Source organism: Lemur catta, chromosome 3, assembly GCF_020740605.2.
Source record: "Lemur catta isolate mLemCat1 chromosome 3, mLemCat1.pri, whole genome shotgun sequence".
Classification (NCBI taxonomy): domain Eukaryota; kingdom Metazoa; phylum Chordata; class Mammalia; order Primates; family Lemuridae; genus Lemur; species Lemur catta.
Window position 1 is genome coordinate 62,039,287 of NC_059130.1, and position 288,358 is coordinate 62,327,644.

The following is a 288,358-nucleotide window of genomic DNA, read 5'->3' on the forward strand; positions in this document are numbered from 1 at the left end:
TCATTTATTTATTAAAATATATTTAAGTATATATAAATAAATATGAATATAATAAATTATATATACATATAAATATCAACATACTAGATTGTTAAATATTTTCAACTGTTGATTTAAATGTTTATTTTAATGTGTCTGCTAAATGATTTAAACTTACATCTCTGGCTCATAGTCTATTTCTACTGGACAGCACTGACCTAGGATATGAAGATATATATAAAAAAGAAAAAAGATCAGAGGGAAAAAAGTAGAGGACAAATTGTGAAGCATTCTGAATCCCCTTTAAGGAAGGTTTAAAGTCTCTTCTCTAAGCTATAAAGAGACCTTGAGTTTTTGCGCAGGGAAGTGACATTATCAGAGCTGTGCTTCAGGGTGATTACATCTAACAGCAGGATGTCAGGTGGATTAGACCAGAGGAGACATGGAAGATCCAAAACAGTGAATTACACCAGGCTTCGGCCTAGAAGAAAATGGATGATAGAATAAAAAATTTTGGAGTCACCCTTAGGGATCATAGTTGAAGCCTTGCAAAGGATGAGTCCACTACAGGAAACAGTGGTAGATCCTCAAAAAAGCTTTTCATGTAGAAAAACCAACAGGTAAAGAGAAGTCAGAGCAAGAAGAAGGAAGGAATAGCCAAAAGTTGGAGGATAAATAAGAAAGGACAGGAAATGGGCTTTTGTCATTCTCTTTTTGGGTTATAAGCATGGATTCTACATTTAGTTTCTGGTATTCCCAGAGGCTCTACAGGGACAGAGAAACATCCCGGAGCAACTACACCACTAGGTGATTTTTTTTTTTCCTCTGCCCATAAACATTGCTTTTAAAACAGGATTGCTTTGTTATTCACAGGTGGTAAACTCCTCCAGATGAAGCAATTGGCAGAGCTCTGATTAAGATATCTTGTCTTTATCTTTTGCCAACTCCTATCCTCTATCAGACTTCTGGGAAGGAGGTAGTTGTGGATAAGCAGTTTTGGTGTCATCCAGAGCTCTGGTCTAAATGTTTATGATGTGCTGCTATAGAAGAGGAAGTGAAAAGAACAGCTGGCTTTATTCAGTTGAGATTGAAAAGGCTTTTAATGAAAAGTTTAAATTACTCTCCCATCTTGAAAAAAATGCTTTGTCAGTAGCCCTACAAATGGTGAACTCAGTAGCATTTTGGATTATGGAACATATAATTCTTTAAGTTTTTAAAAACACAGTTTTAAGTAACTTTTCCTCCTGTGCCAAACTTGTTTTCTGAATTTTTTTATGTAACTTCCCTGCTATTTTGAATAAACCACCATTGTCTAAAAGGCTTTTGTATAAAATGATGTTAAAAATATAAATAATCATATTTTTTGACAATATAAAAATTCTAATAATACAAATAAAAAACACAAAACAGTAAAAAAAAAAAACAAATTCTATGATTGAGTCTAAGCAAAATATAAAAAATAAAAAGAAATAAAACATAATCTATGTTTGAGTCTAAGCTTGTAAACAGAGCCTAGAGAAAAGGGGAAGTTTTATTTTGGTGTCATTTTCTCCCTTAGCCTCTCCAGTAATTTAAAAGTATAGTTACCAAGAGGATTTTTTTTTATGCCTCATAGTAATTGGAACAAGTTCAACAATTCTCATAAGACACTAAACAATCTTACTCACTACATCGTTAAGACTTGTTCAGTCGATTATATTTGATGATGAATGAATATTTATTTGCCCATCAATATGAACAGTTTTTTTGATCAAGTAATTTTTATACATTAATTATATCCTGTAAATAAGGAAATAATAATAGCGGTTGTCATTACAATCCCAAGAGTGATACACTGCAGACAATTTTCAAAAGTCATTCTTTATTCCAAGTACGTAGTAAGGTAAAGTGTACATTTTTTAAAGTCATGCCAGAATGTTCCTTTTCTAACAGATAGTCCCTTGCACATTGTGGACATAAGAAAAAAAGGGGGGGAGTGAGTAAGAAGGGAAAAATCCCCATTCAACTGAAAATAAGCATGGAAACTTTTGCTTGCTTCCTCTCATGCATTCAACCATTATTTATTAAGCAACTACTTTATCCAAGGCATGCTTGTAGATGCTGGGTAATGCAAAACTTAATATAAAACAGCTGCCTCTCCCAATGTGATTAAATATAGTCCATTAGGGGAAGCAGACATTTAGACAACTGACCACAATGCTAAGTGGTAAGTACTATAATAGTAACATATCTGTATATCATTTAATACTTTTCAAAGCACTTTCACATGTATTATTTCATTTCATCCTAATAACAAGCCAATTTAGTAAGTAGGTTATTACCCTGACACCATCAATTAACATAACCGGAAGCAGAGACATAAGGAGGGTGCTCAACTCTCCACACCTTAAAGAAAACAGAACACGTGGAGTGAGATACAGTCACATTTCTCCTAAAAACGTATAGTGGAATTTGTAAGATAAGGGAACTTTTTTAAGTAGTGATGATGATGATAATGATACAGAAAAGCTGACATTAGAACAAATTCTTTCATGGACTAATACCATTTAACTCAGAAGAAAAGAACATTCCAGACAAAGTAAACACCATTAGTTGTATAGAGCTGTTCCCACAAATGGAACCCTCTAGGACCAGCAATTCTGGAATTGTGGGCAATGACGCTGGAAGGCAGACTATAGACTGTGAGGGACCTCACCTGTCATCCTGAGAAGTTTGGCCTTTGTCCCAATAGCTAAAGGGAAGCCACTTAAGAGGGGGTTTATTCTTAAAGACTTTTTATTCTGAAAGGCTTTACTCTTAAAGACCTTAAGTCCTTAAGCAAAAGAGTAAAACAATAGGTTTTGTGTTTTAAGAGAACAACTTGGGTGTCCACATAGAGGATTGACTGGAGACAGAGACTTAGCACAGTGGACCAATGGAAGAGAGTAAGAACGCTACCTACAGCAATGGAAATGGAGGAAGAAAGGCATGCATAGAATCCAGAAATATCCTTAGATCAAGAAAAGAACCCAGGCAAAGCTCCAAGGAACATTTCTCATTCTCTACTGCCAAGAGACCCAACCTCTAGAAAGATGCCAAGGGCACAATCAGGTCCATTGTGCTACAAATGCCTACGCAAAAAGTTTCTTAAGAGAACCCCTTTATCTATTGCCCACGAGTCTGCCAGAGAACATGAACCTCCCAGGCAAAAGGTAAAATCTAACCATACAAACAAATATTTCTTAACCTGTAAAAAAAACCTACAGATGAGTTCATTTGTGTATGGATTTATTATAAGCTGCAACTATAAGAACTATGTACCACAGGGATTTTTGCATTCTGAACAGATAGTTAAAGACAGCTTCTTCAGGTTGAAATGGCACATCTTGCCATCACTTTGTCAGCTCTTCAAATGTGTCAGAGTTAAGAAATATGTCATTGATCCTAGTGTTCTGTTATGTGGGCAGCCTCTGTGCTCTTCTGTTAACAAAACAGCAATGAAGGACAAGATCCCAGGGAGAGTCATCTTTCCTCAGGGAAGGAGCTGGCAGCCTATCAGGCTATCAAAGGATTGCTGGGAGTCATTGCTGCTAAATAGCACTCTTACCCAAAGGCACTGAAAATACTTTTCTGTTCCTTAATAATACTGAGCATTTTTGTAGCAGTTTCTAATCTTTAATTAGTTAATCTCAACACCATCCCTATGAGATAGGTAAGGATAATTATCCTCATTTTACAGATGAGAAAACAAACACTAAGAGGTTAAATGACTTTGACAAGGTTATTTAGTGAGCTGGGGAGGCAAAGCAGCAATGCAGACAACTTTCAGACCTGGAAAAATAAAATGCCTTTTTTTTTTTTCAGAGCATAGCAAATATAATTTTAATATATTGTATTCAAGCAAGTCATATGATGTAATTGTTTTCCTTTTGATCTAGATGACTTGGGACCTTAAACCTAGCCTATTGAATCATCATTTAGTGATGCATAGTGACAATATATGTTGCTGTTGGCTGCCACCAGTGCTAAACTGGCTACAAATGCTGGAAGAAAATGTAAGAGGATTCAAAAAGAACTACTATAGACATTCCCTTTGACACTGAGTTCAAGTGAAAGAAAATTATTAATTTTAATAGCACTATATATCAGGAGAAAGAACTCTCAAGAGCTAGGGGTTCAATCAAGGCAAATATCAAAATATTAGGAACAAATCAGAACTTATTTTAAACCATATAATCTTAACACTGTAGGTCTACATGGAAATAAATTATCAAATGTAGTCTAAAAATATTTTGCATCAATATTTGTCCAAAATGACCAAAGAATTGATGGATTCTGTATATTTCAACATCATTGATTACCTAGGGACTAAGTTTAAGGATAAATATTGATTTAAAATTTAACCTTTATAGTTTAGATGTTTTGAAATGAATGATTTTACCAAAATCCTGATGTTTTCACCTTAACTATTTAAAAAATGGTGAACCTATAAAGAAATCAAACTGAAATCAAATGTTTTTCTGCTTTATCATATTTCCAAAATTTAATGTATTCACTCACTGTACTGCTAGAATTATTTCAGGAGCATTTTTCCACTTATGGCAATTGTCATAAGAATTGTGAAATTATAATTCCTTATCAACATTAATAGACATCTATGTTCCACCCACTTACATATTGGCTTCTATGGGACTAATGTTACACAACTTCAGTGTCTCAACATTTATGTAGGCACCATGGATGTTGTGTCGCCCAAGAGTCATGAAGCTTGCAATTATTTAACTAATGTAAGTAGTGCATGTGATGTTAGATTTTGTATAGGGGTGTGTGTGTGTGTGTATGTATATATATGTGTGTGTGTGTGTGTGTGTGTGTGTGTGTGTGTATAAACAGATTTCTCTACCTATAACTCATGTACATCCTAGGAATAAGCAACTTCCTGGGAAAGAACTCAGGAAGGTAAAACAATAAAGACATACTATAAATAGCACATCTATAATCAGATTTTTGTATCCTTCATTGAATTTGCATGGTGCACTTTTTTTTTTCAATTACATGGTTTTTTTTTTTCCACCACATGAAAGGAAAAAATCTTAAACTCTAATATAACTGATGAAAGTCTTAATATTCTCTTTAAGAAATGGACTTACCTAACTCCAAAGCATTATAAAGGGAAAGTTAAATTTTTTGGTGACATTTTCTTAGAAGAATGGAATAAGGAACATTTATTTTATCATTTCCTTGATCATTTCATATTTTCCTCAGTTTATCTGTTTGCAAATGTTCCTTCTCACTCTCCCACCAAACGCTTCTCTAAACAACTCCCCCTTACCCACCCCCCAACTCCCAGCCCCACTCCTTTTGGGGCCACTTCACTCCTACTCTCCTTTCTGGTCCTTGTACCCTTGGGCTGCCTCCAGGTTCATCCATCTCCTCACCTCACATGTTTTCCTATACGATAATTCAACCTGCTCTTGACTTTCCCACATGAATTCTCATCCATCTGCTCAGCAAAAACGTAGAATCTTCCTCTACAACCAATTTCTTTAAAGAGTACAAAAGAAAGAGAATGTAAATATTTACCGTTTGATATTCTTCTTATTACAAATCAAAGAGATAAAGGAAAGAAGAACAGAGGCTATATGAACAACGAATGGAAACTAAGAGAGAGAAATGTTAACTCTGATACATGTAAAACTGGCAGAGGTGAAATAGCTGATAAAGGTCCCACGGACAGAGAAATTTAAAAGCAGCCTTACAAGTCTAAGGATTTGCCTCTGTGAAATCAAAAAAGAGAAGGAAAACGATCAGATATCATAGCAGCCAACATGCCTCCCCGCAGCAGGACATCCCTTTCGCAGCAGGGGGGTCTCTCTCCTGTATTAGCCTCTCAGAATCAGTGTTCACAATCAATCTCTATTGAGCAGGGACAATTTCAGTCTACTGAGTGAATCTTTGAAAACCTACTAAAGAAAATCTCTAAAGAGGGACTTACTGTGGCACAGCGACCGTGCCAATGGCAAAGAAAGGTCACGGGCCTCCCACAGGATGGTAACCCACCACCAAAGTCTCCAGTGATCTTTTCATTTCTTCTGCCGGCCACTGAGGGCATCACATCGGGTTCAGGAAAGCCTGTGGAAAGAACGATTAAAAAATATTTGAAAGGCACTGGCATATCAAGAGTGGTAAAGAAAAAAAGAAGGAAATGCCACTGAGGTTTTGAAGGGCGGTATATCTAATGCTGCAGAAGCAGCAAGATGGCACCTTATTGCCTTCCTTTGCTGAGGAAGACAGGGCTGGTACGGAAGCAGGATGGTTACTTGTTGAACATTGCACCTGAGCAGGCTAAAAAGAAAATGAAGCTGTCACTGGGCAGATCTCATCCTGTTCTTCTAACTCAAAGAGAGAACAGTGGGCTGAGAGTTGATAATGAAGATACTGGCAGATTAGAGTTTGTTAAATATGTAGAGGTGGCTTATTGTTAGTAATCTCCAGTGGGTGGGGGGAGATAAGACTGAACTCACTTATGAAGAGACAGAAGGGTAGGTACAGTATAATTAACAAATGAATGTAAAATTGAGGGTGGGAAAGGATAAACAATAAATAAATAAATACATAAACAAATGTAAATTATATTAGAGTTCTCCAAATATCTGGACATGTCCTGATCCAGCCAAGTTGAATCATAAAATTAACTTTCACAATAAGCAAACAAATAAATAAACAAAGCTGAAAAACACACCAGAAACAGATGCTCATTCCTTGAAGAAAGAGGGTATATTGAAGATGTTTCCATGAAATTTTCAAACACTAGCAGACAATTCAGACTCCAGTGAAATCTCAAATGTGAGTAATTAAAGAATATTACTAAAACTTGCAATCCACACAAAGAAAAATGTAGTAAGAAGGAGGGAAGTAAGTAAATAGTATGTTCAAATAACTGTGGAGCCTCTCAAAATTTCAGCAGAATCACCTCAAGGTTGAGCTTGTTGAAGAAGCACAGGTACCTGGACTCCATGCCCCAGGGGTTCTGAATCAGTTAGACTTGGGTAGAACATAAGAGTTGACATTTCTAACAACCTCCCAGGTAATGCAGATGCTGCTGGTCTACGGACCACATTTTTAAGGGCACTGATCTAAAATATGTAACCATATCATGGACATTTAGGTTTCCTGTAAGTTCAGATTCATCACAAGCAGTCACCAGCAGCCTGAATCTCAGGGCAGTTTGCCGAGCTATCTCACAGCAATCTTTCAATCCCTATGTACCTAAGTTTCCTTTTATGTGATATTAAGATAGCTGTCCTTAATTTTCTAGCACGTTTTGATAATTAGGTGCATTCTTAATTGTGGATGAGGCCCCTAATTATACAATTATTTTAAACCTTTTGAAATCCTAATATGGAAAGTGCTTTCACACATGTGTCCTTCGTGTTATTTTTTAAACCCTTATCATATCAACTGAATCCAGCAGAAGCTATTCTGCAATCTATAGCCAATCCACACTTGCCCCAGATAGTAATTATAGAAAACTTATGACTTTTCTGTTTGTAGAGGCTGAAGTTTTTGAGGAAATAAGCAGCTTCCAAATGTCAAGCACTCAACAGAGCCTCCTCCTCTGCTAAAGAGGTTGCTGCAGCTGTGTCTCAGGAAGGATAGGAGAGTTTCTGATATTAGAAAAGGGATTTACTCTGACCACGCTTGAATTGACCCATGGGGCAAGAGTCATTTGTTCAGTTGGCCTTTTCTGCAAGAGGGAGAACATTTGACCATGTTTATGCCAGAGGCTTTTTATTCCCTAGTCTGACCCTATTTCTGAACTCTTAGCTAAGGAAAAGCAAATGGATAAAGACATCACTTATTTTTTTTCCTAATAGGTGCAATGAAATCTTATTATTTCCAGAAAAAGTCTTCTTTACCAAATGTATCACATAAGTTTGAAACAAATTGCCCACACTAATATAATGAAAAATACCAAGTCAAGTAGTATTATCAATGAAAACATTAAGCGAATTTATCTATTTTTTCCTCTGTACTTGCCTTGTTTTTCCTTCTTTCTTTGCCTTTCTTTTCTACTCTCCCTTCCCATCACTTTGCTTTCCTATCTTCCTCCCAATAAAGGGACATTACATGATTCAAGTTAAAACTCATCATCATCATCACCATCATCATAAATTGATTCAACATCATTAAGTACAATCATGTAGCATTATCATCATCATTATCTTGGGCAGCCCGAAATGCCAAACATGCTCCTCCCTTCCTCTCTTCCTTTCCCACAGCTTCTAAGATAAGAGGATCTTTATTTTTACTGTCCCCCTCCCTGTTTATGAATATACAAGAAAAGTTATTTTCTCTGTCTCCCTTGTCCCCAGTACAATATACTGCCGATGTCATTTCTGTTGTTTCTTCTCTTTGTTTTACCAGCAATTATTTATCGCTCTTCAACTGAAGATAAATTGGCAAGGAAAGCTGGCATTGGACTATGTTTTAGATTTCACTCGATGGTATAAAGATGTGGAAATGGCTTCCTGTGAAGTACCAATGCACTAGATTGTCCCATTAACTATTTAAGTGAGTATTCAAGATTATTACTTCAAAGCTCTACCTACTGCAATTATTTCTAAGTATGCCCTCACTGAAGAGGTCCTGGTCCCAATGCCTAAGGGTGATTTCCAAGTTAAAATCATGCCTCTCTTTCCAGAGAGAAATAAAACAACATAGTTGCAGCTCACAGAAAGAGAGGGTGTGTGTGCACAGCCATCTCAGAGTTACAGCTCAAGTCGACAGATTTTCTCTTAGATAAATAACCTAGTGTTGCTTCAAACATCATTTTATTTCCTAATTGGTAGCACATACTTCTTTGCTGGATAAATGGAATGGACTAGGTATGGCATCATCCTTAATTAATTGGTGTGCTAGCTACTTAAGAGGGCACACACCACTTGTGTTATTAAACAGTGTCATGTCAGATTTAATGGATGTCATTATGGGGGTTCCTTGGGGATCAATCTTTGGACCATTGTTATTTATGATCTTTATAAATGAGCTGACAAGGCAGTGTTCTGAGTGTAGTGCGTGTCTTTATGCTGATAATACACTCCTGGGCGGAAGTGCACAGTCACTGAGTGAACTTTGAAGCAGCCCTGTTCTGGGATTCCTCAGTTGGAAGTTGAATTGCTTTAAATAAAGCAATGATAAATGCTTGGGCATTTTGTGTAGAAATTCTCCAAAACCCTGTGCATGCAAAGACATAAATTAAATGCCCAGGTATTTCTGTGGTCAGTATGATTTTAGAGAAAATGCTGTTGTTGGCAAATACATTCACATTTAAATTATACAAAGCAAATTGTATTTAGAGAGGTAACTCAATATTTTGATTCTGAAAATTAAGATAAGTTTCTGCTATGGGAGTAATGGGTAGGAAGGGAACCTGCTTGGTTTTAGCTTAGATTTTGCCTCTTCCTAAGGGTATTTCCTGACCTCCCAGGCTGCGTTAGGTGAGCTTCCCACATGTTCTCATTGTGCTTTGTGCTCCCTTTTTAATCTTCTCACTAGAATTTTAGCTTTTTGAGAGCAGGACCATGTCTTTAGCCCTGCAGCCCTAGAGCCTAGCCCAGCATATGGTATCTCTTAGCTACAAAGAAAATGTTTATAGAATGAGTGTATCAATTCATGTTTCAGTGAGAGAGAGAGAGAAAGAGAGAGAGAGAGAGATAGCAGGTATTATGGAGAAAAGAGAGTTTAACAGAAAAAGTGGGAATAACATGAATGTGGGAGCTGCCGGAGCTGTGAAGATCTAGAAGGCTGCAGGTGGGGGAGTGGAGACAGTCACTCAAAACTTCGGCCTGAGACACTGCAGTGGGTGGGGACGCCAGAGCTCACAGAGTTTAAGAAGCTGCAACAACCTTAGAAGGAACAAGAACTTGTAAAGGAGTCTAAGAGTCTGCCATGTATGGCCAGAAAGGACTGAGAAGCCACCGCTTCTCGTAGACACATCTTCTGAGAATCAAGGCTTCGCCTCCTCTTTGCCTTCTTGCTGTCAAACTTGAACTCAGGACCAGTAAAGGAAGGGGATTACGAGTATGATTCCAGCTTCACCTCTGAAAGGAAGAGGAGGTTTTAGGTGTGGGAGTAGGGATGCAAAGCTGACAGCTAAAAATCCAGTACAATACGTAAATAAAGTCCAACCATCCCAATACAAAGGAACACTTATTCACAAACACAACACAAGGTAGAAGGTGGTGGCCGGGCTCGGTGGCTCACGCCTGTAATCCTAGCACTCTGGGAGGCCGAGGAGGGAGGATCGTTTGAGCTCAGGAGTTCAAGAGCAGCCTGAAAAAGAGCAAGACCCTGTCTCTACTAAAAATAGAAAGAAATTAGCTGGACAACTAAAAATATATAGAAAAAATTAGCTGGGCATGGTGGCACATGCCTGTAGTCCCAGCTACTGGGGAGCCTGAAGCAGTTGGATTGTTTGAGCCCAGGAGTTTGAGGTTGCTGTGAGCTAGGCTGATGCCACGGCACTCTAGCCTGGGCAACGGAGTGAGACTCTGTCTCAAAAAAAAAAAAAAAAGGTAGAAGGTGGCTTTGTCTCAAGACACTGTTTAGATATCAGCTAGTATCAACACAGGAGAAAAGGTACCTGCCAACTTGTCTGTATTTTCTTTCAAGTTAGGCATTGAGAAATAGAGTAAACATGGGCAAAGGAATAAAAACAGCTACCCCTACCAATAAATGTCCCTATTCTGATAGGATGGAAAAAATAACCCAGCAAACAGGATTTAGTCATTTTATTGAAAATGATTGAGGATACAAGGTGAAAAATAATTTATATTTTATGATTAACAACTAACTATCATGGGAATAATACCAGCTCTCTCTCTTTGGGGGCATTACAGACATTGATGTCATTGAATCTGCCAAAAATAGCCTTGCTGTGGTGGCTTGGCAGACAGTGATTGCATCGTTATAGATCAGAACCTTTCCATGTGGACCACCCTTCCAATTACTTCATTTGCATCACACTCTGCCTTCACACAATGACAAACCATAAATAATTGCACTAGAAGAAAATGTTTCTTGTCATAATTAAGAATAATATGAGTAAAATTATTATAATTTTATCTTTGGGGCAAACTTTATGTGCCAGGCAATGTGCCGTCATTCTTCTCTGGAACTAAAAACGGTAAGAATGGACTGGGAGCTATGACTTCAGTAAGACAAAACCCAAGAGGTAGAATGAAAAGGAAAACACTGTTCTGTTTTTTTTTTCCTTACATGTCTAAATATCTTCTTTTTACATATTTCCCTAAAGATTTCTGTTAAGTATAATATTGCAGCAGAACAAAGTTCCATAGTGAGAAAATTAGAAAATGAAGAATAGTTTCCTTTAGTTTGACAATCGTTTGTTCCTGAAGAGGACAGGACTCTTTATCAGATAGAAATTCTGGTAATATGACCATTATTAGGGTTCATTAGTCTACTCAGCGAATATTTACTGAAGCACTTAGTATGTACATGGCATTATAATACATCCTATGGGGATCTAAAGATGAATCTAAAGTAAGCTCTATCCATAATAAGTTTGCAATTTGGTAAGGGAAGTAAAATAAGCTCACAAAGAACTCCAATACAAAGGTGAAAGATAAGTACTAAAATATTTAAATTCACTACTATGGAATTAGTAAAATTAGGGGAGCTTTCATAGATGTGTCATTGAGTTTTCCTTTGTAAAATGAATGTGATTTGAATTTGCTCCATTTGGGAAAACTGATTTTATCGAAGTCACACATGGCCTTCAAGTTGATCAGACTTCATCTTACTTGACTCATAAGCACTAGCAGACACAGCTGACTATTCCTTATTACTGTTTCTTCGCTTGACTTTCAGGACATTGCAGCCTTGGCTTTCTCCTGTCTCACTGGCTGCCTCATCTTGGGCACATGGTCTGATCCTTTCTGTATTCCAGCCATACTGGACCCCTTGTCACTCTTTGCATATGCCAGGAACACTCCCACCTTCAAGGCTTTATCTTGACTATTCCTCTACCTAGAGCATTTTTCTCCCAAATAACCACATGCTAAATCTTTCACATGTTCCAAGTCTTTTCTCAGATGTTGCAGTAGGTTGAATGGTGGCCCCAAAAAAGTTGTGTCCACATCCTTAACCCAGAACCTGTGAATGTACACTTATTTGGAAAAAGCATCTTTGCAGGTATAATTAAGTAAAGGATCTTAAGACAAGAGCATCCTGAATCATGTGGGAGTGCCCTAAATCTAGTGACAAATATCCTTAGAGGAGACACACAGAGAAGGGACACACACAGAAAGAAGGCAATGTGAAGAGGAGGTAGGGATTAGAGTAATGTAGTAAAAAGACAAGGATTCCTGGAGCCAGCAGAAACTAAAAGAGGCAAGGAATCATTCCCCCATGGAGACTCCAGAAGGAATGCAGTCTTGCCAGCACCTTGACTTTGGACTTCTGGCCTCCAGAACTGTGAAAGAACAAACTTCTGTAGTTGCAAGCCGCCTGGTTTGAAATCATTTGTTACAGAAGCCCTAGAAAACTAATACAGATGTCAAGTTTTCAATGATCCTTACCTTGACCATTCTCTTTAAAATGTCTTCTTGTCTCCCCAGTGCTTCTGGTGTTTCGGTTTTTGTTATCCTGTTCGATTTTTGTAGCACATATCCCCCTCTAAAATACTTTTTCCTATGTAAATTTTATGTATAGTTTATTACACATATTTAACTAGAATATAAAATCTACAATGATAAGGATTTTTGTACGTTTTGTTCACTAATGTATCCCATCTGCTTTAAGGAGTGCCAGGCATGTGTTAGGTACACAATAGTATTAGCTAATGAGAGCACAGTCACAAAGGTAAGAAACCACAGGAAACATTTAATGACCAATGACATCCACTGTCTTGAGTTTACACACGGATCCTTAGGATATAAATCTGGAAAATTAAACTAGGAGGAATTTGGATTACAGAAGATAATTAATTCAAACTTATCATGTGAACAAACAGAACTTTATTTTGTGTGGGGACATCGTGTGGTTAGAGCTATGCTTTGTTACATGTACTTGTTTCCTTCCTTGTTGAAGAAGTCACCTAATGTAAAACTCCTGGCTTCTTGTGGTTACTTCATTCATTTTCCCTAAGGGAGGAGATGGAATTCACTTCACTGGAGAAGTTGGAAAAGGAATAAAGTAGACTAACCCAGTCACACATTTCTTTTTTTCTCCTTTGAAGCCTGCTCATGGGATGCGGGTGCTCTGCTCTCTCCTGTCATTGATTTTACAGAGGGCCAGGCCGCTGTGTCAAGAGGCCTTCAGAGTTCAGTGATACTTGTTAACGTGTAGCTGATCTGAGCCATGGGAACACTAATGGCATCTGCAAAGCAGGCATGTTATCTACTCCGTTAGACCATGATCTTGCTAGATGAAATCATCAAAATGGGCAAAGATCCTATGTTCATTGTCATCAGATAATAGGTGAATTTCCCCCAATCTGTGATTTTCATATTACATCTCAATCTAATATAAGGTATGGAATCAATAGCCACCCATGTAAGCAAAGGATGGGTTCTGAAGATGGAAATGGAGTGACTCTTTTAAAATTGACAAGTAAGAACATTCTGGAAACTGGAGTAAGAGCCATCAAGACACATTGGTCTCTCTGAACACAAATTGGAAACTACTGTTTTTTGAGAGTGTAGAATGAGAACACTTCAGCTCAAATCTATCTTATTTATTATACTATTAAATAGCTCTTTTAGTCTGGGCAAATTATTTGAGTCTTTTGGCCTCGGTTTCTTCACGTACAATTTCCGATTAAATTTTCTTGTTTATAAGGTTGCATTAAAATAGTGTTAAATGACCTATGTTCATTGCATTCTTCACATTTCCGTGAGAAAGGACTTCTGCTAGAATAGCAATCTTAGTTTCTCTCCCACTCTCTCACAGACACCCAGGGAGGAGGAATGACTTCTTGTCTCTCTCAAAAGCAGCCACTTAAGGGGTGCATATATTTTTTACTACTCCATGCTGTAAGCTTAAGTGGTAGATCTCAGTGGGCAGAGACCTGCAGCCATCCAGCCACACCACAACTGGGAAGTAAGCTTGTCTAATAGAAGGTAGAATATTATCAACCCTGTTGTGACCACATACATGTCCCTTGCACTCAATTCAGCTTTTATCAGTATCAAAATTTAATTTTCCTTCCGTCTCACTGATTTTTATATTTACTTCTCACCTAGTTACAAACTTGGGTCAGGAAAAGGCACATTATTAATGGCTTCCCTCAAAACTTCAACATCTTCTACAAAGGCAAATCATTGCAATTATTATGCAATATCTTTAACCTGTGTTTGCTAATGACGACTACATATGTTTATTTTTGTTTGCTTTCTCTGCCAGAAGCACAGAAATATCTTTATCTTTGAGTTCAATTTTTCTACATGAAGAGCAAATCAGAAAAGGGTGGAGAAAGAATGATATCAAATACTCAGTAAATTATATAGATTTGTTGTGCTTTGTAATTATACAGTTCTTCACTGTATCCTTACAACTAAAAGTCTCCTTGCTCATACTTTCAAAATGGCTCTACTGGGTGTGTGTGTCAGTGTGTGTGTTTGTTTGTACTTTTATCAAAGAAATTGCTCTTTATTATCTTTAGAAAAAAAAGTTACTGGAGAGAGGTTTGTTCCTCCATCCTGCCCCGTACCCATCCTGCCCCCTAACTCCCTGAACCCTCAGTTAAGGTCATTATCACCTATACACAGGGCTAAGGAAGAAGCTGGCCTTTTGTTTTTTCCCACAGCCTTAGATGGCTAAAAGACATTGCTTCTTGAGCGTACTCACTAAATAGCATAATATTCTCCAAACATGGGTTATACAGTTATTTAAGGGAAAACTAGTTGTTTTAATATGGTTATTGTAGCCATACATTGCATTTTTATGAGTTTTTATGTAGCACTATTACTTGTGTGGTAATCTCCAGAATATTGTTATAATTTGTTTCATGTGTTAAGCATTATAGAGGCCTTGCTAGCACTGCTATAGTTAAAGGTCTGCAAGCACCTCATTTGATTCGAGCATATTCTCTGACTTGAACCATGTCTTATTACCGTGGGCTCCATACACAGCTTTTGCTCACTGATTCAAGTCATTGCTACTAGAAATTTTAATTCCTTGTCTTCAAAAGTAGATCATCTTCAATGCCTCTGAGAAATCGCCCATGTTCCACTCACTGTTCTGCTTGTACAAAACTCTTCAGTTTCCTGTTTAGCCTGGTAAGCATCACTCCCTGTAATTCCTGCATGCCAGCACAGTGCTTGTTTGTGACTCAACCCTTATTTCTATTTCTTTAACTTTTCAAACTGTAATATTAGTACCTAGTTGTCTCTTTTGTTTATGTTTTATAATTATGGATTTCAGTGTTGTTATTACTGTACACCTTCAACCTGTGCTTTCGGTTTCTCTTGTTTCACATAGAGAAGATATTCCTCTGAGAGGGCCGTTCTGGAGTTGTCATGACATCTTATTTTACTAGTGAGACTGTTTATAAGAAAGCAGTTGTTGTTATTCAAGCAAGAATAGCTTACTTCTGATGCCATGGATTATAGCATGAGTGACAAAATCTGACAATGTACAAGAGTCACAGGGGACAAGAACCCCATGCTCACAGCTTATTTTGTTTCCTTGGAAATTGCTCCATGCTCATTAGGTGCATTTGCTATTTTTTGAGAGTTTCTTGCTTTGGGCCACCATATAGAAACATGCTTTTATATTCTGAACATTCACCAGTAGATGTACACAAATCACAGATGGCATCCAATCACCTAGCTCTATGTACTTTTAGCTCTAAATCTCTCTTAATATCCACAGCTAGAGAATAAAGAGAAGAAATAAAATTACACTGTAAATATCATGGTCACTTATGGTCTTAAATAACTAGTCTGTTTTTATAAATTACATTAAAAAGGGACTAATAGAGAATTTCCAATTTGGGTTAGAATGTATAAAGTTGCAAGGGACAACTTTTTCCACGTTAACAATGATCCAGTTATACTACAAAATCATAGATTTTAAACCACTAAAGGAATTAAAGAAATAAAAAATAAACTAAATTTCAGACAGCAATGAGTTTTTGGCAAGATAACTGACAGCAGCTTTCAGTGCTATTGAAATGGCAGAGGAGTTGGAAAGGATGAACCAGGCAAACTTTTACAAACTTGTAACAACCACATGTGGGTTGGTATGTATTAGAATCACTAGAAGATGTGGAGTGAGTCTGTATCTCCTTTCCAACTCTTTCCCACGATGCTTTACCAGATACACAGAAGTAATATGCTCAAGGCTGGGGCAAGGCAGGAATTCTGAGAGAGATTTCCCCCTGTGGTTTGTAAGGCCTTCCCCTGGTGTAAGTCATTGGCAAGGTTGTACCAGAAAGCGGAGGGAAATCTCTCTGAGCTACACTCAGAGTCTTCATATAGTAAAGTCATTGACTGCAAAAAATCCAGGAAAGGAGAGGAGAACTGAAAAAAAAAAAATTCTTTAAGGCACTCTGTGCCTTGACCCAGTACAACACAGCAGTCTTTCAAAAGCTGGTACAAGGCAGCAGAGTAGAGAGAGTACTTCTAAGATATAGAAAGCCAAACATGGAACTGAGGTGAACAGAGAACTCACCAGTGACTGACAAAACAAGTAGTTAGGCTATAAAGGAGTGAGAGATCACCCCAATGTGAAGAGCTAGCAGGAAGAGCTTAAGCATAAGGAAATCTTCAGAGTTCCTGCAACATTTGAAGCTATTGGGAATTGGCACCTAACTAAAACTGTACCAAAGTCCAAATCCACCTCAATTATGTGATTAATAATAATCATTGGACCTTCCAATAGCCTGACAGAAAGGAACATGCCTTTTTTCTGGAAAATATTTGCTTCAGTTTCTAGGGTTGCATATAATTAAAAATTATGATACATGCAAAGAATCAAGAAAATGTCACCTACAGTTAAGAGAGAATACAATAGAAGCAGACCCAGAAATGTTATAGATGTTGGAATTATTGAGACAAGGATTTTTAAATCCTCTGTTCTTGTATTTAAACATGTTAAAGAACTTTGGGGGAAAGATGGACAACATGCATGAGCAGTTGGGGAATTTGAACAGAGAGAAGGAAACCAAAAAATTTTTAAAAATCCCAAATGGAAATATAAAAGACAATACCAGAAACAAACAATATGTACAGTGAGTAAACACAAGACTTGAAACAGGAGTGGTAATAATCAATGAGCTTGAATACAAGTCAATATAAGTTGTCTAAACTGGAATACAAAGGAAAAAATATATAAAAAATTAGAATTGAGTGTGTACAGTCTGTGGAGCAATATAAAACATTAAATGATCAAACATGAAAAGTTAATGTGTAAGATGGAAAGAAGAGAGACAGTGTAGCAGAGGAAATATTTGACTAAGAAACAAATGATTGAGGATTTTCCAAAATTGATTAAAGACATCAATTCTAGGATCCAAAAGGGAAAGCAAACATCAAGCAGGATAAACTTTAAAAAAATCATACTTAGGCACTACTTAGTCAAAATTCTGAAAAACTAAAAAAAAGTGGAAAAAAATTGTCCAAAGAAGATTTACACGTACTAAGAAAAAATAAGAGGGATTGATGGCTGACAACATCAGAAACAATGAAGCCAGAACAGAGTTGAGCAACATATTAAAAGAACAGAAGACAAGAAAAAAATTATATATCCAACAAAAATATCCAACAATTATGAAGTTGAAATAGAGATGTTTTTAAACTTTAGAAAGAAGCTGAGAGGATTAATTTCCAGCAGAACTGGCCTACAAAAGAATGTTAAAAGAAATGTTAAGACTAAGGAAAATTGATACCAGAGGAAAGATCAGAAAAAAACTAAAAACAACAGAAAGAATAAATATATAGGTAAAGATAAGACCTTTATTTAAAGGACTATTGACCATTTTAAGTAAAAATAATAAATATGTGTATATAAGTAAAATACATGACACCAGAGGGAAAAAAGAGTAGGAAGGAGATAAAGGAAAGTATTGATATATGGATATAAAGTTCTTACCTTTGTTGTGAAATAATAATATATTAATTTTAAATATTATTAAGTGTGATAAGTTAAGGTGCATATTCAAATCTCTAGAGAAATCACTAAAAATAACAGATCAGTATAGCAAAAAATATCAATAGAGAGAAAAGTGGAATACAAAATATTTGATTTACTTTAAAAAGGCAGACAATAAGAAATGGAGGAACAAAGAACAGATGGAAGTATTAGAAAATATTAATAAATGTTAATAGTTTTGACTTAACTCTATCTCAATAATTACAGTAACTGTAAATGGAATGCACATTCCAATTAAATGACAGAGACAGATTGGATTTTTAAAAAAGCAAAACCCATTTATATGCTGTTGATAAGAGACATACTTTAAATATAAAGACAAAAATAGGTTGAGAATTTAAAAAGTGACAAAAGATATGTCATGTAAGCACTAGCATAAGAAAACTAGTGTGGCTATATTAATATGAAAGTAAAACTTACTAGGACTAAGCAAATGTGGTAGATTAAATAATGTACACACACACACACACACACACACACACACACACACACACACATAGATGTTCACATCCTAATCTGTGGAGCCTATAAATATTTTAACTCACATGGCAAAAGGAACTTTACAGATGTGGTTAAGTAAAAATCTTAAAATGTGGAGATTTATCCTGGAATATCTATGTGGTCACAGTATAACCACAAGGAATTATGAGTGAGAGAAGAGGGTCAAAGTCACAGAAGTTGCTATGACAAAGGAACCAGAGAAACAGAGAGTGAAATTAGAAGATGCTACACTGCTGTATTTGAAGATGAAGAATGGGGCTTCCAAAGAATGCAGGCCAAGGAATGAAGGTGGCCTCTATAAACTAGAAAAAGCAAGACAAGAGATTCTCTCCCAGAGTTTCCAAGAAGAATACATCACTGACATTTTAGAACGGGTGCCCTCAGAACAAAAAGAGAACAAATTTGTATTGTTTTAAATGACTAAGCTTTGTGTAATTTGTTTAACAATAATAGGTAATTAATATGAAATTCAGCAAAGTTCCATAATATAAGGTCAATGTAAAATAAATGAATTCTATTTCCATACACTAGCAATGAACAATTAGGAAATACATTTTTAAAAAAACTATTGAAAAGAGCACATAAAATATCAAATACTTAGAAATATATCTAATAGATTATGTATATGACTAAAATCAACAAAACATCTCTGAGTTCGAAGCATATACCTTTAGAAGAAAATAGAAAAATAATTTTGCAACCATGGGCTAGACAAAGATTTATTAGACAAGTCACAAAAGCACTAACCATGAAATTTTTAAATTAAAAAATAAAAATAAAAAAATTTAGGGCAGTTTGGGGAGCTAGAAACTCAGGCAGGGTTTCTACGTTACAGTCTTGAGGCAAAACACCTTAGTTTTTGCTCTTCAGGCTGTTCCACTGATTGGATGAGACCCACCCACATTATCTCCTTTAAAGCCAACTGATTGTAAATGTTAATCACATCTATAACATATCACACAGATACACACAGTGTATTGTATCCACAAATACAAATACCTAGGTTAATATCTGGTTAAATAACTGGGTGCTATAGCCTAACACCTCATATATAAGATTAACCATCACAGTCATCATTAAGGAAATGGGTAATTAAGCTGAAATTTGCGGAGGAAAGTTCATAAAACTTTTTTCTGACAAAAGACTCATATCAAGAATATGTAAAGCATTCTTTTGAATTAAAATAAAAAAGTAACAATACAATAAAAAAATGGGCAAAATACTGGAACAGACATTTTACAAAAAAAGATGTATGAGTGACTGATGAGAAAATAAAATGGTATTCAACACTATTTGACATAAAGGAAATACAAATTAAAATCACAGTGAGATTGTATTTTGTACTAGTTAAAAAATGTAAGATCAAAAAGGCTGACAGTACCAAAAGTTGGACAGAACGTGGAACAATTAGAACTCTCCTGAATTGTTGGTGGGAGTGAAGAATGGTAAAATTACTTGGAAGGACTGTTAGGCAGTTTCTTAAAAAATTAAGTATACACCTAACCTGCAAACTAGCAATTCTACTTATGTGTTTATCCCCAAAAGAAATGAAATAATAAGTCCAACAAAAGACTTATACAAGAATGTCTATGTGAGTGTTGTTTAGAATAGCCAATAACTAGAAAGCCCCACATGTCCATCTACTAGAGAATGGGTAAAAATTTGGGGAATGTGCTGCAATATGGAATATTACTGGATAATATAAGACAATGTACTGTTGACACATGCTACAACATGGTTGAATCTCAAAAACATGTTGAAAGAAAAAAACAGACATAGAAGAATACATGCTTAAGCTGGGCAGTGGTGGCCATCTATAGTCCCATCTACTTGGGAAACTGAGGCAGGAGGCTCACTTGACCCCAAGAGTTCAAGTCCAGCCTGGGCAACATAGCAAGCCCCCTTCTCTGAAAAAAACAAAAGAATACATGCTGAATGATCAAATTTATATGAAGTCCAGGAACAGGCAAAACTAATCCACCATGATACGGGACCTTCAATGACAGGGGATTACCTCGGAGAAGCAATAGGAATGAATTGACTGGAAAAGTCATGGGGGGACTCTATAAAGCAAAAGAAATGTTCTGTATCTTGTTTGCAGAATCAGTTACAAAGGAATATATGATTGTTAAAATGTATCAACCTGAATCTGAACCTGAACCTCTAAGGTCACTGCATTTTTATTGTTTGTGAAATAGCCCTCAATGAAAAAAGAAAAGAAAAAAAAAAGGAATAAAAGAGGTGTGATAGCTTTTTGGAGACACATTTTATTGCTTTATAGAGGCAATTTTCAAAGTCTTAAATTAGGAAAAGAGAAAGAGAGAGAGATTCAGAAGAAGGTGCTGGCTTTTTCCCCAGAGAAAACGGCACGCTGCTTGACATCATCCCTTTACCCCTAGAGACAAAGTGGAGTAAAAATAGTCGAATTGCTTTTCTCTGAAACAAAACAGATCAAGTCTAATCAATTTGTGCTGATTGGGGGCGAAGAGACAAAGGCTTGACAAGCAGAAGCAGTCTCATTTAATTTTTACTTAAACTTTCACACTGATCTACATTATAAAGAGGATTTAATTGAAAATGAAAGCAGTTTTAGGTTTTGTTTTCTTTGGGTTTTTTAAAAAATAACATTTCACGTTAATCCTGTCTTACATATATAGTATCTCAAAGTCAGACACAGAAGCAAAACAAAGCTTGCTAAATACACATGGATACCAAGGGAATAGTTTCCTTAGCAATGCTGCTGTGTGTATTAAGCACCCAGCTCAAGTTTATGATAGCCACACAAAGACTGAGTTGCCAAATTGCCTAGATTGTTATTTGTGAACTACGTGTAGGATTTAACTAATTTACAGTGGAAATGTTTCACACTAGAAGTTCATTCTTTGAAAGAATTTATCTGGTACCACACAACATGCATATCTCACACTACATATATATAAAAACATATATATCTGTGTATATATGTGATTAATAACATAACACCTGGCATTTTGAGGAATTGAAATTGCTGGAATGTTCTACATCATTTTTCAGTGATGACAGTAGCAAATCTTCTGACAGAGATTGAAGAAAGAGTAATGATATAGATGTTTATTTTGGAAGATATTTTCTAGGGAGAGGGCTTTAAGCGAAGACATATTACTTGAATCCTAAAGCAGAAAGGAATTAAGGGTCATCTGGTTCATCTTCCATGCCCAAACTAGAACTCTCTCTACTACACTGACTGATGACCAACCTGTCTCTGCTTGAATTCTTTCAGTGACAAGGAAGTTTCTACTTTGGAAGTCAGCCCAATCAGATTCCTCCCCTGAGGAAAATGAATGTGGAGCTGCAGATATTGACTGTATTCAGTCTGTTGCTGCGAGCTCTGGAGCTGAAAGGTCATAGAGAGTCAAACCTGGAGATGAAAACAAAGGTGAAGGAGAGAGAACCGAGACAGCACAAAAGGGAGAGGAAGCCACGTAACCGAAAAAGAGAATGAACCTTGAAAGAGGAACAGCAAGAAGCAGACACAAGAAGCCATGCAGTCCCAGACAAATTTGTCTTACTTCCTATTTCTCTTTGCTTTCTCATCCAAACACTCCAATTTTCTAGTCTTGGGTTTAAGTGTTTCAAAATGTATGCCATTTGGTGTGACAGCCTTCCAGAAAATATAAAACCAAACTAAACAAACAGAATTGCCTGAGATAGCGATTATAGAAGCCACATATTATCTCATCACCCGAGCATTGGTCTCAGGGTTGTCTTTTGGGGGTGAAAAAAGGCATTTGAGTTCTCAAGGGATAGAATATAGGTAAGAAGAGACCAGAGGAGGGAAGACTTTGACAATCTGTCAAGACCACTGCAAAATGGGACCCATTTTTGCCAATATAAAGTATTCCCATTAAAACAAGGATTTTTTAAGCTAAAAGTAATAAATATTCTCTTGCTTAAGTGACAAATGGTGGCTTGAGCTTTTCTAGCTGCCTCTTAATCTCACCTATTATCTAGGAGATCTGATGGTATATTAAATGTCTGTGGCAGATAGCAATACTGTGATGAACCCTTGGCACGCCCCTATAGTGGATTACAGTTTACAAATTTAGGATTTTGGAGCAAAGTTGTGCTCTGTAAAACACTTTTTCTCCCACAGCTTCTGGTTTCCTACTGAGACCTAGTGTTTGGCCTTGAGACACCAAGTTACAGCGTAATCTGAGCTCCCCATCATAAACTCAGTGTTGTCTCACACAACTAGCAATTTGGTGGTTTGGGAATATTATTTTGTTTTATGAGAGGAAGAGAAAAAAAACCATGGAGATTATAATGATAAGAGTTGATCAAATATCTTTAGCAGCTTGATCATGAATGAATGTAATAATCACAAATTTGAAAAGCATATAACCTTTACCATTGTCCAAGAAAATATGTTCACTTCCTTTGTTACAAATTCAGGTAAATTCACTATTTTGTTATGTAAACATTGTGTATTAGTTTGAAACGTTACTTTTTCCCTTAATCTTTCCTTGTTACTCTTGACAGTTTTTGGGTGCTTCTTCCTTTTGCTTCTACTCTTTATATGTATTTCTTTCCTTCCATAGTATGCGTATGCCTTTACAATTGTAGGCATTTTTTCAGGTTTCATCTCTAGGAAAAGAAATTTATCTCAAAAGTTGCCTCTTGCTGACTTAGAAATCCAATTCCATCATACCTATGGATAAGGGTGCCTCTGAGTATTACTCAATGATGTGGAATAGATGGATAAGCTTCAGATATTTACCAGAAAATCAGAGTATAATTCTTTCTCCCAGAGAAGAAACTTAGCAATTATATTTAAAAAAAGTTTTGTTAATCTCTATAGAATGCCAAAAATAGAAGAACATAAAAAAGAAAGATCTGAAACATGCTGAATTTACCCCAGTTATAGCCACCTATCAAAGCCATTTAGAAAATAAGATTATTATCTTTGCACATTTAAAAGAAATTCTTAATTTAAAAAAAGAAGAGAGTTGAATTATTTCTTACAAGGTCTGAAAGGCTTCCATTTTAATGTTCTGTTAATGTAAATAAATATCCTACTCTAAAGACAAAACCATTGTCATGAAAGTTCCATGAGACAAATTGGCACAAGCTTTTGATAAGGAATTTGGTAACATGTATCAGTGTTTAAATGTGTATAACCACTAATATCTTTTCGTGAAATATATTCTGAGTTGATATTTGGACAAATGTATAATAGATGTATATCTACATATTTACATTTGTATTTGTATCAATGTTCAGGAAATAGGTTTTATAATAGTAAAAATTTTAAAACATCCTAAATATCACTAAATAAGAAATCAATTAATAAAATATAGTATATTTAACCAATAGAATACTACTCAGCAATTAAGTAAAAATGCATATTTTTAATAATTGCCAAAGAAACAGATCCTTAATAAACTTCCATGTGAGAATATCAATTATAGAAAAGCATATATAGCATATAAAATTTGGGGGGAGGCATGCATAAACATTCCATGTGCACAGAGATAGATGTAAAAACAATGAGGTTTATAGAAATGTTAGCAGTAGTTATTTCTCTATGGAGATAATTTAAGTGATTTTTAATTTCTTTTTAATTCTCATTTATTAATTATCATAAGCATGTATTATTTTACAGAAGAAAACTACTATAACATTTTTTTTCTTATTTTTAAATAAATAAAAACTGTATCTGGATGCAGCACAGCAAAATAAGTGGAACCTATGTGACTTGAATGCAAAGAAATTCCAGACATGTTAATTTTCATGGGAACAGACCACCCTCTCATAATAATGCTTTTGATGAATTTAATTTTGTTGACTGTGCAGCTCTACTTAGCTGAAGTGTCTTTTAGCCACTTTTATACAAACAAGTAATGTATACTGAGAATACTTAGGATACCTCATTGGGTAGAGAACAGTCTAAACCTGTGTAAAGATGAGAAAATAAAAATCCTTTTGAATTTTCTGCAAAAAAAATATGTACTAAAGTAAGAAGAATTGGACTGATTTTTCCTGTGCACTTAAGAAGTTATCATGCATTGAATTTTGAATCATCACATTACTATATTTGCTTTATTTCGATAAATAATAATTAATACTTTGGGTATGTGTTTACTATCAGTTCATTTCGTTTTCATGTGATTAGCTAATAGACCACATTTCACTATCTTTTTAACTAGATACGAAGGGAAGCATATATTCTGACAGAACTACAACAATAGGCTGAGAGTCTGACATATTCTCACAATGAGTAGGACTAAAGAGAAAAAGCCAGGATTTGGTTGATAGCATGTGAGTAAAATTTTTTATGAGGTGTTTGTTATAGGGATATGGGACACACCAACATGCCAAGAAGCTTTTATTGGCACACTGCCGCTTATTAGCTTAAAACAACAACCCTTACTTTCTCACAATTCTGTGGGTCAGAAATTCAGGCAGGGCTCATCGGGGCAGTTCTTAGGTTCCACGTGGTGTTAGCTTGTGTTGCTCATGAGGTTATGGTCAGAGAGCAGCTGGGGATAAAGGACCCAAGATGGCTTCACTACAAGTCTGGTGCATTGGTAAGAATGGATGGGAGATTGGATCTCTCTCATTTGTTCTCACTTTTGCTCTCTTCCTATGTGTCTCTCTCCATGTGGCTGGCTTTTACATGCCTCTTAAGCTCACATATTATCCACCAGATGTGATGGTGTATTAAGTGTCTATAACCTATGGCATGCCTCTTTAGTGGATTACAGTTTACAAATTTAAGATTTAAGAGCAAAGTTATGATCTATAAGACATTTATTCTCTTTTGAGAAACAGCTTCTTGTGTCCTACTGAGACCTAGTAGAAACTCAAAGTTTGGCCATGAGACACCAAGTTGCAGTGTAATCTGAGTTCCCCATCATAAACTCAGTGTTGTCTCACCCAACCAGCAATTTAGGCAAGCATCCCATTGTCAATTGAATGTGTTCTATACAAGATTGAGCCTGTGCAAAAGAAAACTGCATGAGCAAGTTGCTTAGACTTCCATGATTCCTACCTACTACATTGCTGCCTTTCTCTCAACCCATACTTAAGACTTTATAGAGTTTCTTACAACTGACAAAAACAAAAAACAAACAAACAAAAAAAAACTCAGCCCTGATTTATAGATGGTTCTGCATAATATGCTGCCACTACCTTAAAGTGGATGGCTTCAGCACCATAGTCCCACTCAAGTGTAACTTTCAAGGAGAGGAATGAAAGAAAATCCACCAGTTAGTAGAACGTCAAGTAGTGTGCCTAGTTGGTAATTTTGCTTGATAGGAGAGAAAGCAAGAGGTATGTATCTATGTTGTTTCATGAGTGATGGCTGGATGGCCAGGGGCTTCAAAAAGACACAACTGAAAAATTGGTGGCAAGAAATTCTGGAGGAAAGACATGAACATAGATTTTTCTGACTGGTCAGAGAGTATAACTATATTTTTTTCCTGCATAAAGGCTTGCCCAAAAGCACCTTATCAGAGGAGGGTCTTAATATTCAACTAAACAAAACAAAATACTTGAGAATTAGTTTTACTTCTTCCCCATCCACCCTTATTCTTGCCCAATCGGATTATGAACAAAGTGCCTCAGTGGCAAGGACGGAGGCTACACATATCTCAGAAACATGAACTTCCACTTATCAAGGCAAATCTGGCTACAGTCATTGCCAAGTGTCTACCTGGGCTACAGCAGAGACCAACACTGAGACCCCATATAGTAGCATTCCCCACCTGGTAGAAATCTCCATGCTATTAACTTAGTGATGGGCTTATTACATTTGACCATTTCTATCATGAAGGGACAGAGCCTTGTTCTTACTGGAATAGATACTTACTCTGCATATACATTTGCCTTCCCTGCCTGTAATGCTTTTGCCAAAACCACTACGGTGGACTTACAGAATGCTTTATTCACCATCTGAGTATTCCACCCAGCATTGCTTTTCAACAGGACACTCATTTTATAGCAAATGAATTATGGAAGCAGGCTCATGTTCATAGAATTTACTGGTCTTTCCATGTTTCCCATCACCCTGAAGCAGCTAGCCTGATAGAATAATGAATTGTCCACTTGAAGTATTAGTTACAGCACCAAGTGGTTTATTAGCAGACCTTGGCTAATGCTCTCTCAATCATGGTATATACTCTGAATCAATAACCAAAGTATGGTGCCATTTCTCTCATACTGGAGATTCACAGGTCTGGGAATCAAAGAGTAGAAACAGGAGGAACTCTTTCCACTATTAGTCTTAATCATCCATTAGTGAATTTTGTGCTTCTTATTTTTGCAACTCACAGCTCTGTTGGGTTTAAAGGTCTTAGTTCCCAAGAGAGACATGCTTCCACCAGGAGACACACATGGGTCCATTAAGCTTGCCACTTTAGGCTTCTGATTTCAGTGAACCAAGGGCAAAAAGGATGCTACTATACTGGATCTGGTGATTGGTTCTGATTATTAATAGGAAATTGTGTTGCTTCTACATAATGTAGGAAGGGAGGAGTATGTGTGAATGCATCTCGGCTACCTCTAAGTATTCCAATGTCCTATGGTAAAAGTTAATGAAAACTTAAGTAACACAATATGGTTAGGAATACTAATGCACAGACTCTTCAAGATTGAAGCTTTGAGTCATCCAATAGACAAGGAAACACAACTCCAGCTGAGGTACTTACTAAGGTCAAAGGGAATACGGAGTGGAAGAAGGAAGATTAGAACTACAGTCATGCAGTGCATGATGACATGTCACTCAGTGATAAACCACATATATGACAGTAGCCCCACAAGACTATAATAGAGCTGAAAATTTTCTGTCTCCTACTGACATCACAGCCATCACACTGTCTCAGCACAATGCATTACTCACATGTTTGTGGGTCATGCTGGAGTAAACAAACCTATTGTGCTGCCAGTTGTATAAAAGTATAGCACATACAATTATGTATAGTACCTAATACTTGACAATGATAATATACAACTATGTTATTGATTTATTCATTTACCATACTAAACTTTTTATCTTTATCTTTAGAGTGTACTCCTTCTACATAGATAGATGGATGGATGGATAGATAGATGGATGGATGGATAGATGGATGGATGGATAGATAGATGGATGGATGGATAGACAGATAGATAAAGTTAACTATAAAACACCCTCAGGCAGGTCGTTCAGGAGGCGTCCCAGAAGAAGGCATTGTTACCAAAGGAGATGACACTCCATGCATGCCACCGGCACGAAGACCTTCCAGTAGGTCAAGATGCGGAGTACTATTGACGATCCTGACCCTGTGTGGGCCTAGGCTATATGCGTGGTTGTGTCTTAGTTTTTAACATAAAGTTTTAAAAATACAAAATAAAAAATTTTACATAGAAAAAGCTTACAGAATAAGGATATAAAGATAGGAAATATACAACTGCACAGTATGTTTGTGTTAAGCTGAGTGCTATTACCAAAAAGTCAAAAATTTTAAAAAAATTAAAAAGTTTATAAAACAAAGAAGTTATGGTAAGCTAAGTTTAATTTATTATTGAAGAAAGAAAATTTTTAAAATAAATTTAGTGCAGCCTAAGTGTACAGCATTTGTAAAGTCTGCAGTAGTGTATACTAATGTCCTAGGCACCACTCACTGACTCACCCAGAGCAACTCCCAGTCCTGCAAGCTGCATTCATGGTAAGTGCCCTATACAGGTGTACTATTGTTTATCTTTTATACCATATTCTTACTGTATCTCTTCTATCCTTAGATATGTTTAGATACACAAATACTTACCATTGTATTACTACTGTGTACAGTATTCAGTACAGTAACACGCTGTACAGGTCTGTAGCCTAGGAGGAATAGACTATACCATATAGCCTAGGTGTGTAGTAGGCTACATTATCTAGGTTTGTGTAAGTGCATGCTATGATGTTCACACAACAATGAAATCACTTAACAACACATTTCTTAGAATATATCCCCATCATTAAGTGTGATGAGTGACTGTACCACAAATGAAGACTGTAATAGTTAAGAGTATTTCTTCCTTACTTTGATATGAATATTTTTAAATATGTAGTAACTTCTTTTGCATTCTTCTTTCTTTCTTATCTATTCTTTTATCTATAGCTTACTACTATACTTCCTTTGATGCAAAATAAATTCCTTGGTCTGAAGCACTATTGTATGGGATACCATAATGGTGCATAAGGCATTCTAGGAATCAATGGATGATAGTGATGGCAGCAGGATTGTAGGCAGCAAAGGCAAATCCATATCTAGAATAAGTGTTTATTTAAGTCATGTCAAAGTGCTACCATTTCCATGATAGAAGAGAACTAATTTAAACAACTTCCAGTGGGCAAACTAATTCCACTGGGATTGGGGCTATTTAGAGGGCTCAGTGTTGACCTTTGCTATTGGACAGGTTGGTCCCTCCAACAGGAGCAGTAACTATATCAACAGCAGTGAAGGAGAGTCCACATTTTCAACCCTACGCATAACTTGAATTCCTGTCGTCATTGCTACTTTGTACAAGAGCCCATTAAGCAAGGGACCAGGGAGGAGGAGCCACTGTCTCAAAAATTAAGATTATAAAAGTAATTTAGCCACTCCATAAGCACTACCAGAGTCAGAAATGGGTAGGCAGTTGGGGGGAGAGAAAGTAAGAGAGAGAGAGAAATAGAAAAAAGGATGAATAATGGCTTCTTCCCTCTTTCTGCCTTTTCATCTCTCACTGTTGTCTCTTAGTAATGAAACCAAAGAATTGTGGGAAATACAGTTTGCAAACTCTCAGCCCCAGCATCACATGGCGGTTATCAAAGGGTAGGCAAGAGGTAAAAAAGATAGTGGAAAAATAATTAGCACAATGACAATTACATACTACTGTGACCACCCCCCCCATACACACACACAGAAATGCCAAAACCCAAAGAAACTGAGCTGTGGCATAGGAGTTAAGAGGCATGACCATTGTAACTGGGAAGCATTTAAGATTTTATATTTGTATCACTGAAAATCACCAGGTATTTATATGTGGTTTTTATTTTCTTCATCACTATTTTTTACCCACTTAATCATGTCACTTTTTGTCCTTTAAAATTAATATTCAAAGATTTCGTAATAAATTTGAACAAGGGTTTATGTCTCCTCACCAAAATTTAGGTTAAAGGCTAAGATAAATTGCCACCAGAGGGCAATTGATCTGAGGTAATATGAGCATATAGAGAATTCTCCTAAGAGAAGAAAGAAAAACAGAGTTGCCAATTAGGTTGTGAGTACACTTTAGTTGATTTAAGATTACAGAAAATTTCCAGGATGCATAGTAGGGGCACTTCAGTCTTAAATATACGGGCATTTTTCTACTTTTCTGTCCATCTAAATAATCCTAGATGGGTAGTGCTCTGAGACATAGTTTGATTCAAGTTTAATTATTTCACACATATGTTACAGCTGTGACTTTGGCAGATGTAAACAGAACAACATTCCACTGACAACCAAATAATTCTTGTGAATGAATACTGATTATATATAAACTGTAGTTTATCAAGCACAATGGGTCATCTTGCCCTATTAAGTACAGTACATGAAATTCAAGCTTATGGAGAATGATAGCAATATCTTGTGTTTTGTACAACACAACAAATTCCCAGACATTCTTGATTTCTTCAGCTAATTGTCACTGACTGTCTCTGTGAACCTGGGCAAGTCATTGAAACTTTCAAGTGCTGATACTCCATTTGTGAAATGGGATAATTAAACAGACTTTAAAGATGTTCAGATGAAAGGAATGATGTAAGTGCAAAGTACTCTACTCATCATTAGGAAGACAAATCTTAATCTACTCATGAAAATGAGAGATACTAGAAAAACAATGGTCAAAGCAAAAAGGCATTTCGGGAGATTCCTATAATTATAAGAAGCTAATTTGACCAATTTATTCATTAAGACAGGTAGGTATTTTATTTTGTATATTATCTTTTGTAAGATAAGAGATATCTTCTTTGCAATTCTTTCATGATAGTAGTTTCTCAAAAGAGTTATTCACTACATGATTTACATTTCCTATGAGAATTTTAAAGCATTGTTCAATAATATTTTTAAAATGTTTAAAATGCTGTCCGCAAAATAAACAAATTTATTTTGTTACAATTATTCTTATTTTGAGATCAATTACAGCTAAAATCACACATCTATTTCTTTTAGGTTCTAATACAACTTAGTTTCTGAACTTATCAACTGGAAGTATGGCAGCAATATCCTACACAAGATTTTGATGCTTGTCTTGCTATTGGTAAATAGTACCAATGAGATTAAAATCTCAGAATCGTAGATGTTGAGCACATTTCATCCAATTTTGATATTTATCTAAGGGATTCTTTGCAAGTAATTTTCAAGGTTTATTTTTCTCAAGGTGTACCCCAAAATTGGGTACTGATTTTAGGATTGATTGGAATAAATTGTAAATTAAATGATTGATGATTTAAGTGTATAAATACAGTAAAATAAAGATTATCCCTACCATTTTTTTGAGAAATATGTTTAAGCTTTTTGAGTACTTTTTAACTCTATGTCTTCATCAGCATTGTTTGCCAACTAACCAAAAATTAAAAATAAGAAATAAAACAAAAACAAACCAAAAAAAAAAAAAAACAAAGAGAAAATGTCTTCATGAAAAACTTTTTACCTATACTTCTAACCTTCCCAAGCAACTGATTCAATTGTCCCATCTTCAAGGACTGTAAACATATTCTAGGAGTTCTAACTTCTAAGTAAAATGTTTATATATAAACACTACATTTTCATAGTCATCAATTCCTTTTCTACAGACTAACCACAATAAGGTTTACATGTAATTAACAGTGACATTTTTTAAACAGTTTCAATCCTAAAGCCAGAAAGAGATATTAACATGGGAAAACTAGGTGTGAAAAGTAGGCATCTAGGGGTGGTTTTCAGGCACAGCTCTTTAGCTTCCTGCTCCAAGAAAGTAGAGTGTGCAATTAATGCAATCTTAGGTACTTAAAACAAAGGGATAAGCTCAAATGATTCAGGTTAATTACTGAGGTAATTGTCTTAACTATCTTACTCAAAGTGGTGAGTTTACCAATAGGTTCCCTTTATAATGCCAGAAATAAAACCTTATTCCCAAATGAACATAGGCACAATTTAAAAATGTTATGGAGCGATCCAAAAAGAAAATAAATAAATTAAGCAAATTTTAAAACTTCTTCTGGATATCTGATTACTATTATGCCTCATATAGGTACATCCATGTGGTATGCTGGACTTCACTGCATCATGAAAAAACTCTCCCTGTGGCTAGGGAGAAAGGTGGGGAATATTCAAAATCACCAAGGGCATGAAGCATAGCTAACTTCCAAATGAACTGAATGAAAAATGACCTATGAGTTCCGTGTTGTGAAAGCAGTCAAAAGTAAAGATTTAAGGACAAAGAAAATTCTTGCTAAGTTATGAGGCAGCCTAGGGCAATTGAATTTTAAAAAGATCCAAACAGTTGGCTGGAGGTACATGAGCAAGGACTACCTATGAAGAGGGATGGCATGTATATAACAAGTCGTCTGGGTAGCCTTCCCAGCAAACTAGCATAAAAATAGCAACAGAGCATGAACATATGGGGTGGAAACTAAAGTTTGGTGAGCATGTTGGTGCTATGTTTAAATTTTCTTATGCAGTTCTCACAATATGCATGGGATGGCCAGTAGTATCCTCACAAAATTGCATATTATCTAATCATACAAATAGTAAGAGGCAAAGCCTGCATTAAAACCGCAGTCTTTCTGACTTCCCAGCCTACGTTCTTTATAAATATCTTTACTATATCAATTTCAATTTAAACTTTACAAAAATTCTGATAGGCAAGTATTTTTAATTGTTGCTTTGTAGATGAGACAACTGCAATTATGTAATCTGCCCACGGTTACATAAGTGGTAAATAGCAATAAAACAATCATCCTGGATACTCAGGGGAGGAGACACCATGCCATTGAGATTAAAGATCTTAATAATGTACCATACTTTATTCTCAGTGGTGTAAGCATTGGTTAGAGGAGAGTCTTCAGGCAAATGGCAACAGACATGAGGCAGATAAAGAGTGATAGGCTTTCCCATCCCCTAGAAAGACATTTTAAAAAATTATTTAAGAAAAAAAATAAGATTAAAATTTATTGAACACTCCATTGATCAGAAGTCAAAGGAGGAACAATCCAACATATACAGAAAGGCTGGCAACTCTTGGCAGGAGCTGCTTGTGAGAGCCACCAGTACCACAGGTGGGAAGTCTGGGGCCATATCCAATAGGCGGTTTTTATCAGCGACAGAGATACCATGGACAAATAGACAGATGGGAGCAGAAACCAGAAAATGGAGCCAGAAATTGGAAATCAGGAAGATAACCAATCCATGATTGAAACCAGAATTACTGATCATAAATGAGGCCAGAGAATTTGTGACAGTTGGCAAATGAGTAAGTGCTCTAGGAGCATTTTTTTCTAGATAGCCCATAGACTATTTATGCAATTACCATGGGACAAATACCTTGAGTTATTGTTCTAATACTTATGAGTAACTCACACAAATTAACGAATATATCCCGATTGCCTGTTCTAGCCGGTACACATACAGGGATGAAAAAGACAAAGGCATTGACCTCAAAAGGCTTACATTCAGTGTAGAAGATAGATAGTGGAAAAACAAACGTATAAAGTAGGCCAGGTGCTGTGACTCAAGCCTGTAATCCCAGCACGTTGGGGGGCCGAGGCAGGAGGATTGCCTGAGACTAGGAGTTTGAGACCAGCCTGGGCAACATGGAGAGACTCCATCTCTACAAAAAATAAAAATAATAAAAATGAGCCAGGTATGGTGGCTGCCACCTGTAGTCCCAGCACTTTGGGAGGCTGAGGTGAGAGAATTGCTTGAGTTCAGGAGTTTGAAGCTGCAGTGAGCTATGACTGCACCACTGCACTCCAGCCTGGGTGAAAGAGAAAGACCATGTCTCTAAAATAAATAAATAAATAAGTTTTTAAAGATAAAGTAGTGTTCAGTTGGGATTAGTGCTAACAAGAAAATGAAAATGATGAGATTGGAAACTTAGGGCCTTGGAGAGAGTGACCAGGGAGAATTTCTCTGTGGTAGAGATATCTGAGCATATAAAGGAGTGGAACTAAAACACTAGCTCTGAGAATACCAAAGGGAAGAGAATAAAGAGAAAAAACCTACAAAAATAAACAAAACTTCACGTTTAAAAAATCTCAAAAAGATCCACGTGGCTAGAGCAGAGTGAGCAAGTCTGAGAGTCAGAGTGAGGCAGCGGCCATGTAAGGCCATGCAGGGGAGGAATCTGGTTGAAGTTTGAGCAGGAAAGTGACACCTTTCATTGACATTTCTAGAAGGTCACCAGGAGCAACAGGAAGACTAAAGGGATAGACAGTGCTGTGGTTTGAATGTGTGTCCGTTCTAAACCTCATTTGAAATTTGATCCCAGATGTTGAAGGGGATGCCTCAGGGAGCTATTTGGGTCATAGGGGCAGATTCGTCATGAGCAGGTTAATGCTCACCCTGGGGAATGAGTTCTTACTCTATTGGTTCCCAGGAGAGCCACCTGGCATGTCCCACCTCTCTCTTGTTTCCTCTTTGCCTCGCTTCCTCAGATGCTGTGCGGCATGTGATCTCTGCATGCTCCAGTGACCCTTTGCCTTCTGCCAAAAGTTAAAGCAGCCTGAGACCCTCGCCATATGCAGATTCTCAATCTTGAACTTTCCAAACATCAGAATCATGAGCTGAATAAATCTCTTTTTCTTTATAAATTACCCAGTACTTTACTCGGGCACTCCATCATAAGACACCCAGGTATAAGAGTATGATGGCTTGGACAAGGGTGGTGGCACAGGAGATGATGGCCTTTGCATGCAACGTGTATGTTGAAGGTATGTGGAAGATAATTTGTTCATGAGAACCTGGGGGTGAAGGTAGAAGAGTAGTCAAGAATGGTTTCCTAGGTGTTTTGGCCTGAGCAACTGAGTAAGTAGGGGTGCCACTTAATGAACGGGGAAGGACGGAAGAGGGGAAGGAGTCAGATGGTGGCAGGAAAGTGTAGTGGGCAGTGGGCAAGGCATGTTTGATCAAGAGCTTAGTATTGGATATGTCAGGTTTGATATGGCCAGTAGACATCCAAGCAGAGACAGTGACTTGCAGCTATAGATATGCTTTGGAATTCAGAGGAGAGTCTGGGCAAAAACTTTGCATTAAGAATTATCAATGTGTACATGGCATTTAGAGCCATGGGACTGGAGAATACTTAAGCATGAGGCCTGAGCCTCCTGGATGCATCAGATCCAGTTGCTAGGAACAGAAAGATGAGCAAGCCAGAGAAACTGAGAAGTCTGGTTTATAGTTAGAGAAATAATTGTGATGTCGATAATCACCCATGTTGTTACCCATTGCATGAAGAAACAAACACCAAGTCATTTCAGAGTTTCATATCAGAATTAAATGCTGTAATGGTAAAACCAACTTAAAATAATATATATGTCAATGATTAAAATCTCTTGGATGGGCCGGGCACGGTGGCTCACGCCTATAATCCTAGCACTTTGGGAGGCCAAGGTGGGAGGATTGCTTGAGGTCAGGAGTTGGAGACCAGCCTGAGCAAGAGCAAGACCCCATCTCTACTAAAAAAAAAATAGAAAAAAATGATCTGGACAGCTAAAAATATATATAGAAAAAAATTAGCCAGGCATGGTGGCCCATGCCTGTGGTCCCAGCTACTCGGGAGGCTGAGGCAGAAGGATCGCTTGAGCCCAGGAATTTGAGGTTGCTGTGAGCTAGGCTGATGCCATGCACTCTAGCCCAGGCAACAGAGCAAGACTCTGTCTAAAAAAAAAAAAAAAATCTCTTGAATGGAATCCACAATGGCTCTTATTGTAAACTCATCATTTTTCCACATATGCATTCATTCTTTCATATATCAAACTTTTATTGACTACTATTGCATAGTAATAAATGTGAATGGTAGATAACCAGGGATGAGAGACAGAATTCCAGCCTTCAAGGAGGTACAAAGCCAAGGAGGAATGAAAGACACCTCACTCCTAACCATTATGATAATATATGATTATATATTATACATTATATATATGATAATATATGATTATATATTATACATTATATATATGATAATATATAGATTAATGGAAAAAGTGTTTTGGAAGCTCAGAAAAGGGAACACCTAGCAGTCATGGCTGAGAACTATGGAAGGTTTCCCAGAGAGGGGATATTGGAGCAGAATCTTAATGAAGTTCACTTGATGAACAATGGTAGAAAGGCTATGTTAGTAGAAGGAAAAGTATGTGTATATTATGCAGAATAATAAAGCCCCAATTCAGGTATAAAATTTTATCAGTTTATTTAACTAATTTTAATAATGGCTAACAATTATTTACCACTTACTATGTACCTAGTGCAATAGATACTTAATATGAAAAAGAAGAAAGAATAAGTAGAGAGTACCATAATAACTGAGTATTTATATGTGGGGGTACTGGGACAAATACTTTATATACAGTATAAAATTCAGCCTCACAAATCCCCTGCAGGTATGTTTACTATCACTAAAAAATATCGAGGCCTAAAAGGGTAGGCTAGTGACCTTATCAAGGTTATCTAACTAAGAGGGTGTGCCAGGGTTGGAACCCACGTGTCTCCAAAGCCCACGTTCTTATTAGATACATTCTAAAATCCTTTAATATATCAGTGCTGATTTAATAATCTTCATAGCAGCCTCATGAAATAATATTTTATAACCATTTATACATGAGAAAGTACTTTTAAAAATTACACCCAGCTGGTCAATGATAAAACACTTCCATCCTAAGAAAAGTTGAAGAAATTGGTCTTTAAGCACAGGCTCAGAAGATGAACTAGGTGCATCCAATTCTGACTCCACTGCTTGCTGTGTGACCTTGGGCAAGTTAATGAAAATTTCTGTGCCTCAGATTCTTTATCTGTAGAGTAAATATAATAATAGTACCTCCCTCATGGGGTTGTATGATTAAGTATTCTAATATTTGCAAAACTCTTTGAAGAGTACCTGGCACATATCAAGAGTTATAATGGTGTAGCTAGGATTATTATCCAGGTCAGAGGCAGCAGAGTAGAAGGGTTAAGAGTGAGTCCCCTGCTACCACATTGCCTGGCAGAACATTCTGGCTCTCCTTGTATTGACTGTCTGACCTTGCATAAGTTACTTAACTTACCTATGCCTCAGTTTTCTCATTTATATATTGGGGATAATAAAAATGCATACTTTATACGATCACTATGAAGATTTAATATATCAATATACTTAAAAGATTTAGAAAAATGCATAGCACATAAGTGTTCAATGAATGTTAGGTACTAATATCCACTCTGGATCCATTTCAACATCCAATATATCCCACAAGTGCATTCTGGGCATCAGACAATAGCTATTATGAAAAACATAACTAGTGCCCTTACAGACCTCAAATTTCACAAAGTCCAACTTGGTATATTTTATGAATCAAATCTATAAATATTTAGAATTTTGCTTGACACTAATAACCATTAGTGCATTCATTGCAAGGCAATAAATACCATGGATTTTCATGAGAAGCATAAACAGGACAGATGCTTTTGTTCATAAATCGGGCAGTGACCTCAATCATTAATAAACAAATCAGGGCCAGAGCAGCAAGAGAATGTAAAGAGTAATTTGGTGAGGAATCCAATAAATTTTTCAACACAAATAATCAAAACAGAGAATTTATTCTTAATCCTGCCATGCTAATGGCTTATGTTAAAGTGAAAATGATTAAATCAAATTTGGCTTTAATTTGTTGAGGTTAGATGGAGTTTTCCCCAATATGATAAATTACTGTGAGAGCAATTCAAATAATGGAAAATTTACTATGAGCCTGCTGTTGCATGAAAGTGGAATGAAACAAGAAACAATTCAAGAGTTATTTAGCATATAGTTCACTGAATTCAAGAAAGAAAAAGTATTATTAAAACCTCACATACCTTTACCATTGTTGATCTGCCGTAAAAGAAAAAATGACTTTTACATCAAGACTGGTAGATATCAAAACCTTTCATGCCATGGCCCACTGGGGGCTTCTTGAGACAAACCATGTTAAGGTCAGAGCATCCTTTCACCTCCAAAGATTTCATAGAATCATAGAATGCTTCTGCTGAAATGATTCATCCCAACTTTCTCGCTTTATAAATTAGGAAACTGAGGCTCAGAGAGTTTTAATGACCTCCCCAAGTCCCAGTTGAGGCACAGCCAGAAGTAAGATGAAGTTGCTTTGTGGTCTGCTAATACAAATGGGAAAGAGGAACGGAAATGAGGCGAGAAGAATAAACAGAGGCACTAGTCTCTCAGCCTGCAGTTTATTTGCTATTCATAAAACACAATTTTCTAAGGCTCTTTTTCCTCCAAGTAAATGGGTATTAACTTCCTCTTCAGCTACCCAACAGCTTTGTCCCAACTTTCATTTTTTACTACTTTAAAAGTTGTACTAGGCTACAGTGTTTGGATTTGTAAACTTTAGTTTTTGAAAAAATTATTTCAATGAGCTTGTCTATTTTTGTCCTTTCAAGCTTTTGGAAAAATTAGTGGGCTACATCTGTATCTCTCCATCTGAAAAAAAAAAAAAAAGAAAAGAAAAGAAAAAAGCAGAGTGAGAGTATAATTGAAAATTGTAGGAAAAGAAAGTTGAAGCACCTGCGAACAGAACAGAAGGAAAGGCCACAGGGGGTAATGAAGGGTCACAGCAGAAAGAAGGAGAAAGATAATCAGAGTGACTCGGAAATTTTCACTTGGTATCGAAACAGAATGTGGTAAATTTAATCTGTCATGAGGAGGCTGGCCTACTAGACACTGGCAAAGGGTAATTAGGGAGTCACTCTACAAAGAAAACTATTTTTATAAGTGGAAATCAATGGGTATATTCGCACCACCACCACCTTCTGCCACTGAATTTGTGGCTTTGCATTTCACCTGAAGGGGCTGATTAAGTCACTGACACTTGGAGCAGAGCAGGGATTTGTAATCTTTACACTGCACTGCGCTAATCGGGCCGGCAACTGTGCCAGACCTGAACTGCTGTCCTGACAGCATTAAGTGGAGTAGAAAGAGACGTATTCAATTTCGGAAGCTACTCTGGTGCTGAGCACTGGTTATGTCAGTCTAAAGGAGAAAAGACAACATGTCCAGGAGTCTTGCCTAAGGTCAGGGCTTTAATCACGAGAAGAAAAGATGATTTGCTCTTCTTCGCCGTGCCAACCCCTGCTGAGTGAGATTTTTCCAAGCTCCTACTCCAAATATGAACTAGAAAGAATGGGGAAAGGATAGGAGAGGAAAAAAGGAGTCCAGATTGCTATCTTAGTGTCCTGAGTGTGTAAACTTGAGTTTGCTCGAGTTTAGACACTGATGATATAGGCAGAGCCAATAATCAAACAGAAATCCTTTCTCTTAATCCAGGGTCCTTAGATTATGACAGAAGCCCAAAGTACAGCTCTAATCCTTCCACTGGAATCAAGGTTTAGGTCATAAATCGGTCTTTCTTGAACTCATTCTGCAGTTCCAAATTAAGTTAATTCACAATAAGAATTCTCCAGACACCGGTTTATAGCAATTGGGTATTTTTATCAAGGAGCATGCCTACTTGTCAATGGCATATACATAATTTCCCCACCCAAAATAGTTCAGCTCCCCAAATACATTCTGTTCTTCTAGTCTGCCCCAAATTCATTGTCCCTCACATCCATTCTGCAAAGTAAGACATCGTTGTATTATCTAATGCCAAGCAATGTGGATATTTTGTTTCATTCTTTGTTTATACCACTGTGTGCAAGAAGCCATAATAAGTACTCCACTCCATTTTGTTTGGGTTTGGGTTCAAAAGGCACCAAGCCAAAGTTTCTATATGCCAAGAATCCAAATTAATTGATGGCATTCTACTTAAATTTCATTTCTGTGAACAAATCTTCAGATGGCTTAGTCTCGATTCTAGCAATTGCTTTTTAAATGCATTGTCAAATTGATTTGGCATGTAGAAGAGGTTTCTGGCAAGTTTTATATTTTTATAGAAAGCAAACCACAACCTTGAATTTTAACTTTCTGGATGACCCATAACAACTCAGTCCAAAAATGCAGAATTTTCAATGACTTTATAATATTCTAAATCCACATTATAACATAATAAAGAAGCAACATCCTTGGCCCTATCTCTTGGGACCCTTTTTTTTCCTGTAAACTAGTCTTTACAATGTCAGAATCAGTGTCACCACTGTAAAAATAAAGAAGCAATTTTGCTCTCAAAGTGTAGCTGCAGACAGCTGAGGTGCTTCACTTTCTGACAAATTAAAGGCAATAATAAAATCTCAAGTTGTTGAACTATGGCTTTGAGTCAGGGTACAGCTACAATTAAAATCCAGATAGAGACTTTCAGTAGCACTTTTAAGAGAGATTATATCTAAAGAAGCTGATTCAGGGCAATTCTGTTTTACTCCTTCTACAGAATGTTTCTACTTAGTGTTAAAATTGGATTGAGGGGGTGGGGCTTGGAAGGTAGAAGTGGTGCTGAATATGCAAAATATCGTAAGCACGATCTTTCTAACGAATCTGAAATATGCCATAACCTCTCTACCACCACTCTAAGTGTTTTAGTGGCTCCCGTTGCCTTTTAGATCAATATGAAACTCCTTAGCCCACAATGTGGTCCCTGTTACTTCTCCATTCTCATCCCCCCACCAGTTCTCAGCCCTCTCATAGGGAGGAGCTACCCTATGCTCAGACCACGCTATGTTCTTTTACCGTGTGCCTTTTCACATTGCCATGGATGCAGCTGTTTAGCTTGCTGGACTTTGTTACAGCCTCACTCTGGTATATCTTCCTGGACTGGGGAGGCAGAGAAAGCCAAAAACCACATTTCATATTCTCCTTGTAAGCCAGGGTTCTAGAAATGTCATAGGATCCATCAATCAAATACACTAGCACAGAGGTGGGGAACTGGCAGCCTTAAGGCCACGTGTAACCTTCTAGGTCTTTAAGTGTGGCCTTTTGATTGAATCCAAATTTTACAGAACAAATACTTTTATTTTTATTAGTACATTTTTCTTCACCTTTTATATTTTTATTTTATTTTTTAAATGAACATATTTAAAATACCAAAGAATAAAATAAGATTCAATGAAATAATCCTCCCGGAATGACCAGCGCAATGTGAACATTAGTGAGCCATAAGGGCTAAACTGACAGCTGCTATGCTCATGATTTAGTTCTACCTTTCCCTGCCTCACTGGCACCGCTACAGCACAAGGTTGGTTGGTGAGAGTTTATGGTGGTCGAGTGCACCAGTTTGTTACCAGCTTTTGACAGCAGTGCACTGTGTTTCTGTTCGAAGTAGAATTTGTGAATAGTTGCACAGCTCAACAGTATTTTTTAATTCTGTCTGCTTAACAGCCTATTATATCAAAAAGACCAAGAGAACACTGAAGGAAGAAAACAAATTTTTTTTAATGAGGATTGAGAATTGCAATATTATCTTGTTTCTGCTAAAGACAAGATGACCTGCTTGCTTTGTGATACTGCAATATCAACATTAAAGAAATTCAATGCTCATCAGCATTATAACACTCATAAGGACCACAAATATTTTAAATTAGACGGAGAGGCATGAAAGGTTATTTTGCAGAAAATAAAAGACGAAACACAAAAGCAAAGACAATTCTTTCATGCAGCAGTAAGACCTGGAAATAATGCCACTAAAGCAACTTACAAAGTAGATTATATACTTTGGAAAAAAGGGAAGCCATTCAGTGATGTATAAATTGTGAAAGAATGCACTGTCAAACATGTAGGATGCCTAGACCTCGATAACGTTTCAAAGTACAAACAACTGCCTCTTTCAAGAGGAACCATAACTGATTGGCAGCATGAATTAGGTTTCAACTTAATAGAACAACTTCATGCAATACTTCAAAAGTAAAATATATATTATTCAATCGCTTTGGATGAATCAACTGATACTACTGACTTGGCACGGGTTTTATACTTCATTCGGGTCATAACAAAAGATTTTCTTTGCTATGAAGAGTTACTTGCCTTGGGCACTCTTGTGAACAGAACATGGGGAATAGATATATTCAGCAACTTTAAAGATAAATGTCATGAAGTTGGACTGAATTAGGTAAATTTAGTGAGTGTACGTACAGACTGTGCAACTTCCATGACAGGAAAACATGAAGGGTTTATTGCACAGATAAAAAAAGTATTACAGATCCAGATGCTCTCATTTCTTTTCATTGTATCTTACATCAGCAAAATCTCTGTGCTAAAGCTACTATTTTAAGTGACAGTTTGCAACAAGTTATAAGCATTGTTAACTGTATTTGTGCAAATGCAACATGGCATTGTCAGTTTCCTAACATGCTAAAGTTGAAGAATGAGGTATTCAGTGTGGATTTGCCATGTCATTCTAAAATGTGTTGGCTGTCTCATGAACAGGTATTAGCCAAAATTTTATCTCTGCAAGAACAAATAAGTAAATTTTATGAATAATATAATCAGCAATGTGAATTATTGAAAGACGATTTCTAAAGAATGCAGCATTTCTGTATGATATCATGTCAAATCAAAATGACTTGAGTATTTCTTTGCAAGGTAAAACTAAGTCTTTATACGATATGTGGAAAAAAATCCAAGAACTTTGAAAAAAGCTATCTTTTTTCAAAACACTTCTTCAGAAGGAAATTTTGGATGAATATTTTCCCCAGTTAGCAAAGATCATTGATGAGCAGGATGATATATGCAAATCATTTGAAGAATACACACCTGTTATAAACCTAGTAATTGGAGAATACAATGAAAGTTTCACTGACTTTGAGACTCAAATGCTAATTTGAATGTGATGCCATGGAATCTACAGATGCAATTCATTGAGCTCTTAGTAGATGGTATTTTAAAGTCATTGTTCCATGCTAAGAAAGATCCAATTGAAATATGGAAAAATGAAGTAGAATAGCCATGCCTTTGGCAAACATGCCTGAAAAATGCTTTCTTGCTTTTCAACCACTTATTGCTGCCAATCTACATTCTCCCACCTAACCCAAATCAAGATGCCCTTAAGGTCACAAATGACTGTACCCATCTAGAGGATCAACTGAAACTGTGGACTTCCATGCTGCAACCAAATATTCAAATGATTTCCAACAAAAAGCAGACACAACAAAGTCATCAGAATAGTGTTCGTTTTTGAAATTATTAAGTACATAGTAGGTTTTTACAAAATAATGTACATTTTTAAGTATATCTAATTGAAGTTTCTTGAATGTGGCCTTATTTGATTACAGCTAAATTAATGTGGCCTTCCAACATGAAAAGATTCCCCACCCTTGCACTAGAAAATGAAGAGAAGAAAAATAAAGAAAAAAATTTATTCACCGAGACAACATTGTGTCAACTATTACTTTAAAAATTGACTGGTAAATTTCTATTTCTAAAGAGAAATTACCAAAACTAAACTGAGAGTAATATTAAAACACTGTAACTCTAAACATAATTCCATGCAGAATATCAAACCCTTTAACTAAGTAAATGTTAGATCAACTGTGTGTGAGCATTCACTCAAATAGATATTTGTTGGATCCTCTCTATATGCTCTATAATCCATGTATGTATTGGTGACCCAGTATCTACTACCAAGGGTGATGGGATAAGTTATGCTGCAGTATCAAAGATATCTCCAAATCTAATGACTTAGAAAAACAAAGATTTATTTCACACTCATGCTAAAATTCCACCATGACTAGGAACTTTGCCCTATACCTCTTCACTATGGGATCCAGCCTGATAAAATAAACATCATCTTGAACATTCCTGTTTACTGAGTCAGAGGGCAAAATGTGTTCAGCAGTGCCTCCAATCTAAAGTGATATATCAGTTTTTCATTCACTATTGGTAGCCAGGGACTAATCACATGGCCCAGTGTGACCACATGGGAGCCAGGATGTCCTCAGAAGAAAGGAACCTCAAATACTTAGCAAATATCACGAGTCCACTACAGTCTGTCCTTCTGGATCACCAAATATTTGTTTCATCTTCCTTTCTGCATGAAAAATGTTCTCATCCTTACCCCAAGGAAAAAAACTGCGAAATCCCAGTCATGGCATCAAGCTCTGGGCTCTCCCTGGTAGTTTCTACGTTGAGGTTATGTGCAACTGTGTGCACATCATGTCCAGGTGGTCCTTCTTTTTATCTGTATAACTATAAATGAAAATAAAAAAAAAAGAAGTTATCTGCTTCTTTCTTAACCAATATGATATGGTGGAACAGGAACAAACTAGCTGCAATAAACTCTCCTATTCAGAAAGGGGAAGAGCGAAAGACATTATCCACAGCCCCCTATGCTAGAGTAGAGGGATGTTTCTTGATTAGGTTTAAATTCTATCCCCAGAGAAGGGTTCCCTGGTCCAGTGTTCTTTGTGGTCCTTAGATCTGATCTTTGTCCATTATATTCTCCATCCATTTGAAAATAAGCATTGATGGATTGGCCAATTCACCTTGTGAGCTGAGCAACTTCTCTAATCTGTCTCCTGCCCATGGAAGACTAGATGCCCTAGGGTCATCTTAAGTCTCAAGGATTTGGAAAATCTGTTTATCCAGGCCCGGGTTTCTTCTTAATTGGTGTCTTTTCTTTTTTCTTCAATAGCTCCATGTGCCAACAGCTGCACTAAAAATTCTAGCAAAGACATTCGTGTCTTTTTCTCTTGACTTAGTTGCACATATCTGGAGGCCAAATGGCTGCAGTGACAGAGCCATACCCTTATTCTTTTTTTCCCTGAGCCATTTTTTCTTCAAACTGAAAAGATTGGGCACTCCTTAATCCATTTAGAAGGTTTAACAAAAAATGTGACAGCCATATCCTTGATTTTATCCTTTTTTATAGGTTGAGTTTTAATAAGTCTATGTAGCTTAAAACATCCTGCGATTTTAGTTTTTACTGTTTGGGGTTTAGAAAGAGTGGCCTCTTCTAGTTGCTGGATTCTTTCCATACTCTTTCAGTCCTGCTTACAAACTGACCAATTATTTTTTAAGCTTATCTTTCTTAAATTATCTTGTCAAATGCCACTAAAAGCAGTCAATGTATCATATTAACATGCTAATATCCAATTGCTTCCCTTAAAGCTACAAATTCATTAGGTACATTATATTGCTTCCTTGCTATCCCAACCAACAGTCTTAACAAACTTCCATCGGCACAAACATGGATTGCCTTTCTTCTGGCCTCCAATATCAGTTTCCTTGACACCTGCAAACTGCTCCCCACCTCAAGCTAATCCCACATATTTTAACTTTTTATTTGTTTCAGTAGCACCCCACTGCTCAGACCAATTTCTGAAGCATTCTGCATGTGCTGGTTTATCTTTTTCTTTTATTGATACATAATATTTTACATATTTATAGTATACATGTGAGTGTTTTTTACATGCATAGAATGTGTAATGACCAAGTCAGGGCCCTCTTCAAAAAAGGATGTGCTGGTTTAAATCAAGTAAGAAACTAGCCCCAAAATCTCAATAACTGATAACATAAAGATTTGTATGTTACTCATAGAGGGATAATCTAGCATTCCCTCTTTCCTTTTTGCCATGGCCTTAGTTTAGAAGTCTCACGTAATTTTTCCCTTAGGTCATTTCAAAGGTATCCTTCTCTTAAGTCTTGAACTCATACACCACAACTGCTACGAGAATGACCTATATATGATGCAAATCTGATTATGATCCAATTGTTCCCAGTTATACTGAGGTTAGGAGGATAAAAATCTTTTTTTTGTTTTTTTTTTAGCATGGCACCTAAGTTCTTTCATGATCAAACCACTGACTACCTTTGTAGCTTATCTCTGGCCAGCCATCAAATGTGCTTATTCTAGGCATACAAATATACTCTGACCATTCACACCTCCACCAAAAGGCTTCTCACTTATTTCTTCCTTTTTATTTACTTCTACACATCCTTTAAGACTCCACTCAAACACAGAAATCATTCAAAGATCCCCTCTCCAATTTAAATTACTTGAATTTCCTTCTTCAATAGCACCCTGTGAATACCTTTATTAAATTTTTTATTGCACTATATTTTATGGTTTCTTTTTCTATTTCCCAGAGTGGACTGTTAGCTCTTTGAGGCCAATGACTGACTATATCATTGGTCCTAATTCCTAGAACAGTGACAGACACTCGATAGATGTCTGATATTCATTAATTCAATCAGTCCATCTGTATGGAGTGCAAACTCTGTCACTGGACAGGCACTGTGCTAGGCTCAGGAAAGAGAGAGGTCCCAGAGTAGGAAAGAGGGTATAAGATCCAGAATCTAGATTCAGGAAAGTCTAGATTCCACTATGGGGGGAAAAAGAATATAAAAAACCACTTGATTTTCTATATCTTCATTTGTGAAAGAAGAAAAAACTTATGAGCTTTTTTTAATTTTTTCAACATAGGTATTCATAGGAACAAGACATTTTCAGAACTAGATAGACTAATATTATTATAGTACAAATTGATGATGTGTCATTTAGGTTTAGTTTGGTCACCTTTTAGTCAAACAGGATTTTCTTACAGAATGTAGGCTGGACATTATTTTCACTTTTTCCAGATTTTCTATAAAGATCAAAAATACAAACAGTGGCTTCATTTTTCTGACTTTTGGAATCATTCATTCTCCATTAGCCACTATTGTTGTTTTTTGGATTTGAACATTTTTTTTCTTTCATTCAAGACCCCCTTATAGCTGATGTCATTTCTTGAGTGTGCCATAAAACTCTTCTGATCCCCAAAGGCATGGATAAAAACTTCTGATTATGAAAAAGAAATCTGATTTAGGCAAGTTGGATGTCATTTTTATGCTGTCAAAATCTTGACCCTGATCTCTAAACACGAAAGGTGGCCTGGTTCCATTATACAAAGTTTTGTAATATGTTTTACTAAATCCAATGTAAGTCACAGGGCAGAGTTTCAATTCTCCTCTTATTTCTTCTTTCCTGGTACTATTTACTTTTATTAATGAAAAATTAATTTAGAAATTTTTAAAGGTATTTATTTATTTAAGAAGTTGTAGAACCTTAGTCATAATGATTACACAGATCTAGGATTTGAACACCTGGAATCAAATTGTAGTTTTAAGACTAGTTATCTTTGTTTTAGTACATGGATATTTTCATTTCCTGTGGATTACTCCAATTCCTATTATTTTTCAGCTTTCTTCATACTGTAAAATCTACTTAGTGCAACATTTTATGCTACCTTCATGGATATGCCTTTGTGTTCATAATGTTTAAAAATTATTTGCCCCTTTATGTAATAATCTCTCATAATCTGCCGAAGGTTTATCTTGCTATATGCTCACCAAATCAGTGTTCCATTTCAATGTTTCTTTTCTGCAAAGTTTTGTTTGTTGTTGTTGTTTAAATTTGGTAATGTTAAATACTCTAAAAAGAAAGAAAGGGAAGTCTAAATAAATAAAAAAAGGTTTTAAAATGTTTGTGTATTTGTTGATGGTAATGGTGCAAATGGTAGGAAGGAATGCAGTCAACATGTTCCTAACCCAGAACCCAAATTGGTGGGTTCTAATCTTATGTCTGAGGTTGTTGTTTTGCATGTGTGTGAGAGAGGATGAGATATGTAGAGCCTATATTCTATGACGAAGAAAGAACAAAATTTGGAATCAGGCAAACCTGAGAATAAATTGAACTCTGGGCATCTAACAGCTCTATCTATGTCCTTGCAAACCACTAACCCTTTAGCCTGAGTTTCTTGTTTCTAGAATAGTGATAATAATCCTTAACTTTGCAGGATTGCTGCAAGGGTTAGAGAAGAAGTAGGTGACAGACAGTACATACTTGCAAAGGTATTATTTTTGCTATTATCTTTTATGGGATCAAGAAGATTATTCTCTTTGACCTTTTATAATTTTACTCAGCTATTTGGGGCTTTCCTCCCTCCTCTGCCTTTTTCGTAGACTATTATTCCTTTAAAACACAGAAAGAAGAAAAGAAATTATGATAATGTTACTATGTGTTCCAACCACAGCTATGGATATTATTGTAACAAAAATCCCGATGTGATCAGTGATGATTGATTTTTTTAATGAAAAATAAAGCGAAAAGTTGTAATATGCCAAGCATTTAGGGAACCTGAATTGAGCAGTTAGAGTCTACATGGTCTGGCAACCTAGAATGGGAAGGATAGGGCCCTCCAGCTGTTCACGGTACCTTAAACTGAAGTCTTGGGTAATCAGAGCATTTTAGAGAATGTGAGTCATAGAATAACAGATGGCAATAACTCGACAACTTAGCCTCGTAGAGAAGGAAAACAGTGAATAAGATACAAGTAAAACTGACAAACTTGTATACACTGCTCTTAATTTATGCCTCAGAAAAGAGATTTTTAATGAACAATCAAAAATCTAATAGAGTGAACTCTTGATTAACTGCAAATGTAGAATAGAAAATATGTGGATAATATTTTTAAAAAATAAACAACAATAAAACTTGCTATATGAAGTTTGAAAAGCAGACACACTCTAAGATAGCATACACATCCTCAGATACTTCTGTTCTAAGCTTCCAGACTTGAAACCTGAAGCAGTCATATTGTTAGCTGTTGGGACTGTAGATATGTGGGAAAAAAAGTACAAGGTTATCACTTGCAGAACTGTTTCCATTTTTATCATTCTTTCACTCCTCAGTTTTTAGTCTACCAATTCACAGGTTCATAAATTTTTAATTTATGTTTCATCTGTGAAATGAATCACTGATTTCAATGTTAGTCACTACCAACTACCAATGACCAGGCTCCTAAGGATCCTGAAAGCCTTAGAAACACTGGTCAGAAGACAGGGGTATGGTCCTTACCCTGACATTGAATTACTGTGTGACCTTGAGAAAGTCATTTAACCTTTTTGGACTTCACTTTTACCATTAGTGAAATGAAGACCTCAAAGTCTTTCTTATAGTTCAAAGACTTTTGGTTCTATAACTTCTTTAAGTATTACAAGAGAGGTAATAATGGAAGATACTAGTAATAATCTCTGACAATCAGTCCTTACCATGTATAAAGCCTTGCTCAATACATTTCTTACTACTAAAAATCTTAGTCCATTTTGTGCCTCTATAACAGAATACCTGAGACTGGCTAATTTGTAAACAACAGTTTGTTTGGCTCATAGTCTAAAGGCTGGGAAGTCCAAGATTGAGGTGCTGCATATGATGAAGGCTTTCTTTCTGTGTTATCCTGTGACAGGAGGCAGAAAGGCAAAAAAACGTGCATGAGAAAGAGAGAAGGGAGGGGTGCCGGACTCATCCTTTTATCAGGAACCCACTCCTACAATAAATAACTTACTCTCTCAATAATGTCATTAAGCCACTCATGAGGACAGACCTATCACGACCTAATTGCCTCTTAAAAGTCCCACCTCTCAACACTGTTGCTTTGGGGATTAAGTTTCCAACACAAGAACTTTGGAGAACACATTCAAACCATAGCACTAAGTCATTTAATCATCACCAAGTCTCTGTGTTATACACCATTAGCTTAGCTTTATAGGTGAGGAAATTGTAGGACTGTCAGGTTGAGTAACTTGTTCAACTCATTCAACAAGTAAGAGGCAGAGACACAGTTTGAATCCACACTGTTTTTCACAGAGGCCATGCTCTTGGTATCTATACTGCCCGGGAAATGAAACCAAGGCCAGAATACAGATGTCCGAGAGAAGAATCTCTCTTGAATGTCTAAGAGAAGGATCTCTATGTAATTTGTGGAGAAATGGGGAACTACTGAAGTATGTTGAGTAGCAGAACACTATGACTCAATCTGCATATGCGGGAACAGTGTGGAAAGAGTATGCCAAATGGAAAAATGCAGAAAAGAAGAGACAGAAAAGGCAGTTAGTAGAGTATCACACCTAGCACTCTGGGAGGCTGAGGCGGGTGGATCATCTGAGCTCAGGAGTTTGAGATCAGACTGAGCAAGAGCGAGACCCAGTTGCTACTAAAAATAGAAAGAAATTAGCTGGACAACTAAAAATATATAGAAAAAATTAGCCAGGCATGGTGGCACATGCCTGTAGTCCCAGCTACTCGGGAGGCTGAGGCAGAAGGATTGCTTGAGCCCAGGAGTGTGAGGTTGCTGTGAACTAGGCTGATGCCACGGGATTCACTCTAGCCCCTGATGCCACGGGACTCACTCTAGCCCGGGCAACAGAGTGAGACTCTGTTTCAAAAAAAAAAGAGTATCACAGTGAACCCTATGAGCAAAATCTAGGCATTTCAACCAAAATATGGAAAATAGAAATGAAAATAAAGGGCTAGACTTTCCAGACATTGAAAATGTAGAATATGCTTGTAGTCTAAGTCATATTCCAGATTTCGTAGCTTAGATAGCAGGGAAAATTATGGTTATCATTAAGAAATACAGAGAGATTGTATTGAGAAACAAGATTTGGGGAAAAAGATGTTGAGATAGGTTTGGTAAGAAGTTAGAAACTAGTTTGGAGAAAAATGTTAGCAAAGAAGATGGAAGGAATTAACAGGTGAGAATTTAGCTAATGGAGAATCAGAATGACGGATGGCGGTGACATGACATTGCCCTGCCTCTGCAAGGTAGTAGACTTTCGTAGCCAACCTGGGTTGGTGATGGGTTCGTGGCTTCAACTGTGTGGTAAGGAAGGTGGGAGGCAGACCTGAGGGAAGTGTAAACACAATAAAATGTCCTTTTTTTGTTTGTTTGTTTGGCTTTCACCATGTTCTATTCTTCTGATCTGAAGAGAAAATGTCCAATACCTAACAAAATCATACAACAGAAGGACTTCACATCTTCAAATTACCTTGATAACACATAAAAACAAGCTCTATAGGCACTGACTTCTCCAAAGGTGAGTTGTAAGTAATCCAAGCAGTGTCCAAGGGGGCAGAATTAAGGAGTGTGGTCAGCCTTCTCTATGAACTTCGTAACCTTTAGAACTTCAGAATTTTAAAATTATAGCACTCCAGGATGGGCGCAGTGGCTCACCCCTGTAATCCTAGCACTCTGGGAGGCCGAGGCGGGAGGATCACTCAAGGTCAGGAGTTCGAGACCAGCCTAAGCAAGAGCAAGACCCTGTCTCTACGAAAAATAGAAAGAAATGATCTGGACAGCTAAAAATATATATATAAAAATTACCTGGGCATGGTGATGCATGCCTGTAGTCCCAGCTACTCGGGAGGCTGAGGCAGGAGGATCGCTTGAGCCCAGGAGTTTGAGGTTGCTGTGAGCTAGGCTGATGCCACGGCACTCTAGCCCAGGCAACAGAGTAAGATTCTGTCTCAAAAAAGAAAAAAAATTATAGCACTCCAATAACAGAAATTTTATTATAACATTACCACATTTAAGAGAATCCTGAATGTGTCATTCTCTTTCAAGATACCAGTCAGACAACCTATGCATAACTTTAAATTTCCAGTACTAAAAAACCAAAAAGCCCCATGTATAAATCCACAGAACAGAATTCTGATCTGCCCTTTTATTTAAGTAAAAAATTCATCAAAAATCACTACCTTCCTTTTTATGAAGTTTGCTTAAAGATTCCCACTTTTGTTTGAGTGATATGATGCCCGGGAAAGGTCAGTTTTTTATTTTTCTCAATGTAGGGGACAAGTGGGAAACCCAAACCCATGAATGAGGACTATCATACTCAACTCATATTTATTGAAGATTGATTATCTACTAAGTGTACATCACTATGCTTGGAAGAGAAAAATGCATAATGATGTATGAAATAATCTCTTCCTTTCATGATAATTAGAAAGGAACAGACAAAACAAAAATACACAAATTACATTAAAAATACCTTAGGTATAGTATGAATAATACTTTGGAGAGGAAAAAGACCATGCTGGGCTAAAGCCAACTGCTTAATTTACTCTTAGAATTCTGTGCTCACTTATACCACTTGTGATTTTAATAGGCTCATCATCCTTTTGCATGAAAAAATCTCCAAATCCCAATTGCTTTTCTTATCCTGGTAAACTTCTACATCTTCTTCAGTATCCTGCTTTAGAGTAACCCCTTCCAGAAGGCCTGCCCTAAGTTGGATTAAGATGTGTACTACCATAGTTCTTTACCATAATATACCATATATGATAGTACATATATTATGTGTTATGTATATTAGATAGTATAGTATATTTCTATTTTAGTAGGAACAATGCTATCCATCTGTTTCCTCAGCACATTGCACTAAGTCTGGAACTTGGTCAGCATTTTAAAAAATGTTTATAGAATGAATGCAAACCCTGTTTTAATTGAATCTTCAAAAATAAGTAGGATTTCTACACCTAGAGATGATAGGGAGGGGACCTCAAAAAAGAGGGATATGTGTAAAAACCCAAGACATGTTCAAGGAATGAAAAAAAAAGGCACACTAAAAGGGAGAATGTATAGAGGGTGACAAGGCGATAAGATTTAAAGGAAGATTTTGAAAGGCCTTAAATGCCAGAGTGGACTGGACTTTTTTAGCCACAGTCAATGAGGAGTTTCTAAATGTTTTTGAGCAGGTAAGTGTCATCACCAAGCTGGGGCGGTGTGAACTGTGAGGTGTGCATGATGGATTACCTGTGGTGTGAACTGTGAGGTGTGCATGATGGATTACCTGTGGTGTGAACTGTGAGGTGTGCTTGATGGATTACCTGTGGTGTGAACTGTGAGGTGTGCATGATGGATTACCTGCGGTGTGAACTGTGAGGTGTGCATGATGGACTACCTGCGGTGTGAACTGTGAGGTGTGCATGATGGATTACCTGCAGTGTGAACTGTGAGGTGTGCATGATGGATTACCTGCGGTGTGAACTGTGAGGTGTGCATGATGAACTACCTGCGGTGTGAACTGTGAGGTGTGCATGATGGACTCCCTGCAGGGAAGACTCAGTGCAGAGAACGGGGAGATTTACCTGTTGAAAAGTTATTTCAAACTTTAAAAAATAAAGTGATCAGCACCAAAACAAGGGCCCTGGTAGAAGAAATGAAAAGAAGAGAAGTGAGAGAACTGGTGAAGGAAGACTCAGCTGACTATACAGGTAAAGGGCAAAGGAGAAGGAAAAGTGAATTATAAATTTCGTGCAATGATCAATGGCCATCACAACTATGTACAGGTAACTCCAAGGGGTGGACACAGATATAGAACTAACAGGACTAAACTAACCAGAGCAGTACCAAGGTTGGCAGAGTTTCATTTAGGTTTGGGGATACAGATGTTTGCTTTGTCTTTTTTATTCTGAGTTTTATCTTCACTTTTTTACTTGCTGATTCTTTCTTCCAGTTTTACCCATTTCTTCTACATTCCATTCCCTGATTATCCACCTTCGGCTTTCTTGCACCTACTTCTAGATTTACTTCTTTGAGGGAGCCATCACCCTAAATTTGACCGGCTTCAACCCTCACCTGCCATTGATTTTGAGCTGCCTCAGCTCTACACACAACTTCAAATCCATGTGCGGATCACCACTAGATCATGGGGTAATGAATGAAACTACTGAGAGAAATTTATATGCTGGAGGAAAAACATTCAAGAGGTGGGGAAAGGATAATGAGTTTAGAATTATACGTAAAACTAGAATAGTATAATCTAGATGTCAGTTGTATTCCTTGGCCATTCACATCTAGGTAGGTTTTACCCAAACAACTAATATCTTTGATTTCCTGGAGAAATCTAAAATCTCTAAAAAAATGCATAAAAGCTCTTTGGAGAGTTAATGTATTAATATCAACTCTTCCTTCAGTCTTTGGTTTCTACATGTACTATCAGGACCACACAGTATTTACCCAGATGTCGAAACTTAAAATTCACTCAATTTCTAAAAACAAAAAAAAGGCAAACAAAAAACATACATTCACATAGTATGGACTATTGAGCAATCTTTATCTTTATTCAAGATAGCGTAGGGAATATTAAAATTGGATTTACATCAGTAGTTACCCCATATCAAACAAGCTAATTATTCTGCCTCCAAATTTTTCTCACCAGTAATTTTCATAGGCTCCTCCCCACTTCGCTAGATGATAGTTTAAGATAAATCACAGAAATTGTTGAAGCACCTAAAGAGCTCAGTGGGAGCATGGTGAACAAGAAAAAACCTTTAGGAGTGGCCATATTTAGGAGGTGAGAAAAGGAAGATAAATCGATGAAGACACAGAAAGATGGGTAGTCAGGATTAACTAAATTCCGAAACTGCAATGAGGTACAAAGGTGTTCTAAGGGAGAAAAGTGGCAAATGTAACAAATCAGCAAAAGGGAAACCTGAGAATGAGAACTGAGGAAAACTTACTACATTTGGTATTTAGAGCTTTATAACTGGATGAGGAAGGCCTCAGGAAGGGGACAGGGAAAGGAAATCAGATGGGGATGAGGCCCACTGGAAAGTTATATATGCCAGCAGAGGGAATTTCATGGTATATAGTGCACACTATAGGGGAAATCTTATGCTGTGCAAAGTCCCATGTATACGCTGATGAGCATGGCTCATATATGTGTGGTCAGGAGCTTAAAGTTTTGGAGGCAGAAACTTGTCATTCCGTTGATAATCTCTTTATTCTTTATCCTCTATGAGTAAAAAAACAAACAAAAATCTCTCATATTCATATTCACTCATTCTACAAACATAGTATCATTATCCAGGAAAAAAAAAAAACAGGAAGGAAGAGAAAGAGAGAGAGAGGAGGAGGAGGAGGTTGTTTTAGTTGATTCTATTTCTTCAAATATCCAGAATCCCAAATCAATTTATTGTTAACCTTTCAATTCTCCGACTAGCTGGAAGAAGGAATATCCATGCCATAGTGACATGTGTCTGATTCTGGATACCTTCCAGACAGATTCTCAATACAAACCTACCGTCTACACACATAATCAGTTGACTACTTCATTTGATATGAAAAACCCACAAAGTAAACCTGCCACTTTGGAGACTGCCCGATTGACTTCAGCAGGAAACTGAGCTGTGTAATGCTGCTGCTTCCCCCGTAACACTTGGCACTCAACCTGCTTGCGCTGGTTTATTTCCTCCTCAAGCAACCACATGCATATTCATATTTTCGAAATCACTACTTCTGATACCCAGTTCACTTTGTGTTTGGAGACACTGCTTAGAATTGAATGATTTTAGCGTCAGAGAGGACCAGATAGAACATATGTCCCCACTCTCTCATTAACAGATAGAAATCCAAAGCTCCGGAAACACTCAAGGTGACACAGCTCGTCCATCTCTAAGAAAGGAATAGCGTTCGTATGTTCTGACTTCGTTTCCAAGACTCTGGTCCTAATTACGCTTTGCTCTTTGTGTTGGAGATTGCTGCTTCTTACCACGCATCGGTATTTGTAGTATCAGTTTTGCATTAATTATCTTTTCCAACCATGAGCACATTACTTACAGGCCTCAATTTTGTCACGTGTAAAATGAGTGAGTTGGATTAGACAGCTATAGTCCAGTCTAGCTAAGAGATAACATGATTCCATGAGCACAATGAAACCAATTGTCTTATTAATAGGTCTTTCTGTTTCATGTAAGAGAATCCCAGTCAAGCAAGTGTAATTTATTAATAAAAGGTAGATTTATTATAGGGACACAGGGCTATAGTACAGACCCCAAGGAGGCCTCATTAGGAAATAGGACTGTAAACTGAAACTACAACAAGGTTATAACTTACTCCTTCTGCATCTCTCCAGGGCACCTGGATTCGTGTGCCAGCTAGTCTCTGGATATAATTGGCCTGGTTTTTCTTTCCCTTCCAGTCAGTTCTCTCTGCTTCACCAGCTACAGACCATGGCTATCCACGGGGCCAGGGTTCTCTCTAGTTCAAACATTACCAAAGCCTGACTAGCCTCTCTGAACCCCAATTGCAAATGTCTTCTCAATCAAGTCTGATGGGCCCAGCCTGCTCCAAACACCTACCCAGCTCAGCAAGCTGGGCCTGCAGGTCAAGGCCACAGTCCACTCCATCTTCAGAGAAGGCTGGTCTGGTCTTGGCAGAATCTCCTCAGGAATGCTGTGTATTTAGAGCTGCTAGAATCGGTTGCTACTTAATTGACACCAGGATGACAATAGCTAAGATTCTGCGGCTAAATCAAGGATGCTGTAAGCAGAAAGCCCAATATGAATATTTTCATCTCTCTAGGTTTTAACCACAATCTATATCAATAACTAACTGGAATAGATATGTGCCCTGCTTAGCTATTTATGACTGTCTATATCTGAAGGATTCCATATCAGGAAAAAGGCCTGCATGAAAAAGAAAAGTAAATTCAAGTTAACAGTTTAGAATGAAAATAAAATGTAGAGCCAGGCAGTGAAGAAGCAACAAAAACCTCTCTAGAGAGGAGCGTAAACACATAGCAACAACTAAAGGAAACCCACAAAAGAGAGTAGTCTCCAGATACAGGAAGAAGTGCTACTATTCCTTTGGGAGGGCCTTGGTTTAAAGGGATTAAGGTAAATATTTAGGATAAAAAAAGAATCAAGGAGGACAAGACAGCAAGGAATTCAGTGTGATTTCTCTTTGAGCAGGAGCTGGTTTGTTATTATAATGAAACAAGCCCCCCGCTGGCACCTTTTCCGTGACTTGTTTCCAATCCTATTGAGATTTCTACCCTTCAAAAGAAAGGATGTGGATTATTAGACTCTTGGCAGGGGGTACAAAAAAATCTATGTTGCTCTAGGTCCAACCCAGCAGTGGCGGATTAAGGTGTGATTGAACGGATTGGCAATCGTCAGCCCCACACTCTGCGGAGAATCTCCAGGTTCTGCCAGGATCCCCAACAAGGAGGTTTTCCCAGTAGAATTCCCCTTGGCCGCTCTCATTTCTTCTTTCATTTTTTTTTTTCATTCACCTCCTTGAATTCCACCAGTAAGTTGTACTAACCTGCAACCAGGCTATGTTTCTTCAAATATCACGTTTGTAAAAGTTGTTAAGGTGGGAAGGACAGTAACCTTTATTATTTTTGAAGAAAAAACAGTATTGAGGCATCTTTATTTTCATCACTGTACAGCTTGAATTGTTTGAATCAATTTGCTTAAATCAGTTTGAAGCGGGCTGTGCCAGAGAGCTATTCTTAAGGCAACTTAATTTGCTATTCTTTAAAATAGGAGAGTGGCATGTTTCCATCTTCTGTTGCTTTACCAGAGACTTTCCAAATATTATTTTAAGAATAAAGAGAACACCAAAATCTTGTATTCTTATATCTTTAATAGAAAAGATTTAGAAATGTATCTGAAGAATTATCTATTTCCATGCATATATGTATCATATATCATATATACTGTCTATTACTATATCTGTGCTATCAGAGACATATATCAGAGACAAAGGCAAGTTATCTGAATAATTATCAAATTCAAGGAACACATTTAATTTAACTTCCATGTCTGTAGATATTGGGCATAATCAAGGTAAAATATCTCAAGTGAGCTTTTGAGGACTTCTGTCCCCAAAATGGCAGGCTCTATATGCCTTTTTTATACCATTACTAACCATTTGTAAATAAAAATAGTTTTGCTTTTGAATGGGTACTCCTCATTGTGAATGACAAGTGAAGGCAAAACAAAACAAAACAAAACAAAACAAAAAAACCTTCTTAAACACATTACCATTAGGAAAACAAGTAGAAATTGAACTCTAATTTGTCACATTAGTTGATTATGCTTCCCTCCCACGGATTAACATTAACCAACTTTAGTGTCATGAGTCTTGGTTATTATGTAGAAACTGACCCATTTCTTGACTAGCATATTTTACCTATGCAAGAACTTGGAAGCTTTTGCCAAAATACAGATACTTCAGAAACTCCTAGGATTATCTCTAACTTCAGATAAGAAGGGCAAAGAACTCATGCTTTAATGAAAACCAGTTTGCTTCCCTTTTCTGCTTTTCTGAATTATTAAGATCATGTTTTCCAACAAACACTACCAGAGCCTAACCAGTGTTCCTGAATTCCAATTCCAAACGTCTTTTCAATCAAATATGATTGGTCCAGCCTGGTCATATTTCTACCCAGCTTGATAAACTGGAGTCCGCAGGACAAGACCAGAACCCACTCCATCTTCAGAGAAGTGCAATCTGATCTAAGTAGATCTAATTAGGGATTCAATCTCTAGAGATCCCTCTAATTAGGGATTGGTTCCTGTCAGTCTACACTGGAAAACTTAGTTCCCTCTAATGGTAAAAAGAGCAATATCCACTATACGACGTATGCATATATCAGAAAGAAAAAAGAAAAAGAGAAGAAAAAAATAAAAGTAAATCCATTTCTGTTCATTTGCCAAAAAAAAAACGGAATAAGAAATTCTAGAGCAGTGGTTTTTAAACTATTTTTTGCATTCTCACATTCCAATTTTAGAAGCTGGAAATGTAGAGAGTTCTCTGTTTTAACAAAGAATTACAGAAAAACAAAATAAAAATAAATGTGGTAACAAAACAGCAGAATAAAACAAAGGTTCAAAAGACATACCTAATAGCAATTCACTTAATATATGATTAGCACGAGAAGTGAAACAACTGACAATTATCACAAAATCAAGATACTCTGAAAACAAAGCATCTTTCCTCAATACTTAAAGAGTTCCATGCACATATGCAGAATAGGAGCTTTACAAGGTTATAAGGATTGTGTGGCAGCCAGACCTCTTACGGGAACACTGAACTAGGGTCTTCTATATTCTAGTGCCAAATTTTATTTGGAGCAAAAGCATATGGAATTGAAAGTTATTTGGCACAAGAACTGCATAAATGACTAGCCTAGCTATTTTTATTTTTCCAGTTGGGAAGTTTCCTGTGGCCCACCAGGGGCTCAAGGATCATACTGAGGAAAACATGGCTCTAGAGATACAGTTCTGTAACTAATTTCATTTCCGACAATTGAGAACTAAGCCTGGCCTTGGCTGGATTCCTTGAATGTTAGATCTTGTGGAGCTTCATCCTCCCCACGTGGATGAGAAGGAAGGCAGAGGAAGAAAGTGGAATTATGAATTTTTGCTGTCTGTCTGGTGAAGTCTCGCCTTCCTCTGCATATTTCTTCCCTCCCCCTCACCACACATGATAAATACAGAAGGGGAAAAAAAGTTGTGACAGCTCATTAATTGACCATATATATTTATCTATCATGACATTTGAACATTCTTAAAAATGGCTTTTATCTTTACAATGAACATGGCACCCAACTTATGTAGCTTTTTGTTTGTTTTTGTTTTGTTTTTGCTTTTTGATGCTAAATGCCATGTTTGTCAGGAAGTGCCTTTGTGTCAGTCTGCAGAATTAGACTTCTGTATAATTCTCTAGGTTTTTGCTGTTGATCAGAGATAAAATTAGCACTTCTTACATACTCTTTGATATTAATCCTCAGCAAAGCCTCCTAAAATTTGATTTATCAAAGTGATAATATCTCAAAGCATTAAGACATAGTCAATGGTGGCTTCCAAAATTTTGCCAGTACCTAAAATGATATTTCAGATCAGTACCATTTTTTTATAGTAGTTTGATTTTAGTCTCAATATCTGGCTAAGAATGGAGTGAGACATAAATCCACATGGGGAAAAAATAATTCCTAGGAATTAAAGAATAAAAATGTTAAACCATGACTAATTACACTTATAAAAATGATTATTCATTACATTAAAAGGTTATTTTACATGGTATTCCATCCAGTGTATTTAACTGTTTGTTTTTATGTGTTACTATGAGAGTTAGGGATTGTTCTTAGAAATCTTTATGATCAATTAATGATCGATAACAAAGATCAATCTTCAATTATGGAGTTGTTAAAAGTATGTGATTAAATCAGGGGCAAATCAGAATTCTATGTAGAAAAACAATCATTTCACATACAACTTTTCAAAAAATCATCCACTACTTCTCCTGCTTCAAAAAGATCATATCTTTTGGATAAAGCTTGGCCATGTTGTCTGAAAACTTATTGCAGAACCATGGACTAAATCCCCCCCACCATTTCTCTCTCTCTCTCCATGTCTGTTTCTCTCTGTCTCTCTCTCTCTCAGCTACCAGGTATAGAGTTCTTACTATTTGCAAGACATTGCATTTCAAACCTAATATAATATCTAATACAATTTTCCCACTACCTCCTCAAGTAATTATCATCATCATATTAAAAATGAGGAAATCAGTACTTAAACAGATGGGATCTATATTCTTCCAGCATATGAAAATGTTAGGATCAAAATCTAAGCCCGTCTGCCTCTAAAATTGTGCTCCTCACTACAAAGCAGATTTTCTAAAGAGTGACAAAAGGGAATTCCTTGCCTTTGCCAGCAGAAAAGCAAAAAAGTCCTAAAGGCTAAAGACTTATCCTTTAAATTTATGTGGGGTGGAGAACCTATATTTCTTTCCTTTCCATTAAAGAAGGTTTGGAGGAATGACATGAAACTGACAACCAAAGAAGGAGTAAATATTGATAATATCCTGGGTGGTTGAATGGGCTTCTAATTTTTTATTACTATTCAGGAAGTGTCACTCAAACTAGATTCTTTTATTGCAGTGGTGCTGTGGATCACTGTCATAAATTTTCTGTTTGTACAATTTTCCCTCTCATATTGTCAAGTATCTCATGGTTTTATTAGTGGCTTGCCTGTAATTAGATTCCAGGTACAAACTCACACTCATCTTTCCAGTCAGGAAATCAGAAAGACTATCACTTGTCTTCTGCTATTCCAGTGAATTCAGTTGGGGACATAAGATACAATAGTGGTAATTTCATTTGTGAGCTGTGTAATACCCAGTGACAATGGACTCTGCTCTCCTGATGTTTCCATAACCTCCCCTCATTTGGGATTTTTCTCCACCTGAACACTTCTGTTTTTAAGTGACAAACTCTCCTATTTTGAGGAGCTATAAAAATTAAAATCAGAAAGAACAAAGCCATAGATGCAGTTGTTTGTTTTATTTGGGTCTTCAATATTCTGAAGTTCTCAAAGGGTTCCCTATATATTTATGTACTTCCTGGCATCAGGAGAAGTATTTAATTTTAAATATAGCATCTGTCCTATGACCAAACTCCCCAAGGATCACTTTTTGTTTTCTTTCTCCTGAAATCCACAGGCTAATAACATGAATTGCTTTTTACTGTATCTCTGCTGGTTGAGTATACACTGTAAAGTGCAATACTTGGTGATACTTGCTTGCTTTATCTCTGAAATCCAAATGGAACTTTTAAATGATATGACTTTGGTTTGGATAATTTTGAAAAATCTGTCAGTGAGTCTGATACCATCACATTTATGAACACTCTGTTCCCAGGGGCTGTTAAACACAAAGAACAAAGAAGCCTGGATAAACATATTTTGGGGGAAACGAGTACTACAAGAAAGGCCAATGACACCATTATAATCTACCAGAGCATAAAGTGACCATGTTTTACCTATGTAAGAAAACATAGAGTTTCCTTTTTTTTAATCTGTCCAAGGACTCACAATTCATGACACATTTGCACTTTAGAACAAATTAAGGTGAAAACATGCTCAGATATTAATGAAAATCTTCCATTTTCTTTTGATTAATTAAAAGGGGTTTTAGGAGGAAACTAATAATGGTCCACAGGGAAGAAAAGGCCATTAAAGTCATGGAATATATATTAGCAATTATCCTACTTTATTTACAACTCATTTTTCTGCTCAAAACAGGAATGCATAAAATATATAAATTGTCATAAAATAATAAATATATGCAAAATTCATGAAAACCTAAAAACAGATTGTAAACATAATGATACTATTAATATTGAGAATTAAAATAATTCAGTAATTAAAATTAAAATTTTTCAGTGACCAAAATACATGAGATGAACTGTCAAATAATATTAAATAAGTAAGGTAGGATTGTGATAGAATTCAGCCCTAATTAGAAGAGTCTTCTCATTTTGATCTTCATTTAAATATCTCCTAATTCTCTTTTTACAGAAAAACATAGATTAGAAATTAATGTAAGGCTATAATAAGCCAGACAAATTCTAGATGCTTATTATTTCATAGAAGATGGAATATCAAGAAGGATTCTTGCAGGTAAACAAATGAACTTTGAATTTTAACAAATGTCAGCAATGTAGTTCTGGTCTGGACCTACCCTGGTTACACACCAGCCCCCTTACTTAAAAATAGAATAACCCCAGGAAATATGGATTTTTCCATGCTTTAACTGGATTTAAGTTACAATCCAGAGAAATTCTTGGTTGGATTCCCAAGGTTCCAGACTAATGAATCATGGTATTGTGCACTTGAACATTGAAGTAGACTTTACTAAGCCCAGAGGTCAAGCACAGTGTTAAAGTCTAAGTGCATTTTCCTGAAATAAAGACCTGCTCTGAAAGGAATCCAAATATAGATAGTAATTGCCAAATATTTATTGAGCAACGTTGGTGCAAAGCACAATTTCTGACTCCAGAAATCAAAGATGTGTTTCAAATTTAATTAAAGAAACAGAAACTATTCATAAAAGCTAAGTAGCATGTGCTTGAGTGGGGAAGGCTTGATCTTTAAATTCCCACTAGGTTATAAACTACTTCACCTCCTTAATTCCTCAATTTCTTTCTCTATAAAATGGGAGTAAAAAGTCTACCTCAGCTCGAGTGGTGGCTCATACCTGGAATCTCAACTACTCGGGAGGCTGAGGCAAGAGGATCGCCTAAGCCCAGGAGTTCAAGGTTGCAGTGAGCTATGATAAGGTGATTATGGTGATTAAATGAGTTTATTTATGAGGTATCTGGCACATGGTGAGCACTGAATTGATTGTAGCCATTAAATATGCTTAAAATATATAGTAGTAAATAAGAGGTACTTCATAAAGTCTAGATTTGTTTCTCCTTACCTTGGGCATCCATTTTATAAGTGCCAAATTAATGGTTTAGAAATGAGAATCACAGGTATTCACTGAATAATAAAGCCTTCAACAGATAATGCAGCACTTCAATGAGCACATTTGAGAAGACATACCAGAAAAACAGATGTATAGAGGAGGAAATTATTTGTATGTTTCAGGAATAATAAGTAGCAAATTAAACAAGAAGCTAAATAATGTGAAGTGGACTAGAGAAAGTTAAAAATGGAGAAGTAAGAAACATTTGGAGAAACTTCTAGTTTTTTATGAACATCATATAGAACATTGATACTGTTCTATATGAACATCATATAGAACATTTATCCAGTAGGAAAAAATAGTAAAAAAGCTCTAAAGTGCTTTATAATAAAATAATCAAAAAGGAAGCTTTTCAGAAATGAAAGTTACATGAAATATATTAAGCTGCCCTTTGACTATCTGTTCCTGTTAAGTTAATGCTTGCTGCTGTGACAAGTAAGATTCCCAAATTTCAGTGGCTTATTATAATATTAGTTTATTTTTTATTTACATGAATTCCATGTTCCTGATGAGCGGACAGCCTTCCAAATTGTCAGTCATGACCCTAGCTTTGCCCTCTTCTGTATCCATAGAGCATTCTCTATTTAGCAAAAGAACAGGGAAAGAAAGAGAAGGAAGGATTACAAAATGTTTTAAGTGATTAGGCCTGGAAGTGGTGTTCATTTTTGTCTAAAATCCATTGGCCAGAATTAAATCACATGGAACTCATCCAATTGAAAGGGAAACTAGGAATAAAGGAAAATGTTTTAATATTTTAAAAGCCCATAGTACTGTCAGGTTTCAGTCTGAAACATCGGTTCTTAGTGCACTCGTGGCCTAAGAAGGACCAGACATACTAAAGTAAGGCAAGCACAAAAATGAGGTGTATTGGGGAGAGAATGTTAGGATTATGGAGCAAGAGCCAGATATAGGTTTACAGAGTGTGATACATACGCCACAGGTGATCACTGGACCCATTGTCACAGCAAAGACAAAGCAAAAGGAAGGGCACAAAGAGGAAAAAGCAACCGCTTTTTCTTTAATGGTCTGCGTCTTTTTTTATAGTGCCTGGATTGGGACCTCCCTGGGGTTCAAACGTCACCAGGGAACCACTTTGATGGGACAGTTGGGAGATATATGACCTGAGTCTTACTGTGCATGCAAATCTTCCATGAGCTTCTCTGAAAGTCCATTTTGGGGCTTTCACAGCAGCACCCACTTTTGTCCCTAGGATACCCAGACTCCCTCACTAACTATGTAACAGTAGTCTGTCATATCATCTAAGATGTTTGTTCTGGTTGGAATTTACAACACTCAACTTATGTTGAACATAGCATACAAGGAAGAAGAGATGATGAAAACTGATGGCTATATTATTAGTCACGATATCCTTCCCGGTTAGAATTAACTTAGCCTCATAAGAAAACATTAAAATTTTCATTTTATTAAATCAAGTAGACCTAAATCAAAATGGATAATTAGTTGAACTGTGAACTATCTAAAATTTAAGAAAAATACTCAAATTATATAGGTCTGTCTGAATGTCTTGAAACAGGCAGCTATTTCAACATTTTATTGTCTTATAAGCAAACTTTACAAAGACCTATATTCTCTTTGTGAATTTCACATGTTAATTACTGAAAGAATATTTGTTGCTGAATATTAAAGAGTAAGTATCACGAGATATTCATGTATAAGGCATTTTAAAATTTAAAAATGCATGTGAAAATAAAAAAGGAAATGTCTTAATTACACAAAAGTATTTATGTAAAAAATTGTATCATATAAACTGGATTATAAGAAATATAACAACCAAAAATGCATAATAAAATTCCTTTCTACTAATTTCAGTAATAGATATAATATCCATTGATGCTGCTATAGAATAAAAGGTGCCAATCAAATTCATATGTTGAAGTCTAACACCAAATTCCTCAGAATGTGGCTATATTTGGAAAAGACCTTTAAATATGTGGTTAACTTAAAATGAAGACATTGGGGTAGGCCCTAATCAAATCTAACTGGTACCATTATAAGAAGAGGAAATTTGTGTCCACACAAAGAGAGATCAAGGATGGACACACACAGAGGAAAGACCATGTGAGAGGATACAGTGAGAAAGCAGCCATCTCCAAGCAGGGACAGAGACCTCAGGAGAAACCACACCTGCTTACTTCTTGAACTTGGACTTCTAGTCTCCAGAACTGGGAGAAAATACATTTCTGTTGTTTAAGGTACCCAGTCTCTGGTTTCTTATTACGGCAGCCCAAGCAGACTAAGACAGATGCTTATGAAAGGACATGTCTAATTTGAAATTTAAAGTCTCAAAAGTAAATAATGAACATAAAGTTTTTACTAAAATAAAGATCTGAAAACACTTTTCTAATAAAAAAGGCAAACTCAGTAAACAATTGAGTCTCATAAAAAGACCTAAAATACAACATATCATTTGTATGTAGTGCTAGAAAATTGTGGAATTTTGCCTAAATTATATCATGTGAAAGTTGTTTATAGCCTAGTTATTTGCTACACAGAATGCAAATTCTTATAGAAAAGGTAATAGTAGAGAGTTCATAATAATAAAATGCTTCATTTACCAGGAAGCTAAAAAAATTATTAATTAGTATTCACCTAAAAGCATGACCAAAAATACATGTAAAGCAAAATTTGACATAAGTCAAAAAAGAAATTAAAAACACTTAATTATAAAAAAGAGATTTTAATAAATCTCTCTCAATACTTCACAAGACAAGCATATAAAACTGTGAAGACATAGAGCTGCAAAACCTGATCCACAAACAGGAATTAATTCCTGTAGATAGAACATTGCATCCTACAACTGCAGAATATTTCCAGAATTGGTCACACACAGAGATTTAACAAGTTTAACAAATTTAAAATAACTAAGATTATACATATATTGGTTTTTTAACACAATGGCATTGAACTAGAAAACAATTGAAGGAGCTCAGGAAATTTCACCCCAACATATGAATCTTTGGTATAAAGAGTATTTTGAATTAAAGGTTCTTAGAACTCAACAGGTGTTGAAAGGGATTTTCCATCTACCTGCATAAAACCAGACAGACTCATCAAGAAGGACAATTGTCTTTTCCTCTTCCTTCCAATATATTGCAGGGAAGAAGATTAAGAATGCAGACCAGACCAGACCTGGCCGAACCTATTTTAAAAGATAATACCTGTCTCTCAAGTTAATTTAATTTCCAAAGAGAATCATTTACAAATTAATCTGTTTTGCCCATCCATTCATTCTCCCAAGTATCTATTCATCCGGCCTAGTAACCATTCATTGTCCCTCAAAAGAATTGCCTATATTCTTCTTCTCTTCCTCCCCTCTAAAATGAGGGTATACAAACTTCTGGACCCATTGAGATATTGGGTAATCACTCTGTGATTCTCCTGAGCACAGGGTAAATAAATTTGTAATCTCTTTCTCTTATTAATCTGCCTTACTATGAGTCAGCAAACCTTTCAGGAGTGGAGGGGAAGTTTTCCTTCTCCCACACAGTCTGGTGTAGTTGGCAAGATCTTTAAAGCCACTCTGCTCTTCTGGAAGCCACACTGAGGGGAACCTAGACTCTTGCCCAGCTGACAAAATGGTAAAGACCCCTTTACCAGTCAGACTCCCAGTTTCCCTCTGTCTCTCTGTGGGCTCTGGTTGAGCAGACAGTAAAGAACATTGCTTCTTTTGCCTTTTCAAATGTAAGATGAATGAGACTAGGCTTGGTATAGCGACTCTGATATATTTTCTGGTACGTTATAGTATGAATATTCATATTGTCTGATCCCTCTCCTCTCAGAAATAGCCTTTGTTTGTTGTTGTTGCTTTCCTTTATCATCTTTCTATGTCCTTCTGTCTGTCATAAAGAGGGTTTATGAACACAGGTAGAACACAGGTCTAGAACCCCTACAAGCCCACTGTTTGAGCGGGCCCTGCAGGCCAGGCAGTTATACAGTTCTGACTAGACCAGAGTCTATTAAGACAAACTTTGCTGCAGGTCCCCCCCCCCAAAAAAAAAAACCCATATGAGGTTCCTCTTGTCTTGTTTTATGTCCCTAAGGGCTTGTCTTATTACTCAGTGGGAATTTTCTCCCTCCATCTCTGCCACCTGGGGGCCTGTTTTTTGAGATCATGCCAGGCAACCAGTCTGAAAAGACTGGGAGTCCAAGACATGTAAGATTCTAAGCAGCACACTCTCTGTACTGAATGTGCCAAGCTCTAGGGGAGTCTTTGTCTTAAAAGGTTCCAGCCTCCTTATCTATCTTAAGTACATTTCTGAGAGTGAATTTTTGGAATCATGGGAACTGCCTCCTCTACACCCTCTCCAGAAACACCTCTTGCTTATTCCAAACCTGGAAAATTGCCACCTGGGCTTTCTATGAAGAGGCTTTTTGGGTTGCGTTGCTTTTGGAATAAAGATATCATGAGAATTCTAATTATTAATGGCCAAAAAAATGGATCTTTTAAATTATAAGATTTCTAAATTTTTTAAAATAAATTTTAGAGATATCTTATTCTAAACAATTGCCTTATTTGCATTAATAGAATTATATTAAAAGACACATAATGTTGTGGCTAGCCTTAAAACTTTTCTTAACAAAATTAAAGAGCAAAATCTGACCTAAAAGGAAAAAAAACCACTGTATACTGCCCCAGCAGGAACAATAATAAAAGCCAGTTCACTTTGTAGCCAACTGGTTAAAGTTCTGTGCTTGCACCTCAAGAGCCTAGGTTTGGTTCCCAGGAAGGGAATGTCTGTTCTGGTTTGATATTTATAACTTTTGTAATTTATTGATTGTTTTTCCTTCTAAGTACAACTTTTGATCTGCTATATTCTGTGGGGGCCTATGGGGCTTTTATACATTTATGTATAAATGGTCAGCTTGTCAGGTTTTAGTCTGAAATGTCGGTTCTTGGCACATCCATGGCCGAAGAATGACCAGACCACCAAAGTTAGGCAAGCACAAAAATGAGGTTTATTGAGGAGAGAAAGATAGGATTATAGGGCAAGAACAAGATATAGATTTACACAGCATGATGCATACACCAAAGATGACCACCAGACCCATTGTCACAGCAAAGAAAGAGCCAAAGGAAGGCCACAGATAAAAAGGGACTTGGTTATGATCAGCATATTCTTTTATATGTCCTGGATTGGGACCTTCCTTGTGGTTCAAGTCACCATGGAAACACTTGTATTGGACAGTTGGGAGTCACATGACCTGAGCCTAAACTACGCATACAGGTTGTTCTAGTTCAATTTCCAGACTCTATGGTACCTATGCTGCTTGGCCTGTAGGCTAGAGTCCTCTGCATCGTTTTGCAGCTGGCATACTAAGTTATGATTGACAGATTCATAGACTATTCCCTCCTCCCCCAGATATGGAGAATTAGGGTGGGGCAGGACCAAGATGGGGGCAACAGCACCCACTTTCGTCCCTAGGAGACCCAGAATCCCTCACTATCTACCTAACAAGCTGAGAAGCTGGGACCCTGGAAAATACGGCAGGACAAAAAATGTGCTTTACATCTGGTTTATGGCTACTGAGACTTTTCTTTCTCTGAGCTGTTTTTGTAGCATTTCTGTATCTTGTAAAAACTGTTCTCCACCTCTTTGGAGACACCTCTTGCTTCCTCAATGAAGTTATAACCTTGGTTAAGGCTACTTGGTTTCACTTAAAAGGGTACTTTAATTAAAAAGATCAAAAGCAAAAATGTCAGTTGTTTGTCCCAGCAGAAGTCTGCTCCCTTCATCTTCACTCCTCTCCACTCCCTGCCAATCACAGAGTTTGGCCAATCAAAAGTGGCCAACTGTTCAACACTGAACTGTAACTAATCCAGCTATTTCTATACCTCACTTCCATTTTCTGTTTGTCACTTTCTCTTTTCTGTCCGTAAATCTTCTTCAACCATGTGGCAGCACTAGAGTCTCTCTAAACCGGTTCTGGTTCAGCTACTTGATTCAGGAATCATTCTTTGCTCAATTAAACTTTGTTAAAAGTGGCTTCCAAAATAGAGCTCCCAGAGATCATCAGGAGCACCAAGTGACCAACCACGGTACCCACGAGGCCCACGGTGTCCATTGCTTCCTCACCACGACAGGGGCTCCTGGGTAAGTTCTCTCTTGGATTCCAAAGCTCCACAGATTTGTGTTTGGAGTGCTCCAAATTTGTTTGAGCAGATTTTTTATCCTAACTGGGTTCAGAAGTAACAATAGAAACTGATCGAGGTCTGGGGTCACATTAGATCTGATAATTAACTGGCTTAGATCCAGTTAGAGGCCTCAGATGTCTGACTCAGGCAGAAACTGGTAGTACATGGCAATACTACAGGGGGTATGAACTCCAGCTTTCAGGAATTTACAGAGATTTCCATGTTCTATCCCTTTGTTCCTTTTTCTTGTGCACTTGGGTAAGGAAAAAAAAATTATTGCTTAAGTTAATCATGGAGTGCTGAGAGCCAAAGCCAAGATTCAAGGTAAAAATGAGATCTGCAATTTCTGAAAAACTGAACACTCTGCTTTCTGGCTATGCCCACCTATACATGTATAAGTATTAATATTAGGCCCTGGAAGAAGCAAATGCTTACAGACATGGCAAAATCTTACTAAAGACAATTTATTGCCTAGCTAATAATTACTTAGAACAATGAAATAGGCCATTAAAAGATTGATAGTCTAAATAAAAATATAATAATATCTGAAAGGCAGCAAATAAAAATTCTTCATAAGAGCTATAATATCTGCTTCCATCTGTATGTCTATGTGTCTATATATGTCATGTGTATGTGATATTTCACAATCAAAATATATAAAAGAGCTCTAATTAATAAGCTTAAAAAATAAGCACTAAATCAAATATTTTATCAAAAAGATAGAAACTAACTCAAAATGCCTTTTAGTTCACGTGGCTAGTAATACAGTGATTGACCTCTGCTCGGCTTTCTTTTCAGTGCTGTTGCATGCTGATTCACAATTTCTCTTTACATTCACCTTCAGAGGGAGACAATTAACATGGGCCTGAATACCTCAGGGATACTGTGAATCTCCTTCAATATTCTCTCAAATCCTCAAAGCTGATTTAAACTCTATAACCTTTACCGAAGGATCCACTCTCGTTCAGTACATTGATGATCTTTTGCTCTGTAACCAGACTAAACAGGGTGCTGTCTTAGACTCCCTCATTCCTCTAAAGACTCTAGCGAACAAGACCATAAAGCCTCTAGGTCTAAACTTCAGTGGGTGCAGGTAACTGTTACCTACTTAAGACATGAAATATCTCAGGGCATGCAAAAGCTCACCCCAAATCACCTTGAGATAGTGGTAAAGAAATTAGTAACTGAGATTATTCCTCATTTTGGTATTTCTTTATGGATTGAGTCAGATCGAGGGACTCATTATACAGAAGAAATAAACCACTTGCTTGCAAAGGCTCTGGGGTACTTATTAAAATTTCATACCCCATATCATCCCCAATCCTCAGGGCAAGTAGAATATAAAATCTAGGCATTAAAAGATTTTGGGAAAAGCCTGTCAAGACACTGGACTTAAATGGCCAGAAGCATTACCTTTGGCCTTTATAAAAATCCAGAAAACTCCAAATGGGAGACATGGATGGATTAACAGCTTTTGAAACAGTATTCAGTCACCCCATGCCTACTGGCACCGCTAAACCTTCTGTTCCTGCTCAAAAGCCCCATAGGCCCCCACAGAATATAGCAGATCAAAAGTTGTACTTAGAAGGAAAAACAATCAATAAATTACAAAAGTTATAAATATCAAACCAGAACAGACATTCCCTTCCTGGGAACCAAACCTAGGCTCTTGAGGTGCAAGCACAGAACTTTAACCAGTTGGCTATAAAGTGAACTGGCTTTTATTATTGTTCCTGCTGGGGCAGTATACTGTGGTTTTTTCCTTTTAGGTCAGATTTTGCTCTTTAATTTTGTTAAGAAAAGTTTTAAGGCTAGCCACAATGTTGTGTGTCTTTTAATATAACACTACAGAGATTTAAGTGAACAGTTCAATACCATGACTAGCTACATAGCAGCTCTAACTAATATGCTTGGAGCATGTCATCAACAGGTGAAAGGAGCATGGCCTCTGCCACTTGATAATCCTTGCCATCCCTTTTTTTGACCAAAAGATCGTGTGTACATTAAAGTTTTGGGAAGAAGACATAAGCTATCACCTCGCTGGAAAGGCCCTAATGAAGTATTGTTAACCACTTACACTGCCATTAAAATAAAAGAAAGATCTTCCTAGATTCACTCGAGCCATGCCAAAATGCACCAAGATAATTGAAGGACCACCCCTACAAGTGATCTGAAAGTAAAGATTTCCAGGGCCAACCACAGGCCCCTGGAGCAGACATTTTCACAAAGTAAACAGCTTTTTTCCTAAGATTGTGGATCAGAAACCCCATTTTTTCACCTAAAAACTCCTTTTTTCTATTTTTTTTTCTTTTACCGCCCCCCAAGTGTCCTTTTTTTTTTTTTTTTTTTTGAGACAGAGTCTTACTCTGTCGCCTGGGCTAGAGTGCTGTGGTGTCAGCCTAGCTCACAGCAACCTCAGACTCCTGGGCTCAGGCAATCCTCCTGCCTCAGCCTCCCGAGTAGCTGGGACCACAGGCATGCACCACCATGCCCGGCTAATTTTTCTATATATATATTTTTTTAGCTGTCCATATAATTTCTTTCTATGGTTAGTAGAGACGGGGTCTCGCTCTTGCTCAGGCTGGTCTTGAACTCCTAAGCTCAAATGGTCCACCAGCTTCGGCTTCCCAGAGTGCTAGGATTACAGGCGTGCCTGCCCCAAGGGTCCTTTTTAAACATTTTTTCTTTTAAGCCTCCCCGTTCGAGGATTGCACATTGGAAGCTGATTCCGGACTGCCTCAACCTAGCCCATTCTCCCTGTTAATCTTCCACTATGACTTCTTTCAGACCATGCCTTACTCTTACTAAGCCTTACTGTTTTTCCAGCAGGTCAGGCATAGACCCAGCATCCCTTTGCACCAGTGTTTCTAACTAACCAATCTACTTGCTGGTTATGCCAACGTCTAGATCAGGCAAAGGAACCTGAACTCATTTTTGTTTCTGCCAATATGAGTGCCTGGTGGGACCAGTCCAGAAGCTGAATATATGACAAGATGTGGCATCCACAACCAGAGGAGAAACATCATGCTACATCTCCTGTAGGTGAGTCAACTGGACACAGTTGACTCTGTGGAAACTCAACAACCGTCTTTTGCTCAGGCAAAGTCACTAGAAAGAAATTTTTCCCTCTGCATTAAAAACAAATGATGCTGTATCTTTTCTGGTTGACATACTAGGGCAATATTGGGATCAAACCCTACAGTTTGAGCCCCTGGAGACATTCTTGCACCTCTTACAAAGATCATAGATGGTGCTGACACTAACTCTCATGATGTCAATGCTTGTTAAATCACCAGAGCTATGGATGGCTCACAAGCCAGGCCTGTGCAACTTGGGGTAGCTGACTTGCCTCCCTTGTTAAGTTGCCAGACATTAAAGATTACACATGGATAGACCAAAAATCTGGACTGACTTGGCGAGGTGACAAAATCAAGCCAGAACCAGACCAAAGGCCTTTTATATCAAATACTTTTCAACCTGTTCTGTTCTCTCAGACTAGCAGGAACACGTGGAAACTGGAGGTGGACAAGTGCAAATGAGAAAGAAGAGGCACCGTGAACTCCAGACTGGGAGATCACAGGTTCCAACTTGCCCCTATCTGTAAGTTACTCTGGCCTTTTTATTGTGTGTGGTGATAATGGATCCCACCTAGATAGTCAGGATGCTATAAACTTGGTTATCTGACACCCTCTGTTACCAGGTACTCCACTTTACATGCCAGCCAAATTACAAATTGGGCTCTTGCATTCATAAAGTAGTACCAAACAAACATAGTAAATGTAATATTATTTTTTAAAAATCCACTTATATATCACAATTCTAAGTTCTCTTAGGTGCTCAGGACTCTTTTCCCAGCATTTGGAACTTATGAGATTGAAAAGGCTGTTTTGAATCTCTGTGTGGTAATAGCACAAGAGATCAATATCACAATGCAAAACACGGGGAGCAATTCAGTCAGACGTCAACAGCCTAGGCTCCGTTGTATTGCAAAACCACCACATCCTGGATTCCCTGACAATCCAACAGGAAGGAGCTTGCATGATTATTGGTGGAAAAGTGCTGTTTCTACGTAAGCCAATCGGGGCAAGTAGAGGCTGATCTACACCTCTTAAAAGACAAGGTAAATATTCTCCATCAGATTAATGAAGCAAAACCATTCTATTGGTCTGACCTATTCCCAGGAATAGGAGACTGGTTTAATGGGGACATGTGCTTAGATCTGTTCTTTTCTGCTTATGCATTCTCTTTTTAATCCATGTTCTTTTCTTCCTTTTGAGATCTCTTGCTACTCAACCATTAACTCGATCTCTCTCTCCACAGCCACGGACTCAGCTTTTAATGTGTGAAACTTCTAAGGAAGTTCCAGACACAGGGGATGAAGGAGCTCAGGAAATTTCACCACAACACATGACTCATTGGTATAAAGAGTATCTTGAATTAAAGACCCTTAGAGATCAATAGGCATTAGAAGGGGCTTTCACTCTATCTGCACAAAACCAGACAGACCCATCAACAAGGAAAATTGTCTTTCCTTCCCCTCCCTGTTATCCCAATATATTGCAGGAAAGAAGATCAAGAATGCCACCAGACCTGTCACAACTCATTTTAAAGTTAATACCTATCTCTCAGGTTAATTTAATTTCCAAAGAGAATCATTTACAAGTTAATCTGCTTATTCCCATCCATTCATTGCCCCAAGTATCCATTCATCCTCCCTACTAACCTCGAAAGAATTACCTATATTCCTCATCTCTCCTTTCCTCTAAAATGAGGGTGTATAAACTTCTGGGCCCCCTTAGAATATTGGGTAATCACTCTGTGATTCTCCCGGTGTATATGGAAAATAAATTGGTAATCTCTTTCTCTTATTAATCTGCCTTATTGTGAGTTGATTTTTCAGCAAACCTTCCAGAGGTGAAGGGAATGTTTTCCTTCTCTCCCACACAATAAAAGAATAACTATAAAAGCCCACAATGTTTGGAAATTAAGCACTGTAATCCTAAGTAACTCATGAGTCAAAGGAGAAATATCAATGAAAATCAGAGATATTTTTATAAATAAAAATTTAAAGCAATTCAAATCTTAGACATACATATTGAAAGAAAAAAAGGTTTATAATAAATTATATGTGTATCAGTCTTCATCTTGGGTTGCTATAACAGAATACCAGAGACTGGGTAATTTCTAAAGAAAGGCAATTTATTTCTTATAGTTCTGGAGACCAAGAAGTCCAAGGTCAAGGGGCCCACATCTGGTGAGGGCCTTTTTGCTGCGTCATTCCCATGGCAGAAGGTGGAAGGGCAAGAGAGCATAAGAAAGTGCAAGAGAAGGCCAAGCTCTCTTTTATAACAGACCTATCTCATGATAGCAAACTACTGCAATAACAGCATTGATCCACTCATGAGTGTAGAGCCCTCATGACTTAATCGCCTGTTAAAGCTCCCACCTCTCACCCTGTTGCATTGGGGATTAAGTTTCCAACATACGAACTTTGGGGAAACATTCAAACCATGATAGTGTCCATCTCAACAAGTTAGGGGGATAAACAGTTAATTAAACCCAAAGATAGTAGAAGAGAGGAAATTAAGATGAAAAAAGTGAAAATTGAGCAAAGAAAAAACCTCAATAGAGAAAGCCAATGAAACCAAAGTTATGCTCTTTGAAAGGGCAAATACGAGTAGCAAAACCCCAGGAAAAAAAAAAGTAGCAAAAGATTAAAAATAAATAAATAATAAGTACAAATAATAAATATTAGAAATGGAAAAGAGGTATCACTGTAGAATTTATAAAGATTTAAAAGATAATAAGCTATCATAAATAATTATATGCCAAATATATGAAAATTCTGATGAAAAGACAAGTAACTACAAAAGTGCAAATTAGCAAAACTAATGAGAAAAAACAAAAATCAAAATAGTCTTATATGTATTAAAGACATTAAACTTGGGATGAAAACTCCACCTCATTACCCATAAGAGAAATGTAAATTAAAACCAGAATAAGTGCTATACACATGCACTAGAACTGCTACAGTTAAATATAGAAAATGGGCATTGCCATGATATGAGACTGCTTGAACTTTCATACACTACTACTGGGAGCAGAAATTGGTTCAGTCATTTGCCAGGAGAAAAAAACAGGAATACATAAGATTGAACTAAAGAAGCATGACACAAAATTCCTACTAGGTGTTTCTATTTATAATACATTCAAAAATTAGCAAAACTAATCTATGTTCCCCTCCAGGAGAAGAGAGAGGTTGGTGGTTAGGAGAACACAGGAAAGGGACTTCTTTTAGGACATGTATAGAGTTACCCCTCAGTGTCCACAGGACCCCTGGGGATATAAAATCCACCAATTCTGAGGTTCCTTATATAAAATGGCATAGTTTTGCATATAACCGATGCACATCCTCCAGTATACTATATCAGCTCTAGATTGCTTATAATACCTTATACAATGTAAATGCTATGTAAATAGTTGTTACACTGTATCTGTTTTTTATTTGTTTCCTGGGGGGAGGAGAATTCTTTTTTCCTTTTTTTTTTTTTAGAAAGACAAGATCTTGCTCTGTCATCCAGTCTGGCATGCAGTGGCATGAGTCTAGCTCACTGCAGCTAAAACTCCTGTCTCAGCCACCCCAAAAGCTGAGACTACAGGAATGCACCCCCCTTGCCCCACTCCCGCCACACCCAGCTAATTTTTAATTTTTGTTTTTTGTAGTGATAAGGAAGACCCCCATCTATTACCTGGCTTCTGCAATCATGCTTACCAATTGCATCAGCCAGCTGAGACCCCACCCCTCAGACCACCGGAACCTAATAAAAGTGGGAAAAAAAACAGGTAGACGGGGCTCAGAATTTGGTGGCGAGATCCCTCTGAGCCTGCCCGTGAATAAACTGTGATTCTCCTACCTTCTGTGTGCCGCTCGGTTTGTCCTCGGAACCACCCGCTGTAACACTTGCTGTAACGGCAGAGACAGGATCTCCCTATGTGGCCCAGGCTGGTCCTGAACTCCCAGCTTCCTACGATCCTCCCACCTTGGCCTCTTAAAGTACTGGGATTACAGGAGTGAACCACCACACCTGGCCCGTTTGTATTTTCTATTGTTGTATTTGTAGGGACCAAGGCCCTTGGCCCCCTAAAGGTACACGGAAAAATCACTGACATGAAGCACATTGATTCATAGGAGAAAAGGGCATATGCATTTATCCAACATGTATACACAGGAGCCTTCAGAATGAAGACTCAACACTCCAGTGTGGTATTGAAGTTTATAAAGAATGGGGGTATAAATTGTGGCAAAACAGGTTTTAGTGACAAGACAGGTTATAGAAGAGAGAAAGGAAGAGGCTTGGGTCCCTCTTGTTATGCAGATGAAGCCTCCCAGGTAGCAAAGGGGAAAACGTTTCTTTTCAGACCTTTAAAAGAGTCAGACTCTCGGTTAATCTTTCCTAGATCACATAAGGAAAAATCTGGCTGCATTAACAGAAATTCTCTACAGATGCAAATTTCCCCCACAACAGACAGCTCTGCAGCCTTACTTCTGAGAGCTGGATCTGTGGCAGCCATCTCAAAATATGTCAAGGAAATATACTTTAGGGTAAAATATTCTGATTTCCTTCAAATTGTTATTTTTATTGTTTTTATTTTTCAAATGTTTCTGATCTGTGGTTGGTTGAACCTGCAGATGCAGAATTTGCAGATCGGGAGGGCTGACTGTAATGTTTGATTTACTGATCTCGTTGGTGATAAAATGGGCATATGTTCATTTTTATCAAGCAAATTATTTTTGTATACTTCAATAAATGCATATCAAATAATAATATTAGATGTGATAGTTATTTAACATGTATCGAGTTCCATTATAAAATTCTCTGTTCTCTTTATTATAAAAGAAACAAGTTGCAATTACCTGCAGAGGACAAGGCCATTGTGAATTAATCATGAACAAATAAAGCAGTAAAATATAAAGACCCACAACAAAAAAGCTAGTTCAGAATTTCAGCTGAAGAAAGCTTATTTGAAGTTTATTCCAGAATCAGAAAATATATCATATATATTTTTTCCAGAAATATCTTGTACAACTAACATAGAAACTGTATAGAGTTTGATTTCTCTACAACTATGGTTCCCAACCCCTGGGCCACAGACTGGTAGCCACAGACTGGAACCCCTGGGCCGCAGACTGGAACCTGGCAGCACAGCCGGAGGTGAGTGGTGGGCAAGGGAGCCAGCCAAGCTTCATGTGTATTTTCTGCCTCTCCTCATTACTCGCATCACCGCCTGTCAGATCAGTGGTGGCATTAGATTTGCATAGGAGTGTGAACCCTACTGTTAACTGCACATGCAAGGGGTTCAGGTTGTACACTCATGAGAATTTAATGCCTGATGATCTGAGGAGGAGATACTAGCGATGGGGAGCAGCTGCAAATACACATTATCATTAGCAGAGAGGTTTTCCTCCACAAGAAATGTAATGTGCTTGAATCATCCCAAAGCCACCCCCCCCCACCCCGCCCCCTGAAGTCCGTTGAAAAATTGTCTTCCATGAAACAGCTCCCTGGTGCCAAAAAGTTTGGGGACTGCTGCTCTGAAAGACAGGAAGAATAGAACTTGTAAATTTGAAAGAATCAATTGAGACATTGTTGTTCTTGCCTAATTAACAAGGAAGTGTTAATGTGGCATTTAACACTTAGATTTTAACTACTGAACAGATGAATATAAACTGGGAAAGCCTGGGCCCAAACTGTAAAAAGGCCTTTGTAGGTACAATAATTTATAGCTGCGCCACTTTCTCCATCTAGGCAAGTTAACCCTCACCACTTTCAGCCCCAAGCTCATGTCTCATTCAAATTGGGGACAGATCCAGGAAGTTGGTTTTGATTAGTTCAATCTAATAATGAATAGTAACTTCATCCTCCTTATTATTTAATAGGTTCAGAAAAAATTATCTTGCCTAATTTTCACCAGTGAAAGTGCTTTGTGGAAAGATAGCTCTTAAACAAACAAGGAGGATTAGCCTTTTATTTTCCCCCTTGACTCTGAACACTGTTGTCCCCTGAGGTGCTGCAAATAGTTTCCTCCACTGAGATAGATAATCTATACTTCTGAAAATAAAGAATAATGTTATTGTTGAAATATAAAATTAGCCAGCCACTGAGTTACTTACCATCCTTTACTGCAAGATAATAAATCTCCCAATAGTCTAACCCAGCGGTTCTCAAAGTGTGGTTTCCAAATCAGCAGCATCAGCATCACCTGGGACCTTGTCATAAAACCCCAAAGCTACTGAACCTGAAATTCTGGGCAGGTGATCCTGATGGGCCCTGGAGGTTTGAGAACCACTGGAACAAGTCATTTTGAGTTGGATTTTCTGTTACCTGTGGCCAAAACTTTCTATTTGATACAGCACATGGAAGAAAGTATCATAAAAGTAAATGGTGATTATGAGAAAAGAGAGATTTAAAAAATTGTGGAAAGCAAAGGGTAATATAAAGTTAGGTCCTAGTAAATTTTTCTTGTATGTAAATTATATCTCAATAAAGCAGAATGCATCCTCATGCACAAAAGGCTAAGATTGAGTTTATTCCTCAAAGTCTATGCCGCATACCTTAAGCACTTCTGTGTTTGCTAGCAGTTTCGTAAGCTACGCATACCTCAGGGTCTTAGCATCATCCTTGTTGATTCTTTGTGTTAGTTAAGATTCATTACACTTTTTTTGTTGTTGTTTTGTTTTTGTTTTTTGTTTTTGAAACAGAGGATCACTCTGTCACCCAGGCTGGAGTGCAGTGGCATCATCTTAGCTCACTGAAACCTCTAATTCCTTGGCTAAAGCAATCCTCCTGCCTCCGCCTCCCAAGTAGCTGGGACTACAGGTGAGCACCACCACCACACCTGGCTAATTTTTCTTTCTTTCCTTCTTTTTTTTTTTTTTGTGCAGACAAGATCTAGTTATGTTGTTCAGGTTGGTCTTGAACTCCTGGTTTCATGTGATCCTCCTGCCTCGACCTCCCAAAGTGCTAGGATTATAGGCATGAGCCACTATTCCTGACCTCCTTATATTTTTTATAGCCCTCGAGTACTAAGAAGTCAAAGAACAAAGTATAGTAATTATAGTCCTGTTTCTTTCTTCTCTTAGAAATCCCTCAAAAATGATGAGCATAACTGAAGAAAAAGAAACACAAATTCTTTTATCTTTCCAAAATTACAAGACATTCTAACCCTAAATATCAGTATTTATGGAAGAACTGCAAAATGTAGCAAAGAGAAGAGAGATGTATAGGAAGATACCAATGAGAAAACCTGCAGATTTCAAGCAAAGCCAGCAGGGCATAGTCATCTTTAAGTAGGGATTGCATCCCCAGGTGCAAAAGCAGTAACATCTTCTGTTTAAAATCTTCTATGTTTAAAACAAAGGAAATGGAACACACAGGCTGGCAGGAAAAGCTTCTTTGGATGCCATTTGGTACCATGGTATATCAGGAGTTCCACAAGGAAACACAACATACTTGACATGATTGGTGAGATTGGAGACAGATAGGGGGAGAGAAACTGGAGATTTTAGAGCTTCCTATACCTACTAACCATGATCATGGAGAAGTCATGGTTAAAGTAAATCTATCCACACACCCAGTGTGTTCAGTATTTTTCAGCAGTAGAAAAGATTGGCAAATGCTTACAATGTTTTCACAGAAAGAAAGTGTAAAACAAAATACTTTATAATTAGGAAACTGTGAATGCAAACAAAGACAGAAGATAGACATTTTTAAATGTGCAGGAATTCTAAAACCCATGCGACCTTCTTAAGGAAACTCATAGAGCCAACTAAAGACGAATAGAGAAACTACAGGAAAAGGATTGGTTAGAACACTGGATTCATTTAACTCTAAGACAAAAACTAAACAGCTGAGAATTTATGAAGTTTACAAAATCAAAAGAAAATATTGCCAACCATAAAAATAAAGCAAAAATATATTAACCAAAAATTGGAGGTAAAAGGAGAAAAGATGGAGAGTGGTATAAGTATTCTATTTCCTCATCTTTAGTATCTAGTGATTAAAATATATTTTTAAAAACTGATGAAAATGTAATAAAGGTATAATTTCATTTAAATATGTAACGCTACATAGTAAAGCTGAGAAAAAGATTATGTTCTTCTGTAATTTCATAGTGGAAATAAAGAGAACAGATTGGGAAAATTATAATAATTTTGTCATTGCTCAAAATGAGTATTTAATAGTTACTGCCTAAAGATGCAGAGTAATAGTAAGTATATTATATAAAATTATGGTATAAATGTAGTCACTAAAAGAACTGAAAATAAGGGACAAACTTCAAAATTATCAGAAAGAATCCATACACAAGACAAAGCCAAAAAAAAAAACCTCATAATAATAAAACAAATCAAACAAGCTATTAAAAGTAAAAGCCTAATATAAAGTACTGTAAAAGAACTAAGCCCAAGCAAATATGTCACTTTAACAAATACAGATAGGCTAACCACACTCCTACTAAAAGAAAAAAAGTCTCCGTTTGAACAAAGCAAAAGTCAACTAAATGCTTAAAACAGAAACTCAAAACAAAGTGTCTCAAAAAGATTGAAAATAACATGATAGGAAAAGTATACAAGACAAACGTAAACAAAAAGAATGCAAGATTAGCAATCTTAAAATCACAAAAGATTGAATTCAGGACAAAAAGAAAAAGAAAGTTAGTATGACTATATAAAATATAAAACTTTAAAATTGAAAAAAATAACCAAAGATACCCAGGAAACCAAAAGATTTCCAAGATATGAATTTGGTCAACTCATAGTAAATCAATTTGAAAACCCAGGTGAAATAAATGATTATTTTTATAAAAAGGTACAAGTTGTTTCAAAATTTCTAAACAAAGTAATTGTTTATTAAAAGAGCATTATGCGCAACAAAGGAGAGTTTATAATGCTAATACTGCAAATTTCAACACAGATATGACAGTTATATCTGTGTACCAAATAGCACAGCAACTACCTTCATAAAGCAGAAATAGAATATTCAAGGAAAAATAGGAGAAACAGGATATTCAAGGAAATAATAGGAGACTTTTATATACAAGTCTGTCCAAAGCTGGTCAAGTGGACAAAAATATATATAAGTATACATATTACCTAAACAATGTAACCAATAGGTACATCTTGTGGATAGTTTATGTAATGTTGCACTCTGATAATAGAAGAAAAAAGTTATTTTCTAACTAAATTAAACATGAAGCAGACAGAAGAGACTATTCTATGTGATCACTATAACACAAAGAAAGCCTCAATAATTTTAATTGTATTCAACACGAAAGATATTTTCAAGTGGAAAATAATTAAAAAAAAAAAAATTTTAGGGGCCAGGTCCCGTGGCTCACACCCATAATCGTAGCACTTTGGGAGGTCAAGGTGGGAGGTACGTTTGAGGTTAGGAGTTCAAGCCCAGCCTGAGCAAGAGACTCCCATCTCTAATAAAAATAGAAAAATTAGCTGGGCATGGTGATGCACCTGTAGTCCCAGCTACTTGGAAGGCTGAGGCAGGAGGATCACTTGAGCCCAGGAGTTTGAGGTTGCAATGAGCTAGGCTGATGCCACTGCACTGTAGCCTGGGGGACAGAGCCAGTCCCTGCCTCAAGAAAAAAAAAAAGTGTAAAGGCCCATCCACCTGGAAATTTTAAAAGCTTCTATTAAGCAAATCTTGGGTAAAAAAGAAAATGCAACTTTAAGTGCAGCATTTCTTAAAAAGTAATAATAAAAATATTCTGAATTTCAGAATTCATGGGGTACATTTAAAACACTAATTAGAAGAAAGTGCATACATTTAATGCACAATAAAAATTTTTCAATAAAAATGAAAATAAATGAGATAAAATGCAATTAAGATAAAGGCCAAAATAAAAAATAGAAAAATAGTAGGACTACGAAATAAATGAAAATACTGGTTCTTTGAAAAAGTAAGCAAAAATAGACAAATTTAGCTTCCCTAATTTTGAAAAAAGAGGGAAATCTCAAATACACAAAATGAGAATTTTTCTCCTCTTCAGTGATTATTTCATTAAATAAAAATTTTAAAAGAGGAAATTTTAAAACCCAAAGAGCTTACTTTGTATTGTCCTTTGTAATAAATTTGAAAACCTAGATGAGATCAATAATTTTCTTAAAAAAAATATTTTACCCAAATTTTCCCTGGTAAAGATAAAAAGTTAATTCAAACAAATATCCATAGAAGAAATATTATAAAAATATTTACCAAAGAACTACCCCACACACCAAAAACAAACAAACAAACAAACAAACAAAAAAACAAAATAAAAGAAACAAAAAACACTGAGTCAAGATGGTTTTACAGGTAAATTTTACCAAACCTTAAAGACTAGATAATATTAATACTACATAAGTTGTTTTAGGGTATATAAAAAAGAAAAAAATCGTGCAAAATTTGTATCAATTGTAACCACAAAATATAAACATGACAAAGCACAAGAAAGAAAACTAAAAACTAAATCTCATTAATATTAAAGCAAATATCCTAAATAAAATATTAGCACAGAATCCAATATCAAATTAAACAAATAATACATCATAACTAGATGGGAATTAATTTAGAAATGAAAACATTATTTGTAATAGGAAATCATTACAGAAATATTACTATATTTCTAAAAAGTTTATGATTTCTCCTTGATGCTGAAAATGTGTTTACAAATTACCCATTCATGATAAAATACTTAATAAAAATAGGATACTATATTAATAGATACTTCCTTAGCATGATTACATAGATAGATTAGATAGGTACATAGATAGATATACTTACATACATATATCTATCTGTATATGTATACACTATATCTATTTATCTCTCAGCTATCTATCTAAATTAATATATAAAAATTTATACTTCACTCCTAAAACCAACAACTTGCTGAATAGGTAAATGATACAGACATTCCCACTAATGTCATGAATAAAGTAAGGGTTCCAAAATTCATCATCACTATTTGACATTTTAGGAGCAGCAAATACCAACGCAATCAGAAAATTGAAAACTATTAAGAATCATAAGAACTGGAAAAACTCCCAAATTTTCTCTATTTACAAATGATAAGACAATATATCTAGAAAATCCAAGAGAATAATCATGACACTAATTCACAAAAGAAAATAATTCATTAGGGTGGCAGGGTTAAAATTTATATCTAAATATTATACATTTATTTATTAATATATAAAATCTATACATATGGAAATAAAATAACAATTTGCTGATATAATGAAAGAGAAAATATATTTACAATAGCAACACAAAAATAAAATATTTAGGAGTAAACTTAGTAAGAAATATGGGGAAAAAGAGGAAATTTTAAAAACATTCCTGAAAGACACAAAAGTAGATTTAAGCAAATAAAAAGCCTCCCTGGTCACTGGAAAAGATTACTCCCCAAATTTATTTTCCCCAAACAATATAAATTTAATATGCCCTCAAAAATATATCAATAGTTATTTTCTGGAGTAAGACAAGTTTATTCTAAAGCTCATATGGGAAAAAAATGCAAGAAAAACTTTAAAAATAAAACCTAACAAAGAAGAACCCTACTGCTGCTGCACTTTCACTAGATTAGTTAAAATTTAAAAGACTGACAACAGCAAAGGTTAAGCAACTGAAACTTGCATACATTAGATAAAAGAATGGCAGTTCCCTACTCAACTAGACATTTGCCTACCCCATGCCCCAACAATTCTACCCCTAGATAGTTACCCAAGAGAAATGAAAATGTATGTCTCCAAAATAGTTATTCAAGTATGTTCATAACAGCTTAATGCATAATAGCCAAAAACTGGAAACAGTCCAAGTGTCCATCAGTAACAAATACAGTGAATTTATGCAATGGAGTACTACTCAGCAAGGAAAAGAAATGACTTATACACACAACATGGATGCCTATAAAAACATATTGCTTAGAGAAAGAAACTTTACACAAAAGTGTACATAGTATATGATCCCATTTATGTCAAGTCCTAGAATAAGCAAAACTACTGTATGGTGAGGAAAAAATCAAAACAATTGCCTTTGGATAATAGTGTGAGTGGGGAAAGAGAATGAGAGAACTTTACTGGGGTCACAGGGTATATGGATTTGTCAGAACTCATTGGATGCTACATTTAAGATTTGCAAATTTCATTATACGCAAATTTTCTCCAAAAAAATAGAGAAGAAGCCTAACAAACATTTAAATCTTTGATGTTATGCATGCTAGAGTATTTGGGAGGGTGATACTGATGTCTACAATGTACTTTAAAATGCACCAAAAAATGACATGGACTGAGAGAAGGATGGATTGATGGAGGGGTGTTCACTGTAAAATTCTTTCCACTTTTTGGAACACGTGAACACTTTTTATGATAAAATGTAGGGAGTAAAAAAGAAAAATAGTGAAAAGGCATTAGCCCTACCAGAAATGAAAACATAACACTTCTAAAATTTAACAAGAAATGTGTTATTATTGCAAAATACATAGGGCAGAATAGAATGTCCAGAAATCAACTCAAATACAGATGAAAATTTCATATATGACAAAGGTGACCTCTCAAATCACTGAGGAATGATAGACATTTTAAAAAACAGTGTTAACACACTGGATATCCATTTGGATAGCAGATAAAATGGGATCCATTCCTCACACCATACATCACAATAAATTCCAAGTGGATAAGGTATACATATGAGTTAGGGTCCTCCAGAAAAACAGAACAACAGGGTATGTATATACATATATAGAGAGATTTATTTTAAGGAATCAAATCATGCACTTATGGAGGTTTGGTGTGTCCACAATTGGATGAGATAGGCAGGCTGGAAACTTGGAAAAGAGTGTCAGTTTGAGTCAAAAGACAATCTGCTGGTAGGATTCCTTCTTGCTAAGGAAAGGTCAGCCTTTGTTCTATTAAGGCCTTCAAATGACTGCATGAGGCCCACGTGCATTATGGAGGCTAATCCACTTTACTAAAGGTCTACTGATTTAAATGTTAATCTCATCCAAAAAACACCTTCACAGAAACATCCAGAAGAACATTTGATCTAATATCTGGGTGGCATGGCCTAGCCAAATTGATGCATAAAATTAACCATCACAATATCTAAATGTACCAAAAAATTAAAACCACATATATACTTGAAGAAAACATAATGGAATTCCTTTAGACTCAAAATCCAGATGTAGTACAAGTAAAATACTAATAATTTTGACTATTTAAAACATTTTGCATGGCAGAAAAGGCATTATAAGCAAATTCAAAAGGCACATGACCAACAAGGCATGAACATTTGTAATATATATAGCAAATAAAGCGATAACTTATCTGATATATAAAGAACTCCTAAAAATTGAGGAGAAAAAAAAATATCAAAACCCCAAAGAAAACAGGTTTATATGCCTTCTGATGCAATGTGCTGAGAATGACACAATATCACATATGTAGTATTATTTTCAAAAATGTTGATATGAACTTAATTGTAAAGAAATAATTAAGCCCAGATTTTATGGCATTCTACAAAACAACTGTCCTCAACTATTAAAACATGTCAATAGCACATAAGATTATTATTTTTTACTCAAAAAAGAAGGTAGAGAAATTGTTGCAGGTTAAAAAAGACTAAAGAGACAAAAAAATGTGATGTGTCAGTCTTGATGGATTTTCAGTGGTGAAAAACAGGTATAAAAGACATTATTGGGACAACTGGGAAAATTAAAATATGAGTTGTATGTTAGATGATTGTATATTATCAGTGTTACAGCCCTTGATAGTAGCAATATTATTGAGGCTATGCAGGAGAATGTCCTTATTTTTAGAAAATAAATGGTTATGTATTTCAGGGTGATGCATTACAAGGCTGGAAACTCAAAAGTTTAGCAATTCCCATGCACATGTGTATATACAGAGAAAGAAAAAGCAAAGGTGGCAAACAGGGGAATTTAAGAGAAAGCTATATTTCCTCTCCTCTCCCTTCCCCTCCCCTCCCCTCCCCTCCTCCCCTCCCCTCCCCTCCTCCCCTCCCCTCCCCTCCTCCCCTCCCCTCCCCTCCTCCCCTCTCCTCCCCCTCCCTCCCCTCTTCTCCTTCCCTCCCCTCCCTTCTTTCTCTTCTCTTTTCTCACAGGCAACGCTAAAACTAGATGACCCTTCAAAATCACTCTAGTTTGGCTGAAGTGACCAGGCCTTTATGTCCCTCTACCCTCGCTGATCAGTCATCTGATATAGGTTGCTGCTGAGAAGCTTGTCCTTGGGCAGGACCACTCTCTGCAGCTGAGGCAATTCTGGAAGGGTCTGACAGTCAACAGTTTTCATCTACAGCTGTGGTCCCCAACCCCCAGTCCACAGACCGGTACCAGTCCGCATCCCATTAGGGACCAGGCCATAGAGCTCCACCGCCTCCCCCCCTACCGCCCCACCTCCTATCCCCTCCGTGGAAAAATGTGTCTTCCATGAAACTTACAAAACGAGGGGGGGGGCACACAGCAGGAGGTGAGCGGCAGGTGAGGGAGCAAAGGCCTCATCTGTATTTACAGCGGCTCCCAACGACTCCCATCACCGCCTGAGCTCCACCTGTCCCCAAACACACCCCCTCCGCCCCGTGGAAAAATCGTCTTCTGTGACACCAGTCCCTGGTGCCTAAAAGGCAGGGACCGCTGACCTACAGCATTCCCAGCAGCTAAACCGACAAGTGCCCCTTATAGGAGCATCAAGGCAGCACATCACAGTGTCCACTACAGGAGACCGCAAGAGACATAAAGAAATTTTGTAAGTTACTTGTTTCCAGAGGGGACATCATTTCCCCATCTAGAGAAAAAGAGACAAGAAGGCAGGTCCTCTGCACCAGTGTGGCTCCAGATAGCGCACCACATTCTGTCCGCGTGTTGTTATTGCTGCCAAGGATTTATTTTTGCAGCTTTTTAAACCAATTTGTGTTTAGGCAACTCTAAAGAAAACAACTCTTTTCACCCTGAAATTATGTGCCTGATTTAGCTGAAAGAAATATGGTAATACATAATCTTCACTGAAACACAGTACAGCAATTTTCCTCTGAGAAGGTCAGGGTTAACCTTCAATGCCCTTACTCATAAAGGAAACATCTTTAACTTGAATCAGCATATTTTCATTAAGTTCACATTGCCCTTTAAGGTGTAAAAATGGCTTTCATCTCCAAGCAGGCAACAACTAATTAGAAATAAAATTGCAAGGAAGGCACAGATGAAGCTACAATAATGGCACAGCCATTGCAGACAAGGCATTCCAAAGAATCCGGAAAACACTTAGAAGTGCAAAATAGAAACCAGAAACTGGGCTCTTTGACATGAGACATTTTAGAGGTGCAATGAGCCTTTTAGTTACAATTCTAACATTCATAAAGGTGTATACACACACACGCTAATCTAAAGGGCATTATTCCCAGTGGCTCATAGGGACAGAGTCTATAAATTACATAGGTAGAATGATCACAACTGCAAGTGTTTTATCCTTTTGTTCCCATAACATCAACTATTACTTCTTTCTGGAAATTCCAAGTTTGACATTCGGAATACAACTATCATATGGTATCCATAACCTGAAAATGAATTTATAGTTCATTACATATTTGGAGGTTGGAAGTTACAGGTGACATACAGGAAAATGGAAGTACACAAGAATCCCGTGTTAGCCTATGTGTCCAGTTTTTATTCTTATTTAGAAAAACAGCACAATGCCTGTCAAATGATAAGCATGTAGTGCATATTCACTGTATAAATTTTAATATTCCCCAACAGAAAAAACTCTGTCATCTTTTAGGAAATATAAAAGTAATGGTACTGATTTAAATGTTCTGTATGTTCTGAGCAATTTTAATGGGTAGAATCTCATAAAGAGAACTTTAACTATTGATGTTTTGTTTTTTAGAAGCTCCACTAGAAAAAAAATTGCTTAGTTTTTGGGAAAATATTGCCCACTTTTGTTTAGCAAAATATAATTTCTAAAAATCGACAAGCACATTGCCTACTTCATATCTTGGTCCAGTGAGCTTGTGTGCTATTTCCTCGTCAAGAGACCCATTTAGAAGATACAGTATATACTAATACTACTATGTGTTTTTTTTTTGTTCCCGGAAAACCCATGGGCCAGGGGGAAAGTTTTCTGATTATTTTTCAGCTGGATACCAAATGTACATAAGATCATACTTAGGAATTGTCAAATTAAATTTTCCCAGTTTACCTTAAAGTGGCTGTTTACATAAACTGAATAAATGTGTCCACATAGGTATAGAAAGGGGGAAAAGTCAATAGATTGGAAAATTCCTGGTTATGCATATCTTAAAACAAGTTGCAAAAGCTGTTGAAAGGTTAGCGTTTGTGGGATAGTTACAGCTTTAATTGTGCTTCCTAGAACTACTGAGGCTGACAAAACAGCCCTAGAGCAATTTGAGTTATTACTATTTACTTTTTAAATTTATTTGGTACTGCCTAGACAATAAAGAAAAGATGAGTTGTTTGAACTTGAATACAAAAGTCTGTTCTCTATCAATTAAATCTGCTCCTTTTTCTCCACTTAAAATATTTCCCAGTATAGTGCTTGTTCTGATGTGCTTGATTTTATTTTGAAATGAGTTTTTCGTAGTTTCTGTTTTGTTTTTTTCTCCTTCCTGAGATATTCATTCTGAATCTCTGTGTCAGGAAACAGAAATGTTATCTCTAAATGAGGTATATGCAAGAAACTCTGCCAATGTTGAATTTCAATGAACTTTGTGGTTCTAATGCCATGAAACTCTGTCAAATGTTAACAGAAATTATAGATGGAATTCCTAAGGAAGCTTTCAAATCACAGCCTTCTCTGTCAGCATTTGATAATAACCTACCATCTATGATCTATCAAGCTACCAAAGTACCCCTGAGGAAAAATCATGACATTCTTAGGCCAGTTTAATAACAATATGCATTTCCAATTTCAAGTATTTCTAAATTTTTTAATTGCATTTTTTTTTCAGATATACTGCATGGCAAATAGGAAAGATAATGGACAATGAAAATATTTATTCATTTGATACTTGGGAATATTTTTGATTAAAAAGTGATTGTATATTTACCTAACAGCTCTCTTTTCACATTTTAAAAAAGAAAACCTAATATGAAAATTTTTATAGCCTTTTCTTTTCCTACATTATCTAAATGAAAGCACAATATATATTATTTAATAGATCAGCCAAAGCATTAGATACAAATTTTTAGTAGTCCTTTCTATTTTGTCTGTAAACACCATCCATTTACATGTCCTTAAAGAGAAGTATGTAATATAGATAAGGTACAACAGTGCTGCTTATCTTAAGTTAGTCTAATTTTTCAAAACAAAGATGCAAAAGTCTGTGGAAATCAAATTCAAGGGGCAGTGGAATTTTTACCATAGTTTATAGGGTTGAAAGTGTTGTCACTTTTCAGTTAATGAAAAGTACCTCCCATCTGCTCTCCCTGCTTCAGCTAATATCTCCTATATTCTTGAATATTCAAGGCTAGAGAGGTAGACCTACGAACAGAGGTTTGGAAACAACAATTCAAAGAGAACCCTAGGACCGTGTTCATTCCTACCCTGTTGAGCCTGAGAACAATTGATTCCATGGCTGCCGATCTTAGTCGAGGCCAATACTGTCACCACTGTCAGACAAGATTTGGGTCACAGAATAGTTGCCCTCAACAATCCATCATGCAGGTGATGGCATTAAAAGTTGAGTTACAATGGCTTCCTCTACAGACAGCTACAAGCAAAACGGCTAGCCCATCTTGTTCTTATGTCGCAGGGAAAAGGTTTATGGAGCAGTATTTTCAGGTACGTGCACAAGGTAGAGATGCTGGCAAGGAATATCCAAAGGAAATGAAATCATTATTTCAAGGAGATATCTGTACTCCCATGTTCATTGCAGCATTATTCAGAATAGCCAAGATATGGAAACAACCTAAATGCCTGTTAAAAGATGAATTAAGAAAATACAGTATATATTAATATACTCAATGGAATATTATTCAGCCTTTAAAAAGAAGTAAATCTTGCCACTTAGAACAGCCTGAATGAAACTGGAGACATTATGCCAAGTGAAATAAGCCAGACACAGAAAGACAAATACTGCGTGATCTCATTTAAATGTGGAATCTAAAAAAGTCAAGTTCATAAAAGTAGCAAGTGAAATGATGGTAACAAGGGACCTGACGTAGGAGAAATGGGGAGATGTTGGTCAAGGGGTATACACTTTCAGTCGTAAGATGATTGTGTTCTGGAGAGTCAATGTACAGCATGACGACTACAGCTAATGGTGACGTATTGTATACTCTAAATTTGCTAAGAGAGTAGATCTTAAGTGTTCTTACTACCAAAAAAAAAAAAAAGTAATAATATGAAGTGAGGCAATGGGTATGTTAATTAGCTTGATTGTGGTAATCATTTCCTAATGTGTATGTATATCAAATCACCACATCATACACCTTAAATATATACGATGTTTTGTCAATCATACCTCAGTGAAGCTGGGCTGGGGAGTGTGGTGGAAACCAAAGATAGATCTGCTGTGAGCTCAGGAAGGCTGGGGATCCATGTAAGTTCTATCACTGCTGTTTTCTGTATTCACTGCACTTAGCACAGCACCTGGAACAGTAGATAGATGCTCAAAAGACACAGTAGATAAATATTCAAAGAATGAATGTGCCAAGGCTCAAGAATCACTGTTACCGGCTGGATGGGTCTCTTCCTTCCCCGATAGTTTCCTCAATTCCCTGAAGCCAACCACAGTAAATATCCTCCCCTCAGGGAGACGGAAGATATAACCGTGTGGTGTGTGTGTGTGTGTGTGTGTGTGTGTGTGTGTGTGTGTGTGTGTGTGTTATTATTATAAATGAGACAACACAGTGATGAATATCCCCACGAAGAACAGGAATCCACATCTCCTGATAGTGCTTCAAGATATAGCTGTTGAAGTTATGCAACTTAAAATCAAACACACAGGCCGGACGCGGTGGCTCACGCCTGTAATCCTAGCCCTCTGGGAGGCCGAGGCGGGTGGATCACTTGAGGTCAGGAGTTCGAGACCAGCCTGAGTGAGACCCTGTCTCTACTAAAAATAGAAATAAAAATTATCTGGACAACTAAAAATATATAGAGAAAAAATTAGCTGGGCATGGTGGCGCATGCCTGTAGTCCCAGCTACTCGGGAGGCTGAGGCAATAGGATCGCTTAAGCCCAGGAGTTTGAGGTTGCTGTGAGCTAGGCTGACGCCATGGCACTCACTCTAGTCCAGGCAACAAAGTGAGACTCTGTCTCAAAAAAAAAAAAAAAAAAAAAAAAAATCAAAAGCACAGAACAAGGTAAGGTTTAGAAAGTCAAATTTTCCGAGATTTGAGTGCATTACTGGAGTTACTCAAAATTTTAAAACTCCGTTACTAGTTAATAGGGATTTAGGCTTTAATCTTAGGCTAATTGGAACACTTGGAAAATTAATGCAGCCAAAATAATAATTAGATTTTAAAAGACCTTAAGCTGAAAATCAAATCACAGATTGTAATTTAAATCAGAGAGAATAAAAATATGTAAGTACAACAGAACTAAGTCTTTGTAATGCAATTTATTTGGTAAATCATAATACAAATATAATTAGTTCTTTATTGAGAGTATTGACTCAAATTCACAATTAGGATGATATTTGAATTATATTTCATCAATCCACCAAAAGGAAGGAAGGAATTGTCTTCCTCTACTCTTAACACAAACAACACTACTTCCTACCTTTCTGTCTGTAGTTTTTTTCAATCTTTTCTCATTTTACATTATTCTAGGTAATTTCATGTGCATTCATGGCTCAAACTCTGAACTTGCCCGCATTCTAATTAATTTCAAACTGATCTCATCCAAGATCTCTTTTCTGAGATTCAGGCTTATATATCAATCTAGACTTCTCCCTTTGGATAGTCTACTGGCCATAAATTTACCATGTTGAATTGATTATATCATCTCCTGCCTAACCCCTAAATTCCAATATTTTTCCTTTATTTCTTAGCTCATTATCTACTTAGTTATTCCAAATAGCACAAAGTCAGCCTCAACAACTTTCCCTTCCTCACTCTTTACATACAGTTAATTAATTCCTATCAATTCTACCTCCTACAGGTCTCCCTAATCTCCCCACCCCTGATTCAGGCCACCATTGTCCCTGGCCTGGCTGAATGCCACATTCAGTCTCTCTGCATCTGACCTTGCCTCTGCCACCGCCCCTGCCTCCATCCATCCTTCATCCTGCAACCAAAATGACTTTACGAAGAGCAAACTTCATCACCATAGTTCATCCTACAGAATCCTTCGATAGCTCACAAGTGCCCTAAGATTTATTAACCTCAGATGCATAGTCTGACATTCACGAGTGTTATGATCGTTCCCATTCCTTTACTCACTGACAAAACTTAAGCCCTACTAAACTGATGAAATAAGTCCATTATCCTCTGTTATGGACCAAACTGCACCCCCATTCATATGTGAAAGCCTAACCCTCAATGTACCTGTATTTGGAGATAGGATTTTTTAGATGATGAAGGTTAAATGAGCTCATAAGGGTGGGGCCTTAATCCAATGGGACTGCTGACTTTATAAGAAGAGACACAAGGAGTGCATGCACATAAAGGAAAAGCCCTGTGAGGACACAGTCAGTCTGCAAGCCAGGAAAATAGTCCTCAACAGAAACCAACTCTGTTAGCACCTTGATCTTGGCCTCCCAGATTTCAGAATTGTAAAAAAATAAATTTCTGTTGTTTAAACCACTCAATCTGTTCTAATCTGTTATGGCAGCCCCAGAAGATTAATATACTCTTTTTCCTTTCTGAGCCTAGAAATACCCCACTCCTTTCTTTTTGTATACCATCCTCACTCCCCCATTGGATGGACTAATTCTTTCTGGTCTTTAATGCCTCAGCATTGTTAATGCATCTAACAATCTCAATCCCTCCTCCAGGCAACACTGGATTAGTTGCTCCTTGCAGATGACAGACCCTATAGCTCCTTATTATTGTATTTCCATGGTCTAGATTTTGAATTTCACCTAAATGGCTGGGCATGGTGGCTCCCACTTATAATCCTAGCACTTTGGGAGGCTGAGGTGGGAGGATCACTTGAGGCCAGGAGTTCAAGACCAGCATGAGCTATATAGTGAGATCTCATCTCTACAAAAAATAGATAAATTAGCCAGGTATGGTGGCGCATGCCTGTAGTCTCAGCTACTCTGAAGGCTGAGGCAGGAGGATAACTTGAGCCCAGGAGTTTAAAGTTGCAGTGAGCTATGATGACCCAACTGAACTCTAGCCTGGGCAAAAGAGTGAGACCCTGTCCCCAAAACTAAATAAATAAATATCACATAACTATAAATTATTTGAAGGCAAGGAATGTATCTTATATATTCTTTTATTCCTAGGTCCTAGGACAGGCACAGAAATCACACTTGTTGAACAAATGAATGAGCAGTCCCTGGTACATGGTAGATGCTCAATAACTGATAAATAAAAGATAGAAAAGTTATGTACAAAGCTTTCACTGAAATTGAGGAGAACTTCAATTGACAATAATTAAAGAGCTAAGAGTAACTGCAAAAGTTCAGTAAAAGAGCAAGTCAAGGGAAAACAAAGCACTTCAGTTTGACGTCCAGACATATGGGTAGCATAGGATACATAAACAATAACAAGAAACATGGCAAAGAACAGATCAGATAGTATATGTGGAATAGATTTAGACATAAGTAATTGCTCTACATCAAATAGTCTTGTGCATTTGTGTACAGGAGTACAAATTTCATCTCCTTGGTTTCTTTTTCTTGCACATACACCTGTAGGAAAAATGGTTATAAAATAAACCTTTTAAGATTTCATGAGATATTTCATGTTTTGTCCCTCTAATGGTTCTATTAAGTCTCTTCAAAGGGGCACTTTTCTACCAGAGCAAACTTGAAAGAACAGAACATTTATTCCAAAAGCAATTTCCTTCCCCAGTTATTTTCTGTATTCCCTTGGCAGTGTTTTTCGACAGTTTTACTTGAATAAGAGCTTATTTGGTCCCAAACCAGTTTCTCCTGCTGGTTGAACCTGCAGTCAAATCTCAGACCTTTTTGTGTGACCCTCAATCCGCTACCATGGAAATGATTACAATCACACAAGTACATATTTTATTGCAAGATGAGTTCAGATATTTATAAAAGAAATTAAAGCAAACTCTTACAAAATGTATTTAGAAGTACAGTTGCTTTCTTTCTTTCAATCCATTCAAAGAAATTGAACAGGCTCCCAAATGAACTTTTCATGTTTACAGGAAAATGTTAGAAACAAAAAGATAATGGTGATGATGATGATGATAACAGTTCCTTATAATTATATAATATTGTAAAATTTGCAACAAGCTAATGGTTTACAACCACCCTGGGGAGAAAGAAGGATTCCTTTTAATACCTTATTTTTCAGATAAAAAAACATGCAGAGAGGTTAATTTACTTAAAATTGTTAAGTTTTTCAACCAGAAGAAGCATCATAGGCTGTCTGGTGCCAGTTCCTTTGTTTTGCAAATAAGGGATCTAACATGACTTTCCCAGGATCAAATATCCAGTGAGTGGCAAGCCCTTCCCGACTGCTGTGTAGATAGAGGAGGAGACACAACAGCTGGATTTTTCTGATGTGTTGGTTCCATTCCAGGAGTAAAGCCAGACCCTTGGAAAAGGTATATTTACTAATTTTAGGCTAACTCTATTTGTAAGAGTTGAAAGCAATCAAGTGGCTGTAAATAGCCCTGGGTGTCAGTAAAAGGAGCTTTTCTGGGAAGTTTGGACAGCAACTAACAAAAAGTATTTACAGGAGACCGAGACCCCTGATGGGCTTTGGAGGCCTGTCTGATACGCCTCCTACCTGGCTGTCAACACAGTGTTTCTTACTTTTCTGTCTTCTGGGCTGTCCCCCAAGAGAGGGGCACATCTACTCCAACTGGATGTCTCAGTTTCCTCCAGCTTTGTGTCTTCACTCTCTTACTGCCACATCACCACTCCCGCTACAGATTCAGAAAAGCTTATGGGAAAGAAAACTGGACTCCTTGTACAAATTGCCATGGATTCATGGTGTCAGAACGTCATTTAGATACAATTAAATTCAGTGAGCATTCACTGAATACTTGTATGTATTCATAAAAGTATTTTAAACTATGTCACTAGTAGCCTGACTGAAACAAGGTAATTTTTTAAAAATTGTGCATATTTTTTCTGAACAGGGAGCTATAACACAGTTGGGTTTTGTTTACACTGAATACCAAATTTGTTTTTTTGTATCCCCTTAATTTTCTCTGATCTCCCGCCCAAACCCTAATTACAACTTCAGAACCTGTATGGAATCCTAGGAGCTTGGCTTCCAATCAGGCAGAGTTTTCCATCCAGGGCAGCAAAATTAATCACTGTAGCCCCTTCCTGGTACCTCCCTAGGCTACTTTAGGAGGTTTACAAGTTGTTTTCCCTTTCTAACCAACCACTTCTGCCAAAGTAGCTCAGATCTCATTGGGTAAAAAATATTAATAATTACCATTTTGTTCTCTAAATACACACTTCACGTAGCACTCAGCAGATTCCACCTGCCCCGTAGTCCTGGATTCCGCGGAGGAAATGGAGGCATTTCCCATGCTTCCAGTTCCATGGTAATACTATTTTTATAAAAGGACAATACAGGTGCTTTTCACTGCAAGACTTCTCAGCCTGAAAAACAATTCCCCAAAGTCAGGTTCCCCAGCCTTTGAATCTCCTTCTTCAATCACCCTTTGTACCTTATTTTCCCCCCAACCCCACACCCGGCCTCCACCATTTCTTCAGGTCTTTCCAACAGTGCTGTGTTTGCTCTCCGAATGGTGTTTTAAGGTTGCAGTCCCCAGGTGTCTCAGCTAAAATTCCTAGGGCAAGGAACATTTATAGTTCAGCACATGTTTTCATAGTCAATGGGAAAAAATTCCTCCTCTGCTCCTAACGGACTTCTTCAGTAATATGCTTCATGGCACCCCTGGATGTGTGGGAGACTGACGTTGCCAGAATATTTCTTTTTTATGGCTTTTGTTGCTTTGACAGCTTTGATTTTATGGCAACTTTAATCATGTGTGTCCTATTCCTTCACCTCTGGCATTTTGCAAATATTCCATTTCTCTATCACTGCTACCATAACTGCCTTCAACAAATTGTGATTCATCAAACTGTTTTCCCCCAAGTTCTTCTACTACATCCACAGGGGAAATCCCCAAAGGGACCTGCATCAAGCAAACAAGGCAATGCTAAATGCTCATGACTGAGAAAATCTATTAATTAAAAAGGGGAGAAGAGAGGGAGGGGAAGGAAGAAAAATTACGTGTATAAGTTAATGCAGCCCCAAGACACCACTGGCAGTAACTTATGCACTGACACTTTAAACAGGCTTTATAAGTCTGTTTACTCTGTTCACGACTATTCATGAAAAAAATGTGCTATCAAGTATGACAACACAAAGTACACGTATCATCTTAAAGATACCGTGAGTCTATAAATCATACCTAAGCTTTAACAATATTATATTTCCCTTTCTTGTATATTCATAGAATAATGGAAGTGGAAATGAAAAAGAGCTAGAGATGGAAAAGACCAAATAGGTTATCCATTTAATCTTGCTCTGACAGGGGATCAGTCTAGAGCAATACATCTTAGGTTTTGTCATTTGTAAATTAGTGCCTTCGCTGTGTCATAGCTTTCAATGAGTTTTCTTAGCAGTTTATGTCTGAATAGCAGACACCTAGTTGTTTTCTCTTAAAAGAACTAAAATTTGACTTTGTTAATTTGCTCACTCTCCTTCTCATTCTAATTCTCTGGACACTGTATAAAAACTTCCTCTATTGTGGATATCTATTCTGTTTTTATATGCCTTTGATTATTCCCTGGTTCCTATTACTAATCCAGAATAAATGCTGTGGCTGGTTCCCTTTCTTTGGTGAGAGACTGCCACTAGAAAATAGACTCCTCCCCCCATGCAGAATGTGTTATGTGTATTGCTTCCCCAGGAGGGTGAGATTAGGATAATGTCCTGAAAACCTTTGCAAAATAAAATGCCTCTCTCCAGTCACCCTCCCCCTAGCATCCCTTAAACTAGGGAGGAATTTGTCCATGAGTCCCCGTGCCTCCCTCACTATACCCCAGTAGCCACTTCTGCCTATTGTACATCTATGTCTCTGATTAATTTATCTCACTTCACACTGAAATCTCACTAAGCTATAACCCTATTCATGTTTCAAAACGGTGTGGTCCATTTTCTTTTTTCTTTTCTTTTTTTTTTTTTTTTTTTCAGTTTCCTGGGATGAATGTGGTCCATTTTTATGATTCTTCTTTTCTTGCAGATAAAAGTGTTGTTTCCAAATTTCACTGAAGCACTCATTATTTATTCCCTTACAGAAATCGTTAAAGATTTTTTCATTGTGAGTGATGTTAATGCTACAGTTTACTAACAACCTCTCCAAATTGATCAATTTATTGCCATTTCAAAGCTTTGTGAAACTTTCCTTACAAAACCTAGGCAAGTTTTCCAGTTTTTTGGCTTTTAAGGCCACCCAAATAAAGAAAAACAACAAGAAATGGTACTACAAAATATTTTACAGAAGTCATCATCATTATCAGAAGTACATAAATGTCTCAAAAAATGTATTACAGTTTGTGACATTGATGCAAAACAATATAGATTTAAGTGCCAATAGTTTATGCATTTTTTACCTCCAGATAGAGCATAGCATAGACGTTCAATAAATATACACAGAATTATTAATAAATGTGCATTTTTGGATCATAGATCCTTTGTTTAGAGCCAAATAATTTTAAGTGTGTTAATTTTTCTATAAAAAGAATTGGATTTAACATTACAGGCATGAAATCAAGGGTTAGAAAATGTCTGTGTAGATGTTCAGAACTTGTGCTGTGCAATTTACATGTATTAAGCCTAAACCTCAAAGGGGCAGACTAAACTGCAGACAGGTAACTTGCCCAAGGTCTCTCTCTCTCTGTCTCTCTCTCACACACACACATTAAAGGACTGTGTGTCATATGTATGTGTGTGTTTTATATACATATATTAGTTATATATATAAAACTAATGAGATATATACATATATATCTCATTTATTATGGGATTAGCTCATGTGACTATGAAGGCCAGAAAGTCCCGCTATCTGCCATCTACAAGCTGGAGAATGAGGAAAGCCAGTAGTGTAACGCAGTCTGTGTCTGAAAGCCTGAGAACTAGAAACTCCAATATATGAGGACAGAAGGTGGGTATCTCAGCTCAAGAAGAAAGAGAAAGAATTTGCCCTTCCTCTGCTTTTTGCTTCTATTTCGATCTTCAATGGATTAAAAGATGGCCACCTACATTGGTGAGGGTGGATCATTTTTAGTCAGTCTACTTATTCAAATGCTAACCTCTTTCAGAAACACTGTCACAGACACACCCAGAAATTATGTTTGACCAACTATCTGGGCATCTCTTAGCCCAGATAACTTGCCAAGTCAAGTTAAGACATAAAATTAGCCTTCATAGGGACTGAAACAGAATTAGAACACAGGTGTATCTCCCCCAGTATCTGGCAGGGTGTGCTGAACGTGGATTGAAAGAAGAAAAGAGCAGAGCTGGGAGTCAAAGGAGGGAACTCCGTCAATGGTCTAGGTATGTACAATGTTACAGAAGCATGAAACAGCATGGAATGTACCGGGAACTTGCTACATTGAAAATAGGTATAAAAGAAGCTGCAGTGATTACAATGAGAGAAGTAAGTAAAAGCCTGGACATAGGGGCTGTGTTAGTCCATTTTTTATGTTGCTATAAAGGAATACCTGAGGCTGGGTAATTTAGAAAGGAAAAAAGGTTTATTTTGCTCACACAGGCTACAAGAAGCATGGCATCAGCATCTGCATCTGGTGATGGTTTCAGGGAGCTTCTAATCAAGATGGAAGGCAAAGGGGGAGCAGGCATGTCACATAGCAAGAGAGGGAGCAAAGAGAGGGAGGAGGTGGTGCCAGGTTGTATTAAACAACCAGCCCTCAGGTGGATTCATAAAGTAGTAACTCACTGATTATCATGGAGCGGCACCAAGCCATTCATGAAGGATCCACCCCAGTGACCAAAATGCTTCCCATCAAGCCCCAGTTCAACACTGGAGATCAACACATAAGATTTGGAGGGGCCAAACATCCAAACCATATCAGGGACCTTGCTCTTTGCTGCCAAAAAGAGTTAAGAGTTTATCCTATTGTGAAACAGTCACTGAACAGCTTTAAGCAAAAGATTCTAGCTTCCCTCTGGCTTATGGCATAAGGAATTGATGTGAAAAGACCAGGAGAGAAAAGAAAACATTCTCATAAGGATACTGCAATAGTCTAGGTAAAGGATTAGGAGGACAGGGCCAAGATGGCAGACTAGAGGCAGCCTGCACATGCCACTCTCAAGGAGAAGATCGAAAGTTGCAGTAGATGCCTCCCTACAGATTGGCCTCTGTGGAGAGAGCATCATAAATCACCAGAGAAGTGACAGGAGACAATCAGAATAAAGGAGAGGGTGAAGGAGTAATCCACATGGCAAGTTAGGGAGGTACCTGGGGAGGCATCTGCAAGTGGGGAAGGACAGGAGGAGAGAACACTGGGGCTCCATGCTCCCCCCTGTGGGTGCTGTGACCTGAGCAGTGAACCCCACCACCACCACCACAGACCTCCAGACTGATCAGGGAGCTGCTTGGAGGCTGTGCAGTGGCATTGCGCTAGAGAGCAGGCACAGGGTCCAGCAGGAACCCAGTGGCTTCTGTTCTCGGGTCAGTGCAGCTGATGCCATACTGAGCTCTCAGGTCCAGGGAGTCTGGTCTGCACGGGGCTCAGCTTTGCTGCAGCCACCTTCACATTGCCCCTGCCAGGCCTGGAAGGGAGAAGGGAGATCAGATGCACACACGCACCCTGTGACTGGAAGCCAGGCATCCGTCCCCTACACGGGCAATCCAAACAGAGTGGGTGCCCCCAACACCACCTCAGAAGCCCTGTGATGACTGCCTCAGCAGGACTTGTGCAGGGAGAAATCCCCAGCCACTTAGTGCAGAGCAATCTCCCACAATGTCAGCCTCTGTGGAGAGGGACTTACCCAGCCCCATGCTCAGGTTTCCAACAGCAGCCTGGGGAACAGCACACCACTCGACATGAAGATCCTCCAGCACCAGCTTGGACTGTGACAATCACAGGGCAACAGGACAAAACAGAACAGCTGCATTACAGTCTCTTAGTGCATCTGCCACTCTTCTGTCAGGTCAGTCTTCCCGAGTGGGACACAAAGCACCATTTAGGGACCTCTACTCCTTCTCACTAAGTAGGAGTGTTCTCAGCAAAGGAGAACAGGTACACTGCAGTTCTATCTGCCCTGACCTGAGAGAAGAGGTTTCAGATGAGAAGAAACCAGCAAAAGAACTCTGGCAACATGAAAAAACAAGATAGTTTGACACTCCCAAAGGATCACAATAGATCTACACAATGGACCCCAACCCAAATGAAATTGTCGGAATTTCAGATGTGGAATTCAGAATATGGATGACAAATAAGATCAATGGGATTGAAGAGAAAGATGAAAACCAGTACAAAGAAGCCAAAAATAATACTTCAGGATATGAATGAAAAAAATGAAAAAGTCACTAAAGAGAAACATAATATAAGAAGGGATATAGGCCAGGCGCAGTGGCTCACACCTGTAATCCTAGCACTCTGGGAGGCCGAGGCGGGCGGATTGTTTGAGCTCAGGAGTTCAAGACCAACCTGAGCAAGAGCGAAACCCTGTCTCTACTAAAAACAGAGAGAAATTATATGGACAGCTAAAAATATACATAGAAAAAATTAGCCAGGCATGGTGGCGCATGCCTGTAGTCCCAGCTACTTGGGAGGCTGAGGCAGGAGGATTGCTTGAGTCCAGGAGTTTGAGGTTGCTGTGAGCTAGGATGATGCCACGGCACTCACTCTAGCCTGGGCAACAGAGTGAGACTCTGTCAAAAAAAAAAAAAAAAAAAGAAGGGATATAACAGAACTTAAAGAAATAAAAAAGTCCTTTAGGGAATTTCAAAATACAGCAAAAATCTTAGGCAACAGGCTAAACCAATCAGAAGAAAGAATTTCAGAGCTTGAAGAAAGGCTTTTGAACTAATCCAGTCAGTCAAAGAATAAAGAAGAATGAACTATCACTCAGAGAAATATGGGACTATGGAAAGTGAGCCAATATATGAATTATAGGTATCCCTGATGGAGAAGAAGAAAAAGCAAAAAGCATGCATAACCTGTTTGAGGGAATTATTGAGGAAAACTTCCCTGGTATCACCAGAGATTCAGATATCCAGATACAACATGGTCTTTGAACACCGGGAATATTCATGGTAATTAGGACATCTCAGAGACACATAGTCATCAACATGGCCAAAGTCAAAATGAAGGAGAAAATTCTACAGGCTGCAAAATGAAAGCAACAACTAACTTACAAAGGAAAGCCCGTCAGGTTAACAGTAGACTTCTCTGCAGAGACCAGACCATCCAGAAGGGATCGGAGCCCCGCTTTTAATCTTCTTAAACAGAACAACTGCCAGACAAGAATTCTGTATCCTGCAAAACTAATTTTCATAAATGATGGATAAATAAAGGCTTTTCCAGATAAGTAAACACTAAAGGAATTTGTCACTACTATACCTGCCCTACCTACAGGAAATGCTCAAAAGTGCACTATACATGGAATAGCTCAATAGATACCTAACAGAATAAAGACACCCAAAAGTTAAAGCTCACAGCTTGTATAAAACAATAACACAAGAAGGAAAATAGAACAGCAAGGTGTCATCCAACATGGCAAACAGAACAGTATCGCATATATCAGTACTAACACTGAATGTGAACAGTCTTAATGCCCCATTTAAAAGACATAGACTGGCTGAATGAATGAAAAAACACAATCCAAGTATATACACTGTATCCAAGAAACCCATCTAATTCACAAGGACTTGTAAAGATTCAAGGTAAAGGGACGAGAAAAAGTATTTCAGGAAAATGGAAATGAAAGGAAAGCAAATGTAGCTGTTCTTATATCAGATAAAATAGACTTCAAAGCAACAATGGTAAAAAAAGACAAAGATGGTCATTATATAATGGTAAAGGGAGCAATTCAACAAAAAGATAATATTTATGCACCTAACAGAGGAGCTTTTGGATGTATACAACAAATTTTCCTAGGTCTAAGCAAAGAAATAACCAGTAACATCATAATTTTTGAGGACTTTATCATCCCACTGACAGAACTGGACAGATATCAAAGCAGCAAATCAATAAAGAAACAGTAGACTTAAATGAGACCCTAGAACAAATGGACCTAACAGACATTTACAGAACATTCTACCCAAAACTAAAGAATATACATTCTTCTCATCAGCACATGGGACAATTTCAAGATTGATTATATCTTAGGCCACAAAACGTGTCTCAACAAATTAAAAAAAATTGAAATCAAACCATGTTATCTTCTCAGACCAAAGTGGAATAAAACTAGAAATCAATTCTAAGAGCATCTATCAAATCTACATAAAGTCACGGAAATTAAACAACCTATTGCTGAAAAATACTCGGGTCAAGGATGAAATTAAGTTGGAAATCAAGAGTCCTCCAATTACAGAACAAAGGGGACACAAACTTTCAAAATCTATGGGATACAGTAAAAGCAGTGCTAAGGGGAAAGTTCATAGACTTAAATGTCTATATCAAAAAGACAGAAAGATCACAAATTAACAACCTAATGTCACATTTCAAGGAACTAGAAAAAGAAGAGCAAACCAAACTCAAAGCCTGCAGAAGAAAAAAAAAAAATAAAACTCAGAGCAGAAGTAAACAATGAAAACAAACAAAAAATTACAAAGGATCAGTGAAATAAAATATTGGTTCTTTGAAAAGATAAACAAAAATCAATAGACCTCTAGCTATATTTACCAGAAATAGAAAAGAAAGAATGCAAATTAGCTCAATCAGAAATGAAAAAGGAGATATTACAACTGATACCACAGAAATACAAAATATCACCCATGAAGACTATGAAAGTATCTATGCACACAAACTAGGAAATGTAGAGGAAATAGATAAATTCCTGGAAACATACAACTGCCCATGCCTGAATCAGGAAGAAATAGACATCCTGAGCAGACTAATAATGAGCTGAAAGATTGAAGCAGCAATAATAAATTTATCAACAACAACAAAAAAAAGCCTCAGACCAGATGGATTCACAGCCTAATTCTACCAGACCTACAAAGGAAAACTGATACCTATCCCACTGAAACTATTTCATAACATTGAGACGGAGGGAATCCTCCCTAATTCATTCTAAGAAGCCAGGATTACCTTGATAACAAAGCCAGGAAAGAATGCAACAAAAAAAAAGAAACTACAGACCAATAATCCTTGTGAGCATAGATGCAAAAATCCTCAACAAAATAGTAGCAAATAGAATTCAACAGTACATCAATAAGATAAATTCATCATTGTCAAGTGGGTTTCATTTCAGGGAGGCAAGAATGGTTTAACATGTACAAATTAATAAACATGATTCACCACATAAACAGATGCAAAAACAAAGACCATATGATCATCTCAATAGATGTAAAAAACGCATTTGATAAAATCCAGCACCCTTTCATGATAAAAACCCTCAACAAACTAGGTATAGGAGGAACATACTTCAAAATTATAAAAACCACATATGACAAACCCAGAGCCAACATCGATACTGAACAGGGAAAAGTTGCAAGCATTCCCCCTAAGAACTGCAAAAAGACAAGAGTGCTCACTGTCACTACTGCTATTTAGCAAAATGTTGTTAAGTCCTAGCCAGAGCAATCAGGAAAGAGAAAGAAATAAAGGGCATCCAAATCAGGAAAGAGGAGGTAAAACTATCCCTGTTTGCTGATGATATATCTTGTAGCTAGAAAACCTTAAAGACTCCACTAAATGACTCCTAGAACTTATAAAGAAATTTAGTGAAGTCTCAGGTTACAAAATCAATGTACACAAATCAGTAGCAGATCTATATGCTAGTAATAGAAAGCTGAGACTCAAATCAAGGACTCAGTACCATTTACAGTAGCATAAAAGAAACTAAAATACCTAGAAATATACTTAACCAAGAAGGTGAAAGATTTCTACAAGGAAAACTACAAAACACTGATGAAAGAAAGCTTAGATGACATAAACAAATAGAGAAACATTCCTTCTCATGGATTGGTGTAATAAACATTGTTAAAATGTTCATACTGCCCAAAGTGATTTACATATTCAATGCAATCCCCATCAAAATACCAATGTTATATTTCACAGATCTATAAAAAATAATTCTAAGCTTCATTTGGAACCAAAAAAAGAGCCTGAATAGCTAAAGCAATCTTAAGCAAAAAGAATAAATCTGGAAGTATCACATTACTTAATCTCAAATTACCTACTCCTACTTTATGTAATATTATTCTGTTCTCAGTTCGGGAGTAAATCCTGAATAGTTTAACTCTATCAGGTTATTCCATTCTCCTTACCAATGATTGGTTTATAGATATTCCTATGACCCATTCTGGTTAATGAGAGCTAAGAAGGGAGTCTTGTGAATCTAAGGGGAAAGACTTACAGAAAGAAGCACAAAGAAGAGACTACCATTTTATTTCTCTGGGTATTGACGTGTCCAGATGGGACTATGGAACTGTGGCAGCCACACTGCAACTTTAAGGGAAGCTGGCCTGAAGACCAAGACAATTCACTGAAATTGTGGCAGTGGGAAAGAACTTTAATCTCTGATGACATGGGGGTCATCCTGCATCAGAACTATATGTGAAATTATAAACTTTCCCTAGAGTTAAACATTTTGAATTGTGTTTTGTGATACTAGCAGCCAAACAAATCCTAACCAATAAAAATCTCCATTCCATTTGGTTTATAGGTCAACCATTTGAGACTAAATAATGTAAGTGTCCATTTAACTTCTTCTTATTTTACCATTTTGTCAATAACTTGGGAAATACAGTCATGTATCACATTTCAGTCAATGATGGACCACATATATGACAGTAGTCCCATAAGATTATAATACTCTATTTTTAATGTACCTTTTCTATGTTTAGATAGGTTTAAATACACAAATATTAATACTTCCCATTGTGTTACAATTGCCTACAGTATTTAGTATAGTAACATGCTGTACAGATTTGTAGCCTAGGAGCAATAGGCTATACTATATGGCCTAGATGAGTAGTAGACTATCCCATATAAGTTTGTGTAAGTACGCTCTATGATGTTCACACAACTAAATCACTTAACAACAAATTCTCAAAATGTATCCCTGTCATTAAGTAACACATGACTGTATTCTAATTAGGCCTAAATTTTTTATTCAGTTAATCTAAAATACTATTTTTATGCCTTGAGCATTTTTTCATTGAGAGACTATTTTCCAGAATCTTTTTATGTCTTTAGAGAATCCATAAATCATTCAGAAACACACTGGATTAATCATATACATAAAAAAATTCATGTGCTAACAATCTTTCACAAGTGTTTGATTTTGAAAATACTTAGTTAACTCAGATTGTTTTGACTTGGTAAGCACCATATGTGTAATAAAGCAAATGTGTCAGAAAAGGGGATACTAACCTAGCCAATGGACATGAGGGAAGCATGAATGACCTTAGGGTGACATCTAATATCTTCTGAAATTTTATTCAAAATTGCTTATGTGTGTTTATGCATATTTTTTCTGGGGAGACCATCCATAGCTTTTATCAGAGCCTCAAAAGATTAAAAACTACTGTGTATGATAAAAGGAATCCCCTTCCTTTATATTCTTGAATCAGATTGACACAAACTAGCATTGTTTTCTCAAACAAAAATGATTAGATTTTGATTTGATTCTTCATATAAATATAGCTCATGTTTTTTTTGTGTGTGTGTGTTTTTGTTTTTTTTTAGAATATTACAGGGGTACAAACCTTTTGGTTGCATAAATTGCTTTTGTACCATTTGAGTCAAAGTTATAAGTGTGCCCATCCCCCAAATAGTGTGCATTGTACCCATTCCTCCCCCCTCCTACCTGCTTGATTTCGGATGAATGTTATTTCCCTATGTGCACATAAGTGTTGATCCATTAGTTCCAATTTAATGGTGAGTAGGTGTTGTGTTTTTAGCTGGTTATAGTGGTTCACACCTGTAGTTACAGCTACTTTGGAGGCTGCTTACAGTGTCTACCTTTCTGAGTTTATCTCTGAAAACCCTACCTTAGCCTCTTCTCCACCTACTCCTAGGCTTTAGCTATAACAGAAACACTTTTCTTTCTAAGATTAAAATTTTCATTCTTCTATGCCTCTGAACATGTAATTCCCTCTCCTACGGCCTTCTTTCCTATTGCTTTCACTTATTTCCCAGCATATTCCCCACCTTTCAATACTTATTACAGAGTTACCTCCTCTGAGAAGAACCTCCTAAGAATAAGAGTATAGTGTTCCCTCCTTTGCTCTCACACAACGCCAGGCACTCTTTCAACAAACACTTATTCATGCCTCTAAGCACTGGGGATACAGCAGTGATCAAAGCAACATTCTCACTCTCATGGAGACAATAGTCTAGTGGGAGTAGACAGATAATAAACAAATAAGCACATAGCGTATGGCAGAGGTAATACGTGCTCTGAAGAAAAAGAAATTGGGGTAAGCCAAGAGTGAGGGTGGTAAGCAGCTATTGTAGAGGAGGAAGAAAATCCTTCATGATAGTGTAACATTTGCACAAAACCCAGAATTGAGGAAAAGAGACATGACTGCTGAGAAAAAGAGTATTCAATGAAGAAGGAACAACAAATCCACAAGCTTTGAGCTGGAAACATACTGGAATGTTTGAAGACAAGAGGAGGAGGAACAGAGGGAGCGGTGGGAGGGTGAGAGAAGTAGGAGATGAGGTCAGAAAAGCAGCCTGGTGCCAACCCAAGCTCTTGTCAGCTCTGGCAAGGGCTTTTGTTTAAGTGTAATGGAAGTGTTGGGAAATTTTGAGCAAAGAGCAACTTGACCTATTTCTATTTCTAAAAGCTCACTCTAGCTGCTCTGAGTAGCATATAAGTTTGTCAGTGAGGAGGCAGAGAGACCACAGAGGAGGCCACTGCAGTAACCCAGGTGAGAGCTGGTGGTGGCAGCTTGTCCAAGCGTGACTTGCAGACACAGGGAGGTGAAAACAGTGAACACTGACAACTTTTTGAAAGAAGTGTATTATAGGAGAGAACAGAGAAATGGTTAATTTCCTGGGAAGGGGAGTGAGGTCAAAGGATAATTATTACTGAGATACAGTGCAGCTTATTTTACACGGGTGCAACGAGCCTGTTAAGAGGAGAATGTTGATGATGTAGGACTGAGAGGAGTCCAATGCCATGTCCGTTAGTAGGTGATAGAAGGCAGGATCCAGGATCTAAAAGACGGGCTGTCCATTATGGGTAGGGGATAGTTCAACTCCCATAGTGGACAGGGATGCAGAGTACTTGGGAGCAGAGGCAAGTGGGACAGTAGATACAGTGGCACAGCATCCTGTGGACAGGGAGAGGAGAGGAGAGGGATGTGGTAAGAAATCATCTCTGATGAGCAAGAGGCAATTGACTGAACAGAGACATATTAGGCTAGTTGAGCAGCACTAAGGGTCCTTTTGACATTCTTAGCGTTGAGTATAAAGTGAGATACTCAGCATGCTAGTTTATTTTATACCAGTCTCATTGAGCCACTAGGATGGCAGGATGCAGGAGGAGGGGAGTTGGATTTAACCAGGAAGGGGCCTTCTCAGATGAGTTTGATGGGAAAAAAGAATGGTGGGGTAGTTGAGAGTGAATGCAAAATGCAACTTATAATAATGGACCATAGAGTGAACCGACTAAAAGAGGGAAGTGAGGACATGAGCCACAGCCACAGACATTAAAAAGAGCAGACCACCAGTTCAAAGAGTTATTGAAGTAGGAAAACTTGAAGGAGTGAACTGGAGAGAAAAGTGGCAAAGAATGCGACACCCGAAATGGAGGTTTTCGTGGTAGCACTGTGTTAGTGTGAGCAGGGAGTGGGTAGGTGGGGTGAGGTGGAGAACAAGATCATAGCAAGTGTTCTATTGGGGGTTCTATCATTCTGGTAAAGGGGGAAACGTGGTGTGAGACAATATTAGGCAGTTAACAGGATCTTTGGGAAGGTCAAAAAATCATTGAAGACTGTCCAACCAGAACAATACCCAAACAACAATGAACGATGGCTAACAGGACACAGTTTTCCATGCTGCTGGGAACACCTGTGGGGACTCCAAGGTGCAACTGTTGGAACCCATGCAATCAGGCTCTCTCCCTGTCATTCTCACAGGGAAAACAGATTCTGCATTGTGCCTCCTTCCTACTATATGTTTCCTAATCAAAATCTTGCTTGGGAATGTCTGATGGAAGAAACCTAAATCAAATTCTTGGGCCTTAGTTGTAAAGGAAGTTTGAAAATTAAGTTTCCAACATTTACCTTGGAGATACATGTCTCGTAAGATGAGAAATTCCCCAAACATAAAAGAGGAGATGCTGGGCAGCCAACACTATAACATATATAAACTTCAGGTCTCCACCTATTTGCTGTTATAGTCCCAGCACTTTCCACTTGTGTATTTCAATACACACTAAAAAAAATAGCATGCAACAAGTGCCTGTTGAATAAACGGCTAAACAAATGAATGAGTGACTAATATTTATAGGCACAGCCATTTGTTATCTCTTTGTTTTGACACCTGGTCCCCATCTTAAACCCTACATATAATGTAAACTAAACTAGGAATATCTTAGAACGTTAATTTACTGCCTTAAGTCTCTGGGATTGTTCTGTACATGAAGGTTCCTTTGGGAGGCTGAGTCATTTGGCTCCCATTCATCTCTGCACAACTGTCTTGACAAGGTGCTAGGTCTCTGATAATGTTTGAGAATATAGAACACAGTGAGTATTCATTCAATAAACAGATATGTGTGAACAAAAGAGTGAACAAAAGAGATAAAAATCCTTGCTCTGACAGCACCAAGTCATGCTTTCTAAGTTACAATTATGTTTGAGTGATTATAAAATAAAAATATGTGTATGGTATGGCAGAAAAATGCAAGAAGAAAATAAAATTACCTATGATAACATTAACACTATGCTTCTGCTTTTTGATACACATTTCTGCAAGTTTTTGTAAGTATATAAACATAAATATTTTTTTACAAAATAGAATTTTACCTAACCATGCAGTTTCCTATCTTGCTTTTTATTCATTTGACATTATGAATATTTTTCCATATCATTCTGGACTTTTGACAACATTTTAGAATGGGTCCATATTACTCTGTCACATAAGAGTACCAACCAGATCTCTTTTGTTGACCATGTAAGCAGCTTCTAATTTTTCATTATTATAAACAATGCTGCAGTGAACATCCTTGTGCATATATATTTGCACATTTATCTGATTATCTCTTTCGAATTATTTCATAAATGTGCAATTGCTAAGTCAAAGAGTAACCCTATTTTAAAATTGTTAGTATGCATGCCAAACTCCCCTCCAGAAAAAATCGAACCAATTTCACTCTCAGCTACAGTGTGTATGAGAGGGCCTATTTCCTACATCCTAGCAGATGCTGCTTTTTTGAGTATTAGTCAACTTCTGATGATTCAGCCAGTGACTCTCCAAGTAGGGAGAAAAGTAGTGGGGCAGTTGTCACTGGATGATAAGTCAACAGATTTTTCAATATGTATCATTTATCTATAAGAATTACACTGTGCCCAGTGGGATCCTTACCTGTTTCATGCTGATAGGAATGCTTAAGAAATTTCTGAAGGAAGAGAGGAAGAGAGAAAAGTAAATGTATCAGTAAAACGTCCTCTTATCATTATTACCAATTCATCCTTTCATTAATAAGTAATATTAATTGCATTGAAAAATATATTTAGACAATGTGGTACTGACAAATAGAATTTGGCTCTATAAATATGGTTGTACCCAGTACACAGGGTGATCAAAGGCAAATGGAAATGTAGTTGAGATAACATATTAAGCATTGTGAAATAATAAACACTGAACAATTGAGAGAGTATGTTCCGTATCTTGGAATGTCCAAATCCTACCCAGACATCATATGTAGAATTCCAAAGAGAAGATACCTAAACGAGTAGTGATTTTTTTCCTATGTTTGTTCCACTTTCCAAACTGTAATAGTTAACACTTACTGATGTACGCTAAGTGTCGGAAACATCACAAACATTGGTAATGTTTACTCAACCCTAATACTGTTAGAATTTATCTCCTATTTAACTGTTAGGGTCCAAATAAATTGACTAAGATTATAGCTAATGTATGGTAGATTCTGGACTTGAAATTAGGTTTATCTGACACCAAAACCCATATTTAAGTTTATCCTGGTGTTTTTTTGTTTTGTTTTGTTTTGTTTTGTTTTGTTTTTTAAAGATAAAGTCTCACTCTGTTACCCAAGCTGGAGTACGGTAGCCACAGCTCACTGTAACTTCAGACCTCCCACCTTTGCCTCCTCAGTAGCGGGACTACAGGTGTGTGTCATCATGCCCAGCTAATTAAAAAAAAATTTTATAGAGATGGGGTCTCAATATGTTGCCAAGGCTTAAGTTTATCCTTTATGTCAAACTGTTTCTTGAGATGTGGCTGATCACCACTTAATACTAGGGACAAGAGTAAGTTCTAGGGAGAAAGCCTCAGATATCACTTGCCTCTCATTCAGAATTAGTCCACCCTAATTCAGAAATCCCGTTACATAAGATCCCACAGAAATGAGAAGAGCCAAGCTGAGCCTGCATGAACTGGGAAAATCACTCAGAGTTTGTGCCCTTTATTGCTATTCTTATCAGTGCCGGCAGACCCCACCTCTCTCTTCACACAGCCTAAATCCACTACCCTTAAATCACCCCAAGCTAGGAAAGCTGTTCGCAAGCAAAATAAAGGTTAGAAAGCTCCTATCTTCAATCACCACGGATACCTCTGCATCTTAATAGATTCACCCAACAGGTGTCAGTTAGGAGCTGCATTCAGCCTCCTAGTCCAAATCCTCTTGTTTCCAACTACGCCTTACTTGCTAGCTTGAACTTGTACTCATTGATTGAATCAACCCTGCCTAGTCAGACTCCAAAATCTGCCTGTGGCTTCCACGTGGGCCTCAGATTTTCCCACTCATCTCCCAGAGACCACACCTCCTTCAGCTGTATCAACTGGTCCTCTGCTGACATGCAAACTCTGCCTTGTCTCAGCAGAGACAGACCTTCATACATTCTTTAGAATATGGTTTCTTTACTCTGCACTTCCTCAGGATACAGATTGAGCATCTTCTGGGAGTATATTGCTAAATAAATTTCTATAAATTTCCTCTTTAACCTTCATCACAATTATAAAGGCTAACTCCTACTGATTCCTTACTTTACAGGTGAAAAAACCAAGGTACAGGCCGATTAAGTAACTGTTATGGTTTGAATGTTTGTGTCCCTTAAAAATTCCTGTTAAAACTTAATCACAAACACAACAGTATTAAGAAGTGAGGTCTTTAGGAAGTGATTAGGTCACGAAGACTCCACCCTCATGGATCGGACTAGTGCCTTTATAAAAGGGCTCTAGGGAGTGTGTTCTTCCCTTCTGCCCTTCCACCGTAGGAGACACAGTATTTGTCCTTCCTGCCATGCGATGATGCAATAATAAGGCACCATCCTGGAAGGAGATCACTTATCAGACACCAAATCTCCCAGCATCCTGATCATGGACTTCCCTTGTGAGGAATAAATTTCTGCTGTTTAGAAATCACCAAGTTTAAGGTATCCTGTTATGGCAGCAGGGATAATCTAAGACAATGCCTTGTCTAGCTTTTACATATTGAAGTCAAGATTTGAATCCACATGTGTTAAATCCAACCCAATATTTTCCCATTTCATAATACTAAAATGGAGCCACTCAGACCATGTCTATCCACCTTTTGAAACAGAACTGTTCTCTTTCCATGGAGAGGTTAAATAATTTCAGCTGAACAAAAAATTCCTGTGTCTTGCCCATATGGGTCTCTTGCCCACCAGGCCAAAAAACAGACTCATGGCAGGCAGCTACCACCTTGCACATTCTCTACAATGTCAGATACGAAGCATAATCTAAATATAGAGAAAGATCTAACCAATGCCTAATAATAGATGAAAGAGTTAATTGACCTATGCAAACTTAAAATGCACAGAGAAATTATAAAGGTACAAAAAGTATCTCTCTACTTGTCTTATACTCCACATGGTCCCCTCAGCAAGATGTGTCATCCCAACATGAGTCCCATGCAAAGGTATTCCAATTAATAAGAGACCTTAGGCGTCATGACATGTAAAATAGCATTCCAAAGGATTGTGATTATAGAAGATGCCATATTTTTCTCCCAAAAAGAGACAGAAAGAAAAATTCTGCTTTATAGCTCTTGCTTAATTGCCCTCATAGACTAATCAGGAAAGAGAATGATGCTATCTCTTCTCTCTAACCTTTTGATCTGTTCCTTACCAGGATTTATTTCATTTTCTAAAAATCACAAAAAGAATAAAACAATGTAATCAAGGCTGAAGTCACCCCCCTTTGCGGTTTTCCCTGACTTCCCTGACTTGGCACACTTTTTATTGCTAAGCCAATTATACAAAATTTCTATTTAGAAAATTACATAGTTAGTACTGCTAATTGTTACAGAATTTCTTAGCAAAATGTGCCTTTATTTAGATTAAACAATATTTTTTTAAATGCATTGTAACAGTCATGTTAACTGATTGCCACTAGAACTCTCATTTATACCAAGATATCATGACCTCTATGTTATAACACACAAGGAATCTTGGAGTTGGCATGACTAGTTTTCAGCAAAAGTGAAGTCCATTTCTGAGACAGTCCACATGACATGCAAAATATTACCGGAAATCCTTTTAGGTTTTAAGAAGATATTCTGCTGTTTTATGAATATCAATACTATTATTTCTCAAGTTTGCACACAAATTGTATAATCACTCAAGTCACTGCAGGGGTTACTTAGAAAACAAATATGACAGCATTTATCATATTGCTCCTTGTCTGTAAACAAAGAACTTGTATCTTTCCTCTCTACAGCATTTTTTTAAATGGCATTCAGTACTAACCAGACAAACTGAATAATGACAATTTCAGAACTGGGATTAGCATTTAGGTTGTTGCTAGGCATTTTAAGACGTGAAAGAAGAAGGCTTTAGTCCTTGTCTGGGGGAATGGAAGAAAAAGGGGCTTTACCAATGCTAATGCTTATCTTAGTCTAGAAAATTCACTGTATCTTACTTCTTTCTTCTAACATCAGAGAATAGTCACTTGCTCACCTATTTTGTCTAATAGAGTAATCTCTTCAACAAATTTAAGTCAATGAGAAGTGCTATATTTGTAGAATTATAGAATTTTTTTATAACTTGAATGGGCTTTGGTGATTAGCGAGTTCACATGTGGTGAACTAAGTACCAGAGAGGCTCAATGTGATTGATTCTACCATTCTATTACCAAATATGGTATTTTCCTAATTTTACCAGCAGCCTATTAAAAAGTGTCTTCCAAGAAGAAAAATAGAATAATAAATCATGAACATGGTCAATAATCATTGACTAATTTATTGTACTTGAATAAGAAGACTGAAGAATTGCTTTTCTTGTCACTGCCATTGGTTGGACATTTCACTTAATGGAAAAGGAAATGTCTTTTGCATTATTTGTTCACAATTCTCCCCACCAATATAGCTACCCAAGTCAAATTATTTGCCTAATTGGAATTAGAAGAGATGGACATGTTTTAAATGGCCCACAAATTTATTATGGCACATGTAAATTTTTCTTCTTCCTGATTCCACATTTCTGTTTGTAATAGGAAACTGCCAGAGGTCACATCAAGGAGATTTTAGAATTCTTTCATCATCTTTTCACAGCACAGCTCCAATTCATAATAACGAACGTGAATAATTTTTTCCATTCCTGAATTCAGTCAGAACATTGCTTCTTTGTTATCTTGAAGAAATGAGACATAAAGCATGTTTTGTGTCAGATTAGTTCTCTGTTCTCTCATCTTTCCCTTCAAAGAGTTTCTCTCTTCCTCTCTTAATTTACTGCATTTACCTGTGCTATAAAACTTATTCTTCCCACTTTCTATGATAATTTAATCCCACAGGCCTCTCCCTGGCTTCTTCAATTAACCTCTCCATATTGGCTCTTATGTTTCCATCTTCAAAAAGGCTCAGGCTACTCCTGTTTTAAATAAACTTCTACCAATTATACTCAGTTAATTTAGCACTAACCTCTTTCTAGTAATTCTAAATGGCACTTTCTGACTCATCTTGACCTATTCCTTTCTTGAGATTCTTTTTTGCCTTGATTTCAGTGATGATGAACAATCTTATATTCTTTTCCTACTTTTTTCTTTTTGATTGACTTTTCTACCTCTTACATTCTTGGCTGTATTTCTCAGGACTCCGTCCTTAGTTGGTTATTCTTTAATCTTTCTTTTGAGTCTCTCAATAATGTAAATCACTATCTTCAACTATATCTTCTATATGTATGATTCCTGTGTTATTCATGAAAGGCCAACTTCTAAGTTTTTGGATTTCTCATGCTGTGATCCCCCCAGGTGTTCCTTGTCAGTCACCTCCTGGGGCAGCTCTCCTACGATCAGCCTGTTCCATCCAAGAGGACCTCAGGATCATTCACTACATCCTTTGTGTTCTGGCTCATAGATGATAAAGAGAGAGCAAGCATAAGGGATTATGCAAGAGTTTTTTGTTTCCTTTTATCATTTTTGGTTTTTGTACCCAGCCTGAAAGTTGCACCCAACACTTTGAGCCCACATCACATTGGCCATAACTCAGAGATACAGTTACACTGAACCAAAAGGGACACTGAAGATTGGGATCAAGACAGACCAAGAGGAAATGGACATGGATTCTCCAGAATACATGCAGTCTCTGCTGGGACTGCCAACTCTGTGTCCAGTTTTCACTCACAACTGAGCAAACCCTTCATTCACTAAAGCTATGAAATATCCAGGCATGGCTTTCTCTTACTCCCTTTCAATCCAACAAGTTTAAAAATTACTTAATCATAGATTTATAAGCTTCATAGAATCCATGTTTCATCATATTGATGAGGACAATCAGCATGAGAGGAATAAAATGAAGTGCTGAAGTACATGCAGTGAGGTAGGGTCAGGCACTAAGCTGGGAATCCAGTCTCACCATCCCACTTCCATGCTATGTCCCGCCCAACACATGAGCTCACTGACCTGCACTTATCTCAACCCCTTCCTCTCTCTCCTCTACTCACTCACACTTTTCTCATACTCTCTCCGTCCTCCTGCCTCTTTCTTTTTAGTTCTCTTAGTCTCTTCCTATCATTGTCTATATTTTTCTTACTTTTTCAAAATCACTTTCATATCCAAAAATCTTGGTTCATCCTACTGAATCCATTAATTCTCTAATATCTCAAGCTAACAACTCACAGTAATGTTGAACTCTCTTTCTTCTCTTTCATCCCTGATGACAACTCCCATCCTTGCATTCTTCAATTTTTGTGGCATTTTTACTTTTCTTATCTTTCATTACTTTATAACTTTATTATTGTAATATTTTTCTACCTGCATACCTCACTTTTGACTCTCTCATTTGACTCTCTCACATTATGCACTCTACTACCATGTTCATCTTCAAAACATCATGTTTACCTAAAAAAGATACTTATTGTTTAAAAAATTATGTGATTTCTAGGACTTCCAAAGGCAAGCCGTATATTGTGTCTCCAAGACTACTTCCTAGTACTTTCCAATACAGAGGTCCCCTACTCTTTTTGCCAAGAAAATATATATAATATAGTCCAAGGTATCCATGCATTCAATATAGTATCCCAAGCACTGTGTGTGTCCTTGTCTTCTACATACCTATTTAAAACTGACAAATATTAAAGAAAATGACCACTCTTGTAGAAAAGGTAGGTACAAGGTACACAAGGCATAAAGGAAAGGCTCAAAACAATTGCCTGAACAAATTAAGAAACATATATTTAGTATGATTCATTTGGGACCAAGAATGTGGACAACTTTATAAGCATAGATTAAAAATGTAGATATGTAAAAAGCATATACTTTTTTCAAGGAACAGTTTGTAGTTCCATACAACTAAATATCAAGTTCAGTGTTAAATGAGGCTATAGAGGTATGTGGGAAGTCAAATCATGAACAACCCTTTATCCCACACATCTTAAACCTTAACTGTTGAACCTAAAGGCAATGAGGAATCAATGGTTGCTTTAAGGAACAGAATAATGTGATCTAACTTGAGGTTAAAAATTGAAGCTGGTAGTGACAAGAATGTTAAACTGGACAGGTTATAGAGGAAGAAAGGAAACAAAGTAGGAAAATACTATAGGTGTCCAGAGTAAAGATCATAAAAGCTTGTACTCCAGAACAGAGAAGTGTGTACCAAAAGCAAGATATAGTTGAGATAAAGAATCAACAGGGCTTAGTGACTGACCATGACCATATGTAGCTATATGAGGGAGAGATAGGACTCTAAAATAACCACTATATAGCTAGCTTTCTCGCTTGGAGTATATGAGCAAAGATGATTTTGAAGCAAAGATAAATGAAGTAAATTTTGGACACATTGAGTGTGAATGTCAAAATCATATAAATGGTGATTACAGTATTGGGAAAAGAAATTACCCAGAGTGAACAAGTGAAATGAGAAGAATACCTAGATATAGAAAGAAGAATTCACAAAAGCTTCAAGTAAATTGTCAATGGGTTAGTTAAAGGAAATTGGATGAGTTTCAAAATTGAAGAGACAATGATCTGGTCAAATACCACAGGAAGGTTAGCTAAAATGAGAAATTCAGAGTACCGGCTGCAATTTATGGTTAAAAATACCACTGGCCTTTACTGCTGCAATTTCATTGAAGAGTGTGTACAAAAGCCCTATTGCCAATCACTGAACGGAGAGTGAGAGGAGAGAACATGGGGCAGCATGGATTAGTCTTTCAAGTAGCTTCCTGTGAAGAGACAGGAGAGATTCAGCTCCAAATACTGGGAAGTGAATGAAGCCTTCTTCTCCTTCTCCTGCCCACAAAAAGCTTTCCCTTCCTTCTCAGAACTCATATGACAGTCAGAACCCTGCCATTCTTTCCTACACCAATTTATCACGTGTGACAACCACAAAGCGGCCATGTGCTGGTCAGCCCCTGTGCACACATTTCCTTGGAATTTAGCACCTGCACTGCAATTTAAATATTTTATGGCATTTATGTCTCCCCAGTTCAATAAGATGAGTTTCTTACACACAGAATCTGTGTACTTATTTATTCATTCATTCTTTCATGCAACTGATATTTATTGAGTATTTAGTATGTGTCAGATATGATTCTAGGTGTCGGGACTATAGAACTGAACAAAACTGACACAGATCCTGCCTTCTTGATGCTTATATTCGAGTCAGGGAGACAGAGAATCCAGAAACATATAAGTAACATGTATAGAGTGTTTCCCTAGTGTGGTAGTTAAAAGTGCAACCTACAGAGCTAGATGACCTGACTTTGAATCTGTCTTGATGTTGAGCAAGTCACTTAACCTCTCTGGGTTCCAGTTTCTCATCTGTAAAATGGGATTAATAATACTATTGAGCTCAAAGTGTTTTATGAGTAAATTAGTTATTTCTTCAGTGGTCAGGACAGTGTCCTGTTCATAGAAAGTCCCATCTAAGTCATGCTGAATAGATAAGTGCTAAAGGAAAGAATAAAGCAGGGAGAAGGAGAAATGGGAGGTTTTAGAATTTTAGATCAGGCAGCCAGGGAATGCCTCACTGGGAAGGTGACATTTGGGCAGAAAGTTGGAGAAGTCAGACAGTAAATTATTTTGAATTCTTAAAGAAGAACATTCTAGGTAAAGGAAACTGTAAGTACAAAAGCATTGAGGCAGGAGTTTGCCTAGTGTGTTTGAAGAACTCTAATGAGGCCAGTGTGGCAAGGTTAAAGTGCAATGAGGGGGAAGGTCACATTAGACAAAACCAGAAGGGGAGTGGGAGGCACAGGCAAAGGGCTACCGGTAGGTTTGGGGCACATGAGTATTAGGCCTTTTGATTGTAATTTTTACAGGTTTACTCTGGATGCTATACTGAGATAGTTTGAAATGAGGCAAGAAACCATTTATGAGGCCATTGCAGCATATCAGATGAAAGATGTTGGGGGCTTTGACCAGAAAAGAGAGTTGTGAGATGGTAAAAAGTGGTCAGATGTGTGATATATTTTATAAGTAGAGCCAGTAGGGTTTGCTGTCGGATTAGATGTGGGGTGTGAGAAAAAGAGATGGGTCAAGGATTATTCAGCAAATTTAACCTAACCAACTGAAAGAATAGAATTATAATTAACTGAGATGAGAACTACTACAGGAAGAGTAGGTTGAGGAGGAAGATCAGGAATGTGGTTTTGGATATATTAAGTGTGAGATGCCGATTGCCCATCTAAGTTGAGGTGTAAAGTACACAGTTGAGTCTACAGTTAAAAGGAATAAGCAATCTGAAAATGCACACTTGGGAGTTATCAGTGACAGATAGCAGTTAGAGCCACAAGAATGGGTAAGATAAACTAGGAAGTAAGCACAGTTTAATGAGAGAGAGGGGGAAAGAGAAAGAGAGAACATCTCTAAGGACTGATCCCTGGAGTGCTCAAAGGTCTACAACAGAAAGCAGGAACCAGCACAGGAGACTGGGAAGAAGCAGCCAATGAAGTTGAAAGAAAACCAAAAGAATGTGGAGTTTTCCAAAAGAATAGAAGCTAAGTGAATAAAGCATTTTAAGAAAGGAGCGATCCACTTCATCAAACAATTCCTACAGGTCTAGCTAGGAGGACCAAGAATTATGGGTTAGATTTAGTCACTCAGAGATCTTTTGAAAAGATTCACTAAGGAACTGAATTTAGAGAACTAGAAGGGAGAGGGGACATGCTTGCCTTTAATACATTTAGCTTGGGTAATTGGTATATAATGGTACATCAATAAGATCATGAACACAGGAAGCTCTGAAATATTATAGAAAGAATGGGAAAGCAACAAACAGGTTGAGTTTGATATGCCTATAAAATATCTGGGGAGCCTATGTCCAGCAGACATTTGGAAATTCAGATCTGGGGCTTCTGAGAGATATTGGTGCTGGAAATATTTATTTAGATGTCATCAGGATGTAAGTGGAAGTTAAAGTTTGGAAGAGTGGACTAAATCCTCTGAGAGAGTGTCAAGTAAGAAAAAAGAACATTCTGGGCAAGAACCATTAAAAAGATATACATTTTGAAGGCTCCTAGGGTTGTACCCAGAATATAGTCTCTTTACCATCTGTACTTGCCACCTATTTCCTCAATCTTATTAACCAATAAAAAGTGACAAGGCTTAGCTCCTAAACTTAAATCTTAAAAAGTGCTTGTGCCCAGCTTTTTTCTTTTTCCTCCTAGCTTGCTTCTCCTTTTTTCCATTTTTTATAGTTTATTTATGTTTTCAAAGAGTGTCAGATAATTTCTCCGAGTTTCTCTTGTATGATTGCTGACGGAAAGGTCCAAGTAGCTGCCTCCTAGAGAATTCTTTCATCATCTGCTCAGAGTAACACTATTTAAGTTGAAGTTTCCATGATTTTAGTTCCATTTTCACCCATTTTATTTTTCCAACGATTTCAAGTACTTTATTCTCAGAAGTTAGTTCTGGCATGGGGTGAACATTGCAGGAAGTGGTTCTTTTACATTCCAGCACATTGAACACTCTGTGTTCCCTCACAGTGTCTCCTTCAGATGCTCATGGACTTGCGCAGTTTTCTTATAATTTTTCTAGGTAAATTCACCTATGTCACAAGGTACATAATCACAAACACCATTTTTTCCAGCATGATATACAAAGTTTCCACTCTTGAATAAACTGTGCAGGTACACTAGGTACAATGGGCCTTGATTTTAGCAATAAATTGTGAGTGGAAGCAAAAGGCAAAATAACAACCCACTGCAGCCTTGAATTGGGACATTTCTAGACTTTCATTTGAGTGCATGCAGGTGAGAAACCATCCTCATTAATGGATTAAAAAGTTAATTATCTATAGTATGCCTGAAAGTAGCCCGAGAAAATGGAAAATAAGAGCACTCATATTGTGCCCCACGCATACATTTAAGCTCTCCCTACATACTTTTAACTTACACCATCAGCACTTAACATACAGATAACTCATTTTAAAATTGAAAGGGTTATAGTGTTATAACTTTTATAATTTCTTCTTCAGTAAAATACAACCCAAGGATTTCTGCACCTCACAAATTTTATATAAATTTCTTGGCCAGTGACTAAAATGCCTACTTGAGATTGACTATAATAACTACCAAATGAAGTAAGCAATAAAATTATTCTTACATGTATGCACTCTCATTTCAAGGATTTTAAAGCTCTTTACATATTTTAAGAATTTAAAAAATATTCTGTAAATCTAAAATTAGGTTCTGAGTTTTTATCCACTCTCAATCTAAATAATCTTGTATCACTAGCAGAGCTTGCAATTCCCCCCCCCTCCACAAGTCATAAATACACTGAACCACTCTGTTGCTAGTATAGTCCTCAGGGTATCCATTTGCCTTTCATCATACAGAAAATGGCCCATAGATTCTTATTCTTTGTTTTTTCTTCTATAAACAGTTTTTAATCCCCAGCAGTACTCTTTGATCTTCTTTTATGATTTAATCTTTTAAAAGCTTTATGAAAATTCTGTTAAAGTTTCATCAATTATACTCTGTGATTTTTTTTTTTTTTTTTTGCATTTAAAGTACTTCAAAATAATCCTGCAGGTTAGTGAAACAAAATTATTGAGGAGAGGTCTGCGCTGCCTTACTCGTGGATGTTTACACACAACCACATTTGATAACCAGAGGCTTCCTGGTGTGGCACTGCAGGTTTGCAAACATACTCGCAAGGGATGAGGAGAACCACTGTTGAGTTGATTATTTCAGAACATAGACGTTATGAAAACTCAAGGCTACTTCTATACTATTTTCAGCATCAGTGATTTTAATACCATGTTATCTGAAATTCCTTCCTGCCAGGATCCTGCTTTCCCTTCCAGAAGATACTGTTTCTCCACCCACACTAAACGACAACATTCCCTCCCTGCATCAACAGCTGTTCATCTTTCAGTCCTTGTGTGGGATGTCAAGGTTTCCACCATACACTGCCCACTCTTCCTGCAGTTGCCTGGTGAATGTGGATGAAACCGCAGTTCCCTTAGTCATTCACAAGAGCTCAAATGACATGAATTTTTCTAACCCTGCTGCTCTCTAAACTTTGGGAAGTATCAAGTGAACCATTACCTATTTCATGATATTCAACTTGGGTGACCATGCTGGGAACACTTGCAATTTAATGCCTTTTTAAATGTATGGTTATGGGCTATGTTGTATCTAGTTCTATTATATTTTTCTACCATATTTTCATTTTATTATGCCATTAATAATTTATTATCTTCATTTTTATTATAAGATTATTTTAATTGTTATATCTACATTATTCCTTATTTCTTTTCATAATGGTGGTAAAATTAATAAAATCTTTGACACTCTCTTGGAAGGTCAGCGGGGTCCCTGAGTTGCCTTCTGGCAACTTGTTATTATGCCCACCCTTGCTCAGGTCCGATTCAGGCAACTTCTGCACATATACCATGGACAGTGTTTTAATTAGTCTATTTGGGTTTTTTTATTTGCAAATTGTACATAATATATAAACCTAGAGATCAGATTATGGTATTTAGAAAATGAAACAATTTTTCCTGGCACCGTAAAAAGACTATCATTCCTAGCAAAAATAAAAGTATATATGAAAACTAAATACCTCAAAGATATTATTTAATGATATCTAAATAATTTCAAACAATACAATATTATAGGTAGTAATAATAGTAGAGTTGAAATATTTTTTTTAATTATAAACTGAGTATCAAAGGAAGGAAGAAGTTTAACTTTTGTTAATAGGAGAGATTAACATATTGATTAAAAACAGGAATGAGAAAAAGATATCCTGATACTTAATATTTAAATTTACTTGAGATTAGTTTCTTTCAAAACTTAAGAGGCAACCCACTGTTTTAAAAAGGCCTTAATTAGCAATATTTCTTTTATTTTCTTATTCTGTTTCTAAATTGTCCTAAATACTTGTGTTCTTTATAGAGAAAATTACTCATATTTACAGCAAATGCTTAATCACATATAATGCTCATGAGGGCAGATCATGTTCAGCTTACTGTTACAGCCCTAGCACCTGAACATCAGAGGTTCTCAATAAATATTTCCTGAGTAAATCAATAAATAGAATGTATATGTATATATACACACATACACATAAATATATATGTAAAAATCATATATGTTATATTTAGTATATAACTGATTAACACAAATATAATATTTCCATATGCAGTACTATACTTGCAAAAAATACCATTTGGGCAAATTTTGTGGAATTTTAAGAAATTTGTTATATTGATGGTATTTGGTATCATACAAGCAGGGATAGACAGTTCTTTATGTACCAGAATATTAAATTCTGTTTTAACAATGTTACCCAGAGAATACATATGAATCAAGGTAATACTTTTAAAAAATTCTCTAGAAAGATAGAAAATATAATAAATTTATGTCTTGCTTTCTGATCATTCATGTCAATGCATGTCAGATATTTTTCTGATCTGATGCCCAGTGCCCTGTTGGCTACAAATTGCAGAACTACCAACACTAATCAGCAAATAAAATCCACATCTAATAGGGCTCCTAAAATATATGCTGTAGTATAACACAGCACTTTGAATTTTAATAGAACAGCCAAAGATAAGAGAAAATAGTATGTCAGTCTCATAATTGATCATTATGTCACCTACCTTTCCTGATACAAAAACCATGCTTGTAAAGTATATGCTAAAGGCCATTTGATTTTTCCCAGATGTAAAAACCAAGTCTAATTAAAGGGGACATTTAATTTCTAATAAACCTCCTGTCTTTGTATGTTTCATGTTCCTGAATACCTTTCTACTCTAGTGTTGATTTCAAACTTTTGAAACCTTAAGCAATAAAAACATTTTAAACAGTAGCAATTCCATTTAGAATGTACTAAAATAAAATATCCTTTTATCTAATGTTTGAGTTAGTAATGTAAATGTACTATATATTTAAACATATATACAGAGTACATGAACTCTCACTATAATTCTGTCCCAGAGATCCATACCTGGGAGCATTGTATTTATAAAGCTCATTGACAATCAGCCACTATTTTCTAAGAAGAGATCTTGAAAGGAAATCACTTTACATCAAATTCTACTGTATATTATATCTTTAGCCAGTTTCTACCTTATATACTAAGACATGAAAAGCGTACTTACAGATTAGAAACTTACCCACTCAGACACCTAATAATTAGATCAGTGAAACCTTGAAACCAAAGTGACCTATATTGAAACATATTATTTATGTACATGTAAACATATTGAAATATGTTTAAATGTCCTTTGATTTTTCTTATCAATTTGAAACTTTCTAGATGTAAGATAGGTGCTTATTTTACTATAGGGAAATGAGATCAATGGTAGAATTCAAGTGCAAAGGTAGTATATATACCCTTTCAGGAACCCAGCCGGAAAGAGCTAGCATGTTTAAATTGGGTAATTAGAAAAGAGTTTAAAAGGGAACTATTTATAAAGATCTTAGGCTAGCAAGAATGGGGAGCTACAGCTCAGTCTGATGCGAAGTGGAGCAGGGTGGTTAACCTGAACGAGGAGGCAGTGCTGGGAGGAGAGGAGCACCTTACCTAATGCAGGGAGCCCACGGTGACCTATAGAAAGGGAGCCAAGGAAGGAAATTCCTCATACTCAGTGTTTTCGCATTCTCCATTGGTGAAACCCATCCAAAAGTCAGAAAGTATGGGACCATGGATGCAGTCCATTTTTAAAGCAGAGTAAAGAAGGCAAATGATTCTGGAAGAGCAAACAGAAGACATTGAGCACAGAAGGGAACTGAAAACAACAATCCATCACAGGACCAAGAAAGCAGACAAAGGAAATGTACAATGTCCAAGGAAAAGCAATAGCTTATCAACTAAGTAGGCAAGAAAAATGATTGAGAAGTCATCAAGCTCTCCATGGACTGTCACAATAGAATAGAAACAAAACAGTACCTAAAAGAATAGCAGAAGGAATGCCACACAAGTAGGTGAAGGGAAGGGAATTAACAATTGTAGCACAACTACATACCAAACATTGGACTAGGTAGTTTTAAAAATAAGTGGTATCTTTTCATTCTTATGGCCTGCCAGTGAGAAAGTTATGATTATAACAATTTTAAAGATATGGAAACTGCAACCCATAAAGAAACCTGCTCCCTCTACCCCATTATAAGTGCACTTTTTTACTTATAGTGGTAAACTTAATCTCTACCAAATAGTTTAACCACCAAAGTACAGGATTCCCTTTAAGTTAAGGGGACTGCTCTGGTGGAATCATTGCCCTGGCCTTAAGATTTTTCTGGCCTAAGAGGACTGGATGGAAACTTGTGTCCGCTTTCCAGCAACTTCTGCAGCTCTGTGTCTCACCGGGATCTCAGAGACAATGAATATACAGATTGTGCTGCTTAGTATGCCAAGTCACCTTCTCCTAGATCTCTCACTCTCCCTCTACAAACGGAGCTGGGGAAAGTGAGCCAGGCATATAGTCTTACATTACGTATGGAATCCATTAGACAATTCTACTTGGACCTAAAAAATAATAACCCTACTTTTCTTCCAACTTAAAATTGGCTGTCATGATCCTACACTCTTTCAAAGCTATTTCCAGCAAGTTTGCATTGTAGCCATTGTAGCATGCATTTGTCTTATCAAATCCCTTTTATCTATAAAGCTAATTTTATTTTCTCTTACTCTGGCTTTACAGTTTTCTTTAGAGCTCACCCATATATGACCACAAAATGCTCTTGAGATTTAATAATAATAACAGCTAACATTTAGAGAGAGGTTCATGCCCTGGACTAAAAGCCAAGACCTGGTTTATCTCATGTAATCTTCCCAATGGATCTATGAGGTAGATACTATTATTGGCCCCCTTTTCAGATCTGAGGGACTGAGACTTAGCTTAAATTAAGTAGTTTGCTATTGTTGACACAGCAGGAAGTGTCAAAGATAAGCTTCAAGCCCAGGAATCCTGACTCCACCACCTGAGTGTTTAACCATTGCCCTCTGTTACTTCCCCATGTTTTAAAAATAAAACTCTGTTCCTCACCCCCCCACATTGTGTCTCTCAAGCAACTGGCAGAGAGAAAGGAAAGTTGGCTTCCACTCCCTTTTTCTGATAGTCACATTTTTCTTATTCTTCCTTATGTATTCATTACTTTTCCCTTATTCTCTTGTCTGGTTACAAACAACCCTTTATTTTCCCCTGTACTCTGAACAATATTAAAGCATATTCCAGCATAACCAAATTCTCTACAACTTTCCAACCAATGCAATTAGGCAATGTACACAATCAGGCCATCAGGTTATGTTCAAATTTGTCAATGTTGTCAAATCACATTCGGCCACATTGCACATGCAGGCAAATAGCTAGTCAGCACTACCTCATGGAGTGCTTTTTCACTTCTGATCAGGTAATCACCAATCAGGGAAATAGTGAATAGCAAAATGCACAAACTCTGATGACTACATTATTGACATGAAATTAAAACCAAAAGTATTTGCATCCTTGAAGTACTAAGGAGATTGCTTTCAATATGGAAAAAATCAAAACTTCTTCACTAATAATTAAAGAATTCTGTGTGGAATCTGAGACCTACAGGCAAAATCATTTTACTTGATATTTCAGTATAATAACATTTTCAGTATAATAATGTTTGAAATAGTGACTAACCAAACTCAGATGTGAGAAAAATAACTAAAGAAATACCAGACAAAAGAAAATGAAAGATTTTCAACATTCTCCAGAAAAGACACCAAAATTTAATAATTTCACTTTGGTATGTATAGGAACTTAAAGCTTCTCTCTCCATATATTTTCTTCACATCCATGACACTATACCCCTGAGGGTTCCCCCGCCACCCCCCACCATGGCTCTGGCTCAGATTATTGTTTTTGATTCTACAGTTTTATAATTTTGTCATTTTCCTCTCTTATCTCAAGCTCTGTTAGCATAAAATGATTGTTTTAGCTCATTTCTTATGTTTTATCATATGTAATTGGGATAGATACTCACGGGACTGCGGGACAGCTGGAGTTACTATGAAGTTGGCAACATCAATTTTGCAGTCAGCCTGACATTGATTTAAAATGCATTTCAGACTGATGAAAGGTGGTGGATTCACAGTCCCTGAGACTGAAGTTCTCTGGTTCTCCACTGAACAAAGAGCGCCCGGGGAACTGCAGTGCCCCATAAACTTGCCTCAGCTGTGAGGTGACATTCACCAGAAAGAGGCATGTTGGGTAGCTACAGCTGAAAGAACTGGATTATCGGAAAGCCACACATCGCTTAGGTCTGACAAGAGTAGCGGAATTGTTCCTGTTGTTAGATGAGTCAAATTAGAGCCTCTGCATTGCAGTTCATTTAGCAATCATTTTAAGCTTCTTCATCATGCTTTTTATTCTCAATATGCCTAGCTTTTTCCAATATATTAGATTTCCTAGAAGTTTAAAGTTGTCACACTTTGCACTAACCTGCTCTGCAAAATTAAGCAAGTTGCTGTGTCCCTCTGTGAGTCAGTTAATATAAATTGGTGATTTATAAAACACTTTCCAGCTCTACAATCAAGATAGACGGTGACAGTATATCATGAGAGGAAAATGTACCTCATGATCCCATAGAGATACCTTGAAAAAGTAGTTCATTTTGCTCTGTCAGCTTTTCTGGATTCTAAAATGTGATGGACATCTAGAATTCAGAATAAAGACGATCTGATGTGGTTTTAACAATTTGTGGGGGTGTGTCTCGAAAGATTTTATTTATTCCCATTTACCTGGTAAATGGGTATTCTGGCCATTTCCTGTCTTTTGCTTAATTCTAATTAAACAAAATGAAGCAGAAACTAAAACAACTAGCCTTTGTTCCCATGGCAAGATAGATGTTTTAAGACTGAGCTCTAAGGAACAAGCTCAGAAAAGATGGCTGTTAGAATTTGCTATAACCAATCTGGTTGTCTATCATTCAGAAATATCTTCATGCTGTGGGTCATGCTATTTGCCTCAAAACAGATTTTTCCAGTTACACAGACCTCATATTGAAATGAAACTGGAGGGAAAAATATAGCTCACTAGAGTTGTCTTATTACCCAACAGATTTAAAACAGATCTAAAGGAATAGAGGGGAGTGATAAGCCATAGGAGACAGATAAACGTTATCTGCGCTCCACTGGATTTTCACCAAAATCAGGGCTTAGGGTTTTGGATCATCTAGATTCTTTATGTGTGCCATTGTATCTTGCTTTTATTCTCTCTTCCACTCTTAATTCCTTCCTGCTCTAATTCACCTAGTTCACACACACCCTCTCTCTCTCTCTCTCACTCACTCGTAAAGCACACAAACACAAATTTTAACTCAAACTACCTGCTTATTTCCTATATCCTTGTGTTGTTGAAACCAATAGGCATCTGTCAGCATGTTATACGATCAAAGACAACATACTCAGGTTGCAGGGAACATTAGCCATCTCCTCGTGCCACTCAAAAGATAATGCTGGCTCTTTTTTGTGTTGGAAAAACAAAGTTTATAATAAAACCATTGTTGGGGCTCAGAAAACGATACCCCAAGATATGGTACTTTGGCATGCTGAGTACTCTGAACTAAAAGAGATTGGAAGGCCTCAGAGGCAAAGTCTTTCTGACCTTATCCTGCCTTCCTGCTTGTCACCCCTCTTTCTCTCCCAAACTAGAATTCCTCTTTCCCAAGGCAGGTCATAAAACTAGAATTCCTCTTCTTTAAAGCAAGCCATAAAACCTAAAACTATGACTCTAACCATCCTCCACCTTTTTGTGTAGGAGCTGTCCCTAAAGAACTTTTCTGACCTACCTTGTATGATAGCAGGTCATAAGACCCTCATTCCAGAGGGATCCTGTCCTACACACAGAAGGAAGGAATGCCAAGAAGAGGCCAAGAAGAATCTGAAAGACAAGCCTTGCTGGGTTTCCCCCTCAGTCTATTACCATTAGATCTTACTCTTTTGTCCAGTCACATTTTTACATGGCTGTCTATTCTTCATCAACTAAGCATAAGAATAGTTTTCCCTGGGTCTTTGGATCTTCATTTCTGAAGACTCACACATCACATTAAACTTTGATTAAATAAGTTTGTTATGCTTTTATCGTTTGTCATAAGAGCATCAGCTGTGACCCTTATGATGAGTGAAGAAAAGTGTCACCCCTTTCAGACCATGTGCCAACATTAAAAGAAAAGAGTATGTTTCCTTCAGCCAGTGCTAGTTAATTTCTATGTCAAGTAAAAAAATTCAAATGTCTTATTAACATTGTTACTGAAAACCAGTGATAGCCAATTTCAATAGTGAGATGGAAAAAAAGAATCATTTGTACATCCAATCTCAAGGCTAGCGATTTGGCTTTTCAGGGACACAGAAATAAACACATAAAGGAAATAATGCATTTACCTACTAGAGAGGTCAGGCTTAACTGCTTATCTTCTAATAAAAGTCTACTCAATACGGAGAAAAATGGAAAAATAATGGATAATGAGGAGTGATTATTTTGAATAAAAGAATGAAGAATAAATCCAGCTTTAGCACCAAGTCTTTAGTAGATAAGAGCATGGACCTCAACAGTAGGTAAGAGAATGCTGACCTCAACACCATGGTTATGCTTCTGAGTCAACTCTCTAAGCCGAGAAGGAACAAAACCCGGTATCATAGGCCTTGTGTCTGCTGAACAGGAAGCATATATAGCAGTTATGCTCTCTGTTTCCTCCAGTGTGCTTAGCAGTACGCTAAGGTGACTATACATCTTCAAATAAAAAAGATACTCTAAATTATGTTTCCTTAATGTCTAGATGGGCAACTGCATGGCTGACAAGCAGCCTTGAGCCGTGGAGATCACCTTCCATCTCGTACAAGAAGGCCTCCGACTAAATCTGAGTCTCAGTTTCTTCAACTGTGAAATGGTGTTAATAATGCCTTTCTTGCTTATTTCACAAATTTTCTGTAAGCATCTAATAAAATAAGTACTGTGATGGCATTAATAACATCTTCCATTTACTGAGCACTTAGATAATAAACACGAGCAAAAGACATCACCATTGTTATCTCAATTAGCCATTGAAACAAACCTATGAAATGGGTAATATTGACACAATTTTGCAGTTGAGAATAGTTAGGCTCAGAGAATTAAAGTTCCACAGATTGTAAATGGGAAAGCAAAGAGACTCAATCCCAAGGATTTTAGGTGATATCTTATGTAAAGGATGTCAATGAGACTTTATCTATTCATTAAATACCAACAAGGATAGTATTCTGTTTTCCTGGCCTTTTTGTTTTCAAATGATATTGATGTTGGGTGGTAATATTTGCACTTCTGCAGATAAGAAAAATTCCCACCGTCAAGTTCTAAATTAATAGGATACCAAATCACCAAAGTTAAGGTTAAGTGGAAAACTTGATGAAAATTTAAGAAAGAAATTTCTTCTTTCATAGGTAAAGCCCAAATTTTCACTGTCTTTTGCCATCCTCGGCTGGGGAAGGGTCTTGCTGCCTTCTTTTCTTCTTTGCCCTTGAATGCTGCTAATAATTGCCTTCTGCCCATGCTACTGTACCATCATTTACCTAGAGCTGGAACATTTAAAAACTTAAAGTCTACAGTGGAAGAGGAGATGTCAGACTATTTAACGTCCCTTTTTGCCTTTCAAAATCCAGTTAAGGGCATTTAATCTCTCTAATTCAGAAAATGATGCAAATAACACCTTTGACCAAACTGCTATCCCAATTAGACTAAGAGCACTAAAAGTCACTCCCTCTTACTCAATCCAGCTCTGAAAGACACAAAAGTCTGTCTATTTTGGATGGTTTTTTTCTTAGGTAGATAATTGAAATGATTCTAGTTTGGCTGCTCAAGCACTAAAGTGTCATAGTGATGAGTGTCATAAGATAAATATAGGGATAGCTTTTTACAAATATTTCTTTTTGCAATCTGGTGTTACATATGGATGCCTGGAATAAGTAATGTAAATTGGTCTCCTCTAATTTACATTTAAACAGGGGCTTAAGAAGGATCAGGGAGCACCACTCTGCCTTGAAAAGCTACAGCCTAAAAAGAGTGACAGGGATTGTCATCAGTATTATAATCATTACCAAGTTCCAAAAAAAAAGACCCTTGTTAGGAATGGATCCATCTCTGCAGGGGATATCCGAGACTGCAGTGCTTGGATAAAATATGAATCAAGGACTAATGCCAAAAAAACCCAAATTACATTTCTAAAAGAGGATGTTACATTAAAATAGTGATAAGCTGGGTAATTATAGAGAATTTATGTGCCTTTTAGCATAATTAATGACATAAAATACCAAAGTTTGAAATTTAAAATCCATCTATTTTAAATTATGCTTTTGAATTTACATATATCATTAGAATGAAAATAAATGTAGAATGGATAGGTTAATAAGTATAAACTAAAAACGGATTAGATATTTGTCCATTGTGAATATTACAAAAGAAAGCAAAAAATGTTTCTCATATTAAGTAGAGTCTTGTTAACTGCAGGGCATTTACTAAAACTAATATTAATATTATCTTAGTTAACTTTTCATGTATAACAAGTGCTGGGTAAATAAACCCTGTATGAAATCTTGCATGTAATTTATAATGAATTTGTGCTAATGATATCTAATGTGCCTAGTTAAAATGGAAGCTTTATTGAGAATAAATGTTGCTCATTTAGTTCAAAGGGAGTTACCAAACATGTGTAATTGTTGGTAAATTGATGGTAATTTAAGAAATAAAACAATGTTAGCTAATATAAGTATGATTTACAAATTTCCTTATAAAAATGCAATACATATATGTTATATAATTTTTTAGTTGTTTACTAGTAAAAAAAAAAAAAAAAACTTACACTCCAAAGATTCAAACAAATAACTACTTGGGAATACATACGCAGGAAAATGGCCCACCTCCAAAGATTTCCACACCCTAGACTGTGAATGTGTAACATTGTTATTTGGAAAATGGGATTTTGCAGATGTAATTAAGGTTATGGACCTTAAAATAGGGACATCATTACTACCTTGCATCAGCGAACTTTCTGATGAAGTCAAAGAAACGTAGGCTAGGAAGCAGAAAGATGAAGCAGAAAGGAGATCAGAGAGAAAGTATGCACAGAAGGACTCTGCCCACTTTTGCTGGCTTTGAACATGCGGGAAATTCGGACAATCCCTAGAAGCTGAAAAGAACACCTGGCCAAAAGCCAGCAAGGAAATGGTAGCCTCAGTCCTGCAACTGCACAGAACTGAATTCTGCCAAGAAACTGGATGAGCCTGGACATGAGCCTCCTGTGTGGAACGCGGCTCTGCTGACACCTTGATTGTAGTCCGGTGACACCCATGTCGGCCTTCCAAACTACAGAACTGTGAGGCAATAAAGGGTATGTTGTTTTAAGTCATTACGTTTGTGGTTATTTGCTAAGGCATCAGTGGAAAATTAATACCATACTGCATTTATATATACAATATAGGCACTTAGTAAGGGAACGTCAGGATGATCAAAATTCTCTTTCACAGTAGAACCTCCTGGCATCAACAGAAACTAGAATCTTGAAATTCTAAAGTTTTAGACAGTAAATTCTTTAAGAATTGACATCTTAACGCATGATATAAAACAAAATAAACAAAAAAAACAGCTTTTAAAAATAGAAGCAGGTGTTTGCATATTCAACATGAGCTATGGATCTCATGGTTTGGTGTGATTTTTTTTTTTCTTCAATTTCCTAAATAAAGTGTATGTGATGTTGCTTCCTCCTTTTTTCTTTCCTCCAATGAATTTTGTCATTTTAATAAAACTACAGTTTATTACTACAGCTATGCTTTATTCAACAGTGATATATATTATTGACTCAATTTTAGGAAATACAAATTTTATTTGCAGTTTTAAAGCTTGCATTATTGAATTTTGATTTTTGTTTGGACATACTCCAAATTATTAAATAAGAACACATTCTTATACCAAATGTCTTTGCTGTTTCATTAAAAATAAAATATGGCTCCCACATATTCAGAAGTTCAATTTCTAGAAACTTCAATCAGTTGTTTAATTTTAACTTGCTACATAATTCTGCTGTGGGAGAGGGAGGGCGTGCTTATCCTTTTTCCTTAAGATTCCGTAGAGAGGAAATTCTTCTCTCCCAGGAGGGAGCAGAGAGCATGGAGTGAACACTCCGCTGCTCAGTTTACTTCCCTCACAGAAGACAGGAAAATTCTTTGCTTGGTGAAATCCCTTGGGGTCCAATATCTATCATCTGCTCTATCAGAAATGCTCACTTTTTCTAATTATGTTTTTGTATTCAAAAATCAGCATTGAATAATTATTACAAAGTATGGAACAGTTTGGATAAAATAATCAAACATAAGGGTAAACCACCAGTTTATGTAAATGTTGTGCATTTAGCAAGTCACCACCTGATTTTTCAAAGGAAAGCATAGGAAAATGATCTCCACATTATTTTCGGTCTCCCTGTTTTGATTTTAAGTCCAAAAAAGCAGCAAATTTCCAAACTGTAATGGAAATTCCCAGGGGCCCTCAAAATGTTTACAAAAGTATTCCCTCCTGTGTTCACGCAGCAATTTGTTCCCATCCCCTCAATAAGATTTAGAATCCTGAATTATAATTTTTTGCACTTGTATTTCCTGTCCCTCCTCCTCCTCATCTCTTAGGACTTTTTCACTTCTCCTGACATCTTCCTCTCCTTTACATTCTATTTATAATTTATCTCCAAATCTTATAAGATTTCACTTCCCAAACACTTTAAAACCTGTCCTCTCCAATGCCACCACACCCATCCAAGCTCCCGTCTCCTCGCCTTGCAGCATTGGCCATCGCCTCCTAAACAGCCTCTGTATACCTCATCTTGTCTCTGTCAAATCTCCTTTCCATCCCACAGATGTAAAGATCTTTCCAGAATAGAAATCAGATAAACTTTGACATTCTTGGCTACTGCTCAACCTCTTGCCTCATTCTTAACCTCTGTGATCGCAGATCTGATGCTCCTCAACTTACAGTGGGGTTACATCCCGATAAACATATTGTAAGTTTAAAATACTATAAGTCAAAAATGTATTTAATAAGCTTAACCTACCAAACATCATAGCTTAGCCTAGCTTACCTTAAATGTGCTCAGAACACTTACATTAGCCTACGGTTGGGAAAAATCACCTAACACAAAGCCTATTTTATAATAATAAAGTGTTGAATATCTAATGTAATTAATTGAATATTGCACTGAAAATGAAAAACAGGATGGTTGTATGGGTACTGGAAGTACGATTTCTACTGAATGCATGTCACTTTTGCACTATCATGAAGTCAGAAAACTAGAGGTCAGGGACTGTCTGTATACATTGAACACTTAGTGTATGCTGAACACATTGTGCTAAGTGCTGCCCATATATTATTTCACTTAGTCCTCACAGACCATTCTGAGGTTGCTAGGTGAGTTGTGTCCTTCCCTTAAGCATTTGAGGAAACTGATGCAGAGAGTTGTTAAACAATTAGCTACAGCTAATTACTGGGAGTTCTCTGTTTGAAACCAACTAGTTTGAGTCCAGAGCCTACGTTCTGAACCATCATTTCATACTTTACCTTTTTCTCAGTTTTTTAAAGGCTGCATGTTCCTCCCTGCATTCTTTACACATCCTGCTTCCCACCCAGCCCCCCGCCAACCTGAACCGCCCTTGTCCCTTTACCTAGATAGCCGCTTCTGATCAAGTGTGACCTTCTCCCGGAAGACTTTTCTGGCTCTCTGGGCTACGTCAGCTTTCTTTTTTGAAGGCTGTCATGGGACCCTTATTTCTACCTTCACAGCATTTAGTGTCAGTCACTCACTCTTGCTTGTGCTTATTCCGACAGTGCCTACCTCCAACACTGCTGAGGCCCCCCCAGGAAACAGGAGTTTTGTCTGGTTCCACTTATCATGATGCCCTTAGGGCTTTTCACTATATCTAGCAAAGAGGTGCTTAATAAACACAGTACGAAAGACTGAAGTCAGGCTTCTTTCTGCTTTTAACCACATTCTCTCTAATTAACAACCTGATCCCTTCACAGGGTACCATACAAGCTGCCTGTGGTATTTGAGCATGATATCTTTTTATTTTTTTTTTTTGAGACAGAGTGTCACTTTGTTGCCCAGGTTAGAGTGAGTGTTGTGGCATCAGCCTAGCTCACAGCAACCTCACACTCCTGGACTTAAGCAATCCTCCTGCCTCAGCCTCCCGAGTAGCTGGGACTACAGACATGCACTACCATGCCCGGCTAATTTTTTTTTTTCTATATATATTTTAGTTGGCCAGATAATTTCCTTCTATTTTTAGTAGAGATGGGGTCTCGCTCTTGCTCAGGCTGATCTCAAACTCCTGACCTCGAGTGATCCACCTGCCTTGGCCTCCCAGAGTGCTAGGATTACAGGCGTGAGCCACCGCGCCCGGCCTTGAGCATATCTTTTAGCACCACCCTCGGAGAGAGGTTCAATAACACTCCAGCTTTAGTTTGAACATTTCTGGGGAAGGATGTCAGCTGGCATGACTTGGGCCAAGCCATACCCCTAAACCAACTGACTGTGGTAAAAAAGGCCATGTCATGGGGCATTTCTGAATATCAGGGCCTATCTCAGAAAGGGGGAAATCATACTGTGCTAGAAAGATACTCCAGTTGGTGCCCACCACAACATCTAAGTGGATATACATGACTAGGTCATGGAACAAGTCCAAGTAAACTTAATTAAAATAAGGGCAATATATTAATATAATAGTAACCAATGACTATAAGCAAAGCATGTTGTTAAATGTTTTACTTATGTTATTTCATTTCATATTTATGATAATCTTGTGAGGTAGGTATTCACATACACATTGTTATCCCTATATCACAGATGAGAAATTGAGGCTTAGAGAATTTAAGTGATTTATTCAGAATCACACAGCTAGAAAATGGTAGAGCGAACCCTAAATTGTCTAACTCCAAAGTTTGTGCTCAGAACTGCTATAATTCCTGCCTTTTTAGTGGCAAAGCTATTTGAATATATAGAATAACCCAAAATTTACTAGATGATTAGTTGCATCAGTGTACTGATATAAAGGAGAGAATCCACCCAGTAATTATGCACAGGACCTGAAATACCAAGTGGCGAGTTGGAAGGAGAAGGAAAAAGCAGATGTATACAAAACACAGCAGAGGTTATTTCTGTCTAGTGATAGTGAAGGAGTAAATGTAAATAAATAAAATTATGTGAAGTTTTATTAACCGTAGCTATGCACACAAAAACATATACAAGCAAACACAGAATACATAAGCAAGGATTGGAGGCCGTCCCAATACTGTTTGTTGTGTACAACCTATCCTGGAGCTTTAATAAAGTTCTTCTCCCAAGAGAACGTAAAACATATATTGATCAGAAAATCATGATTAAATACACTAATTTTAATTTTCAAAGTTGAAATGTTTATGAGATCCCCAAAAGTATTTTATTCAAATTCTCTGAAGAGAAATCTTTATAAGAGAAAATATAAATTGAATATCACATGCTAACACTGTTTCTTTTAGGGATTTGGGAATAAAAGATAAAAGAAACTAATTTTCTATAAATCCTAGTACATTATCAAAATGGCACACTAAATTTTTCATATTAAATCATTTAACTGCATATTGTAAAATTAAAAATGAAAGTTCTGTTTTAAATGATTACAAAGCATTGAATTTGAATATAATTTAATAATAGCATGCAAAATGCATTATCATATGAAGCCAATCTGTTCAATTTCATGATACTACATACATATGATGTTAAATACTATTAAAATATATTAACATAGTTTCCTTTAAAGCATTTTTTCCTCTGCTATTGGACATATGTCCACATGCTTTAATTTATTCCCTAAACATTATCTTGACACTATTGGTTCTCGTAATTGTTTTTTGGATTATTTAACTGTAAAACATTTCAAGTTTCAGTTTTGTGAAGTATGTAATGTATAATTAAATTGTACTGTATAACTCTGTTAGATATCTTTAAATGCTCCTGTAATTCAACCAGAGAAGTACATATAAATTGGATCCTGTCCTAATTATCATTTATTCTAATTCTGATCTACTCAAAAAGTAAGCTGAAAATAGATTTTAAAATCTGAGTAACTTAAAGAAAATGACATATTTATTAATCAGGTTTTAAACATCTATGAAAGAACATTCAGAAGAGCCATTTTCTTTCAAAATAAAGGTAAATTGACATCATAGATTTTTAACATAGCAGATTTGATTGAAAACATCTTTTTACTTTCAATCCTTCAATCACTTAGCACACATATATTAACTACCCTGTATGTAACAGAAATATTTCTATGGACAGTGAAAGCTGGAAGGATCCAATATCCGGTTATATATTTGTTCAGTTGACATCTGACTCAAATAAAAAATGTTTCTAAATAAATGAATATGAGTTCTTATTTTAATAAAATATGAATATATGTTAAGGCAATGAAAATAGCACAAGTGCAGAGGGGCTGTGGGAACAGTGGACTCACTCAACACCACGGTGGTCTCAGTCAAATATTCAGGGCAGCTCACCAGCTTGGGCCAAGCACAAACCTGACTGTTTGCATCTAACATTGCAAAAACCCCTTCTCCTCCCCATTCCTGAATAGCCCTCATGCCGTCCTCCTTAATAACTCAGTGTTCCACAGGCATCTTACAACCAGCAAACACCACGAGACTTATTCAAACATTTTACTTGACCAATTGCATTCAATTCATGTTTATATGTGCTGGTGATGTGAATTTATATTACCAAGCTTGATTTTTTCCTTTGCTGTCCAGTTAAGGCACTTTTTAGTTAACATATTAAAAATGGAATTAAAACATATTAAAAATTTATCTCTACCTGCATCCCCTGATTCAGGGGCACCAATATCTACGCACTGCTCAAGGCAAGAATTCAGGAGCTATTGTGGGCACTTTCCCTTCCTCCCTCCTCCTCCCTCCTCCCCAGCGTGTGATCAACCACCACATGCTGCCCAGCTTCACTCCAGCTTCACCACCAGTGGGCCCTTGTCCACCCTACAGCCTCTCTCCAGTCAATTCACTCCCCTGTAGGTGACTATTTCATAATTTCTCCTTCTCCTTAAATTACCAATATTCCTTCTTGGTGTCTTCATCCTCAGCTGATGACACTGCACGCTATTTCACTGAGAAATAGAAACAATCCAATAGACCTTCTACAAGCTCCTGTCTCCACATCTGTCTCCTGGGCATCAGGACCCAACTACACTGGGTCTCTGAGAGCCAGCCACTCTGTACACTCCATCCAGTGTCCATTTGCCTCTCAAGACGAGGGCTCAACCTCACTATCATCAATTTCCTCTCTCTTAGATCATTACCATAATATACATACTTGCTACTAAAAAATAATAATGACTTCTCCCTACATACCTTTCCTGTTACTGCTGTTTCTGTGTTCTTTATAACTCCTTAAAAGGTCAGTCTCCTTACTGTCTCTAACTTATCTCCTCCAATTCTCTCTCTCCTTTTTTTTTTTTTGTATTTATTTTTTATCCAAGTTGTACATGCACTAGTTCATGTAAAAATTTGTTAAGAAAACAACGTTTCCTATCCTTCTCTTCAGTGACAAGAAATTTTAAATCATTTAACTCAGTGGTCCCCAACCCCCGGTACAGGTCTGCAGAGCTCCACCACCTCTCCCTCCCCTCCCAGCCGTGGAAAAACTATCTTCCATGAAACCAGTCCCTGATGCCAAAAATGTTGGGGACTGCTAATTTAGCTGAGTTTTTTGAGGTTTATTATGGGCTGCATTGTGTCTCTTCCCTCCCAAATGTGTATGTTGAAGTCCTAACCCTCAGCAACTCAGAATGTGATTGTATTTGAAGATAGGGATCATTAATAAGGTAGTTAATTTAAAATGAGGTCATTAGAGTGAGCCCTACTCCAGTGTGTGTCCTTATAAGAAGAGAAAATTTGTACCCAGACAAGTAGAGGGGGCAGACCACCTAAAGACACAAGGAGCAGATGGCAATCTACAGGCCAATGAGAGAGGCCTCCTAAGAAACCAACCCTGCTGACACCTTGATCTTCGACTTCTAGCCTCCAGAATTGTGAAAAAATAAATTTCTATTCTTTAAGCTACCCAGTCTGTGGAACTTTGTTATGGAAGCCCTAACAAACTAAGACAATATTCTTGTTTATCTCCAAATAATATACTTTTACTGTTTTTTTCTTGATTTTTCAGATTTAAGCAATATATACTGACTTCCTCCTGGAAAAGACGAGAATTTACATCATCTTCATCACTCTCTCACCCACACTCACATACATGGGCAGGCATGCCTCCTGTCCTCCCAATATAGTTCCTGTATTTTATTGATGCATAAAGCCATTGATTTTAAGATGTACTATCACTTTATGTACCACTAAGAAAGAAAAATTTTGCCAATTAAACTATGACACAAAACTTTCTTATCACATAGACTTTGTACTGAAAGAGGTCTTTTAGAATTAAATAGATATAGATTTTATCATGTGTCATTCTTACCCAACCTGAAGATATAAGCAAAATAAATTGTTAAAGATAAACCTAAATTATTTTTCAAATTCAGAATCTGACTGTTGCAAATCACTGATTTTACTCAGATTCTTACTATCAATGTTTTTCCACACTATCATCCTTTGTACCAACAAAAATGTCGATGGTGCAGTTTTCATACAATAATTCTTCACATACTAAAAGACTTTGATATTGGGCTCTTAATCAAGTTTTGCATTATGCACAGCTAGCTAGATTTTTTTTCTCTTTCAAGAATGTTACTAAATACATCTACTTTATTACATCCTTTCTTCCCACACTATTGGTTTTTTTATATATTAATATGTATATACCCATGTAGCCACCACCAAAGCACATATAGAACAGCTCCAGTGGACCAGGATGTTGGCACTTTTTGATGCTCTTGCTTGCTTGTATAGATGATGACATCCTTACTATGAATTATTGCCCAGCCAACAATGTTTGTAAGACATCATTTATGGTAAGATGATGCCTATTTTTAAGTATGCTAAAATGCACATGTTAGAATTAATAAAATTCAATACATCATTTTGGTTAGACCAACATTCATGTTTATTTATTAGAACCATGTAAATGCTAATCATTTCAGAGGTGGATTTACTGTGAAGTTAATGAGGTTTCAGGGCCCCTCACTGACATGAGCATCTTCAAAGTCCGTAGGAGAGAACCTAAAGACATGTGCACATGGTCATGCTTTTTTTAAAAAATTGCAGAAGATATTTTAATAACTAGTTAAGTTCACCACCCCTTTCCACTCTGCCTTCACAGTTGCCATCTGTCACATTATTCCTTATGACTGGTGCTACGATTTTATGGTGTCCTCTCCAAAATTCATGTTGAAACTTAATCCCCAGTGTAACAGTATTAAGAGGTGGGGTCTTTAGAATATGATTAGGCCATGAGTGCTCTGCCCTTGTGAATGGATTACTGCCTTATAAAAAGGCTTGAAGAGGCCAATTTCCCCCCTCCCATCCCTCCTCCATGTGCAGACACGGCATTCATCCCTTCTGGAGGATGCAACAACACAGTGCCATCTTGGAAGCAAAGAGCCAATCCTGCGGGCAGGCACTTCTAGCTTCTAGAGCTATGAGAAAAAAATTTCTGTTCTTTATAAATTACCCAGTCCCAGGTATTTTGTTACAGCAACATGAATGTACTAAGACAATTGGATAGTCATAATGCTTATAGGGGAAGTTAATATGAAGGTAAATTTAGTTTGGGTTTAAAGAGATAATTTTATATAGTTTGCAGTCACTTCTGTGTACTGTGGCACTATCGCTAGCCACCCAGTTTTAGTGAAGCTATTGCTACTGATGCTATGCCAACTCACCGAGCATCCTGATCTGAAGTGCAGGGTGAAGTTATTGCAATATAAATGGGCACCAAGGTGCCAAACACTGAGAACATGGAGGAGAAACAGAGTTTGAAATGTATGGAGCCTGAAGTTAGTCATATTAGTCAAGGTTCTGCAGAGAGACAGAAAAAATAGGATTTATAGATAGAGAGAGAGGTGAGAAGGGATTTACTAGGGGAATCAGCTCACTGGATTATGGAGGCTGAGAAGTCCGACGACAGGCCATCTGCACACTAGAGACACTGGAATGCTGGTAGCCTGGCTCAGTCCTCAGAACCCAGCAAAGCGGATGGTGTAACTCAGTCTGAGGCTGAAGACCTGAGAACCTGGAAGTGGGCAGTGGGGTGGGGGGAGAATGCTGGTGTAAGTCCTGGAGTCCGGAAGCTGGAGAGCCTGGAGTTCTGATGTGCGAGAACAGAAGAGTGTGTCTCAGCTCCAGAAGAAAAAGAAAATAGCCTTTTTTGTTCTATCCAGGGCCCTAGCTGATTGTATGGTGCTTACCCCCATTGAGGGCAGCAGATCTTCCCCATTCGGTCCACTGACTCACAGGCAAATCTCCTCTAGATACACCCTCATGGACACACCCAGAAATAATCCTTTACAGTTCTCTAGATAATCCTTAATCCAATAAAATTGACACCTAAAATTGATCATCTCCCTAGTCTATATAAAATTATACCTGGAAGATTCAGTTTTCACCAAAGCTTATGCATGATAGCCCCCTTCTTTTAGAAATATAGTCTATAATATACCATGAAACTGACATCAACAAATATGAAATCAAATTTATAATATGCTACTACAATGAGGACATCATTGACAAAACTTCTTGAGAGCCATTGATTCAAAAAGTGTTTAAGGTCAGTTTTTGCCCAAGAAAATTTGAAACGTCCTGAAATCTTATCGCTTATATATGACAAAAGCTTGACAGAGATTTTTCTCGAATTGGACAAAAATCTAAAACTTCACTTGACATTAGCATTAATAAACTGTGAAGCTGAAAGAAAATTTTCTAAATTAGCAAGAATAAAGGAGAAATTTTGATCAACCATGTTACAGGAAAGACTGAATTATCTTTCTTCATGCTACAAAAAATAACATTTTAATTTTGTTTTCATAAGAAGAGATTATTTTATATATATATATATATATATATATATATATATATAGAGAGAGAGAGAGAGAGAGAGAGAGAGAGAGAGAACCAAAGATGTAAGGAAAATATATTTCAGAGGTGTTTCAGGCAGTTAATTAATGAAAGTAATGTTTGATTTTTCTGCATTTTAAGATGCTTGCAGTACTTTTGTCTTTAATTCTGTAATTTTTTGTGAATTACTTTTTCATTCTCAATAGATATTTACTCATGTCTAATTTTTATAACTTCATGTTCTTTTTTTTTTTTGAAAGAGAACTTCATAACTATAGTTGCTTCAGTCCCCAGTAAACATGGATTTTTCCCCAACTGTCATTACTTTTTCTTTTATGCACACTGATGTCCTTGTATTGTTTGAAGCACATGATTCTCCTGGTTCAGGCCTTTCTTCTTGCTGTTCCCTCCTTAGCATGCTCTTTCCAGACATAGCAACATTTCTTACTCTGCACTTCCTTCTGTGCAATTCTCAAATATCACATATTAGGAGTATTTCACTCATCATCCTCTATAAGTAATACCTCCACCCACAAGTGGGGCTGCTAGATAAAATATTGGACATCTGGTAACACTTGAATTTTAGGTAAACAACAAAATTATTTTTAACTCCAAAATGCATAGAATATACTTATAATAAAAACTTAAAATAAATTGTCATCCTGAAATTAAAATATAACCAGGCATCCTGCATTTCTTTTCTAAAACCCGTGATCCTACTCCTATACTTTCTGTCCCCCTTATGGATGGGGACCTACTGGAGGACTGTGGAGGGTGAGATGGAGAGGTAGGCGGGGGTACCATGAGTACCATGGCAAGTAAAGATCGGGGTGAGGATGAAGTCAGGAGGCTGTGGACTAACCAGAAGAGAGAGAAGTGTCTACATAGCCAGTCATCAGGACAGTGTCAGAGGGATCATGAGGTCAAACCTGCTGAGATCCATGGTAGAGGATGCTATAAGAGGAAATGTGTTAGGCAGGTGCTAAAATAATCAAACTCAGTGAAAGTGGATCCATGAAAACAATACACATTGGCATCAGGATTTGGAAGGTCCAGAGATGTTGGGTTTCATGTGAAGGGAAGCAGAGTGACAGGAGCTGGTTAGTGACATAGAGTCTGTGAACTGGAGACAGAGACAAGGAACAGGCTTGCCCTTCCCCACCCACGCTCATGAAGAAGGAGGTGAGCAGACGAGGCTTCTGTGAGATACATTCAGGAAGGAATAAAAGGATCATCTCACAGAAGACATTTTCTGCCCCTGTGTCACAGTAGATCTATCATCTCCCAGAGAAAAGAATTCCTTAACCTTCTTCAAAAATAAATAGGATGGAGTCAGGAGGCAAGAAGGAAGAAAATGAATAAGAAGAGAAAGAGAAATCAAGGAGGAAATACTGGTAAGAAAAGAGTTACCCTCTTCAGGATGAGGATAAGCTCTCATCTGTGGGGTGGCCCATGGCCTATCTCCTCCTGCATGGAGGAGCTGAGTGAAAAAATGAGGACTCCCAAGTGACTGAATGACAGTTGTCCCCCATGTAGGGGACAACTGTCATTCTACTCAGTAATTCATAAACATGCTATGCATCAGAATTTACAGGGAATTTTCTTCAAATTGCATGGATTCCTTTGGTTCCCCCATCTCCCTCACATCCTTCATATTCCCACCCTAATTCAGTCCCATTGAATATAAATTTTTGGATGTAAGTATCAAGACTTTGTGTTTAGAAACCTCCCAGGTCATTACGTTACTCAATGTGGCCCTTGTTTGGGAATCTGTACTCTAGTTTATGCCAACCCTAGGCAGCTGGAAGGTTCTAATGAGATGCTTGCCCCAAATCCCAAATCCTCTTCACCTGATGAGAGCTCCTAAGACTGATGGGGAGAATGTTCTTTTGCAGAGGTCCCAGGAAACTATGATCACCTGAAGAGATTCTTCAATTCACAACTCTACAAAAATTTGTTTAAAAATGAAAATAGATCACTATCATGCACATTGTCCTCTCCTTTTTCTTCCCTCTTTTCTCCCATTGGAGTCAGTCATTTAACAAGTATCAATTAAGTAAATTCACATAGCATTTTGTCAGCCAGGAACCTGGTTAAAAAAATAAAAGGCTCACTGTGTATCCTCTTCCACTCCTCTCCACAACTTTTTCATCCCATTAGACTGGCCCAAAAGTGGGGACCTATTTCCATAAAAAAGGCCCTAAATTATAAAAACTTAATGGAGACATATAACCCCAAAGAGGTGTATCAAATGAAGGATGTTGAACAGAAAAAGAAAACTATCGTGTCCCCACAGAGTCTGAGAATGAGGTCTGAGTACTACGAGATGGAACCTTCCATCAAATTGCTGTTCAACTTAATTATGGTTTAAGATGTGCACATGTGAAATTAATACTCACGATCCTGGTGATTTAAAAAGCAGCACTAGGCCACCATTTGAATTCACAGACTTGTAATCCATCTTGTCCCATGGAACAACTGAATACAAAATGATATCAGTGCTCAGGTTTCTGGAGGGAAAAAACAGTGGCCCTATTTTTAAAAATAAAACTATGCATATGTAACTTGAATACAGAAGAGGGGAATTATGTTAATATGAAGGGGGAACTATAAAGCTTCCCTCCTTCCAGTCCCGAAACAAGTAGAAATCCTCATTGAGTCTCTAGGTCTATTTCAAACGTCATTACACAGACCAATGTCATATTCTTAAAACATTCTCTGAGCCTCAGGCCATGCCCATGTCTTTCCTACTTTGCTTGGTCAGAAGAAGTGGAGATACTAAATTAAAGATGAGACTTAGACTAGTTTGATTGAAGTTGCACTGATAATACCCCATTTCTACCTGCCAGTTCATCCCATGGTTGTTATTAAACACACATCCTAGGGACATAGGAAAAATGCTTGCCCTTTCCAAGTCTCCACCCTGACTCCTGCATTCTATGTCCCAGCATCTGCTTTCCGCAAATGCTTAATACAGGCCAAGCTTCCCTGGGGTCCAACAAATCCCTGTTGGGGAGCCATCACATCTTTCTGGAAGCCTTAGGCTCTTCTGTGTTGGACACTTCCACGTGGGATCACTCAATTTCATCTTCATCATCCTGCTCTGTTACTGTCACAAGGAAGCTGCCTGGCATAGTAGGAAGACCTCAAGCGTTGGAGTCAATCCCAGGCTCCATTACTCACTCATGGCATTGTGACCTCAGGTAAGTTACTTAACTACTCTGGACCCCTTTTTTTCTATTTTTTTCTTTGTTTTTTAACTTAGATAATTATAGCTGCATTTTACTTACAGGACTGTGAGCATTGAGAAAAAATACTTAAAATATCTATTACCACATAAGATGGGTTTAGTAAATCTCAACTCCTGCCGCTAGCATGAAACACACTTTACCAAGAACAAACAAAGTCAACACCTCTGAGGTTGTGTTGTGCTGATGGAGCCCATCAGGGCAGGTGACAGAGCACTGAGTCAGGCTGCCTGTGCTGCCATGGTGAGATCTGACTGCGTCACGCCATTGAACCTTATCTCACATGCATAACCCTTGCTCACTGCCACGCTCCAGCCACACTGGCCTTCCACAAGTTGGAACATTCTAGGCTCTGGCTTTCATCAGGTTCTTGTTGATACCTTTCTCCTGGCTCTTCACAGGATTCTTTCTCCTTAGGTCTCATTTGAAATGTCACCCCCTCACAGAAGCTTTTTTGTGACTACCCCTCTCTAAAGGAAGTCCTTCTTTGTATTTTTTATTCCAGCATCTACTATTTTTTTTTCTGAATGCACACTAGGGTCTGTAATGATCTTATTTATTTGGTGGTGAACATAACATAATCTCTCTGCCAATCTTTGTAACCCTTGTGCCTAGGAATGTGCCTGGCACATAGCAAATGTGCAATAAATATAGTATTTGTTGAATGAATGAATGAACAAATTATTATTGTACTACTGTCTCAATTTTAAAGCTCTGTGGACTGCATTCTCATTTACATTAATCACTGGGGGCCTTGAGGAAAGATATTGTGAAAAAGCAAATGAAATGCTGGTACTATGATGGTCTCCTAATAAATGCTCGATATATATTAATTATTTGTAGAGACATTTTTGTTCGTTAAAGAACAGTAGCCTCAATACTATAAGAGCACCTAGTACCTTTACCCACTCCACTTGCTTGGGTTCCTTCAACTTTAAAATGAGGAAATTCTTTATACATACCTCATGTGTGTTGTGAAGATTAAATGAATTTATATATGCAAGGTGTTGAAATAGTACCTGGAAAATAGTCAATGCTAAAAATGGCATTTCCAGAATTACTATTTACTTCAATCTACAGCAAAGACAATTTAAGTCAACTGATGAATTCATCTCACTAAGACTGAAGATATAGGGGAAAAGGCAGAATCTATGTAACTTTGGTCAACAGAGCCTTGCTAACACACACAGGGTTAAAGAAAAGTCTGTAATTCCTATTAGGTGAGAATTAGTATAATTTGATGCTGATATTACCTGACAAGATGAAAATGCTGTTCCACTAAAATTCATGGAAAGATTATATCCTCAAAAACTTTTGAAGCAAACTATTTTCACTAACAACATGTGACTATCAAAAAGTTATTTTAAATCCTTGCTGACCAAACTGATCAGAGATAACAAAATATTTAAGGATCTTCTGGTCAAATGGACACCAAAGCTTGTTGGATAAAATACGTGCCAGTTGGATTTGTGGTAACACATAAGTCAGCAAGTCCCTGGATTTGTCTGTTATACTTTCTGCTGTGTATTATCAGGACCCTTGAATAAAGATTCATTTCAGTACAAAAACTAGTAACATTTCAGAGTTTTGAACTGACAATAAACTCAACGTGCCTGTTTATAAAGATAAAAAGTTAAAAAAAATTCATGTTAAACTAGAAAACTAAAAATAGCAAAATGGTCCCATATTTATATCTCAGTAGTCAGAATACAAATAAACATCGTTGGTGAAAACACATCAGTGCTTCCAATTAAGGCAATATAATTGCATGCTTTGAAGTGGAACAATGGAAAAATCTGACAATCCATTGTATTAATATGAGACACAGACTTTAGAGACATATAAAAAATAACATTTAATCTTTGTAAAGCATCTGCTTCTATATACTTTTTGCATAACATTTATGTATTGTGTGTAAACACACACATTAGATAGATAAATAGATAGCTGGATAGATAAACATATGTTAAAGGGTTAGATGAAATCTGGTGCAACCCACTAATTCACTTTAGTAAGCCATTTCACTGCTGCAAGTTCTATTGTCTTCCACAGTTTCATTGTTTTCAAGATTGTAGAAAAGCTTTGCACATTTATACTCAGCCAATTAATTTACTTACCTGGCAGATTGCAAATGACCAGATGTGAGGATAGAGGACAAAGTCTCAAACTAGAGAGTGGTATGAAAGCTGAGAGTAATGCTTTTTATCCAATATGTATCTTTAAGTGTTTTATTTCCTTTATAAAGTGGAGTGCAATACATAACCATTGAGGAAAAAATAGCAGGTCAACTAATAATCTTTTGTAAACAACTATTTAGAGCACGCAGTTATTTCCCAAGCCCTTCATCATAAGACTATTATTTACTGGTCAGTTTTCAAGTGTCACTGTTCCCTTTCTTCACGCTCTAAAACAACCTAAATAAAACTAAGCATTATTTGCAAATTTCTTTGTTAAGAATCTTTGTTTCTGGACCACTGACTCTGCTTACAATAGTATTTGATTATATAAGATTTAAGTAAAATACCACTTAGATTTCCTTATCAGGAAAGATCTAGACATCTAGGAAGGGGGGCATTGAAGATAACCAATTAGGTGAATGAATAATTAATAATCCAGTACCTATGGTCATAAGTGGCTATGGTGATTTATAGGCCTTTAGAAACTCCTTTGCAAGACGGATTGTAGGCCAACAGTTATATAATATAGAAAAGAAGCATCATTAGTATATTTTGGGCTATATCCGGAAATCAAGTGGAGAAGCAGGCAGCTAGTTCTAGAAGAGAGCAAAGAATTAATCACTGTTGCCTTGCACCCATCACAAATACAGCAGTTAGAATTAGGGCAGCTTTGTTTTAATTCCGGTCTTCCAACCTGTGACACAATCTCAACAAATTCTCTTCTGATTTTTTTTCTGATTTTTTTTTTTTAACTTTAAAAATATCTTCAGCCATTTTGTAATGCGTAAAATTATCTACAACATCAGAACTATCTTCCAGTAGAATTGAAAGCCCTAAAATGCAAACATCCTACAGTACTTCAGGTTGGAGTGACTTTCTATAATGTCACTTTCTATAATGTTATGACATGAAATTGATTTATTCATAACCTGCACTGCTTTTGTTGTGAAATATTCAATGTTGTGGATGTAGATTCTTTAATGCATTGCATTGAACTCAAAGATGTACTCCATCTAGTTCATAGTTCCTACAGATTTTAAAAATGTATCTTTGAAACTCCTTCTGGTACTCATAATGAAAATTTCAGTCTGATAGCAAAATTTCAGTATGAAAGCAAAATATCCATCTGTGAAACTGATATGCAAAAGGTGTGCTTTCAGCTCATGGCCATGTGTGCTGTTTCTACCTTGCCAGGACCATTGTGGTAACTGGACAGTATGGGTCTTCTTGTCCCTTTCATCAATGTGTAACAACACAAGATGAGCCCATCAGTAGAATTTCAGGCACAAGTTTTAAAAATTGAATCAAGGATGTACTCGATAAGTAATTAGGATGCACCATCCAAGAAACTGAATCAAAGATGTAGCATATTAAGGACATTAATTTAAATTCTAAACAAAATTTTCAAAAATAAATAGGGTTGAGCTATACTGTTTCTGCTCTGATTGTAGCTAGTGTACAACACCATACTGAGTTTATAGGTTTCTTCAACACAGAAGGCTTGGCTCCTAGCTACATATAGCATGGAGGGGAAATAATCATGTTTTTTTATAATTTTTTAAAAAAATGGTAACATTTTAGTGCCACAGGTAGTTGGAGATAACTATGAAAGAAGGAAAACTTAGTCGTTATTTCTTAAGCAGGAAAGATAAGGAAGTTAAATTTTACAGGAAAAGGAATGAGGCGGGTATACAAGCAATCAAGAAGCCATCATTTGTCAAATGGCAGCATTGTGCCAGGAAAGTTCAACACTTACTGTTCTGCCTGTGATTCCCCAGTACAACTTTTCAGAGGTTAAAAGCTTTGTGTTTCAGACTCTGTAACGTTGGGAAAATTATTCTGCTGGTTCATTTAGGGGTCTTTGTAAATTCTGAGAGGAATTTGAAGTGTTGTGTCAGGTTTAGAGTCAGGTATTTGAAAGCTTTGGCACTCCCAGGTGAAACTATCTCAAATACTAAGATGGAATTAAAGCAAGGAAAAAATAATAACACATTAACTTTTAATTCATTGTTGTCTTAAAGCCTGAAGGCCTCTGAGAGACTTAACAAAAGACCATGAAGAATAACATGCTTGAAGTACACTCCAAAGAAGAAGAAAGTAAACAATGAACTTCAAATAGTTCAAGGCAATGCACACTAACAGTATGTAGGACCAAAAATAAAAGTCTAAAGAGAAACTAAAAAGCTTTGAGACTGGCCTTTAGGATGGTGCATATGAGAAGGGGAAGAATTTCTAGTTAAAGCCTTTCAAGATCCAACAGATTATACTTTTTGATGGCCAATAGTATCATTCTGACCTTGACTGCTGCTGTAGGAAATAGCGGGGCATTCAAATATGTCCATGCATTTGCTCCACGTCAGTCAGACACTGAGAATAATGATGGCCCAAGAATAGAGGTCCTTTTGCTATATTCTTTGTTCTCTGTGGGAGGAAAATCTGAGAAAGATTTTCTATTATACCCCAAATAGCATTCTTTCTGGCAGTCCATAATAGTGGGGAAAAGGAACCAGATTATTAAATGAGAGAAAAAGTTTACCTAGGGAAATATATACATAAAGAAACTTCAGTTTATTGCATGCCAATATAGTCTGTGATTCAACTAGGTACTTTATCTATGTTTAATCATTTAATCCTAAAAACACTCAGAGATAATAACAATTTCTGTTTTGTAGATATGAAAACAAAGACAGAGAATGATAAGCCATTTGTCCAAGGCCATTCTGTGACTGAGTGACAGAGGTTAAGATTTGCACTAAAATCCCTTGAGTCCAAAGCCCCCAATCTTTAACCACTATGCTTTTTTACCCATCACTAAATTTGAAGACTTATGGAATCATCTCTAATAATGTCTATCATTTTATCCGTCTACTTTAGGCAGGTATTTTTGTAAACACCCTGAGTTCCACTTCACACTATAGAGAAATAGCTGACCTGTAGGTTTTTACTAAGAATCCATCAATTAAGGGCACTCACTATCCACCCAGCCCTTCTACCAATTAGGTTTCAAAGGGCCCAGGAGATAAACTCATTTCATCCAGATGGCAAAGATCCTAACTCCATCAACCTAGTGAAGAGAATCAGACCACAGCAAGTCATCCAGCATGTGAAGGGTTTTACACTCATTAAAGCATAGCATGACAGAAAAACTCCTTCATAATCCTACAGGAAAATATCCCACTGATGCAATTTTAAATAGGACCATCTTTCTGAAAGGTCAAACTTCTGGCAGAGACTGCGTTAATACCATAATAGTTAACCAAAACAACTAAAGAGGCCCACATTAACAATAATCAAGTAAAGTGAAATGTTAAATTTCTAATCGTTTGCTACATTATTTCAAGTGTTGATAATAAAATAATTCTGTCCTCAAAATAGATTCAATGATCTGATAGAGAGCCCTCATCTTAAATCACATTAATAATTTCTTTATTTTTCTGCCAAATGAGAAAAACATCATCTTATAAAAACGTCTTCTTCCATAATAGTAGTAAAACTATGGTTTTTAAAAATTGAATAACACAGAAATACAATGGATCACAAGAGATCATTAGGAATAATTATACACCGAAAAAAGTGAATAACCTAGAAGAAAGGAATAAATTCCTAGATACATACAACTTGCCACGATTGAACTATGAAGAAATATAAAATATGAACAGACCAATAACAAGTAAAGAGATTGAATTAGTAATAAAAGAAAATTGCTCATCAAAGAAAAGCCCAGGACTTGATGGCTTCACTATTGAATTCAACCAAACATTTAAAGAAAAACTAATACTAATTCATCCCAAGCTAATTTAAAAAATTGAAGAGGAGGGAATTTTTCCAAACTCATTCTATGAGGTCAGCATTACCCTGATACCAAAATTAGACAAGGATACAACAAAAATGGAAAACTACAGGCCAATATCCTTGATGAACATAGATGTAAAAATGCTCAACAAAAATAAAAATACATAAATTTTTTTAAAAATTCTCTCCAAATACTAGCAAACCAGATACAATAGCACATTTAAAAAATCATTCACCATGACCAAGTCAGATTCATTCCAGGGATGTAAGGATGGTTCAACATATACAAATCAATAAACATAACACATCACATTAACAGAAAAGCCATATGATCATTTCAATTGATACAGAAAAAGCATTTGACAAAACCCAACATAGTTTTTTTTCATGTTAAAAAAATATCAACACATTAGATATAGAAGAAATGTACTGTGACATACAAAAAAGGCCATATATGACATATCCATGGCTAATATCATACTGAGCAGGGAAAAAAAATCACAAGTTTTCCCTTTAAGATCTGGAATAAGACAAGGATACCCATTTTCTCCACTTTTATTCAACATAGTACTGGAAGTCCTAGACAGGTAAATAAGGCAAAAGAAAGAAATAAAAGCATCTAAATTAGAAACAAAGAAGTTAAAGTGTCCCTATTTGCAGATGACATGATCTTATACATAGAAAATCCTGAAGACTCCACTAAAAAACTATTAAAACTAATAAACAAATTCAGTAAAATTGCAGGATATAAGATCAACAGTAGCATTACTATATGCTAATAGTGAATTATCTGAGAAAGAACTCTAGAAAACAATCAAGTTTACAAGAGCTACAAAAAAAAAAAAAAAACCCTAGGAATTCAATGAAGGAGGTGAAAGATTTCTACAATGAAAAGTATAAAACATTAATGAAAGAAATAGAAGACTAAATGGAAAGATATTTTGTGTTTGTGGATTAGAAGAATTAATATTGTTAAAATGTCCATACTATCCAAAGCTATACACAGATTCAAATACAACCTCTATAAAAATACCAATGACATTCTTCATATAAATAGAAATAAACAATTCTAAAATTTGTATGGAACCACAAAAGACACTGAATAGACAAAGAAATCTTGAATAAAAAGAACAAAGGCATCACAATACCTGACTTCAAAATATACTACAAAGTTATAATAACCCAAACATCATGGTATTGCTATGCTCTTTTATTCGCATAAAAACAGACACATAGACCAATGGAACAGAATACAGGCACATGTATACAGCCAACTGATTTTTGGAAAAGGTATCAAGAACATCCATTGGGGAAAAGACAGCCTCTTTAATAAATGATGCTGGGAAAACTGGATATCCATAAGCCAAAAAAATGAAATTAGACTCTTTTTTTTTTACCATATACAAAAATCAACTAAAAATGGATTAAAGATTTAAATGTAAGACTCAAAACTATGAACACAGTGAAAGAAAACGTAGGAGAAAAGCTCTGTGACCTTAACCTGGGCAAGTATATTTTGGATAAGACCTCAAAAGCACAAGCAAAAAAAGCAAAAATATATAGAAGTTATTATATTAAACTAAGAAGTTTCTTCAGAGCAAAGGAAACAATCTGCAGAGGGAAAAGACAACCCACAGAATAGGAGAATATATTTGCAAACTATATATCTGATAAGGGATTAATATCCAAAATATATAAGGAACTCAGCTCAATCCCTAAAATCAAATAACCCAATTAAAAAGTGGTCAACAGGCCTGAACAGACATTTATCAAAAGAAGACATACAAATGGCCAAGAGACTTATGAATAAATGCTCAATATCACTAGTTATCAGGGAATTACAAATTAAAACCACAATGAGATAACACCTCCCTTCAGTTAGAATAGCTATCACAAAAATGACAAAAGATAACAAACGTCAGTGAGAATGTGGAGAAAAGGGACCACTTATTATTAATACACACTGCTACCAAGAATGTAAATTAGTATAGCCATCATGGATCTCAATATAGAAGTTCCTCAAAAAATTAAAAATAGAACTACCATATCATCCCACAGTATGACTACTGGGTATATATCCAAAGGAAATGGAATCAGTATGTCAAAGATACATCTGTACTCCCATGTTTACTGCAGCACTATTCACAACAGCCAATATTTGGAATCAACCTATGTGTCCATCAACAGATAAATGCACTAAGAAAATGTGGTACATCTACAGAATTGAATACTATTCAGCCATAAAAAAGAATGAAATCCTATCATTTGTGACAACACAGATAAACCTGGAGGGCATTGTTAAGTGAAATAGGCCAGGCACAAAAAGACAAAAACTGCTTGATCTCATTGATATGAGGAAAATAAAAATGTTCATTTCATAGAAGTTGAGAGTAGAATAGTGGTTACCAGAGCCTAGGGAGGGTGGAGGGAATGGCAGATGGGGAGAAATTGGTCAATGGGTAGGTACTATCTTACAGTTATTAACAGACAGGGGGAATCAGTCCTGGTGTTCTATTGCACAGTAGGGTGACTATAGTTAACAATCTATGGTATATTTAAAAACAGCTAGAAGAGAGGATTTTGAATGTTCTCACTACAAAGAAGTGATAAATGTTTAAGGTAATGGATATGGCAATTACCCTGATTTGATCATTATTCAGTGTATACATGTATCAAAATAACACATTGTTCCCCTTAAATATGCACAATTATGTGTCAATCAAAAATAAAATAAAACTTAAAATGAGAAATTGAGTCCTAAATATCCCAGATTTCAAAACTGAAATGATATACAAATTCTGAGACAGCCTCGATTTGAACCCAGTAAGATTAACCATTCACCACAGAAAGCCATTCCAATGCAGCATTTGAAAAGGATTGTCCGCGACAGAGACTAATATTCTCCATGCTAGACTGAAGCTTGGAACTTAATGAGAAGTTACTGACAGCTTTCGTCTTCACAACTACCCCTGGAATTTGTTAATAAGTCAGTTCTCCTGACAGGCGGATAGAAGTCACTCATAATATTCCGACGAATACAATACAAGTAATGCAACCCCCTAAAAACTTATTCCTCCAATTCTTTGAACTCAGTAAATGTTCCTTTTAGAAGTCATCAACCAAGTATATTTAATGAATCTAGCCTTATAGCTTTTATCATTTTTAATATAACTGTTTAAAATAAACAAGTAGTGAAAAGAATTCAATATGCCAGAATTTCTTAGTTTTGTTCTTTTTTAAATTGCAATTCTCACATTCCAGCTCTATCACTAATTATGTCATCAATAGCCTGTTAAAATGTACATGAGTGTAATAACATATACTACCTTTAGTAATACTAAAAAAATCCTCAATGATAGGCATTATTGATCCTTTTTTATAGATAGGTAAACTGAGGCTCTGAGAATGTGATACCCAGATCACATTGCTAGGTATTGGCAGAATGATCAATTGCTCTCCCACTTCATGAAAATCTACTTTTCTTTAGATATAGAAAACTAGACTTAGAATTGAAGAGAGAATAAATAATTTTTTTATTTTAATGTGAATTAATGGCAGTATCTTTTAAAGATTATATTACTGAAGTAAAATAGTTAAAACAAAGTTTTCTCATAGACATTTTTATCCTATGTCCTACATAAATTTCCATCTCTGTCTTTCTCTCCCTCTATTTATACACATATATACACACACACACGGAGTATGTAAGCAAATCATTGCTCCATAGGTATCAAATCATTGCTCCATAGGTATCAAATCATTGCTCCATAAGTATTCCTACCAGGAGTCATATTCTTGAGTTGAGACATCAAAGAATCTTGTTAAAACTATTGTGTTATCGAGTGAAGATGGGAGTGTATCACATTAACTCATTATAAGCCATTAATATCATGCTACAATGCTGTTTAACTAATTAACTATAATCATCTAGCAGATTCTTGAAGAACCAGATCACCCAGAACGAGAACAAGTAGGTTTGATATTACCAGATAGAGAAGAGAAAGCTTAATAGTAGTGTTCATAGGCTTGGTACTTTTAAAATACACATTTGAATTTATTCTGCCAGGCTCTTCTCAATGCTGATAGAAACGGCCATTGAATGCATAAATGCACACAGCGTTGTAATTACACAGACTTTCACATTCCGTAACATATGCAACAGCTTGTTCTCAGCAGAGCCATGCCTCCCCACAATAACACTAGCCTTTTCAGACTTACAGCACTACTTTTCACAGTGGCCAACCACACATGGCTCTTCAGAGCATATTTTCTATCACCTTTGCTTCCTTCAAGATGTATTCTCTGTTACTCTTCTTTCTCATGGTTGGGGTGAAATGAGGCAGAAGTAGCAACTAAAGATACATTTTTCATTTATAAATAATAATTGAACATTTGTGGGCAAACAATCACCTAAATATCAAGGGCAGATCCAGGACTGATGCCAGGCATAATAGCATAGCTCGTACTGAAACAGCTCCTGGATCACAAGCTACCTATCACGGACTCTTCTCTGAAAGCTCCTCCTGGTTCACCCCATACTTAAGTAGAAGATGAAAAAATAGAGGGTAGTTATTTGGAAAATGTATTTTTATAAAAGGCAGTTTAATAACAATTCAAAGTTTAGTGTGTTAAATTTCTCAACATAGTTTTCTCTAAGTTTGTCCATATCTTCTCATATGTCTGCATTCCATTGTCAAGAAGTAAAGCATCTGTGGATGATCCTAGAGGACATTCCCTTTGGGAACACTGTAGAGGCCATAAAATCACCTACTGTGTTTATGCAGGTCTGATCAAACCCTGACAAGTTAAGTCTTTATGGGTTTAAAATGTCTTAATGTTAACTTTTCACTGAAAACAATGAGCATTTTGCATAGTTTTGTCCTTTAGAAACTAGTACTCTCAAATGGTTAGTATCTTTGCACCAGGGTGAGGGGAAACTTGCCCTTTCCCCCCAAAAGTTCACTGAAAGTGTTACTGCAAGTTTGGTACTTGTCCCTGAGGCCAAATGAAGAATGAAGACATGTGGTTTAAGGAAAAGGAAAGAGAAGTTTATTAATTTGCCAGCAAATGGTAGGCTTTCACATCCTAAAGAACCATCATCTCCCTCTTTAAGCAGAAATGCAAGGTTTTTAAAGGGGGTTTCAGCTTTGGGCTATTGCTTCTTAACTATAGCATCTCCAGTGAAGATGATCATGTGACCTCTGTCCAGATAATTCTGTTGATCCATCTCTTGTGGTTTAAGATAAGAGAAGACAAAGAACAAAGGACACTCCTCTGCCCCTTTACTTCTGTTACATATTCCCCACTATTGATCTTACCCTTCCATATCTATGGAAGGAGGGGGCCACATGGTCATCAAGCTACTTCCAGCTGAATTTGGGCTATGTTTTAGATGGAAGGTTTGTACTGCTTTATGCCATTGCAATGCTTTGGCAATAGATTTACAAAAAGAAAAGAAAGATTGCAATGGATTACAAGATGGAAAAAGGGCATCAGCAACAACTACAACTGTGATGATTGACAAGGTGAAATTGAGGATACCTGATAAGAGAGATTTTAACTCACTTGGTATCTGAGACACCAGTAGGTCTGTGGGTCCTTCCTGTCACCTGGTACGTAATGTCTGATACACGGATGGGCAAGAAAGAAACATGGAACCTCTGAGTACGGAGTTATTAGTCACACCCTCTTGGTGATACAAAAGACTGGTTTCTATACAGGAATATTTGCACCAAATGAGGTTTAGGACAACAAACCGAGCAGCAAGACAGATCAGCAGAAGAGGCAATAGTTTGGGAAATCCTAAGGAGTTGTCTCTCCATCCTATAAACAGAACAAATAACCAAAGAGAGTTTAGCAAGAATATCAACATTTTCCTTTATCCTTCTTCTTAAATGGATACTTTAGATTGCCTAAAGGTTGGCCCATCCACTGGGGGCTTGAGTCCTTTTCTTCCTTGGGACACCTCTTTACTCTGGTGAAGAGGACCCAAGGTTGTTGGACCCAAGGTTTTACTCCTGATCATTTCAATGAGGTGTGAGTTATTAGAGGCACTTCATAGGGTCCCTTTCACTTCTCTGTCAGTTGTTGTTCAGGTTCTTGTTCTTTCCAAGATTTAACCAACACCTGGTCTCCTGGTTTGAAGTGATGAATGGGTGCTTCCAACTGGGGCAGGTACCTGAAAAAAGCAAACTCATGCAAAGTGGTTAGTATTGGATTTATTTGTTATATTACCATATGTACTTTGAGATGATAGAAGGGGTCTCCAAAAAACTATTTCATAGAGGCTTAGCTTAAGCCTGCTTCTAGGGGCTATCCTCATCCGGAGGGGAGGGAAAGCAGAATCACGTTATCCCACTTTAGATGGGTTTCCTACATCAGTTTTGCTATGGTTTAATTTAAAGTATGATTCTTTGTTTTTCCCATAGATTGAGGTCTCAGGATGCATGTCATTTCCATTCTAGATGTAGGGACTTGCTGAGTTATCTCTGACATAAAAGAGGTTCACTCTGTATAGAGGAAGGGAGCCTATACCTCAGAATGAGTTCCCCTGATAACTTCAGATGCTGTCTCCATTTGGATAGGATAAGCTTCTACCCAGTATGAAAAAGTATCTACTAACACAAGCAAGTATTTGAAGTTTCCAGTTGTTTTAGGTATCTGAGTGAAATCAATTTACCAATCATCCAAGTGGTGAGTCCCCACATGTTGGGTTCCCTGTGCAGCACTGTCAGTGGCCTGATTTCTGTTTGCAACATAAGTGTCTCCTTTTTTGGTGATCAGGACAGAGCGTGATAGCCACCTGCTTGTGCTCAGCCATGGCCATTACTTTAGTGGCATACCTAATACCTTTATTTCCTGCTGTCAGGATCCCCCTTTCCTTACAAATGGTATGCACAGATCCACCCTGCTAGAATAGACAGCCTCCAGAATCTCTAAACAGTCATGCTATAAAGGCTTGTTCCTTTCAGCTGGTAACCAGGTGACAGGATTGAAAGTATCTACTGCCCGGAGGCAAGGAGGCCATCCTCTCTCAGCATTGTCCAGTTGCTTTGACAAGTATGCCACGGACTGTGGGATGTCTCCAGCATCCGTACTAAGACTCTAAGGCTCATTCTTTGTTTTTCTCATGAACATATAGTTTAAATTCTTTCTGAAAGTCAGGCAACCCAAAACCAGGGGCAGTACTCTGCTTTAGTTTTTCAAAGGCATTTTAACCATCTGTGGTCCAGATCAGGGGCTCCACATCTGTCCCTTTAAGCACCTCACACAAGGGCTTTGCTATTAGCCAAAGTTTGGGATCCAGCTAATTTGGAATCCCAAATAAGTAACCTGTATTTCCAATGGCAAGTTCTTCTAGCCCCTTGCTAAGCTCTTACTAAACAGGGTAGGAGAGTTTTTAAACCTCTGAGACTTGCACGAATCTATACTCATTGGTATGGGAAATTTAAATTCTTTCTGCATGTCCCAGGGCCCCGTCAGCCCATATGGCCTTATTCACTTTTTGGTAGACCTCAGGAGGAATAGAAATTCTTCTTTCAAATGCTGCAGTTGCAGGCCACAATGTGTAAGTCTGTCAAGGCCCAAACTTCAAAACGAACTGCTCCCCAGTGGCAGCCTCCTATGTGCAGCCATCATTTAGCTGATGGCTGCCTCACTGCTGCCTGGGCCCTGCCCCCTGCCTGGCTTGTGGAGAGCCATGCATGACTGGTGCTGGGGTTGGGGGGGGGCTGGGGCAATGGCCATGGGGGCCCCAGACAGCTTCTGCTCACGTGGCTTGGCACTGGCAGGATTCCCATGTCAAAAGTTCACTAATCGAATTCCCACTGTCAATCATACCCGAAGCTTCTGTGGGGATATTTAGATTTGTGCCACTAGTGAGGCATGCAGCCCTGGGCCCCCTCCTTCATCATCTGAGTCCTGTACTCTCTGTTCTTCTCTAGCATTATATACTTTAAAGGCGATATCGCCAAGCTACAAGGGATTCATGCCAATTGCCCCTTCCACAGGCTGGAGCACTCTGCCCTATAAAAGTCATATTAACCATGTGTATATTTTCAAGGGCCTCTGGATCTGCATCTGTATATTTCCAATATGCCTAATAGATGCATTCCAAAAATTCAGAAGGATCTTCCTTAGCTTTTTGTTGTAATTCTTGGACCTTGTTCAAACTCTTCTATCTAGGCACTCCCCTCTGGAGACCTGCCAGGTCCCAATTTGTATAAGTCCAATAATACCCTGCCAGCTGTTCTCGCACATTCATGCCCCCTGTCTGATATTGCCGCAATGGAAATTGCCCTGAGCTCTGTGAGAGACCATTCCCATTCCTGAACCATAACCCAGTAAGCATGGGACTGAAAATTTTGTTCTAATTGTGCCCTCCTTGACTCTCCCCTGCCACAGTGCCAAGATGGTGGCTGGAGCTGCCCCAGGCCTGGCTCCACATGGGGCCACTTCCTGGGCCAGCCATGGGGCTCTGGTGAGGGCAGGGGCCACAGCAGACAGGGCAGCAGGGCCCTGACAGCATGAACTTGAGTGCAGCTGAGCCTGTGGTGCCTTCCCCAGCAAGTGGGGAGCTGGCAGTGGGAGAGTGGGTTCTGTGAGGTTTGGATTGCCAACCTGGTTAATTCCTCCTCAGTTTTGTCACCCAGGGTCTAAATATCCATACCGTTAACTTTGTCTCAGGCCTTTCAGCCTCTTTATTGTACAATTGCATGAAAGATTGTACATATGAGATCCCATCCCATTGACCTGAACTTTGACAGAATAATTCCAGTTGTAAGATAGCATAATAATTTAAGGTTCTATTCAATGGCCATGTCTCACACTCCAGCATGTACATTGGCCAAACAGTATTACAATAAAACACCATTCTCTTTTTAGACATAGACTTATAGCTATCAGTTGACCATTCAGCCAAGGGGCTTTCAGATAGAATGAAAACAGGGCCTCCCATGTTGAAACAAAACACACAAACAACAACAAACACAAGTTGACAAGTAGACAATACAGGGAATTCCCAAAGCAAACAATCTCAAATGCCAAAGCCTCACCAAAAAAATGGGAGCCATACAAATGAGAACAAAATTCCTCTAATCCAAAAGGGAACGAATCCCCCAGGCTCCCTAACAAACAAATAGGAACTGTACAAATGAGAACTGACTTCTCCTAACCCAAAAAGCGATAAATATCCCAGATTCCCTAGTTCTGCTCAACTCTGACTTCCAGCCCCATGGCACATACAAATGCCCAACTACAGGGCTGGAATGTTCATAACCTTCCCTAAATGGCTGGAATCAAGGGTCTCGGTGTGCACACTGGGAACTTACCAAAATGACCATGGTGTCATGACTCTTCCCAAACCCACTTCCTTTTCCTCAACAAGGTTCAGGTTGCAAGGAGTTGTGTCTAATTTGGTAAAGGAGAGATAAGAGTTCCCTGGTGCTAAACAGGCTCTTGCAGGTGCTGGGCTGATCCCTCACTCTCTCACCCCAAAAAGGCAATGCTCCTACTAGTGAAGACCTGAGGCTTGACCTGGGGCTGTTCCCTGCCTCTTCCCACCACAGTAGCAGTCACGGTGTGCTATTCCACTGGGGCACCAATGGGTCCACCCAGGGACACCAAATTCTGTTACCAAAAGTTCAGTGTTTGTCCCCGAGGCTGAAGAATGAGGACAAATGGTTTGAGGAAAAGGAAAGAAAGGTTTATTAACTTGCCAGCAAATGAGGAGGATGGCAGACTCTTATCTTAAAAACCCATCGCCCCCACCCCTTTAAGCAGAAATGCAGCATTTTTAAAGAGGGTTTTCAGCTTTGGGCTATTGCTGTTTAACTATAGCATCTCTGGTGAAGATGCTCTCACGGCCTCTGTCCAGATAATTCTGTTGAGCCACTTCCTGTGGTTTAAGATCATAGAAAACAAAGAACACTCCTCTGCCCCTCTGATTACTGGCCTCAGACAGAAATTCAGGTTTTAATTCCTCAAAAAAGGTGAGGGGTTTTAAAGACACAACTCATAAAACATTTTTCCCTTTTTCAGACCCTTATTTCTATTACAAAAGATCAACTCACAATTAAGGCAGACTAATAAAAGAAAGGTTTATTTACCATGCACATGGCAGGATCACAGAGTGATTACTTAATATCCCAATGAAATTCAGATGTTTTTATACCTGTCTTTTTGGAGAGGAGGGGAAATGAGGAGTACAGGTAATTCTGTTTTGGGGTGACAAATGGTGCTAGGGGGGACAAATGGATGGGGGAAACTACTTGTAAATGATTCTCTTTCCAAATTAAATTAACCTGAGAGACAGGTATTATATTTAAACAATTTGGGCCAGGTCTGGCTGCATTCTTGATCATTTTTTTTCTGCCATATACTGAGATAACAGGGAGAGGAAGGTAAGTATATTGTTCTTTTTCAAGGGCCTACTAATCTTTCAGAGCCTTAATTCAAAATACCAGTGAGTCATATTTTGGGGTGAAATTTCCTGAGCTCCTTCACTTATTAACTAGAGATCTCATAGAAAGCATTTGAAAAATACTAAGAACCAAATAAGTGGATGAGCAAAGGATGAGGACAAATCAAAATCAGGAAATTCAAATAGAATGGAAACTAAAGAAAATTGTTCAAGATTTCCATTAATAAAAGAAATGCCAAATAAACTCAAGAGAAAAAGTCTGTAATCTACAGATTTTTAATTATGTATAATAAAATTGTGGTTGAGAGCATAAATTGGTACAAGGCTCTTGGAATGTAATTTAGCAGTACATGTCAAGAGTATAAAAAATAGTCTTGGATCCCAAGGAAATAAACGTAAATGTGAGGGGGGAAAGCATGTAAAAACACTGGTTTATCAAAGCATTTGCCCTAATATTGGAAATTAGAAATAATCTAGTATCCAACAATGGGAGAGGAGTTACATAAATGGTGTTACAGCTATTATACTACAATATTCTCAAGGTTTAAAAATAAGCAGGAAATGAAACAATAGTGGCCAAATGGGGATAACTGTTGAAATGGCATGAGAAGTACATGAGTTCATTACACTCTCCTATCAAAAAAAAAAAAAGAGAGAGACATTCTTAAATTACAATGTTAAAAGAAAAGGAAATGTATTTATGTTGGGAGAAAAAATGTAGAAAAAAATACAAATGTCAGCAGTGAATAAGCTTTTTAATTTTTTAAAGAATCTGTATTTAAAATGAAAAGCTAATAACCTGCAAATAAACACTATCCTCTTCACAAAACCCATGGAAACCATGAACATTCTTCCATGAAAGTAAAGAGGATATTAGTAAAATAAAGCCTCCAGCAAGATTTAAAAAAAGACTGATACATTAATAACAATAGTTCAACTACAGAACTCTAGAAGAGAAAAATAAATTTTAAAGAAATATTATAATTGAGGAAATAGTTTCTTTTCACAAACAGAACTCTTGGGAAACACATATTTGCCTTTGGGAATGAAACATCTTGGCAGACTGATTCAGAATCAAGACTGGGTTGTGGGCAAGGAAGAGAACGAGAAAAACAAAGAGGAGAAAGAACCAGGTAGCTATTCAATAAATCTTTCAGGAATGGTTTATGCACAATGTTGAGAAGGAGAGAGAGAGAGAGAGAGAGAGAGAGAGAGAGAGAGAGAAGGAACACTCACATCTATAAGACTTTCTCAAGATAACTTTATAATATTTCCAGTCTGCAGAAACATTTTGGTTACTTCTAATCTGAAAGGACTTCTATTATTTTCCAGCCTTTCAGTATACTTTGGAAAGGAACCATGACCCGAGGTGTTGTTGCCTTTGGAGATTAAGAGAAATGCAGTTTTCTGCTATCATTCTTCTGATCCTCTCCAATTATAACCAGTTGCATGCAGTTATGTGTGGCCTTTGCAGCTTGGTGACTACTAAATAATTGGAGTTGAGATGTCAAATATTTTCCTAACGAGCTCAAGGTCCAAAGTAAACCCTGAACTGAAAGCGCAATAGTGAGGCATTTCAATGTGTCTGCTTCTGGAGATGGGTTAGAGCTGCTATGTCTCCAAAAACATGTGCACAATTGCTAAGGGGGGAAAAAAAAGAAAGAAAGAATATAAGGATAAAGAAGAAAGGAATCTCTTTCTGTAATAAATTAAGAGGATTATCATTTTTAAATTATTTCTATCACTTAGGTTTAGAAATTCAGCCCTGGAATTACTGATTCTGAAGATTTCTAATTCTATTCAAATCTAAAGAAATGTAGAAAGCTGGAGAAAAAAAGGATTCTTTGGAAAACAAAACAATACCATAAACCTTCCTCAGAAATGACTAGCATATTGGTGGAAGCTTTGCTATTTTTGACAAAGGGGTATCTGGCACCTCCAAGCACAGATAAACACAGGTGTTACGTATAAACACAGCCAAGCTCCATCCCCAGTGAATGCTCCAGGTTGCTGCCTGCTCTGTCACGCTGAGGTGAAGGTGAACCAGAGAATGCCACAACTCCCAGGGTGAACGGCTCTGACTTCAGTGAACTTCTTTTCTAAATAAGTAGTTAGACCTCAAAAAAGATACTGATGGTGCTTGCTACCCTAAAATTTAAAAAAATATATAATACGATGATTAAGGTCTACCATTATCAAAAAGGAGCTAGAGTCTCACAGCTTTGGTTAAAGGTCTGTTCTGAGACTTCACTGGAGTAGGGGAAATCAGCTTTCTGCTGAATGATAGGGTCTTCAAATCATGACACCATTATAGCAAGAATGTGGACATTCATGAAAACAATCATTATCAGTAACCTGTGATACTGTGAACACAGCTATTTGAATTATGTTTTACTAAACACAAGCTTTCCAATCCTTTGAAACAGCATGCTGGCTTGAGAGCTGACTTTGCTTCACTATTTGGAGTGGGGACACGTTTGTGCTTGTCTCTTCTATTGCTTTGGGGATTTTCCCAATGTAAATCCTCTTGGGACTTGACTCTCCAGCTTTGTACAGATGTACTGTAACTGACTCTTTGTTTATGATCCTGTATCCAGCTTTTTTTTTTTTTAAATGGGAGTAGAAAGATTAGACACACTTCTAAGGGACCTATTGTGCATTGTGAGCACTGCATGCTTAATTACAAAAAGGAAAAAAAAAAAGCCAACAACCCAGCTGCTTAATTTATGGATATCAGCAACAGGGCCAGCAATTTCGACATGGAAAGTGGAACTCTCATCATTCATAAAGTTGGCAAGAGTTTCTTCTAAATTTCAGACTGAACAAGAATCTCTTTGTTTTTCCCCAATTACTTTTTCAAACAAGTAAATTGAGTGCTCATGGAAGGTGCTTGTTTTCCTAAATGAAGTCCTCTATTTCACCAAGAACAGGTGCAGCAGAGGGAGTGGCATTTAAGGAGTTAAAAACTTCCTCAGATTCCACCAAGTACGCTTGAAGCTTAACTCAGACGCTCTATTTCTAGGGCCCTATCACCTCTGTGGCTCTATCACTCTTAGTCTTTTTGACATTATCTGTAAAACCACCAATTGCAATGCTGATTTTTCAGAATCAGCTGGGCCTAGAAATAAACATATCACTTCTCTAATGTATTACCTCATATAATTCTGTCTCATTTCCTTCTTTGCTTGGCCCAGAGCCATTAATATTGTAGGAACTCCTCAATGACCTCCAACTAAAGCAGAAAGTTTGTGTTGAGAATGGTGTGGGCAGGGCCAATGCCAACAGCTGTCTTCGAGGCCTTGCCTTATTTTTTCCCCGGCTCTCTTTCTGACCTTTCCTTTGGCAGAATACTTCCTTTTCCCACCTAACAGTAAATCTTTTGGAGGATGGCCCAGTTATACGACAGAACCCAAAATGAGCTCCATTTTGATGTGCCACACAGTCTTTCCAGAACATTATGAGAAAACTTGGTGGCACTTTCTTATAAGGCTGTCTTTGGGGTTCCAAGACTTTGGAAACTTCTTGAGATAAGACTGAGGTAGAACAAAAAATAATTGCTATCTCAGAAATAAAATTCTCTTGGTTAGGATCCAAAAAGAGTTTGCTTTAATTGTCAAAGTATTTTCAGAGGCAAACAGTCTTAAAGTGGGCTTTCAATGTATAGCAAACAGATGATCTTTAGCATGAAACAATGTAAGAAGAGTAAGTCATGAGAAGGACCTGCTCAGCAATACGTAAAAGGAGTCAGAAAACACATGCACATGAAAAATGTTTTTAAAAATAAAAACGTCAATGCACAGTGATCCATTAAACAGAGGCATTCCATCCTAAATTATTTTACCAGAGCTTCTAAAATTCCCAAATGCAATAGATTTTTGGTTCCTAATAATTGAGTCTGGATTCATGCCCACAAATTGAAGATAACATGCTCCCATATCCCATTACTAATTCCTTGAGCAAGGTTTCCTCTGAGTATTTTTCACTTTTTAACCCTTTCGTTTACTGAGATTGCATTCGCCAGTTTCATGTAAAGCATTTCAATCTTATTTCTGTCCTAGTATTTGGGATGCAGCTGTTTAACAGGATGTCCTGATTTTTACTGACACTTGTTTTAGCAAAATGCCAGTTTTGAATAGCTACATTTGGATTTGTGTGGAGAGGATAATATACTTCTGTATACATGAACATGTATATAAAATGACAACCTGACTCTCCAGAAACCCTCTTGAAAAGTTTCCATTCACTCAGCTATATAAGCCAGAATCTAATTTTTGTTTGATTTTTTCAATTACACAGAATCTAAAGTGAAGACATGAATCAACGGTACTGACTTTAATGGAGATGCATTATGGACTGGTTTTCTTGGACTGGTCATAGAATAATCTCCAAATTTGGGTACTCCTTTATACATAATTACCACTTGGTTAGGAATTGCTGGTCTTGTTCTAGTTCTGTCTCTAATTAGCTTTAGAAGCTAAGGCAAGATATAACTTCTCACGTGATTTATTAGTTTCCTCATGCACAAAATAATAATGATAATTGAATTACATTCCTCACAGGTTGGTATGAAGATTAGATGCTACAATACCAAAAAGCAGCATTTTAATAGAAGTACCATCCAAATATAGGACCATTACTTATCCCAAGAAAAAAATCTGATTGTTGGACCCTCAATCCAATGTCCATGAGATTTAAACTGGAAACATATACTAGAATGTTAGAAATGCAACTTTTTTATTTGACCTTAAAGAGAAGCTAATGGGAAGATTCATCTGTTTATGACATTTATTCATTTAACAAATCTTTACTGGACTGTCATTTTCCATCCATTTTGTAAGTTGCTTGTTACAGAGTGATAATTAAGACATATATAAACTTTCCCAAATGGAGTTTAGAGTTTAATAAGGGGAGCTGGATTTCACAAAGATAATCACACTAATAACTATATCACTGAAATCATGACAAATGTTATGAAGGAAGAATATGTTTTGAGAGTATAAGGCCTAAACCATATTTTGGATTTTAGTGCTCTCTATAAATGACATTAAGCTGAGACCTAAAGGATAAGTGAGACTTACCCAGGTAAACACAAAGGAGAAGATTCCAGAGAGAAAGCAGCAGGGATGAGATCTTCACACATAGAAAACAAGGGACAGAATGAAGCTGGGTGACATTAGAAAGGCAGGGAGAGGTCAAATCACACAGGAACCTGGACATCAGCAATTTGGAATAGAGGGGCAGAAGGAAATCCAGAATTGTAGGTAGAAACTCACGATTTCTTTTTATTTGGGTACAACACATTATGACCTAACATGTATGAGTACAGCCTCTAATACCAGCCTCCTTTGCCCGGGATCAGTTATTTTTACACTCACCCCTCCGGAGTCCTAGACTCCTGCAGAGCTTCCTCAGCAGGGGCCTGAGGTGGAGTACGTGCAGGGGGGAGGCAGAGAGGGCCCCAGCCCAGCTGCATGGCATAGGCATTGCCCTTCTCAAGGACTACCCTGCCCCAAGCTAGCAACCCAGAGCAGGGGTGTGTGTGTGTGTGTGTGTGTGTGTGTGTGTGTGTGTGTGGCTTCTGCAAAAGAATCAATAGAAGAAAGGACTGGGGGGCAGGGGAGGAGGAAGTAGGGGAGAGAGAGAGAAAAGTTACTGTCCTCCATGAGCAATGAGGTTATTGATATGTGGCCTTCATCCACATTTTCTTCTCTTTTGCCTAGAGGAGCTTGTGCTTTGTTTTCTGAGAGCTTGTCATTGTTCTCTCTGCTGAATGCTTGCCCACGGATCATCATATTATATCAGATCATTTGTCTTAAAGTGGGAGGCCCAACTCATGAGTCCACGGGGCCTCGGGAAACAGGCGATGCCTCAACAGGTGAGCTTGTGAGTTTCCCCTTTATGAAAGGAAGAGCTTTCTTTTTCCACTGGGTGATACTAATTCACCTTGACTGTGGTGGTACTTCCTCCGGCTCTCCTTTCTGAGGTCTTAAAACCTTTTTATTGCAACTTCCAGAGCTTTGTTCAGGATGGTTGATGGTGTTTTAAGACCTGGGGAGAGAGTAGTAGCAACTGTCATACATATTGTACACTAGATAAATATGGGTACTGAGTCTCCAGACTGAGAAAACAGTCCTGGTGACCACCAGCTGGCACAGAGGGTGCCAGAAGGACACAGCCTCGCCCTCCCCCACTCGCCCCAAGCACTGTCCCTCAGGTTGGCTGTATGAAGGCTAGCACTGACACACAGTGGATGTAGGCCTGGCAAACCTGCAGCAGGAAATAAGGGAAGGCAAAGGGGAAGGCTTCAATCCCAGAGTCTCCAGTTGCTGATCCATTTATTATTTTCTTCCTATTTTTCTCATCCCTAGTGGAGCGCTACCTTTCAGCCTCTCTCTACAGGCCAGCAAGCTGGCAATCCCATGCCAAATCATACATCTATGAAGCTACCAAATATTTCTGAACATTTTGTGTGTAAAAATTTTCGAAAATTACCATTGCTAGTCTTTAATAGGGGAGGGCATCACAGCAAGTAGGGTAAGAAGGTCCTGTCGATGCCTAATCAGGAGAAACCTCCACATGGAACTTGCCAGTCGTTCCAGGATCATCTGGTTTACAATAGTCCAAGACCAGGTGTAAAGTCCAATATGCATGATATAGTTGCTTTTTTGTTCATTTTTTTTTTTTTAATACAGAGTCTCACTCTGTCACCCTGGCTGGAGTTCAAGGGCATCAAGATAGCTCACTCCAACCTCCAACTCCTGGGCTCAAGTGATCCTGCTGCCTCAGCTTCCCAAGTAGCTGGAACTATAGGCACATACCACTGTGCCCAGCTAGTTATTCTATTTTTAATAGAGACGGGGTCTCACTCTTGCTCAGGCTGATCTCAAACTCCTAAGTTCAAGCAATCCTCCCGCCTCAGCCTCCCAGAGTGCTAAGATTACAGGCATGGCCACAGTTTTAAGATCTCAATAAGGAGTATGACCTACTTCACTCATGTGGCAGAGAGAGTTGCACTCACTAAATATTGTACAGGTGCCCCTGTGTTTTCTGGCTTCCCTTGAAGGTAGGTTAGGGCCACTGACTCTCTGGCTGCTGGGCTGTGAGCTGAAGAGATGCTCTGGTCTGACATGGTTAGGAGTGGGCGTGAGTTCCCTACCATTTCTCTGCTGCTGCCTCGCCAATTAGAAAGGGGGCTGGAGTGCTGAAAGCCTGCCTGGATGCAGACTGCCCTGTGTCACCCTCCTGCAGTGACTACTTGAAACGGTCGCTTTCCTACGGTACCCACTGGGATTTCACCTAGCCTGCCTAGCCCATACTGACTAATACAAACCACAAAACTAATTTAAGGCAAATCTTCCCTTAAATCTCCTGACCCTTAAAGTTCTCCATCCATTCACTGTCATATGTCTCCAAGCTGTGGTTTTCTTGTGTCATGTGATTAACTTCAGTCCTCTTCACCCAGCTGAGCCTGAATTCTCAAGGATCACCAGTGAGTGAGTAGGGAATATCCAACTATTTCTTCCCAGTCTCTTTCTTCTTTTACCTTCCTGGAACATTTGGCATTCGATATAAAAAACCACCTCGTTTTTCTTTAAATTATGTTTTACCTGTGTTTTTGTAATACTGCTACATCAATTAACAAGGAAGTGTTTGTTGAGTGGCGACTTATACTAAAGCCGTCTTATGTCCTTTGGACTGTATTCCCTCTGTACTTTTCCAATGAGTTGTCTTATAGCTATATTCATAGATTCTCTAAGCTCCAGCTTTCAAAACTGTAAAATGGGAATCATAATTTTAGTTATCTCTTTTAGATTAAATGAGATAACATTCATAAAAGAACATATGACAGAGCATGAGATACAGGAGGTGCAGAGTCAATCTCCCTTAGTGTTGTTATTGGGAAATGACAACTATTCAAACTTCCAGGTCACTATCTGCAGTCCTCACCTCTCCGGAAATTTTCAATCTTACATTTTTTTTTTAGTCTGTAAGGGACATTTCCAGTGGGATAGTCACATTTGCCAAACATCCAATAACTCAGCTCACAATTCCTCACCCCACTCTACTACAACCTTCCTTTCCCCCTACAAAGCCACTATGTCTGCCAGTGGAACCATCACCAACCCAGCCATCGAGGCTTGAAACATGAGCTTAAGTTTAAGTCCTAGAAATCTCCTTCTGGTACCAGCTCAATAAAACAGTAACTGAGATCAGGCACAGTGGCTCGTGCCTGTAATCCTAGCACTTTCAGAGGCTGAGGCAAGAGGATTATATGAGGCCGGGAGTTTGAGACCAGCCTGAGCAAGAGTGAGATCCCGTCTCTACAAAAAAATAGAAAAATTATCCAAGCATGGTGGTAGTTCCTGTAGTCTCGGCTATTTGGGAGGCTGAGGCAGGAGGATTGCTTGAGCCCAGGAGTTCAAGTTTGCAATGAGCCATGAGGAGGCCACTGCACTCCAGCCTGGGTAACAGAGCAGGACTCTGTCTCTAAAAACAAAACAAAATTAAAGAAAACAAAACAGTAGCTGAGGAAGAACACTATACAACTGGCAATATTTTCTGTCCACTCAAAATTGAATCAGATACAACCTATATCCAGACAGGAGTAGTATCAGAGAGGAGGGCTGTGAGAGATGCCAACTTCATCTTCAAAGGAGATGCAGGGACTGGAACACAGCAGATGACAATTGGGGGGCTTATGCGGATGGCCTGGTCCTTAGGGTATTTTGTGTAAATATGGCATAGTACGAAAGAGGCACTGTGAGTTCCAAGGGAATCCCTCTGTGGGAGAATTCCCGACCTTCCTCTTCTTGTGCTGGCCACTGCTCTGGCACCTGGCCGTCCACTGCACTCGAGCAGCATAGAATTAGATTGGATGGGTCCTTTCAAGGGAGTGACTTGCTGAAGTAACTGAGCCACTTCATTTTATGAACTTCTCATATAAAAAGAGGATTTTAGCACAGATTTCAAAGGCACATTAGAGAAAGTTCTAGTAAATTTGTGAGCTATTAAAATTATTTACTTTAAATAAACCTCTGGAGTCGTCTTCATCGCTTCTAACTTACACAGGTCACTAAACAGGACTAACAGAGACCACCTACAAAGAAAGCTAAAAATTTTATTGGCTCCAACTTAGTTATATGGATAGCATCCAAAGCTTTCCAACCCCCTAGATTTCATAGGATTGTGAATTTATGTAAACCACCAACATTCTGAGGTTAGTGGTGCAAGGAATAAACAGAGAGAGCTGAACAGATAATTCAAGCTGTGTAGCAATTTGGAAAAAGTAGTTCTATCTCAGATTAATAAAATGGAAATTGTGCTTCTAGAACTATGTTACTTCCTGTTACTGCCAAATCTCTTTTACATTTGTATGATCAAAAACTCATAATCCTTTTGAATGCACACAAAATTGGATAATAAACTTCTCTGAGTGTTATTGTTAGTATCTGCTCACCAATACCAACACAGAGGGAAAGCAGCATGCATATAAGATATTACAATATTATAAACTTCTAAATCTTTTCAATATTTTCTTTTCAGTGTTCAAAATACATACCCAAATTAAGAATTTAAAAGTCATTTCTATCAGATAAAATAGGCATATCTATCGTATAAAATAATAATGTGATTAGCTATCAAATGTATGGGAAAAGTAGAATTGTTGCATTTGTATTTTTTCCATCAAGAACTGAAGAAAAGTTTGACTACAAAACCAATAGTTGTTCTGAAATGGCATTTTTTTTCCTTTTCCTTCACACTAATATGTTTGGGCTGTGAAGCAAAATGTTATCACCTACGAATGCCATAAAAGGAGAAGGTTGTGTGGATGAGAATGTATTAGGAGGAAGGAGAGAGGCCGATGATGATTAACAGAAATTGGTGATGCAATATTGATTCTCATTTCCTTTCTCATCCCCAAATTGCCATAAGACAGACCACAAAGAAATTCCCATAAGATAGCAAAAGTTATGAACATAGACTCTTTCATTGAATCCAAATGCAGTATATTAGAAGAATCTCAAGGGCAAATGTTTCCTTTAGAACAGTAAATTGGTACAATACCAAGTGTATTCTTTTATGACCTTAAAACAATATGACCCATAGAAATTCTATGAAGTAGCGTGTTAAGTGATTATCTGAATTTTAAAACTGTTTGACTAGAAGAAGGAGTATATTTATCTCTTAAGAAGGGAATATAGTATTTTTAAAATGAAATAGCAGGTTTTATTTTATCTTGTTTTGTTTTATTCTTGAGTGAGAATTTGAGAAGTTTGCTAAATTTCAAACTGAACATGCCTACTCGGCGTATGTCAGGCTGGTGTTAAGGACTGCAGATGGGGAGGGGGGGTGGGGAGGGGGGACGTGGGGAGCCGCATTTTATAATGTATCCCTGTTCAACATTCCTGAATTATTTATGTGCCAGTTGCTTGCCACATGTTTATCATATAGATTATGTTTATACCTTTTAGACAATGAAGAAAAACAGATATAATTTCTTTTTCATCTCACTCTGGAGATCAAAGAAGATTTGTAATCATTAAAGACAGGTAGCTGTGTCCTAAAATAGCTTAGGCAATGTTAAACCAAGGAAGCCAGCATGTCTGATGCTGGTATTTACATTAGTCTGTGCCATTCTTATTTTAGCATCTTTATTTATTTAATTCTATCCAAAAATCACTGCCATTTTACTTGTTTGTAGACACAGTATTTGTCACTCAGGTTGATTTTTTTTTTCCTCAAACTCCAACATATAGAAAGGAAAACGTCAGTTTTAAGAAATTTAGCCTAGAGAGATAATCAGTTTATGAAAGGGAAAGGCTGAAAGTTCCTTAAAAATTAAAAAAAAAAAAAAAAGCACAGGATTTTCACCATAGATAGAGCAGAAAGGAGAAAACAATGAGGCAATATGAGAGAGAAAGTGGAAAGGAATGGAGAGACCTGGAATGATATAATATCCTATGGTATTAAATTTTTAATCTTCTACCAGGGCAGGCAATTCCTCTCTGTCGGACAGTGTCATCCTAATGCAACCTCCCAATATCCTGATGACTTAGTGTGACCCACAGAGCTTTTCTTGGTTATGTACAGTTTTCTAGAAATCTGGATCCATGGTGAAAAATCACCACACTACGTTTTCCTTGGTGTCGAGCTAAGGCTAGGTAATTAACTTTTTGGTATTTTTTTCCTCCCCCCAACCCTGGCTGGATGATCTATCCTTTCTCCCTTCCTTAAAAATTATAGCTTCTAACACACATGCTAAAGAAATTCAGCAATAAAATGTGTTTTGTGAGAAGAGACAATAATACTTCTTAGTTTTATATTATTTAAAGTAAACAGAAAGCCTCAATTAAATATGAAATTATTTTAATATTTTGTTCTAATAGTTTCCAGAATTTCCTGTGCTTTACATGTAGGCAATTTAGAGGGGAAAAAAGAGAATACTAAGGAGTAACAGGAAACAGACTTCAACAATATTCAAAAGACTACAGTTATGAAAACTCTCCATTAGAATTCAGAAACCCCACTGGTTTTAAGTGAGGTTCCTTGTGCCATTGGGAATGTGGCACTAATACACAAGGGCCCAAGAGAACGTGATTAAATAATACCGTATACGCTCTAACGTGCATGCAAACATTTGGCTAAGGATATGTATGCTTTTCTGACATCAGAGTGTGATATTCCATAGACCTACCATACGGCTCCATTATGTAGAAGGATCCACTAGAGAACTCCTGTTATGTAGCAAAGCTGAAATATCTGCCTCTTTTATGCAGGCAATATTCCATTTTAAAATGTTTTCCAATCTGGCTCAGAATAACCCCCTCTGTGAACCAAATGTGTTCGTTACCAAATATTCTCCATGGTTTTCCTCCAAGGACTGAGACAGCCTCCAGGTGTTAGTAATGACCTAATCATACAAAAGCCAGGATATTTATCCACTCTTACCCCAGGAAAATGTGGATATGCTTCTTTCTTAGTCTACTTTGCCTCAACAGCCTTCATACATCTGCCGATTATATATTTGTAAATCTCTTTTTATCTCCCCGACAGATGCATGCTGTGATGAGAAATACCGCAGCATGCATTAGGAGCAATGATGGTTATCAGCCTAGCAGAGGCTGACGGGCTTCCTCGGATCCCGCCATGGAACCAATGGAATGCCAGAGGAGGATTCGCTGGGGAGCTCTTCCACATTGTCAGGAGCACTGGGAATAGGCTGCGAGAGAATGATGAGAAAAAACCTGGAGAATGGCAAATGCTTCACTGAAGCAATCTGTGAGTTTCCTCCGTGCGGAGTGGGACGCCTGGCCTGAGATGAGAGGAGAAGTAATAGGACCGAGAGGAAGTGAAGGAAATAGAACCCGAGGAGAGAGCAGGGCAGAGAGAAAAGATTTATAGCATGTATCGTAACCGCTCTAATATGCTGGGCTTCTCCTGAACTTAATCCAACTTCCACGTTACTGAAAATTTATTATTTCCCTTATGGATTTGTAGAAAACAGATAGAAAAATGGAAAGAGACAGAGGGAAAAAGAGACAAAGAACTGAGGGGACTGTGAGTCCAATTCCTGTTCTCCTGCTTTTGTCAGACCCAGTAAGACATTTAAAATCACCAGCAGATATTGGCTGATCCTTGCCATTTTGAAAGTGGCTATTCAAACCTTTTAGAGACCGACCTGGTCGTTACACCGGTTATTGGCTAAGGTGTGACATGTACTAATAGCACTTCAGGGACAATGGCCTTTCAATGACTATCAGGTACCAGTGCTTCTAAATTGGCCAATTTCATGTGTCAAGAGGCCAGAAGACATACCATCACATAAGAAAAACACTTTAATCCAGTCATTATGAGTCATTATAAGGTAGGAGCAAAACAGAGTGGCTGTAGTGTTTATGGATATAGCTGTAATTTCAGACTAAGTTCACTCAGTCAAAAAGATTGTTTCCAGTCTACTAGAAAACACTTCCAAGAACTTTGAGTTACAACCCCAATATCTTTTTATTTTTTTAGGTTAACATGTGAAATAAAGAATTTTTCTCAGTCATAGTTACTTTTACTGCCTAAAATCCAAAGAGTATCTTCCCTTCTAGAACCAAACACATCGTTTAATTTTAATCTCTTAGAAGACTGGCAGAGTAACAAAATTGGTTTTTCATTTTCCCTTTTCGTTTACTTTTCTGTAATTGATCACTGGCCCTAAAAAGATGAGGAGATAGATTTCAGCTGCCATTTTCTGTGCTGCCTTTCCTTCATTAGTTTTCTTTCTCTTCTTTTTTTTACCCTCGAATCTCCTTCTTTCCTGTTACATCAGTTACATCTCTTGCCATAAGCTCTCATAATTTCTGTCCTTGTGCCTTTGTAACATCTAATTTGTTATGATGTATTATGCATGCAAATGTAATTGCAGAGGAGGAGTTAAGCAGAATGACAGCTTAAAGAGGCATGTTTTTTGACTCTGTCACTCCCAGAAAACAGCATGAAGAGATCTGGGACAACTAGATGTCATGATGAAAACATCAGAATGTCAGGATATCAAATTGAACAATGGAACTGTCCTCCTGAGCTCCCATCGTCTATCATACACAATGAGAGTCTGGAACAGAGAAGAAAGATACATAAAGTTGAGACACTTATTTGTTCTAAAATCTACCTTTAATTTTTACATCATGAAAAATAAAATGGAAATTGTGCCTTCAGCACAATACTTTTGGGTGAGAAATGTACAAATCTCCTTTGTCACACTGTATAATTAGTTATTTTCAGATCAATTAGTTTGTGAAAATTCATATTAACAAAAATAGTAACCTGGATGCTAACAAAATAAATTTTAATGGCACTAACCACAATCTTAAAAATTAAGAGGTTTTACTTTGATCCTATGCCTGAAGAAGAAAACTACAATGTTACAGGAAATAACTTATGCCTTACAAATCAAGTACTATAGAACACACATATCCATTAAAAGATGACTGAGAAGATTCGTATCTTAAAATATAGTGCTAGAAAAGTCATGTCATAATTATTTGTTTAGATTGCTAATAAGAACTCTAAAATATGGCCTCAAATGGAATTATTTTGTATGGAATAGATTTCACACAATACATTTTAACTTCAAAAATAAATTCGTTTGACCCAGTATTGAGATGGCAAAAAGTGAAATGAGACCTTCTCTAAATGGCTCTTGACCTAGAGCACCCTTCCTTGTAAACCAGTCCTTTCCCCTTTGCAGACCCACCATTATATGTGCTCGTTATTTCTAGAGACCCAGAGAGGTTTGGAAGATATTCACAGAAAGAGGTTTATATATATGGAGGAAGAGCCTGTAATTCTCTACTTGAGGGAGATTGGAAGTAGGCAATAGGCCTAATTGGCAACAAATGTTTAGCTCCACAGGCTGGATCCATTGTCCTGAAAATTCATTCCTACCCAGTCAGGATTTAGATGCTCATGGACAGTCCAAGAGGAAGAAAAAGTGCTCTCCCAACGTGTAGCAGCAGAAGGCAATGAGAACAGCAACTTGGGGTAGGTGGGAAAGCAGAAACCCAGGCCTAGAACTGGGGCTCATCAGAATTCTGAGAAACTGGGATTTAGGCTAGAGACTTCGTTCTTCCATTTATCTTTTAAAAGTTTGTTTACTTATTCATATTTTCAAGTAGACAGTCTTATTTTCATTATCACCCTTGAAGCCGGACTGGCACAACACGTTTATATTTGGGAAAATGCAAATGGCTATAGGATTCTTGGGGAAGATCTAGACAAGCTTTGACATTGCACTACTCCTTCTTACTATTCACATCCCTGCTTAGCCTGGAAAGAGGCTCCTTGCACTCTCCTGGGAAAACATGAATACAAGATGGAAAGCAACGGATGTAGTGACTTACAGGAATATCCACATTTCTACTGCTATGGTAACAATGAGAGTCCACCTGGGCTTCCATCTCTTTGCTACATGAACTCTCAAAAACCCATTTTTAACTTGTTTATTCTTATTCTCATTTGTAGAATAAAAGCTGTTTTAATACATCACCATTAAGGGAGATTGATTTAGCAACTCAAGACAAGTTGGAACTTTCTTTGTAGCCCAAGTTAGCTTTGAAGAAAGGACCCTTGAGACAATATGCAACATTTGTCAGCTTATTAAGGAAGTGATGCAGTGCGAAATTGCCCTGGATTGGGATGAGGTAGAAAAAGAAGAAGTCTCTTGAATGGTTTGAGACCTAAAGTGTTGGACATTGTCTTGCACGAAAATAGAACTCTGCCAGCTATTCTTCCAGCTGTGTAAAATCCTTGTCTCCTAGTCCTAATCGCAGATAAATGTTTGACCTGAATTAGACTGGGTCTTGCCGTCACAATCTAAACTGCAGACAGAACTATTTAAATCTTAGAGACAACCACAGTTCTGAGCAGCAGGAAGGTTTATCAGGATGAACCACCGAGAGGAACACAGCTGGGTGGCATTGTTTTCAGCAGGTCTACCACTCAGGTTCCAGCCCTTTTCATAGCAGCCCCTCTAGCCTTTGTGGCCTCCTGCTAGCTGGTTCCTGGATTACTCTCATGGAAAGAAAGGGCATTCAGAAAGATTAAGATCTGATTAACATGCCAACGGTAGCATCCAAATGCCTCTTCTTAGTGATCTAGTCCCTCTGCGTCCTGGCCTATGCCAGTACCCGCAGGCTTCTCTTCTGGTTCTCCGTGCTTCTCACTCTAAACTTCAATAATGACTAAATACTGAATTGATATGCTATTTAACAGCTTCAAGACTTTGCGTATGTTATTTCCTCTGCCTGGAACAGCACCACCCCTACACCCACCTTCATCTCCTCCCTCTTGGCCAAATCACTCCCAAGATACTTTCCCTAACTCTCCAGTGAGGGTTATCTGGCCCATCAGTGATTTGCTACACACACCTCCAGCAGAACCTCTACCACACCCCCTTGAAACTGCTTACTCCTGTAGACAGACAACTCTCGGGGACACATTATATCCTATTCATTGCACATCCCCTGCAACTAGCAGAGTGGCACAAAGATGGCACTAAAAAGATGTTTTTGAACTAAACCAGAGTTTCTCACTCTCAGCACTATTGACATTTTGGACCAGATAATTCTTTGTTGTAGATCTGTGTTGTGCATTGTAAGATGTTCAGCAGCATCCCTGGCTTCTGCTCACTAGATGTTAATAGAACACCCACTGCACAGATGTGACAATCAAAATGTCTCCAAACATTGACAAATATCTCAGTGGTGGAGAGGGGTGTGAAATTGCCCCCAGCTGAGAACCACCCACCTGAGCTATTGTGCACTGCTGACCATAATCTTGGAGCAGATTATAAAGTATATTTGTTATCAGTAAGACTGTCAAGGTATCTGAATTTAAGCATAGTAAGGCTAGAAAACAATTAACACTTTCTACAATTGCTTTTGTATCACTGACAATAGATTAGTGTTTCCAAAGCCACAGAAATCTGATTTTCAGTAGACCACAGTCTTCTGTATAGGAGGGGTTAGAATAGAGGAAAAAGTAGTTCCCTTATTTTAGATTATTTTGATTCATGGTAGAAATGACACTAGTCAAAGACAAAATTTCTTGTCTTCCCAGATGCTCCTAACAAAGGACCTTCCATTCTAAGACTAACAGTGGGTTAGGCGTTACTCTGAGAAGTAAAGCAAGTGTGTGTGTGCCACACTGCCACTTACCCACCTGGTAACACTGGACAAGTCACTGATCTAACATCTCAAAGGGTTCTTGTGGGATTAAATGACAGCATGTTTGTAAAGTGACTGGCACATAAAAGGTATTCAACAAACAGCTTTTGATATAATTGAAGTGACTTTTGAGGTCATTACAACCTCCTTCAGAGAAGGCAAATGCATCGCCCAAGGCCTCCAAATACATCATGCAGGTAACCTTAGTCTCTGAGTCCCTTGACTCCTGTCCAGGGTTCTCTCTAGATACCAGATTTTTCTAATTCCAAATCATGATCCCAGGAATAAGATCGAGGGACAGTGTCTTAGTCTGTTTTGTGTTGCTAGAAAGGAATACCCTAGGCTGGGTAATTTATAAAGAAAAGAGGCTTAGTTAGCTCACTGTTCTGCAGGCTGTACAAGAAGCATGATGCCTGCATCTGTTTGGCTTCTGGTGAGGGCTTTTGTGCTGTGTCACAATATGAAACATGGAAGAAAATGTCAAAGGGGAAGTGGCCACTTGCAAAGATGGGCCAAACTGGAGGGCTTTATAACAACCCACTCTCAGGGAAACGAATCCATTCCCCCAAGAACCAGTCTAGTCTCAGGAGAGCAAGAATTCACACATTACCACGAGAACTGCACAAGGCCATTCAGGAGGAATGCACCCCCGTGACCTAAACGCTGCCACAGTGGGAGTCAACTTCCAACTTGAAATTTGGAGGGGACAAATATCCAAACCATAGCAGAAAGGAAAAGGACATAGGAAAAAAAATACATATATAGCCCAGCTACAACTGCTTGTGGCCAGGGAGAAAAGTAAAGCCAAACCTGGTTTTAAAAAATCTGTCCCATCAGTCCACAGATAAGTAATTTAAAAGTCATAATTCTGAATCACTCTATCCAGTGTTGGTAAGAAGTTCAAAAAATATAAACCTCTGTAAGAGCATAGGTAGCTTCTGATATTTAACACGTATTTAAGTTACAAGGGTTTTGCCACTGGTATCAGTGTAAAAAGAAAAAAAAAGCTCTTTCTTTTAATAAACAGTAGTTGGACATCCATTTGAACAGTGGGAACCTCCAGCTGCCTTTAAGAATATTCATCACCTGCCTTGTTAGACTTAGATGCCATCCTACGCTGGGAGGCAAACTGGTGAACTCTGTGACTTCTCTAAGTCCTTTTCAGCCCTCTGATTTTAGCTGTTTGATTTTCTATTTATGATCTTCCAGGAAAAAGGAATGGAGTTGACTTATTCACATTAAGTCCATTGATATATTTTGAATAAAGTATAGAGGAGGGTTTTCGGTGACTCCTTACCCATCTGAAGGTCTGTGACCTATGAACTGCCTCAAGGCTTTCTCTTCAACCTCTCTTTGGGGTATTCCCAACCTGTTTGAGCTCTTAAGCTCTCCACTCTCTGAATGAAAATTTCATTTTTAGTATTTATGGAATAAGTCTATCACTTATCAAACATACATCTAATTCTCTAGTGAATAGTTATGTCTAATAAATAAACAAACAAAGTAGTAAGGACAGAGCTCCATCAAGAGTATCTCAATGTTCACTGAACATCTGTGATCTCAGTGTGTAAAGCTCATAGCCCCAGGTAATACTACCCTCTGAACTGAGTTAGCTCACGTGTTTTTCAGAGCCCATTTGTACTTGTCAAGTAAGGGCTCCATTCAACAATTTGCTACAAAGAAAAGGCTTTTCTACATCTTGGAGTGGCCATTCACACCTCCCACTCTAAACTCCAGACTCCTGACTATCCACATACATTCCTTTTTTTATTTCTTAAAGAAATAGCAATTCTGCTATGATTGCAGTAATTTCTCCCGAAAGGCTATTTCTTGCAATTTGATAAGAGACTCCTTTTTTCCTCCTCTGGGGTGCGTGTTGAATTTAGAGCATGTGGTTATGCCACACGCAAGGTGTGGTGATTGTCTAGTGGAGGTGGTATTGCAGTTACGGAGTCTACCCAGAAAGAGAACACCATGGGGTTGCCTTTTTAACAATTACCAGTTAGTTGGACTGTGGAACCAAATGGCTATATTCCTCCTGCATTCATGTAGTCACATTTGTTTTCGTAAATCCTGTAGAGAAATAGAACCACTTAATAGTTTCTTTAGAAATAACACCCACAAATTGAAATGAAATATCACTATTCATGACAATAATCCTTTTACAAGATGATTTTGCACTAAAGAAGAATACTTTGTTTTGTAATTTGTTTTTGAAAACATAATTTGGGATTCTATAATGGAATTTTGAGCAAAAGTGTAAATAAGTTTTCTGCAAGTAACTACAAATCCTTATACACACTCTATTTCAATACTAATTATTTCCCTCAATCACAATGTTACATAATTCTTATTGTTGTAGATAATAGAGAAAGCTACTATGAGACAACTGTATGTACAAAACTTCTAAAATTTACTTAATTTTATCACAAAGAAATGCTAATTGAAACAAATGAAAATATAATTTTTATTACTGTATTCCAAAAAGAGAATAAAAGGAATGAAGTTAAAAAAGTTAAAAAGCAATTATTACATATCTATTGTGAGTCTGGTACCAGAGTAACATGTATAAAAACAGCCAAAAGAATTGTTCAGGGAAAGACACTGCCATCTTAAGGGTCACCTTTATTGCCACCATTAATGCTGTAAAAATTAACGGTGTATATTAGTTATGATAATATAGATGCTGTAGCAAACCAACTGCCAAATTTCATGGCTTACTCTAATAAAATTTAATTCATGACTACACAACAGTTTAATTCTGCTATCCATGGTTAGAGGCAGCTTTCCATATTTTAATTTACAGTCATTTTTATATTGTGGCTCTGCCTTTCCTTGGGGTCTCTAAGGGGTCCTCATTCAGGCAGACAATGGGGTCATGTACAAAAGATATTTAAGGGGTAGGTCTGAAGGTATTGCCTACTACTTTTTCTTATATGTCACTAGCTAAAACTCAGTTGCATGGACATATCTAACTGCAAGGGAGGATAGGAAATGTCGTCTAGCTGTGTGCCCAGGAAGAAGACAACAATTTGATAAGCAGCTGGCCACAGAATGACTTCGTGGAAAGAACACTAGATGGAAATTAAAAGTCAGAATTTTGGACTTTGTGATACCACCAAGTATCACATATGAAGTGGCAAAAATCCTTTAATATTTTGGGGTCACAATTTTTGTATAAGTGAAGTTAGGCATAATATTCTGATCCTGCATCAGAAAAGTAAGAAAACAAATTTATGGAAGCACAGTAAAGTGACAAAGAAATGAAAAATACAGTTGTTTCAAACCAGAAAAGTGCTGTAATAAGTGCTTGCCTTAAACGTATTTTCTCAACAGCTTTATTGAGGTATAATTGACATATAACAAACTGCACATATTTAATGACTACAGTTTGATAAATTTCAATATATATCTTACACATGTATTCACACACACACACACACACACACACACACACACACACACACATGAAACCATCACATCAAGGTAAACATATCCAACAAAATTTGAATATATTTTCTCTTGCCACATTGTAATCTCCCACACCCTACCCATCCATGCCTCTATTTCTAGGCAACACCAATTTACTTTTTGTCATTACAGAGTAATTTGTCTTTCTAGAATTTTACACAAATAAAAACATGTTCCGTTTTGACTGACTTCTTTCATTTATTATCATAATTTTGAGATTCATTTATACTGTTGTGTATATCAATAGTGCATTCCTTCTGATTGCTGAAAATATCCGATTTTATAGATATACCATAATTTTCTTACCCATTCTTCTGTGGGTATTTAGGTTGCTTCCAGGATATATAATTATTAATACAAATAAAGCAGTTAACGAGCACTTACATACAAATCATTCTATGGACATATGTTTTCATTTTGCTTAGATAAATACTTAGGAATAAAAAGGCTGTATAATATTTTTATTTGTCTTTTTTTGCTTTTTCTGCTTTCTTTTGAGTTAACCAATCAAATTTATGATTCCATTTTGCCTATTATATTGAATTATTATTTATACCCTTTGAAGATTTTAGTGGTTGCCATAGGGCTTTTCAATATACATTTTTAAACTATCTGAGCCTACTTTCAAATGATATACCACTTCAGTTGTAGTGTGAGGATTTTATAAGTATGTTCCCAATTCCTCCCTCATATCCTTTGCACCATTGTCATATTTTTAATGAATACTCTAAACACACATTGCTATTAATATTTTTGATTTAACGATATCCTTTAGAGCTGTTAACATCTAAGAAACAAGTAAATTTCATTTTACCTTAATTTATTCATTTTTCAACACTCCTTATTTTTTCTGTTATAATTAATATCATAATACTTCTACCTGAAAACTCTCCTTTAAAATGCTCTATAGAGTGGGGTTTCTAGGGATGAATTCCCTCCATTTTTGTGTGTCTGAAAAAGTATTTATTTCTCCTCCATTTTTAGAGGATATTTTCACTGGGCATAGCATTTTAGATTAACAGATTTTTTGTTTTGTTTTGTTTAATTTCAGCATTCTAAAGATGCCCCACACTTGTCTTCTTACTCACATGGTTTCTGATAAGTCCTATTCCTACATAGGTGATGTTATCTTTTTTTCCCTCTGGTTACCTTCAAGTTATCTCTTAGTATTTCATTCCAGTCTAAATATAAAATTTCTAGGTGTGGTTTTTATGGTATTTATTCTGCTTGGTGTTCTTTGATCTTTTTGAACTAGATGGTTAAGTGTTTCTCAATAATTTTAGAAAATTTTCAGTTGTTATTTCTTCAAATATTTCTACTGCCCATTCTCTCTCTTCTCCTTAGGGAAATCTGATCATGCCTGTATTAAACCATTTGATATTGTCCCACAGCTCTTGGTTGCTCTGTTCTGTTTTTCTCTTTTTTTTCTCACTCTTTATGTTGTAGTTTGTGTGATCTATTGATCACTCTTCAAGTTCACTGATTCTTTCTGTAGCTGTGTCAAGTCTACTGATGAGCCCATAAAAGACATTCTGCATCTATGTTACTATTTTTTTATTTCTTGAATTTTTAATTATTTCTAATATATATTTCTCTGTTGAAATTACCCATCTGATCTTGCATGCAGTCTAACTTTTCCATTAGAGCTTTTACTGTATGAATCACAGTTATTTTAAATTTTCTGTCAAATAGTTCCAACATCAGTGTCATAACTGAATCTATTTCTGGTAATTGCTTTGTCTTATATTTTTGCTTGCCATTTTGTATACCATATAATTTTTTGTTGAAAGCCAAATGTCTTGTGTAGGGCAGTAGATACTGAAGTAAATATTTCTATGTTTGACTATGAACACATCTTTTGTTCTAATAGCCCATTAGTAAGGGGTTTATGTTAATCTAGTCAGGAGTCAGGCTGTGTTTGAGATTTGTTGTTGCAATGTCTAGCATCAGTTCACCACCAGCTTCAAATTCCTTTAGGTTTAGGGCATGGTAAGGTTGTCTAAGGTAATCTTTTAAGTATTTGCTTCCCTTTGGTATTTTCCCACTATACTGTGCCTCTAAGAGAATCCTGTATGTTGCAGCCCTCCCAGCTCTACTCCACTGTTATCTTCACTTAATAGCTGTCAACTTGATGGGAGGAGGAAGAAGGAGAACATTCTCCACTGTTGTAATTAACCTTCCATCTTAGGCTAATACAGTGTCTGTGATCCCAGCAGGGGAATGTCCTTCACAGATGCTCTTGTCTCTCTTCTTGTTCCAGTGTTGATCCTGAAACTTATTCTTGCTCCTCCCCATGGTAGTGCTTTTGTAAACATTTAATTTCTCTAATTGCAATGGGTTTCCACTAGTGCCCTAAAACAACATTTTTTTTTTTAATAACTCTTCACCACCATTACCCACCCTCAATGATAAGGCTTTTGATCCTAAAGGAAAATAGAAAACAATGATTTGGGGTGGAATTTTGGCAGCAGCTGCTCTTTCTTACCCCATCAAGCACCATGAGGAAATTAATCTTAGGATTTGCCGCCATTATTCCTGTTAGAGCCTTGTGGGGTCAAGGTTTTTCCACAAGAGTGTAAGAATGTTATAATAACTGCAGTTCCCAGAGGCTTTGCACTTTCATGCCAAGCTGTACATTCCACTTTAGCAATTTGTTAACAGCTTTTAACTGTATCTTCTTATCAGCTTGTATAGCAGCCAGTGGCATGTGCCCCAGGTAAGAAAATACTTGGATCCTGTTTCTCTCTCAAATGCCTCACTCTCCCAGGATTCCCCATTGCAATTCTCTGACAAGTTCAAGGAAAGCCATTAATTTGCAGTTTTTCTTACCACAGTGTTCTTTCCAGGTCTCTCCATCTCTAAGCTGAATAGAATTCCATGTTTGTCAGTAATCTTATCCAGTGTATTTTTCATCTCAGACATTATAGTTTTCATCTTTAGAAGTTTCATTTGGTCTTCTTTATCTTTCATGTCTCTATGTAACATTTTGAATCTTTCCTCTAGCTTTTTGAATGTATAGAGTACAGTTACAATAACTGTTCAATGTCCTGGTCTTTTAATTCTAACATCCATTTCAGAGCTGGGTTAGTTTCAATTGATTAGTTTTTCTCCTTATTATGAATTTCATTTTCCTGCCTCTTCTCATTTCTAATTGATTTTGTTGATTGCATGCCAGAAATTGTGAATCATACCTTGTTGGATGCTGGATATTTTTATGTTCCTCTAAAAATCTTGAGCATTTTTCTAGGACTCTGTTAAGTAACTTGAGAATGGTTTTATTCTTCTGAATCCTGCTTTTAGGATTTGTTAGGCTGAAGAAAGACAGTAGTCACTATCTAATTCTTTCCCTCTACTGAGGCAAAACCCTTTGAGTATTTACCTAGTTCTTAGGTAAATTACATGACTTTTCTAGTCTGGCTGGGGAATGAGCAATATTCTTAGCCCTGTGTGAGCTCTGAGTACTGTTGCTTTTAGTTCTATCGGGTAGTTCCTTTCCTGGCCTCCAGTAGTTTCCTCAGATATATTTGCTGAGCAGTACTTTGCTGATTACTTGAGGGGAACACCTGGCAGATACTTAGAGCTTTTGTTTTTGCTTTTGTTTATGCACCTCTCTCCATTCCAGTACTCCAAAATGTAAACTTCATTCATCTCCCTAAAATCTCAGCTCCTTCTCTGAACCCAGGAAGTCTTCCTGGCACTGCCTGGCTTCCCCCTCTATGTGCTGCAGCCTGAAAAAGCCCCCTAAGGCAAAAAACTGGAAGAATTTTAGGACTTATCTCATTTATTTTCTGACTTCCAGACCACTGTCTTTCATTCTCTGACATTCAATGTCTTAAAAACTCTGGTTTAATATATTTTGTCAGCTTTTTTATTTTTTTCAAGTGAGAGGGTAAATCTCATGCCCTATTACTCCATTTTGATAGAAAGCAAAAGTCTTAAAACATATTTGAGTATACAGATATTTTAAATTTTTCCGGAATACATAACCTCTTCATTAGAAACACTCATGTCAAGATGAAATGATGATATAGTATAGTTTCAGCATTTATACTAGATAGTTGATATTTTTGTTTTTTTACTGCTTGTAATCCAGCATCTATTGCTCCTTTTTCTATAATGTTACATCAAAATTCATTTGGGGAACCTGCCTTCCTGACTAGTTCATGTGATTTACTTTGGGTTTCACTCCTGGCTTAGATAATTGAAAAATGATATTTCAATGTGGTTTGAATTTACAGTTTTCTTGTCAAAAGTAAGATTAGGCAAATCTTCATATGTTTAAGAGCCATTTGTATTTCCTTTTCAGTGAACTGTCACTTCATATCCTGTGTCCATTTTTCTTTTGGGTTGTTTGTACCTCTCTTGATAATTTCTATGAGCTCTCTATATAGTTAAGAGATTGATCCATTTGTCTCATATACTGATTGAATTGATCATTTATTCACCCACTGAGTTTTGTCCTTGCTTAAAGCATTTTTGTGTTGCAAAATTTGTTCTATTTGACTTCTAGAGTTTTAATTTTGTGTAGGCCTTTCCTATCTCCAGGATTATAAAGGATTTTCCCAGTGTCTCCTTTTAGTGCTTTTATTGTTTTATTTATATGACCTCTTACAAATTAATTATTAATATTTATTAATAATCTTCCCAAATATTCCAGCTACAAGGATTTATTTCTGAATTCTTACAGGATGCATTTATCCATATCATTTATTATAATTGTCTTTCTTAATGTTCTATAATATATTATTTCATGTATCTCATGATCCCTAGCTAAATTATGAGCTCAGTGACAACATAGGTCTCATATTTCCTTCCTTTATTTCCAAAATGTCCTAGTATAATGCTGAACAGAGTATAATCTGCAATAGACTGGATATTGACACTAAAGTATAAAGGTATTGAGTTTTCTGTCTTATTAATTCCTCAGCATGTTTCATTAAGCAGTATACTTCTAATGATTGCTCAGTTAATACTAAAAAATGCTGAGTGTATGTATAATAAACTAAAGGTATATCTTCTGTGTGCCATAATAGTAATTAGAAAAATCTACTATCATATACATGATATGTATAAAATGATAAATATATGATATCTCATAACAGTAAATGGCCATAATATAATATATAACACAATACCTGTCATAATTTGATAGACTTTATATGGTTTAAATTCAACTTTAACAAAGACTTTCACAGTGATGTTTCCTATGTTATAGTCTGTTTACTTCAAGTCATATAGCATGATCTCATTTGAGGCCAATGTTATAAAAAATATTTTCCTCATATTTCCTAAGTACTGTGTATCTTGGGCAATTAACATAAGTTTCCTAAACCTATTTTCTTATTTCTAAAATGAAAGTAATGAGGCCTTTGTTCAAAATTCAAGAATTAAATATATATTTAATATAGGTGTATATTTTATAACTAAGATGCCTAGTACAAAGCCTGGCATATAATCAGTATTGATAAAACATTATTGATAATATGGTGTTATTATCATCATTAATTTTTTCATCACCCTGATTCTAAGTTTTTTTTTCTTTTCATTTTTTTTAACCCCTTTCACATATGTGATTTCTTTCTTTTTTCCTTCCTTCTTTTTATTGTTTTTGCTCTTTTTTAATATACTTGTAATTTGCTCCAGGCTTGCTTTAACCTCATTCTACAGTTTGCTCCTCACCAGACATCTTGAAATATTTAAAAAGATAATGTGTTTTACTTAAATAACAAGTTTTAGTTTTTTACATATGTATTAGGTAGGCATCACCTAAAAGAAACACAACAAATTTAGCACCCAGTGTAAACACTGAGTCACCACTCCTACAGCCAATAAGTGCAATTCTCCTCCCCTTCTCTCACCACCCATCTCCTCTCTGCCACAGTCCCCTTCCTACCTTTGCTGATCTAAGCTGAGAACCTTTGTCCCAGAGTGGAAAGGTACCATAAAAGGCTCTCACATCTGCCACGTCACAACCTTTGCACGGAGCTCCATAGCATCTTGCAGGGCCTTATCTGCTGCCTCTGAAGCCACCATCTTGAATGATGAATCATAAAAATAGTTACAATGTATTGGATGTTGCTATTTACCAAGCAATATGCTGAACATTTTATGAGCATTATCTCATGGAATCTTTGACAACACATTCTGGTAGATATTATGACCTATTTTTAGATGGGAAAACTAAGGCTTAGAGATGTTAAGCAACTTGCCCAAGGTCACACAGCTGGTAAGTGGCAGGCACAAGGTCTGACCCCAAGTCTGCATGACTCCAAAATTCATGAATTATGACTTTAAAACCAATTCTACATTCTAAGAAAAGTACATTCACCATGTCACTTGACACTTTTACCCTCAAAATAAAAACCTAGTGAGAACGACAGAGTATTCAAGGATTGGCTTCAAATCTGGAAAATCCCTGAGAAATAGCCAAATGACCTCTGAACTACAGGCAGATACCACAGAGCAAGTTGAAAACAAATGCTTCAGTGAAACAAAATTTCCAGGAAGAAGTGAAAATGCTCTTTGGATCCACCACAGTATTTTACTAAGGATACCTTATGTTTTCCCTTCAATTTTGAAGTGGAAAATATCAATTTTGCTTTCTTTTCTTTCTTTCTTTTTTTTTTTTTTTTTAAGTTTGGGATGGTCAAATATTGAACTTTGGACCCTCTCAACTGATAGGGCTTCAATATCCTTTGAACTCCTCTCATAGTATGAACAAAATGAATTTCTATTGTCTGTTATTTGTTCTAAACTCCTGCCTTTTTTTTTAACTCTGTTTTTAAATTAGTAATTTTCACTACCTCATGTAATCTTCTAAATTACTTTTTAGAGTGCTGGCTATTAATATTTTAGGTAGCTTTGATGTTTTACTTTATAGTCTTCAATTTTATTTTACATTTCACAGGTTCCTAGTTGCAAATAATCCTACAGGCAATTTTCTCACACTGCAACTATTCCTTGAAAGATATGCTAATGCAGCATGACATTTGCAATACTGGGGGTTAAGTTAATCACCCAAAATGAGTTGTATTACTGTCAGCGGTGTATAAAGACATCCCATAGTGAATTACAAGGAAGGCTAGCTTTAAAGCTGTATTTCAAAATGTACCCAAAGCTGGAAATGAACAAAAATAAGCATTTATTTCAAAGTCCATTGAGCTAAAGAATCAAACATTTGTTATTTCTGGTCTCAAAGTTACCTAATATAAATAAAGTGATTCATGTCCTTTACAAAATTTAATTACCAGGAAAACCCTTACGGATCGCACATTCTGTCTCTGGGCAAGACAAACATTGCATAGCAGTTCCTATCTTCATACTTATCTGCAGAAAAAGGAAGAAATCACTATTTGCTCTCTATTTTGCTGAACCACATGGCAGTTCTAAATACCTGGGAGCAAATTGCCATCCTCTGCTCCTTCAGCAAAAGTGACACTCACGGAAGCATCACCATCTAAATATGACTTTGCCAGAAATTAGGAGGCAGTATACTGACTGTGCATGTATTCATCTCTCTTTCCACTATTTAGCTTTTACTTCTCTTTGAAGTAATGTGTTACGCAGGAGATTTAGGGACCTGTCTATTATATGACCTTTTCCAATCTCTGAAATCCAAGTCACTTGTGATGCTATTTTGCATCAATCTCATGGACAGTGCAGGCACACTCAACCACCCTAATTTCTGGCCTTTAATATTCTTTACTTTGTTCTTGGGAGAAATCAACGATACTTTGCTCCTCTGGCCACGTGGAGCCACACTGCAGCTCCATTTTCCATATGTTCTTACGCATATAAAACTAAGAGCAGCAATTGTCACCAGCCCCGATTCTTGCTGGTGGCATCATATGCATTGCCACAGTGCTTTTTCATATGGGCAGCAGATTAAGGACTTTCAGGAAGGCTTAATTCTTTCTGTCAAAAGGATACTTCTTAATAGACTGGCTGCTCAGAGGCAAACTGAAGTAGAGTCCAGAGCTGCATTGTAAAATTGCAGCAGTCTTCACTTACAATGATCTAGAGTTCTCTTTTCTGTCTTGCAAAAATAGTGAAATAAGATTTAGTTATAATGTTATCATATGCATTTTTATGTGAGGAAAAATATATTGTGAAAAGTGTGTTACTTCACTTGAGAAGATCATGAGAGTGGGAAAGGAATAAAGGTTTACCAGGAACATGGTATTTATTCACCATGCATATTTGATATGAGTTCATTAAATACGCAATAGAAGTGTCAACATGAAGTGCTGTTTAGATCAAGCTATGAAAACAAACTACCCTGGTATTAACATTGGAATATACTAAGCTGTGGTTAAATATAAGCCTTATTTACTATACTGTGAAGAAATATTTTATTGACTATTTTAAAATAACCATCTACTTAGCCTAATTTAATTTGCCTTTTATTTATAAAGACCAATGGATTGAATACTATGACAGGGTAGTTGGCACTTTCACATACCATCTATTCGCCATTACATGCATTTTTCTTTTCTCACCCATTGACATTCAATAATTAGCAATTATCACCAGCCCATGCCTAATTTGAGAGTATTTTCTCAGTCTCATTGGACCATTGCCAAAGCTATATCCAGGAGGAAACAAAGTGCAGAAGCATCTCTTTAAGGAACACTTGCTGTAGAGCTAGAGTACATCTGACTGCACCACAGCATGAAAATTCACTCACTGGCACAACGGAGTGTTTCAAAAGACAGAGCAGACTCAATGGGGTCTCTTTTGGGAGGTGAAATTTAAACATAGATATTTTGGATTAAAACGCAGATCCCTCCGGCAGAAGTCGAAGGCTGTGTAGTCTTCCTGGCACATCGCCTTCCCGACGATCATTAACATAATGCAAAAGTAGGAAGGTAGGAGACTATTATTATCCTCATGTCTCATGCAATATGCAGGAAAGCTAAACCTGCTGTAATTAATACTGACCCTTTCTTTACTGGTAACTCTCATGGAAATTTTTAGGGAAAAATATCAAGAGAACAATTGCACAGTTGAAATTTTAAAAACCCAGGCTTTTGCCTTATAAATGATTTCTGCCACTGTTCTGACCTTTGACCTTAATCCTTCAGCGTAGTAGAAACAAAGGCCATGAATACAGATGTTGCCATCAGAATATATAAACCCATTACAAACATAAGGAAAACATTAGTATTTATTCAAACTCATTTCTAAAATGTTTAAACCATGCATTCAAATGCCATTTCCCTGATTAAAGTTAATAATGAAAAATAGATTTGTCAAATATTTTAATTTTAATGCTGTATTTCTGGCTGTTTGTTGTTTTGTGATTTCTGAAGCATGTATCAATGGAGTTGTTGATGTAGAGGTATTAATTTTTAAATTATGTTTAATTTAATGGCAGTGTATACTCTTTTGTCTCTCTCTACTCGGTCTCTTAGACCAACAAATTTGAATTGATAGTTACTTTTCAAGGTTAAGGATTCAAAAAAAATAAGTACAAATTCTAAAATCAACTCCCAATTGCATTGATGGAATAATGGATTCAAACTACATGGTTTCATTTACTTGTAATTCTTCTCTAATTATTGTCTGCAAATTTTCAGCTGCTGTGTGGATTGATTCCAAGTAAGGAGTTTCATATCCTAGTTGGACTCTCACAAACAGGAAGACTAAACTATGATGGTTCTCTCTCTAGAGAAAAAGACAGGTTTTTCACCTGAAAAACTACACAACACACAACTTGAAACCTACTGGTTTCAACCAAGCCATTCATTACTTTGCACAGATTTCTCTTTCAATAAATGTACATAAAAACCACTTCATTTACAGTCTCTCCAAGACCATCCAGCACTTAAAATCTTAGCTAACAACTGATACCAATAACCACCTAAGTAGTTCTCGAATTAGGCAATTTCTGGTAAAATTTAGTTTTTCATTTGTATTTTAGTTGATGCAACACTGAATATAGAAATTCTTTTTGCTAATGAAAAATTGGTCAAGTGTCACAGAATTCTCAGATGCCTTGTTGTATGTGTTAAGAATATCAAGATTGGCAGATGCCAAGGAACTACAAGGATTCATTACCACAATCTTCTCCATCCCACCCCTTTCTCCTTCCTTTCCCAACATGTAGCTCCTTTCTGAAGCTGCCTTTTACTTTCAAAAGCAGCATCATTAATCCAGTCCACCAAGCTACAAACCCTGGAGTTATCTTTAACATGTCTCCCTCCCTTGCCTCCATTTTGCTGCCTGCAGTGCCTCTATTGAAGAGGCATCCTTCCTCTCTTTTGTTTCTATAATTATCTTGCTAAAACAGGTCCAACTGCAGCTGCAAGGAAAGGTGGTATAGTGGGGAAAAGTTAGAATATTAAGGTGGTGATATTATTGATCATTTTGTTGTGTCAATATTACATTTTCCATTTGGTTTAGGACAAAAATAGGTTGGAGGTAAAAAATTATAACTTTGAGTGTAACACATTCAAATGTCCTTAGGCAAATTACTTGACCTTTCTAAGCTTTAGTTTCCTCATTTATAGAATGCTCATGAATTGGAATCCCTCTAACTATTATTCAATTTCACATAATTTCTTGTCAACCAAGACTCTTAACTGAGTAGTCTGTAATCATTTTTCTACACTATTTCATGTAATCAATCCATTATAATCTAGCTTCTATTTCTACCCCCATGCTTAAAACTACTCTTGCCCATGTTACCCATAAAGTCTAATCCTAGATTCAATAGATGCCTTTCAGCCCAGATCTTAGTGATCCTATTCACGGGATTTAACTCTACTTGCTTCTTAGGGAGTAATCAAATGTTCTATTCCCTCTCCCGGTTCTCCACTTACTTGACAGTTCCTTCTTTACATCCTTCATGGGCTACTATTTTATTCAATCCTGATTTTCCCGTGCTTGACAATTAGCTTTCTCTTTACCCTTTCTCGCTGGGCAATCCACTCGAGTGATTTTGAGGATCTAGTGTGCTGATGCTCATAGCTATATCCTTGATTTTACCTCTAAGTTTCAGATTTGCATATTCACCTCACTGCTATATATATGATGTGGGATGTCTCCTAGTCATTTTTAAATCAGCAAATCCTAACCAGGGCTTATCTTATCTCCAAGAAGGACCACCCTCCTTTTAGATATTAGCATAAAAGTCTCTTCAATCTCCAAAGTAAAGAAACCTGTCTTTCTAACTCTTTCCTCTTCATCACTCACCATGTAGTTAATCACCTGATATTTTGAATTCTATCTCCTGATTAGTTCTTGTATCTATCACCTGCTTTCTATTCTTATTACTCCTTGAGGTCAGTTCCTCCTATTTTCCTGGACAAAAGCACTAGCTCTCTAATTTATCTCCCTCCATGCTTTCCTACTTCCTGCTGCATCCTCCTTACAACTACTAAAGTGGGGGATCTGTAATAAAATCAAGTCTATGGATTCCTCTATTTAAAATTTTTCAAAGTTCCCCATTGCCCACAGATTCTTAGCATGGTATGCAAGGCTCAGTGTGACCTTGTCCGTGTCTACCCATCCACCTGCATGTTCCACCCTTACTGCCTTACACATTATATCACTGTGTTATACAAATGCTGATACCACACTTCAGTCTTTGAGCTTTGTAATTCATCTGTGTCTTTGCTTTGATTGCTCTCTCTGCTTGATATATTTTTCCTACTTTTCAACTTCAAGATTCATACTTTGATACTTAGTAGAGGGAATTCTTCAATAAATCTCCAATTTAATCTAAAAGGACTTTTTTCTATATCATTCTTACTATTGACCACAAAAAATTAAATTATAATATTGTGTCACCTTCTCCTATTAGATATAACCTACTCAAGGACAGGATCTGTATCTTAATCCACTCTGTACTCCTAGCATGTATAGTGCTATACATGTTGAGATCACTGTATGAGGACACTCAGTTTCTGTCTTGGGCAATGGAGTAGATGGTGGTGCCATTCACCGAAACAAACAATAAAGGGAGCTACAGACATGTGGTAGTAGATTATGTGTTTGAGATGACAAGGGACAACCAGATGGAGATGTCTAGTGGGTAAAGGAATATATGAACCTGAGTCAGGCATTTGGGAACAATCTGAACTGGAGATAAAAGTTGAGAAGTCATAATTACATAAATGATAATAGGACAATAAGGAATTTCATGAATTGTTTTCTGTTTAAACTTCCGTGGTAGAAGCTAATTATTTAGACCTTTTACTTTAATCAGAGTTGCTACTACAGAAAATCACTTTAATTAACTCAAATATTCAAGAATCTGGATCTCTGCAACATCCCTTGGTCTAGATTAAGTAACATAGTTTTGATTTCAACCAGACTGTTACGTTACTATGTTGAAAATGACAGTTACCTTCATGAAGCTATTAAACAATCATGATTAAAGTTTGAATTAAACATTACTGAGCTCTAAAAAGCATGACACCAAAGAACAAGTGCTACTTTGTGGCATTAGAGACGGAAAATAATAATGTGTCTTTAATTCTAACATACTTATGACTTCCCAACCCATGTTAGTAGGGGCTATAAGATATTAATTCATTCATTTGTATATGCAAGGGCAGCATAAAATTGTCCAGCTAGGTAATGAAAAGATCAAAGGCATAGATTAGAGGTGCGTTTCTTTTCTAGTCCCTGGAACTATGAACAGGATGCTGGGAACCTATAAGAACATATAATTCATTTGTCCTTTAATATTCTGCAAATGTTTTTGACTCCCTACTATATGTTATCATTGTTCTGTGAACTGGAAATAGAGAAGGAAAGAAAACAAGCAAAACTTCTTATCCTCTTTGAGCTTATAGTCTAGTGAGGAAGACAAGTAATAAAATACATAGGTGAAACAAAGTATGCTGGGTGGTAATGAGTCCTATGAAGTAAAATGAAGCAGGAAAGGGGAATGTAGAATCCTGGGGGAGGGACAGTTAATTGGAAATAGGGTGGACAGCAAGGCCGTACATTTTAGCAATAATCTGAAGGAAATTCAAGAGTGAGCATTCGGAATATGTGGAGGAAGAAAATTCCAGGCAGAGGCAAAGACTATGAAGTGGAAAAAAATTCTAGGGTGTTCAAGGGACAGCAAAAAGCCTTTGTGTGAGAGTAAAGAAAGCAAGGGGAAAGTGATCAGAGAGGTAACAGGTGTTTGTTCCTATCATGCCGAAGTCTTGGGCCTTTTTAAGGACTTTGGCTTTTCTGAACTTTTATTCTAGGTGGGAGCCACTGAAGGGATTTGAGCAGAATGTCATGATTAAACCCGTTCTTTATGCTTCTAGAATGGCACGGTGGCTTCTGAGCTAAGAGTAGCCTGCAGGGGACAAGGGCTGAGCAGAGGGACCAGTTAGGAGACACTTGTAACAATCCAGGCAAGAGAAGATGGTGGCTTAGACTAGGGTGGTAGCAAAAGACACAGTGAGAAGTGGTTGGATGCAGGATAGATTTTAAAGTTAAAGCCACAGTATTTGCTAATAATTCAATGTGAATTATAAGAAAAATTAAAGATTCGAGAATGATGATAATGCTTTTGGCATAATCAATTGGAATAATGAAGTTGCTGTTAACTGAATGCTACAGGAGCAACAGGTTTAGAGCAGGAGGGTGGGGTAAATCAGCTCTATTTTTGGGCCTATTTGAGGCACCTGTTAAACATTCCGATAGGGATGATGGGTGGACCGTTAGATAAAAAAGAGTCTAGAATTTAGGAATGAAGTCTTGCCTAAAGATTGAGAGTAATCAATATATAGACGGTCAGAGAAAAATAGAGGATATGAAATAATGGCCTAGGAGAGTCAGATAGTAAATAAACTAAGAAAATTTAGGGTGATTGTCTGGCAGCACGAAGAGCTAACTTAATTGACTTGATCATAAATTTAAAGTGAGACCAGACCAATACACAGATGTAGGTACAGAATAGGCAGGGCTGTACTTTTGCCACCTACGCCAGCTATCGAGTTGGAATTTGAAGTATAAAGGATTTATCGGGCTGGGCTTGGTGGCTCATGCCTGTAATCTTGGCACTTTGGGAGGCTGAGGTGGAAGGCTTGAGCCTAGGAGTTTGAGGTTGCAGTGAGCTATGATGACACCAATACATTCTAGTCCAAGTGACAAAGCAAGACCCCATCTCAAAAAAAAAAAAAAAAGGTTTATTGGGTAAGTATGCCTCTGAAATGAAAGGAGAGGAAGCAAGATTAGAAAGAGGGAGCCAGCAGACAGCAGTGGAACGGGAAGCCCATTAGAGAGGCCCTGCATTGGGTAGAAATGGCTACACCTTGGTGTGAGTGTCTTGTTCAGTCATTGGCTGGGACCACTCTAAGGAGTTAACAGCAGACCCAGAGGTGCTAAAAGCTAGAGGCTGTCCACTAACCATACTCCTCACTGCTGGACAAGTTGGTTTTCAAAGTTGGATTTGAACAACACATCTCCCCAAGTCTACCAAACCAACCGTTTCATAATTAAGTGAGAAAGTTGAAAATGAATGATAGGAGATGATTTTATCAATTAAATATGAAATTTAAGCTATCTAGGGAGGGAAGTGAAACTTGAGATGTGTAAAGGACAGTGAAAACAGGAGAATTCATAGATGTAGATTCCAGCAGGATGAAAGATTGTTGGAGTTCAGACACTAGAAGGATTGAACTGAAAAAATAAGAGGTGGTGGTCATTAAGTGGGATCCATGAAATCGGGATAATGGAAAGGCTTTTGGTAATGAGAAGGTTTAAGGTGTGACCCTGGAAGTGAATGAATGGCTGCAGTCAGGTGGGAGACGTTATCATTGGAGGAAGAGGTCAAGGAACAAAGAGGCTGCCACGTGGGAAGATTCAGCTCTGAGAATACTAAAATCACTGTGAGTAATGACACTGTTGTACTGAGAAGTAACGAGCCAGCAGCAAAATCTTCAAGTAATGAAGGGAGTGACCCAGGGGTTGGTAGGTGATGGCAACAAAGAGGGTGGTGATAAAAGGAGAGATGACAATTTATTCAAAACTGGGAAGATTTATGGAGAAAGGTGAAAAGATGGACTATAAACAGTCAAAGAGGAACACAGTGGACACCTACCCTATTTCCGGCACAGGTATATAAGTGAAGTGGCAAAAAATTAACATCTACTAGAGAGGGTTGCAGAGGTAGCAATATCCAGAGCCAAGTTTCCAGTTAGAGGAAGAAAGTGGGGAGATTGTTCAGAGAAGATGTTGAACATTTCGGAGGATGTTGTGGACAATTATCTGTGATGTCCAGAGGGTCCTGTAGCAGGATTTCCTGAACTGATATAAGATTGTTAAAGTGCAGGAGAGGAGGGATGGCCTAGGATCCTGGGGTTTTTTATGGGGATAAATAAAAAAAGAAACAAAAACCATAGCATGGCTCGATCTGTGAGTCTCAGAGCAGATACTGGTGGTGAGGCAGGAGAGGGTAGGTATCTGGGGTCTCCGCTTCACTCCTGCCGATGGAGACATGGAACATGAGAGAGGCACTGAAGCCTCATAAGATGGACATAGGATTGCTGTCTGGTGTTCTTAACTAGAGACCTGAAGTATGTGCACTTGCATTTTTGCATGCATATACATGCTTTTACATGGTAATCAATGCACAATACTGGTTTGCAGAAAGAATGAAGCAAAAATAATTTTTTGAGTATTTAGTCTATCTGAGACATGGAGTTAATTGTTTTCACATAATTTCCCTTAACCAATTTCTCAACACATCTGTAAGTAAAGTATTTACTAATTTTTCATGCATGAGAAAACTGAAATTCAGACAGATCAAGTGACTTATCTAGGTCATAGCTAACTCACAGCAGAACTAGGATTTTATAGAAGACATCTCTGAGTTGAAGCCTAGACTAGGTTCAGTATGCTACACCTTAATACCCATCTTATAGCACACATTCATAGCAGAGTGCTTTTAATATTTTATTTTTCTGAAAATAGTTGTTAAATTTTGAGGTAGGATGTTATAAATAGTTCTGTTATATGTATGCACAAGCACATACATATATTAATATATGTATAAATCCCTAGAGTATAAGAGATAATATGGTTATATATTTTCTCTTACAATTATTTTTAATAAACTAGGTTATAATTCTACAAAAAAAAAAATAATTCCCTATGCATTTGTTTTCCAGACTGAAGCCAATATGTCAAGTCCATTGGCCACTTACAATTTCTAGATGTAGACAGCAGATTAGATGGGATTGAGGGCCAAATCATTCACAGCTTAGATTTCTATCAAGAAGTAAAAAGAAACTCCCATAATAAGAACTGGCAGATCTGGAGCCAATAAGCAATGGTAAGACTGAAGACCCAGATTTTGTATAATGTATGCATTTTTCATCCATATCAAACTAATCTGCTAAAAATATATGTACTTCCAAACATATTTTGAGATTAGTTACAAGATAACATGTATGTTAAATTCATCATGTTTCATTAAAATTATTTAAAAAGAATGATCCTAATGGTAACATAACAAGTAATATAACACTCCAAATAACTATATAGTAAAATAACTCATTATGATCATAAAGATTTTAGATAGAAACAGTATGTCTATTTTTATCAAATGCATAACATTAATTATTACATGCTATGTTCCATTCTCAAACACAATAAAATGGCTACATTTGGTTATATTTAACAGAAGAGATTATTACACCTTTTTAAAAAATAAAATTATCTTAATGTAGCATTAGAATAGCTGCCTTAGAAATGATGTAAATTTTTTTGGCTCTGCCAACAAAGGCATCCTAATATATTTGTCAAAGCTTGTTTCCTAAGTCTTCTCATCCTTGTAAGTGCCAATCAGCCCATTAGGCTGGTGATGAGGAGGGAAGAGGGAACTTGAATCACAAGGCATTTTCAGCCCCCAAAGAAAATGAACACTTAAAGGTTGATATTTACCATATTTCATGGAGTCTACAATGCACATTTTCTAAAATCCAGATGTTTTTTAAAAAAAATCTTTTTATAATCAAAGGCATCATAGAGTTGATGAAATTTGTTGAATTACGTTAAATGTATTTTAATTTGTCCAGCATGGCAGAGCAATTCCTACTGGGTAAAATTCTTTCCCCACATCTTCCAGACAGATCCACAGACTGACAATGGCAGAGTAAGTAGCAGAGAATCCTAACACTGGCACTCTCTGAGTAGCTACTCCAGATATGAATATCCTTTGTCCAAAGCAGGTCCATGTCCACAGATATGACACCAGTCAAGTCTGAATGTCAAAAAAGAAAAGCTGCAAAGCATTTACACAAAGCTAAACACACACTTAATTTCTCAGTGGTGAAATCTTAGATAAGACAATTCACCAATACACCCAGTGGAGTTTTACAATTAGATTTAACTAATACTGAATAAGTTCTAATTGATGCCAAGTATGGTTCTGACCAATTTTACATATATTATCTCATTTAATTCTAATAACATCCTGAAGTAAGTATTGTATTATTATCCTATCTATGTATGTAGAAACTAAAGCTCCATGGGATTAAATCACTTGTCCAAAAACTCCCTTAGATAGGGTGACTAATTTCAGTGTACCTTCCACTGCCCTAGAGCCCCCTCCCACTGCCAGGAGCATAGCTTATTGCAAACTCATGACACAAGACAGTCTCCCAAGTCCCTGCTCACCCAGTTCAGAGCATGAAACACTAATTGTGGAATTTGAATTTAGAATCTGCAAATTAAAAAAAAATACACACGTGTAACCTACCTATGTATATTCCCTTACAGACTTCTTATGTCCCTTTTAATGCAATTATCTTTGTGCACATGCTGTGATAAATTGTAATTTCTACATTTCTATTGGAAAACACCAATATCAGAAGTGAGGACTGACTGTGGAATAATTTAGTGTGGTAGTTCTAAAATAATCAGTTACACTGGGAATATAATATGTCCAACAGAGAAATTTCTATTTTTGGACAGGATCTCTGACAGCTTTTTAGTGATAAACCAACAGATTAATATCTTAACATTTAGTGAGTACTTATGATATGTGATACACTTTCCTTATAATATCTCACTTAATACTATGACAAGATTGATACTATCATTATCTTCATTTTTATAGATGAGAAAATGAAAGAAGAAAGACATTAAGTAATTTGCGTAAAATTAACTGACAAGCATTTCTAAATTGGTCCTTCAGACCTCAAAATCCACTTTGTTAACCATTATGCTATACCCCCTCTTGGCCCCTTTGAACTACCATAATGTAATTTGAAGATGGAAAAATCAGTGACATTGTAAAGCCATGAACTGAGGGTGAAAGATGTATGAATCTTTATAATAAGCTAATTCTGATCACTCCAAATTTTTCAGATGGCATGTTATATACACTGAAGGGAAATGGTGTGTTGGCAGAAAGTAGTCCATAAATGGCAATAGTATTGTGGGGAAAAAAAGAGGTATTCATGTGGGGAAGTGAGTTTTAACAAAATAGCTCAGGCAACTCAATTTTTCAATTCCTTGAGTTTTACAGTGCACGTTTAAATAAGAGTTATAACATTTAATGTTCTGGGGTTTTAAAGAATAGAATTACTTTTTAAATTCCTTTGGAAGACATGAAAGATTGGAGTGGATTAATATTTTTAATGATACTCAACAGATTTCACTAGGAAATTTAACAACTCTACAAAAAAAGAAAAAAAAACCTCCCAATACCAAATACCTGGGAAAATCTTACTCTCCTTCCTCTGATATAAATGGTGAAGTTTAGCACTAAAATATTTTGCAGTGAGATAAACAAGGAGGAAAACATTTTCAACTCTGTAGGCTAAAGTCAGGAAAACATTACAGTTACTTTAGGCAATATGTGCTTGTGTGTGGGTGTGGATAAAATGAGAGAGAAGAAAAAAGAAAAATGTGTCAGAAGAATGGTATCTCTATGCAGAGATCACTTGGGGACAGAAAAATGATTGCTGAGTTAGATATCTATGAATTTCCAACATTTGCACACAGACTTCAGTATAAAATAACAAACATCTTCAAAATAAGTGTATCTGTAATTTTAAGTATAATTTTGATAAATAACTCAAAAGAGCCTGAACTACTGAATATCAAATTTTGATGATATAACATGCTTGTAATTAGATTAACAATCTAAGCTATGAATTTTGACCAAAAAAAAAAAAACAAAAAAAACCACCAGGAGTGGGAGTTCAGATAATATCTGATCAAGATCGGATCTTCCTCAAGAGCTAGTCCTAGCCAACCGTTAGTTGCTTTCTTTTTGCTTCTAGTCTTCCTTGTTTCACACAATGAAAGTGAACACTTATCTCTAAATCTATTCATCTGAGCTTTCAGTAATTGAAAATTGTCAGGAGTAATCAGAAGATAATGGCATAAATGTGGTTCTAGAAAAGTCTACATGTACCTAAACAGAAAGGATCGGCTAAGGGAAAGTTCCAGACTTTTCCCACCACCATGCCCCATTCCTCAGTGCAGAGGTCCTTCCTCCCAGCACCGCTTCACTTTCCACCCCATCCTGCTGGAATCATTTCCAGTAACCTGGGGAGATGTTCACAGCAGCCCTGATGCCCCGCTGTTGCTGCTGGCTGGAAAGAAAATATTTTGACCCCCACCTTTGTCAGATAGACTCTGACCTAAAACAGGGTGCATGCTTTATTATAATTCCAGGGACTATCTCGAATTATTGGGAAAAGAATGAAGTTGAAAATAACCAAGTTTTATTCTGCACGTACTGTCCCAATTTCAATTAAAAACAACAGCTGAATATCAAAAAGCCTTTTCCAACTTGTGGGATATCTATTACTTTCTTGTAACAACCCACTCCTTGTCTCCACAAAATTGCATTTTGTAAGGGAGGAGACAGTGAAAATGAGGGGGCAGGCTTGGAGCTGCCTTAATTGATCACAACTAATTTTGTCCTGACATGTAGAATGGGAGAGTGGGCGGGAGGTCGGAGGAGGCAGCGCTGAAGAGGGAATCTGGCTGCAGATCCAAAACCTGCACGGAACTAGCTCTGGGAGGCCGAGGCGGGTGGATCGCTCGAGGTCAGGAGTTCGAGACCAGCCTGAGCAAGAGTGAGACCCCGTCTCTACTAAAAATAGAAAGAAATTATCTGGCCAACTAAAAATATATATACAAAAAAATTAGCCGGGCATGGTGGCTCATGCCTGTAGTCCCAGCTACTCGGGAGGCTGAGGCAGTAGGATCGCTTAAGCCCAGGAGTCTGAGGTTGCTGTGAGCTGGGCTGATGCCACGGCACTCACTCTAGCCCGGGCAACAAAGTGAGACTCTGTCTCAAAAAAAAAAAAAAAAAAAAAAAAAAAAACAAAACCTGCACGGGTGCCCCCAGGCCAGGCCACGGGGCTTGTTAACCACTATGAGTTCTTCATTTTCCTTTTCCCAGAGCAGACTAAAATGAGGGAGGAGAAGAGAGAAAAGCTGGACATTTCATCTCTAGCAGTTCTTCTGTCCAGCAGTTCAAGAATGGTGCTAAAAGGGAATCATTCTAAATCCAAACCTACTGCAAAAAAAAAAAAAAATTTATCTCCGCAGCCTCCTGCACACCAGTCAACATCTATGTCATCATTTTATGAAGGCATCACTCCACCAGCTGTAAGAGTGCTGAAGGTGACTGATAATAATTAATATATCTTTTCAATTACAGCCTCTGACAATATTACTGATAGGCATGTCATGGATAACATTACATAACAAAAGATATGTTGAAAGTATTTTGTTATATGACTATTCCATCACTTAAATTTGCTGCATCAGCTACTCTCCTTTCTTCTGCTAGGATGGATGTAACTGTGGCATTTTCAGAGGTCCAGTTCTACCTCTAGGACCACATTTCCAGGGAGCAACGCTAGATTTGCCTGTAGGAATCCAAAATTAAAATTTCAAAAGGAAAAAGAAGACGGATTTGACTCAAGTAAAATTATCACCCAACATGGCATGTAGATGTTATGCTTTCTTTAGTGCAGCCTGGGATTAAGGGGATTTGAATTATGAATCCATATTTTTTTATGAGAGAAAGTCAACTCTGTACTTTTTGAAAATTCAGCTCTTAATGTACATTTGGCTCTCAAGGGGAAACTCCAGCTTCACTGTGTATTTCCTAAATTAATCCAATTATAATGATTTCTATATTTAACGATGAGCCACAAATGTTTTTAATCACGCCTTGTTCCCTATGGTACAGCTTACACAATACCATTGCATGCATGCTAGAGAACAGCACAGAAATATCGTTGTCCACTAATGGAATACCTGGCAATGCGAGGAATTCGTCTTCAAAGCTCAAACCACTCTCTGAAAGGGCAGAAGCCACAGATTTGGAACCAAACGAAAGTCTGTCACACTTGTGTTTTCTTTGGCTTTCTCTACCCAGCCTAACTGGATAATTCCAATAAAAAGTATCCGCCCTGGGGCCTAAAATTATACCCTTAAAATTAGCAGGATAATTACCCACTCTGTATTTCTCTTTTGCTCTGAAGACACAATCTTTGTCTTATGGCTTCAGGGAAAAAATGCTAAGAATTTAATAGAGGGGGAAAAAAGCATCAGAGTTGGGAGTTCCCTTCATTACTTTGAGGCATGTTTCCAAGGCTTTGGGCCCCAGCATAGAGAAGTCAGATCTAGGATCCAGGACCCTGAGAAGAGCAGAAGGCATTTGATGATACTTTCAACTGTAACTTATGTATACTTACTTGTACTTGCTTAAGAGTACCATTAAAAATGAATTTTTATCCAGAAGTAGATAGAAATATGTAGAATTAGTTCAGGATATTCCATAAGATGTTTGGCAAGGGCTATCTAGGAATTATGTGGGTAAGTTAAGGTGAAACCTTAATCATACATGCTCACTGGAAGCCTTGACTCTTAAACTTTTGAATGAAAACAATGTTCAATGCAAAACATTGAACTAAGCCTATGTTAGTTTCCTGAGGTCGCCGTAACAAAATATTACAAACTGGGTGACTTATAAAAGGAAATACATTATTTCATGGTTGTAGATCCATTAAATCCAAAATCTAATTATCATCAGGGTTGGTTCCCTCTGAGGGCTGTGAGGGCAGGATCTGCTCTGGGCTGTCTCCTAGCTTCTGATGTTCTCAGGCATTGCTTTCTTGGCTTGTAGGTGGTGTTTTCTGTGTCTTAGCATTGTCTTCCCTCTATACCTATCATCTCTGTGTCCAGATAGCCTCGTTTTATAAGGATACTGTTCATATTGGATTAGGACCCACCCTATAGATATTATCTTAACTTGATCATCTGCAAAGACCTTATCTCCATATAAGGTCATGTTTAGAGGTACTTTAAATTAGGACTTCAACATATGGGGGGGGGGAGCATCACAATTCAACCTGTAACAAGAATTAAACTATTTCTAAACACCTTAATGATTTATTCAAATAGAAGTATGTTTCCTGCAAAAAATTCTTTTTCTACTATGCAGTATCACTTTCCCTTAACTGAGTAGTATATGGATAGCTCAGTGATTCTTAACTAGCTGAGAGTAAGGAAGACTTAGCGAACAGGTTAGGGAAGAGTTGGGGTGTGGCGGAGGAAGGACTAAATACCTCATAGAGGTGAGCATCAAAGCCAGTCAAGGGAGGCATGTGAGTTTTTTAAAACTTGGTTAAATATTAGAATTTTATATTTGGAATATTAAAAAGAAGCTATCTGTAATATCAAAGATAGAAAGTAAAAGCTCATCAAAGTATTGTTGGCTGGTTGCAATGAGTAAAAGATATTTTTGATCCTCCTCCCTCTTTCATGTCCTTCCTCCAAAAGTATTGAAATATTGGTTGGGAGTGAGAGTAGGGTAAGAATCAACATGGCCATGTCTGTCAAAGGGAACAGAGTTTTGTAACACTGAAATACTACTAGTAAGATTAACAATTCACTAGTATGCACACAGACATGCAAAGAAAAGAGGTGCTTTATTTTTCTGTTACTTATATCAACTTCCCCATAAGATACTCTCCATTATCCACTCCCTGCTGGGAGTAGGGAACTAAATATAATGCAATACAGTAAACTCAGTCTGAGCCCATTTGGGTAGCTTAGTCTGTTCAGTAAACACTGAGTTTTTCACATTGCCTCTTCTCCCTCTGCTTCTTGCCAAGATGATGCCTGGGTGTACAATGGCCAGAAGGTTGCTACTGTCTGAATGTGCCTCCTAAAATTCACATGTTGAGGCCGGGCGCAGTGGCTCACGCCTATAATCCTAGCACTCTGGGAGACCGAGGCAGGAGCTCAGGAGTTCGAGATCAGCCTGAGCAAGAGCGAGATCCTGTCTCTACTAAAAAAAATAAAAAGAAATTAACTGGACAACTAAAATTATATAGAAAAAATTAGCCAGGTGTGGTGGTGCATGCCTGTAGTCCCAGCTACTCGGGAGGCTGAGGCAGTAGGATTGCTTGAGCCCAGGAGTTTGAAGTTGCTGTGAGCCAGGCTGGCGCCATGGCACTCTAGCCTGGGCAACAAAGTAAGACTCTGTCTCAATAAATAAACAAATAAATAAATAAAATTCATATGTTGAAACTTAATCACCACCAATGTGATAGCATTAAGAGGTGGGGCCTGTAGGAGGTGGTTCAGTCATGAGGGTTCCACTTTAGCGAATGGGATTAGTACCTATTAAAAGAGGCTACACAAGGAAACTATCATTAGAGTGAATAGACAGCCTACAGAATGGGAGAACGTATTTGCTCTCTACATATCCGATAAAGGGCTGATAATAAGAATCTATCTAGAACTTAAAAAAATCAACAAGAAAAAAATCAAACCCCATCAATAAATGGGCAAAGGAAATGAACAGAAACTTTTCAAAAGAAGATAGAATAATGGCAAGCAAACATATAAAAAAATGCTCAACATCTCTAATCATTAGAGAAATGCAAATCAAAACCACAATGAGATGTCACCTAACCCCTAACCAGGGAGATTGGCCTCTGTCAAAAAATCCCAAAATAACAAATACTGGTGAGGATGTGGAGAGATGGGAACACTCTTACACTGCTGGTGGGACTGCAAATTAGTGCAACGTCTGTGGAAAAGAATTTGGAGATACCTCAAAGAGCTAAAAATAGAAATACCATTCAATCCAGCAATAGCACTATTAGGTATCTACGCAAAAGACATTCTATAATAAAGACATCTGCACCCGAATGTTTATGGCAGCACAATTCACTATTGCAAGGATTTGGAAACAACCCCAGTGCCCACTGATTCATGAGTAGATTATTAAAATTTTGTATATGTATACAATGGAATATTACTCAATTATAAGAAATGACAGTGATCTATCACCTCTTATATTTTCCTGGATAGAGCTTGAGCCCATCCTCCAAAGCGAGGTATCACAAGAATGGAAGAATAGGCTCCATATGTACTTGCCATCAAATTGGCACTGACTGATCAACACTATGGTGCTCACATGGTAGTAATATTCTCCAAGGATTAGGGGAATGGGGGATGGTAAACTCACAACTAATGGACGCGGTGAGCATTGTAGAGGGGAAGGGCATGCCTCTAATCCTCGCTTGCATGAGGCAAAGACATAAAATGTAACCAAAATGTTTGTACCCTCAGAATATCTTGAAATAAAAATATATAAAAAAAAGAGGATACACAGTGCTTTCCCCTTTTGCCTTTCCACCTTCCACCATGTGAGGACACAGTGTTCAAAGCACCATCTTGGAAGCAGAGACCCAGCCCTCACCAGATGCTGAATCTTCTGGCACCTTGATCTTGGACTTCACAGCCTCCAGAACTGTGAGAAATAAATTTGCATTCTTCATAAAGTACTCATTCTCAGGCATTTCGTTACAGCAGCAGGAATGGATTGAGACAGAGATGACCAGGCTTACATGACTTCAAGGCCCTATAGCTAAAGGAGACCTCAGCTACCCTGGTGTCTTCTGGACCCTTTTGCTCGGACTAGCTGCCTGCTCTGGTCTTTGATGAGTGAGACATACTCTGGCATTTTGGAAGACTGTGTGCTGGACCCAGCCATTAATTTCCAGTCACCATTTCCTAAAATCAATGGCCTCTCTGTCTTGAGCCCACTCCTTGTGCTCCACCAGTTCTCATGGCACCCCTGCACACTCTCACAGGTATCCTGCAACATGTTGGAAAGGTCCACATCTGAGGCATCTCCTAGAATAGGGGATGGCAATCTATGTCCCATGAGCCAAAGCCACCCTGCTCCTTGACGTTATAAATAAGGTTCTATTGAAATAAGCCACACCTATTCATTTATATGTTGTCTATGGCTACTTTTGTGCTACCAGGACACAGCTGAGTAGCTGCAAGAGAAATCACATGGCTCACAAAGCCTAAAATATTTACTGTATGACTCTTAACAAGAAAAATCTGCTAATCCCTATCTTAGATGTTTCCAATCTTTAGTTGTATGACCCAGGAAGTTATGCACACACACACACACAGTCTTTCATTACTTTATGGCTCTATCATGTCCTATGTTGTATCATAGTCTCTGACTACATCCATCCTTAGCCATGTTCCTGGACTCCTTCATAATATGTAGCTATTTCTTTGACCCTCCTTCCTTGAATTTTCACTCCCAAAAAGGACGAGGAAACACAAAATATAATTTTTTGCTTTACCTCAGTCTCATTTTAGATTTATCTTTAGATGGCTAGTTTTGTTTAGAGTTAGCTATCAAACTTCTTAAAGATTAAGACAATATCTAACATTTCTTTTGTAATTTTTCATGGAGTAGATAGGAATGTACTGATGGTTGATAAATATTGGTTGATTTGGGGGTCATGGTTAGAACTTTTAAACTACTATAATCTGCAGCTATTATATGTGTTTTGGACTTTTTTTGTTTCTTTATGTTTTTTGTTCTTTTTTTCCTGGCCCCCTACAGTAAACCCCAGACTTTTAAGCTTAAGTTCTGGGCAACTCATTCCAAACCAAATATATCCAGTGTTCCTTCTGCCTTAATTCTAAAGTCTGCTCACTGCTCAATTCCAAATTTCTCCAGAAGGCCTGCTCTATTGCCAAAAATCTCTAGGAAAAGAAGAATTTGCAGATTCAGTCTGTATCCTCCTTGCTGTAGAAATGAAACTATAAGGCCATCATTTTCAAAAAGTTAACATCAATTTTATATTTTTACTAAAGGAACATAAGCTTCATGTAATCAGGTTTGTTCAGCCTTAAATTCTTAGAACCTAGAACATTACTGGTACATAATAGCTGTTCAATGGATATAAATGAAAGATGGCATAATCCTAAAAGTGAAAAGAGATGGGGCATGGCATAATCATGCCTGTAATCCTAGCACTTTGGGAGGCCAAGGAGGGAGGGTCACTTGAGCCCAGGAGTTGGAGGCTACAGTGACCTGTGATCATGCCACTGCATTCCAGCCTGTGCAACAGAGTGAGGCCTTATCTCTTTAAAAAAAAGAATAAAAGTAAAAAGAAAGAAAAAAGTTAAATGAAATGAAATAAAATAAAATCTTGGGTAGACATTACATATAAAAAATAAACAAATATATGTTTCAATAAGAATTTATAAGTTTGAATTCTTAATATTTACTCAAAAAGTCAATCAATAAGAAAATAAGTGTAAGGCTGGTGGCGGGCACCCCTCCCCTCCCTAATGGAAAAAGAAGAAGCCCCTCCTATTCCTCCATACCTGCCCTGAAGCTGAAACAAAGAAATTCCTCACTCTTCCCGCCAAAACCTTCCTTCCAGAGAAACTCCCATCCCCCACCCCTAAAAAGGTATATAAGCCCACCCAGACTTCTGGGCAGCGCGCCTTCTCTGGTTCCACTCGTGGGACCATGAGGCTCGCCCGGGCCCCTCTCTTGGGACTCGTTACCCCCACCCAGGAGCACCCCAATAAAGCCTCTTTACTTATCCCTTTTAACTCTGCTTGTCTTTCTTTCTCTGGCGCCGCCCACTCCGTTCTTAAAACCTTACAATAAGATTATTAGACTGTACATGAAACTTCAAAGCCAGATGCCATGACTGATGGTGGTAATCTGATTTCAGGGTAAATATACAATTTATTTCTGCATTTGTTTTGATTGTATAGGATAGAGAAAATCCTGATTTACACAAATGACTAGTTAATTTTTTTAACATTTCACTTCTCAGTCTCAAAAGTCTTCAATTAAACACACTCAGAAACTTGGAAGAAGAGGAGTAGAAAATTTTTATTTGCAATTTGAATAACTAAAAATATCTCAGAATTACATTTGATGAACAGTTTTCTCAATAAATGTAAATCTTTGTTGATATATGTAAATATGCATATCTTGAAATATTATGAGATATTCAATAATATCATTAAAGAATCTCATATATCTCAATACCCATTTCTATCACATATTCACTGTCTCATAAGAATCTTATTTATTTTATTCTACATATTGAATCCAAACTTCAAGTTTCCATTTTATTGCTAACACTTTATATGCAGTTGTAAATGTGATTAACATGGCAGGCTAGCGTTGTCATATTGAGTTTCTTCAGCTTATTAAAAATGTCAGCAAGAGATGAAAGCAAGCACAACCATGTTTTAAGAGAGGTTTTGTTAACGGTGCTATTACCAGAAAGAAAAAAATTATGTATTTCTTGTCTCATTTGAAAAGTTTGTATCAGAACTTGGCCTTGGCAGGACAAACTAACCTCAATTAAAAAGTGAATTTTGGAATTTATCATCTCTATAACCACAAATAATACTAAAAATTCTGCATTATAAAAAGTACACCTTAAAAAATTGGCAATTCCGATCACAAAACCAAACATAAGATGCAAGAGGCTCATTAATCTCCTTAATAATGAGTAGTTGTCTACACAACATGCCACAATTATTTGAACTCATTTTGGCAACTGCTCCTATATGAATCACAACTCCTATAGTTTTTCCAGCCATTGCTTCCTCAATGCTGATTTCAACACCCATACAATTTGACAATTTATTTGATGGCATATTTTAAAAATTAACATAAAGCTTAAACATTTTTTGTTGTATATGCTTAAATGATTTTACCCAGTAATATATATCTTTTATATTTACTTGTATTGTCACATTTTAGAAAAACCAACAAATTGGTGGAATGCATACTATTCATAACTTGAAACAGTTGAATTGTAATGGTTTCATGTAATTTCACCTTTTGAAAGAAACTATTCTTCATGAGCAGTTCTTAATGTCCTTTTCACATAGTATTTTAAAATAATGGCAATAGTGTGAGTTCATTGCTTTCTCGTCTACCATGAATGTTGCAAAATCAATAGCATAGGGTTGAATGAGTATTTTCCTGGTATCTTGTGCTTTTCCCTTACTTACAACATGATAACTTCAAATGGTGCTATAAATACTTTTTTATTGGCAGATTTACATTTTTAAGTACACTTCTTCAAAAACATTAAGTGGTTTAAATTGCACTAACATTCTTGGAGATTTATTTTTATGGTCAAGATTTTATTTCAGAACCTCAGAACTTATCAGAATACCCAGAACAAAGAATTGTGCAAATTTTTATTTCACAAATACAATGAGGACTTTGTGTAGAAAGCATTATCATCTGGGCTGGTATAACTTGACTTGTGTCATCTGATCCTGATTATTTTTATACCTACTATAAAATTGTATTTTCCTTTGAAACTTCCTGATTTTAATTAGTGGTCTATTTCTAGTTTGAACAGCAATTATTTCATCTCAATTTTAACAATTATACTTATGTGCATATTTAATTTAGGCAAGTAACATCTGAACTATCTTTAGTACAATATGGTCATGATGCAGTGTGTAGAGTTCACCTGTTATTGCACAATTGTCTAATAACCCATGATAAGAGCATGAGCCGAGCAGATGTGCCTGAGCTTCGCCTGGCATTTAATTGAGCACAGTACACATGTGCTGAACTAGTGAACTCACTTGTATAATTTTACATGAGCAGACATGTGCAGGCATGAATTCAAAGAAAGACCAGAGTAAAACCCCCTCCTTTCTAATCAATTACACATTTGTAGAAAGGTCATATAATGCACATATAAACAAAAAGAACCACAGCCTGAAATCTGCATAGAAGCAAGTTTGACCCAGAGCACAGGTTATGCTTGATAGTCTCTAAAGGGCTAAAAATTGGCAACTATCACATTTCGGTGGTGTTGTTGGCCTTGGGGGATTTGCTTTTGCTTTTGTTTTTGTTTAGCTTTGGTTACAGCTTTTAAAATAAATGAAGATTATTTTTAAATTAAATGTGAAAACTCTAGAAGTATCTCATAGAAATCTAAAGTTTCACAGAAAACAGTTTAATGCATGTAGATCTTGAAAATGCCTACACCCACATAAGACATGCTCAGCCTGTTTTTCTTGTCACTTCCCAATTGAGATCACCTCCTGAGGACAGGAATAAAGGGATGGGGGGGGGGGGGCAAGGAAAAGGAAAGGACTTAGAAGAGAAGGGAAAGTCTGACGAGAGGGGAGGAGAAGGAAGGGAGGGAGGCTAAAAAGGAGGTGAGAAAGGAAGGAAGGAAGGGGCAAGAAAGGACATGAGATAGGAAGGAGGAAGGAAGGAAGGGAAGGAGGAAGGAAGGGAGGAAGGAAGGATAGAGAAAGAGTCTTGAGCTGGTGCTGTGTGATAGATCGTGTTTACATGCCCCCAAGTCTCTGCTTCCACTACCTCTTGAGTCATCCACCTCCCACCCAGGCCTGCTCCTTGTCAAAGCCTCCCCACTGTGACCTCTCTTTGCACTTCCTCATTCTATAACTTTTAGCAGCTTCCTCAAGTACAAAGTATCTTCACTCCCAGACAACTCAACAGAAGAAAGCATGATGATGTGTTCATTGGCGGGTTAGTAAGGGACTAATAACTTTTATGAAGTTGCAGTTAGTCTTGCCAATAACAAACATGACATTTTTGGTTTCTTGAGCCTATGACTATAGGAAATATTAATAAAACAAATGCTTCTTGAGCATCTACTTGTGAGAATAAGTGTTTAAAAGTTTGTAATGACCATTTATCAGGCACTATATTCCAGGCATTGTGTTAAGAGCATTCCATACACAAACTCTTTCAATTTTCACAACACTAGGAGATAGGAAATATAATCTTCTTTTTCCTTAGAGAATTATGGCTTAAAACTTTAATAGCTCAAGGTCAAATACTTGGTAAGGGGGTAGTAACAGATCTCAAACTCTATCTGTGTGATTCCAAAGTCTATGTGATTAACTCTTAAACTCTATACCTCCTCCTTCAAACTTACTCACATAACCTCAAATTCAGTGTACCTCTTATCAATTCATTGCCCAGGAGTTAAATTTTCCACCTGATTTGGTCCATTTTTATAGGCCATAATTTTTAAAAGATATTTTTCTATATCATTATTTTAATTTCATATTTTACCTGCCCAATGCAGTAGAAAGAATACAGAAACATAACTTTTTATAAAGGTTTACAGATTTAAAACTTTATTCTTAAAAGCCATGATTTGAAGATCCTGAAATGATAACAATAGCCTGAGATCAAAAGGAAACTTTTATCTCCATCTCTGCTTCATCAGAAAGAAATCTTAAACTTTTTTCAATTTTGAATATTTAAGTGAAACTTCTAAGCAATATTAGGAAAACAAAGGAACGATAGATTACTTAAATTTCTTTTTCTCTCAGTGGGGACACGGGATGCACACATGTACACAGGAACATGGCTGCCTGCATGTGGACATACACACACACATGTGCACATGCTTCGCACTCTGTTTCTCTCTCCCTCACTCAGCTTTCTTCACCACAAGATCCTTTCCTTCCTGCTTCTTTAATCCAGGAAGAGCTTTCTGAATGACCTCCTCTCAGTAGAACACTGCCAAGGTTAGCCGATTGATTCAAATCCTCCCCATTATCTCCCCATAGTCAGCAGTCAGAGACACTGTGAGTCACTTTTTCCCTCTCAAAAATCCTATACGCAACCATTTGTAAGCGTTTTCCATAGAGTTTCCTGTTAGAGACTGACCTCTCGAAATTGATCAGCAGCAGCAGTCAATCCTTAGAGCTGTAGTTATTAAATGTGCCTCTCCTTCTAGTTCAAATCATAATATGATGATATTTTGAATCTGGGAGAAGATTTTATCCAACCCCTCCTTTCACTGATGAAGAAACTCTGGCTCATTCTAGCCAAGAGAGGTAGAGTGTAAAGGATGATCAGGATGGGGCAGTGAAAAATCTGGAATTAGAAACCAAAACTACAGGCAGAGCTAGTATATTCAAAAGTGCACTTCTCCATGCACGCTGTAGTGCCTGTGGCACACCACCCGCAAGGCTGAAATGGCATCTTTACCATTAATACAAGTGTCTCTAACCTGACTCCTGTGTACAGTATTAGTTCTTTCATCGGACAGCCCACTGGCAGCTACTTCAGCAAATGCACTTTGTGTCTCATTTTGTAAAATGATTTTATCCTTCCTTTATTATTCTATGATGGATATTCTTTCACATTCATATTACTTTGGCATGATACACTCATGCTGTTTTATGAAAAAAATTCACACATTAGAATAGACTATTATACAATCTTGATATAACCAATGTCACCTCGTATAATGAATGAGTTAATAAAATACACAAAATGATTGCTTCTCTTCCCCACTCTCTGCATATCCTGGTTGAGGATGCTACAAGAACATACAATACAATAATTATTATTATGTTCTATTGTCAAAATACATTGAAAGCTTAACAACTACCAATGAACAAATCTCAACGGGGTTTGAGCTGAAAGCTTTTTAGTCAGAAAAAAAATATCTCCCTAAAGTAGACTTCTCATAAAATCCTTAGGGTTCCTTAGTCTCCACTGAGAGGAAAACTCTATAATTACTTTTTTTTCTTCCCACATTCTGGCATATATGATTAGGATCTTAGCCCAGGCTATGAGTTATTAGCTGAAATTCTATTCTGTCCAACCTCTCGTTGTTAAATTGTGTGCTTCAGTAGACAGTCCGAATACTGCCTCTTGGTCTTTAACCTTTCCAAAGAATCCTATTTTTTTGATGCTCAGGTCAATATTTTTCTGGCTTATATTCCAGCATTTTACGGTCTATGTTTTATACTTGGAAAAAATTTTTTTCTTCCATCTTTCAATATTGTCTTCCTTAAATCCTGTGAAAGATCATTTATGTCATTTTTCACAAACCACTAATCCACATTGAAATAGAAACACTTTCTCAACTAATTAACATACATGTAATAGGAATGGAAAATTACCTTCTGAAGAGTTGAATCCAGGCAGGTCTGGGTTTAATTTTATTCAGCTTCTGGGTCAAATGTCAAGTAATAATACTGTTCTTTTTTTGCCTAATGTTGTAAAAATGCAACATCATAATTTGTACTTTATTGTAAAATAAAAAAAAATCAAAAACTGGACATGTTGCGCTGCCAAGGTCATCTATTTTGTCTCATCCCCAGTATACCTTTCTAGATCCTTCTCTTTAGCATTTCTTCTATGCTTCTTCTCATTCATTAACAAATATTTATGGTCCCAAAACTATGCATGTGCACATCTCACACACATACACGCACACATACACACAATTCTCTCAGACTCAACATGGGGTCTGTTCTCTTTGTGAAGGTAAATGCCATGATTGCTCCTGGAGACCTGAGTCATTCAGGCTGGGGACTCAGGACATTCCCCTGCTGACTAAATCTTAAGCAAAGATAGTGCTGGACGGCATCCCCCAAAGGGAAGCATGCAAAATTATGGACTGTTCTGCTCTATCCTGCACTTCAGGGAAATTATGGGATAGTCAAGGCCTATCTTTGCCTAAATAAACAAAATTTTGACTCTTCTACTGCTCTACCTGATGTCAGTATCTCTTTCTGGAATTCCAAAAAAATCCTCTCTGCTTTACATTTTTCACTCAGCCTTGCTGAGGTTTCTATCTTCTTGCTCTCTTCCCATCTCCTAATTCTTCCTTGAAGAATCTAGACATGTTCTAATTCCACTCTCATTCCCACCAAACCCCTTTCTTGCTCAAGGCTCCAACTCCCAGCTTTAAGAACTGTCCGTTCCCATAGGTAGTAAAAACTCCTTTTCCATCATAGTTTGAGTTCTATCCACCTAAGGCTTAAAATAAAATCCTATGCTCATACTTGCTCCAATCTGAACTTATTTCTCTCTAGAGCTCCTGTTCAGCTGGGCTTTCAGTTCATAAGTCTCTTGTGTTGAATTTCCTTGCTTTTGAAATCTGATGACTTCCTTTTTAAAACTTTAGTCTATCACTGTGCTGAAGCACAGTCTTTAGTGTATTTCTAGGAAAGAATATACAGAAGGACAACTTGTTTCTGAGAATTTGCAGATTTGAAAATGTCTTTATTTCAACCCCCACACTTGATTATTAGTTTATTTCTCTTTATATAAAATGGAAATCATTTTCCTTCTATACATTGAAAGGATTATTCCATTGCTTTCTATAATAGTTTAAAATGTTATTGAGGAATCAAATACGATTTTTTCCCTAACCCTTTATGTGTAACTAGTTGCCGTTTGTTTCTCTGTATGAGATTCTAGCTTCTTTTCTTTATCTCTAGAAATGGCAGAAGCTGTCAGCACCTCCCCAATATCCAGCATCTTCCCTTCTTTCTTTTGTGATAGGAACTCCAAGATTTAACTAAGCACAAAGCAGCCCAAACTAAAGACTACAATTCTCAGCTTCCCACATAGCTAGGGTAAGCATGTGACCAACTGAATCTGAGAAGAAATTTTTGGAGCAGGCCCTGAAAAGAAGGGGAGATGGCTCACTTTCCCCTTTTCCCCCTTCCTGCTGGCTGTAACATGGATGTGATGGGAGGAACAAAGCAGTCATCTCAAACCAAGAAAGAGTCATGTTATAAAAAATGGCAGAGCATGTTATAAAAAATGGCAGAGCAACAAGATAAAAGGAGCTTGAATTCTCAATACCATGAAGTGACACAATATATGAGAGAGATGATATATAAGAGAGAAATAAACTTTCATCTTATTTCAGCCATTATTCTTTTGGCCTTTGTAACAGCAGGCAAAGCTGTATCCTAAGTAATATTCATATCCTCATAAATTTATTTATGGTCATTGTTGGGCACACTTGGTAGACCGTTTCAACATGGAGACATACCTTTAAAAGTAGTGAAAGTTGTCTTTGTATAAGATTTTTGATAATTTCTTTCTCTCTATTTTCTGTTTTCTCTCTTTCTGAAACCACTTGTAGGATCTCCATAATTGAAGAAAATTTTAATTTTTGTAGTATTTTTTTTTTACTCCTTCTCTTCTATTGTCCATCTCAATCTTTTTGTTCTAATTCCAGAGAAATGTCCTTGACTTTATCTATACAGCCTATTAAATTTTTATCTTAATTGTTTATATCAAAAACTTCTTTCCTTTTCTTTTATTGTTTCTATTTTTAAAATCCTATTTTGCTTCATAGATGCAATATCTCTGGGGGATTTTTAATTAATAATTAATTTTTGATTGACAAAAAATTAGATATATTTATTGAGTACAGCATGTTGTTTTATATACGTATACATTGTGGATTGGCTTAATTGAGCTAATTAAGATATGTGTTAGCTCATATACTTATCTTTTTTGTGGTGAGAAAACTTAAAATTTACTCTTTCGGCAATTTTCAAGACTACAATACATTGTTATTAACTGTAGTCACCATGTTGCACAACAAATCTCTTGAACTTATTCCTTCAATCTAACTGAAATTTTATAACCTTTGACGAATATCTCCCCAACCCCTGCCTCACAGCCCCTGGTAACCACCATTCTACTATTGACTTATATGAGTTCAACTTTTTTAGACTTCACATGTAAATGAGATCATGCCATATTTGTCTTCTGTACCTAGCTTATTTCACTTAACATAATGTCTTCCAGGTTCATCCATGTTACATGATTTCCTTCTTTTTAAGGCTAAATAGTGTCTCGTTGTGTATATATGCCACATTTTCTTTATTCATTCATTTGTTGATGGATACACAGGATGATTCCATATCTTGGCTATTGTGAATAGTGCTGCAATAAACATGGGAGTACAGATGTCTCTTCAAGATACTAATTTCATTTCCTCTGAATATATATCCAGTAGTGGAACTGCAGAATCATATGGTAGTTATATTTTTCATTTTCTGAGGAAACTCCATACTGTTTTCCTTAATGGCTGTGCCAATTTACATTTCTACAAACAGTGTACAAGACTTCCCTTTTCTCCAAATCCTCTCCAACACTTCTTTTCTTTCATCTTTTTTATAATAACCATTTTAACAGGTATGAGGTGGTAATTCATTGTGGTTTTAATTTATATTTCTCTGATGATTAGTAATGTTGCGTATTCTTTCATATACTTATTGGCCATTTGTATGTCTTCTTTTGATGAATCTCTATTCAGATTCTTTGCCCATTGTTTAGTCAGTTTATTTGTTTCTTACTGTTGAGTTGTTTGAGTTTCTTATATATTTTGGATATTGACTGCTTATCAGATTTGTGGTTTGCAAGTATTTTCTCCTGTTCTGTAGGTTGTCTCTTTACTCTGTTGATTGTTTCCTTGGCTGTGCAGAAGCTTTTTAGTTAGATGCAATTCATCTATTTTTGCTTTCGTTGCCTGTGCTTTGGGGTTCATATCTAAAAAAATCATTGCCAAGATCAATGTCATGGAGCTTTCCTCCTATGTTTTCTTCTAATGTGTTCATAGTGTTGAGTCTTACATTTAAATCATTAAATCATTTTGAGTTGATTTTTGCATTATGGTATGAGATAAAAGTCTACTTTCATTCTTCTGCTGTGGATATCCAGTTGTCCAAACACTATTTATTGACACAGACTGTCCTTTCCTCATTGTGTTTCCTTGGCACCTTAGTCAATAATCAATTGACTGTAAATGCATGAGTTTAATTCTGGGTTCATTTCTGGGTTCTTTATTCTATTACATTGGTCTATGTGTCTGTTTTTTTGTAAGTACTATGCTTTTTTATTACAATAGCTTTGTAGTATATTTTGGAATCAGATAGTATTATACCTCCAGCTTTGCTCCTTTTGCTCAAGATTCCTTCAGGATCTTTTGTAGTTTCACACAAATTTCAGGATTGTTTATTCTACTAATATTTCTGTGAAGAATGTCATTGATGTTTTTATAGAGATTGCATTGAATCTGTAGTTAGCTTTGGGTAGTATGGACATTTTAACAATATTAATTCTTCTGATCCATGAACACAGGATATCTTTTCATTCATTTGTGTATTCTTCTATTTCTTTCATTGTTCTATTATGGTTTTCAGTGTATAGATCTTTCATGTCCTTGGTTAAATTTATTCCTAAGTATTTTATTATTTTTTGTAGCTATTGTGAATGGGATTTTTTTTCAGGTAGTTTGTTGTTAGTATATAGAAACATTTCTGATTTTTATATGTTGACTTTACAACTTGCAAGTTTATTAAATGTATTAGTTCTAACAGATTTGGGTGGAGTCTTTATATATATAAGATTCTGTATATAAGATTCTTTCTATATATAAGATTCTGTCTTCTCCAAACAAGGGCAATTTAATTTCTTCCTTTCCAATTTGGATGCCTTTTATTTTTTTCTCTTGCCCAACTGCTGTGTCTAGCATTTCCAGCACTATATTGAATAAAAGTGGAGAATGTGGGTATTCTTGTCTTATTCCAGACCTTAAAGAGAAAGCTTTCAGTTTTTCCCTGTTCAGTATGATGTTAGCTGTGAGTTTGTCATATATGGCCTTTTGTGTTGAGGTATAGTCTTTCCTAATTTGTTAAGAGTTTTTTATCATGAAAGGGGATGTTGTATTTTACCAAATACTTTTTCTGCATCTATTGAAATGATAATATTGTTTTTGTCCTTTATTCTGTTGATGTGATACATCACATTTATTGATTTACAAATGTTGAACCATCCTTGCATCCCTGAGATTAACTCCATTTGGTCACAGTGAATGATCCTTTTAATGTGATATTGAATTTGGTTTGCTAGTGTTTACTAGAGCATTTTTGCATCTATGTTTGACAGTGATATTAGTCTATAATTTTCTTTTCTTCTAGTGTCCTTGTCTGGCTTTGTTATTTGGTAATGGTAGCCTCATAAAATGAGTTTGGAAAATTCCCTCTTCAGTTTTCTGGAAGAGTTTGAGAAGGATTGGTATTAGTTCTTGAAATGTTTGGAAGAATTCAGCAGTGAAACCATCTGGTCTGGGGCATTTCTTTGATGGGAGACTTTTTGTTGCTGATTCAATCTCCTTATTTGCTATTGATCTATTCAGATTTTCTATTTCTTCATGAATTAGTCTTTGTTCTTTAGTGTATCTTAGAGAATATCATGATGGAGACTTCCTCAAAGTGTTCCTCTGCTTCCTTTATTGTTTTTGTTTCCTAAGAGCTTCCATTTTTCAGATTATTTTGGTTTTTACTCTTTCATGTCAGAGGCTTTCCTTCATTAGCTGTTGACCATACCTGTCAATTTTAATATGTTTAAGAAAAAAGTATTTAAAACAGTTATGGAAATTCTTGTAGGGTGACTGAGTGACAAGCAAAGTTTTTTGTGGAAGATTCCATCAATGTCAAGATTTAAAGATTTTTAATCCCTTTAGGGCCATTCTGTTTTCTTCAGAGAAAAGCTCCTCATCCTCCTACCTGGGATTGGGAGAGAGAGTAAAAGAAAAGGAGTGGGAAAAAGCATCCCCCAATTCTCTGCATTCTGGAAGAGGAGATAGAGAGCTGACTATCCTACCTTTCAATATGGAGATGTCAATCCAATCAGTCATCCTATTTTCAGCACTGAACCTGACCCTACCCCCAGCTCCATCTGGAGTACCTTCTAATTCAATTGCTAAAGAAGTTGAACTTCTAGTCCTGAGAAGGTTTGTGGGTTCGCCCAGTGGGGGCAGTAGTCAGAAGAGTGGGGCTGAAAGTGAGAAGTCAGAGTTACCAGGCTGAGCCACTGAGAAGGTGAACCAGGGAGTTTAACTGTCTTGCATTTAGATTCCTTGTGTTCATTTCCAGGCCTTTTTCACGCCTCCCAAGGTGGCTGGTGCCTTCTTTCTGGAATTTCATAGAGTAAATTTAATCCCCTTTCTTCAGTACCCTCTTCTACAGGTGCTTAGTTTATACCTTTCTCACCTTGCCTAAGCCAAATTCAGTCCTCTATGTCCCAAAAAGCCATTATCTACTATTGACTTCTCTCCTATATTTCTCATGTGTTTGTTTTTAAATTTTTTGTCCTTTCTTTTGCTGGGCTTTTGAGAGGGAACTTAGAAAAATGTGTATATAATCATCCAAAAGCCCTTGTGTTCATTTATCTTTTTGCAAAATATGTTGCACCTATGTTATCCTGATCTGTTTCAAATGACAGATTCCCCAATTTAACATGCTAATTCCTTCCTAGCATCAAACACAATCCTTACACCTAGGGTCAAAACAGAATTAAAACAAATATAAATAGATGATTTAGGATTTTTTAAAAATGATAGTAAATCTTTCTAGAAAGTACAAATTCTATTTATATACAAGCTTTAGATATTTATTTAAAAAGAAAGCAGACTTTTTCTTCTCCATGAATAATCAATTTTACATTCATAATGTTGTAAATTCATTTACAAGTGAAGATAATGTTGGCCAAAGAATTATACTAAGGTAGATCCAGAACAATAAATTACCCTAGAAAATGTCTTGTTAATTTAGCACTGTTCCTCCGGATCAAGCCCCTTGAGTAGTAGATGAAAGTCATTGATAGCTACTGTTTTAAAAGATCTGTAATATATAAGTCCTTTGGAGCCTCTAGAACAAGGCATGCCTGGTCTTTTAGTAAACTATAATCCTGAAACTCAATTTACTATTCAATCCAAGAAGTTGGTAGGAATGTATCTGCCTCTCTGGAATGTTTGTTGCAGTGTAAAGGTTTACATGATCTTCCAAAAGACAGGCTTTGTCTTTGCTGAGTTTCAGTCCAGAGAGTTTGTGTTCTCTGGTGATTAGAAATTAGTCCTAGAAATTGACACCTTGGGTTTAATGGTTACATGACATTGGAAGGCCACAAACACAATTTCCGTTGATGCTCAAACCCTATAACATATTGTATCATAGGTCACTAAAAGTTTCTATCACATTTTACCCAATGCCATAGTTCAGAAAATCTACCCTCAAGTCTTTTCTTGAAGTTTGTTTTTATTTTTGTTTCTGTTGTTTTTAATCCCGTTTCAAACAATATACTCTAAAACATCTCTTTTTCTTAGGAGTGACGTTTTAAACCAAGCACCTGAGTAATAATCCTGACATTTTTTCACTTGCTCAGCCATTAAATATTATTTTACCTACAATTCTTCTCTTTATTATTCAATGATATTAGTGTTAATTGTAATTATCCTAAACTGCATTCCAGTTTACACACTCATTAGAGTGCAGAGGTATTCTGTTTGTCAATCCTCACCCTTTTCATTTCAGAAATCACGAATTTCTCAGCTTCTCTCCTCTAACCTTCCTTTCTCAAATTGGCTTCTCACTTTCTTAGCATTCAGTCAGTTTTTTAATTCCAGTTGGAAAAAATGTCAGGATTATTACTCAGGTACTTGGTTTAAAACTTCACTCCTAAGAAAAAGAGACTTTTCCCCTCTCAGCTTTGTGACAAAAAATACGATACTGAGGCTGTTCCAAGGCAGGAATGACAGGAGCTAGGCATGGTGCCACAGAATTCAGGAACTGTTTTAGCATATATAGACTTCAGAATCTACCCCAGACCTAAAAGTCATTTATGGTCTACTCAGCTTGCCCTGAGGAATGTCAATGCCCTAGTCTTTGATTCTTCCTTAAAATAGCTCTAGATGACAGAAATGCACCATTGCATGTCTGCAAACCCCAGGCATGCTAGACGCCAAATATGCAAGTCAAACATGGCAAGTTCTCAGGTTAGCCCATAACACTGATAATCCCATAGGCTAAGAAAGTGAAAATAGTATAAAAAGGGATTAAGCACAGGGGGAGATAGATTTTTTTTTTTTTTACTTTGGCTCATTAAAGTTTCATGCTACTACCCATGTTACTAACTTATAACTAGGTTATCAGATATGGCAAGATGCTTTTTAAGCTCCCAAATTCTGAACTCAGATTTTCCTCAGTTCATTCTCCAGCCCTGCTGCTAACTATCTGTGTGACACTAAGCAAGTTATTTAACCTCTCTAGATAGTCATCACGTCCTCTGTAAAATCCTAGTAATGATACCAACTTGAAGCTGATTTTGAGCATTCACTGGAAAAATACTCATAAATAACACAATATGCAAAACAAAAAGCTTGATGCACCTTAAGCACCCAATACTTACAGACATTAACATCGTAAACCAAAAAAAATCATCATTTTCTCTTTTGCTTTTTGAAGGTCACCAAAAATTATGCCAAGTATCAGTGGGAAAAAAAATTGAGTCACCAAAGACAGGATTTAAATAATACTGCATTCTGACTCTGACCTATGATCTTATGTGTAGCACTAAAACAATTTTTAATCTTTAAAATGTTACATAGTAATCATAAAGATATTGGGAAGAAGCCAAATATGTTTGGTTTTAAATAATAGGAACTTTTAGAAAGAATATAGGAGTTAGCACTGCACATCTTACCATTTGCCTAAATTAAACTTCTCATTCTTCACCCCAGCACTGGTAAAGATGCGCCAATTGTAACTTGACGATACTTTTAATTTCAGAGATAAATGTTAGCCATTACATTGCCATCCCAACTAGGCTATTCATCGATTATTGAATGTCTATATTCTATTAGAAGTGTCAAACTTTTAATTGGGAAGGATTTCTGATGTTCTGGATATACATTGTTATATTCTACAGATTTTATATTAGTAAACATATAATTCAAATACCAGTTTTAGAATATTTAATGAGTCTGGCTAATATTTTTCAGGCTTCTTTAGGACTGAAGAGGTGGTTCTTAATACGTATAAAAATATCCTGGCGTGTCTGTCAAAAATATATGTTCTGAAGTCTAGCCCCAGGTATTTTGATTTAATATGTCTGGGATTGGACCCAGGAAGCTGCATTTTATTTTATTTTTTTTTGTTTGTTTGTTTGTTTTGTTTTTTTTTTTTTTGAGACAGAGTGTCACTTTGTTGCCCTGGCTAGAGTGAATGCCATGGCGTTAGCCTAGCTCACAGCAACCTCAAACTCCTGGGCTTAAGTAATCCTACTGCCTCAGCCTCCCGAGTAGCTGGGACTACAGGCATGCGCCACCATGCCCGGCTAGTTTTTTCTATATATATTTTAATTGGCCAGATAATTTCTTTCTATTTTTAGTAGAGACGGGGTCTCACTCTTGCTCAGGCTGGTCTCCAACTCCTGACCTCGAGCGATCCACCCGCCTCGGCCTCCCAGAGTGCTAGGATTACAGGCATGAGCCACCGCGCCCGGCCTGAAGCTGCATTTTAATAGACATACCAGACGATCCCCATGCAGCTGGATCTCAAAGTTCACTCGGAGAAGGAACAATTGATAAGATTGGCCTCCATTTGATATATCCTCAATAAAATTACAAAAATGCTTGTAGATCTCTTAAAATCCCACATCTTCTTTCCCCACACACATCTTTCACAGCAGAGAAAATTGTGCCTGCAAGCACACATATAAATATCCCTTTGTGTTTTTCTCCATTGTAATAACACGTTAGCTGAATCTTATCTCTAATATTCTAGAAGACATATTTTAAGAAAACAAAATACATAAAAACACTGAAGCTAGAGATTAGATAATCAAAGTGAGGTTTTAGTTGTTTTTTTCTTATATTATAGGAGTATTTATTTTTCAAAAGGATGTACTTTGGAGTTCTTTGACTAGTGGGTTCTCAGACATTTAAGTGGGTATTCACTTAACACTACTTTCTATAGAGTCTATTGGAACAGACATAATTCAAATTAGAGTAGCATGGATACAAGTAATTAAATATCTATCAGAAATGAAAATAAAACACCTCTGAAAATAGAGTGTAAATTCAATGTAAATACATTCACTCATTTTTTATTAGCTAGCATTTAATAAGCACCCACTACATGTCAAGAGATCATGTTTCAATTTATTTTAAAAATACACCTATTGTATAAAGCAACATATACCCACATAGGACATTTACAAGCTCTTTGGGGTATATTTAAATGTATTTGGGAACAAATGTACAAGGGAACCCTTGTATGCCATTTGGTAGGAATGTAAATTAGTACAGCCACTATGGAAAACTATACGGAGGTTCCTCAAAAAACTAAAAATAGAATTACCATATGACCCAGCAATCCCACTTCTGGGTATTTACCCAAAATATTTGAAATCAGTATGTCAAAGAGATATCTGCACCCCATGTTTACTGCAACACTATTTACAATAGCCAAGTTATGGAGCCAACCTATGCACGTCCATCAGCAGATGAATGGATAAAGAAAATGTAGTGTTTATACACAATGAAATACTATTCAGCCTTAAAAAAGAAATTAATTCCGCCATTTTCAACAACATGGATGAAACTGGAAAACATTATGTCAAGTGAAATAAGCCAGGAACAAAACAACAAATACTGCATGTTCTCACTTATATGTGGGATCTAAAATAATTTAACTCACAGAAGCGGAGTTAGAATGGTGGTTACCAGAAGCTGGAGGTGGAGGGAGTGGGGAGGTGATAGTCAAAGGGTACAAAGCCTCAGTTAGATAGGAGCAGTAACTTGGGTTTTTATTTGGGTTTTTTTTTTTTTGAGATCTATCACATAGCATAGTGAATATAGTTAATAATAATGTATTGTACCTATTAAAACCACTAAGAGAGTAAACTTCAAATGTTCTTACCACAAAAAATGATAAGTATTTGAGGTGATGGATATGTTAATTAGCTTGATTTAATTATTTTGCATTGTACTCATAAATCATAACATCACTTTGTAACCTATAAATATATACAACTATAATTTTTCAATGTAAAATTAAAAATAAATAAAATATTTAATAAATAAATGTATATCTGATCTCCAAGAGCAGATCTTTGAACACAAAAAAGCAATAGTGCTGAATTAAAACAATCATCAAAAATCATTACTGAAACCTTCGCAAAGTCTGCCCACCAATACTTTCCAACCTGTCATATTCTTATTTTTAATTTCCAAAGCATGTAGTCCATATCATTAGCTTATATCACTTTTTTTGAATATGACTATATTCAATTTAATAAGCCTATGTCAAGAGGCAAATTATAAGCCATTGACATTTTCCAGTATTCCTCACCCGCACTCAAACAAATAAGAGCTATCTTTAAAATAAAATTAATATTCTTTTTAAAAACATGGCTGAGACATCTGGAGAAGAAGAATTTTCAACATCATGTTTTTTAGTGGCTATACAGACAGAGTATTATTGTATATATGACCTTGGGCAACTCATATAACTTCTCTGAGCTGCAATTTCTTTATGTGCTTTGTATGTTAAACATGAACATTTTATCACAAGATTAGTATGTAAGGATTCGCTAAGATAATGTATGTAAAACAGCAAATATAAAATCTGACAAGAATAAGTGATCAATAAATAGAAGTTGAATGATGAGATAATGAGGATGATGCTCCTGCATCTCTAATGCTTTCATATGTGGGTATTTCATCTCTTCATCTAGACTGTAAATTATTTGAAAGTAAGAATGGTGTCACTTTTTTACTGCCACCAATCTGGTACAGTGTTAGGTAAATAATAGCTGTTGTACAGATATGCATTTAATTGAATTAGAAATAATGGTATCAGTTGATAGAAGTATAGTATTTTTTTTCTCTTACTGGAAGTGTAAGCAATATCTTACCTAAAACACAACTTCAAATGTCTCAAGCATTGGAATAAATGTCTCCTGAAGAAAGCTATGATAATAGTGATGATGATCATAATAGCAAACTGCGTATTGGTGCTTTCTCTTGGGACAAATGCTGTTTAAAGTACTTTACATGCATTGTATATATTATCTCATGTAATCCTTTCAACAAACCATACAAGGAAAGTACCATTATTATTCTCAGTCAGTGAATGAGGGCACTGGGGATGAAAGAGTTCAAGTGACTTCCCAAGGTCACACAGCTAGTGTGTGGCCAAGGCAGGATTTGAAACCAAGAGCATCAGACTTTGCAAAATCTGTGCACTTAACTGCTATTCTGTACTGTGGCTATGGTAGATTAAGGGAAAAAAAAGGAGAAAAATTTTGGTCTGAGATACAGAAAAAGAAGATTTAAAGCTAATGAAATGGGTCATTGACCCGTATGCTCAACTGCTTATTTTTTAAGTCTCAGGATAGTGAAGTGATTGGGAAAGTGTTCACTGGCTCCCCGAGGAACAAATTTGTGCAGAAAAGTACCTTAATTAATACTCACCATGCAGTTCAGGCAAAAAGATGAATATATATCACTATGGAAGAAAGCACTTTGTTGCATTTTGAAACACTTGAAAATTACAGATGCCACATTTAACAGCAAGCTCCAGACTTAGTGGGCTTTGTGTTCCCTTGCCTCTAGCAACATAGCATTGTAGTCTGCCATAGAGTTTGAGGGCAGAGGCTCTTAGTTTGTTATTGATTGTCATTGTTTTATCTTTATTTCTCTGAAGTTTTTATAGAAACAGGACTGGAATTTCTCCCAAATATCAATCTCTATTTCCAACTTTGTGAAATCTTCAAATGAATTGGAAACGAAATACCAACTATTTACTTAATGATCATCTCTATATTGTTTTTTGCAGGGGTTGGCAAACTTTCAGCAAAGGGCCAAATAGTAAATATTTTAGCTTTTGCAGACCAGACAGTCTCTGTCACAACTACTCAAGCCTGCATTTGTAGTGTGAAAGCAGCCATGGGCAACACATGAATTAAAGGGTGTGGTGGTATTCCAATAAAACTCTACCTACAAACTTGGGCAGTAGGCCAGATCTGGCCCTTAGGTTGTGGTTTATAGTAATGCCCACCATTTTACAAGCCAAACTATTTTTGAATCTTTGCCATTTGTCTGACACTTTATCCCAACATAAATTATCTTATTTAATTATCCCAGCATCCTTTACATATTAAAAAAAAGAAGCTTAGGTAGGTAAGGTGGACAAAGGTTAAACAAGTAGTAAGTTATGGAGAAGTTACAAAACAAAGAAATAACCTAAGTAATTTGTTTGGAAGCTCCTTGCTCTCTCCTCTGCATCTTACTCTGCCTGATACACGAGGCCAGGGCCTCTTGTAGTAATTAAAAATAATAAGATCCAAATATTTTTCATTTAATTGAGTTGAAACTAGAGATAATTGGTTCCAATAATAGTAAATTTGAGAGAATGAAAGACTGTATTGACCAAAATACTTTGAGAATGCAGAACACTTAACTGACCTTCAACATCTTGTTACAAGAATCAAAAGGAAGGATGGAAAATGCATGCTTGTCTGATACCTCAAGACTGTGAGGCTATAATTAATGCTAACTTGGGTTCAAAGTCCTTTTTCATTAGTTTTATACTTAATTTGTGTCTTGTCATTATGAAATTAAATTCTAACTATATGTTTATATGACAATTTTCCTGTAACATTCTGACTTATTAAGCTGCAATGTCATATATCATCAGCCTCAAGACTATAATATTTGTTTTACTTTGTTGTAGTAAATTATATTTACTCCTTACATATTTGGTAAATGATATTAAATTTAATTTACTCATAGACTTCAATGAGTGCACTCACCTTTTTGAAAATGGACTAAAGTGGAATTAAGAAAAATGTCTTTTTTATGTTTGTATAGTTGTACAAATAAAAATGACAATTATAATGTAATCTTTCTTAAAAAGTACAGAATCTCACCAGTTTCTCATACTCTTTCTACTAATTTTTCTTATCCTAATACTTGCTGCTGATCTCTATTGAGAATATTCGGTGTTAGTCATCTCTGAAGGCCATCTGCCTTGAAAATCTCCACTAGCAACTTATTTTTAGAAATGGTGGGTGGGATGCAACGATATAGATGCCTGTCTGTGGAAAGGATAATTTCTCCCCGGGGGGTGGGGTTTGGTTTGATTTTGATGGTTTTTGTTTTGTTTTGTTTTGTTTTGTTTTTTTGAGACAGAGTCTCACTCTGTTGCCCAGGCTAGAGTGCCATGGCATCAGCCTAGCTCACAGCAACCTCACCCTCCTGGGCTCAAGCAATCCTTCTGCCTCAGCCTCCTGAGTAGCTGGGACTTACAGGCATGCACCACCATGACCAGCCAATTTTTCTATTAATATTTTTAGTTGCCCATATAATTTCTTTCTATTTTTTTTTTTTTTTTTTTAGTAGAGACAGGGTCTTGCTCTTGCTCAGGCTGGTTTGCTCAAATTCCTGAGCTCAAGCAATCCACCCACCTTGGCCTCCCAGAGTGCTAGGATTACAGGAGTGAGCCACCTCGCCTGGCCTGATTTTGATGGTTTTTGATCTAAAAACTTTGCAAAGAGAAATTTTTCAGTTTTATATCCAATACTAATTAGAAATTATTTCTTGAGTTTTCTAGTTAGAGCATTATAGAACACTTGCAGAATGGTGAATGAACCATGTTTTTATTATCCAAAAAAACTATTGTAAAATGTTCTAACAATTCAATTTTTAAAAAGGGAAACCTATAATAGATTATTAAGCAGAAAAAGGGAATGAAAGGGTTGCTTTTAATTAATCCATTTGTTACACACAGGGTGATCCTCATTAGAAAGGAGGAAAATGGTATAGCGCTTGATGTGAGAGCGTGATCATTTGGACCCAAATTAGCACAGGGACAATAGTGATGGAGAGGAGGCAGGTATTGTTCTTATGTGGCCAGAAAGCCTCTATCCCAGCACATCCCTTATAAAATGCCTTTAGACTTACATAGTCTTAAACTGAACTTCTGGTGATGACTGTACTTTAGAAGTTAAGCCTTATCCAACAAATTTTTTTTTAAACTCCAAGTGTATTAGTCAGGGGTCTCCGTAAAATAGAACCAATAGGATATGTGTGTGTGTGTGTGTGTGTGTGTGTGTGTGTGTGTGTGTGTGTATACCCACTTTATTTATATAAAAGTGTAAGATTTAATATAAGGAATTGGTTCACATGATTATGGAGGCTGGTGACCCCAAAATCTGTAATGTGGGCTGGCCAGTGGAGACACTGGAGAGCCAGTGGTGTGGATGAAGTCCAAAAGCAAGGTACTGGAGAATTCTCTCTTGCTTGGGGAGGCCTGGCCTGTCTTTTTGTTCTATGCAGGCCTTCAACTGATTGCATGAGGCCCACCTACATTATTTTGCTTACTCAAAGTTCACAGATTCAAATGTTAATCTCATTAAAGGTACCCTCCACATTGACACATAAAATTAACCATCACACCAAGGATGCCAAACACAAGGGCAGGAAAGTAGTAGGTATAGAATTAGTCGTAGATCCCAGAGTTGAAACTTACTCTCCATGTGACCTTACCTAAGGCACCTAACTTCTTCAAAGCTCAGTTTCCTCATTGGTGCTTACTTCAGAGAATGGCTGTGAAAATTAAATGAGAAAATACATGTAATATGCTCAAATAGTTCCTTGCTACAAATAAGTCTTGTTAAATATTATTTTAAATTACCATCATTGGAATTACTGAAGGAATCCTGCTGATTAGAAGTGGCCACATTATCCAGTAAGTAAATAAAGCACATTCAATACTGGGATTGACTGATTAGTATTGTATTTACATACATTGTTTACGCTTTTACAGGAAGGAGGGAACATAGAATGAGGGTAGAATAGTAACACAGTGTTTTCTGAATGAATGTAATATTGATTTGCACATCAAGCCATAGTATTGCTTCCATGGAACACTGCACTCACCTAGGTATCCCCCTAATGAACTTGGAGGAGGTCAAGAAGAGGGCAGGAAGAAAGTCTGTGGGGATAAAGGGTTCCTATATGAATAACAGTGCTCAAAGTCTTCTGTCTAGAAAGGTCTTGGTGAATAATATGATCCAAGTTTTAAATATCAAGGAAATTATAGATAAGGTGAACTTGCACTTCTCTAAAAAATGTAAAATTTTGTGTGTATAGTTCTAGAAGCTGTAAAAGAATAATGTAAGGTAATTCACCATATCTCCAATAAATCAGCAAATCTCATTGGTCCATTACCTCTTAAAATATTCCTAGAATACATTCACTTTTCACCACTACTGACATTGTGGTCTAAGCCGCCATTCTCTCTTGCCTGCATTATTTCAGTAGCCTCCTAATTGGCTGTTCTACTTCTGGTCTTGCCTCCATACAGTTTTCCTTTCTCAATACAGTAAGTGAATTGTTAAAAACAAATTCTTTCTTTTCTTAAAACCTCCCAGTGACTTCCCATTTCACTCAGAGCAAAAGCCAATGTCCTTAAAATGGCCAGCAAGCTGTGACACAGTCTGAGCCCCAGCTATCTCTGCCCTACTCTACTGCTACTTTCCTGCTTTCTGCACAGCGTGGCTGCCTCCTTGCTGCTCCTTGAAATACCAGGCCCCCCTTCCTGGGGCCTTTGCACTTCCTCTTCCCTCAGCCTGGAACATTCTTCTCCTAGATGTTGCAGGGATTCCTCCTCACTTTCTTTAGGGCTTTGCTCAAATGCCATCTTTGATGAGGCCTTGTCTGACCACCCCATTTAAGACTGAAGTCTCCCTGTCCCCACACCCCAAATGCTTCCTTCCTGGCTTTGTTTTACCCAGAGCTCACTTACTACCATTTATTTTAATCTTTTTGTTATGACAATCTTCCTTTGGAATATAAGCCCAAGGAAGGAGGAGATTCTTATCTGTTCTCCTTCCTGTACTTGGCACAGAGTACATACTTAACAAATATTTGTTACATAAATGAATGAATACCTTCTAGTAAAAGTATGGAGCTCTTAAAGCAAAAAAACATACAAAAGACAAAAGTGTTCATGAATTCCTAATGACTAACCCTCAAACAGTTTCACATCCATATCATTTTGAGGTTCGTGTCATGTAAAATCACCACAGCCTCCCAGGAAATAACTTCTTTGTGCCACCCTAAGATACCAAATACAAAGCTGAATAGGCCACTTCATCCCTTCAGTACAGCAAGTTCTATGTGTTACCCTCACATCTACCATTACTGACATTATTCGTCAATACCTTTTCTGCCCCACTTTTATCTAAATTTTGAAGGGTGGGATTTCAAATGATAGGTCCCTTTATATCTCCTCTCCTCCCTCTCTGAAAAGCAATCAGTGGGTAAGCACTCAATGGTGTGAAAACCATCACCATGGTAAATGTTCAAATGACAAGGCGGAATGCCAGGAGGTTTCAGATTTCCTGCATCACGCCTATTTTTTGCATCAGGGGAAAAAAAGTTGCATGATCCAAATCCATTCCTTTTCAGATGCCTGCTGCCTGTGTAAATACTGCTTAGATAAATGACTCCTTGTCCAGTGTATTTGTTTCCCCGCAGTTGTTAAGAGTTCTCAGAGCAGTTGCTGCCTCCATCAATACGAGGGGCTCTCTCTCCACTTACCAGAGTCCTCACACCCTACTTCTGTCTCCTGTCCAGATGGCCTTCATTACAGGGAGAAATTCTACTGACAGGTGCTTCTTGCGCCTGGAAATGCCATCCTGAAATTCAAGGAAGAGATAATCTTCCGTGTGTGTTGGTGGTGTGTATGAGTTTAATTGTATGTGTGGTTTGAGGAGCCTACACTCTGCACAAGTATTTCTCAATGCCCATGTTTGCTCCTCGTTCTTAGAAAAATGTATCCAAATTTCAGGAGAGTGCAATCTCATCATTTTAATTTCACTCCTCTAACAGCTAGATGCCATTGGAAGAAAGAGAAACTGCTTCATAAATCCATACAAACCAGGTATCCCAACAACAGAGTTGAAATGGAAAAAAAATACTTTACCATAGACACTCCTGAATATTCTTTAATCAAGTATTATACATTCCTTCAGTGATATCTTCCAAATTAGCAAGCAAAGCCATTCCCCTTCAAAAATAAAATCTCCCTTCTCTCTCTCAGGTTAGGTTTTTCTGTTTGTTCCACAGGCTGGGGTTAGTTGGTCACACTCTAAATCCGACTCCTGATTCTGCAGCTGAAGAACTCTGCTTCACCACGTGCAAAACAACTGCTTGGCCGTGCAAAAAACAAACCGACACTCAGCGCATTGATCTTAGGAGAAATTACTGAGGATGGTGGGGGAATTTGCTCCTGACAAGAAGAATGACTTTAAGGCCTCCAATGATGCAAAATTCCTTCTGTAACACACATTAGCGATAATCAGGATGCCTTGCTATGGTTCAGTAGAAGTCGGTACTGAACTTCACAGAACTCTTTCAACCTTTCTTCTCTCACTGTGTAAATGTGCAAGTAACAATAAATCTTGTTGACAATTACTTCCACATCTATTGGCAGGAAATCAGCAGCCGTTTGAAGAGTATTGTGAGCGCTATGTGCAGCGGAGCCAACACCCATTAACTATCTCCCTAGTTTCTCCTGTGGCTTATAGAACATGTTATTTTTCCCCAGTGAGCAACCCTTCCAAATGTTGAATTAGTAATATTAGCACCAAATACCACTAATTTGTCAGCTAAGCTGTGTTTTTCCATAGTGCTTGCAGTAGGGGCCGATGACCCCTTTGCAACACAGCTGAGCAAAGATGAAAATTTGAAGACGTTTTATTTATATAATTTTGCCAGACTTTATGAAAACACATTAAAACAGTCAAGGAGGTGACTTAGTTACGATTCAAAATATTTACCCGGACTGCAAATAGAATCCTGACAATTTAACCTAAGCTTCCAATAAAGGTGCCATTTTGGCAGCACCACAACTATTTTTGAATTTCACAAACTAAATTAAGTTTTAATTCATTCAGTCTCTTTTATATATGAAAATCCCATGTTGGTTCTGAATTGAGAAATAAGTTGTTCATCCCTTTCAAACTCTCGGAGTTTTATGAAGATCTCAGGGCAGAGAGCAGAGTGAGGAAGGGAAGGATGAAGGTATCTAGAAAGCCCACAAGTGTTTCCATCTGACACTGCTGCCCAGCGCAGGAGGCCGGGGCAGGATGCACACTCCCAGCTGCGGTGTCAGCTGCTGTGCTGAAGGGGTGGAATGTCTAGTTGCTTGCTTGTTTCTAAGAACACAGATGCTTCCAAAGTTCCAAATTCAAAAAACGGGTTTGTCACCGATTTTGAGGCCTGAATGGTTTATCAGACACTGTGCTTTGAACTTCATTTAATCAAAAGATCCCACCTTAGGAAATAACTCTCCTTGGAAGAGCTTTGAAAGCCAAAAGCTATGCAATTTCCTTCAGCCCCCACACTTACCAGCCAAAAGGGCAGGCCCCCAGGAGAGATATATCAAGGGGGTGGAAGACAACCCAGCAATGTAGATTGCCTGGTGGTGACTCCATGTATCACACAAACTCCCATACTTTCTTTCTCATTTTTTCTCATGGCCTTTCTCAAATGGTTTTCCAGGGACAAGATAATGTGTGAGGAAAGTTCTTTACCAGTTATTGTCCAGACCAAGACACTTTTGAGAGTGCTGGTGAATGCTATTAAGAATACACCAGAACAATGGGTGTTACTCAGAGCAAACTGGAATGATAGTCTCCTACCCGAATGAATGCTTGGACTTCGGTAATGGAAAACATACTTGTGGGTGGTTGGAGATGGGAGGGGAGCTGAATTCTTGGCTCTTAGGCAGAGGATGGAGAATAGGAACGGAATGATCCAAACTTCTTGAACTCCAAGCACTTATTCTCATGCAGAGTTTAGCACATCACTGGGCTTAGGATCAGTATGCAATCCATATTTGTTCAGTTCCAGTGTTTGCTGACTTTAAAATTTACCATAATCATGACTATACCTGCTATTTGGACTTTCTGTTTCCTGGCCATAGAGCACATCTAACCTGTAGTTTTGGGAACAGATTTGTACTCTGTAGACTTGAGAAATAGGAAGATGGAAACTAATACAGAATTAGGAAGTAGGAATGAAAAAAGATGGTGCAAATACAGGCTTTTGGGTCAAGATCACACTTTCTTACTCTCTAAGTGACTATTTAGGGAATGACTGAACTTCCATGAGTTTTAGTTTCCACTTCTGTAAAGTGATAATAATTGAGCAAACTTACCAGGTTCTTAGAAGGATTAAATGAGATAAATATGTGTATTTAATTGTTTAGTATAGGAGGTGGCACTTAGAAATCAGTTGGTAAGTAGTAGGGGGTACTAATAACATCATTCTCATTATGAGTGGAAAGATGACTGGTCTGAAGCTTGTGCTATGAAGCCCTGGGTTTCTGTTGTCCAGTGTTAGCAGCCTTTTTGTTATTCTCTAGTTCATTGTTCAGAAACTGCAGGTTCGAGGGAGAAGTTAGTTGTTTATAAGTAACAAAGGACCACCTTGTTAAAGAATTGCTAGTACTTTGCCTGTCTTTACTGTTCTATGATAGATTAGCTGATCAACCAGAAGGACAAGTCAGTTTCTTAAAACTTACTGCAGAATCAAATCTATGCAGTAGCTTTCCTTGGATATTTAAGTTCCAAAGTGAGGGTGGATATTTGTATGGCATTTTTACACATATAATATTTCTTTGTATAATTTTTTAAGAAGTGCCCTAAGAGAGTTTGAGAGGCTTGGTCAGCCTGGGTGTGGAGGGGGACGGGGCAAGGGGCTCTCTATTCAGAAAGCGAAGGGGTGTGAGCTTACTATGAAAAGTCTAATACAATTTTGCATGGTCTGACATTTCAACCAGCCCCTCAGTTCTTTCCCAGATGCAGGAAAGCCAGGAAACCAATAGATCTTCTTTCAGCTGACGGTTCTTCACACCTTGTAATGCCCTCAGCAAAACTCTTTATAAGTGACAACATCTACAGACAGTTTGTTCATTGTTCTCCCACCTTCCCTTAAAAACGTGATACGTCCAAACTTGAAATAGTATTTCTTTCTTGCATGAGTCAAGTCGCAGTGATGAAAATTCAAACAGCAAGGGAAATATTGTTAAGGCTCTAGAATAACTATCCCCAGACCTGAGGTTGGCATACTTTTACATGGGGGCATACAACTTACTCCTTTTTTAATACATATTATCAGTAAAATGCACACAATAATATCTGTTTATATACTTTCTGTTGAGTAATCTTCTTAAAAGGTAAATATAATAATTTACAGGACAAATGCATCAAAAAGAATCACAGCAGGATAGTCATTTTTTGCGGCCAGTTTCAAACCAAACCTTCAATTTTCTAGCATCTTATGATTCTGGCCAACTTTGAAAGAGAGTTTTTCAAGAAAAGAATACCACGGAACCCCTAATGGGAAGACAGACAAATGCCTCTCACATTGAAGTCTGAAGATAAGTGTATCTAGGGAAGCAATTCATACCTTTGTGTACCAAATTATAGCAGAATAAACCATGGGAACAGCTGACTCTGAAAGGCATCTCAGCACACAAAGATCCAAGACAAGGCTAGCCTGACCCAGGTCTAGCCTCAGCGCTGATACTGGACTACATATTCAATCAGTAATACCCATCCAATTATCTGGACTAATTAAATGTAATTTTTCTACATATGGATGTTGAACAGGATTCAAATTCTACTATGGTCTCTGTTTTCAAATTACTCTTCACAAAAAGCAATTTGTTATTTGAGAACAACTTTTGGCAGTATATCTAAACGTAGGAGAGGTGTCATATTTTACCAATAATATTAACTAACACTTTTATTCACACAAGTTACGTGTATTTTTTGCCAATCACTAAGCTAGAGCATTCAGAGACAAATTGAAGTAATACAAAGAGTGTTATCAAGGAAGAGATACTTTAGCTGAGGAGCCAGATATATAAGAAATGATTATAATGCAATGTCATGACTGCTGCAATAGACTTGCACAGGAAGCTGTGGCAATGTAGAAGGCATGATGAATTCATCATAAAGGCAAATTTATGTCCTGGGCTTTAAAGATGTGTAGGAGTTTACAGAAACAGTAAAAAGAAATTCCTGGCCCCCAAAATGAAATGTAGTAATAATATGATCCAATAGTTTTGAGCCCCCAGTTATGTGTTGGATGGTATGCTCAGGACTTTATAGATATTATTTCAATTAATCTTCACAAAAATCCAATATGATATGTATAACATATTCATCTTACAGATGAGGAAGTTGAGGTACAGAGAAGTGAAGCACCTTGCCCAAGATCACACAGCTATAAGGTGGTGGAGCTGTCCAAAAAGCTTTAAAGGCATAGCATGTTAATGAACTCTCCAAGAATCTGATATGTTTTCATACATTATGCATGAAATTAAATAGAAAGAAGATAGTATGAACTGCCCAGGAAAGTGGGGGAGTGAATGCACTAGAATAATATCATTGCTCAGCAGCAGCAGAAACCCACTTTCATGTGTTTGGTTATGAATTTGAAGTGAAACCATCCTATGTGATTTTGTTTGTCTCTAATCTTATACGGCTGTATGGTTTCAGGCATAAAGTAGGCAAAAAGTTGGACACAATCAAGGTATGGATTTTCTCAAATGAATACAACAAAGGCAAGAGTGGGGTGAGGGTTTGAGGGCTCTGAGAGATGTGATTATGATAATTGATTGACAAAGGAATTCAGGTTGTGTAAGGAAGCCAGGGAGGATGTTGGGTTGGTGGGGAAAGTGTAAATTAATCCTCCCAATAGATCAGAGGTCACTGTGGTGTCAAAAAATCATTTAGGATGAAGAGAGAGAGAGAGAGAAAGAGAGAGACAGAGAGAGAGACTTGGAAAGATGGGGGGTTGGCGTTCGGAGAACATGAAGCAAGAAATTCAGGTTCTGGGGAGATACTGTGACTGCTGATCAGAGCTGCCTCTAAGGGTGTGGCCTCAGGAGGGAAAGAGTGACTGTATAGATTCTTAGCAGAGAGGTGGTCAAGGAACTAAGGAGTCACGTGTTAGCAAGGTCAACTCTGTGCATATTGAAATCACCACAAATGAAGCCATGAAGTCAGAGGTCTCACTGGATAGAGCAGCAGTGGGCTAGGAACCAAAGGCATGGAACAGAGGGAGAGCCATCCAAAGGTCATAGATGTCAGCAACAATGGCGGAGCAGCTGGCAAACCGAGATCACATTTGGGTTTGTTTAGAGTGGAGGGCAAGGAGGCTGATCTGGAAGGGGCCGGAGAAGCAAGAGCTCCTATTCACCCCTAGGCCAGTGAGGCGAGGCTGTGGGGCAGCCGCAGGCACCACCACTTGAGAGGGATGCAGGGACTCAGTCCTCAGAGAAGACCCAGATTCCCATCCGAACAAAACCATGAAGGGAACATTTAGAGACAGAGTTGAGAGGATGGGATATTTTGCTAACAGTGGAAGAAAAGTCCCACTGAAAGGATGTCAGGAGTTTGGAGGAAGGTAGGATACCAGTAAGCCTCGAGGGGATGCGAGTGTGGTAGGAAAGGGGAGACCTGGTGCCTGGGGGGCCCCTGTGATGATGCCATAAACAGGAACAAGAGTAGGGTAGACACAAGCAGATGGTGGTGGAGAGGCAGCAGGAGAAACAGGTAGGTTCCTGGGGCTACCTCTTCTAACCATGAAGAAAGAAGTAGAAAGTGAGGCAAAAGAACTCTTAAACTCAAGAACATTCTGACTTATTCTAGTATTGCAACCTGTTTTCATTGAGTTTCTAACAAAGGAGCGATTCATCTGAATTGAAACATAGAACAATCCTTTAAGTTCTCTAAGCCCAGCAAAAGCAGTAAGGAATAGCATGAAAGAGATGCCTGCTACTCAAAGTTGAATGTACAGGAGCCAAAATTCCCACATGAAGTGCTCACACCCCTCTGCTGACGTCCTGTATCCTTCTGTACATTATGTCCCTTTTAAAATAGGAATCCCTCCTTGCTGTGGATGCTTTGACCATTTCCTTTTGCCTAAAATAGGCAAGACTTGTACGGATTTACTCAGTTTCCTTTTGTTTTAAATCACCCAGCAGTTGGAGGTTACGCCACCAGTAAGCTAGGAGGATGGAAGATGAAAGACTAATGACACTTTCTCTGAAGAACAGCACATGAGATTCTCATTGTAAAGACAATAGCCTTGGCTATTGTTAGGTAATGAGAGAAATTTTAACATAGAAAAAAAAAATCAAAAGAAATAATCCAGAAGAAAACGAAAGGTCAAAGAACTGTCTTATCCTTTTTAATGCTCCGGGCCTCTGTTGAGCAGGGAAAAACTGAAATAGACATTAGTGCTGTCTCTTGCCTCTGCTTGTCCCATTTTGGTTGCTTTATCTCCACCTATAACTTAGAAAGAGCAATTATGAACAAATGGGGCCCAGCATGAGCACCTCTCCTGCAGCCTCTCAGGGTCAATTGTCTCCTCCCAGCTCCTGCACCAGCAGAGTGATGCATGGCCCTGGGGTGTCAGCGTGAGGAGGAGCTAAGGAGGGAACCGGCCTGTGATTTAAACCCAGGCCTGCCTTTGTCTGCTCCACATGGAATTGCACCAGGAAGGAAGCCTGGACAAAGCTCTGCTACTTTAAAATACAGGAATGGATACGGGATATATGATGAGCATACAGAGTGATTCAAGGGGAAAAAAGCGATAGAAATCATTTCCCATTATAATCCCCGCGAATTGCTTTACATCTCTAATATAGATCGCCTGGGAAATAATTTGAAAGCATTTAAAAATATCTTCCATTTTCTATTATGAGCCTTTGGATTTCCACAGTTTGAAAGAGTGAAGAGACTGTAGCTTAGAAAACTAATTACAAAACATAAAAATGCTCAAGTCTAATGGAACATATCAGATTGGAGGAAGATTCCAGCAATGGCAGGCAGTATTGCAAATGTAGCCCAAATGAAAGAAAGCCACATCTGAAACGAAGGCAGCAGCTCTTACCTAAATGTCTTGTTCTCAACATCTTTGTTTTACATTCTCTTTGTTCCTGTTGGCTTACTAATTAGCTGTGATTTTTTTTTAATGCCCCTTACTGTAGGTTAATTTTGTCTAACTCACCAGCAGGGGTTTTTGTAATACATAATTCACAGAGCAATGTCAATGATTAAAATTCTTTCATTAACACAGCACCTTAAAGATAATAAATATGAAGCATTTAGCTCCCAATCTGAGTGCAGAGAGCCTAATTTTGCATGGAAAGAAATGCGTGCTCAGATAACTTGGCACTGCAGAACAAAATGGAATCTGAGTTTTAGGGTATTGCAAACACAAAGTTGAGCAAATCAAAGAGCACTTATTTTGAGCACAATGATGTAGCAGGGGGATTTTAAGAGAAGAAATTCTAATAATGTACTTGAAGAATGCAAAACATGCAGCCAGAAGTGCCTTTTTCTGGCATGTTTGTGGGGAACGCTATGGCATTGCAAATGATTAGCTGAAGAGAGGGGCAGTATGTCTCGAGCTAAAAGTTGTCCACGGTATGGTGAAAGTCATCACTAGTATGGCTAAAGTTGCTCTGGCCTCTGTATGTCATTTCCTTTCACTCTCTTCAAGAATTTTAACAGGTTTGACTCGTCAGGATACAAGAAGAGCAATGCAGTAATTAGAGACAGGGTATGAAATTTCATTTTGAAAAGTTTTAATAACTCTTAGAACATCTGTTCCTCTGAACTTTATCATTTCCTTTCCACCTACACCCAAACGATTCTTATATTTCATTTTGCTAAGTACAAGCTCTGTTTGCTTCCATGTATTCATCCTGATACAAAAAGGATAATAATCACAGATGCCTTGGCAACAGCAGCCAAGAAAACAGAGAATCTGATCACTGAATGTAATTTTGCTTAGAGCCTTTCCCCTGATGTATTGTTTTTTTCTCTTTCCTTCCTCCAAAGATGAATTAGATCATTTTTTATTGTTGTTGAATCTATTTTAGGGGGGAATGGATATATGTATTTTTGGTAGTAATAACAAATAGCACCTCTCTGAATCAAAACATTTTCCTTCTTTAAATATATCAATTAAGAGTAACTTTGCACAGAAGCAGCATGAAGTTCAAAGACATGAAACTAGAATTAAAAACCACAAAATTGTTACCCAGTCCAAAGGTTATGGCTCAAATTTAACAGGTGGCTCTGACATAATGCATTTTCTACTCTCAGCTATGGTTCTAATAGGTTTGTCTCCGGGACCAAAATGCAGCATCAAACTAAGTCCTCAACTGGCATTTTGAGCTGGAGAGACATGGAACTGGGTGAGCGAAAGAGGTTCTCCAATACGTCATCCATTCAAGTAAATAGCCTGTCCACTTCAAGTGGGAGGTCAGCAGCAGGCCAGTCAGAGGAAATGTTCATGAACTTGTCCCTGCTCTGTAATTTGCTTGTGGTTAATTTCATAATTTCTATTTTTACTGTGTGGTTGCTCCCATCGCTCTCATAAGCACAAATAATTGCTCACATTTTTTAAAAGAAAGAAAGCAGCAAATAGCCCCTTAGTAAGGCAAGCCACTGATCTAGCTTCTGAAATTAATATTGCATACCACAAGATGAAATTTGCTACTGATTAACACCTTAACAGGAAAGTTGTAACAAATGTTTCTATTTAAAAAATGATAAGCAAACTTAGTTCTTTTAGCCCAGGTAGAGTTTTTAAACTAAAGGTGTTTTAATTTCACACATATAAACCAAAAAGAATTGATTTTTTTTTTCCTTGTTTCCATTTATGGAATAAAGTCTGGGTAGCTTGCCAAGCTTGGTCAACCAATTTCTGTTAACGATAACAGATGAGGTGGGTGCAAGTGACTGATATGCGTAACTACTGGGCAATAGATGCATACAATTCAAATAAATCAAGAATTTTAGAAGGATAGATTGCATCATAGCTTGAGCATCTGAATTTATAGCTCTTCAATGCGACATAAAAGAGAATGGTAAAAGGCTACGAATAAAGCCTTTATGTCAAACCACTCTCCTTCCTAGTGAAAAGATTCAGTTTGGGATTTTTTTTTCATCTTCCTAGAGTAGTCATGGTCATGTCTAACCATATCAGCCTTAATATCAAACATTAAATTGACTATTTATCAATCAGATATTCAAAGCTCTGTCAGTACAATCCACCTTCTCCACCATAGACAACCATAATAATGAGCTTGATCTTGGCTTTGAAATTATTATTTTGGGGGCAGTATAAATAGGCCTATAGATTGTATCCTTTCACCCTTTCATCTAGCCCTTCATCCCAAATATTTGTTGAGTTCCTACTATGGGTCTAGAAGTTCATGGTAAAGGCTTTGTATTTTATTTTGAAATGGGAAGGATTTTAAATTGAAGAGTGACACAATCTGACGTCAGTTTTAAGAGGATCATTCTGGGTGCTGTATTGACAAGAAACTTTACTAAAGGAAAGACAGATGAAACAAAGACAATTAGTTAGAAGGCTAATGTGGCAGTACAAGAGAAAGATGATGATAGTTTGACTAGATGGAAAAGGATAGAGATTATGGAAAGTGGCCAGATTCACATATATTATGGAAGTAGAATCAAGAGAATTTGCTGATGGAATGATGGGGACTGAGAGAGGCAAAAATCAAGTTCATGAGAAGGTAAACTCCATCATGACTCTATGTGTCCCATTGACAGATCCCTGCACCTACATAAAGTCTGGAGTATCAAGGCCACTCAGTAATTGTTTATTGAATAAAATAAAACATATGGTGGCTCCAAGATTTTGAACAGAGAAATTAGGTGAATGGAGTTGCCATTATTGAGGAAGAGGGGAAACAATTTCAGAGGAAGGTTTGTTTATTTATTTGTTTTGTTAGCAGGAGAACATGAAATCAGTATTTCAGTTCTGGACATAATAAGTTTGAAATGCCTAATAGATATTGAAGTGGTGAGGCCAAGTTAACAGTTGTGCTTGCAAGTCTGGAGTTTAAGGAAAAGTTAGGGATGGAAAAATAAATTTGGCTCTTATCAGGGAATAGACAAAATTTAAAGCTACAGGTACACAAGCCCATTAGGTTGTGAGTGCCACAGGGAAGAGAAATTTGAGGAGTGAGCTCCGGGTCAGTGGAGTATGTGCAGGGCAGGAAAATGCAGAGCAGTAAAGAAAGAGTAGTCAATTAAATGAGAGGGGAACCAAGAAAAGGTGGTGTCTCCAATACAAAGAAAAGAATGCAATCCTTTAGTTAAGCAATTGTGGCAAGTGGTGTTAATGAATCAATCAAGATAAAAGATGAAAATTGACCATTTGATTTTGGAATATACAGGGTAGCAGTGACCCCAGTAAGAGCAGTTTCAGAGGCATCAGTATAAACCAATAGTGAAAATGGGTGGCTCTCTACCACCTAGAGCAGTACTAACACCCAGCTGGCACTCAATATGCACTTAAATGCATGAAGAAGCATTCTTATTCTACTTAAGGTACATTTAAAAATGATTCACACATGGCCACCTATTAGTCCTGCGTCATTGGAAGAGATTAATTTAGATCCTAAAAATGTATTTAAACAAATTTATATAAGTATAAAAAATTTGACACAGCAATCATCAGAGATAGACAAAGATTTAGGCAAAATGTATTCATCAGAGTATTATATACATGATAGTAAAACATTCAATAAAACCTGAGTATCAGACTATAATAGTTAACTAAATTATACTTTATTCAAATAATAGTATATTACTCAGCCATTAGAAATGCTTAGTTGAAAATGATATAAGCATCCAAAAGTATGAGACGATATTATATGATGCAATGGCTAATAGGATATAATATTGTGTAGATATAAAGAAGGAATTACAATTTTATGTAGGATAATCTGAATTATTTAAAAATTTTATATGAGTTTGATAAGAGTGTGTGTGTGTGAATTTATTTATTTGTTTGTGTATGGAGAAAAAGAGCAAGACAGAGAAGCAAAGTTAGCTAGAAAGAGAAACATTTATTGATGAAGGAAACATGCCAAAATGTTAACAGAGATTACCTTTACAGGTTTGTCTCCTCTCTCTATTATTCTTTTTAACATTATATTGTATTTTTCCATTTTTCTCAAATATATATGTTTTGCTTTTAAAATTCAAAAGAAATAAGCTTTAAATTTTAATAGAGGTTATATTTTATTGTATATATGCATATATGTATATATAATATATATAGAATTTAATACAGTTTAAAATATATTTAATGGTCCACTAAACTCCTGATATCAGCACATCTATGACAATTGAAGTCAAATGCAGTCTACAGTTGTGTCACCCATTAATTCTGTTTTTGTATCCGTTATCAGAGGATGACATCGTAAGAGACTGGGGGCTACGTCCGCATTCTGTGCATGCTCTATCACTATCTTTACTCCCAAGGTTGACATCAGTGTACTGAATTTCAAAATGTTTGTCCATTTTTACTCTTCCAAGTGGACAAATCAGATCTACTTCATAGTTAAGAAAAGTGATTTTGCAGAAATAAATTATGAGACCGCCTAGAAAAAAAAACATAATTGATTCAATATTTGTGAAGATAACTTTTTGGCAAAGTATCTGCCATATTAACCCCATAATACCAACAAATAATGCTATATATCAGCTAACTCTAGGCTCAACAGAGACTTTATAATTTTACTGTCATAATGGATTCTCCAAATTATTAACTATCCCAATGGAACTACTGGATTATTTTCCTTACAAGGCCTATTATAAGATAATACTGGAGTCAATTTTAAGCAAATGCATAGCTAGTTCTTTTTGTTTTTAGTTGTGTGATTTGATTAGTCTAAAATAAGACCAAAGAATAGTGAGACTATTGTTCCTATCTTATAATATTTCATTACATTTAGAACGATATTGTAAATGCTCTATTATATATTTTATTTTGAACTCCAATTACATTGAGTAGAAGAAAAATATAATTAATGAAAGAATAAATGAATGGATAGATTCATTAATGCATTTAAAAAACCACTCTTATTTTTCCATGAATTCAAAATTAATTTTTTAGCCTCTGTGCTAGATTTCATAAATATTTAGTTTTCTAAATAAAAGCAGTATCTATTTTCTTAACATTCTTAGTCAAATAACAAAACGTCTCTATATATAAATGACCAAATGAAAACCAAGTGTTCTACCTAAACTTCTTATCTTAATCCATTTAAAAGAATTAATGATAATATAAACAAAAATGCTTGTGGTTGTTGAAGATGTAATATAAATATATATATTTTATATTATAAAAATAATATATTATATAATATATAATATGAAAATATTGTATATTTTCATATTATTATTTTCATATATATTAAAATAACAAACATATAAGATATTGATTAATATAAAATATTAATATAGAAATAATATGAAATATCTATATAAATCAGAAATAAGCCAGACATCAATAGGAATCAGCAACTACACAAATTTACCTGTTTTTTTTAGACAGATGCAGAAAAATATTCCACCTAATAATTATTCCACTATTTCTCATCACCTGACTCTGTGATTTAAGAAACTGTACCACCAACCAATTATCCTATTATTTAAAGTATAAGCCTAAAAATAATTTTAAAAATATATTTTTATTGTTACAAAGTTAAATTCTGATTACTGTTGAAAAATCAGTAATTACCCCGAAAATGAATAAAATCACCCACAATAGAACTCCAAAGAAACAACAGATGTAAATGCATTACTTCCTATTACTTTAATTCTTATATAATTTTCTATTTTAAAACTGCAATCCTCTACTAATGCAATTAGGCAATTTTTTTTTTCAGTGAAACACTGTAAACATTTTCCATGACTTTATCCAGCTCCAAGATACTTTTAATGGCTGCTTAGTACTACATCAAATGGATTTGCTATAATCTGTTTAAGCAATCCCATGTTGAACATGTAGATGATGCTAATTTTCTCCATCATGAACAAAACTACAAGTGACATTCTTTTAGATAAATATTTGTACCATACCATGATTTTATTCTTTGGCTAAATCTCCAGATTTAGTTTGTTATTGAGCATCACTGAAGTATAAAAATGCATGGAAATTTTAATGGGTTCTCTCTCAGAAGTGGGTTCTTCTTACTCCCCACTTTCTTTACTAGCAGGGAAACTACCATTTCTCAGACAACAGTGCTAGGTGATTTTATAACATCAAATCCTCACAATAATCCCGTTGGATAGATCTCATTATCTCCATTTACAGAAAAGGATGGTGAGACTGCAAAGGTTAAGTAACTTGCACAAAGTCACATAGCTGGTAAAGAACAAAGCTATCATTTAAACGGGCCTGATTCTAAAGACCACGCTCTCTTTATTAGAGCAGGTTGCATGCTTCTGTGAGTGCAGAAGGGCTTGCCACTTATTACGCTTTAGCTCCTTTCAGAATACTGAAAACTTAACCTCTTAGGTAGCAGAAAGAGAAAAATCAGACCATAAAATATATAATTTTCAAAACATCCACTTCGAGGAATGGGATTTTGTTGTTTGTTCATTTCTTTGTAATCAGATTGCCCGGTTGTTGGCTTGCATTTGCGATTTCCTTCTTTGTTTCTTCCAAGTTGTCATCATGGTGGTTTACTCCACTTCATTTCTGACTATGCCCCTTCCGGGGGTGCGGGGCAGTTGAAAGGGGCTCAGCTCAAACAGTGTGGTACCCTCGCGGTCTGGCCAGGCTGAATGTCCCAGCATCACAATCAAGACAACCCTGGCATTACGATTGGCCACACTTTCTTTTGAGCACAGTCCTCCTGGAATGCACACTCCCCCCACCTGGCAGGGCAGGGTCTCTCTGGTTTGGAACAAAGGTCTTACACATCATGACAAAAATAAAATCTGACAAGAGAAAATTAATGGTTCTCACTTTCTATGGCTCTTTCCAATAGGTTTTTCTATAGGCATGACATCAGACACGGCAAGCCAAACGTCTCCAGATTGCTCCTATATCATCCTAAGCAAAGTCTCCTTTCCAAAACAGCGAGAATAAAACTTGGGAAAAACTTAACTTTAAAAAGAGGATAAGCAGCTCTGTTGTTATTTTCCATCTGATACAATTAATAATCATTATTAGGTTTGCCAAATACAAGCTGAAAGATGTTATTCATTTCTCATCTCTATAAGGCTCTGCTTGTGTTTTTTTGTTTGTTTTGTTTAACAAAGATATTTTCTAAGGACCTTCAATTAAATCGTCCACTTTTCCTAAACTCTAAATCTCAACACACATGCCTGAAAATCTCTTTCTTTCAGACTTAACTTACCTTTCCTTCCTTCCTTCTGCAAAAATTTACTGAGCATCTACTATCATCCAGATGCCATAATACCCCCTTAAAATATAAAAATTTATTTTGGAGTAGAGGGACTATCTTCTTAGAAAGTTCTCCATGAGTAACTGGAATAAATATAATAATCTCTCCCTGAAGGGCAGAGATTCTAATAGACACATCTCATGTTTCAGATTTCACTTTCCGAGCATTGTACAAATAATCATACATTATGCAAATATTTGTTGAATTTACTTTTTTCATTGGTATTGGCATTTGTCTGTGTATCTGTCAATCTATTCATGTATATACCACTCCTATTAAGCTTTTAGTGGTTGAAGGATCTGCTTATATTTAACTTACATGCGCACAAAACAGCAAGCATTAATACCAATCCAGATGGATGCTTATTGAGTTATTTCAACAATTATAACATTCCCTTAACTTCTTAATATATCAATGAGTGTATTTCATTGTACCATCAGCCAACTATTCTCCTTAACACCAGCCACACTATCATGACAAGCTTAAGGCAGGCATCCCCTGGGGACCAAAATTATGCTGTTGATTGCCACCCCTTTTTGATATGGATGGTAAATTTATTTGTACGTTCGTCTGTATAGATTTTAACACTGGTCCTCAGCCAGGCTGTAACAAAATGGGGAAATCTTTGCCAGTTCCTGCCTGGCAGATCCATGAGAACTGAAGGAGTTTTTGGCCTGGAGTTTGATCAATGGATATCAGAATCACCTAAAGAATTGAGAATGTAGGGACAACCTCCTGGGCTTCCAAACATCGATTAACTGTATTTGTTGATAGAATACATTTAGTTATCCTGAACATGTTTAAAAACTGTCCCAATGTTGTAATTTTCTTTATTGGCATGTAAAATTTTCGATAACACAAATTATCTGTACCTTGGTGAACATTGGCACAATATGAACCTTTTTAAGCTCCCTGGGGTCTCTACAGAATAAACCATTTTACTAAGATTTAAGCCAACATGCTTTTCACTGGTGATTTCTTTCTCTCTTTCTTTCTTTCTTTTTTTAATCTAGACCTCTCAGCTTTTCCTTTGAGAAAGGTGAGGTTGGTCATACACCCAATAACACAAATAGGAAAATGATCAAATCCAGTATGTTTTGTAAAACAATAGGAAGACTTTGTCATGTCTATGTTTTTAACTGAGTGGTTATCCTTCCAAGAAATAAATATATAAATCAGAAAGAGACCATCACTTTAGGTTAAAGAAGTCATGGCCATTTATCTTCTGACTGAATGATGATTCTTGCTGGCTCCATTTGGAGTGCATTTTTCTTACCAACTGTCTGTGGATGAGGAATTGTATTAGCCTGTCATTCACATAATACACCTAACACTGATACAGGGAACATTCTTTAACAGTGGCACCATCTCTCAATCTAGTGGTCCAGTCCCCTTGGGGTGACTCCCTGGTTGTCAGGTAAATGGTTGCTATAGCCCCTGTGCTCCAGAGTCCCTAATATAATACAATTGCGCACGCTTTTGAATGATGATCCTGAGCACATCACAGCTATAGTTGTGCTGCACAGTAAGGGCATCGACCTCAAACATTCTTGAGCCCTACAATTCCTTGGAGAAGAAAATGCTTTCTCTATTTCACACTGTCAAAAGAGGAACATGGGTAGGGGGAAAAGCCTGAAGAAATCAATTGGTAAACATAATGTAGATTATTTGATTTCTTCTATTATAGGCAATCATTGGAATACATAGATAAAAGAATAAAATAAAATATCATCAGAATTGTTATTGATGTCCTTTTGCTCATGTGTATTTTATCACTGCTATTAACACCTGCTTTTAAACAAGCATTAAAAAATTTTTTTTAATTGACACATAATAATTGCACATATGTGTGGGGTACATAGGGATATTTTGGTCCATACAATGTGTAGTGATCAAATAAGAGTAATTAGCATATCCACCATCTCAAACATTTACCATTTCTTTGTATTGGGAACATTCAATATCCTCCTTTTAGCTATTTTAAACTATATATTAATATGTGATTGTTAACTATAGTCATCCTGCACAGTGCTATTCCTCCTGTCTAGCTATAATTTTGTATCCTTTAACAAATGTCTCCCTATCCTCTCATTCTCCCTACCCTTCCCAGCCTCTAGTATCCTCTTAAAGAAACATTTTTAATTCTACCTTTAACTTTTATGACTTTATTTTAAAGTCATTCATCAGCAAAATTTATATATATCAAAAACCTCACAAATAAAGTTGACAAGAAGGATATATATTGGAAAAATACTTCCAATATATGTAACAAAGTGCTAATATCCATGATATAGTAGTTAACATTGGATGTGCTTCCGATGTTAACGGCCACCGTGCTCAATGGCTCTTGTGTCCTGTTTCCTAACAACCTCAGGGGATCAGTTCTATTACAATTGTCATTTCACTAAGGAAGATGTGCCTAGGTAACTTGCCAGTAGTCACAGTTAACAAATGACATAACACGAGCAGTGCCAGTACATGAACCCAGAAAGTCTGACTCCAGAGCCTGAGATCTTGGCTAGCTCTCCATACCCTAAGTCAGTTTTATAAATCAGTAGGCAAAAGATGAATTTCTCCTTAGTGGGGAAAAAAGTCCAGGTATATGAATTGGTTATTCTAAAAAGAAGGGATATAAATAGTCCCCTAAAAAAGAGAAGAAAAAGTCCCACCAATGATGGTGGTTTGCAAATTTCCATCATATGCACATTGCTATGCTGTGAACGGTTTGCCCAAGGACTGGCCTAACTGGGACCTCTGGTTAACTCCCTCTAACGCCAACCATACTCATCCACTTTCTTCAGCGTGCTACAGAGATATAATATTCCAGGCATTTCATGTTGGAAAGTTCTGATTAACCTCTTTGATTTTCAACCTGCTCTTCTATAAATTTGGGTAACATAGGAATTACCTCACAGCACTGTTGTGAAATGTAATGCAATAATGCACCTATGGCACTTAGCAAAGTGCCAGGCTCATAGCAACCACACAAAATTAACATCATCTGCTTTAGGTTAAAAGGCCTATGTTGCCCAGCAGCCTGTTAGCATTGTGAGAAACTCTGTATCCCCCTTTTACACCCACCAAAATCAACTGGTCTATGCTAACCCACTATTCACTAGAGGCTTTTTAATAACACTGAGGCAAGGTAGGCATTATAAAATATGTGGCAAAACTGGTCTAACCCCAGGCCTGCACTAGCTGAACTCTGAGTTGGACACTTGCTCCTGTTATTATCTTCCAGTTCGTGCTGAAGTCAGTTCCCTCCCATCTCATACTCCGCAAAGGAAAAATTTACATAACACACAACAAAAGTATGAGAGAGCTCGTAATACGCCAACAAGCCCATCCCCCCGTAAAAGCCTTATCAAAGTATCCACACTTCGCATGCTATGCCATTTTAAAAACAGGCACATCTATATGATCTACGTAATAGCTCACTTTGAGCCTTGATCATTGATCATTCCTCTGTTCCCTGGAAGGAAGAAGAGAAATGATGGACAGTAACAAGGGGAGAGAAAAAGAGATGTTAAGTCATATCCAAAAGAAACAAATGTAAAAGATTTGACAGCAACAATTTGAGAGTCAACGGGGAAGCTTTGTACAGTGAAGTGCAGTGAATCAAAATGATCAAATGATTTTATTAGTTTGGTTTTATTAGTCAGATCTATTGCCTTTTTTTTTTTTTTACGACCAGGGAAAAACAAAGCAATTATAATCAATTTATCAGAGCAGACCCTCTTGCAAAGTATGCCCCTGGTTCCCTGAGTCCACTCCAGCCAAGCTGTGCCCACTACTTTTTGACTAAGACTCCTCAGCCTCCAACTCACTCACTCCTAGTAAGGAGGACAGTGGAGACAGCAAACCAACATTTCTCACACAACGACTTGACAACATTTGAGAGAAAAATGTAGTGTGAGGCCATTGTATTTACAAAGCATTGAAGACGGACACTGCTCAAAGCTGACGAGGAGAAAAAAATCTTAATTTATCTTCAAGCCCCAGACTGTAAATATACTGCCAGCACTCACAGCGGAAGCCTTCCTCACACCACTGCCCTCTTTTGCAAGCCCGTGAACCTCACCTGGAGTAATCATATTCTCGGTGGGAGAGAGAGGATTCAGTTACCATGAGAGCTAATTCCCGGGCCTCCCCTAAGCAAAGATGAACAGTCATTATAAGCCAGTGCAAATTATAGATGGGCACTCTGTGATGTAGACTGTTGTAGACAGGGCTGAGACAATTACCGAATGAAAGAAATATTATTATTTTAAGAAATCTAACATTTTAATACAATGTGAAAAATTATAAAGGAATAATAAATGGAGTACATAAAAAGAGCTAATAATAAAAAAGAGCTTGGTGAGAAATCCCGCTGTCATATTTGCATTTACCCTGAAACTAATGCCATGCACATTTCTGAATGCAAGTAATTCACGAGAGGAAGCAAAATGAGGATGTTAATAATCATTTTTCCCTTAATGAGAAGCTGTTCTTTGACTGAAAGGTGCTTTAAGATGGACTAAGTGGAGGCTTAATAAAAGGGTTCCCTTTTCTTTTTTGGAATGCATAAATGAAGACAGTTGAGTTTCATTCTGGGATTTCAGGGCAGCAGCATTAACATTGCCATCACAAATATTATTTCCACATTTTTAAATAATAAAAATTCACCTTGTCAATTTAAAATTCCTCCTTGTATTGACTTTCAGCTCAAAGTGATATTTCCTATGGGGTTTCCAGGTATTAAAAGTGTCTTTCAGTATTACTTTGATCCATGCCAGATTTCTACCACTTTTAAGAATAATAACTGATGTTAACTGATTGCTTATTATTTGCCAGGTACTGTGCTATGAGTTTGACAAGAGTCTCTCTTCCCTTATGCTAATGAAACTCCCAGAGATTGGGGCTGAAATGTATCCAAGGGCACCAGTAAGGAAGTAAAATTTATTCCAACTTGGGAGACCAAACATCAGAGGGCTTGCTCTTCCAACCTTGGTAGGTACCACGTCTTTTTAGATTGTGTACAGACCCAGGCAACATCAGCAACACTTGCAAGGACTGGTTTTTCAAGGACTACGTAAAGCCTAGAGATCCTGTTCTCTTCAAAGTGCACTTAGAATCTCTTCGATTTCTTCCTTCCTCCAAGTGAGCTTCTAAGTAAGGGAAAAACTGCCTAAAGACAAGAGAACTTTTAGAAAATCATCCCCAATTATACATCTGCGGCTCTCTATGCACCTCATTCGGGATGCAATGGGCTGACTACCAATGGGCATTTCAATGGCAGCAATTTGTATTGTTGAAATGCTTCCGTTCCAACAGCAAACCATTACAACATCATGTTTTCCTGCCAGCTGCACTGCCACTAACTCAGTGTGTGTGTGTTTGATAATATGAGTTTTGCAGTCAGAATATGTTGGGAGGCAGTTTTCCACAGGTGTTTCATGTTTCTGCATGTCTCGTGAGCAGTGGCACCAGCTGCCTTTGTTCCGAACTGCCTTTTCAAGGATGTTTAAGCAGCAAACAGCCAGGGAAGCCATAGTCTCCCCCTCCAGAGCAAAAAGTAGCCCCCCGGACTGCCCACCAGGAAAGATCTGTGTCTCCTGAGCTCAGGGGTCTTCTCATGCAGCACAGCTCACTGTGCGTGCGGGCGACCCCTGGCCCTCCTCCCACCACTGGAGCTCAGGAAACTGCCCCAAACTTATGCTGTCATCAGTATGAGCAATAAAGTCCTAAGTCTCTGACTCAGTAGTCTTGAGTCTTCTGCCAGCATCCGTGAAGCAATAAGCTGACTTGCTAGTTTTCTAGAATTTTAAAATCGCAGGCACTTGAATTTCTTGACACGGCCCACATTGTAATCCTGGTTCTGTTGTTTACTAATTATGAGATGTTAAGAAAGTTACTTAAACTCTCTAAGGCTAAGTTTACTCAACTAAAAAGTGGGGACAGCCTTAGGAGTTTGAATGCTGTATGATATAGTATGTATTGTATAACATATAATAAATGCATTAGCACGATGCCAGGCACAAAGTATGTGCTCAAAAAATCTACTCATTATGGCTCTTATATAATGAAGGATTATACAAGAATTACTTATAATAAAGAAACAAATTCTATCCCCAGTTCTGTGTGGCCTCAAAAGCCACTCCACTTATCCAGGACTCAGTTTTATCAACTATATAATGAGACAGGTGTTGAGATAATCTCTAATATTCCTCTTAGCATTAAAATTCTGAAACTTTGTTCCAGCTTCTCTCCATCATCTTCCTTCTCTCCCCTTATAGCAGTTTCTCTCATCAGGATATAATTTTTCCAGACCAAGCACAGGGCCTGGTTAGAGCCAGAACCAAGCCCCGACTCTGATACACAGGAGGAAAGTCTACATGCAGCAGATTATATGGGCCACACTAAGCCATTGACTCTCTACGTTTCAGTTTCCTTGCTTATAATTACGAGGACATTGAATCAGGTGATCCCCCCAAATCCCTTCTAACTTTATAATTCTGTGATTAACTAATGTCACTGTCTCCTCTCACCTCCCTAAATGAGTTACCTGAATAAATGACTGAATTTATCTTAACTCACTTGCAGGAGAGAAATCAAATTAAGTGACAGGAAGTTTTAGATTGGACTTAGCCAGGAGTCCAGTGCAAGTAGAGAACTCCAAATGTCACCTTGATCTAGAATCTAGGTTAGTCCCTATGTAGGATCCAGCCAAAGATATATCAAATCTGGGCAATAATGGACAAGCCTATGTGCATCTGAGTATTCCACTTTTGATCTACTTGACCACATTAAATGGCTTTTCCAATAGCAGTGATACCCTTGCTCATTTCCACCCATAGATGCCTGCATTGTTCTTTCTGGACCCAAGACACATGCTCATGAAACAATTGGCACAGATAGGGTAGCCACATGGAATGGTATCAAGGAGCACAAAGGAGACTAGTTAATGATTAAGTCCCAAGAATTATCTCATTAGCAATAATCTCACATCAAATCTTCTGGCACCTTGATCTTGAACTTCCCAGCCTCTAAAACTGTGAAAAGTAAATTTCTGTTGTTTATAAATTACCCAGTCCACGGCATTTTGTTATAGCAGCCCAAACTGACTAAGATAAGATGGAATATAAACACAGCTTTTTATGAATAATTTATTACTAATACTGAAGAAAATCATACTGGTGAAAACCACCATGTTTTTAACAAAGGTTGTTCGAAAAAATCATTTGCAAACAATTCTTTGCAGTAAATCTTTGACCTTCTTTCTATATTTTAAAGCTTTCCCTTTTTCTTTTTAAAGATAAAGTAAAAATGGGTTATAAATCTTCAGATTATAACAAATACATCCTAATATTATTATTCAATCACTAGAAAAATCTTTTCATTCTTTAGCTTAAATAATAAAACTAACTTTCAAGATGCAATGCCATTCATCATTTCAATAAAAAAAAAAGGTGAGTTCATGGTTCTACCATTTTATGGAAGATAAACCTAAAGAAGAAAAGTATTTGACCAAAATCTGAGAAAAAATAAATAGAATAAGATAGGCCTGGCTGCTCAATGTCTCAGGCAAGGTTGCAAAAGAAACAAATCTAAAAAATTATTATAGAATGATTCAAATAAAATATTCATAAGAATTTCTTTCTCACTCACATAAGAAGCTGACACACATGTTCCTAGTCGGCATGTGATCCTCCACCTAGTAACTCAGGGACTCAGGTCCCTTCCAAATTGTGGCTCCTCTTGGTCTCTTACAGTAGGTGGAAAATGACACTGTGGAGGTGGGCATATGCCCTTCTGAAAAGTGCTGGCCCAGAAATGGCACACACCACACCTACTGCTTTTACAGTCCACTGGCTGCAACTCAGACACATTGCTACACATCAGCACAAAGGAGGTTGGGAAATATAGTCTAGCACAGTAAAAATAAGAAATAAGTATTTGATGAATAGTTACAAGCCTTTCCCACAGTTCGTATGTCCAATTCCACCCCACTCCAGGGTTGACAGAGTTCAGTAGTAGAGAATTTCTAAGAAAATAGAGAATTTCTAAAGAGTCTTCTATTAGATCTTTTTTGAAATATTCTAAAATGTTCCAAGCAATAACTTCATTATTGCACAATAATAAAACATAGGATAGCTAGTATCAAATGTATTTTCTCTTTCTTCCATGGAAATAGTTAAGAGCCTTTCTATTTTAGACAATTTTTGACAAGTTATCTTTTGTTTTGCTGGAGTAACAATGATAATCAAGGGAATTATAAATGTTATTTAAAAGTTATTTGATCCATTGCCTTACATTCAGGAAGGTCAACACCTACACCATTCCATTTAAACTCTTTTTCAAAGATGTGCAAAGGAGATTCCAGCAAGTCCTTGTGTGCCCAACAACCTTCAGTGTCAGGAAATTCTTTCTTGTTGCTAATTTAAATTTGTTATCCTATAGCTTAAGCCCAGTTCCTTTTGGATTTTTCTTAGACACAGAAAACAGATGTTCTTTTATCCTTAGTGTATTACACATCCCCACATTTCCACATTTAGCCTTGTCTTTAGCAAACTGAATAATCCCAGAACCTTTTCCCCCAGGTCCTATCCCCAAACCCCTTAATTATATTTATGGCGCTCCTTAGAAATCTCTCCAACTTGCCCATGTTCATTTTAAATTGTCATGGTCCAGAATAAGATCCTCATAATTTAGCCCATTTTTATAAGTACCTGCTCTATGAGAGTACAGCATAGGTAGAGAGAAAATAGATCTAATTCCCAAGAAAATTATATTCTAGCAACATAAAAAAAAAATCTTGTTACTCTATTTTGTCTTTCTCTAGCCTCTTGCTACTCTCACATTTGTCATCCCTTTAGGCAGAAGTCTTGGCTCACAACCGGAGTTTCCAGTTACAGAACTGGCACAGCCACACATTCCCTTCTCAACACATCCTTATCTCAGACAAGTCAACACTTTTCCCCGTAAACATTGGGGATCTTTCATATGTTCACAACCAAGACACTTAAAATATTTCACATTCGAATAGCCCCTTTCAGTTTGCAAAATGCTCTAATATGCATGTCCTCATTCACAACAGCCCTGTAAGGTAAATTACAAGTGTTTACTTGAAAGACAAGGAACTCCAGAACTAGAGATTAAGTAGTTTGTCTAACACATCACATAGGAGTAGTTGGCAATTGTGGGTCACTAATGCAGATTACCAAATCCCAAATTTAGTGCTTTTGCTAAATACCATAAAGAACAATTCCTTTCTGTGTTTTGAGATTTACTGCCTAAGAAGCCTAACACAAATAACTAAATTCTTGAAAATAAAAGGATGTCTGGCAAGTTATATCAATATAAAGTGTCTGATCTGAGGAGTATCTCTTATAATATTAAGGAAGGGTGATGAAATAGAATTTCAGTGACTGAAGAGTGATTTTCATTCAATGATTTCATATACTATTGGCCATGACTGTGTGTCAGCAAGAGTACGACCATGCATTCTTGGCAACGGGGACAATGATCTTGGTGCATAATAAATGTGCGTCTGAGAGAAGCATCATTTTTCATTTTACTTATGTAATTATTCGTGGAGCATAACAGACCTCTCCAAAACTCAGCCACCCCACTCACTCGTCTATGAGAAAAAAATACCACTTGTGTAAGTATCTATCACCCTCAATAAAGACAACAAACCTTTCTAGCTGTAATGCATTTTTTAAATTAAGGTATTTACAAATTTTTGCATATTTTCCAAAAAACCTGTGAAGGAGAAATTAAAATGCATTTTCTGGGACTTCCAAAACACAATATTCAATAAACTTCCGGGGCAAACCATTTCATTTCATTCATACATCTCCCTTATTTTTTATAGAAAATGGAGTTTATTCATTGGGAACTTTTCAGGTATTTTTCTTCAACCCCTCAATATCCCTATAATACCTTTATTATACATGAACCTCCTACCAAGTGAAAGTAATGGTAGTGAAAACAGACCAAACCTCACTTATCCTGTGTTCATATACATTCTATTGATTGCTTTAAGCGTCGGGAGGCATGTATGATTTCCAAACTCTCTTCCTCATTACCCACTTGGTTTAATAAAATTCTTTGTGGAAAGTTTCTGATATCAAGTAGATATTATCAATATATATTTCTCTCATATCACTGCATTAAAAGATTTACAACCATGCAGTTTTTTCTCCAGGGATATAGGGGACTTTAAAACTTCAATAACTTTAATAGATTTTAATTTTCTCAGGTATACTCTGGGAAATGCATGTTTCAATTATGTTTATATGACTTATCTTGGGATTCTTGCTTGGAAATCAGTCTATAAATACATATTGTATACATAGTATTCACTTTTAATCTAATGACATGGCAAACTTATTAGCTTATAAGAGAGACATTTAATTTTTCAACAGAATTCTACATTCTTATTCTGAACTGTTTCATATATTTAGCTTTTGCTTTACTTAGAAGTAAGTTGGAAGTGAGTCCATGAGAAGATGAATTATAAATGTCAGGATTTTTTTATTTCACACAAAGAAGAAACTCACAAACCATACTTTTGCCAATATACTGTTAGCACTTTATTGCTTCATCTGCTACTTTTTATTTAATTAAAATACCACAATTTTAACAATAGTTTAAAATTTTTAATAGGGTGTTTGTCTTCCATATTAACGTTATTTATTTTGATATAAAATATCCATTCCCTGCGCTAAAAATGCACAGATGCTCCTGTAACCAACTTTAAAATTCAAATGCAATGTTTTATATTAGTAGTTAAAGAATGGGATAAATCATTACAGGTTTGGTTTTTCAACAGAAGAAGAACATGTTTTGTTTCACAAGATATTCATTCAGGCCCTTTATTAGACTTTCCAGAGCAAGCTAATATTTGCAACTAAAAAATCTGTCTTTGAGCAAGGAGTGTGGCTTTGATGGGAATAATGTGGTCAACAGGAATATCTACTTTGATATTTGATATATTTTCACACTTACAGAATTGGCTACATGGAAATCTCCTTCTTCTTTTTAGTTGCTCTGTCCTTGGGCATTGCCATTTAATTTTCGGTTACCCAACCCTTGAAAGTTAGAGAAGACATCACAAAGGAATGATGCTGAGACCAAACTTCTGCAACAAGGGAGTTACAGATCACAAAGACCTCATGCCAAATGCCAATTATGTTATATTTGCTTATGGTACTGCTACACTGAGCTTATATAAAGAATGGTTAGGGATATTCATTGGTGTCTGTGCATCTCTATCTGGGAGAAGTATTGGTATCAGAAAACTAAGTCAATCAGTACCACATTGTCTAATTAAGCAACATTGTTTCAAGTTCTGCCATTTAATAATTGACTTTTATGGAAGCTATGATTTCTGAGACAAAATTATGGTAAAAACAGTTACGGATGCAGTTACAGTTGCTTTCTGTAAATCAATATTTAGCACGACCCACTGCTAAAGGGGAAAAATGCCAGCAGAAATGCCTGTAAATTAATAGATTTATTCAAAGAGCCTTTTTATCTTTTCATTTCTATCTCAATTAGAAATCAGAGAAAGATGGAGACAGTAAGACATATAGAAAATGAGAAGAGAAATACCAGAGAGTACGGGTGCCTTTCTTTCTGGAAAGAAAAACAAGAGCTTATCTACAGAAATTTATAGCATGAATGTGAATAAATAACTATTTATGATAGACAGAGCAACACCACAGGTTATGTGCAATTGTAATTAACTCTACTGTCTCATAAGTGATGGATACTAGAGACCCTTCACCACCTGGAAGGTTTACAGAACAAAATGCCTGTGTATAATTTGGTAAATATATATTTTTATAGAGGAACTTCCTATGTGTTAATTAAGTGGTAGCTGTAAGAATTGATTGCAACAGGGGAAAAGATAGTCCAGAGTAGGTAAATACAGTAAAAAGAACAACAGTCAGGAATGGCCATTTGGTTAATTTAAAAAAGGCAGGCAAGCACTCTGGGAGGCCGAGGCAGAGGATCGTGTAAGCTCAGGAGTTCGAGACCAGCCTGAGCAAGAGTGAGACCCCATCTCTACTAAAAATAGAAAAAATTAGCTGGACAACTAAAAATATATATATAAAAAAAATTAGCTGGACATGGTGGCGCATGCCTGTAGTCACAGCTACTCGGGAGGCTGAAGCAGAAGGATAGCATAAGCCCAGGAGTTTGAGGTTGCTGTGAGCTAGGCTGATGCCATGGCACTCTAGCCTGGGCAGCAGAGTAAGACTCTGTCTCAAAAATAAATAAATAAATTTAAAAAATAAATAAATATAAAAGACAGGCAGGTGGTTGGAAGATATAAGATGAAGTGGGAAAGTATTTTTCACAGAAGATATCCACATATTTCATCTGTAAAGCATGAAACTTTGCTAGTAAGCAGGTTTAATATATGTATTCTTCCTCCAGTTTTTGTTTTGGATTCATATCCTTCTGATTCTGATCAAGTAAGGAATGACTCCATATGCTAACAAATACTATCCTAGAAATCGAAGGCCAATAGTGTCTAGCAAAGCCCTGAATTTCCTAAGGAGAGGACAGGCTTATCAGAAAGTGGTGTGCAGGGTTTGAATAATGGTACTATCACCTTTAGAATTGCTGAGGTTCTTGGGATTTGAAGCCTGGTTCCTAGGTGAAAATCTTCTCTGGATTCACAGGCTAAGGAGTTGACAAAGAAGCAGGGAACAACATATGAAAATGAGAGTTTGGCTTCTTGACAAAAAAGGAGGGGGAGAGATAGAAAACCAGTATCAAATCTTCAGTCCTGAAACTTAAATTGGTGATTTGGATCTTTTCTGTTGCCTTTCTTCTTTTGATGAAAAGCTAAAAACTTAAAACACAAAGGTTTCACCAGCCCAGCAGCAGATTCATAGTCTAAGTAAGTCCCTGAAAAATTTCCAGGTTCCCATTCTTCTTTAACACTAGAAGAGGCCAGACTCAGGGCAGTTGTTTTATGGACGTTTCAGATCTTTGCCAGGTTACTCACATTGTAGGGGGAAAGTGCCTTGGTCAGATAAAAGATTCTCATTCATTTATAATGGTAGTGATGTTTTCCATTCAACATGCAAGATGTACACAGATGGGCACTGTGTTTCTTGATTTCCGCTCTACAAGACAATGAGTGCAATGCTTTCCACCAGATTCCTGGTGGGAGAAGTAGAAAGGAGATTTTTCATGCTACTTATGGAAGCTGAAGGATAATGATTCAGGAAGAGTCACTTACAGAGTTTAGGGAGCATTGGTGACTGCTTCATTGTTCTTTCCACAGCAGGCTAGAGGGCAAAAGTTTATCAGAAGGGGAGAAAAAAAAAAACCTCAGGGTTATATGGAACTCAATAGAAATTCAAATATGCTTAAATAAAATTTTCTCTTGGGCTTTAATTCTGGTCTTTGATTTGCATTCTTCTAAAAAAATTAAATGATGTTTTAAATATGGCAGTCCTTTTGTATCCTTCATTTAATCACAAACCTTTGACTTTGGGCATTGTTAATAACATTAAATATTGGGCTTACATTGTTAGCTTAATAGTAAGTGGAAAGGATGGCTTTGTAATTGTCTGATTTTTCTCACTCAAGCCTTTTCTTTTAATAAGTCAGTTTAAAAATTCAAGAGACAGTCTAATATTAGGGTACTTACTGGAGGAACTATTCATCCAAGAAAGAGGCAGAGCCAGTGCAAATCACTTAAAATTTAGAAATTAATGAGTTCTACTGAGTTTATCCATGAAAATTACTGAAATTCCACCTAAAATGTGTATTAATTGGGCATACTATATCTTGAGTTTCCTAAATATTGCAAGAAAGTTTTTAAATAACATTTGAAACTAAACCCAATAGAATTAACAATCACTAACCCTTTATAGAATCTTCATCCCTCTATCAAATCAATTTCAAACTAGGTTGTTTAGAATATAAAATTAACTGTGTTGAATTCAGTTATATTAAACTTAGCAATATATTATTATTAATATCTATCATTTTTGTCTAATATTTTTGGCTTTGAGTATTTCCAACTCTTTTTTTATCTGATAGACTGCAGTCTATAGGTTTCCTCTTATATATCTGTGGGCCCAAGGAGCTGGCCTAAAATCATGGATCCTTTCTAGTTCTAGTGTTCTATATTCAAAGTTTCATGAGAAATGGTTCAAAGTTAAGAAATGGTCACATAACAGCTATAGAAAATATGTTTAGGGATATTCAGTAGTTTGTATGCAATATTATAGAGGTATTGATATATGAAAATGAAGTCAATCTGAGTAAATTTATCTCTCTACATATTTTCTCTTAGTAAAAGGAAGAAATGTCTATATTTATGCCTATTTATGTTGATCAATCAAGATAGATAAAACTGGCAGCACCATTTCTGTAACAAAGATTATTAGTTATCTATCAATAGCCACTCTCTCCTTTTTTGACAATAGGACTGAGCTAAGCTTAACAGATGTCCTTTTGGCTATAGCCTACACACCTTTGAGTAGTATGTTCATGTGCCTAGAATCTAAGTACTAGGATGAGACCAGAAGTGATACACGTCTCAGTTTGAGGCCTTCTGTGTGAAAAAAAAGAAAATATGTCCTTTGTTCTCTCTGGTTGGAAGATGATGGCAACTGGAGCAGCCACTGTGGATGCAGAGAAAATAGGTATGTGTTGAGGATGACAACATCTTCCTATCAGCTTTGGATCACTTAACTATGGATTATTGTAAGAGAAACAGACAATTCTATCATTTTAAACCACTAGTCTGGATTCTCTTTGTTATAACATTTTAGCCTACAGGCAATTTAACACAGTTCCTATTAGGGAGAGAAAAAAAATCATGGGAGTGATTATCAAAGATACTCAGCAAATGAGAAATTTCATATGGCTAAAATGTCATGACACATTTAATCATAGTTTCTATGTGCCTATTTGCTCCAAATAAAAAAGGAAAAATGACCATATATAATTTGATGAATTTCTTTATAAAAGTTTTAAAAATCTGATTCCAATTATCTATGGTGTTGCTCTCAACTACTAAAATTAAGGAAAAGCTTTTCATCTTTGGTTTATATATTTATGTCAACAGTTCCGGTTAGTATAGGAATTAATAAACTAAACAAAAACAGTAGGGTTATAAATTCACTTCTATTATAGCTGCCCTCATGCCAATTCCAAGAGTGAAACACAAAAGGTTTTAAAATAAGTTGAGTAAGTTTCCATGATATATATGAAAGCTTTTCAAAAAAAAATTAAAAGTATACAATACACTATAAAATATAAAAGGTTATTATTACTATCATTATCATTACCCAGAGCTTTTTTCTTTTTCAAATTGTGGCAACTATTGACCTAAAGCTTGAGAGCAGAGATAGGGAGGAGAGAAGAGGTAAATAATAGAACAAAGAAAAGGACATTTCTGAAATTAGTAAAATAATCATACCTCTAAAAGTCTGAATGCAGAATTTAAGTTTTTTAGCCCAACATGGTGGTATGTGCCTGTAGCCCCAGCTACTTGGGAGGCTGATACAGGAGGACCACTTGAGACCAGGAATTTTTTTCTTAGTAAAAGGTTGCAGTGAGCTATGATGACCCCACCGCACTCTACCCCAGGCAACAGAGCAAGACCCTGTCCCTAAATAAATAAATACAAAATTTAGGTTTTAAGTGTTTTGCTCTCCAAAAAACTCATAGCTATACAGATACATGAGTCATTTTTAAGGGTACATAAATGAAAGCAAGTGGAAACACAAAGTTTTGAAATAATAATTAATTTGACATTAAGCAACATATATATTTAATCTAATACTGGTTCATTTTCTTGTAGGGAGATTAGGCTTAAAAATTGTATAGCTTATAGCTTTAGAATCATGATTGATAGTAAATTATCTAAATATAATTTATAGTTAAATAGAGGACTAAAATATGCATGTGGTCATTCATCTTGATTCTTTCAAAAGCAAAAGCAAGTTGAATGACACAGTATCTCTTTTTCATTTGTTTAGAACAGGTGTCTGCAAACTTCCTGTAAAGGGACAGTCAATATTTTAGCCTTTGTGAGTCACACAGTTTTTGTTGCAACTATGAAACTCTGCCATTTATGACAAAACCAGTCACAGATGATACAGAAATGAATGAACATGGCTGTGTTCCAATAAAACTATTTATGGGCACTGAAATTTAGTGTTTAAAGTTTTTACATATCATGAACAAAAAAATACTCTTCTTTTGATTTTTTTTTTTGTCAAATCTTTAAAAACAATGAATCCATTTTAACTCTCAGGCCTTATAAAAATAGGCAATGAGCCAGATTTTGCCTATAGGCCATAGTTTGCTGACTCCTGATTTATAGTGACCACAAAATCAAAGCAATGTGTAGAGATACACTTACCTATATAGGATCAATTTTAAATATGTACCTTATTTAGAGCAATTAAAGGGTTTACAAAAGGTAATTTAGATTCATTCATTAAAAAATGTTAGTGAGATCCTACTGTGTACCAAGTACACAATACAAATATGTAAAGTCTCTGCCCTCATGGAAGTTATAGTCCAGTTTATGGAACAGACATTAATAAATTACTCATGAAAATAAATTGATGAAGCCCATCAACTACAATGTCAACTTTAATTCAAAAATTAAATAAAATTATGATCTTCAATAGTTTTATTTAATTCAATTATAAATTGAAAACTTTATTTTTCAATTAAAATATTCTCATGATATGGGGAAGCTGAGCAAATTAAAAGTTTTAGACTAAGTAACTCAAAGGTAGAGATTGAACTCGAATTAGGTGATAGAGAAATGTATGTGATTACCCTGTATTTTAAGATCTTGATCTCATTCTAATTGATTGCATTTCATAATGGTTTTATATTGTATCCCATAAGATCCTGCAGATTACTATTATTAAGACAGAAAGACACAACCCCTAGTTTTCTCCAAATTAAAACCTGGCAAGTTGCTTAGCAGTCATTAAATAGTTTATGTGTAAAGTGCTCTTGATACAGAAATAATAGTAATAATAGGTACTGTTTGAAGTAATTACTATGTTTATTAAATACTATAATAATTGCTTGACATATTGTTACATTTAATTCTCATACAGCCCTATGAAGGAAATATTATATTATTCTGCCTATTTCAAACATAAGGTATTAAGTGTCAGAATGAAGGATCCAAGATATGAATCCCGATCTTTCTAATGCCCAAATATGTGCTCTGTACCATCAGCCTATACTATCCTTCAGGTGCTTATCACCTGGATAAGCATATATAAATGATATGGATATGTGAAGATAAATGATATAATAGGGCATACAAAGTTTAATGAGAGTACAGAGCTAATAATACTAATAGTATGTAACATGCTTAGCAATCATGTTGTTTAACACTTTATAAGAGCTTTCTACAAATTATAAGATTTAATCTTTACTAAAACTCTTGTGTGAGGTTATTATTATCCCTATTTTATGGACAAGGAAATTAAGGAAGCTGAAAATGAAGTAACTTAGCGAAAGTCAAACAGCTGAGGAGTAGTGGAGCCAGAATCTAAACCCAAGCAGCCTATTTCCAGGACTTAACATGTCTAAGGCAAGGCCACTACCAACAGCCACACAGACTGCCCTGCACAGCTCTTGGAAGAACCATTCATTGATCACAAAGGACTTTGCATAATGTGGCAAAGATGTTAGACTTCGCCCATAGGTAGTAGAGAGCTATTGAAGAGCTCTGTGTTTTGGAAAGAATGAATTTGTGTTTTGGAATGTTATTCTGAAGATAAGGAAAAGATGGACTCCAGGGGTTTGAGTTGCCACTGTGGTAGCAAGCAAGCAAGAAAGAAAGACTGAAACTATGAACTGTGGCAGCAAAAGTGGGAAGAAAATGGATCTTGACTTCATTAATCTATATAAACAAATAGAGAAGGGTGTACAGATTTGGATGAAAAAAATAATGATTGAAGTGTGCAAGTTGTTAGGAGTTTGAGGCTCTTTGTTTCTTTGGCATTCCAGGAAGAGATGGTCAGGAGATAGTTGAGCACATGATTCATGATGAGAATTTAGGTTGAACAGATTGACACAATTATCAAAAAACAGGTGGTAACATCATGGGTTTTAATAAACAATCCAGGAATGGCAAAGAATGAGGAAAGACAAGATTTAGGTTAGAACTGTATGGAACAGTTACAGTTAAGGGGTAAGTCATCCTTGAAAAGAACTAATAGGAATGGTCATGGAGATATCAAGAAAATCAAGGGAAAAATGATAACACAGAAAAGTCAAATGCTGAACTGAAGACAAGTAAATCAGATTGGAGCCACCCAAGAATTGGTTAACTAGAAGATAATTTGAGACTTAAAGAGGAGTTATAGTGAAGTGAAGAATTACAGCCTGAATAAAAATGTCAATGCATTCCTTAATTATAATATATGTAAGACTCTCAAAGACATCAAATAGTTATTGAGCATCTACAATCCTCTCATCACTATACTAGGTGTCGTAGATATGACAGTAGAGAAATACAGTCTACTAGCAGATATGGATGTGAACAGGCATGAATGATACAGTATAAATGCTATGATAAGAATGAATCTTAGGAATAAAATTCTATTTTAACTGCATCATCTATGTAAGCTACATCTACTACTCTTCTTTACCACTTCATGCTCATGCCATTCTCTCCACTTGAGGAGACCCAGTGTGAGCCTTCAATTTATACTACAGGTTGAGCATCCTTTATCCAAAATGCTTGGGACCAGAAGTGTTTCAGAATTCAGATTTTTTTCAGATTTTGGAATATTTACATCTACAAAATGAGATATCTTGGGGATGAGACCCAAGTCTAAACATGCAATTCATTTATGTTCCATATACACAATATACACATAGCCCAAAGGTAATTTTATATAATAGTTTTTAAAATTTTGTGCATCAAACAAAATGTGTGTACATTGACTCATCAGCCACCCATGTGGACAGTCTGTGGTTGTTTGGCATCATCATCATTCCTGACCCTGACTATATGCAATAAGCAATCATTTACTTACACTTATTCACATGTAAGTACTTAATGGTAAAAAGTATGACATACCATTAATACAGTGAAAAACTAATGTGTTCAAAGTAACTAAGCGGCACAATAGCAACCCCAGAATACCTGCATCAGCTGATAAACAACAGCAACAATGGCAGGCTTTCAGTCTGCACCTACGTTGCTGTGTTTTGATTAAAAAGTTAATGTACAGTGTTTTATTTTTTTAGGTAATAAGGAACATCAGAAGCAGCTGGGGAAGGAGGAAGTGGGTGCTCTAGGGATGAGGAGGCATTCTGTTGGATGGCTTTTTAAAAAATGTTTTCTCCAGAGTCATCTGCCTCATTAACAACATTTTTTGTCTTAGAAGTCTCTCTTTGGTTTTATAAACTGACATAATTTCTTGTTCTGTTATGAATGCACGCTGCCATAGTCCTTCACTAAGCCCATCACACAATTTCACCATATCATCTACAGGGGCTTTTTCTGCAGTGTTAACAACATCATTTTCATCGTCACTATTGTCACAATTATCCTGATTCAGAACCATTTCAGCTATTTCTGAACAACTGAAGCCTCACTATCAATGTTAAAAACTTCTTTGATACACACTTCTAGGTTACAGGCTCTGAAGATGTATTTGTTGCATATGTAAGGAGGTCAGACATCATTTTTACCTCACTTGCATACGGAATCCTTTAAAGCCACCACTTTGTTCATCATCATCACTGAACATAGTCTCAGGCCAGAGGTTGTGCCAGGCATGCACGACTGTGTCTTTAGTCTGTCCCAAGTGTTGGCAGCAGCATGTATTGCATCCTTCAGGATAAACTCCTTTAGAAAATCGACACCCACACTGCATGCTGTTCAAGACAGTGTTTTAGTATTTGCTCTTCATTGGTCTAAGGATACCCTGGTCACATGGCTGAATTAATGAAGTCACATTTGGGGTAAAATACATAGCATAAACTTTATTTTGGATAAGAATGTTTTTCATTTATTTTTTTAAATTCAGGATACAAACATTTTGGTTACATGAAATGCATTTGCCTCGCTCAAGCGGGGAACACAAGCATGTCCTTCCCCCATACAGTGTGCCCTGTCTCCGGGAGACAGGTGGATAAGAATTTTGACTGAAGGATGGACAGAACACTTGTCAAGGAATAACAAAATCTTGTTGTCATCATCCATTCCAGCTTCCTTTGGAGTAAGCACGAGCTTCTGGTGCAAAATGCTTGCAAAACCAATCAGAAAAGATGTCCCTGGCAATTTGTGCCTTTTTGTTAGCATAATAATGGACTGGTAAGGAATTCACTCCTTGAAAACAGGGAGGACACAAGTCTTTGCCTATCAGAGCAAGTTTACGCTTACATGTGCCTGCTACATTAGCACATCCCAGCACTGTTATTCTGTCCTCGGCATCCTCAATTCCTGCAGAGGCTGTCTCATCAGCCATAGTCTGTGTCTTTCTGTGGCCATAACACCAAAACAGTGCTGTTTCATCGACATTATAGACTTGTTCTGGCATCAGATTTTCATCACCAATGACCTTGGCAAACTCATCAATGAATTTCTCTGCTGCTTCATGATCAGTAGATGATTTATCACCACAAATCTTTAAAAATGTAATGCTATCTCTTTTCTTACATTTCTGCAACTGACCTACTGAATATTCACAGTTCCCTTCAATTTTTAGTTAGTTGTGAGAGACCTTTGCTTTTTCATGATTGGAATACCATTAAGTGGCATGTGTTCACTGTGATACTGATGAATCCACTCTTTTAATACGAGACCTTCATTTTTAGCATTATGCTGTGTTTTTCTATTTTTCATCACTTTTAGCATAGAACTTCAACAGTTTTTCCTTCTGTTTCTTCAGGTCATATGTCGTGTTCATTCTAACATCATACTCTCATGTAAGATGTTTCACATTTACATTGCTGTCCAGTTTTTCCAACAGCTTCAGTTTCTGTGCTATAGATAAAGAAAAACGCTTTCTCTGTTTTTTATTACTCTTACTTACAGGTGTATCTGCAGGCCTTCGTGACATTTACAACAGTATCATTACACCACAGAGCAGAGAATAAACAAAAAAACACAGGGAGTAATATATATAGGTCTTGGCCCCATGTGGGGTATCGTGAGGAACCTGCCATTGGCATGTCCAGCCTTCACACGTGCTTTTTACTACATTTTATGGGCATGCTTGCATAGGGGGATCTGCGCATGCACTGAAAAGATATAGCATAGCTGAAAGGAGCCGGGAGCCCCTTTTCCTTTGGGGATGCTGAGTAAACTGTTTGTTCCATACCTTCATTTTGACTGCAAACCATCATGTGAGGTAAAGTATGAAATTTTCCACTTGTAGTATTATGTCAGCGTTCACAAAGTTCAGATTTTGGAGCATTGCAGATTTTGGATTTTCAAATTAGGGATGCTCCCCCTGTATATGCTCTGCTCTGGGAGACCATGTATTATATAATATGACTAAAGAAAATCGAAACAAGCACAAGCCCCCGATTTTTATCAGCTTAATTGAAATAGATAAATACAATCTTCAATCACTACTTTTTATTGATCTAAGTTAACTCTTACAGTTAAAGGGAAAAGTGACACTGCTATATTGTCCACATGCATTTCTTCTTTTGTAAATAATTACTTCCACATAAGGAAAGATAAGTTGTTAACTTGGACTCTCCACTGTGAAAACGATGCTAAATGTACATGCAATTTTCCAGAACAGCTAATTTATACAGCTGGCTTTCAAATATTTTCTAAGGGCAATGGTGTAGGAAAAAGATCATGCAGTTACATAACTGTTCAATATACACTTTGTTGAAGGTAAGTTTAAAATTGTTCAAAAGAATAAAAAAAATTCCTTTCAAAGGAGGTCAGACATCAAAATAATCCATACCGGGATCTTCTTGAACTAGCAGAAGCAAGGTGCACATTATGTTAAGTTAAATAACTCTTACAATACCCAAACTATGGAGAAAAGAGGGAATTGACAGTCCTCTCAGGCAGTAAAACAGAATTTGGAAATAGAAAATCATGAAAAAACATGTATTTGAGCATTTTTAAAAGTGTTTTGAAAATTACTAATCTCACACATAGTCCTCAAAAAAAAGTTGATGGTCAAATATTAATAATTTGGGGAAATACTAATACAATATTTCCCACAATAGTCAAAATGTGCATTTGTATTTTAATCACTCTGAGAAATCTTGCGTAAGGAAAAAGTTGAATTTGTTTAACCAGTGTTTCCCTAACTGTTTGACCTTTTACTAATCCCACCCATTGAAATCCCTTTTAACTATTGTCATATGGAAATATTTAGGAAAATCCTACACTAGAGCAGGGGTGAGCGATTTTTTTCTGTAAAGGCCAAATAGGAAACACTTCAGATTTTTCAAGGTAGCAAATACTCAATTCTACCTCTGCAGCTTGTAAATAGCCACAATTGAATAGCCATAAATGAAGAGATATGGTTGTGATCTAATAAAACTTTATTTTCAAAAACACAGCAGACCAGATTTAGTCCATTGTCCATAGTTTGTTGACCCCTGAAATGGAAGCATGATCATTCTTCCAGGAATAGAAGCTGAAAATTCACCATCTTTAGCCAATAGGGTTTGTCTCCCAGATGTTCAGGGAGCAATGGCCATGAGGAGTTTCCTCAACCTTTACTATGCCATGAAAAGACATATATATGTAGGCAGTGGTGGTCTAGTGTTATTAACCATGCTGAATAAAGGAAAAATATCCCAAGTGTTAAGATACCTGCCACCTTCAGCTCAACACAAGTAGATGCCTACACTTCAGTAGATAACCCAGGACAAGAATACAGATTTTAAACAGCTGCATGTTTCCAAGCAAATGCAAAGAATTAAGCTGGACCTACACCTCAAAAACAGAATGAAGGTGAATATATTTATTAAGTGTGCTAGAAAGTTGAAAAGATACTTATGCTCTTGATTTTATTTTGGTTAGTAATTACACAAGTTCTAAGATTACATTTTCATCAAGTGATGTATTTCTAGGCAAGTGACTAAATTTAAGGAATAAATTCAAATTGCCTCCTTACGTATACCTAGTGATATCTATCCTACCAAATTTCCCATCAAGACAATATTATCATCTCATGGACATACCTCAGATGGTGAAAGCACCAAATGCTGATGTAAAATACAATATTTTCCCCATCACAGTCTTTTCCTTGCTCTCATTATATTGTTTAGAAGCTCCTATAACTTATCAAATTAGCAAAAACATCAGCAAGTATTACAGTCCCAGCTCCCAACACTAGTTCTGATCATTTAGCTCATTTCTTCAATTCTCTGGAGGTTCAAAAGACCTTTGGCAATTCCATTAAATGATCTGTTATTTTGCTCAGTAAATGTCATTTCCCTAATCTAGTAATTAATAAAAAACAAAGACAGGTTTCTCAGTCAATGTTGCCTACTTTCTTTTTATGCTGTATTCCTACCATTTGTCATTTCTCACCCCCCCCCAAAAAAATGAGGTTATTATTATTACTGACTAACATTTAATTAGGTTGTTTGATCTTTGGCTAAACAAGTTTGCAGATTTCCATTACCATACCTACAAAGACCAGCCCAACTGTGTTAATGAATATTGATGTCTTCATATAATGACAAAGTCCTTTATTCTCTGGTACTGAATTACTAGGCAGTGACCATGAGAAAACATATGATATACACTAAGCAGGAATCCTTGATTTTTTCAAGAAATCAAATTTTTGATGAAGAATTTAGGTTACTAGTTTATATTGTATGATGATAATTACATCAGGACAGACTCAATAAACAGAAGATTTTCTAATTATTCAAAACAGGCATAAATGATAAAAGCTAAATTCATATAGAATTGATTTTTAAGATCTAATTTCCATAATATCCAGCTTTTCAGCAGACTGTCCATTGTCAGTAGAATCCTTGACTTGGCATATAAGACCTTTCCTTATATGGCCCAATGTACCAACTGTTGCCAGCTTCTCCCCTTGTCCCCTTCAGCCTCACTGCCACTACTCAGCCATTTCATCCATTTCATGGTATGGCATAAACATATCAAGCTACTGACTGCTACTTTTTTTTTTGAGACAAGGTCTCACTCTGTTGCCCAGGCTGGAGTGCAGTGGCACAATCATAGCTCACTGCAGCAGCCCTAAATGCCCCGGCTCAAGCAATGCTCCCACCTCAGCCTTCCAAGTAGCTAGGACTACAGGCAAGTATCACCACACCAGGCCAATATTTCTTATTTCTTGTAGAGACAGGGTCACACTATGTTGCCCAGGCTGGTCTCCAACTCTTGGCCTCGAGTGATCTTCCCGCCTCAGACTCTCAGAGTGCTGGACTGACAGGGCTGAGCCACCCTGCATGGCCTCTGACTGGTACTTAAATTTACCATCCTGGCTCATGTTTCTGTGACCTTGTACATGCTTTCCCACTTGCCTAAAATAACCTCTAGTTTGTCTATATAGTTAATGGATTCCTTTATAATGCCCAAACATTATTTCTTCTATTCACCATTTACTCAAAAGCATATTGACGATCACCGATGTACCAGGTGTGCTTATGCACTGGAGAGACGGTGGTGAATAAGATGCTGCCTACGCTCATGGAGTTCACATCACAGAAGCTGCACAACAAACAAATGCACAAATAAAGAAGATAAGCATAAATTGGAAAAACAAGCACAAAGGAAGTCAATGAGTGATATGAGAGAGAATAAAGCGCGAGGAAGCATAACTTTAGACAAGGGGACCAGGGAAGGCCTCTCTGTAGAGGTAACATTACAACCAAAGCTTGAGGATGGGGAGGGACCAGGTATATGAACCCCTGGGACTAGAAGGAGTTTGGCCTGATCGGAAATTAAAAAGAGGCCAGTGTGACTGGGGGAATAACCATGGACTAAAGTGGTAGGAGCTAAGCTTTCACTCCCAAACTTCTCACTCCCATCCCCTCAACCACCCCTTTCTGAACAGCATATGAAATGATGTTGTGAAGTCTGCTTCCAACTCAGCTCTCAGCTCTTTGAGGATAATTACCATACATTATACAGCTTGTATCCCAGCACCTGTATGCGGCCAAGTATGTAATGTGTGTTCAACAAATACATGTTCAAAATTAATGTCTGTACCAATATTCTTGATCCTAACCCCTGCTGAGGTCTCCAAGGACTACTCATGTCATCCTTTATCAACATCCTTACCCTCTCTTTTAATTCAATGCATAAATAATCTCAAGCCTTTCCAATCTTTAAAAAACAATTCTCAGCTCCACCTACCTCTACCCCCTCCATCCTCCTCCCTGCCCCCACCCCCACCCCCCATCTCCATCCCCTGTCCAGCCAGGGCCTCTCCTGTTTACTTTATGAAAATTTCTTGAGAGGCATTCTCTCATTTTTTCACTCGTTTCCACTTCCTAATTCCCCCGGCCTTTCCCAGCTCAATGCAGTTTAGCCTTATGTTTTGTTTTCTGAGTTCTTCAGCATTGACAGAGCTGGTTGTGATGCATCTGAATTCGCAGAGGCTCGAATATTTATTTTATAATGTGAGACAGGTCACTTAACCTCCCTGTGCCTCAGCAGCCTCATCTGGAACATGAGGATAATAAGAGGAGCCAACCCGGAGGATTGTATGAAGATTAAAAGAGCTACCATATGTAAAGTGTCTGGCAAAGTTAGTGCAATTGTTTTACCCTTCACATTTATAGCGGCATTCCTTATCATGCACGACCTTTCTGCAGCACTCCCTTTGTCCTGAAACTATTTCCTCAGTGGCTTCTCCATCACCTCTGTCTCTTCATTTCCCCTTCTCCCTTTCTGGCTGTTATATCTCAGTGGCATGAATCCTTTTCCTCCAGTCTCTCCTAAATGTCAGTGTGCACCGGGGCTCTCCTTCGGCTCTCCACACTGCATTCAAATCCATCAGTTTCAATTTCCATCTAAACAATTATGAGCCCTGGATCTGTTTCCCTAACTCAGTTATTTTTTTTTCAAACTTTAGACCTCTGTGCAACAGATTTCAGATTGTCTCCACCTAGCTTTTCAGCGGGATCCTGAAATTCAACACTCCCACCCTTGAAGTCGCCTTTTCCCCTTCCCCGCACCACCCCTGGGGCTCCGGGCCGCAGGGAATAGCAGGACTGGCCGCCGCAGCCAGGTCCCTCATTCAGACACACTAGAGGATCCCTAGGCTCTGCCCCTTTTCTCCTCTTCCTCTCGCCCCATCTCCTTTCCACGGCGCAGGTCTCCCCAGAACAGCTCCTCCCAGTCCTCTCCAGTGCAAGGCTTTAGACCAGCCTCCCTCCTCTCTCCTCTGTAGAAACTCCTAGCTGATCTCTGTTCCTTCAGACTCACGAACTTCCAGTCCATCCGTTCACAGCAGCCAACAAGATCTTTTTAAAACGCAAATCTGATCATGCCATTGCCCTGCTTAAAACCCCGCAACGACTCCCCAAAGCTTTCGGGATACAGCTCCAAGTCGTCAGCGCAGTTCAAGGCCCTCTGCCTGAGCCAGATCAGCGCCCTTAACAGCTCCCTTCCCACCCATTCAGGAGGCTGCAATGCCCTATAAAAATCTGCTGCTGCAATGTTCCGGCTGCTCAGGAAATTCCTCCAAGCTCCACATCACACCCCAGTCGGTTGGTCACAGCTTAGAGCCTCAGCTCTCCTGACAAGACCCTGGTTTCTTCTCGGTCCCTGGCTCTTATCTGAACACTACCTGGCTGCCCCCCCAGCTGTCAGATCTGCTGGCTTTCGACTGCTTGTTCTCTCCTAAGTACGATCTCTCTAATCCCTGCTTTGTGCTCTCTACACTGTGGCCCATGAGCAAGGGACTTTCCTACCTTTATCCTACCTTTATCCTACCTTTATCCTCGGCTCCCTCAGGGCTGTTCTCCAGCCTTGCCCTGCACCCAATTTTTTGCTGCCTCAGAGTGCGCAGTGGACTCTCTCTGTCAACTCATTGATTCTTGTGCTCCACCCACGTGAAACACTTACCGTTCATGCTGGTTTTGTTTTTTTTTGTTTTTTTTTTTTTTTTGAGACAGAGTGTCACTTTGTTGCCCTGGCTAGAGTGAGTGCCGTGGCATCAGCCTAGCTCACAGCAACCTCAGACTCCTGGGCTTAAGCGATCCTACTGCCTCAGCCTCCCGAGTAGCTTGGACTACAGGCATGTGCCACCATGCCCGGCTAATTTTTTCTATATATATTTTAGTTGGCCAGCTAATTTCTTTCTATTTTTAGTAGAGACAGGGGTCTCGCTCTTGCTCAGGCTGGTCTCGAACTAATGACCTCGAGCGATCCACCCGCCTCGGCCTCCCAGAGTGCTAGGATTACAGGCGTGAGCCACCGCGCCTGGCCTGTTCGTGCTGTTTTATATCTTTGTCCTTGCATAAAGCTGTTCTCCTCGTCTTGATAGGCTGCCCCTTCTCCCACCACTCACCCATACCACGCTGCCCAGCATATGCACCCACCACTGACTCCGGCCAGCCCTGCAAAATCCAAGTCTTGGAAGTCTTTGGTAACAGCCACCCCAGTCTTAATTAAAAACCTCTTTTCTGTCCTCTAAACCCCTCTGTACAAATCTATCATAGTGTCTATTGTTTAAAAGTTATTTTATTTCCCTTTCTCCCCTTTTAGACTGCCAGCCCCTGAGGTCAGAGAAATGTAATCAATCTTTTTATACCAGTGCCTAGTACAGTGCGTAATAATATATCATGAATGCCTAATATATAATTTTTTAATGAATGAATCAACAAATTAATTTCACAGCCCTGAAATAAACTTAATAAATGTCATTTTGAAACATTTTTGGGGTGTAATAGAAATATCATTTGACAATGATTTGTAAACTTAACTCCAAGTGTATGTTAATATTAGTTCTCTTAAACTAGACATATTCCCAAGTATCTCTAAGAATGAAATCAATGTCCATCAATTTCCTTCTCTAAAAGGCCCAGATGATGAGGCAGGGGGTCCCAGCAGAAGTTGCTACATGCAGAATTATGTAGTATATTGGATGTGGATAGATTCCCACCAGGGAATAAAATAAGATACCCTCATTCTTTCTCATTCTGCATTTGCAAGGCTCTTAGGAAGGAATATTTGCATTGCAACTTTCTAAGCAACTTAGCTCCTGTAGTGTTTTTAATTGTGCCATTTATACCTGACACTATTATTCCTATGACTAAATGTAATATTACTGAACATAGATAGTTATCGGATATATTATTAAAACTAGTAAAGACACATGTATGACATACATAATGCTAATATGTTGCCTGATATAGCCCTGACACACACCACACACACACACACACACACACACACACACACAGTCTTTAACAATATTCAAATAGTTCATGATGTATAATTCTGTAATAGCCAACATTTACTGAGTGTTCACTACATGCCAGAAACTGCTCCAAGAATTTCATGTATATTTTAACTTTTAGACCTTACAATAATTCTAAGAAACAAGTAATATATTATCCCCTTTTATCAGTTAAGAAAACAGTGACAGAGAAAGGTAAATAGCCTAAGGTCACACAGCTAGTGAGTGATAGAGCCATAACTAAAATCCAGGCAGTCTAATTCCAGAGCTCTGCTTTTAATCTCTTTGCTATCATCTTTGTACATATTATAGTGTAAAACAAAGATTTGCATGGTTTTACCAAGAAAAGTGTTTTAAAAGAACAAAAAATACTGTCCTTCCCATAAATTGAACTATATGCATGTAATGAAACTCAGTATGATTCCTGTATATTACATTCTACCATAACTATTGATTTATCTCTTCTCCCTCCCACCAAACAGTGCTCAACTTTATACCCCCAACACATGGAAGAGACTCTTGTGTATAAAAGGTGCCAAATAAAGATTTGGCAGTTACATTCATGAATACACGCCTATGAAGATGGAATCTGATCAATAAATTTTAAAACCATAGATGAAACCTATGATAAACACTGTTTTCAGTATTCCATTTAATCCTCCATAAGTATATGATGATGAAATTATCATATCCTTTTTACTGATATTTTCTGTGGTTTAGAGAGGTTAAGTAACATCCTAGCTCACATGGCTGATAGAGCTGGATTCCAACACAGGTCTGTGTTACTACAAATCTCAATGCCGTTGTCCTAAGCACATTTAACTGCATACTCTTTAACTAACAGATGAGACCAAATATTGGCGTGGATTTGCCACACCCATGTCCAGCATGGGAATTTTGTGTTTGTATTAGTTCTTAGTTTCTAGCTATATGATTCTAAGTCATGAAAAGTGCCAATTATACAAGCATACCTATATGAGGCAAACAAATTCATGAACATCGCTTTGCTCCAAATATTTTTTTATTCCACATTTTAATTTAATTTTCAGTCACTAATGAAAACCCTTACAAAGGACATGATATGAGCTCTAACATGGAAGAAAGGAAGCAGCTTACAGGTGAGCTTTGCAAAGCCCTTACACTTCTGTGTCCATATGAGCAACGCTGCATATGAAGTCAATGAAACAGGCTAGTCTAACAGAATTCTACAGACCCCCAAACAAAACTGATGATCTAATACATTGTTCAAAGTACAAGTTAAAAAAATGAAAACATATCTTGACAAAAAAAATCTTCTAATTGGTTCATTTTTCATGCTAGCATAAAATCAGAAACATTTAATGGATAATAATGAAGAGTAAAATATAAATTTTATACTTAGCAAAGGTAAGAATAGAAAGAGAATAAAAATATTCATCATCCAGAAAAGCACCTCACCATTGTAGGCACTCAGTATTTATTGTATAAATGAATGAGGTTTACATTTACATCTAGAAAAGAGGCTACATTCCACTAAAGAATAATATGTAATATGTTACCATGGTAATTATAAATAAATATAAAGCCTTAAAATGTTCAATAAATGTTTAGAAATGACATCTCTAACATCTTAATTTCCATCCACTTAAATTATGTGATTAGTGTCTCTCTAACTAGAAGAATAGTAGAACAATTTGAAAATAGTTCTGTAACTTTTCAGTAACTCCAGAATTCAAATCATATTGTGCTATTCATTGGTGCTGGAGTCTCTACAGAATGCCCCAAACATGCTAAAGCATTAAAATCAGAGGTATTTTCTATTGCTGATTAGGATCTTATTCATTCAAGAGTTTCTATCACTTTTCTTAAAATCAAGAGAAAAAAATAATTCTTATTAAATCACATTATATATCAGCTGAGATATCATCCAAGCGCAGTATTCAACCCATCTGTGATTCTCTGAAATGGGTAACAACTCATTAATTCTTTATATAATATTGGGATCATTAGTCAATTGCCTAGACTTTATAAGGTGGGAAACACGTTGTTGTGAACATGAAATGACTCTAAGTAAATCTGCTCAGAAACAAGCAATAAAGCTAACCTGAATAATTTGGGTCACTTTTCATTCAAAGAGTGAAGGCTGGCTCTTTCATTCAATGAAATAGAAGCAATTCTACTTTTTAACAGAATTTTAGAAAATACCATATGAGTTGCAACAAAGGCATTTAAATCAATTAAAAGGAAATAATGATCAATGGGGTCAACATACTATTAAACTAGGATGTCTGGTGTTTAATTGACCTAACCAAAAAAAAAAAAAAAGAAAGAAAGAAAGAAAAAAAGACTGGTGACATTGGCCATGCTTTGGCAGAGTTCCAAAAACCAAAACAACCATAAAGTTCTTTTAAATACAAACTTGATATTAATATACTAAACAATTCCATGGAGTTAATTTGAATTTCTTTCTCATTTAATTGAAATAGGTAATGATACTGTAGGGGAAAAAGTGTCATTAATCAAAGTGCCCTTTCTGTATATCCTTAGTAGTCTCTCAAACAGATTAATATTGATACAAATTAATTTCCTAATTCTGAAAATTATTAATTAAAGCAACTTGGCCTGGTTTTTAGATCTAAATATATCTCCTTAAACCACTTTTTGGATCCCTTTGCAGTATTCATCCTAAACATTAGAAATCCTAGTTTATTCTGGCTCTGATTCAATCTTCCAAAATTTCCTCTCTGTTTACTTTGGTCTTTTGGAAGAGGTCCAAGTTTGTCTCCAGTCTCTGAAAGGAGATGAATGAAATTGAAATTGCATTTACTGTTCTTTTGACTCTCATGTTTGTGCTCAAAGACAGATCTAATTTCTCTGGCAATTTTCATAAAGAAAAATTACAAAATTAATTTATTTTAGCATTCACTAAAACAGGGTTTATTCACAGCTAATATAACATTATTCACACTTTTTTAGTAAAGAGTAAAATCCTTATTAAGGAATAGATTACTGTTTTCCCAGGTATAACTATAAAAACCTATACAATCTCAAGCATTTTGGCGTAACAAAAGTTAGACTCCCTTAGAGTGGGAGAAATTGAGGCCCGGAACAGCTAGAGAATCATTCAATGTCGTGTGGCTAATTAGTGGCCAACCTAGGACTAGAAACCAAGTTTAGTATCACTTCTGATCTCTTCTCACTCCTATGACTGCCTGTAGTTCTCAGATTATTTAACTGCTGATTTGATCTTCAAAGTTTTTATGGAATGTTGAAAAGTCAACTATTTCTCTCATTCTTTCCATTACTGTGCACTGATATTATCTTGTTCTTTCTCAAAAGAGAAATATGAAAAAATGAACATCAAAAATCATTATGTGCCATAAATATGGAGAAAAGTATGAACCATATATCTTGAGAAAATATGTAGCAAATAGATGATAGGGTGATAAGCACTGTAGAAGTAGATGACAGACCCAGAGAGCGACAGATAGGAAATTTGCCCACTGTTAAGATTTTCAATACATAACACTCAAAAAAAAAAAAAAAAAAAAAAAGCCTCCTCAAAGGTTTTTCTGTACACAAGCAAAGGAATCCTCAGCTTAAGGAGACCTATGAATTTTTAGTAGTCTGGGCAAATATTTCAATTCAAAAATTCAGCATGTCAAGAATTGTCCTACAAAGATGTAAAATACTTTAAATTGCTCGAGAAAAGATGTTTCACACAAGACAAAATAAAATTATTATAATGACATGCTTATGTCCCCTATTCTTTATGACTATTAGTTTTTTTCCCCCCTCTGGGTGGCAACAGGGAATGATTATTAGTTTTTAAAGGCACCCAAGCATCAACAAAAGACAGAAATAAATATGTTCCTGGATGAATGCAATAGCTATGTTTCAGAAAGTTCATGAATGACACTATTTTTTGTGAACCTTGATCTTATTTTAAAATGTATTGCAAGCTTTATTTGAGGGGACACTGTAGTAACTGTTACAAAGAATAATTCAAAATAGCCACCCTATTTTATCCACAGAACTGCCAAAGAAAGAAACTGACTAGGTATCTAGACAGGGTTTCAGAGGTATCCATCACTAGGATGGGATCTCATCCTCACCTGGAAGGTTTAGGTGAGTTCTCTGCCTGGCCACATTTTATAATCAATTGGACAGCTTATAAAAAATAACAGGACCCACCCCATATGAATTAAGTCAAAATCTCTAACAAGAGCAGCTTCATAAGACAGAGGCCACCAAAACTTGAAATAAGTGGGTTCAACAGAAAACATGAAGAGGAGGATGAGAGACAGAAAATACAAGCAGCTCTTTCAAGGAGTTTTCATCCAAAAGGAATCAGAGAAATGAAGTAATCATTGGAAGGATATTGACAAACAAAGGAGGGTTTTATTTGTTTAGTTTTGGCTTCATTTGTTTGGGTTTTGGTTTTATTTGTTTTTAAAGATAGGAAATACTATACCACATCTGCGTGTTGGCGGGTATGATCCAATAGAAAAGAAGTTGATGTCACCAGAGAAGGAAGGGACACTTGCTGGTGCGCTGGCTTGAAAAACCCAGAGGGAATGAGCTGCAAGTCATGAGGGGAGGAGCAGGATTTAAACTGGAGCAGGACAGCTCAACCCTGGACAGGAGGAAAGGCAGACTGAGTGGGCACAGATGCATGAAGAGGGAAATTTGGGTGAAGAAAGCACACAGAAGTTCCCTCTGGTCACTTATATTTTCTCAGTGGAAAAAAAATGTATGGTCATCCAGAGATAGTGAGGAATGGGGATGGAATAATGCAGATCTGCAGACAGGGCAGATGTAAAATGATCATGCAACTCCATGAATGAAATGTCACTCCATTGGTCTGGTCTGAATCAATGCCATTCAAAAATGAAATGCATTATTTTCACATGCTTTGATCTTAGTGAGTGCATTCTGGGACCTAACGCCCATCACTTCCCCTCACAGAGGTGTGAAACCACTCTCCTCTAGTTCATTCTAGTCTTGTAAGAGATAAATAGAGCTTGTCGGTCTCTACTTTGCAAAATATTTCTTTCCCTTTTTCAAAACTCAGAATGATGCTTGCTTATCTCCAGTTTGCCAATTTCTATTCTCCAGTATTTCTTCATAATAAAACCAATGAAAATTGCTCAGCAATCTCATTTTTGGGCAATGTTAGGATCCCTCAGTATAATTCCATTGAATCAGTACATATGAACTCATTTAAACATACTGGGATTTCCATCTTTCCACCCCGCACATAATTCAGCATAATAAGAAATTCCTAACCTAACCTTGCTGAGTCCTTTTATTAAAAATAAATTTTATTGTGTATATTTGAGGTTTACAACATGATGTTATGGGATACATATATAACAGATAGTAAATGGTTACTATAGTGAAGCGGATCAACACATCTATCATCTCACATAGTTCCTTTTTTTTTTTTTTTTTTTTGGTGATAAGAACAGCTAAATTCTACTTACTTAAGAAAAATCCCTAATACAAGAAGATTTTGTTAACTTTAGTCCTCATATTGTACATTAGATGTCTAAAGTTGTCACAGTTCTATTCTGTTTTGTCAGACTGGCCTGTACCATTTTGTGTAGTTCTCAATGCTACAGAACCAAGCCAGGGCGCACTCACCTGGCACAGTAAAGCTACACACTGAAGCCTAGAGCTGCAGCAGGAGAAAGGTATCTTTACCACAGGGCAGCACACAAGAACAGGCAGCTAACGCTTAAGCCCTAAGCTCCCCGATGGCTCACAAGCCAGGGTTTTTAAAGGCAGAGTACATTCCAGACAGGCAAAACTGCAAATCAGTACATGGAGGTTGTACATTGGTCTGGCCCAAAAAGGTGGGATATCCTCAAGTGAGAGGAGCACGGGTGGATTCAGAGATTCTTGGATTAGTGAAAATACGTGTTAAGATGGGTGTGACAGGCCCCTCAGGGGGAAATTTAGGACGGAGAATGGCGGCCAGAGTTCAACTCCTCAGTTCCCCCTTATCTGCATTTTTCTGTGTGGTGGGGCTTTCTGAAAAACTACTCAAGAACATCTGTTAAGATGCCACCCTTCCATTTCCATAAGGAACCAAAACACCTCAGGACTCTAGCTCACTTGGAGGCGATTGTTCTCCTCGGGTTGCCCACTCACTTTTCAAGGCCAACCAGGGGCGGAATTTTCACTGAAGAGACTCAAGATTTTCTTTTATTTTCATGCTGGGGAGAAGGGGTAGCAGACCCCTAAGAGGAGTGCTGCCCAAATCATAAACTCTTAAATTATCTGACAGGCTACAGGCACTTGTAAGTACCTCTGAAGATTAGTTTAGATGAAGGCAGCCTTAATAGTTTTCCTTCTTGACCACTTTCAACATTCTACTCAATTCAGAGTGTACTTTATTTGTTCATATCATACCCTAATTTTAAAATTATTTTATATGTTATAATATAATTAATTTGCAGATAAAGATATAGATACAGAAAGAGAAAGCAATAGCATATGTATACATAGGTATGGGTATAGGTAAGGGTATATATAGATATGGGTATGGTTTTACATATACAGTAATTTATTTTATATTTACATATGATTTTTATATATACACAATTTTATTTTAGGTGCAACAGCCCAGCGTAGAAGGCAAAAAAGCGAAGTCTGTTAAACCAGACAGAAAAGACCCTAGCCTCTTTTCTTGGGAGCTTATTCACTATATAGATGTAAAAAAAGTGGCTTAAGTTCTCTAAGCCTCAGTTTCTGTGCATGTTAAAAAAAAAAAAAAAAAAAAACAAAAAACTCCTTCATAGCAGAATTGTGGTATTTAAGAAGGACAATGTTTGTAAAATACTGGCACATAGTAGGTTCCCAGTGAGTTGTTGCTATTTTTATTGCTCTTTTCACAATTCTTTTATTTTCTTCTGCAGTGCCAGACATTTTTAATAACAATAAATAAATGCCTGCTGAGTTGGATATTGCTATGATTTGATCTTGTTAATAATAATGAGTAAATTGGCAGAGTTGATGTTTTCAAATTTTAAAAGATACCATTTTTTGATGAAGTCTTCTAACATCTGTGGTACTGGATATGATTTTTTTAAACTCACAAATCAAATGAAATACCTATGTGATATTATGTTGCTGAAGTAGTCCATTTGCAAGCACATGCAGAGTTTTATGCTGTGATGTCCCAGCACATAAATTAGTAATAAAGGTAGGGTCCACTTCTACAAATAAAATACAGCTTCTAGGACATAGTTCTTCATTTTACATTTTCTCTCCCTCCTGCTCCATATCTATACCTCTCTCTCTCTTTTTCAATCTCTCTCTCTCTCTTTTTCAATCTCTCTTTCTCCTCTATCCCCCTACTTTCCCTTTCTCCATCCTTGTCTCTCCCTCTCTCCATATATATCTCTATAATGTATATATTTACTATTGCTCTTTGGACAAACTTACCTTGAGAGATTTTGCTATTGAGTTTACTGTATTTTTTCCACTTTTCTAAATATCATATAAAGAAAAGTCTAATGACAGTTGAGCAACTTCTTGTCATTATATCTTCTGCTTTGCCTTTCATCAACAATAGTTTTGCTAAAACAAAAACAAAAACAAAATAGAAATCTATTTAGTTCATATCAACAAAGCTGATTGTGGAAGAATTTCAAGGCCAGCAAAACAAAACTGAGATTATTGGCATGACAGAGACTGTAGAAGAATCAAAAATTGTACTAGATCTGGAAGAATTACCTCTAAATTGATTCCTGAAGTAAATCAATCTCCTAGCCTTTTTACATGTTGGCAAGTTAATGGGAATAAATAGGTGTATTCATTTATTTGAATGATAGTCAATCTAATAACAGTTTAGCAAGTGAATAAAGAAAACTAAAGAAGAAAAGTCCAGTGTGACTTAAAGGAAGTAGTTAAATTTTGAAAAAGGTGGCTTTTTCCCCCTCAGCACAATGTTTGCATTCTCAAAATTAATGAAGAATTGCTTTCACGTGTACCTCATTTGACTTGCATTTCACAATAGGTTGAATTGATAAATATTTAACCTAGAGTTATTGTCAGAAAGAAACGGAGTGCATAGTTATTCTTGGTGATCTTGTTCCTTTCAATTCAAAAAGAGTTGTGCTTTTTTTTAGTGCAATTAAGAAAGCAACTTCATGTAATAAAAAAATCCAAAGGCCAGGTGTGGTGGCTCACAACTGTAATCTTAGCCCTTTGAGAGGTGGAGGCAGGAGGATTGCTTGAGGCCAAGAGTTCGAGAACAGCCTGAACAAGAGTGAGAACTCGTCTCTACAAAAAATAGAAAAATTAGCCGGGCATGGTGGTGCACGCCTGTAGTCCCAGCTATTCAGGAGGCTGAGGCAGGAGGATCACTTGAGCCTAGGAGTTTGAGGTTGTTGTGAGCTATGATGATGCCATTGTACTCTAGCCCAAATGACAGAGCAAGAATCTGTCTCAAAAAAAATCCAGACTCTGTACCAGCAATAAATTTCAGAATGCACAATTTTTAGCTTTCTAACTTTGGGAAAGATATTTGACCTCAATGAGTCTTAGTCTTCTCATCAATAAAATGGGAATAATAATACTCATCTTGAAGATTATTAAAAGATTTAAAATATGCATTTCATGAAAAGCAGCTATGATAGCTAATTTTATGTGTCAACTTGACTGGGTTACAGGGATACCCAGATAGCTAGTAAAACATTATTTTGAGGTCTGTCTGTGAGGATGTTTCCAGAAGAAATTAGCATTTGAATCAGTAGACTGAGTAAAGAAGATCAGCCCTCACTAATGTGGTCAGGCATTAGCCGATGCATTGAAGGCCCAAATAGAACAAAAAGGCAAAGAAAGGGAAATCTCTCTCTTCTTGAGCTGAGATATCCATCTTCTTTTGCCTTTGAACATCAGAGCTCCTGGTTCTAGGACTTTGAACTAGGACTACATTACACACCAGCTTTACTGGTTCTCCAATTTGCATATAGCATATGGGAGACTTCTTGGTCTTCATAATGGCATGAGCCAATTCCCACAATAAATCTCCTTTTATATACCTATATATACCCTATTAATTCTGCCTCTGTGGAGAACCCTGACTCATAGATTACCTGACAAATATTCTTATGAGAATGAACCATTAGTCTGCCACTTAGACTCCTCAGTAGTATGTATTAGTCATCTTTCTTTTGTGTGTGTGCATGCCTATTTTCAAAACATATATTTATTAAGAGTTTTTGAATGTTTTGAAGAGTTTCTCAATAAGAGCTATGAAAAGAAACTCAAAAGAATTTGGCCTTTGAATAAAAAGTTACCATTTGTCAGAGCCAGTAAAAATTCTGATGAAACAGAAATAGATAGGGAGAAATGAAAACTCTACAAATTATAATAGCACATGAGGGGGCAGAGCAAGATGGCCAAATAGAAACCTTGCATGATCATCCCTCCAAGTGAACACCAAATTCAACAATTATCCACATACTTAACTCTTCAATGCACAGACAATGACAAACATCCATTAGCATCAAGAACATCCAGCAAAACATGACCTCATCAAACAAACTAAATTGTACCAGTGATCAATAGTGGAGTGATGGAGATATGTGAATTTTCAGACAAAGAATTCAAAATAGCTGTCCTAAAGAAGCTCAGTGAACTTTAAGACAACATGGAGAAGGAATTCAGAAGCCTATCAGAGAAATTTAATAAACAGACTGAAATAATAATTTTTTAAAAAGCAGAAATTCTAGAATTGAAGAATTTAATGGACAAACTGAGAAATGCATCAGAGTCTTTCAGTAGTAGAATCGACCAAACAGAAGAAAGAATTAGGGAGCTTGAAGATAGGCTAGTTGAAAATATATAATCAGAAGAAAAAGAAAAAAGAATAAATAAAATGAAAGATGCCCACAAGGTCTAGAAAATAGCCCCAAAAAGGCAAATCTAAGAGTTACTGACTTTCAAGAGGAGGCAGAGAGAGAGATTGGGATAGAAAGTTTATTCAAAGAAATAATAACTTTCCAAGCCTAAAGAAAGATATAAATATTCAGATACAAGAAGGTCATAGAACACCAAGGAGATTTAACCCAAACAAGACTACCTCAAGGCATTTAATAATCAAGCTCCCAAACGTCACAGATAAAGAAAGGTCCTAAGGGAAGCAAGAAAAAAGAAAAATAATAATATGTAAAGGAGCTCCAATATGCCTGGCAGCAGATTTCTTAGTGGAAACCTTACAGGCCAGGAGACAGTAACATGACATATTCAAAGTGCTGAAGGAAAAAGACCTTAACCCTGGAATATTCTATCCTGCAAAAATCCCCTTCAAACATGAAGGAGAAATAAAGACCTTCCCAGACAAACAAAAGCTGAGAGATTTCATTAACACAAGACCTGTGCTACAAAAAATGCTAAAAGAAATTCTTCAATATGAAAGAAAAGGATATTAATGAATAATGAAAAATCATCTGAAGGTATACAACTCACTGGTAACACACAATGATAACCTCAAATCAAAAAACCTATAACAGATACACAAAATATAAAAAGCAAGAAATTAAAACACACTACTAGAGAAAATCGCATTTAACAAAGGAAGATAGGAAGAAAGAGAGGACCACAAAATGACCAGAAATCAAATAACAACATAGTAATAGTAAGTCCTTACTTGTCAATAACAACATTGAATGTGAATGGACTAAATTCTCTAATCAAAAGACATAGAGTGGCTGAATGGATAAAAAAACAAGAGCCAACTATATGTTGTCTGCAAGAAGCCCATTTCACCTTTAAAGACATGCATAGACTGAAAAAAAGGGATGGAAAATGATAGCCCATGCACATGAAAACCAAGAAAGAACAGAAGTAGTTATACTTCTATCAGATAAAATTGATTTCAAGACAAAAACTGTAAAAAGAGACAAAGAAGGTCATTATATAATGATAAAGTGGTCAATTTAGCAAAAGGATGTAACAATTCTAAATATATATACACCTAACACTGGAGCACCCAGATATATAAAGCAAATATTATCAGAGCTGAAGAGAGAGATAGATCCCAATACAATAATTCTTGGAGACCTCAACACTTCACTTTCAGTATTGAACAGATCATACAAACAGAAAATTAACAAAGAAACATTGAACATAATCTGCGCTATGAACCAATAGACCTAATAGGTACTTACAAAAAGTTTCATCCCACTGCTGCAGAATACACACTCTTCTCCTCAGCTCATGGCATAAGCCACATGTTAGGCCATAAAACAAGTCTTTAAAAAATCGAAAAAAATAAAATCATGTCAAGTATTTTCTCTGACAACAATGAAATAAAACTAGAAATCAATAACAAGAGGAACATTGTAAACTATACAAACACATGGAAATTAAACAATGTGCTCCTGAATGACCAGTGGGTCAATAAAGAGATTAAGAAGGAAATTTAAAAATTTCTTGAAACAAATGAAAATGAAAACACAACATATCAAAACCTATGAGATACAGTAAAAACCAGTAATAAGAGGAAAGGTTATAGCAATAAGTGCCTACATTAAAAAAAAAGCAGAAAGCTTCAAATAAACAACCTAACAATGCATCTCAAAGAGCAAACCAAACCCACATTAGTAGAAGAAAAGAAATAATAAAGATCAGAACAGAACTAAATGAAATTAAAACAAAACAAAAGTCAACAAAACAGAAAGTTGGCTTTTTGCAAAGATAAATAAAATTGCCACACCTTTAGCCAGACTAAGAAAAAAAGAAAGAAGATCCAAATAAATAAAATCAGAGATGAAAATGGAGACATTCAACAGATACTGCAAAAATCCAAAGGATCATTTTAGAGACTATTACAAGACTTATGACAATTAGAGACTACTATGAGCAATTATATGCCAATAAATTGGAAAACCTAGAAGAAATGGATAAATTCCTAGACACTTGCAATCTATAAGATTGAACCAGGAAGAAATCTAAAATCTGAATAAATCAATAACAAATAACAAGATAGAAGCAGTAGTAAAAAGTTTTCCATTGAAGAAAAGTCCAGGACCCATGGCTTCACTGATGAATTTTGCCAAGCATTCAAAGAAGAATTAATACCTATCCTACTTATCTCACTCATATGTGGAAGCTAAGTATTAAAAACAATTGATCTCATGGAGACAGAGAGTAGAATGATGGTTACCAGAGGCTGGGAAGGGTAACATGAGGTGGGGTATAAAGTGGGGATGGTTAACAGGTGCAAAAATATAGTTAGATAGATGGAATGAACAATATGTGATAGCACAACAAAGTGACTATAATCAATAGTAAGTTAGGGTATACTCTAAAATGACCAAAAGGGTGGAATTGGAATGTTCCTAAAACAAAGAAATGATAAATGCCTGAAGATATCCCAATTACCCTGATTTGATTTAATTCACATTCTATGCCTGTATTAAAACATCACATGTAACCTATAAAGATATACAACTATTATGTACCCACAATAGTTAAAAATTAAAAAATTATGATAGTAACAAACTTACATTTACTATGTCTAAGTGCTTTATATACATTATACCATAAATACTAAAAACCCATCATGGAATTGCTATTTAATAAAAAATCTGAAGTTTTCACATATTATAAAATGTACTCAACGTCCCTTTGCTAGTGATTAGCATATCATTGCTACTTGAATCCAAAGTCTTGAGTCCAGGGCTGAGCTCTTACCTGCTGTGCGGTCAACATCTATGTGGGCGTAGGTACAAAAGCGCCAAAGAAATACTTCAAGTGGGCACAGCAAAAAGAAAAGAAGAGGAAATCTCTCCTTATTTAAAATTCCAAAGAGAACACTAATTTACACCTCTTTCCAGATTTTTTCTCTTTCTTGTACTCATACAACTAATCCCAAGTGCATTCTGGTACACATTTCTTGAACCAAAATTTTCTGTCGAAACCCAGCCCCATACCCAGATGACCTCAGAATCAAAGAAAATATCAGATATCAAAATAAATGTTTGAGAATGAAAATTGGAGAACGGATGTAAATTTTCAAATTCAACCTTTAACATAAAACTATTCCTCAAATTTTCAAATGCCCCACTATAGAGAGATGTGATTTTATAAATTAAGATATCCAGAGGTAAAGCACACTATTAAAGTATAATTGAGTTCAAAAGGTACAGCAAACTCCACAGCCTGTGAAACAAGAATGGATGTAATGATTTAATATGGATCAGCACACCCATTATTAGCAAAATAAAATAAAATGAATTTTCTTTTTAGCAAGTTAAAAAAAGTAGCAAACTTAGCTGTATAGAATTAAAAGCACAAAGAGGTTTAAAAGAAATACGCTGTAAGTACTTTGCTGCATTAAAATATAAGCAGGGTAAAGTGGTATGCCTACTAAAGAAGTGAACCTTTTTATTTTTAACAACTCTACACTTACAAACCATGGACATTTAAGTGACACTTAGAGATAATAATTGAGCTTTTCTAGTTGAGCGTGCAAATCAGTAAATAGTGTATATAATGGACAATTAGGTGAGCACAATTAGAGTCTGTGCTTGCCATCCAAATTTACATGCTTAATCATCATACTTATATTTCATTGAGAATGGTTTACACACACATATAAATTGTAGAGGTTTTATGTTATGTATTTGGTTTCAACTTCTTATACAGACAAATAATCCCCTTGTATGTTTTTTCTTTGAAGTTAATCTTATTTTCTATATTATTATGTTTGTGATATAAAACCCTTAGGCTGTTGGACTATGCATTTATTGTTTGCCAATTTCTTTGGTTACGTCTGTGTGTCCTGCATCCAATATGATAGCCTGTGGAGTAGGGAGAGGAAGGAGATAGCTTTTCTTGCTTTCGAACATGCTGTCTGCTTTCTTCCAATAGGATCTTAACATCCCAAACATCCAGAACAAAAATAAAAAATTTTAGAAGAAACTGGGTAAAAGAAATGGTGTAATATGCACTTTCATGCTTTAACTCTCACTTCAATGAGGCTAATCCTTAAGTTCATACTTTGCATATCCATTTTCATTTGGGATATGGGCCATACGGATCATTCAACACCAGGTTTACAGAGTGGGAAACTGAAGTTCAACAAGGTTGTTTTCCAAAGCTGCTGCTTCCTCACAACTTTTTGATATATCTCACAGAACAGAAAAAGATGGCATGCCCTGTTTACTCATACAAAAGACTTAACAAGGATTTCATCTCAACCCTTCCCAAGCTTCCCACCTCTTGGCTGGACATTTCCATTTGAAAGCCTCTACTACACTCAACAAAACATCTTTTCTTTCTCCCTACATCTTATTCCCTTCCTGACTTGCTCATTCTCAATCACTCAGGAATGACTCTTCCCACTGAAAGCCTCATCTAATCATCAACAAGCTCTTTCCATTAATTCTTTGTGTCATTCGTCCCTTCTTTTGTACCATTACTTTCCACCAGCCATATCCGACCCTTTGTATATCATGTCAGATCTACTGCAAAAGAAACCCACCAGTCTTGATGCTTTGCATCCTCTCCTCTGCAGTCCACTGCCCACCACACTATCTGATTCATTCAAAATTCTACCTTTATTATATATTTGAATTTGTCCTTTGCATAACATTAAAAAAATTAATGACAACAAATT

The 288,358-nt window shown here is 37.0% G+C and overlaps 1 long non-coding RNA gene across 1 annotated transcript; it reads left to right on the forward strand.

Annotated features, from left to right (window-relative positions):
* Positions 1–72,170: 72,170 nt before the first annotated feature.
* LOC123635480 lies at positions 72,171–75,632 on the forward strand. The gene is made up of 3 exons (XR_006734134.1): positions 72,171–72,369; positions 72,796–72,889; positions 75,493–75,632. It is a non-coding gene; the product is annotated as an uncharacterized LOC123635480 (long non-coding RNA).
* The last annotated feature ends 212,726 nt before the right edge of the window (positions 75,633–288,358 follow it).